The sequence below is a fragment of the Mastigoproctus giganteus genome, chromosome 7, assembly GCF_048544385.1.
Source record: "Mastigoproctus giganteus isolate SK-2022 chromosome 7, ASM4854438v1, whole genome shotgun sequence".
Classification (NCBI taxonomy): Eukaryota; Metazoa; Arthropoda; class Arachnida; order Uropygi; family Thelyphonidae; genus Mastigoproctus; species Mastigoproctus giganteus.
The window spans coordinates 15,358,190-15,646,547 of NC_143581.1; the positions used below are offsets into that span (position 1 = coordinate 15,358,190).

The following is a 288,358-nucleotide window of genomic DNA, read 5'->3' on the forward strand; positions in this document are numbered from 1 at the left end:
TTTGCTTTAGTGAAATTTAAATTCATATAGATTCTAAAATACATTTACTCTACATGCTATTGCTCCAATCAATCTGAACATTTTGACATCTTTACAATTTTATGCCTTCCCCCCATAGCTTGTGAATGCTTAGCAAAAAAAGATTAAACCAGTTTTGTTGCATGGCAGTGTAAAATGCATGAAATTCCATTTACATTATATTAATACATATATAACAAAACTGCATTAAAATTTTCTTAAGTCATATTTAGTTTCTGATAAACTACCGGCTTTATCAGACTTTAGAAATGATATTTTATCCTTTTAACATAAACATTATTCAGTAAGATAAATAAAATTATTTTGAAATAATTGATTTATGATAAAAATCCTTAAAACAATACATTTTTCCAAACAGCATAGCAAAACCAGAAAATAAAAAAACAAATAAAACCTATACTTCACATCAATCAAAATAGCTTATCTTGATTGTGGAATATTCTTTAATTAAGCTGCTTAAATTTTGTGAATCAAGCTGAGCATTTGGAAATTTAGTATGATTTATAATTCAAGATAAGTAATTTGAATCTCCCAAGAGACATCACATAGAATTAGTTAACTCTAATAAGCCATAATATGCACTGTGACACAAAGAACAAACACCACTTTATTATATAGCTTACATTTTGCTAATTTTAGCCCAGAAACAACGAGGAATACTGAATATTAGGTGAGAAGTACAATTATATCAGTTGGAGAGGCATGACCAGCAGTCACCTGAAAGCCATCGGTTATAGAAATGCTGAAATTGAAGGCAGAGCCTGCAGCTGGGATAAACCGAACACGGTCTGAACTAGCGTGACTCTTAAAAATTAAATAGGATCAAATTTTAGGCTCTTGTGCGAACGGTAGTTGTTTTATACCAGGATGTTTCAGTTAAAAAGCACCCGGGTCTATATTGCTTATTTTTAGGCTATTTGTTGTCAGAAATTTTTGGACAAGGAATTACATTTAAAATTTTGCATAATCAATTTCTTAACTCCCCCCATGAGAAAGTTCTTCCCCATCCTCAGCTTAGCCTAAAATCTACTGGCTTAGGCTAGTAGGCTTAGCCTTACAATGCACACTACTGTTGTGTTTATTTATTTATTATTATTTATTTTAATTTCAGAAGTATACCAATGACATTTTTAGGCTAAACCAAGGATAGGGAACAACTTTGTTATCAAGGAAAACAGCAGATGATGAGAGGCAGATTTTTAATTTAGAAATCATAATATTTAAACTTGGTCCAATTTTAACATCAAATTCAAAAATTTCAGCCCAAATATAACAAAAAGACAGCAAATAGCCTAAACCTGAAAATAAATAAGCAAGGTAAAATCCAATACCTTAGAAACATCCTATGTTATGTTATTCACCTAAAATGTCATACTTTGTCCATTTTACTTGCCTTCTGTGCCCATTTAGGGAATGATAATCCCCCACCAAGAGCTTGAAATTTTGTATAATTTGTGGGTTTTTTTTTTTTTTTTTAATGTAGCACTAGTTCGGTTGTATTTGGTTGGTCTCACAACTACAGGCTATAACTTCACTTTCAAAGTCTCTTTGAGTTATAATTCTTGGATAACTGGTAAAATGCTTCTCCAGCTGACACAAAATTACACATCTAATCTCTAATGATGCTGATGCATAATGTCATTTGTCTTTTAATAAAGCGAACCCACTAGCTGTTTTGCTAAAAAAAAAAAAGACTAAAATCGATAATTGCAATCAAATAAACTTCCTGGGTCTGTGAAAATCCATAATTAACCATTATTTGATGCTAACCTATATTTTATTAGTTAATGATAAATGAAAGACTAAAATCTGTCTTCCATGTTTCTTTTTTTAATTATCTCAGTATTTTGATTTTGGTGCAGTTTGTAGTGTTTATATTTTTAACCACTTTTATATTAATGCTTTAATAAGGATGTAAATAAAATTATTAAAAGGATTATTGGGGTTTGCTGATTCCTTTTTCAGAATATTGGAAAGCAAGACAGAAATATGATTTAATAAAAAAAAAAACTTTTTGGAAAGTTTCCATTACGTGAAAACTGCCTTTTAAAGGTAACATTTGATTCAAATTGTAAATTTTGAGATTGTTTATCAATTGTGAAATACAACAAGCTGCACCTATTGAAAAACTGAGATATTTTAAGGAGTGAAATGAATTGTAACCACTCATTGAAATGCATGGCATAATGTTAACAGTATTTCCTTCGTATACAGGATGCATTATCAAACCTCTGATCACTTTAAAAATTAGTAACTAAAATATAAAACCTTATAAAAATATGGTTTTTCACATACTTTTATGTAATTTGTAAGAGATTTTTTAAGTAAAAAATATAGTTATAAATTTCGCCACAAGAGTGCCAAAGGTGTCTGCATTTGTGTTTATAAATCAAGGAAGTGTTTGTCACGTTGTGGTGTGTTTCTGCTTGCAACTTTCACAGCAAGTTATTTCCAGAAGACATAACATTACTAGTTATGCATGTTTACATATATATATATATATATAGAGTTTATAAGAAATTGTGAAGAGGTATATTAAACAATTGTAATATAGTTTATGGCTAGGGACACTACATTTTATAGCAGAAGAAACTCAATGACCATATAATGGATATATTGAGAGAATGAGAATAGAAAACTAACTACAAACGGGGATTGGAACTACAGAAAATTAAGAGAAAATAAAGTACTTATTGCTAAATAACTCGTGATTTCAACGTCGTCGTCAGGGATCAACCATCGAAATCACAGGAAAGACAGCACAGCAAGAAGTAGGCCGCCATTTCTGACATGAAATACAGTAAACCCCCGCTATTCGTGGTCGCTGATTTAAAATAAAATGAAACCTAAAAAAATGTGAACATTCCGCCATAAAAAAACATGGGCGTGGCTAAAATTATCTTTCATGGTCAAAACAGTGCTCAGTGGGTGGGGGAGAGGGGTGACAAAATCGTGAGCGTGGATGTTTCTGGCTAATCCTTGTTCAGTATGTGTTATGCGCTTGTCATGGAAGGTTTCGTCGTTTGCTTTTAATTTATATGCTTATAAATTGAATGAATTTATCAATTTATAAATTGATATGCGTACAAAAGTGATAAATCTACCGTTTTGCAGTGTAAAACAGACTTTTTCGAGTGTGTTAATGGAAGAAAGTGACTATTGTGGATAAGTTCTTTCTAACCCGTACAAAAATATGGCTACGAATAACAAGGGAAATGTGAAAAGATCAAAGGTGATGACATTAGCGAATAAAATTGAGTTAGTAGACAAAATTTCTAACGGTGAAAGTGTCTCCTCAGTGGCAAAACAAAATCAATGAGTCAACGGTACGATCAATCAAAAAATCGGAAGAAAAAATCCGCCGTAGTGTCCGTGAAAACGCGCTAATTGCTTCAAAAATTTGCTCTGTAACTCATGTTAAATTATAAAAAATGGAAGAAAGTGACTATTGTGGATAAGTTCTTTCTAACCCGTACAAAAATATGGCTACGAATAACAAGGGAAATGTGAAAAGATCAAAGGTGATGACATTAGCGAATAAAATTGAGTTATTAGACAAAATTTCTAATGGTGAAAGTGTCTCCTCAGTGGCAAAACAAAATCAATGAGTCAACGGTACGATCAATCAAAAAATCGGAAGAAAAAATCCGCCGTAGTGTCCGTGAAAACGCGCTAATTGCTTCAAAAATTTGCTCTGTAACTCATGTTAAATTATAAAAAATGGAAAAGGCTTTAAATCTGTGGATAGAAGACCGAACTCAAAATAAAATTCCGCTAAGTTCACTCATCATTCGTGAAAAGGCAAAAGTCCTTTATCAACACTTTAGCGAAACTGGTGATAGCACTGGCGGGAAAATTTTTTAGAGCTAGCAAAGGCACTGTTTTAAAAGATTTGAAAATTTCTAATAAATATTACATTTAATATTAAATTGTTTCTTATTTTCATTTCGATGCCATATGCTTGCATTTCACTATGTACTGTCTATGTACAGTCATATTATGAAGGTACATATAATACATACATAGACAAAATTTTAGACTAGTTTTTCTTATATATTTCATACTTTGGAACGGAACCCCTTTATTACTATGGGAGCAATAACTCAGTATTCGCATTTGCGGCATTTCTCAGGAACGTAACCCCCGCGAATAGTGGGGGGTTTACTGTATACAGGAGTAGTGATAAGGGAATTTTGAATTTAGCAGTAAAGGAAGTTAGGCCTAAATGTCTAGATAAGCATGGGAATAGCGAACGTATGCCATGAAATATACATTCGCTATTCCTGCTGTACTTATCTCGACGTTTAGACCTAACTTTCTTTACTGCTAAATTAAAATTACCTTATCACTACTCCCTTATATTTCATGTCACAAACAGTGGCCCACTTCTTGCTGTGCTGTCTTTCCTGTGATTTCGATGGTTACCTCTGACGACAACGTTGAAATCACGAGTTATTTAGCAATAAGTACTTTATCTTCTCTTAATTTTCTGTAGTTCCAATCCCCATTTGTAGTTAATTTTCTATTCTCATTCTCTCAATTAATTTATATACAGGGGGGGGGGGTCACCAGTATCCAAGTATTCATTATCCGATTTTTATCAAATCCCCGGCAGTTATGAGGATTTGAAAATTAAAGGAAGCCCTTGAGGAAATTGACCAAGCACTTGAATATTTTTTGTGAGAATGACCCTCTTCATGATCGTGCAGCAGAAGTTAAAGACATAACTAAATGCTACAACAATTTTATTTGAAAAAATACAATAAAAAAAAAACCAGCTCTGGATTCATTCTTTATTTGTAAAACTGAAAAATAGAGTAACTTCAATAAACCTTAGTTAACCTTATATTGTTCAACATATACTAAAATAATTGTCTCATTTTTCAGTTCCTTTAATCTATGTTTTACTATGTAAAAGTACATAATACACATTACAAAAATTTGGTCTCCATTTTAAATGGAATTTTCTGAAACTAATTATCCTCAGATAACAAGGGCCACCCTGTATATGCATATACACCTATTGTCTTAACCATGTCCATCTGCCCGCATGTAACAGAGGGATTTCCAGTGAATGGATTTTCATTAAAATCATACAAATAGAAATCGTATGTAAAACAGAAATTCATAAATTAAATGTAGTTTTAATGAAGTATTGCTTTAGACAGTCCGTGCAGTCTTGTGCATTATTAATCGACAATGTCATTTCCATCTTTCTTACAAGTATAAACTAGCATGGTGAACACACCAAATGATGTGTACTGAATTTGATAAATCAAAATCATTTTGGCCCTCTTATGGTGAAAGTTGTAATTATTTTTTTTTTTTTACTAAAATACTCGATATCTGTTGTGCTTCATTGTTTAATTATTAATTTTTTTAAAGTGATCAAAGATTATAACCACCCTATAGGTGCCTTTCATGTGAAAAAGAAAACATGCAAAAAGTGAAAATTGGGATTTATCATATTAGACCCATTTTCATTAAACAATGATCATTGGATAAAATATGAATGCTATCAGAACTATATGTCATAAAGTGTTAAACATATTACATTTCAAAACATAATAAAACACACTGGAAATTTTGCATTTTGTTTAGTCATTTGTTTATCATCGATTTGCAAGTAAAATATGCAAACAGTTAACAAACTTTTCAATGTTTTGTTTAAATTTCATGATACTGTGTCATAATGCTTATGTACTTTATATGTAGTTCTCAATATATTCAACGGATGAAGTTCTAACCAATATTTTTTTTCATTGCAGAAGAATTTCTTCTTTATGATCACATTTGGAAGTAAATATGCTCTCTTATTTTTTGTAAAATATTCATGTAAATATGAAAATTGAAGATGCAACTTTCACAAATTTTCCAGATATTCTTTAGGACAGTGGTTCACAAACTTTGTATCATAGTTCATTTGGGTAATAAAAGTGCCAAAGTGATGCCACAAGATAAGCAGACCCCATCAGTGATAAGTGTCCTTTAAGCATATCTAAGAGCAGGACCCATGGCAAAATTTTGCTGATGGGTCCTACTTATGAATAAAAATTAGATGTGGGAGACTCAGGACTCATGGCAAAATTTAACTGATGATCCAGTGGTGTAGCTAGAATTTTTGAGCCCCTCTTTTGGTGGTCTTTGGTAAAGACCACCAAAAGGCCCCTCTCTTTATTTTTATTGACATAAAACACCAACACTTTACTCATAAATATTAATTATAATTTACATTTTAAGTGATATTCAATAAATCTAAAATAAAAAAACTTAAGGTGGTATGCCAAAATAAGGAATTTAATAATATTATAAGTTAATTTATAAATTTGGTTATTTAAAAATTCATCTTCTCTGCCTTTATGTTTTCAAAATCGCTAATTCTTTAAGCTCCAATTTAGTGACTTTTCTGTGTTCAACAGCTAGTATTGTGAGATCATTTAACCTGGTTTGCCCTATAGAATTTCTTTCGTAGGCTCTTATTTTTAATTTACTAAATTACCTTTTGGCACTAGCCACCATTGCCAAAAGTCTAAGAAATAATGCATGGTGACTTTCCACTATTATTATTATTTGATATAGTTTTCTTTTTATAAGAAATTAGAGACAGACCTGTGGGCCCTTATGCTTGTACCACGGTAGCTATGCCTCTGGATGGTAGTCCCCTTCTCCTGATGAGTATAAAGTTAGATGTAGGGATTCTGTACCCATGGCATTCCACATCAGTGCCAACTTGTTTATGCCAGTGGTGCTATGATTATATGCTTTCTAATCCAAGCTACCCTCTGTATGACAAAATTTGGGAACCACTGCTCTAGCCAGTAAAGCATATATATCTAACTGGTTTTACTTCACAACAGTTTTACAAAACTTTAATATCCTTTCATATATATTTAATTAGTTTCCCTATATTTTACAATAACATTTTGAAATTACACAAAGTACAGGGCACACATTGGATTATTACTTAGAACCCATGAAATGAAAATGGATTTTATATTCCATTTTATACTGGTAGATATGAGCAGTTGGGGAGTGGGTAATTCATATTTACTGGGAGTTCTCTAAGTTTTCATAAAGGATTAAGATTTGAAGCTGTTGAAGGATTAACAAAAGTAGTATAGCTGGTCCCAAAAACTTGTTTTCAAAACTATGGTTATATCAACTTATTACGATCATGATTTATCTTAGGATGTATCGAATTACAAACATCCTAAATGCTGATACGATAAGAAATTTATGATCATAAAATTTTAAGTTTTAGCTATATCATCAAAAAATGGAACGATCAAAAAAATTTACAAAAGATGAAACCTAAGTAAATATACTAATACAATTGACAAATGGATTTAAGAAGAAAGTTGAGATAAATGTGGATGATTTTAAGGACTGTTAATGAAAAGAATTTTTTTGAATATTTCATATACAATATATGAAACTTTGTTGGGTTATGTGACAAAGATGGAAATCTAGCATGAATGTTTTCTGCAGTGGATCTGTAAGAAGCAGTGTACTGCCAGACAATTAACAGTGGGCTTACTATATACAATGGGCTTGCTAATACCCATCTACTTGCCTTTCCATTATTCTATACTAGAAAATGCCATTCCTTACACTGTGCAGTTGCATTAATGGGCACCATGGAAGCTTATGCCCATTTGGTTGAAGATTTTCCTAACGTTTAAAAGCAATAGCATTTATAGAGTTCCATTTACCATCCCATAGACACATTGGTTCACTAATTTTCAGGTTTTTTGAAATAAATGAAAAGATATCGATAATGAAGAACTTTAAAATTTTATTCTCAATTATATTGACATATATTGGATCATAAGATAAAAAAAAATATCTTTAGAAACAACAGCCTTGTTATTAAAATTTAAAAAAAAATCCTGACTGCCACACATCCAATTATTGGCAACGTGAAGCAACCGAAAATGAAACCAAAGCTAGACTCTATGCAAACTTAACACAGTTGGTCTTTTTTGACTCTAAAATAGAGCCTAAAGAATTTTTTAAAATTTTTATTATTTTAAAAATTCACACTAGTTCTGTGTTGGTTAACTCTGTCCACCTAATGTTTGACAATTCAAGTTTTGGTAACATTTTGCACTAAATGATTATCAGAAACTTAATTGTTTTGATGATAGGCTTGGCAAACTATCAAAAATCTACCAATGTACTTGCATCTGTGGCAGCACACCTTGTCCTTAAATACTAGTTCATACATAGAGTGAATTATTAGAATATAAGACGAACCTATGCTGATAGGTTTCTTCTATGAGATTTACAAACTACATCCACTCTGTAACCATATTTGCTAATTTTCTGTAATAGTAAAGAGAAACTTTACAACAGATTCTGCAAACAGGACATTTTCATAATCTACATTACAAAATTCTTTTCCAAATGTTCCATATTATAGTCTCCAGATAAAAAAAAAAAAATGTTCTTTTAGCCAAAAATACTTTTTTATTCTAAAAATGAACACATTTTAAAAAATATAATTAGAACTTATGAAACAGACCTTTGTACCGGAAGAGAAGAAAAGGCAATGTATCATGATAAGCTACAAAGCAGTTAAATGTCCCCCGCCTCCCCTATTGCTGCATTTAACCAGCATTGCATAACTTATACTTGGGCAGCTGCTTTTTGTCTCATTATGGTGGTGGGTGGATGGGCAGACCTTATGAAAATCTTAAAATGATCAAAGAACCAACGTGAATGCAAAATATTGCCACTGTGCTAACAGAACTGCTTTAGGGGGTTGAATCAGGCCAGATGGTCGTCTCTGGTATAAACAATGAAAACAGTGCATAAGAGTGACTTAAGACTTTTGCATTGCTTTGTGTTCTACAATTCGATGAATGTATTATCTAATTTCTAATGAGCTAAAAAATATTAATCTTTTTCTCTCAGATGCAAAATATAACTATTCTCCAGATGCAATGGTGAGTGACATTTTGTTTTGATAGAAGGTTAACCACTAACACTAAAATTGGATGGAAATCATTTCAGCGTCCTCATTTATCTACGTGTGATGTTTGTACACAGTATACATTATACTACTGGATGGAAATTGGTTCATTTCCCCTGTTTCAACTTGAATACATGATGTCTATACGTACAACAAAAGGCAGAAACTGAAGTACTCTTTGGATGGAAATATTTTTATTAATGTGTGAGAAGTGGACACAATTTACTATTTTAAAAATATTATTTTGGGCTTATGACAAATCATAATTTGTCAATGACAGTACATAATTTGAAAAATTACGTCATTTTCAAAATACCACATTCTATTCTATTTCCTTCAATTTCTCTATCGCATTCTAAAGATATCCTCACGTTTCAAATATAAATAACATTATTAGTTATATTCAAGTATAATGGCAGGAGATATCAATAATTGGGCTATTTTTACTTATTGCTCCTAAAGTGACTTTTTATTTATATGTTGGGGTGAGCAGGTTTCAATTTAAATTTGAATTACTGAGTTTTTTTTTTTTTATTCTTTAATTTTTATGCTACGAATGTAAACTTGAAACAAAATAAAATTAATTTTTCTCATTATTATACATGTTAAACATATTTAGAATTAATCTTCCATCCCTCATGCCCTCTGTTTAACAGAGACACTCACATGGCATCTGTCAGACATCTTTTTTGTTTTAATTGTAAAAAAATCCGTTTTCAGCTTTTTTACTGAATCAAAAATGGTGATCTATTAATTATGATCTACTAAACCCAATTAAAAATATTACATGAAAATAAATGAAAGAAACCAATAATAATAATTAAAGTTTTTATAACATTTTTTAGAATTTTCAAGGTCACTTGTCCCCCAGATTGAAACAAATGCTCGTGTGGCATCTGGCAAACACAATGCGGATATCTGTATTTTTTTGTCAGCTGTTGGTTTAGCCAGAGAAATCAAAGCTCTATGGCAAGATTAGACACCTATCTCTGGCATCTCACAGACATGCTTTTGTTCACCTGGCATCTGTTACATGCCAAACAAAAATTTATTGTCTTACAACTCACAGTATATCAAAATGAAAGCAGAAAATACTGTATAACTAGATAGAAAATATTGATGGACAAGATATGGAAGGATTTAATTTCATTTATGAATTTTAAAAAAAAATAAATTCGAAAAAGGGGCATCTGTCATATACTATACTAGTGGCAGAGAGTTCATTTTGTGTTGTGTACATCTAATATGTAATTTTTTTTTGAAAGTCTTATTTGTATTAGGCAGTTTCTTCAGTGGTTCATATACATTTTATATTTAGAATGTGCTAACAATACAGAGTATAGCAGAGAAACATGTAATTTTAAAAACTTTTTTTCTGGACACCATTGTAGTAGGGATAATTTAGCTGTCTTTTGTTGTCAACATCATAGCCATTAGAAACTACAGGGTAGTGGACTGGTACACAAAGTGTATTCATCACTGAAGTGTTTGTAATACAAATAGTATAGTGACCACTCAACATTTATTTCACCACCATTTGTGACTATTGATTAAGAACTTTGAGGAAACTGGTTATACAATAAAGAAGCCTCCAGGTAAAGAAAGAAGGTATATACACCAGAAAAATAAAGTCCTTGGCTTGCTTTCTTTTTTTTTTTTTCTTCCATGACGGCAGTTTATGATGCATTTTGCATAACGACTTAAATTTCCACCAATTCAAAATCCAAACAGTTTCATTTTTCTGGATTTGTTAATAAAGCAAAATTTTCAGTATTGGTCATGTAAAAACTGCATTCATATCAACATAAACCTTTATAAGCACCAAGGTTACTACTGTGCAAAGTGCAATATCACCTTACTTTTCCAAGGAGAGGACAACACTGTGATAACCATGACATCTGCCTACGTGACAAACAATTTCTTATACAAGAGATAACTTCCTTGAGTTAATGATGACATGATTTTAGCCAGGTGGGGTGACTTTTCATACCATCATACATATTATTGAAGAATGCCATAAGGCAGCTGTTTCCCATTCATGTCATGTCCGGGAATGGGGATTCTTGGCCAGCAAGAATGTGCGATTTGTACAGCATGCATTTTTTTTTTTTTTTTGATGGAGTGCTGTTTGAAAAGCAAGGTCTACATTACAAGCCCACGTGCTATTGGTTTAACCTTCTGTTACTTGTGCCCTCAATTTAACAAAGACATTTGTGTGCTATCTGTGCAATAACTGATTTCTGTCAGTTAATAATGACACAGTTTTAACAAGGTGGGGTGACTTCTCACATCACTGTACTATAGCTGAATGCTGTAAGACAGCTATTTCCCATTCATATCATATCTGGGAATGAGGACATTCCTTGGCCAGCAAGATTGTGTGATTTGTACAGCATGCAATTTTTTTCTTTTGAATGGGGGACTATTTGAAAAGTAAGGTTATCTATTGTTTGCCCTTCTATTACTTGTGCTCTCGATTTAGCAGACATTTGTGTGTATCTGTGAGACCCCTTTTTTTTATATATAAAAAAATTCATTTTTAACTTTTTTACTGAACTGAATCTATTAATTATGATCTGCTAAACTCAATTAAAAAATATCAAATGAAAATAAATTAGAAAAACCAGTAATAATAATTTTTAAAAGTTTTTATCATTTTTTTTTTTTTTAGAATTTTTCAAGGTCACCGTCCCTGGACTGAAATGCAAACACTCGTATGGCATCTGGCAGACACAACATGAATATCTATTTCTGTCAACTGTTTGGTGAAACCAAAGTGCTACGGTAGCAAGATCAAGCACCTGTTGCTGGTGTCTCACAGACCTCACATGAAAATGGGAGTTGCCTGGAAGAAAGACAGCTTTTTCTCTCCTAGCATCTATTAAACACCAAACAAAATTTAATGTCTCACAATTCATGGTATATCAAAATGAATGCAGAAAATACTGTATAACCAGAGTACTGGTGGGCAAAGGTACATGGGAGGATCTGATTTCATTTATAAATTTTAAAAAGTGGCATCTGTCAGATGCCATACTAACAGTGGAAGGTTAAACTCAGAATTCCAGAAGAAATAATTAGAACCCCAGTGGAAATGTTGCAGTGTGCAATGAACAATATATGCTTAAGATCACATATTGAGTGTCTACACCAAGATGGAAGTCACTATGAATATGTCTTCAAAAAATAAAATGTTGGTATGTTTATAATTTTTTAAGCAGAATATTTCAATAGGTTTCTATAATCACCTGTTTCTCTGCCTCACGCTGTAACATTTAATTCATTATACATGATTAACATCTTGGCACCTTTGTGTGTGGGGATCATTGACCCCTAATTTAACTCTTAGCACATCTGTGCCCTAAACTCACTCTGTTAGCTCAACTGTAAATCACAGAACCCTTCAAAAGAGTTCTCTTATTTTTTCTGTTAAAAATTAAAAGAAAATTATCAATTAGGATCAAAATGATCCCATGTTCCTAAGAGTATTCTTGAAAAATGTCAACATGCTAAAATTATTCTGATGATTTATTTTTATACATATATTATATCAAAATTTGTAATAAGTTAATTTTAAGGAAATATTTGTAATAATTAATAAAATTTCAGTTATTGGATACAAATTTCTTTGTGCTTTTTTTACCATAATTAGTACAGATTAAATAAAAAAATAATTACTTGCTTTGAATTACAAGAAATTATTTTCTTCTTGTATAGCTGTATACAAAAAATTTGAGACCAGAGTTAACATTCCTTTGTTCGATTCTAGAACCCTTTTCAAGTAATTAAAGTGAATATAGGCATTTCGATAACCTCATAAAGTGCAATGAAAACTCTCACTTTATCCACAAAGAAAATAATTTCTGTGAAAAGAAAAAAAAGATTCTTTTCTTTATATTCTTTTTGTGACAATAAAACTTTGCCTATACATTATAAATGTACTAATCAGTTTAATACAGGGCTGTACGAGTTCAACCAACTAAGGGGTGGCATTGTGAATGTACTTTTGACATCCAATAATGCCCACGTAATGCACAAGCAAATGATACGTATTAGACCATAAGGTTCAGAACCATTTATTTAAATTTAATATATTGTAATTTTACAATGGATTTGTTTCTAACAAAAAGTTATTTACTAAATGTCATAATATGAAATAAATTGAAAAATTACATTCAATATTTAGTAAGCCAGAGGTTCTCAAACTTTATGATACCATGATCCCCTAAAATGATACAGTAAACTTCCGTTATAGCACTTTCAGATGGACTAGCCCCAAAGAGCCCTATAAGGGGTTATTTTTCATATTTCTTCAATATTTTGGTAGATAACATTGAAAAATATTATCCTAAAATATTACCATACAAAAAGCATGTGAAGGATCATGCATGGTCCACAAGCCGCCAGGTTTTTTTTTTTTTTTTTGCTATTTATGAAGCATGGTAAATGTAAGCAGGTGAAAAACTGGTTTGTAAGTTTAGTAATTAATACTCAGATTCTGAGCTCAACTACCATGCCTGAAGAAAAATTCTAAAAATTTTTGTTACTTCTTGCTTCTAAGTTACTTCTGTCCCCTCTTAGCGGGAGGTTGCAACCCATAGTTTGAGAACCCCCTGTATAAGCACTTTTTTTTGTTGAGAGTTTTCAACAATATTTGCTGCCCTTTTCAAAGAGGAAGAAAGCATTAACATACATATTTTGGGAAATGGAAGAATACTCTTGTGGACCACGCAAAAGCACCTGGAGGGTCACACATGGTTGGACATCCATGGTTTAATAAACCTTGAGCAACAACAAAAATAAATAAATTAATCCTTATTTTGTTCCAGATACAAACAGAAATCACAAGAATCCAAATCAATCACTTAATTGTCAGAGATTTTTTTTTTTTTATCCTTCTCGCAAATCAAGTAGCAGACTTACACTGATCTTAAAATTTAGGATTGAAGACTTACTTCAAATTCAAACTTTATAATGGAAAAAAAAAACAAGTTAAGGAAATGCAACATAAAACAATTCAAAACAATTGATGCCCAAGATTCATATTACTGAAAACACTGATCTCTTGAGGGATCGGTTGAGAAAACATGCATCATCGGAGATAGAACCAAGCAACTGAAGCCAAAACCTCAGTGCTGGCAAATTTTTCTACTTTGACATATGTTGAGGCTTCTGTTGCATCTATACTTACATATTAATCATTAAGCCTAAAAGGTTAGGCTTAATGATTTTCCCATTAAGCCTAAAAAAAAAGTACTATTGTGTACTAACTGCACAATGAACTGTTTTAACTGATATATAAAACAACTTACGAAACTCAGGTTCAAAACTAATCTGAAGTCTTGCTTCATAATATATCAATTCTCTCATAAAAATCTTATTGTAATCCATCTGCCATACTACAGTAAACTGATTCTAAACTCTTCGCAGTAATGGTATTTTTTTTTTTTTTTCCCTCAAACAAGAAAAAATGCTTGTTAAAAATTCATATAAACAAAAAAAAACCTCAAAATTTATTAATACTTAAAAATTGTAATCAAAGGTCATATACAAAAACTAAAAAATTAATAAGCTTTTTAGTTTTTACTTCTGGTTCCCAAACTGTGCGCACTGGCCCTCTGGTATGAAACTCAACTGCCATCTGACTCAAAGGAAAAACTCAACTGAATTCAATGGCAATCACTTTTTAGCTGTGAGTGCAAATATAGCATCATTTAATCGCAAGTGCGACTCAAGTGACCAAAGTTTGCTGACTACCGATTTAAATTAAAGAAATTTGGTTCCCATAAAAAATGCTAATGATTTCATTCACTCCCATCCATTTCTTTCTAATTCTGTTTGATGAACTTCATTGCTGGAAAGTAAAAAGATTGGAGTTCTACTACATAATTTTATAATCTCACAACTTGCAAAATAGTTTTTGGGGGATAAGATGCAGTGACTTTTTTTTTTTATTAAAAAATAAATAATAAAAATATATATATATAAAATATGGTCATTTCAGAGGAATGATATACTGACATGTTACTTCTGTAAACTAGATTATTACATAAATCAGAGTCAAAAGCTTTACTATTAAAATCTGTTATTCGGCCTCAACTGACTTTGGCTCTGAATTATAAGTGCAAATCAGATTGCTTGTTCTGATTTGCAACCAAATGCAATATCCCTTAAAAAAGAAACCCTGCAACTAATAAATATGATCTACAATTTATGCTAAATAAAAGATTTGTCTCCTTTCTTTTATGAGCTGATTTCATCCTTTCATGGGAACATTTAATACATTATTTATGAATATTATTTTTCAATACAATTTTCAATATAAGAACTGATAACTCTTATTTCCACTCCAACTTTGTAGAATGTTTATAAAATGAATAATATTTAAGACTTTCTTCTTTTATGAAAAACTTAATGTTTTGCTATTTATTATAATATGATTTCTACGCATCTGCGTACATAAAATATATATATTTATTTTACCTGCCCTTGCTCTCTGAAAAGAATAAACAGTACTGGAATGTCAGCAATGTTGGTATGATTATAGAAAATATGAAAAATGCTTTGTTCTACCCTTGATTAAAATAACTCTTATCTGGTTATTACATTAGAAATGTGCACAGACATTGTCTCCGCCAACATACATATGCATGTATTAAACTGAGGTCATGCAAGTGTATGTTTACACATGGATTAGCACTTGCACATGTCCAATTGCTCATACTGCATTACAATGGCAACAACTGGAACGACAAAATATTCTCTTTTGTTTTCCAAAAATAAATGCAACAATAAGGATGACACCCAGGATTTATGTAACAGGCTATGTTATTTCCGCAATCTTTTAATATTACATCTAATTGGGATCTAGGTTGTCTGAGGAGGATTCTTCAGCTTCTTCTATCACTTCGTCAACAAGACAACATCCTTGTTCCTCCCTTTCTTTGTCTAACTGTTCTCTCACCTGTAAATGATAATATAAAAATCTTTAAAAGGCAGAAAATAAATTGTAAACACTGTGACCTGCTTCTTAAAGATCACCTCCCTCGTTTGGCTTAATGTGGAGATTTTAAATAAATTTATATACAAAATTAAATATTCTCTGAATTTTCTAGTAATGTGTTTAGTCTTTTGATACCTCTACATTTAGATCCATAAAAGAAAATAGGATTCTAATTAAAATACAACCCAGTTTGCAAAAAATTTGGCAAAATTTAATTAAAACTTATAGAAGTATGTGCTGGACGTTTCCACCCTGTATTCATTCATCTTATTGTTTTACACCAACATAGCTGAGTGGTCAGGAGCGAGAGGCAAGTAGCACACACTCTTTGAGTAGACTATAGTTCAAGTCATGTGACTACTAAAAACAATTAACAATTGCATTCAGAATTTATTATAAACTCTTCTGACCTGGTGGCCATGTCAGAGTATAAAGAAAAACATATGTTCATCAAGAATGCAAATTAGTTATCAGTGTTTGGATATTTATTACTGAATGTCTCTGGGCATTACAAAAATTATTTGGATAAATGTAATGTTCCAAAATGAGCACACATTCTTCTCAGTAAAACTCATGTGACCCACTACACTAGTAAATATTATACTGCTCCTCAGTGCTTGTCATTGATATACAGGAATTGTGATAACAGAGATAAGGAGGTGATTATCCAATTGTATAGGGCAATGGTCAGGCCACATCTTGAGTACTGCATACAAGTCTGGAGGCCTCATTTTAGGAAGGATGTAGAGCTGCTGAAACGAGTACATAGAAGGGCAACAAGAATGGTGAAGGGTTAATGGTGGGGTGGGGCTCTTAACCAAGAAAGGCTTCAGTTCTGCAAATTGCAGCATCTGGAGACTAGGCTCCTGCAAGGTGATCTGATTGAGGTGTTTAAGGGTTTGAATGGATTGAGCAAGCTCAACGCTGATGGGAATCTTCCTCTTGCTAAGACTACATGCATGAGAGGGGCATAAAAATTGAGGAAAGACAGTTGTAGAATAGATGTGCAGAAATTTGCCTTTAGCCAGCAGGTAGTTAATTGTTGGAACAACTTCCATCTATCATGGAAGTTGATAGCTTAAATAATTTCAAGGAGGAACTGGACAAACTGTTAGAGAGAATGGGAACTGCTGGGTTTTTTTTGGCTTATGCTGTATAAGCTTGCTTTCTTCAATCATTTACTAATGCTAATGCTAAATAAGAAACAACTCAGTTGCATAATCATAGTCCATCATAGCCAAGTGATTAAACATGAAAAAAAAAAAAAAAAAAAAAAAAAGAAAGCTGTTTTATTTTTGTAATTGGTCCGTTGAATTATATGATTAAGGCATTAATGGAAATTATTTTCAATAGAAAATGGTGCAATAGGCTGGGTAACATATTCTGGATCAGATTACAGAATTTCTCCACCCTCTTTCAAGGAAATACTACTTTGGTTTATAAATAACAGAAGTGAATTTTACAGTATTCGGTCAGTAGTACTGTAAAATTATAAAAATATTCAAGATGTTTGTCAATTCATATGTGCTTTGCTTTTATCAGTTTTTGCCATTCTATGATTCATGCTTCGTTGTGGCCCACCTCCCATGGTGTAGACAGACACTGTGCAGGCTTTCCAGGTAATCACCTTCCTGTTTGACAAAGTGGCCAGAAACAACTAAACAACACAACTACACACACACACTGCACAAATATAACATTACTGGCCTTTTAGAGAGTTCTGTATTCATCGGTGTACCAAGTCAGAATTTAACTGATGTTCAGGTACCACCCTACATAGAAAAATATAAGTTTACATCCTAAATGTGATTTCATATTTGAAAGGAGTGACACGAAATGTTTAGTTTTGCTAGTCCCATGTGCAGTTCAGTCTCATGAAACATTAACGTTTCATTAGACTGGACAGCTACAGTGATTATTCTTGGATAATTATTGTTCTTTATAAAATTTGTTTCACTATTTTTTTTTTTTTTTTTGTAAAAATCCCAAACACAAAAGGTATTAGAACCCATAGTTAGTACTGTGCAAGGGGAGATTCAATACTGATAAGACAAAAGATATGCATTGACTTTGCATAGGCTGATATTGATATGCATAGGCTTAAATTTCAGTAGATTTTAATTTTCAGGAAATAAATCTGAAGGAAGGTTGTTCAGGAAATCAGAAATTGAAGGGATAAATGAGGACAAATATTCAAGGTTCCTAGAGTTTCTGTGAGTTAAAAAGTAAATTGATGCTAAATAGCTGTGACACACGTTTGTATTAGTAACGGCTGCATGGTGCAAGAAAGCCTATGGCTTATGCTGCACCAGCCAAAAAAAAAATCCGAACAAAACAATGATAAAAACAAAAAAAATAAAAAATAAATAACTAAATAATAATAATTAATAAAAAAATAAAAAAAAGGAAATTAAACCTATCATCCTATGCCGCTTCCCTTACCCGAAAGTACTATCCAGATGACCTTTGAATTTCCCCAAACTGTCGGCCTCTACCACCCATGAAGGCAACTTATTCCAGTAATTTATAACTCGCTGGCTAAAATAAAACTTCCTGCAGTCCAATCTAAACATTTCCCCCCGTAACTTGAATTTATGTCTCCTAGTTCTAGCATCATTTATAATCTTGAAAATTTCATCCTCATTCAATTTACTGATGCCTCTCAGAGCCTTAAACACCTCAATCAAATCTCTAAGGTGTCTAGTTTCCAAACTCTGCAACCCACATATTCGAAGTCTTTCTTCATAAGGCCGCCCTTTTGCCGATCTCACCAGGCGAGTTACCTGTCTTTGCACCCTTTCAAGAAGCTCGATGTCTTTCTTTAGGTGTGGTCTCCATACTTGAACACAGTATTCCAAGTGTGGTTTGGACTGGTGTGATAAGATAGGAAGAATTACAGAAGCCAATTCAGAAGAACAATAAATCATTAATCATATTTAGCAGTCGTGGGCTTGAACCACCCAGTCATGGGCTTGATCCACCAAAGAGCGTGGGCTATTGCACTCGCGCTCCTGACCACTTAGCTACATCAGACTTTCAAAAGGACAGTACCCATGGAAGTATCTATAGAAAAAAAGCATGAGGCAGAAACACAGCATCTAAGGGACAGGAAGTGGAGAGACTTTGTAAGACACAGTCATTAATTAACATGACTGCCCTCTTTTGAATGGTCCAGAAGCCTGAAGGAGGTTTTGAGTGCACCAACCCAGATGTGGGAACAATATTCCATGGTAGGATAGATTTGAAATTTGCACAGAGTCAGTAGTTGCTAAGAAGAAAAGAAATGCCGAGGGTGAAAGAGAAACCCCAGTTTTTAGATATAGAGGAAGCAATATTTGTGATGTGCTTATGCCAGGAGAGATTAGAAGTCAGGGTAATCTATAATCAAGATATGTGATCTTGTCTAGAAACCTGTGTCACAGAAGATAAGTACAGGAGTAGAAGAATCTTTTTTGTGAGATATACATGGCTGAGTTTTAGAAAGATTGAAATTAACTAAGTTATCTAGATCGTATGTATAGCTTAGCTAAGTTATCTTTGCTACATTGCTAAGTTACCTTTGTACAAGGAAGGTTTCTCAAACCAGAAGTTGGAATGTAATGTGCCATCATCAGCAAAACCATGGACAGGATTTCCTGTCAGTGGAAGGTCATTAATATACAAGAGGAAAAGAGTGGGAGAAAGAAGTGAACCTTAGAGAACATCTGAATTAGAGGAAAAGTCTGAAGACAGCCATCTATCATGACCTACTGCAAGCAGTCTGAGAGAAAACTGGATACTTAATTGCAAAACACAGTTGGGAATTCATAAGATGAGAGCTTGGCTAGAAGACCTATATGCAAAGTGTGTGTTATGCACTGCTGCTCCTTCCTACCTGGCTACAGAGGTGCCTTAATATCTCCAAGAAAGATTACCTCACAGTTAGGAAAGTTGGACAAGAGAAAGTTGAGTGTCAAGAAAGGAAGTCACAGGGTTCCATGTGATTGGTACAGTTGGAAGAACAATAGAGGCAACTGAATGGGGTAGAGAGATTTTAAGCCAGAGAAGATTGAAAAGAGGAGATTCCAAATTACTTTCTTTGGCAGGAAACATCAGAGCAGACATATGCATAAATACCACCTTTTAAACAAAAGGAATAAGACAGCAAATAACTGGAACAAGTAAGATGAGCAGTGGTTGAGGCAATCAATAATTTAGATTCTGTTAGAAAAAGTAAGTGGGACTTGGCAGATTGTAAGTGGAAATGGGCATCGAAATTGGAAATGAAACCATGTATACTTGTGAAATGAATAAGTAGGTGTTTGGGAAGTTGGCAGATAAGTTCATTTTATTAGTTTGACTATTCATGATACATCCAGTAGATAGAGCAAATGTAGAGGGGAGGACATGTTATATAAAATTATGAAATTTTTGGATATGAAGTATACACAGCTACCTGAAATAACATCTTCAAAAATGCAATCCCCCACACACATACACACTACTCCCTCCAGTCACTATCTGGCAGAGTAGAAGTAGCAAGATTATGTACTAGCTGATATACCACCAGAGCAAACCAATTGGTAATTTTTAGAGAGTTACCAATATGTTTGGTCTGGTGGACTATCTAGTGGCTGGCCTGTGAACACCATTTTAGAGCTGTAACCTCAAAATGTAAGGTAGACTGGATCTGACCATGATGCCAATTGTAACCTCAAACGACATTAATCATACTGCACGATAAAAGAAATTGGGACGCCAGAGCTTTGTTCTGGATATTAAACATGAGTTTCACCACTTCAGGCTTACAATAAGCAAAGTGATGGTATCACACTGGGTGATAGTCATCTACACCTAGTGTAGCCTGGTGACATTAAAGTGGCATTCCTCTGTGTGGTGTGGACACTACACCTCAATCCATGCTTACATTGGTTTACACCTAGGTGGTCACCTACAGTATACTAGATGCAGTGTTTCAAAACTTGCACAAAGACACAGAAGATATATACCCAGAATGCAGAATAGCTCAATGGTCCACATGTAGGAAGACACTGCAGCAGCTAGTTCCACTGAAAGGTACAGCATCTGCTTCTATTAGTGTCTATTTTGAGATTCACATTTTTCTATAATTTTTTTTTTCTGTTCTCTTGGGAAACATGATCACACTTGAATTGTGTCCAAAACTGAACTATAACCAGGCACAGTATATCAAAGTTGCACTGCATTATCAACAGACCAATTCAAGAAAAAAATGTAATATTCTGTATGGATGACAAAAGGCAGGCATTTTATCTCATTCCGCTGCATTAGAATTCTAAGCAACAAGGAAAAATGGGATAGATGTTTTTTAGTTCACTATCCATGTAAGAACAATTTTTTTTTGTTTTGCCTGTTGGCTATTCTCATTCTTAAGTGTTGCATTAATATCTCAGTTTCAATGATTGAAAGAAGTTCAGTAGTTTCCTCATGTTACAATAATAGTTCAGTTCATATTGTGATATTGTGTCTTGAAATGACACACTATATGATCTGAAAAGAGGCTAAAATCCTGTAAAGAGTATTGATGCAACCATTCATAATCAAATACTGCAGAAAATGCAATTTTGGCATGGGATTTTGAAAGCCTTGGCCATAATTCTGTATTTATATTCAATAATATACTGTTTATAGGACATAAGGATGATATAGAACATGGATAAATGTGGAGAGTTTTTTAGAACTAGTTAAGTTTGATCCCTACTCCAAGAATGCTTACAGCACACAGAAGATGTCAGGAGCGGACTGTCCCGAGGGTGCAAGGAGTGCAGTGCACTCGGGCACTAACGTTCAAGGGGCACCTGAAAAGCTGAAATTTACATACACATATGAAGAAAATTTTAAAGGGGTTGCCAAATTTCAATTGGCACCCAGGCGCCATATACCCAAGGAATGCCCTTGGAAGATGTGTTCATAATCATTATTTGGGGAAAAAAAAACATGAGTATATAGTTGATGTCTGTATTGTGTTAAACACACAATCATCCAATAGGTAAAGCAAACAAAATATTATTCACAATTTTGGAACGTACACGAGGTGTCACACCAAACAAATAAAAAATAAATAACGTTTGGTTCATTTTGTAGATGACTGAGTCCAGAAGAGTTTAAAAATTCATTGTGACTGTATACATATTATTAATGGCAGTCAGAGTTGTGACCACACATTACTGAACTTTTACCATAATAATGACATCACATCACACTCTGACGAAAACATAAGTTGGGAAACACTGTGTAACACTGTTGAACTTATACTACAGAAAACTATGGCTGAAGAATTAACAAATTGTGTACTTTCAGAAATCAATAACCTAGTACTGGCATCTAAAGCTGTTATGGGCAAGAATATAATAATGGGACTAACATATGAAGTGGAAAGAAGTGATCATTTTTCCCTTTGGCATAGCAAAACCTTCACACCCTGTGAATTTCAGTTGCAATTATGTCAACCCAATCTGAGGAATAACCATTTATCACAACCCTCTGCCTCCTACCCTGAAGCCATCCAGCTATCCATCTAAGGATTTTCCCTGTGATTCCAACCTGTTCTAGCTTATAAAGTAAGCTGGAACATGTGGGACCGAGTCAAATGTTTTGCTGAAATCCAAATAAATACTGTCAAAATTATTCCCTAAGTCCAACTCTTGAGTGACCCTGTCAAAATAGCTAACCAGATTAGTTAAACATGATTTTCCCTTTACAAAACCATGCTGCGTATCCTTCAGAATTCCATTTGTATCTAAATGATCCTGAATTCCACCCTTGATCATTGTCTCCATGATTTTCCCTACTAGTGAATTAGACTAACTGGCCAGTAATTTCCCACTTCACTCTTAGAACCACCCTTATGTATTGGAGACATTGGCACTTTTCCAACCCAACGGAATTACTCCCGAGTCCAGTGATGCTCTCATAATTAGCCTCAATGGTTCAACGCACTCACTTGCCACCTCCCTTAAGATTATAGGGTATATGCCATCAACCGCAGGAGCCTTATTGGCCTGTAAGGCTTGAAAGTTTTTTTATTAAATAAACATATGAAATTTCAACATCATTAATTACAGTTTTTTCAACTTCACTCCCATAATTTCTCATTGACGTAAAGGGTTTTTCTTCTGTAAATATCAATGCAAAGTAATTGTTGAGTTCATCTGCAACTTCAGCTGGGATATCTAATACTATTCCACATCCATTACACAAGGGTCCGATCTGGTTTGCCTTTCTCTTCTTTGCATTTATATATGCAAAGAATTCCTTATCCCCCTTCCCTTCTTTGCTCTCTCTGCCAGTGATTTCTCATAATCTGCCTTTGCCAACCTAACCTTTTCTGTGGCACTATTACAGATGAATTTGTAGCTGTTATACGCTTCAGTACTTTTTATTGCTCTGTAACTTTTCCATGCCGTTTTCTGCTCAAGTAATCTGGAAACTTCATTATTCATCCAACTTGGAATCCTCCTATTGGAGTATTTTTTTAATGGTATATATGCATTCAAGGCTTCTGTGATTGTTTTAAAGGTATACCATAATTCAATTGTATTTGCTCTGTGAGTACCCAGTTAATGTACTGTCAGCCCAATTATGTCATCTGGTTCATGGGTGATTATGAGGTCTAGAGTATTCTTTTCCCTAGTACTTTCCTTTACATGTTGATAAAAATAGCAATCATCTAGTTGATTTAAAAATTTTGTCCCTCATGTGGAGTTTCCTTCCCATTTGCTCCAATCAATTAGAGGCAAATTAAAATCACCCATAATAAGATATTCACGCTTACTTTCCCATTCCATTTGCATGTAGAGGCTCTCATCATAATCTTCACAATCACCTGGCCTGTAGATTACTCCCACTCTCATTATACCTTTGCTTCCAACAATCTCACACCATAGAAATTTTATAGTAGCATGCAAAACATCTGAATCCGGGAAAGCTTTCGTTGCGCTCAAGCTGCTTTTGATAAGAAGCATGACCCCACTACCTCTTCTATCTTTCCTGTCCTTCCTAAATACATTATACATACCATACTGAAACTCATCATCTCTGGGTGTCACCACATTTCCCTATTATGTCAGCATTACTTGTCCTAACCAGCAAGTGCTGTTCAAGAATGGATCATAAACATAAACAAAAGTTGAAATGATCCACTGAAGGGTCCCAATTTGAACCCTATAGAACACCTATGGGATGAACTGGAATGTCATATGAGGGGTAGATCAACACTACCCACATCAGCAACTCAAATAATCACTGTTCTGAAACAGGAATGCACTGCAGTCTACTGTTCATTGGTGAAAGCCTGCATAAAGAGGGTGGAGTGTTTCACAGTGGCTAAATAGAGAATGATACATTATTGAAGTTAGTAGTAGTAATGTCAATGTGAAAGCAATGCATGTCTGGATACATTTTGGAGAGTAGTGTAAGTTGGCTCTATTTCTTCATCATCCAGGGTACGTTTGGTGTGTTTTTTTGCATATTTCCAAGCATTTGTTATGGAGATATTGATTTTGCTGGTTCTCTACATATTTTATATACCATACATAATATTAAACTCAAATTTTAAAAAACATTTTAGTTTGTTAGAACTAGAAAATGGCTTGACAAAAGGGAAATCATGCATTAATTGAGTCTTTTGCCACAAAATTTCAATTGAAAAACTGAGAGAATATAACTTAGAATTGATGATTTTGAAAATGCCTTTAGTAAGATGCTCCAAAGTGAACATAACAGAAGAATAAAACACAAACTCAAATAAAAGCTATTACTGGTGTTTATTTTGATAAGTGAAGTGAGAATATCCTTGGAGAATGAAAATATTTTTTCTCCAAAATGACATATGCTCCAAATGATTATTCTTGAAAGTTATCCATCCATGATAATAAAACATTTAAATATAAATGCATTTCAATATACAAAGACAGAAAGAAATGAAGCAAGTGGTATGTCAGAGATGCTCTGTTACCAAACTATTCACCATATGCTATACTTAAATGAAATTACAATAAGTTAGAATAAAAAGAATGAAAACAATATTAAAGGAACCTATATTAGAAGGGTATACTTTGAAATGTGTATGGCATATCTAAAAACTTAATAGATATTTCTCCCTAGCCCAAATTTTTAGCTCTTACAACAATGCATCATGAGTATTAAAATTAATGCAACAAAACTTATCTATGAAAAGAACTGAACTTCAAAAAAATTCCTAATTCATTTGACAAATATTGGTCTCAGTTTTATTCCCAATGATGTTCATTTGCATCTAAAAACCTTCTAATTCCATTTGCTTTTCCTGACAGAATTTCAACCATCTGTTTCCTCAACCACCACCACTCATCTCATTTATTCTAATTACTTGTACTATGATTTCTTCTGCTTCAAGGTGTTACTCATGCTTACTATGAATGTAACTTGCTGAAAATGTAACTTAAATATAGTGGGATCAAATAATGATTTACAAAATTAAACACTACTATATCACATTCACATTAAACGAATTGTTGCAAGCTGCCACAAGTAATACTGCACAGGTATGCATCAAATGCCACCTTCACTCAAGCAAAAAATTAAATACCTAACTACCAAGGAGGGATTTACACTCATCCAGCGTGGAGCAATGCCATGCCAGAATGAATTATATGTTTATTTAATGGTTCCTGAAGTATACTTATAACAAACTGGATAGATTTACTAATCATACACAATGAGTACATGAATAACAATGTCTTCCATAAGCAAATGGATTCCAAAATGTTCTAGCTGTAAATGTTCATAAAAACTTATGACCATAAAATAAAAAATGCTGCTGTATTAGCTGTGCAATTTAAATCCTACCGGCCTAATTAATTTAGCAACCTTATTAATATTCCTGATATTTAAAAGAATTAGCAAAATTTTTGCTAATCCTTTTAAAACAATTTGTCCAAAACAAAAATATTGCTTTTGGAAAGCAAAATATTATATAAATTGAGTTTGTTCAAAAAACAAAATTATCCCTTTTGAAGAAATAACACTACAGGGATGCTGTTATTTCTAACTACTCTGTGTTATAATTATTATTTTTTTCTTTTCTGAATTTACTGTCTGGGGATCCTATTATTCCTCCTGTAAGTGACAGAGCTTCGACTGTACTCTTTAGAGATGACATTTATCCATGAGTTGCCCTAAAGTAATTAATATCATTTTTAATTGAATAACATCACCAAGGTGTATCCATTATTATCAAATACTACAAGGCGCTATTATTTAATACTATGACAATATAAGTTACAATATAGTGTTATAATATTAAAACTGTTTAGTGTAATATGGCATTTAGTTCCATCCTCCGACAATATGTAACTTCAATTAGCAACCTTGTGTTCAGTGGTGAATAAATGTATTGAATCTAAACAAATGATGTGCAGGAGAAATAAGTAGGTACTACAGTAAATTTCGTAAAATCCGACACTTTAAAATTTGGAATTGTTTAAAATCTGGCACAAAATCAGCATTTTACAATCCGGAAATATTAAGAAAGCAATCCAAATTGGTACCAACGATTATATTTTAAGAATCCATGGGAAAAAAAAAAAAAAAAAAAAAAAAAGTGACATTTCCTTCTTTATAAAATGCTTGAAGTACCCCTCATCCATTATTCTGTTTTTGTGGCCAGCATGATTTAAATTACACAATGGCCCTAATTCTCACAGCAGAACAAACTTGCCTTTGCAATGACTTGCCCTGGTATGCATCACTTTTAAACAGGTTTAGTTATATTGGAAAGGCCATATTCCAAAACCTCTCCAAAAGGTTCTGGAATATGGCCTTTTCAATATAACTAAAGCTATCTATCGAACACAGTGAAACACTCAACACTCATTAAAAAAGCAAGTCTGTTCTGTTTAAATCCTACTGGCTGTAAAAACAGACGAAAGAACAAGATAGTAATTTTCATTTCTAGATTTCAGAGAGGTATACCTAGTGGTTACTGAAATGTGCTCCTCTAAAACTACTCAAATAGGTATACCTCTCTAAAATCTAAAAAATTTTAAAATGTGGCATCTTTCCATCACCAAGAACGTTAGATTTTGGAGTACTTCACTAAACTAAAATTCATCTCTCTCTCTCATATAAGTCAATAAAGAAATGAAGAGTACAGCTATAAATTACACATGCATATTTAAAAAAATAACAAAAAAACCTAGCAATATCTAAAGTGGCAATGTGAATTATTTAAATTATTCATAATGATTCTAAAGGCTGCAGTGGGATGGTGGGTAATGAAATTGCTGTATCACCGAATGCCTTAAAGTTTTAAATCCCCTCCCCTATTGATGTGGATATTCAAAAAACTTTCTCTGGAGCTGAATCAGCTTTGGGACCCAAAATGAATTGCAATATAAAATTAAACACATTTTTACTTATTTTTTTTGGTAGTTTTGTAAAATTCATTCATTCTTTTTATGATTGAGTATTTCAACTTATTTTTATGGGGCGTAGATTGAGTTCATCAATTTTTTTTTTTTTTTTTTGTTTCTTTTTGGCAGACAACTTTGAGATAACATCTCCTAGTTCTATTAAGTAAAAGAAACTGAGGTGTTTCATTCTGCTGATAATTTTGAGAAAATAAACAAAAAGCCAGCACAGAATTTAGTATTGTTTAACAGTTTTATCCCAGTTATTTTACAAAAACTTTCTAATGGGTCATAAAATGTGGTAGAATTTCATCATTGCTTTATATTTCTCCCTAAAAGTAACATGTCATTTTTGTTTTCTTAAGATACACTATAATTATTTTGTATATCACTAATTTAAAAATAACACTTCATTAAAATTAATTAACTTATGATTGTCAAATATTATATAAATATCACTGCAATATTTGAACACCACTTCTTCCAATTGTAAAAGAGTGAGAAATGAGTAATGATAAGTGCTGTGCTAATACGAGGTTTCACACACGTGCCAATGTGCCCTTATGATGGCAGTACATACCTTATGTTCAGTATACCCCCCAGTTCTTAATGAAATAGGAAATATCTGCGAACACGATGAAGACAACACAGATGACACTGCCAACAACAACAAAATATCAGTTTCATATTCATTTGTTTAGTACCTGCCTATTGGTAATATTAGCATGAAATTTAGAAATTATGAAACATGTTTAAGTCCTTACTTTGATTACTTAAATTTTCAATTTATAATATAAAAAATAAAAATTCTATATAGCTTTATATCTTATTTTATAATCTATATAAAATTCAGGTATGATAACATTACAGACTGCATTAAATAATTCACAAAAGAAGACTATACTTCTTAAAAAAAAAAATCAATACTTTTAAAATCAAAATATAATATACTAACTCCACTGGTAAAAATATCTACTTGATCAGCAAGTTTCTGAACTGGACGCAAAATACAATCATGTATTGAAAAGTTCACAATCTCATACAGAAACATAACAATAAAATTGTGAATATAATCTTATTTAGTTACTTGGTCCTTAGTATAAATAAATGTGAAGAATAAGACGAATCTTCACATGCAGATGGAATGGACAAGCAAGCGTGCATGTCTTATTATGTGTGACTTTAATCTGCCCTAGATTGACTGGAATTAAGTGGGAGGGAAACTCAATGGGGAAAACTTTTTAAAATAAACTAAATTATTATTTGTACCAGCATGTTAGAAAAAGTACTAGGGGTGAGAATATTCTTGATGTCACATCATTACTAACGAATCAGAGTACATCACAAGGATTAAAGTACAGGAACATTGTCAGGAAGTGATCATACAATCATCAGCTGGAAGATGAAGAAAGATGCAGTAGTTAAAGGAAAGGGCATGAGTTTTAACTTCAGAAGAGGGGACTTTATCAGTTTAAGGTGCTATATGGCATCTGTGAACTGGGCAGGCAGATTGCTGAGGGACGGAAAATACATTTGAATTATGGAATACTTTCAAAGCAAAAATCACAGATGACATGAACATATACATACCTTTAAGAAAATACTGCAGGAGGAGGATGCCTAAATGGATGAATACTGAGCTGGCTGTCAAATAAAGCAGAAAAAGATAGCATGGGACAGTTATGGAGTAATGAAAGTATGCAGCCTACAGCAGGTACAAGCTGATCTGTAATAGTATCACAAATAAGGGCCTTGGCTTCCCTGAAGCCAAGGCTGTTATTTGTGGTAGTCATGCTTTTTCAGCCTGCCTTGGCTTCCCTGAAGCCGAGGCTGAAAAAGCATGACTAAGAGCAAAAGAATGGGGAGAAGCAATTTTTCATATATGTGAATACAAGGAAGAAAAAAGCAAATCATTTTGGATCCTTGTGCATTGAGTGTGGAAAAGCCCTAGACAACTCAGTTGATGTTGCAGATGAATTGAACAGGTATTCTGCATCTGTCTTTACTGATGCAAGACCCTTCATGCTGAGAAGCTGTGCAAGTGAGGCTGAGCCATATGAAATTAGTGATGTCGTAATTACCAATGATTCTTTATTAGAGAAACTTTTGAGCATAAAGGCAAGTAAGGCTCTCTAAGTCAATGCCATATACCCTGTAGTTTTGAGGGAGAATGCAAGGGAGTGTACTGAACCACTGAGGTTAGTTATGAGGGCATCTTTGGACTCAGGGAAAGTTCCTTTGGATTTGACAAGTGCCAACGTGTCACTAATATAAATATTGCCAATACATAAAAGCAGTTCTAAGAGTGAAGTTAGTAACTACAGACTGGTTAGTCTGACTCAGTGGTAGGAAAAATCTTAGAGGCAGTAATTAAGAGTGAAATACAGGGATATTTAGATAGATATGGCATTCTGAAGGACACACAACATGGCTTTGTTAAGGGTAAATCATGCTTAACTAACTTAAAATAGGCTATTTTGACACAGTTACTCAGGAGTTGAATTTAGGTAATAATTTTGATATAGTTTATTTGGATTTCAGCAAAGCATTTGACTCGGTCCTCATGACAGGTTTCTGTATAAGCTTGAACAGGTTGAGACTACTGGTAAGATTCTAAGATGGATTGCTGGGTGGCTGCAGGGCAGAAGGCAGAGTGTTGTGATTAATGGTTATTCTTCAGATTGGTGTAACATTGGGAGTGGGGCCCTCAAGGATTGGTTCTTGGACCACTGTTATTTCTCATTTTCATAAATTACATCGACGAAGGGATAGAAAGCATGATGTCAAAATTTGCAGGTGACGTAAAGACTGGCGGAGTCGTTAACAATCAGTGCCAATAATTAAAAATAGCAAGAGCTTAAAATGTCGAAAGTTAAGACGGAAAATATGCACTTAAGTCAAGGCTTAAATAATACCTGTTAAATCAGTGCCAAGCGATGCTCCTCCAGGATGACTTGAACAGACTTCAAAGATGGTCAGAGAAGTGGCAGCTATGTTTTAATGCTGCTAAATGCAAGGTCTTACATTTGGGAAATAGCAACCCACAAATAAATTATACACTTGGGTGGAATTGAATTAAAAACAGTGGAGAAGGAAAGGGATCTGGGAGTTACAATACAAGCAGATATGGAGTTTTCTGAACACTATGCTGTAGTAATCGAACACTATGCTGTAGAGATAGGGAGGTCATAATCCCACTGTATAAGGCAATTGTAAGACCACATTTGGAATACTGTGGGAATAATTTTCAAATATGGAGACTTCATTTGAAAAAAGACTGTTTCTTGAAAGGATCCAAAGATGGGCAACTTGAACGGTGAGAGCGGCAGAAGGACAACCGAATGAGGAAAGACTCCAATTATGTGAACTACAGAGCTTGGAAACCAGGCACCTCAGATGTGACCTGATTGAGGTTTATAAGGCATTGAGAGGAATTAGTTAAATGAATGAAGGGGGAATTCTCACTGTTAAAAAGAATTCCAGAACTAGAGGTCATAAATTCAAATTACAGGGCTTGAGGTTTAGAATAGATTGTAGGAAGTTTTCTTTTAGCCTGCGAGTCATTGATAGCTGAAACAAGTTGCCCTCACAGGTAGTTGAGGCTAACAGTTTTTTGATTAAATTCAAAGGTCAACTGGATACTTACCCAACTGTGAGGAGGGAAGCATATAATTTTTGTTTTCTTATCTACTTGGTTGAGGGTTTTTTTTTTTTTTTTTGCTAGTGCAGCAAAAGCCAGTGGCTTCATTGCACTATATGGCTATTACTAAATGGGGGAAAAAAATCATAAATTTATTATAACTTTTCTTGAGAACAGATTAAACTTAGCATGTTTTACTTATTTTATTTATTTTTTTTTTATTATTTTTTTCAGATAATGCACAAATCTGAATGTCTTGTCATTATAAGATATCTGCAGAAGAAGGCATCTTATGATGGCACATCCATAAGATACCTTTTTCTGGGATTTAATGCCAAAAGAAAATCAATGATATAGTGCATACTTTGAATACATCTGCTTCACTGTTTGCCATGGTGAAAAAATGAGCAACAGCTCATTTTTATTGTTTTTTATCCAGCTTTCTGCAAAACGAGTCCTGTAGCTGATGGCACCTAATCAAAAATTTGGTCAGTTCAAGATTTACAGAATCTTTCATGCATTATAAAGCAGATTCAAAATTTTTTGATAAGATTTATAACCATGGATAAGAATTGATCCACTACTATCAACTTGAGGCAAAGCATCTGATTCTATTCCTTCAAAAGATTCAAAAATAGATTCATTGGCTGGAAAGGTTACATTGTCAATCCATTGGGATTCTAGAGGAATAATAATGGTAGGCTATATTCCAGCCGGTCAAACTATAAACAGTAAACTGTAACTAACTTATTACATCAGTTACAAGATGCTATCAAGTCTAAAAGAAAAGGCATCAGCATTCCAAAGCAAACCTCTCACTAAAACACATCAGCAATCACAATGACTGAAAGGCATCACTGTAGGTACAAGCTGATCTCTTACTATCTTACCCTATTCACCAGATCTGACCTGGTTAGACTTCTTTTTGTTTTCCAAAATTAAATTTCATTTTGTTAGACAAAAATTCAAACCAAACGAAGAATTTATATCAGCCATGAAAGCAACTATTTCAGTCCTTGCCAAATTGTTTTACAAGAACTGAATAAATGTATTGTGGCATCACTGGAACTAGTGCATGCATGGCTCTGAGACTATATTAAAAAATATTATACAACACTGGTATGAATCTGCTGCTCCATATAAGGCAGTGTTTCCCAACGTGGGTCCCATGCCCCACATGGGGGCAATTTGATTGTTCAGGGGGGCAATTCAAAAATTGCTCGTCTAGAGTTTAAAACAACCGCCTACTATGATTTAACTTGTACAAAAGAAGAATTGTTGGTATCTCAATTTTAAATAAGCATTCGTTAAATGTTGTACTTTCTATAGAGCTGCACTTGAAAGTTTGGAGTAATATCAACTACAGTTTGCTCGGAGAGTATTGCTTACTATGCCTAGTGAAGGAATAGTACATACTGTATTGGACGATTGCTTATGGCATATGCAATGTGCAAGCAAAGTGGTTGTCTACTGTAGCCTACCGCAAACTCAGCATGTTATATGAAATAGGTAATTCCTTTCATACAAACGCTCGTTTGGGCATCGTGACTGTACATTTGGATAGGTTTGACGATCTCAGATTAAAATAAAAATTACTTTGTCCACGCACAGAATTATTATTAATGAAGAACCGTGATATACAATGGTATGTATTTGTCATATATGTATTTCTGTGGTCTCAGTAAATAAGCAAATAAGTCCAAAAACTCGAATTTGCAGGAGAGGAAAAATAAACTTCACACTCTCATATAAACACGCATATATTCGAATATACAAATATTTATTACTCACGCTAAAACTACAATAACGAAGATAGCTGCGTGTCACATAATAGTAAATAATAAATACTTTATTATAGTGCACTTATCTCATTTTTGACAAATTAGACTTATCTGCTTGTTCACAGAGACCACAGATTTAATAGCCCGAATTCAGTAATTCGTGTGATTTATTCATTCAAAAAGCGTACTAATAATTAATTTTGATATATTAAAATAAAATTAAATTAACTTTAATGCATAGTTTATTTTTAGTTTTTGATTTATCTTATATTTATTTCTTTCAGTTGCGCAGTAAAATGAGTAGTGCAAGTAAAAAAAAAGTTCGTCAGTATTCAGAGGAATACTTAAAATTTGGTTTCATACCCGCTATCCACGATCAAAGGTCACCTTTTTGTCTTTTATGCCAACAATGCTTGACCAACGAATCAATGAAGCGAGGTCGTCTTGAGGCGCATTTGAAGGCGAAACATAATGCTCATGTAAATTCAGATTTAGATTACTTTCAAACTTTAAAGAAGAATTTTGAAAAAAGAGCAACATTAAAGTCTCTGTTTATTGCTCATACTGCAACTGTCAATCGTACTCTTGAGGCTAGTTATGAAATTTCTTTACTCATTGCTAAATCTGGGAAAAATCATACTATAGGAGAGAATTTAATCAAACCATCAATATCAGCATTTCTTAAAACAGTTCTGGAAAAAGATGACAAAGACGTGAAAGCTATGCCACTCAATAACAATACTGTTAGCAGAAGAATAGATGAAATGAGTGAAGATATTGAAATACAACTTGTTGGAAAGCTGAAAACAAGAAAATTCTCAGTGCAAATGGATGAATCAACTTTGAGAGACAGTGAAGCCGTACTGATAACTTATGTGAGATATATTGATAAAGGTAATTTTGCTGAAGAAATGTTATTCTGTAAATCATTAGAGAGCACCACTACCTCCAAAGATATATATAATAAGCTAAAAAATTACTTAGATGACAATAATATACCAATGAAAAATATAACATCTTGCGCTTCAGATGGTGCTCCTAATATGATGGGCAAGAAAAATGGCTGCTTAAAATTGAAGAAAGATGAGAATCCAGAAATGCTTCTTGTGCATTGTGTTATTCATAGGGAAAACTTGGTAGCTAAAAATATTTCGCCTGTTCTTCATGAAGTACTAAAATCAGTTATAAAATGTGTCAATGCTATTAAAGCTAATGCCAAATGTGAGCGTCTCTTCAAGCTTTTTTGTGAAGAACAAAATGGAGACCATGTGAGACTTTTACTTCACACTGAAGTAAGGTGGCTCTCGAAAGGGAACTGCTTGAAAAGATTCATGGAACTATTTGATACTATTAGTGACTTTTTAAGTGACAAACCTGAAATGAAGCATCTGTTAACGGTCGATGGTAAAGCATTTGTGAGTTATTTAGCCGATATCTTTGAAAAACTAAATATATTAAATAAACAACTTCAAGGAACAAATAAAACTCTCGTCGATGCAAAAGCGAAGATATTTGGTTTCATTACATTTATTGAATTATGTCAAAAATATATTTGTAACAAAAATTTTGAACAGTTTCGTTGGCTGCAAAAATGTGAAGTGACTGATACCGCTGTACTTGTTATTGTCGATCATCTGAAAATTCTGTCCGCTGATTTAAAAGAAAGGTTTTCTGATTTAAAACAAATTGATTTTCCAACCTGGATGATGCAACCAATGTTAGTGGATTTGTCTGATGTATCAATGCAGTACCAAGAAGAACTCTCAGAAATGCAAAATGATGAGTCAGTTAAAACTTTATTCAATATAAAAGGAGCGATGGCATGGCTTTGTGATGAAACAGAAATTAAATACCCAAATTCAACCAACTTTGCAAGAGAGCTATTGTTACCGTTTCCATCTTCATATTTAGCTGAATGTGGATTTAGTGCCATAAATGATTTGTTCCTAAAGAAAAGAAATCGACTGGATATCACAAAACGGGGAGACTTGAGACTGAAGCTGACTAAATTGGAGCCCAATATAAAATCTCTCTGCGGCAAGCATCAAGCACAAGGGTCTCACTAAATTTAGTGCACTCATCTAGAAGTGACTTCACATGGAATGTTGAAATTATTAAACAATTAAATAATAATTACTAAAAATTAAAATATTATAAAAAAATCTTTCATATAAATTATTTTGTACTTGAATTTTAGTTGTCCATTATATGTTTTAAAAATTTACTTACTGTTTTTTTCTTAATAATTTCCTAATGATTTCTTCCTAAAACCTAAGTTTTGTGTCCTGAACAAGTTGTAATTAGGCTTCATTTAGGAAATAATTCAATTTTTGAATATAAAAAATATGTATATCGGTGTTTCCCAACGTTACATAGGGGGCATCAGAATTTTAGAAAGACTTAGGTGGGGCATGGTAAAAAAAAGGTTGGGAAACACTGATATAAGGCTATCAACTTTCTTTTCAATACGCCTCATGTGTGCAATGTAAGTCCTTCTCCCCCCATTGTTTCTAGCTACTTGCCAATAAAGGAATATAAGTTATGGCTGACTCTCTAAACTCCTAAACTTTCTAAGGCAGTTGTGGCATATCCAATTAATGACATTACAGCAGCATTATATGCGTCATCTGATTAATATCCATAGCATTTTAAATAATCTCAAATTTTTCATATTTATGAAAAAGTGATAGGCCCAAAATTGTTTTTTGCAGATATAACACTGTAGAGCAATTTTTTAAATAACAAGAAAAATATTTATTTTTTTTTATTTAACTCTTCTGTCTACTCTCCAATAATACATAACTATTAATAATGTATTCATTTTATCATATTCATCTAAAATTCTAAATATATAAAGGAAATGAAAAAGTACCAAAACTTATGTAATTTAAATGACTAGATCTTTATAAATTTAAATGCTATTACATAAATCATATTAACTCCTTATATAAGTATTAATGTGAATCAGCAAAAGTATATTATATTTGGTCTGAAGACTACTGAAGCTCTTTATACCCAAAAAAAATAAGTATACATACACTAGTAACAAAAAAATTTAATCTCATTTAATAAATTTTAAATAAATTTAATTTAATTTAAAATATTTTATTATATAGACTATTAATGATATTACACACTATTATCAGTGCCTTCACTTTTACAGATGTCTTACTATCTCAGATTAGAATCTGTAAGGGGAATATGTTTACCCTTAATCCAGCCAATTAAACAAAGTACCGTATAATAGAAATAATAAAGTTTAAACATAACAATCGGAAAAATCATAACAACAAATTAAATTACTTTGGGCAGCTACTAAAATATTAATTTTGTACCACTTGAAATTTTTGCAATTAGAAAATATAAATAGAATAGGTAAAAACAAGCAATGTAAATGAACTGTGACCAAGTCAGTCATTATCTGTACATAAGTAGCCAAATTTTTTTTTAAGGATCATAATCAGCATTTATGCCATTAATCTTAAATGCAATTGTTAAAATAAATGCTTTTCAATTTAAGTTAAAAGTTGAAGGTTTCAGATTCTGAAAAGCTTAAAACTTTTTAAAAGCTTGATAAAAGGGAAAACTTAGGAGTAGTAAATAAAAAATAACAATAAAAATGAGATGGAGATGTAAAATAAACTCAACCGGAGAAGCTGTAATACTTTTTTAAGTAAATACACATGGTGGTAAGACTACTTATGTCTTTTCCCACTGGTACCTATTATATTTCAATTCTGATAACAGTATTCTAATACTGTTATCAAATTATTCATATATACACATAAAAAAATGAATATTAATTGCAAATTCAAAGAGATATGCATATAACATTACAAAATACTGTATATGCATTTCTTTACATTTAGCGAGTTTACAGGCAACATTATTTTTTAAAATACACTGATATACACAATATTATAATTTCAAATTTTATCTTACTAATTTCAAACATGAAAGCAAAAAAAATATGGTGTACAACAAGTTTTCTTTGCTTGTATGTTTGAAATAAATAAATTTAATAAATATATTTTAAATTAAGCAAATTTATAAGAATTACTTCAATACATTTAACAGAAGCTTGTCATGGCACCTCACAATAAATCTTGCACATAGCAACCATATTTAAAATATAAAAAAATTAATTTCAACCAATCTGTTATGACCCAGTTTTACTCAAAAGGCAAGAAAGGAAAATGAATCCTGATGATGCAGCTGTAGGCTATTCTCTTTTATATTTTTTTCGTTTTTTTTTGCCAGTGCATTAAAAGCCTATAGCTTCCTTGTGCTATTTGGCTAATACTAACACTTCCCACAATCATCATAGTGAGTGGTTGGAGACTATTTATATCCTGAGTTCGTCCCATATGATCTGTAATTAAGACATAAAAATCCATAATATCATGAAGACATTAACAGTGCAATATTACTGAAATGCTACTACATATTTTCTCCAGCAAGGTTGTATTCACATGTAGTTTCTGATTTGCATCTTCTCATATGCAGAAGTGGTTTCTCTAGATTTAAACAAGTTTCCCACTGTTTACTCAAAATTTACAACTCAAATTTGGTTTTGATAAAAAGTATATATACTGGGATTAGTAGCTGAAAAAGAAAACACTCAGGTTTTTGAAAACTTCTGTTCATCCATTTATTTTAGTGCTTTTATGTATTTATTTTAACTATCTCAATGCATTGTATTATATATGTATAGTTTTAATAAATTATTTTAGAACAGTCTCTTTTATACCCATCGTTAAATGAGTGCAGTGAGTACATTGTAAAATGAGTACAGTGAGTGGTTGCCATAAAAATGAAGTATTGAAACTTCTCTTACCATATTGCTGTCCAAAAATACAACTAGAGAATTCTAACTGTGGATAAGTCGTGTGGCAATGTGCTTGTGCACAAGTATGTACATTCAAATCTATACAATGCCATGAAAAATGCTTTGCCCTTTGTTAATTGAGTGCTGCACATGGCTGACATGGCCAACTTGTTAACATTCCTTTTGATGTATGGCTGCCTCAGAGTAAAAACCAAAAAACTTTTAAATCTCTGTGATACTGGCAAGAATTATTATGAGTTACAATTATAACCACTAATGTCTCTTTTTGTGCTATGTTGTGTCAATAAAATGCAAGCTTGTTTTGATATTTTTTTTGGCTTTCCTCATCATCAATACTATCAATTTTGATAATTTAGTCATCAAGGGAAAATTAAAATTACCCATTTTATATCTTTTTTTCAAATTAACAGTGGTAAAACCTCATATCAGAAATATTTTAAATTACATGCATTTATTAGATTCCTACCATTATATAATTTTATTTACAGAATGCAAAATTTATTACTTTATAATATAAAAACCGAATGCAAAGCATTTATAATCAATTTATATATAAAATTTGTGACACATTAGAAAAAAATTCATTTATAAACAATCATTTACACTGCAGTAAAAAAATAGCATTATACAGATACTGTACAATCACAATATAAAACATCAAAATTCTTAATTGTATTATTTATTCTCATTTTCATTTCTAAAATGCACTCTACTTTTACTCAATGTATTATACAAACAAAGATATTAATAATATTGCTTGTACTTGAGGTACAATCTGGGTACATGTCACAAACTATAAACATTGCATATAATTATGTTAACCCGCATACAGTTAAACCCCTGAGAATTAGACAATATTACATAGCACCCAGTCTAATTTATACAATTTCTACTCTACAATAAATGGTAATAACTCATTCTACACTAATAGTGATATCATATACATATGTGTATATGGAAATTCTAGCTCTCTGACCTTTTAATGAAATATGAAGTAAGATATACAATGAGCTTTACCACTTGTGTTGTTAATATAATAACTAAATAATGTAAACTATGGAAGTACTATCATGGGAAAGTCCTCAATGTTTTTAAACTTCATATTAATTTTAAAATTTTACTACTGATTTAGTTCTACAGTACTTAGCTCCACAGAAGGAATCATATTTATTTTTCTAATAATAAATTAATCATATTGCTTAATCAACAGTCAGTAGTACATGTACCTTGCATGTAATCTGAAATTTAGAGTGGGGGGGGGGGATTGACCTTCCAAAATTCTAACAAAGAAAGAAAAAGTTATTTCAGTATTTCTTGTTAACTTCGGTGTCCTACTGAAGAAATCAGATTTTCCCCAAAATTTAAGTTAAACCCAACAAAAAAAAAAAAAAAACACCCATGGCTCAGACCAAAATGATATGAGAATGAAAGGATTGGTCCTAGTATATAATGTAGTCATAACTTTATATCTACTATGATATATTCAAGTTTTAATGCAATCATACTTAATAAGACTATGTATTTCTTAAATCAGATAGTAAAAGTTCAATTCTTTCCATAATCAAATTACCTTCAAATATGAAATATCAAAATTTCAGAACTCTTGAGTTAATAATAATGATTTGTCAAAGATTTAGAGAGCCACCATAGTTAAGCAGGCTTTTGATATATGCATTTATTTTTCACCTCTTGTTAATTCAAATTTCCATGAAAACTATAAGCTCAGCATAATTCCAAATATTCTGTTCTGTTAAGCTAAAAAGGTGGTTTCCCCAAATTTTTACAGTACAGACATACTGAGACATTTGTTAAATTCACAGCATTATCTTGAACATTGTATATTCACTTTAAAGGTAATTTAAACGTGCTTAAATGATATATAAATATCATTTAAGCATGTAATCTCCAAATCTGTACCATTTCCTAAGCTTAAAAGTGCAAATTGCTATTTTACAAAGCTGATGTAGCCTAGTGGTCTAATGTGGAGGTACAGTAGCATGTACCACTGTACCTCAGCATCCACACAACCTGCAACATCCAAGTTACTGTTTCCATCAGTGTTCTTAATACGTCCACACAGTAATCAAAGGCAGTTTTACCTGCACTAACCTGATGGTTTCACTATTTAGAATCTAATAGGCATTAAATATCATGTGATGATATCAAGAGCCTTAAAGGCATAATATTTTATAACATTAAAGCAACAAATGATAGAATTGATATTGGCCTTAATCTACATTCTTGAGCACTATTTCAATGTCTCTGATAGGCTGCTCTAATTCATCCATGCACTACTCAAACCAAAACTCATTTGTCAACCATCCAAATATGTCAACTTCTAATATGAGTGTAAAATCAAGAAAGGTGTAACATAACAAAACATTCTGTCATCAACCCTTTTTGCCACTGAAATGGAGTCTTTCCTAGCCACCATCTTTAACAATACAATCTACGTGGAGAATTTTAAGTGCTAAGTGTTCCATCAGTGTTCTTCGCAGCAAACCAAAATCAAGTGGTAGAAGTAAACCAACAAACCAAGGTTACTATGCAGCAATTAGAAAAATGTTACATGAAAAGGGTTGCATAGCTGGCAACTCTCCAGGTTTATGACAGAGAACTATCTTTTTGAATCAATTTGATTCTTCTCTGTCTCACTATCATAACACTTTCTTCATCTTTTTGTGCAAAAAAATAAGAAAACAGGAACTTTTAAAAATTGTACAAATTTCTGCTTATTTTCATTCAAGAATTAACTATCAGGTGTGCTAGTATATGTTGTAAAATAGGAATGCAAGATAACAGTTCTGGGTAATACAACCATTTCACCATACTTGTATGGTGTGAGTTAATTAATGATGTCTTTCAGTAAGACACCAAAGAAACACAATTTAACATTTCAGAAGATATACATGGAAGATTTTCATTGTATAGTAAAATCTGGAAGAAAAGGTGCCATATTTGCTTTATGTACTGTCTATAAATAAAATTTTCCAATTTCAAATAGAAGGAAAAGTGATGTAATCATATATTTGCATATGAGCATAAAGAAATACAGTGCATAGAAAGGAATGCAAAAAAAATGTAGAATTTCATTGTGACAATGATGTTATCATACATTTTAAATATTTATTTGCACTGTTTATCACAGAATATAATCTTCCTCTGAGATGTGCTAATCATGAAGGTGCACTGTTCAGAAACCACTTAAATAGAAAAACAATATGGCTGTAGAAGAACAGAAACAGTGGGTGTTGTCAGTGGAAGAAGAAGTAGTAGTGATGGCTCTGAAAAATAGGACATTTTCAATTGCTACAGATGGCAGTAATCAAACTGATACCAAGCTATATCCCACTGTGGTCACCTTTGTTAAAAAAAAACAAATAAAAAATAAAATAGTTAAATCTAAGGCAGCTTTCTCTCAGTGCCAGCAAGAAAGTCACTCTACAGGACACAAAATTGAGCATCTTCTTCCAAACAACCTCAAAGCATGTGGGATCCTTTTAAAAACTGTCTTTCACTTAATCAGGGTGAGCTACTGCCTCAAGAACTAGAAAAATTGGGTTGATGGCTGGGAAATAGTAGTTGAAGTTTAACATTGAAAAATACTGTGCATGGGTAGCAGTAAAAAAAAAAAAAAAAAAAAAAAAAAAGGTAAAGTGCAGCCATTATCAACTCACTGCAGGATGGAAGCCTCCTCAACAATTCATGCTGAGGGAAATGGACCATAAACTGCCACGCTGGTCCAGTGCGGGTTGGCAGATTGACCGTATTCAGGAGTCAGAGGCTTGAACTCCGGTCTACTCAAAGAGTGTGTGCTACTGCACTCCCGCTCCTGACCACTCGGCTACAGAGGCTTGGGTAGCAGTAACCCCAGAGTAACTTATCAACTGTGTGGTACTACACTCAGGGTAGCAAAAGAATGAAAAAGACCTGAAGGTAATAATGTGGTGAGACATGAAATTCTCTAAGCAATGCACACATGCTACCAGGACAGCTCATGGGGTTTTGTCAATGATAGACAGAAACATCTGCCCAGACAAAATAGGAGGGAGTATATCACGAGTGCCTTATCAATCAATTCGGCCCTGGAGAGATTGTGCACAGCTCATGGGGCAGAATTTTTTTCAGCATGTTCTGCGCTTGTTCACAGGCAAGACTGTTTTACAGGGATGGGATACATTTAAATAGAAAGGTGGCAAGAATATTTGCTGATGCTGTCAAGGCAGTGTTAGGTGGGTCGAAAAACTGCTAGCTTCAGGGGATTCACAGACTAAAAAAATTAACAGTGGCCACAGGCAGAGACGAAAGTGATTCTTGCAGTGCTTCTACTGTAATGAGCAGCAGCCTAGAGAGCAAGTTGCTGGGGACTTCAAGAGCTGCTGGGAGCCATAATGGACCAAATCATGGGCTGTGTTAGGGTAACTAAGAGTAAGAACAGGTGCATGTTTACTTGCAGTTACACCAATGCTAAAAGTATAGTAAATAAATTTGATGAATTTAAAGTGCTGATCAAGGCATCAAAGGCAGATACTGTTGGGATATCAGAGACATGGTGTCACACAGATATAAGCAGTGCAGAATTGGAATTTGGGGAGTACAATATGTACAGAAAGGACAGACATGGTAGGAAGGGAAGAGGGGTTATGCTGTTCGTTAAGAAACATAAAATCTAAGGAAGTGCATCCAATTGATGTTGGTGGACAATGCAATGTTGAGGCTGTATGGTGTGGTATAAGCACTGGGAAAGGAAAAATGAGAGTAGGTGTGTGTTTATAGGCCTAATAAATCTGATGAGTATAATGAGCAATTGTGCAGAGAAATAGAGTGAGCCAGTAAATCAGAATGTCTTGTTATAGGGGATTTTAACTTTCCAGATATTGACTGGAACTTGTGGGTTAGTCACTCGAACACTAGCAAGACTTTTGTGGATTTATTGGAGGAATGCTTTCTACATCAACATGTTCAAAGGGCAACCAGAGGGCTTAAGGAGTAATATTCTTGATCTAATTATCAGTAGTGATGATTGATGCATTAGGAATTTTCAGATAAACAAGCCACTAGGTGACAGTGATCACAGTCTACTGGTGTGGGACTTACTTAAAGATGTAACTACCATCAAGGGTAAAGGGAAGGGTTTTTGTTTTCATAACGGTGACTGCGGTGGTCTTAGACAGTTTTTAAATTCTATACAGTGGAATCAACTGATGATGTTTAAAACAGCAAATTCTAAATGGGAGGCCTTCAGGGAATTAATCTTGAAAGCTACTATGCTTTTCATACTAATTAAGAAATACTGTTCAAGATTTAGGCCTAAATGGATGTTAGATGAACTAATGAGGCTCGTGGCATAGAAGAAAAATGCAGATATAAGCTGTAATCAAGTCACAAAGGAAATTAGACAAGCGAAAGCTGATTATGAGAAATCCTTGGCAAAGGATGCAAAGAAAAAACAACAAAGACTTCTTTACTTTATGTAAACTTGGAAATTTGCTCATATCCAGCCAGTTCCTAAAAAGGATGACAAATCCCTCCCATCCAATTATCGTCCCATTGCAATTACTTCTACTCTTTCTAAAGTAATGGAGAAATCAATTAACCGCCAACTTTTAAACTACCTAGAAACCTTCCATCTGATCAACAATCACCAGTATGGATTCCGTCAGTGTCGATCCACTGGTGATATTCTGGCTTATGTTAACCATTTATAGACTAATTCAATGGAAAGGTTCCGTGAAACACAAGTAGTTGCTCTTGACATCTCAAAGGCTTTCGATCGTGTTTGGCATAAAGGTCTACTAAACAAGCTTCCATCTTATGGTTTGCCAACTGTTTTTAGTAATTGGTTATCCAGTTTTCTCTCTGATTGCTCACTGAGGGTGATGGTAGATGGCTCTCTGTTTTCTAACATCTCCACTAATGCCGGTGTTCCCCAAGGTTCAGTTCTTTCCCCCACTATTTTCCTCTTGCATATTAATGACCTCCTTCCATTGACTGGAAATCCTATCCATAGTTTTGCCGATGATAGCACATTGCATTCCACTTTCCATTTTGAGAAACCTTGCCCTGCTCAATCAGCTTCAACTTCTTGAAAATCTGCTACCAATTCCTTAAATGCCGATCTTCAGGTAATTCTCCAGTGGGATAAAGAGAACTTAGTTGATTTCAACCCTTCTAAAACTCAGTCTTGTATTATATCCTGCAAAAAGGATTCTTCCGCTCCTAAGCTTATCTTTAGTGACACTCCGATTTCTAGGCAAAATGTTATATCTCTTTTGGAGATTACCCTGACTTCTAATCTCTCTTGGCACAAGCACATTACAAATATTGCTTCCTCTGCATCTAAAAAACTTGGTTTTCTCTTTCGCTCTCGGCTTACTTTTACTTTTCTTCCAAACAGCTGCTCACTCTGTATAAATCACAAATCCGCCCTGCCATGGAATATTGTTCTCACAGCTGGGATGGTGCCCCCAAAACCTCTCTCAGGCTTCTAGATTCCATTCAGAAGAGAGCAGTTAGGTTAATTAATGACTCATCTCTAACAGAGTCTCTCCACTCGCTGTCTCATAGACACTGTTCTTCTGAATTGGCTTCTATAATTCCTGCTCTCTCTTTCAAAACAGTCCGAACACGTGCTGCCACCAGCCAACATCCATTTACTGTCCAACTTCGAACTCACAGAACCAACTTTTCATGTGTGAATGTAGATGCAAAATACTCATTCAGTTTGTCAGATTGGTCCACTTGATGTTGGTGGTTCAACTATTGATGATCCTGCTCAGATAGCTGACAAACTGAATGAGTATTTTGCATCTACATTCACATATGAAGAATTCTGTAAGGAAGGGAGGACAGAAGTTTACTAAACTCTAACAGTGAACTAAATGATTTTGTAATAACAGAGAGCAAAGTGGAGAAGAAATTATTGAAGTTAAACATAAAAAAGGCACCTGGGGTGGATGAAATCTATCCAGTTATATTGAAGGAGGCAGTGAGGGAAGTAAGCAAACCCTTAGCCATAATTATGAGAGCATCCTTAGGTTCAGGGGAGGTCCCCATGGACTGGACATGTGCAAATGTATCCCCAATTCACAAAGAGGATTCAAAGGGTGATGCAAATAATTATAGACCTGTTAGTTTAACTTCTGTTCCACGGAAAATAATGGAGTCAAGTCTTTTCTGACCAATTTGATTGGATACTATGATGTGGTCACAAAGGAACTGGATGCCAAAAATAACTTGGATATCATATACTTGGATTTCAGGAAAGCTTTTGATACTGTTGCACATGGAAGACTGCTGTACAAATTGGAGCAGTATGACATTAAGGGCAAGTTGCTGTAATGGATAAAGGGATGGTGAGTGGGAGATGGCAGAGAGTGGTAATGAATGGACACTGCTCTACATGGACTAATGTTATTAGTGAAGTCCCCCAAGGTTCACTGCTGGGTCCATTGTTGTTTTGTGTATTTATTAATGATACTGATGAAGGAAGATCGGCTTTAATGTCCAAGTTTGCAGATTATACAAAGGTTGGCATGGTTGTTAATGATAGTAAAGACAGTATGCTACTGCAACAGGATTTAGAAAAGTTAGGTAGATGGGCTGAGAAGTGGCAACTGAAGTTTAACATTGACAAATGCAAAGTACTGCATATGGGTAGCAATAACTGAAGAGAAATGTACCAACTGTGTGGTACTACACTCATGGAAGTGGAAAGTGAAAAAGACCTGGGGGTAATTGTGCAGTCAAATATGAAGTTTGCTGAGCAGGGCAGACCGACTGCCAGGCCAGGTCATGGAGTCTTGTCAATGATGCATAGGAATTTTGCTAGCAGGGACAGGGAGGTCAGCACCTCCGTAGCCAGGTGGGCAGGAGCAGCAGTGTGTAGCACACGTTTCTTGATTAGACCGGAGTTCGAGCCCATGCCCACCAAATACGGAGGATGCGGAAAGGTCAGGGAATGACCACTGCATATCCCCGGAGCAATATGGCCTTAGTTGCTAATGCTCCTAAAAACCAAATAACAAACAAACAAACAGGGAGGTGATTATCCCGTTATACAAGGCAATGGTCAGGCCATACCTAGAGTACTGTATACTGGTCTGGAGGCCTCATTTTAGGAAGGATATAGAGTTGCTAGAACAAGTACAAAGAAAGGCAACAAGATTGGTGAGGGGAACAAAGGGATGCTCTTACCAAGAAAGGCTTAAGTTCTGCAAATTGCAGCACCTGCGAGGTGATCTGATTGAGGTGTATAAGGCCTTGAATGGGTTGGGCAAGCTGAATGCTGATGGGATTCTTCCTCTTGCTCAGATTAAGAACCTGATGGGGCACAGTTTCAAATTGAGAAAAAATAGTTGTAGAATAGATGTGTGGAAATTTTCCTTTAGCCAACGGGTAGTTGATTGGTGGAACAGACTTCCATCTTTTGTTGCGGAAGTTTATAGCATAAATAAATTTAAGGCTGAGCTGGACAGGCATTTGGAAAGAATGGAGGGGTAAAATGGGAGGGGTTTTTTTTTTTTTTTTTTGGCTGATACTGCATAAGCTTGCTTTCTTGCATTGTATGCCTCTACTAAGGCTAATAATGAACATCATCTGAAGTTGGCCATAGAGAGACTTACCATAGTTCGGAAAGAGGGAGGAGGAAGGGGCTTGACAGACCTCATTGAGCAACAAAAGAAAGTGACAGAGATCCTGAAGGACTAGAGTAAAACCTCATTATTTCGATATCGGATAATTCGAAGTAGTCTATGATTCAAAGTTAAGAGTAGTCCCCGGCAAACACCATAGGATTTTGCATACTTCTTAGTTCGGATAATTCGAAATATGTGTACAATGAAATTTGAAGTCATTATCTGGTCCAGTGACCTGCAAACATATCGATTAATTCAAAATCTCCAGTCATATTGCATGTTTAAGTGGAAAGTTTCCATGTGCAAATAGCATTTTCACTCTCCATTTACCAAGCTATACATTGTTGGTTTATCGGACGCCCATTCAAGGTCATTTCGGATTATAGAAGTCTGCATGGGACACGGCCTCGAACTTGAGAAAGCACGTCATGATAAGTTGCATCGTTAATGCTTTTTTTAATTTTATTATGGTTTTTTCAGTGCAGGATTTACGAGGTTCTACCATATAAATGTTAAATGCAATATGATAGAATATTATCATGTGTTAGATTTATACTCCCCTTAAGTTTTTTCTTTCTCTTATAGAAAAATTCTATTTTGGTAAATAGAAGAAAGGTGTACAAAGAGGAAATATAATGAGCTAAATATTACGGAAAAGTTAAATCTGATTTGTGAGACTGATAAAGGAGTGCAAACTAAAACAGAAATTGGAAAACAATATGGTATTCCACTTCCAACTCTCTTGACATTTCTTAAAAATCGCGATGCTATAGAAAAACAATCTGAGAAAGGAAACGATGTTGGAAGGATGAAGAAAACATGGGGTGCAAAGCATGAAAACGAAGACAGTGAATTATTAGAGTGATTTTTTCAGTGCAGGGCTAATAATATTCTGCTATCAGGACGGTGAAAGAAAAAGCTGAAAAAATTTCACTTAGGCAAAGTTAGGCAAAGATTTTAAATGCTCCAATGGGTGGTTGCAACAATTTCAAAAACGGCACAATATTTTAACACTATGGGTTTGTGATGAAGGATCTTCGGTGGATACTGAGGCTGCAGAAAGATGGCAAGTAAATGCGAAGCCTGTTTTGCAGAGTTACGATCTAAAAAATATTTTTAATATGGATGGAAGTGGTGTTTTCTACAATGTATTGCCAGATAGAACACTGGCAATGACAGGAAAAACATGTAAAGGAGGGAAGAAGAATAAGGAAAGGGTAACGGTTTTGCTTTGTTGCAATTCAGATGGAAGCGAAAAGTTGCAGCCTTTGATCATCGAAAAATATGAAAAACCACGATGTTTCAAAGGAGTGAAATGCCTGCCTTGCATTTACAAGGCTAACAAAAATGTGTGGTGAGGAAATATTATTCCGGGAGTGGATGAAATGTCTCGATAGGAAGATGGCTGGTCAAAATTGTGAAACTGTTCTCTTGATGGACCAATGTGCAGCGCACAACTGCGAAGGACTCACTCTAAAAAAATATTAGAGTTCTTTACCTACCAGCTACATGCAGCTTCAAGATCAGGGAATTATTTTCCGTGTTAAAGGGTTATACCGGTAAAAACTGGTGAGATACCTCATCAGGGAAACATCCAGGAACATTCCCATTACAGAAATTAGAAAATGGAACGTGCTGGATGCGATGAGGAATATCGTAGTTTTATGGGAAGAAACTCCTTCCTCTGTCATTCAAAACTGCTTCAGAAAGGCTGCTTTTGGTGAAGAAAATTTTGATGACGATGATGCACAAGAAGACTTTGTATGGCCTGAGCTGCAAGTTGAAATGGAGTGTGCAACCAATTTCGAAGACCACATAAAGTGTGATGACAATGTCGTCACTACTGCAGATGACTGCTCCTGAGAAAAGTAGCACTGATTGTGAAGAAGATGCGGTTGAATTGGAAGACGAGGAACAGGAGCCATTGGAGGATGCTCATGTTATGCGTAAGGAGATATTTGCGGAAATTTCCACCATGGAGAATGTGCTACATAAGCATTTGTGTGAGGACGATAGTCTAGTAGACACAACGGCCAAAACATCAAAAAAAGTACATGAACTATACGATAAAAAAATGAAACAAACTGCTTTGAATTACTTCGTTAATAAAAAATAAGTCTGTGCAAATGTTATTTCAATTGTTGTCTTTTTTATGATAAAGTTCATTCTTAAATTTTTTTTTTTCTTGGAATTTTTTAGGCTTAGAATTTTTTTATAGAGTTTATTTTAGCATTTGCCTCCAAGAACCGCAATTTGCCAACTTTTCCCGCTGGAATGATGCAGTAAGTAAATTCAATTTTTTAAAAGTTCATTTAATTCGAAGTGGCATTTTTTTGGTCCCTTGAGTTTCAAAATAACGAGGCTTTACTGTTATACTTCCAGAAAGACACAGTGTCACTCTACCGGGATTTAAGGAAGACAGACAAGCAGCATACCCCACTGAATCTGAGCAAAGAGAACTCTCCCAGATAGAAGAAACCAAGATAGAAAGATGGGCAAAGAAGGCATAGCTCATGAGTGGGACATTCTTCCCCAAGACTGAACGATTCATGCATGCCATCCAAGACCAAGTAATTACAAGTATGAACCACAGGTTGTACTAGAGACCCAACCTCACAAATGGTATTGGAACCATGCCATAATAACACACAAGATCATCCCGCATAACAGACTAGACATAACCCTCGTCCACAACCCTCTCTCGCCCAGAGAGGCTTAAGTTCTGCAAACTGCAGTGGCTGGAGACTAGGCACCTGTGCGGTGATCTGAATGAGGTGTATAAGGCCTTGAATGGGTTCAGCACGCTGAATTCTGATGGGATCCTTCCACTTGTTCAGATTACGAACCTAAGGGGGCATAAATTCAAATTAAGAAAAGACAGATGTAGAATAGATGTGCGGAAATTTGCCTTTAGCCAGCAGGTGGTTAATTGCTGGAACAAACTTCCATCTGTCGTGGAAGTTGATAGGTTAAATAAATTTAAGGAGGAACTGGACAGGCATTTGGAGGAAATAGTGTGATTTTTTTTGGCTGATGCTGCATAAGCTCATACACTTTCTTTCTGGCATCACATACTACTACTACTACAAGAAGGAAAAGGCTACCTATCTGATCGATACAGCAGTGCCCAACACTGGCAACCTCCAGAAATCCTATAAGAGAAAAGATCAGGAAGTACACAGACCTAAGACAGGAGGAGGTCAAACAGATGTGGTATATGAACAAGTAACAACCATCTCAATCACCATGTCAACCACCAGCATGGTGCCAAAGGCCCTACACAAGAGCTTAGAGGCAATAGGCCTTCCAGAGGACACCTACAAGAACTCTGGAAAGTCCCAATCTGAACATCCTGAACACCTGTAGGTTAGTCAGGGTTCCTGAACTAATAGCAATAATAGCCAAACATAACCACCCTGCACACTTGGTACCATTACCTGCCATGGGGTGGGCGGTTACTGGTACCCACTCCCCCAATCAGAGAGACATGATGATGATAATAAATAATAACAATAATAATTAATAACCGAAAATATGATAAGCAGAGAATAGAGGTGTGCGTGTGTGTGTAAATATATACATAATAAATCTGAATTCAAAAATGCCATTTTCCTTTCCTTATTCTGAAATAACATTTCTTAAAATCATGACTCCATTTATAAATAGTCTCAACTAATAAAAGTAGGTTTATTTTTTATTGAATATTTTTCTTATAAAAAGACTACAGAATAAAAACAGTCTTTTCTTTTGTCTCCTTTAAGTAACAAATTTTGGGGATGTCTTGTCTTGAACATTTTCTGGCATTTGTGGTTGGCCTACACTTGACTATATACATAATTCTATATGTGATATAAATTTCAATCATTTACAAATATTTTAAAAGAAAACAACACCGGTTTGTCCTAAACGGTCTCAATAATTTTTTGCAATAAAAAACTATTAACAAATTGAAAATATACATTTTCAGATACAGTGATAATATATCTAAATAAAAAATTCCAAAAATCTACAAAAGTCTAACATTTTATCTCTTTGATACTATCACCTGATTGCACATTTTTAAAAACATTTTAGCTATTTGATACTGTTATCTGATTGCTCCCTAATATGATATGTGCTTAACATAAAAATTATAATGAACATATAATTAAAACAATAATTTAGAAAATAATCTGTTTATAAATAAAAATTTTCAGGGAACAAAAGCCAAAAAGAGCAGGAAGTAGAAACATGCTTCTAAACAGACACATGCTATTCTGGAATTGGTGATATCTGTTGAAAAAGAAAGAGAAAAACAAAAAAAATAATAATAATAAATAAATAAATTTAAAGGAATATTAACCAAAAAATTAAGAAATAAAAATAAAATAAAAATTCTTCTTAACTGGCTGAAAATAAAAAATGCACATTACAAGTTGGTTAAAAAAAACAGGCACAATAGATATTTCACACAGATACCTACATTAATTGCCAATTTGCCTATTATATGCAATACTGATAGCTTGTAAAGTTTCTTAATGTAGTGTGGGTTATGACAAAGTATTAAATATCAAAATTTAAAAATCAACACTTAGGATTTCCAGCAAATAAGCAAAATATTGAGTTGCAAAATATACCAAATTATTCTCAAAGTGAATGATGTACCACTAACCATGTAGTGATCAACCAAGGCAACTAATCTCCAACAAGTCTGCCTTAAACAGATTGGCAAAAAAAACAAATAAAATCAAGAACTAGTAGCTAACACTTCACAGGGATGACATTTTGAACGTACTACCATGTTTAAATTTATGAATGGAAAAATGCGTATTTCCATTAGTTGTGTTCATGGAAATGACAGTACTGTGGTTTCAACACTTGTCACCTGTTTGGGGAAGTCTGGGGTTGATTCCCATCAATAATTGGAGGAATTTCTAAAGCCTTTTTCAAACAAGAATGTAGTTAGCTGATGTTGGATGAAGGGAGTAGAATTCTCCCATGAGTTAGTCTGGGTTTTTCATCCTACAAAACATGCAAAATGGTCTACAAATACACACTTCTACAGACATAATACACAATGGCACAATATTGTCTAAGTTGTTGATGTGCCTAAAAGCAAACAACAAAATTTTCAGGCACCTCCATAGCCAGGTGGGAAGGAGCAGCAGTGCGTAGCACACGCTTCTTGATTAGACCGGGGTTCGAGCCCGTCACCACCAAATACGGAGGATGCGGAAAGGTCAAGGAATGACCACCGCATATTCCCGGAGCAATATGGCCTTAGTTGCTAATGCTCCTAAAAACCAAATAACAACAACAAAATTTTCATGAGCCAATCAAAGTTCTGTTACAAAACACTGATATTGGAATATTGCTGGTGTGGTACACTTTTAAACTGAAAAAATTTCAGAAATGGTTTAAACACACCATAAAGAAGTTAGGTTCATAAAGAAGTTTTTATACATCCTAAAATCATTTGGAATCCATGTTTACAGTTTTAACATTTATTTAATACTTATATAAGATTTTTATTTCACATTATGATGTTAGTATTTTATTATTTTTTTTTTTCATTTTATGATTATATAGATTAATGTCCCAATAATATCTTCAACCAATGCCTCTGCTTCTTCTTTTAATAAGTACAAAGTTTTTGGCTAATCTGAATGATAACAACACCAAGACAAAAAAGCAGTTCTATTCAGAGGTCAAATGTAAAAAAAAAAAAAAAATAATAATATATATATATATATATATATACACACACAGGGTGTCTCAAAAATACACGGCATAACTTCAGGAATGAGTTCCTCATATGTAGACAAAAATATTTTATATCAACATAGTTCCAGAAATGCTTGGTTACTGAGTTATTAACCGGAATGTCTTATCTCCCACAGGTGATTTCTTTTATCACAAGGTACTGACAGAATCTGGTGGTTTTCCATTCCAACCATGTACTCAAATCAGGAGCAAACGGATATGCACTTTACGTACAGTTCGGCGGACGGTAATGCTCTGGAGGCTCATCATTTGTACCATGAAAGGTTCCCAGAACGAAGATGTCCAGATAGGAAAACATTTGAAGGTATCCATCACCGCCTTTGTGAACACGGGATCTTTACACCTCATGCTGCCGACAGAGGACGACCAAGATCTAAGACTCCTGAAGTAGAGGAGATTTTGGATGCTGTGCATGCCACTCCTGGAATCAGCACACGCAGAATAGTCATGCAACTGGCTGTTCGACGTTTGACTATTTGGAGAATGTTGCAAGGACCAACTTTATCCTTATCATCTGCAACGGGTACAGACCTTGTCACCAGCAAATTACCCTGCATGAGTAATGTTCTGCCAGTGGTTCTTGCAGCAGTGTGGTACATGAGACGGAATCCAAAACTTTCAAAATCAGCATGTATGGGCTGAGGAAAACCCACATGCAATTCTTACATCACATCACCAACGGAGGTTCAGCTTCAACATCTGGGAGGGGTGTTTTTGGTGATAAGTTATTTGGGCCCCATGTACTTCCAAACAAACTCACAGGGCAGGTGTACAGAAAATTTCCGGAAAACAACATGCCTGATTTCTTGGACAACACGCCACTGATCATTCGTCAACAAGCACACTTCATGCACGATGGCACTCCTGCACATTTCAACCACCTAGCCCGCAATTACCTGAATCGAAGGTTTCCTGGTTGGTGGATAAGTAGAATTGGACCAACTGTCTGGCCTCCACACTCAACTGATTTAAACCCACTAGATTTCTTCTTGTGAGGCCATTTAAAGTCATTGGTGTATTCGACTTCAGTAGCTGATGTGGAAACTCTGCGCAATCGAATTGTGGCAGGTTGTGAGACAATACGAAACATGCCAGGAATTTGGCATCGTCTTCACGAGTCCGTGAGAAGTCTATGTGCAGGCAGAAGGTGGACATTTTGAACAATTACTATAAGTTGATGTGAACAGTTAAGTGTCACAGACAGACCTTCATAACTCGGAAACAAAGCATTTTATGAGGAACTCATTCCTGAAGTTATGCAATGTATTTTTGAGACACCCTGTGTATATATATATACTTTTTGTCAGTGGTGTGGCTTTGTATTGGAGTGCTTGTATCTGCCCTATTTTTAATTTTCGCTGCATCAGGACCACCGTTATTCAAGTCTTCTGCATTGGCGGTTCGATCTGGGGATCGGATAGCGGACTGATCTTTCGATTGACTCGCCTTTGCAGCAATTTGTCTAGCAATCGAAATGCAGCGATTCCCTGACCATTATTGGCCTTGTGGTCCTCTGTTAAGATGGGGTGTAATGGTCAGTCTATTTTTTGTTTTTTTTTGTTTTATTTTATTGTAGTTGGTTTACTTCTCTGCTGGTGATATTTCACATAAATTTGGACTTGGTGCCCGTCAGAGGTGGGCACCGTTAAATTTCTATTTAATTGGCTTTCAGAATTTAATTGATTATTATTTTTGTATTTAGAATTTCTAAATTATCTTGGAGAGTTTCTGCCGCAATATTTTTACTCTTGTTACCCTTCTCTTTCCTCCCTGTTGGTTTGATCGTTATGTTTAATTTTGACTATTTTCACTCTTCTGTCTTGCCATGCTACTGGCATTATTTTTATTATTTTTTAATTATCATTCTAATTTACTTTATTTATATATATATATATATATATATATATATATATATATATATTCACAGGTCATAAATGAGGGAGGCTTGTATAAAATGAAAAAGCTTGTCAGAAAATGAAAGCATGATTACATGAGGGGAATAATATGGACTGATAAGGCAAATAAGCCTTTAAGTTTTTGATGAAAATACAAGCATAACAAAAAAAAACCTTATATGTGGCATTTAATAACATGTGGGTAGTAGTACTTCAGGATCATTCTTTTTCACTACTGAAACAATGAAGAAAGTTTATATAAACATATAATAGAAATCACTTTATTTCTGAGTTACAGCCTATTTTGTCTAACAATTATCCACCTTACCTTTGAGGAAATGCTCAAAACCTGAATACACCTCATTGTGGATGAAGGAGGCATTTAAAAATTCCAGGTATTGTTGGATTTCTTGTTCTATTCAATGGAAATGCATTTCAACATTGTTAATGAGCATTGCATAATGATCCAGAGCATAGGTTTTCAGATGATCCATAGGTAAAAATTGAGTGCATTCAGGTCTAGGGAGCAAGCAGGCTACACAGCTGGGCCTCCACAACCCATCTATTTACTGAGGAAATGCTCATCCAAACAGTCTGGCTATTTAACTAAAATGAGGTGGAGTGCACATGTGTCGACAGAAAGAGAAACTTCATCTAGTAAATTGCATAAATCATTCCTTAAGAAATCAGAAGAAAATTCTCTTAATCTTCCAGGCAAAATAAAAGGACTAATTAAAATAATTCTGGCCCATATATTAATACTAAATTGTAGCTGATGTCTTAAATGGATAATTGCATGTGGATTCTCTTCTGCCCAGTCATATGTAAAAATAATGTAATAGTGTTGTAAAAATTCATTATTCCATTTCATGTGAAGGCAGTCTCATCAAAACATAAAAAAGAGGGATGCAAAGCACACTGCTGTTGAAGCACACATGTTGATTCTGATGGTGGAAAATCAGCATCAGTAAGATCTTGTAATCTTTGCATGTTATAGAGATAAAGTTGCTGTTTCTGTAAAAATTCTTCACGCAGTTGCATGTCCAATGCCCTCTGCTTCTGCTATTCTTTGGAGCCAGTCACCAGAATTTTCCTCCACATGATTCAGGACCTGCTCCACCAACATAACAGTTCTGATGCTGATTGTTCAACCACCATCTAAAACCCACATGTTGAATGGTCCTGTATCTCCAAGATGCTCATCTATTTTCATACTCAGCAAGTCCATGCATGAGATGCACATCTGTCATTTTCTCAGTTTGAATAAGCCTTCATTTTTACTTCAAATGCACATTTTTTTACTTCAAATACACATTATTTACTTCAAATACACTATTCATACCAGAACAGTAAATCAAATTTCATATCTACTTGCCAATACTGTTATAATGTTGTTAGCCTATAAAGAGACCGAGGCATTTTCATACCAGATAACTTTCAGAAATAGGGTGCAACTCAGAAACCAAATGTGTCTGAGCATACATTTATATAAACGTTTTCATTGTTTTCAGGTTTTGAATAAACCCAGAAAGTATGGTCCCCACATTATTAAAAACCCTGTATATATGCTATGCACATTTTCTTTGTTTAGCCTATCATGATAAATATTTCAGACCAACCTCTTAAATGCAATCAATCTCAAAAATACAAAATGGAGAAATTTTTAAAGAATGATAAGCTCCAATATGCCAAGATCAGAACAGCATTAAGAAATTTAATTGTGTAAGTTTTTTCATGCAAAGTATTTCTATGTTAATAGTATATGTTTATCATATACCTTTTTACTGTGAAGATATCTATTCCCCATAGTGGCGCATAATGGTAGCTGCTGCTGCGCCGTAAAACATACAACAATAACAATTCCCCATAGTGCCTATTTCTTTTATATTACTGTGAGTGTGTAAACTAAAAGTAAACAATTATATAAAAATGACATAACACAGGTACAAAAAAAAAAAAAAAAAGAAACAAAAATTTAATACCAATTCTAATGAAATACACCAAATTATAAATAAAAAGGTAATCGCACAGAATATGTAAACAAGAAATTGTGAAACCACTCATTACAGAATGTAGTGTGGTTAGCTGTCCATGTTCAGTTCAGCTCAGCTGAACATGGAAAGATCAATACTTTCATTTACCATTAAAAGTATAACACAGAAAGGAAATTTTTTCCTGTGAAGTGAAAAGAAAAAAAAAAAAAAAAACACCAAAATTGAGTTTCTGCATGAGCATATTTATTTTAAAATGTATATAGAGAAGAGGTTATGGTAATGGATGATATGAAATTTGTAAGTCAATATATATCTACATTGAACATCCCTAAACATTAATTAATTAAGTAGGACAAAATTTTTAAAATAAATATAAAAACATTTATATATTTTTACAAATAAATAATAAGAAACAGATAAAAGGCCATATCTAATTTCCAATAAACACAGATTTATTTTAAAATAAAATTTTAATGTTACTGAAACTGTTAATTCTAAGATTCTTGATTCAATAACTTTAAAAATATTAAAACTAAAACAAAACTTGAAAGTACCAGAAAGTATTTTTGCTGTAAGCAGTGAATGGTAAACATACACTTAAACAGCTAGATAGAAACAACAATAAAACAAATTCAATGAAAAATATTAAGTTGACTAAGCCTGCATTAAACTCAGTGAAACAGCATACTGATTAAGTCCTAACCTGAAGCATAGTGAATATTTTGAAATATTCACTCACTGCATTAAATATAACTTATATTTATATAGTTATAGATTCTCAGTACTCTCAGCTTTATCTATATAAAGCTGAGAGTACTTTCTGTAAACTTATTAAATTTTTATCAAAAGAAATAAGCTTTTGCTAAAAAATTAATTATATAAATTATATATACTATATACCAGGGGTGGTCAAACTTAATAACTGTGAGAATTGCGCAAGATTGGCTTTGAAGGCAAGGCTTGAAAGCTGCACAAGATAATTTTCAAAAATTTGAGAGATGCAAGCCTTCAAAGTGCATAAGTGACTTCTAATAAATAACATTATGATGTGGGCGGTAAAAATTTAATTTTGAGATCAAGTCATTTCAAAATTGGTTAACAGCTTCATTTTCATTACATTTAATATGCTCATTAATGAATAAAGTAAACAAAATACCATCTCATAACTCATAAAATGACAGGGAAAATACAGTAAAAAAAAAATGTGAGTTAAATTATTATGATTAATAATTTATATTAATCTTGGGGGCTGTTTAAAATGTAGGTTAACACATTTATGACCAAGTAAAAAGTGTATGAATAAAGGCACAATTTTGATCTGAATCTTTACTATTTTCATAACTCAAGATATAGCTATTTATTTTTAAATGAATAAAATGTAGAAACTGTCCAAATTTCTTGAAAAATTCCAACTGGTATTAAAATCATTTGATAATTTGGTTGCTACACATGAGGTTTTTATATATATATATATAATTTCCTGTTAATAAAGTTATTATCTTGAGACTTGAATTTTCCCAGTTTATAATTTCCTGGGAGTTGGAATTTATGGACTGGGAAAAGCTGAAGCTCAAACTATATTTCCTGGGAGCTAGAAATATAGTTCAGGTGTCAGAGAGCTGCATTCAACTCACAAGCCATGCTTTGACTACATCTGCTATAGACATTAATTTAAAGCAATGTTATAAATTTCTCTTATAGCATTAGCAGTGACAAATGATGCAAGACAGCAAGCCTTGGATGTCAGATGAACTAGTGGTGGCAGAGAAGAAAGGTGCATGGGATTCATATAAATTATCAGGTGATACAGAAGCCTATGGTAGATATAAATTAAGGCAAGCTAAGACAGATTATGAAAAGTCTCTGGCAAAGAATGCAAAGAAAAACAGCAAAGACTTCTATGCTTATATTAACAATAGAAGGAAGGGGTTGAATCATATTGTGCCACTTGATGTCTATGGGTTAACTGTTGATGATACTGCTCAGGTTGCAGACATACTGAATAGGTATTTTGCATCTATATTCACATTGGATGGAACCTATCCAATTATATTAAGGGTGGCAGCAAAGGAAGTAAGCAAGCCCTCAGCCATGATTATGAGAGCATCCTTGGATTTGGGGGAGATTCCTATGGACTGGAGATATGCAACTGTATTCCCAATTCATAAAGGAGGAGCAAAGTTAATGTGAGTAATTACAGACCTATCAACTTAACTGTTCCAGGGAAAATAATCGAATCACTGGTTAAAGAAGTAATGCAGGACCATCTGGATAGGCATGCAATTATACTGCAATCACAGCATGTATATGTTAAGAGGCAGTCGTGTCTAACCAATCTGATAGGTTACTATGATGCAGTGACCAAGGAACTGGATGCAAAAAAATAATTTTGACACCATAAACTTGGATGTCAGGAAGGCTTTTGATACTGTTGCACATAAAAGACTGCTGTACAAACTGGAGCAACGTGGTATTAAGGGCAAGTTACTGCTATAGATAAAGGGATGGTTTAAGTGGAAGAAGAGGGAGTAGTTATCAATGGGCACTGCTCTTTGTGGACAAATGTTATTAGTGGAGTTCCCTGGGATTCAGTGCAGGGCTCATTGTTGATCAGGGTGAGCAACAAGATCTAAGAAAATTGGGTCGATTGGCTGAGAAATGGCAGTTGAAGTTTAACACTGGCAAATTCAAGGTACTGCATATAGGTAGCAGAAACCACAGAGTAACTTATCAACTGTGTAGTATTACACTCAGGATAATGGAGAATGAAAATGACCTGGAGGTAACTGTGCAGTCAGACAGAATTTTCAGAGCAGGGCAGACATGCCGCCAGGACAGCTCACAGGGTTTTGTCAATGATATACAGAAACCTTGCTAGCAGGGATGAGGATTATCCCATTGTATAAGGCCATGGTTTGGCCCCATCTTGACTACTGTATACAGGTCTGGAGGTCTCACTTGAGGAAGGATGTAGAACTGCTGGAACAGGTGCAGAGAAGGGTAACCCAACTGGTGAAGAGAAGAAAAGGGTGCTCTTACCCAGAAAGGCTTCAGTTCTGCAGATTGCAGTGTCTCGAGACTAGGCACTTGCAGGGAGATCTGATTGAGGTGTTTATAGCCTTGAATGGATTGAGTAAGCTGAACGTTAATGGCATTCTTCTTACTTGCTGAGACTACACATATGAGGGGGCATAAATTTAAGTTGAGGAAGGATGATTGCAGGATAGATGTGCAGAATTGCCTTCAGATGCAGGATAGATGTGCAGATTTACCTTCAGTCAGTGGGTGTTTGATTGTTGTAACAGGCTTCCATCTGTTGTTGTGGAAGTGAATGGGTTGAATAAATTCATGGGAGAACTAGACAAATTCTTGGAGGGTATGGATGGGTGAACTGGTTTTTTTCTTTTGGCTGATGCTATATAAGCTTGCTTTCTTGTATTATTTGCCATTACTATTACTACTTTTACTTGTATATTGATAGGTAACCACACTGATTACCTATATAGGCAGTAATTAGTATAAGTTATTTAGTTTTATTTCATGATTTTATTTAGTATTTTATTTTATTTCATATTTTTTCTAATTTCATGCTTTTATTTATTTAATGCCTTTAGCTTTGTATCTTGACCTAAGTAAAATCAATTCACTGCTAGAGTTATTTTAAAGTAAATGTTTGAGATTACTAATTTCTTACAGCAATATTTGAGGCACTGTTTGCAGAGAAATCAATCTGTGGTACAGTACTAAACAGTCAACATGCCATGGCTTAGTTGCATATTCAAAATACCCATGTATACATATATAGTAACATCAATAACAGTGATGTTATCTTCTACATAAGGGAGTGCTATGTACACCTCACTTTCTTTACAACTTACTATGCAGTGTAATAAAATTTTTCAATGTAAATTTTGAAAAGAAAGAACACATATAATTGAATTAAGAAGTTGAGGGTGGTGTTCTTAATGTAGATTACTGCAATACACCATTTTGCAAAATGAAAAAGATAACTGTAAAAAAACAAAACAAAAAAGGGAGTATACTTAGTAGCAAGTGTACAACTAAGCACGAATTTTCAAGGTAAAAAAGCAGAAGTAGACTTATATGCTGCAATATACAGTACTCAGAGTTTTAACTTTCAATTTTTTTAAAGAAAAGTAATATTAGCCTAAAAATTCTGTTAGAATTTGCTGTGAATACTTCATAGCAAATTCTAAAAATAAAAATCTGGTAAGAGAATCAATGGAAGAACCTCAGTGGTTGGGATTAACATCCAGCACACTGAATCTGATAAGGAAGAAGTCCCTTAGCAAATGCCCAACATATTTCTTGTCTAAGGGCGCCTCCGTAGCCAGGTGGGAAGGAGCAGCAGTGCGTAGTACACGCTTCTTGATTAGACCGGGGTTCGAGCCCATCACCACCAAATACGGAGGATGCGGAAAGGTCATGAGAGTGACCACTGCATTTCCCGGAGCAATATGGCCTTAGTTGCTAATGCTCCTAAAAACCAAATAACAAACAAACAAACAAACATTTCTTGTCTAACTCCCACTGACTGAATTTTAATTCACAGAAAATTATTTTCCTATTTCCAGAATTAAAATTCTCTAAGTTTCTGGTTTACTCAAGTAGACAATCATATTCTGTTAGCAAAGGCTTTGAAAATGTAATACTTTCCAAAGAAGGTGAGTGGATATAGTCAGTTTCTGCAATGTTAAGTGCACCATTTGGAATAGATTGATAAATTTATGAGTGGAAAGATTTCTGCAGCTAGAGAACAGAAATGAAGAGTTGGTAAAGAACCTTCAAGCTGAGTCAAAAAATATATCATTAATGATTATTACAAGTGCAGAAAAACATATTACTACATTAGATCACCTCTAACTTCTGTTAAATAATATTAAGTAATAATAAAGGTTTTCAAAACTTTGAGAGATTGCTTCACAAAAAATTTTAATAAGAAAACTCACCTCATCAGTAAGTACAACAATCCTCTTTTCTACTTTAGGCTCAAGTTTACACTGTTCATGTTCAACTTTATCTAAAGATGACTGCTGGTGCTGAAATAAATTTCGACGGGCAACTGCATCTAAACTCATTCCTCTACGTAGGGGAGTTCGTGCAGGTTGTTGATTGCTATCCTCAAACATCCTAACAACACTATGCCTGTATCAAATACAAATACTTGAATTAATGGAATGTTTATAATTATGTATGCAAAAATCAGTATCAGGAGTAATGTAATAATTTTAAAAAATCAAAAATTTCTGATTGGTTCTTCAAGACAAATTTTTTCTGTTCTTTTTAACTCTTGATTTTTTCGGTTGCACACATTTAGCATTGCAAGTTCAATTACAATCTCATATGGTCACATATTCTTGTCATATTTTATTACACTGCTTTTAACTTATTCCAGCCAGCTTAGATCCCTCTCACACATATGCATGTCGACACAGGCACACGCACACACATGCCTTTCCTCTACAGTGTGCTTATTAAGTATTTAAACAGTTCTACATTTTTCTCTCATCCATTTATATACTTCACAACTACTATCTTTAATTATTGAAACTGAATTTTGAATTTTTCTGTGATGGTAATTTGAGTAGAGAGAAAGAGAGAGAGAATAATTAATTAGCATACTTCCTGAAAATGCCAAAATCGACTTTACTGTAACTCTCCTTAACTGCTAGTTGCATTTACTGCACTGAATTTGGTTCTGAAAACTACTAATGTATCAGCAACTTTTCTACATAAACTGTTTCATTCCTTTCTACAGAATAGTAACTCAAACTCAAAAACAATCAAGTATTTTTAGGCAAAATCTTCATTACCACTATATCTTCCTATTTGGTTTGATGCTGAGTGCAGATTCGATTTACAGTAAAATCTACTATCTATTAAAGTGTGGGAGAAGAATAAAATGTTTTCTTGATTAAAAATGATGAAAAGGGAAATGATCTTCCTCTTAATAACACTTGTGGTCCTGATTCAATTCCTACTTCCACTATTAAACCAGGAAGTAATAGAAATAGAGGCATATGATGCAAGAAAGCAAGCGTATCAGCTTATGTAGCATCAGCCGAAAAACAAAAAAAAAAAAAAAAAAAAAAACTTCACACAACCATTGCCTCCAAATGTTTGTCCAGTTCTTCCTCGAATTTATTTAAGTTATCAACTTCCCCAACAACATATGGAAGTTTGTTCCAGCAATTAACCACCTGCTAGCTAAAGGCAAATTTCCGCACATCTATTCTACAACTGTCTTTCCTCAATTTGAATTTATGCCCCCTTAGGTTCATAATCTGAGCCTAATCATCAGAATTCAGCGTGCTAAACCCATTCAGGGCCTTATACATCTCAATCAGATCACCTCGCAGGTGTCTAGTCTCCAGCCGCTGCAATTTGCAGAACTTAAGCCTCTCTTGGTAAGAGGATCCCTTCATTCCCCTCACCAATCTTGTTGACCTTCTCTGTACACACTCAAGCAAATCTACATCCTTCCTAAAATGAGGCCTGCAGACCTGTACACAGAACTCAAGGCGAGGCCTGACCACTGCCTTATATACAAAGGGATAATCACTGCCTTTTCCCTGCTAGCAAAATTCTTGTATATCATTGACAAAACCCCATGACCTGTTCTTTCAGCCTGTCTGCATTGCTCAGAAAACTTCATATCTGATTGCGAATTACTCCCAAGTCTTTTCATTTTCTACCACCCTAAGTGCAGCAGCACACAGTTGGTACGTTCCTCTGGGGTTACTTCTACCCATATGCAGTACTTTGCATTTGTCAATGTTAAACTTCAGTTGCCACATCTCAGCCCATCTGCCCAAATTTACTAGATCCTGTTGCAGTAGCACACTGCCATTACTGTCGTTAACAACCCTGCCAACCTTTGTATCATCTGCAAAACTTTGACACTAAGCCTGATATACCTTCATCTATATCATTGATAAATATACAAAACAACAATGGGAAAACACCGAACCCTGTGGAACTCCGCTAATAACATTAGTCCACGAAGAGCAGTATCCATTGATTACCACCCTCTGTCTTCTCCCACTCAACCACCCTTTTATCCATTGTAGCAACTTACCCCTTTAATACCATTCTGCTTCGATTTGTATAGTAGTCTTCCATGTGCAACAGTGTCAAAAGCCTTCCTGAAATCCAAGTACATGATATCAAAATTATTTTTTGCATCCAGTTCCTTTGTAACCACATCATAGTATTCAATCAAATTTGTCAGACACGACTTTCCCTTAACAAACCCATGCTGTGTCTGAATTATTGCTGAAGTGTTGTCTAGATGATTCTGCAATGCATCTTTAACCAGTGACTCCATTATTTTACCCGAAACAGAAGTTAAACTAACTGGTCTGTAATTACTCGTGTCACTCTTTGATCCCCCCTTTGTGAAGATTTGCACATTTGATACATTTGACCATCTCCAGTCCATGGAGACCTCCCCTGAGTCTAAGGATGCTCTCATAATTATGGCTAAGGGTTTGCTTACTTCCTTTGCCACCTCCTTTAATATAACAGTAGATCCCATCCACCCCAGGTGCCTTTCTTATGTTTAACTTCACAATTTCTCCTCCACTTTGCTCTTAATTATTACAAAATCATTAAGCACCCTACTACAATTTGATAACCTTCTGGCATTTTCCTTCCATAACTCCTCATGTGTGAATGTAGATGCAAAATACTCATTTAGTTTGTTAGCTACCTGAGCAGGATCATCAACAGTCGAAACATCGATATCAAGTGGACCAATCTAATTCATCCCCTTCCTTTTAGAATTTATATAAGTAAAGAAATTCTTGCTGTTTTTCTTAGTATCCTTTGCCAAAGATTTCTCGTAATCTGCCTTTGCTTGCCTAATCTCCTTTGTGACTTGATTACACTCTGGCTTATATCTGCCATAAGCTTGTGTGTCACCTGATAATTTATATGCATTCCATGCATTTTTCTTCTCTGCCACGAGTCTCATTAGTTCATTTGACAAACATAGTAAATAAATAAATAAATAAATAAATCTTTATTGTGAAGTAGAATTACAGCACAATATCCCATCACGGCGACGAGGGCCAGGGGTTCACATATAGATAACATAAGTACAAATTCAAATGGCTACAAAATATAGCGAACGCATACAAAAGGCTACAAAATACAGATTACAAATGCAAAAAGAAATACAAATACATCATAAAAACAAGGAGCTGAACACAAATAAAGAAAAACAAATACAACTTGGCAGTGATTCAGGTTTCAAGAGCTTTGATAAAGTTGTGTCTGTCCTTTTTACTTATTATGGTGTCAATGTTGGTGTCCACACGGTTGAGGGCAGCGAGCATCTACTTGGGCAGAAATCTTTCGGTGAGTACAAGCCTGTTGTGGTGAGCCACAAGTGCTGGTACCGACCTTAGGCTTGGCTGTGGAATCCTCCAAGAGCAAGCATTCCAAATATTTGGAGATGATATTTGGCCTGAGATGAGTTTGGCTGTGAAGACCAGCCTCTTTTCAACGATCAGGAACTTCAACCTCGGGATGTCGAGTGCTTGTGCCATCATGGTAGTTGTGGTAGCGGGAGGTAGCCAAAGCTTGTTATTCGCCCATTTCAGTAGCCAGTATTCAGCAGTGTACACCCGCTTAAGGTTTGTATGTGCAGCAGAGGCCCATATTTCTGCACCATAGAGAATGGCAGGGTAGACGGTGGAGGTGATGAACCTTTTAACAGTGGCAGAATGTCGGACGTGTAGCAGCTGCTGCTTTGAGATCCACCATAGACGAGAAAATCTGGTACTGAGTTTGTCGATCTGGTTGACAAAGGACATCTTTTGGTCGAACAGAACGCCAAGGTCTGTGTGCGAGGGTACGTTTGGTATTCGTACCCCTGCGAGTGAAACGTTGAGTACTGTAGGCATGGATTTAAGGGAGAATATAACCTGAGCAGACTTCAGAGGGTTGATTTTTAGATTGAAGTTTGCCGGGTACAATTCTAGATCCTTAAGTTGGGAATTGATCCTGTTGCTGAGCTGGGCGGGGTTGTCGCCAGGGTTAATTGAGTCAGCAGTTTGAAGTCATCGGCATAGCTAGCATAGGAGACCATTCGTTGAGGCAATAATGGGCACGATGATGGCTGTGAACAGGACACCAGACAGGACACTCCCCTGCGGTACTCCAGCAGTAATGTCGCAGGATAGGGTATGTTGCTGCCGATGGAGAATAAGTATTCTGTGACTGAGAAGTGATTCCAAAAAGCACAGCATATCACCTCGAATGTGAAAATTCTCCTTAAGTAGGAGGAGCAAGGCCGGAATCGACACGGCATCAAAGGCTGCGCTTATGTCGAGGTATGTGGTTGCTAGCTTAGCTCTTTGTTCGAATGCTGAGAGAATGCGTTCTGTGGTGGCTGCCAAGTTAGTGATTGATGATTTTCCTGCGATAGCATAGTGGATTTCAGGTGGTTTCGTCTGGAGGATTTGTTGAGTGATTGTGGGTAGCAAAGCCTTTTCAAGAGTTTTTAACAGACAAGAGGCAACTGATATGGGTCTGAACTGGCTGACGTTTGTGGCAAATTGGTTTTTGGGGATGGGGTACACTCTGTATTTATTCCACTGGGGTGGGAAATAATGCTCAGCGAGGCATCTGTTGTAGATCGAGAGAAGAGGGCCTATGATGAATGTGCTTAAGCATTTGATCATAAATTGTGGAATTCCATCCTCCCCAACAGTGGCTGTTGTGGGAAGGGAATTGATGGCACATATGAGCTCCTGTTCCGTGATCTGGATAGGACATCCGAAGGGTTTTCATAGTCAGGCTGGACAACTGTAGATGGGACTGTGGTTGTATTTGAAAATCTGGCAATGTATTTGAGCCATTCTTGAGGATCAAGCATGTGATTGAATCCACCATGTGGGGCAGCATAGAATGGCTTTCCTTTCCTCAGAGTGCGGTTAAGGTTCACTTGGATTGCGTCAGCTTTCTTTCGATTAAAGTGGGCCCTGGCACGGGAAAAGGCGATTCTGTCTTTACTGTCATTCGTATGCTTCCATTTCTTATGTAGGACTTGTTTCATTTTGAAGCTGTTGTTAAGATCAGCAGTCCACCACGATCTGGAACGGGGAGTTACTGTTACTCGTTTGGTGGCAGCATAGTCGGTGACGGATTTAATCCAGTCAGACAGGAGTGTCACTGCAAGGCTGAGGTCGCAGTCAATGAGGACATCCCAAGGAATGCAAGATGCTGCTTCTACACAGAGTTGAGGATTAAGGTATTTAGGTGCTGAAACGTATTTGACTATTTTGTTGTCAGGGATGTTGAAGTTTGGCACCTGCAATGACCATGTCAAAACTATGGGCTGGCGATCAGACAGGAAGAATGCGATGGGATCATCCTCAGCTGTGCATGGTGTTGAAGCAAAAGCGAGATCCAGTAGGTTCAATCCCCTGGTGGGGTTCTCATTGACCCGTATCATGTTGATGGATTTGAAGAACTCGCAGAGCCTGATAAAGAGGTGATGTCGGTTTGGAGGCAGGTTAAAATTACCACAAACAAGGCGTTGTGCAGACAGACGAAGATGGTTTAAGAGCCAATTCCCTAAATCTTCAATAATTTCAATTGTAGGCCCTGGGGGAATATACACAGATGCGATATCAATGTGGCTGGAGTGGAAGCGTAGCGAGACTATAATCACTTCGAAATCTTCAGTTGTAGTTGAGGTCGAATTCTCATATGAGAATAGGGAGGTGTTGTACAGTATGGCTACTCCACTGCTTCTAGATTGCTCCCTGGATGCAGACAGCATGTTGTAACCAGCAATAGCTGAGCAGAAGAGTGTATCTTGATTAGGTTGAAGCCACATTTCTGCGAGGCAGACCACATCAGCGACCTGGGAGAGGAAGATCTGTTCTGCTGAGTCTAGTTTGTTCCTAATGGACCTGATATTTTGGAAGTACACCCTGATGACAGGTGTTTGACGAACTTCCGTCCTGATAGTAGCACACGCTCTTTGAGTAGACCGGGGTTCAAGCCCCTGACTACTGAATACAGTCGATCTGCCAACCCGCACTGGACCAGCGTGGCAGATTATGGTCCATTTCCCTCAGCATGAATTGTTGAGGAGGCTTCCATCCTGCAGTGGGTTGATAATGGCTGCACTTCACCTTGAACAATATTTCTTAATAGGTAGGAAACATCTAATAGCTTCCACGATTAATTCCTTGAATGCTTCCCACTTAGAATTTGCTGTTGGTAACATCATGAGTTGGTCCCATAGTATAGAATTTAAAAACTGTCTAAGACCACTGTAGTCACCTTTACAGAAGCAAAAACCCTGTCCTTTACCCCTGACACTGTGATCACTGCCACCTAGTGGTTCCTTTATCTGCAAATTCTTAAAAGTGTCTCATTTAATAATGAAACAAATTGATGTCTTTAACCAATGCCTATTCCAATGACACTTTCCTCCTCACCCCTCTGAAGGATTATAAATTTTTTTTCTGTTTGTAAACTGCTTACAGCACAACAAACGAGGATTGGAAGCCAATATGTATCTGATCATCACTGAATAATTGAATATGAAATATTCATAACTGGATATTTCAATCCTCTGAGTGACCCCAGTCACTCAGAAGATCAGGGTTACACAACCTGTGTTTATACTGTTATTATAATCAAAGAAATGATATAGCTCCACCTGAGAAACACAACACAAGACACTAAGAATTCGGTTTAAATTGGATAAAGAATGTTTTAGAGTTGCAAAAATTGCACTGTTAAAGGAATGGATCAAAAGTAGGATCTGCATAATATGAGACCACATAAACCTCAGGGGAGGTTCCCATGGACTGGAGATGTGCAAATGTATCCCCAATTCACAAAGGGATATCGAAGGGTGACACGAGTAATTACAGACCAGTTAGTTTAACTTCTGTTCCGGGTAAAATAATGGAGTCACTGGTTAAAGATGCATTGCAGGATCATCTAGACAAGACTCCAGCAATAATTCAGACACAGCATGGGTTTGTTAAGGGAAAGTCTTGTCTGACAAATTTGATAGGATATTATGATGTGGTTGCAAAGGAACTGGATGCAAAAAATAATTTTGATATCATATATTTGGATTTCAGGAAAGCTTTTGACACTTTTGCGCATGGAAGACTATTGTACAAATTGGAGCAGAATGGTATTAAGGGTAAGTTGCTACAATTGATAAAAGGATGGTTAAGTGGGAGAAGACAGAGGGTGGTAATCAATGGGTGCTGCTCTTCGTGGACTAATGTTATTAGTGGAGTCCCACAGGGTTCGGTGTTGGGTCAACTGTTGTTTTGTATATTTATCAGTGATATTGATGAAGGTATATCAGGCTTAATGTCGAAGTTTGCAGATGATACAAAGGTTGGCAGGGTTGTTAATGACAGTAATGGCAGTGTGCTACTGCAACAGGATCTAGATAATTTGGGCAGATGGGCTAAGAAGTGGCAACTGAAGTTTAACCTTGACAAATGCAAAGTACTGCATATGGGTAGAAGTAACCCCAGAGAAACGTACCAACTGTGTGGTACTATACTTAAGGTGGTAGAAAATGAAAAAGATCTGGGAGTAACTGTGCAGGTAGATATGAAGTTTTCTGAGCAATGCAGACAGGCTGCCGGGGCAGGTCATGGGGTTTTGTCATGATATATAGGAATTTTGCTAGCAGGGAAAAGGAGGTGATTATCCCTCTGTATAAGGCAATGGTCAGGCCACACCTTGAGTACTACGTACAGGTCTGGAGGCCTCATTTTAGGAAGAATGTAGATTTACTTGAGCATGTACAGAGAAGGGCAACAAGATTGGTGAGAAGTTCTGCAAATTGCAGTGGCTAGAGACTAGGCACCTGCGCGGTGATCTGATTGAGGTGTATAAGGCCTTGAATGGGTTGGGCACGCTGAATTCTGATGGGATCCTTCCACTTGTTCAGATTACGAACCTAAGGGGGCATAAATTCAAATTATGAAAGGACAGATGTAGAATAGATGTGCAGCAATTTGCCTTTAGCCAGCGGGTGGTTAATTGCTGGAACAAACTTCCATCTGTCGTCGTGGAAGTTGATATAGGTTGAATAAATTTATGGAGGAACTGGACAGGCATTTGGAGGGAATGGTGTGATTTTTTTTTTTTTTTTTTTTTTTGGCTGATGCTGCATAAGCTCATACACTTGCTTTCTTGCATCACATGCCATGCCACTACTACTACTACCTGTAATATAAAACTCAAAGTTTGTAACAGTTCTGGGGAACATAAGGAATATTATGCATTTCCCAGCACCGTTTGAATTTAAATTCAAACTGCGCTGGGAAATTTCAATTTTTAAATTCAAATTTGAATTCACTTTGAATTTAAAATTATAGATCCATCCAATGTTTTATTATTAAATGGTTCCTATACCTCCTTTTAACGGAACGATTTTAATATGACTCTAAGAACATTTTTTGTTTACCCACTTCAAATTTAATTCTTGGTGTTGTGTCATGTGTTTTTCAGGTGGAGTTACTACTCTGATTATAGAAACAATATATAATTACTTCCAAAATCGTCAATGATAATAATTTATTGCTTTCTCATTAATGTTGTGAAAGTGTGTTCTTTCTTATTAATGCTTAATCTAGTATCTAGTTTGTATTGGAATATTGTTCAGCTAACAAAGGGCTTTTCTTTTTGATAATACTGTTATTAGGAAAGGTGAGCTAATGATTGAAAAATGAGATAATTCCAGCTACAATACCAATAATTTCTCATATTTTAAGAAAATAAAAATATCCTTAATGTAGACTGGTCATCACGGTTACACAGTATGATGCACAATTGATCATTGTGAAGATTAATTAAAGAAAAGGATTATACAAATTTCATTCAGACTGAAACAGCTTATAGTCAATGCATTTCTGGGGCCATCAACAGCGGAAATATGTAAACTAATCGATAGGTCTATTACTTTTCAGCTACATACAAACATGAGCATAGGATACTTTTGCTACTGATATTTAATTTAATCCAATACCTATATATTTTAAAAACAAATAAAATAATATTTTGTTTAATAAAAATTATATTGATTCTGGGAATAAAAATTTCAATAAGAAATATTTATTTATGAATGCCTGTGCTAGAAGCATTTAAAGATATTACTTCCATATGACCATTCATATTGCAAAATGGAACACAATCACTGACAAGATAAAGTGCTCAGTTACAATAGCACATTATCAACAAGCAATGCCTCATAAATTAAAGAAATATCAAATATCTTATAATTCTTGAATAGCAGTGGCTAAAAGATCATGAGCAGAATTTACATATTTTGAGTACTGCCTATTAAGTCTTAAATTGTTACATATCAGTCTAGCAGAAAACTTCTTTCAGTTGATGCTTTGTTTTTTCATTTGTCATATGTACTGAAAATGACAAAATTTTAATAATGTGCAAACATTAAATTCTGCTGTAAACTTGGAGTCAGTCATAAAAACACTGAAATGGTCATTACAGTTTACTAAAATTATGTTAGGACATAAAAAAAAAAAAAAAAAAAAAAAAAAAAACTTAAATAGTTTCAAAGATTTCACGAGGAGGATTTTTGCTTTGAAGATGAAGAAGTAGTTACCCATTAACATCCTGAAACGATCAAAACATCAATAAAGTCTATACCATTATTCATTAAGATCAACTACTGACCATTCAAGAAATTGCTGGAAAGACATCTTTCATTTTGTTTAATTCAGACCATTTTGACTGAAGATTTGGGCATGAGGTGAGTGGGCACCAAATTCGTTCCACGCATTTTCACTCAAGAACAAAGACAGCATCGAGTCCTCACTTCATCCTCATTTCTCTTCAAGAGGTTCTCCGTAGCCTAGTGGTCAGGCGCGCGGGTGCATAAGTACACGTGCCTTGAGTGACCGTGGTTCAAGCCCGTGACTACTGAATACGGTGCTGTTTCTTGTATTCTATCTTGTGAACTCCTCTGACCGTTTGGTCGTCCCGGAGTATAAACAGAAAATTTATTTTATTTTAAAGTTGTGTTATATCCTATATTTTTAACAAAAATTATAACAGGTGATGAGTCTTGGATGTACGGATATGACCGAGGTTCAAATATCACTGCCAAGCCAAAAAAGGCATGACAATCAAAATCACATATAAAGTTCATGCTGATTGCATTTCCAACAAGGGTAATTGCATTTCTTACATTTTTTTTTGTCAGAAATGTAATTAACAGTAGCACCTATAAGGTGCCACTGTTAATGCAGCCCATTACCAAGATGTTTTAAAATGGTTAAGAGAATGTCTCACATAAACAATCTGAAAAATGATGAAATGGTTTACTGATTAACCATGACAATGTGCCATGTCAGACATCACGACTGGACAATTTTTGACCAACAAAAATAATCCTGTTATGCACCTTATTCACCAAACTTGGCACCATGTGACTTTTAGCTATTCCTGAAATTAAGGTAGGAAACAAAAAGAAAACAATTTGAGTAGATTCGAGAAATTCAATCAAACCTGATAGTTCACCTAAAAGACTTCCAAAAATGTTTTGATTAGTGGTAGGCAAGATTAAATAAGTGTGGGGTTACAGAAGAAGATTAAACTGAAGAATATTAATGATGTAACCATTTATCATTGAATAAATTTAACTTTTTGCTACATTTGCCAAATGCTTTTATCAACCCTAATACAGTGACTTGAGACCACATGATAGATTTATGACTGTTAAGAATTTACAACCAAAGTAGATGTTTATGGTAATTTGTATTAGATATTATTTTGCATCAGCAAAACAAGTAATTTTTGTTAACATTAACTGGTGAGATGATCATCACCAAAAAATACTTACTAGAAGTACAATTTACATAAAGAATAATAATAACAAAAATCCACTTCTACAATACTCACAAAATTCATGTGATAATTCAGGCATAAGCCCTTAATGCAATTCAGTAGGTATATTAAAAATAAGTTGGCTTCTTTTAACTTTATGCATATTACAAAATGAAAATAACAATCACGATATTCTATTAAAATTTCAGAAATATAATTCAGAATATAAGAATATATACTTAGGTAAATGAATGCAGATTTATATATTTATGGGGGAGGAGGGGTCAGAAAGGAAGTCAAGATATGGATGGTCACCTGCGAGAGAGGCATACTAGACTCTGCCTGTGACGTGAACGATGACGAATATTGCCTGTGACAATCTTTATGGACTGAAAATGGTTCAGCACAGCTGTTCGTAATTCAGGACTATCTTCATCATTCATCTAATTTTTAAAAGATGAACATATATTATTCATGGGCTAATAAATGAATACTTTAAATAAATAATTCTTCATGCTAGGATTTGTAAGTAACTAACTTCAGATTCTTTCCATTAATGCAAAATCACATTCCCTTTCTGCTTTTATAAACTCGAAAATTAAATTATATGGTAACAGTGTGGTTTCCCCTTCTTATATGTATTTAATTTGAATACTGTATATTCTTGAAACAGATTATTTTTTTTCTTCCTTCATTTAATTACTAAGCAAATTCATTTATTTAAAAGTATACACACTCAGTAGACAATTTATTAGAAACCACTCTAATAACATGCAGATCTATATCTATCTCCATAACGGCAGTGATCTGCCATGGCATTGCCTCCACAAGATGATGATATTCCTTAAGTATATTTAGCACAGAGGGACTAAATATTATCCATCAATTCCTGATAGTTATTTTGTTATTTGGTTTTTAGGAGCATTAGCAACTAAGGCCATATTGCTCGGGGGATATGCGGTGGTCATTCCCTGACCTTTCCGCATCCTCCGTATTTGGTGGCTCACGGGCTCCAACCCCAGTCTAATCAAGAAGCATGTGCTACGCACTGCTGCTCCTGCCCACCTGGCTACGGAGGTGCCTCCTGATAGTAGTAGTAGTAATCATGGCATGTGATGCAAGAAAGCAAGCATATGAGCTTATGTAGCATCAGTCAAAAAAAAAAAATATATATATATATATATATATATATATACATGCTCCACTGGGTTGAGATAAATTGACTGTGGGCCAATTCGTATTATATCTTGTACTTATTCTGCAAGAATATTTAAGTAGTATCATTTAATAATTGTTTAACCTGTACAACAAAATGGCTCATATCATAATACTACCAGCCTGAAATGTCTCTAACAATTATGATGGACTCATGGTTTCATACTGTTTTCTCCATCCATACCCTGGTTCCACTATTTACATGATGCAACTGAAATTAGATTTGTTGGACTAGGATCCAGAAAATCTTTCAGCCCTTCTATATGTAGTTCCAGTGATTGCTAGTTCAGTGTAGACATTTCTTTCCACTTAAATGCAGATACTGGTTTGTAGTTAAGTCCTCTGCTACCAAAGCCTAATCAAAATAATAATCTGTCCAAGGATGAGTGATGTGTGTCTGCACTTTTATTGCAATCTGACAGCATGGATCATCCATGCAGCAATACAATTCCAAATTGTGCCTTTAGGTGTGAATAATCATTTATGGCCCCACATATTGCACTTGCTAATCTTTAAATATTTAACATGCAAAACTAATAATTAGTTCTTTCATTTTACTTTTTATCTGTATTACCCTAATTTTAATATTACATCAACACTAACAAATCATCCCTAATATTTCAGTCTGATTAAATCTACATATCCAGCTGTGAAGCCAGACTCTGTGGTCTGGCTTCAGAGCTAAATATTTTTGCAATCGTTTATTTTAGAAGGCACAGTCTGTTCTCTAATGGCCATCTTAGTCAGTAATGTCAGCTCTGTTTCTCCATTAACATCACAATTCTGCTGTGTTGTAACAGGCAATATGCAAGGTGAGTGATGACAGCATACCTTTCAATCAAATCCTACAACTGTGGAATTAAAAATGTGTAATGCACACTTTTACTGAGATCTGACAACATGGATCATACATAAAGTCATGGATGATTTCATTGTAACTGTTTCTGATTTGATTTGATTTGGCTTTTTATGGCACATTGGCAGCTAAGGAACTGTTTCTGACAGCCAACGTACTAATGTCACAGTAATCAATGGGCTGTGCATTTTTAATAGAAGCATATTAACTCAATCTCACCGTGTTTTTCTATAGCTTTGTGTCCATAGCTTTGTGTCCAAGTACATTAACCCCAGAATTTAATTTACTTTATAATACAAAAACACAGATAACAACAAGTATTGTAATCAGTAATAAACAAAAAAAAAAAATAAAAAAAAAAAAAAAAACACAAGGAACCTACTGTGTATGTTTCTTGTTTGATTTACATATAAAAACAGATTATCACTATATGGTTAAAATGTGAAAACTTAAAGTACTTTACAAATTTAGAGATCAATTACTTTGAATAATGTTAAGTAATGGGCACTTAACTCCATATAAATTTAGAGCTTTAAATTGAAAATTTATTGAATACTGAGTATAATTCAAATGCACTTCAGTAATCTAATGAATAAATAAATTGACTGTCACTTTCAAGTTAATAGCTGAGCAAGAACCATAGGAACAGTATTAAGATTTGAGAACAAATCCAAAAATTTTGGATTCAAAACATCATTGAAATAGAGTGAGGTTGTCAAGTAGTTGAGTACAGAGTCAGTTTATTTACTCATTACGTCACTAAAGTGTAATTGAATTATACTCAACATACAAGAAATTTTTCGTTTTAAGTTCTAAATTTATGTGGAGTTAAGCATCCATTGCTTAAGATCATTCTAAGTCATAAATCATAAAATATGAATTTCCTAATCCCACATATGTCTTTCACACAACATTTAAAGTATTTTAATTTTTTAAGAAATGCATTGAAGTAAGAATAATCAATAAAAATTTTCACTTACTAAAATTTCACAGTCTTTCAAGGCATCATATCCATCTCTTCCCTGGTGAAGGTAATTTTTTGTAACTAGCCTGTATTTCTGAAAAATGAAAGTATGAAGCTTTAGGATAATATTAAGAAAATTAAGAAGAAAAAGCATAAATAAGAAAGGAACATGCACCACTGAAGTGGCAAACTCTAGATACTGAAAGTAAGTCATATAATAAGCAAAAGCAGGATTCTTAATTATTCACCAATATGCAACAAAAAAAATAAAAATAAATAAATGAATATACTTATATATAATATAACCACGAAATATATAACCATTAAATTTGCTAAGTAGAAGGAACAACTGGTAGTTGTTCCTTCTACTTAGCAGGAACAACTGTCAGTTAACTGTCAGAGCAATATCAACCTTCATAAGCATTTCTATCTCAAATATGAGGAATGTAATGAAAAGGTAGAAATGTTAAACTAGCAATAAACAGTATGATGCTGAAAGGACACAAGTCAAGCAAAACAGACCTTTTTATCTTTATGACAAACATGAAGCTTGAGAATTAGTATAGTCTGCAAGAAATTATTCATATATTGAAAGCTGCACATATGCCACTTATCAATACATTAACTCACCAACACTTTGCAAGTGATCAAGAGAGGAGATGTGAAGAGAATAAAACAATTTTGGAACTCAGGAATCTACTTCAGGAATAAAAGTGAGCAAAAATGTAATAACATGTAAAGAAAAAAAAAGAGTAAAAAATATTTATACTAGCTCTTGATTAACCTAAAAGCACAAGAGATGGAAAAATAAAAAGATAATGAAAAGGAGCAGGAAGAAGAAGAAATAGTAACTGATTATTTTGAAACTATTGGAAATACTGAAAATGCTGAACTAATTGGTTTTGAACTGTACTTTTACTTATGATATATTCTAGGATATATGATCAAAGGGCTTCTATCTTAGAATATAAATAAACAGAATTTTTCAAACTGGGAAGTAATTCATCTTTCGTGTATGTGAATATGATTTCAGTTTTTTATACTAAATTGTATGTAGGAACATTTGATATTTTCAAGTTTTAACAATGAGACTGAAGTAAACGTTCTGGAAAACTTTTTCTTGTTAATTGTTGGACTGAAATTATATGAATCTATGCTAATAATTTTATCCAAATTAATGAAAGATGGAAATGCTAATTCTGGAAAACCTGGATTATAATAAAATCATTGAATAAATGGCAATACTTAGAGTTATATTAGGAGGCACAGATTGACACTGATTTTATGAAAATTAATTCTATTAAAAAAAAATGTTCTTGTTTATACTCCAGCATGATCATCAGGTCAGTAGAGTGTACAATACATCAATACAAACATTAATCATATTTAGCAGTCACGGGCTTGAACCCTGATCCACTAAAAGAGCACATTTTACTGTACTCTCACTCCTGACTGTCTATTATCAAATCTATGAGGTTCACAAAACGTTTTTTCATAATAAATTTCTTTTCTGGAGCAAAAGATATTTATTTCTCAAAAAAAAAAAAAAAAAAAAAAAAAAAAATTATTAAGAAATGCTAAAAAATGGAATAGGCATTTTTAAATATCTTCTTTATACAAACATTTCTCTATAATTGCTGTCTTTTTCTACAGCTTTAAACCAACTGGACACAAGAGCTAATATTCTTCACTATAGTTCTCTTCCATTCATGGTTGATCATGTATATCAACTTTTCCTTCTTCTGTGCACTCACATGTGATCAGCTATGCTTTTACTGACACTCATCCCCACACACATTTTTCAAATGTTCATGAATATTTTCCAACTGCTTCATTCTATTCCATTAAAAACTCTATTGCAACTACAATTAGTTATACCAAAGAAATAAAGAGATAAAACATAAACATATCTTTCACAAAATAAGTCTTTTTTTTTTTTTTTTTTTTTTTTTTATCATCAGTGTGGATGACTTCTTTTATTTTTGAACTGCTATAGATCTGAAACCAAAAAATATCTGGGAAATAGACAGTTTGGTTTCAACTCTGTAGTAGTTCACAAGCAGTGGTGGGCGAGAGCTGGCTTGCGTGAACTGACTGTTAAATTTTCAAGGAATTTGCAAGCCAGTTGTTAAACTGACAATGGCTATAAACTGTAGAGTGGCACGTACTTCAATCCATAATGGCTAGCGGCATTTGGAAGATAAGCTTGTATATGGTGACACAGAAAATCCAGCAGGGGGACACTTTGTGCTTCCTTTCCCTGCCCCTTCCCTATGCAGTAGCCTGTGTAGGGATTATCTCCGCTAGAAATTTTACAGCAATATTATTTCCAACAAACATCCACATAATTTTGCCTGGATACTTCTTCTTAAGGTAACGACATTCCCATGCTAGACATCTGTCAAAGATTTTGTGTTTCTAGAAATGTTGTGATATCATCACATATCGGATTTAATGACAATAAATTAATTGGGAAAAGAGTTAGCGGATTGGGATGCAACAACTCCATTTGTCGAATCATGGTTGAATTGCAACCAAGGATTTGCTATGGGTACAAGAGCTCAGCAAAAATCAAAGAAAACATTTTGTGTTTTGTGAGAATCAATTGGCTATATGGAAATTATAAAAATGAATATTTTATTATTGTTTGAAATTTTTATATTTCAAATTGTTGTAAATCAGTAAAACTTACAATAAATATATACACACATATTCTTTGTCTTGGTTTTTTTTTTTTTTTTTTTTAGTGAGTCAGTTGTTAAAAATTTACCAGCACACCCCACAAGTAAAGGTGCTCCACACTGAAGTAGAAAAGAATTACTCCATGAAATATCTGCATAATTTTACCCATTTACATCCTTGGTGTAATAACTAAAGAAATAAAAACCTAGGGTAAAAAACTCCACATGATCGGTGGTAAATTCCTTATCTGCTATATCTAATCTATTTACACATTATACTGTTTAAAGAAGTTATTCTGCTGAGCTCTTTGTTTTCAATGAACTTGGCTATCTGACTCCATTTTGAAAATAGACTACTCTAGCTCTATCAGTGTTTTGAAATTATATGGTCAGAAATGGGAAGGAGGGAAAATAAAGTACTATTGTAAACAAGGTCTCAGCAATTTTAAATAAATTTTTTGCTAGAACAGGGCAAAGGAGAAAAAAAAAGATTATAGGGAAACTGTTTGAGTAACCCTCAGATTTTAAGCATCCACTTTCATTATACATTTCAGCTTCAAGAATAAATATTTATATCAATGATAAATCAGGAAATTATATCTAATATTTCTGTGCGAGAGCGGTCTAGAACTATGCAAGTGTAACTACTGTAAGAATAAGTTACCTCCATGGGTAGCTGAGGTAGAGAGCTTGGGGAAATTCAAAGGTCACCTGGATAGACACCTATATGAGGATGAAGTCAAATAGGTATTTTATTTTAGTATTTGTTTATTTATTTATTATTTTTAATTATTTTTTTTACTGTTACAGCAAAGCCTAGGACTTCCTTGCACCATATGGCCAATACTAATACTAACTGCTGGTGCTTGTTTGCTTATTGCTGCTGTTTACTCTCTAACAACATGTATAACACTGAAGAGGAGTTAATTTCCTTAAGAGCTTTTCAAATGTTTTAAGAGTCTTTCGATATATCAGAATAACACTTTGCATTACTGCAGAAAGAATGCTTATTCTCATATGTAGCGAGAGCCTACATCATGAGTTACAGCCACTTAATTTCTCATAAGAATAGATTTTACTCAGTTTTTTAATTTAAAATTTAAATTTCAAACTGTTTTTACAGATGTCTATATTTATCTACTCTTATCAAATTAGTTCAATTTGATATTTCTTAATAATCATTTGTGTAACATTCAATAGCAATGGGTTCTTTTAAGAATCATTAATTTTCTAATATGTGCAATCCTTGATTCCTAGCAATTATTAGCTGTATGCCAGATTAATTTATTTTAAATATCATAATGAAACAACTACCTCAGAAGTTCTATCGCTGAAAAAACAGTAGTTTTGCAACAGAAGTAATAAATTTTCTTCAAAAATTACGATTTTTCCTACAATCACATTCTTTGGGCCTTTCTGCATGCGACAATGTAGTTACCACCACTTTGTACAAATAAAAAAATTTGTTTGTTGTTTGTTATTTGGTTTTTAGGAGCATTAGCAACTAAGGCCATATTGCTCCGGGATATGCGGTGGTCATTTCCTGACCTTTCCACATCCTCCATATTTGGTGGTGACGGGCTCGAACCCCGGTCTAATTAAGAAGTGTGTGCTATGCACTGCTGCTCCTTCCCACCTGGCTACGGAAGCGCCCTCATACTCTTCATGTAACAATATTTTAATTCATACTATAGACTGTTTCTTGAACCGGACAAATGATAAAGCAGTCTTGTCAAATTTAGTGCTCAATTATCTGTTAAGTAATAAGCATTAGACAAATTTGGTTTCCCATTACATTTCAAGTATACAGAATTTTTTTAATAATGTAGTAATAACCTTTCCACATCCTCCATATTTGGTGGTGACGGGCTCGAACCCCGGTCTAATTAAGAAGTGTGTGCTATGCACTGCTGCTCCTTCCCACCTGGCTACGGAAGCGCCCTCATACTCTTCATGTAACAATATTTTAATTCATACTGTAGACTGTTTCTTGAACCGGACAAATGATAAAGCAGTCTTGTCAAATTTAGTGCTCAATTATCTGTTAAGTAATAAGCATTAGACAAATTTGGTTTCCCATTACATTTCAAGTATACAGAATTTTTTTAATAATGTTGTAATCATTTTCTTATTTATAAATCTTATTTAACAGTTAAACATCTCTAATTTATTTAAAATTTAGGCTTTTAAGACTTATAATGACAACTAACCTGTTTAAGATCTATATATTCATCGCCAATCTTAACGTATTTAGGATCAATTCTACTACCAGGTGGTTTCTTGGGATCAAAAGCAAAATTAACACCAGCTACTTGTGGAAATCTTCCTTCCAATTTGGGGTACTGTGAAACACCATTTTCCAGAGATAACCAGACCTGTTCACCTGAAAATGAAAATTAATGGATATGAAGAAATATAAAATATTTCCACTTTTACACTGACTTTCTACTAAGCTTCACTGAAAATATATGGGTTTACATTACAATATAAACAGTCAGGTTATCACTCATATCTATTATAATGCAAATGAAAGTTCAACCTAGTTAAAGTACATAATGTAGGTTATTTAAGCCACTACTATATATGGTGGTGATAGGCAGGAAGCACTTTCTCTGCTTAAAGTTTTGAACTTTCCATAAATCTGAAAGGAGAAACAGGATGCCTCAACTAATGCTAATGAGAAGCCTATTAATATGGCAACAGATAATTATTTGAAAACTATGAACAAAAAAGTGAGATATCGTTGAGATACCTCAGACTACAAAACATGCAAATAGGCACGAGAATACAAACCTGTACAGTTATAATACTTTTAAAATCATATGAACTGGATTACAATAAGAACTGGTGCATTATGGTCTGAGTAGTCAATCTGTCAAAAATTTTCAAGAATATTTCCCTTTCATTAGCATTAGTTGAAGCATGATGCAAGAAAGCAAGCTTATATAGCATTAGCCAAAAAAAAAAAAAAAAAAAACTTTCCCATTTCACCCATCCGGTCACTCGAAATGTTTGTCTGGTTCAGCCTTAAATTTATTTAAGCTATCAACTTCCACAACAACAGATGGAAGTCTATTCCAGCAATCAACTATCCGCTGGCTAAAGGCAAACTTCCACACATCTATTCTACAACGCTCATCAGTGTTGAGCCTGGTCAAACCATTCAAGGCCTTATACACCTCAACAAAGGTGTAAGAGGAACAAAGGTGTAAGAGCACACCTTTGTTCCTCTCACCAATCTTGTTGCCCTTCTCTGTACATGTTCTAGCAACTCTACATCCTTCATAAAATAAGGCCTTCAGACCTGTATGCAGTACTCAAGGTGTGGCCCAACCACTGCCTTATACAAGGGGATAATCAACTCCTTGTCTCTGCTAGCAAAATTCGGATATATCATTGACAAAACTCCATGACCTGCTCTGGTAGCCCATCTGCACTGCTCAGAGAACTTCATATCTGACTGAACAATTACCCCCACATCTTTTTCATTCTCCACCTCCCTGAGTGTAGTACCACACAGTTGGTACGTTTCTCTTGGGTTATTGCTACCCATATGCAGTACTTTGTATTTGTCAATGTTAAACTTTAGTTGCCACTTTTCAGCCCATCTGCCTAACTTTTCTAGACCTGTTGCAGTAGCATACTGTCTTTACTGTCATTAACAACCCTGCCAACCTTTGTATCATCTGCAAACTTGGACATTAAGCCTGATATACATTCATTGATATCACTGATAAATACACAAAACAACGAGCACAGCATCAAACCCTGGGAGACTCCACTAATAACATTAGTCCACGTAGAGCAGTGTCCATTTATTACCACTCTCTGCAGTCTCCCACTCAACAATCCCTTTATCTATTGCAGCAACTTGCCCTTAATGCCATACCGCTCCCATTTGTACAGCAGTCTTCCATGTGCAACAGTATCAAAAGCTTTCCTGAAATCCAAGTATATGATAGCGAAATTATTTTTTGCATCCAGTTCCTTTCTGACCACATAGTAGTATCCAATCAAAATGTTGTGATATCATCACATATCGGATTTAATAACGATAAATTAACTGGGAAAAGAGTTAGCGGATTGGGATGCAACTCCATTTGTCGAATCATGGTTGAATTGCAACCAAGGATTTGCTATGGGTACAAGAGCTCAGCAAAAATCAAAGAAAACATTTTTTGTTTTGTGAGAATCAATTGGCTATATGGAAATTATAAAAATGAATGTTTTATTATTGTTTGAAATTTTTATATTTCAAATTGTTGTAAATCAGTAAAACTTACAATAAATATATACACACATATTCTTTGTCTTGGTTTTTTTTTAGTGAGTCAGTTGTTAAAAATTTACCAGCACACCCCACAAGTAAATGTGCTCCACACTGAAGTAGTAAAGAATTATTCCATGAAAGATCTGCATAATTTTACCCATTTACAACCTTGGTGTAATAACTAAAGAAATAAAAACCTAGGGTAAAAAACTCCATATGATTGGTGGTAAATTCCTTGTCTGCTATATCTAATCTATTTACACATTATACTGTTTAAAGAAGTTATTCTGCTGAGCTCTTTGTTTTCAATGAACTTGGCTATCTGACTCCATTTTGAAAATAGACTACTCTAGCTCTATCAGTGTTTTGAAATTATATGGTCAGAAATGGGAAGGAGGGAAAATAAAGTACTATTGTAAACAAGGTCTCAGCAATTTTAAATAAATTTTTTGCTAGAACTGGGCAAAGGAGAAAAAAAAAGATTATAGGGAAACTGTTTGAGTAACTCTCAGATTTTAAGCATCAACTTTCATTATACATTTCAGCTTCAAGAATAAATATTTATATCAATGATAAATCAGGAAATTATATCTAATATTTCTGTGCGAGAATGGTCTAGAACAACAAATGTATCCCCAATTCACAAAGTAACCAATGACTCCATTATTTTCCCCGAACAGAAGTTAAACTAACAAGGCTATGATTATTTGTGTCACCCTTTGAACCCCCTTTGTGAATTGGGGATACATTTGCACATCTCCAGTCAATGGGGATCTCCCTTGAATCTAAGGATGCTCTCATAATTATGGCTATGGGTTTGCTTACTTTCCTCGCTGCCTCCTTCAATATAACTGGATAGATTCCATCCACCCCAGGTGCTTTTTTTAGGTTCCATAGTCTAACGAAGGACCCTTATAATGTCACTCAGTTGTCCGTCTGTCACAGCATTGGATCTGTGGAACCACTCAACCTATTCACTTGAAATTTTGCATGGGTTTGTAGATCATGTGGGCCAACATAACGTCATATTGATCGTTGTTAACAAAAATTTGTCTGGGAAATGGGGGGAATGTGGGGGGGAGACAAAATGTGTCGACAATCTATAGCTTATTATACACCATTGGAAAGAGCTCAATGAGTAGGTTTAAACTATACATTTAAAATATTTTTTTAATTAAAAATGATGGCGTCAGACAGGAAAATGTGAGTAATTTGTCCCCTCCTCTGTTTCTGTCATTAATGGAGCTAAAAATTTAAAAATCACATTAGCTATGTGTTATTGGATGTTTATCAAAGGAAAACTATTCCGATTGAAATCTATCATTTACTTTTTGTGTTAAAATTAAAATACCAATTTTTTCTTGCACTTCGATAGTGTGCTTATTTGTACTAAGTAACTCTCCTTTTGGTTACAAAATGGTTGCTAAATAGTTAGTTAATAATTCTATAATGGTTATTTATAAATTTTGCGACGAGAAACATTTTTTAATGATTTTCAAAGCTGGAGTTGTCCCGGCAAGGAGGTACTCAGAGAGCCAATGTTTAGGCGGCAGTGGTGGGGAGGTACCTGCGTGGAATCTTACATGGTCCTCACCTGCCAGTCACTTCTACCCCAGGACTTTAATTGCTTCTCCAGGAAGAAGTTGGAGTCACTTCTCCCACCCTTGTCATTTGCAACAACTGGAAAGACTCAAATAGACGTTTTCATTAGTTCCTCAAGTTTTAGGCCAAGCCGAAACATTTTTTCACTAGAAACTTTTTTCAGTTACCACGAAGCTCTCTATTTGAGATACTACACCAACAAATATTCGTGGCTACGGACCCTTCATCCTGAATGCCTGGCACTCAGTAGATGACAGATTTATTTATGTTTAACTTCAACAATTTCTCCTCCACTTTGTTCTCCATACAAAATCATTTAACTCCCTGTTAAGAATTTAGCAAACTTCTGTTATCCCCTTCCTTACAGAATTCCTCATGTGTGAATGTAGAAGCAAAATACTCTTTCAGTTTGTCAGCTATCTGAGCAGGATCATCAACAGTCGAACTACCAACATCAAGTGGACCAATCTGATTCATCCCCTTCCTTCTAGAGTTTACGTAAAGAAGTCTTTGTTGTTTTTCTTTGCATCCTTTGCCAGGGATTACAGAGTAGCTTGATTACAGAGTAGCTTATACCTGCCATAGGCTCTGTGTCACCTGATAATTTTATGCATCCCACACATTTTTATTCTCTGCCGTGAGCCTCATTAGTTCATCTGACATCCATTTAGGTCTAAATCTTGAACAGTATTTCTTAGTTGGTATTTGTTGTTGTTGATATGGAGGTTTGATGGCGCATAAGCTACTTTGGCTATAATGCACCTCTTAGTTGGTATGAAAAGCCTAGTAGCTTCAAAGATTAATTCCTTGAAATCTTCCTATTTAGAATTCGCTGTTTTAAACATCATCAGTTGATCCCACTGTATAGATTTTAAAAACTCTCTGAGACCACTCTAGTCACCTTTACAAAAACAAAAATCCTTCCCTTTACCCTTGATGGTAGTTACATCTTTAAGTTGTTGTTATTTGGTTTTTAGGAGCATTAGCAACTAAGGCCATATTGCTCCGGTGCGGTGGTCATTCCCTGACCTTTTCCACATGCTCCGTATTTGGTGGTGATGGGCTCGAACCCCGGTCTAATCAAGAAGCGTGTGCTATGCACTGCTGCTCCTTCCCACCTGGCTACGGAGGCGCCTACATCTTTAAGTAAATTCCACATCAGTACACTGTGATCACTGTCATCTAGTGGTTCCTTTATCTGCAAATTCTTAATGCATGAATGATCACTGCTGATAATCAGATCAAGAGCATTACTCCCTCTGGTTGCCCCCCCCAAACATGTTGCTGTAGAAAACAATCCTCCAATAAATCCACAAAAGTCTTGCTAGCATGTTAGTTACCAACCCACAAGTACCAGTCAATATCTGAAAAGTTAAAATCACCTATTACAAGACATTCTGATTTATTGGCCCACTCATTTCTCTGCACAATTGTTTATTGTACTCATCAGAGTCTTTAGGCCTATAACACTCACCTACTCTCATTTCCCCTTATGCAGTGCTTCTGTCACACCAAACTGATTCAAAATTACACTCTCCATCCATATCAACTGGATGCACTTCCTTAGATGTTATGTGTTTCTTAACTAACAGCATAATCCCTCCTCCCTTCCTACCTTGTCTATCCTTTCTGTGCACATTGTACCCCCCAAATTCTAATTCTGCACTCTTATATCTGTGTGACACCTGTCTCTGATATTCCAACAACATCTGCGTTTGATGTCTTGATCAGCACTTCAAATTCATCAAATTTATTTACTATACTTCTAGCATTGGTATACATGCACTTGTTCTTAGTCTTAGTTACCCTAGTACAGCCCATGTATTTACCTGTTCCATGATGACTCCCAGCAGCTCTTGAAATCCTCAGCAACCTGCTCATTATAATAGAAGCAGTGCAAGAATCACTTTCACCTCTGCCTGTGGCTACAGTTCTTTTAGTCTGTGAATCACTCCAAGCTACCAGTTTTCATAACCTAGTTATAGTTTTTATCCATGCTCAACATAAAAATTCTGAAAGTACTTAGTTCATTCTTATTGTTCATTCTGTAGTGAAATCACCTAAAGGAAGCAGGCAATCTAGAATGGCATTCACCATATATAGTGCAAGGAAGCCACAGGCTTTTGCTGCACTGCCAAAAAAAAAAAAAAAAAAAGAGAGAAAAAAGGGGGAAAAAAAAGAGAGAAAAAAGGGGAAAAAAAAACTTAACCAAATAGACAAGAAAACACAAATTATATGAATTCCTCCTCACGCAGCTTTACCTTTAAATTTATTCAAACTGTCAGACTCAACTACCTGCGAGGGCAATGTGTTCAAGCAATCAAAGACTTTCTGGCTAAAAGAAAACTTCCTACAATCTAATCTAAACCCCTGCAATTTCAATTTATGACCCCTAGTTCTGGAATTGTTTAGAACAGTGAGAATTACACCTTTATTCATTTTACTAATCCCTCTCAGAGCCTTAAAATCATCTGCAATTGATGAACCCTGTCTAACCTTAATATTTGAGACAATAAATTATATTTATTATAATATAATTTATTAGAAAATTTCGGATAATAGCTGTTTATGGCTGTCTTTTGCTATCTGTTGTAAATTTTGTACATATTATGCAAGTTTTCATACATTAGTGGTGAATAATTATGATGACTTGATTTTCAATCTCCTATAAACAACATAAATTTTCCTTTTTTGGTCATTTGTTTTTATATTTTCAAAAACAGGAATGTGGACTCTACAACAGTAACTAAGGATCTAAGTAACTAACAACCTAACTAAGCCCAACATACACATGTTCATGTCTAGCAAGCAACAATCATCAGCTACTATTTTGGTTGTCCACATATACATAGCAATTCATGCCATTTGCTGCAGATGATATCCAACATAAGTTTCCTTACAATTATTCAATGACCTCATTCAATCTGATCCTCTACAGCTAAAAGTGGTCCATTTGTTTAGGAAGGATATAATTTTATTTTCACAATGTTTTCCCAGAAATATTTATCAAAATTAATGCCCTGGTCTCAACTTCAGTCATAAATAAAGTCATAAAACCAGGTCTGAGTTATGATTTCAGGGTTGTGAAACTTTACATACAGAAATGAATTCTTTGACATAACTGAAGCTCATCGTCCTGTTTATGACCATTATTTTTTATGTAAATCCCACCAAATTTGTATTATTTTTATGGCAATAAATGAATTCATAAATACATAACATATAAATCAATTATAAATTAAATCAGAAAAAAAACCAATTATGAATTGAAGAGACATTTGTAGTTGACAAAAGTTATTATTCATCTAAACACATACACATACCTGTGGCATGCACAACCACCATTGGATCCATCATTGGCAATATTGTTGACAAGTCTCTAAGAGTAAACTTTCCTTTGGGATGGATGCGATCAGATCTCAAAGTTCCAGAATTTAGCAAGGCAAGATCAGCATGGGTGGAAGATAACATTATATCACAGACAAAGTTACCTGATAAAAGAAACAATTCCTATAGAGGAATGATTCATTTCAAAGGCATAATGCAGGAAGTAAAATTGGAATAAATGTAAATTAATATCTATATTACATGGATGAGGAAAAGAAGCTTTATTAGTACTCTAGCTAACAGAAAACTTCAATGGTTGACACGCATACAGTGGTTTTCTATAGATCACACGGAAGAGTTCCCATGTGATCTATAGAAAAATATCAATGGTTTTAATAATCATAAATGCTGTATTTTTAAGATTCATTTGAAAAATTTATTATTTTTGAATAATAAACATGAAAACAAAAATGCAATACTCACTCAAGAGAGAGAGAGAGAGAGAGTTAGAACATGCATAATATTCAAATTTCGCATGCTTCGCGGCACACCAAATTTGAAATAAATTTTGAAAAATTTAAATGAAAATGAATAATAGTATCCAATATTATTTACATATTATTATTTATAAATAGTTTTAAATTTTTAAAATCATATATATAATAGGCGGAATATGTACATGTACACATTAAATTTTGCACATTTAACAGTTTTTTCTTAAATTGGAAAATAGAAGAAGCTAATAGCTTCATAATTATATTTTAGGCCTATAACTTTTTTTAATTTTCAGTAGAATTAATTTTTTTTTTTTAAATAAAAGGTGTAAAAAACACTTTTTTAATATTTAATTTTTTTTTTTATTTTAAACTAAAAAATTACATACAATAAGTATTGCAATCCATTAAGAAAAGATGAGATATCAGTATAGGCATACCTTGCTAATATGGCAAGTAAGGTTCTGGACCACTGCCATAAAGCGAATCACAGCTTTTTTTTTTTTTTTCACTTGCCAGTGCATATAAAAGCCTAAAAACATATTTACACCATCATTTAACCCCAAGGGCTCACATCTGGTGAGTATGGGCTTGGCACACCCAGGGTCCTGAGCTGGATATCATCATTCTTCCCTTTCTTGGTGATTCCCTTCTACTTCTGACTCTCTCTTGGGGTAATTCAGATTTTTTTTTTTTTTTTTTTTTGTTTGGCTGGTGCAGCATAAGCCTCAGGCTTCCTTGCACCATATGGCTAATAATAATACTAATACTAATACTATTTATTAAGTGAACAATAGTGCTAGGCCTAAAAAAAATGGCGCCTCTGTAGCCAGGTGGGCAGGAGCAGCAGTGCGTAGCACACGCTTCTTGATTAGACCGGGGTTCGAGCCCGTGACCACCAAATACGGAGGATGCGGAAAGGTCAGGGATGACCACCGCATATTCCCGGAGCAATATGGCCTTAGTTGCTAATGCTCCTAAAAAAAAAAAAAAAACCAAAACCAAACCTAAAAAAACAATGCAAAAGTAAAAATAATAAATTGAAAAAAAAAAAAAAATGCTACAGTACTGTATTGCTAACCTTCAAATATTTTCATCCTTTGCTTATGATGACTGATGAATGAACATTTTAGAAGTAATTATGGTAGAAAAGCTGAAGGAGATAGTGGAGCTTTATCATCTGAGCCTTCAACGAATCTTATTCTCTTTCTGGTGTAGAGTCTTGCCTTGATGTTGATGGCTGCTGAATGGTAGGGCTACTTGCTGTTGAAGGTCGGGATGGCTGTGGCACTTTCTTAAAATAAGACAACAATGAAGTTTGCCTCACTGACTGATGCTTCCTTTTGCAAAGGATTTCTCTGTAGCATGTTATACCATTTTATAGTATTTCACCCACTGTAGAACTTCTTTCAAAATTGGCACCAATCCTCTCAAAGCCTGAGACTATTGTATCAAGTAAGCCAACAAAAAAAAGTAAGCCAACATAGTGTTCTAAATCCTTTGCTGTCATTTCAGCAATGCTCACTGGATCTTTGTCAGGAGTAGATTCCATCTGAAGAAGTAACCTTCTTTGCTCATCTACCAAAAGCAAGTCCTCATCCATTAGAGGCTGATCATGAGATGCCAGCAATTCAGCCACATCTTCAGGCTCCAGTTCTCTTGCCATTTCCACCACATTTGCAGTCACTTCCTCCACTGAAGTCTTGAACCCTTCAAAGTCATCCATGTGGGTGGTAATCAATTTCTTCCAAACTCCTTTTAATGTTAATATTTTGACCTCTTTCCATGAACCACAAATGTTCTTAATGGCATCTAGAATGGTAAATCCTTCCCAGAAGGCTTTCAATTTATTTTGCCTAGGTCCATCACAGGTATCACTATCTAAGGCAGCTATAGCCTTAACAAATGTCTGTCTTAAATAATAGGACTTGAAAGCAGCAATTACTCCTTGATCCATGGGCTGCAGAATAGATGTTGTGTTAGCAGGCAGGAAAACAACATTAATCTCTTCGTACATCTCCATCAGATCTCTTGGGTGACTAGGTGCATTGTCACTAATCAGTAATATCTTCAAAGGAATTTTTTTTTCTAAGCAGTAGGCCTCAATAGTGGGCTTAAAATATTCAGTACACCACGTAGTAAACAGATCTGCTGTCTTCCAGGCTTTGTTGTTTGATTTGTTGTTTGAGGGCCCTAGGATTTTCAGAATGGTAGATGAGCATTGGCTTCAACTTGCAGTCACCAGCTGCATTAGCCCCTAACAAACATTAGCCCCTTTACCCAAGCACGGTACTAAGTACTATAGGTTCTAATACCTCTCGTGTTTGGGGTTCACATAAAAAAAAAAAAAAAAAGAGTCAGCCTATCCTTTGCAGCTTTGAAGCCAGGCATTGACTTCTCCTATCTAGTTATGAAAGTCCTAGACGGCATCTTCCAAAATAGAGCCGTTTCATCAACATTGAAAATCTGCTTAGTGTAGCCACTGTCATCAATTACCTCAGCTAGCTCATCTGGATAGTTTTCTGCAGCTATCCAGATGAGCTACATCAGTACTAGTTGCTTCACCTTGCACTTTTATGTTGTGGAGATGGCTTCTTTTCTTAAACCTCATGAACCAACCTCTGCTAGCTTCTAACCTCTCTTCTGCAGCTGCCTTGTCTCTCTCAACCTTCACAGAATTGAAAAGAGTTAGGGCCTTGCTCTAGATTAGGCTTTGGCTTAAAGGAATGTTGTGACTGGCTTGATCTTCTATCCAGACCACTAAAATTTTCTCCATATCGACAATAAGGCTGTCTCACTTTCTTATCACTTTTGTGTTCACTGGAGTAGCACTTTTAATTTCTTTCAAGAACTTCTGCTTTGAGTTCACTACTGTGCTAACTGTTTGGTGCGCAAAACCTAGCTTACAGCCTATCTCGCCGTTCGACATGCCTTTCTCACTAAACTTAATAATTTCTAGCTTTTGATTTAAAGTAAGAGGCTTGCAACTCTTCTTTTCACTAACACTACACTTAGGGGCCATTGTACTGTAATTAATAATTACAATAATAACAATAACACAAGTAACAAGTTTGAAAATTGCCAGAATATGACATTGAGACACGAAGTACACGAATGCTGTAAGCAGACTGACCGTGGGTAACAAAATGGTGGTGGTTGACTCACTTGATTCAGCTCGGAGTCAACTGATGTGCGCATCACCACGAAAACCCCCTTAAGAGCAAGGCAAGCACCAAAAATAATAAACATGAATATAATTGAAAAGCACCATATTAGTGAAGCACTGTAAAGTGGAGCACCTTAAAGCAAGGTATGCCTGTATGCCTTAAGAGAATATATGTATATAAAAAAAAAAAAAAAAAACTTTTTCTATAAATTAAAAAAAGTTATCACTTGTCAGGTACAATTCCATAAGGTTTGTAACAATTGGGAGACCAGAGCAGAGCTAAAAGCCTCTTCAAATAACTGATCTCTGGCAGAGGTGCAGGATTTTCCATCATGACTTAATTCATTCTGAATATTTTGAAGAATAATAATTTAATCCTATATTATTTCTGATGGATATAAATCTCTAAAAGTGAGAATCTATTGTGGTATCAAAGGAATGCAAATGAACGTCTTTATTCATGGAAATCTTTTAAATTTATGGATATATTTATAGGCAACTCAAAAAAAGTGGCCCAGACCAAGATGGAAAAACATGCTGCATATACTTTAAAATACTCTTCAAAGGCATTAATAAATTTATCTTGCCAGCTTATTCATCTGCATCTGTAGAAAGATTTTGGTAGCAACAATTATTTTTATGACTATATCATTGATCTCATCATATGAGTTAAACCTACAATCTTCAGTTTTTCACTTAAACTCTTCAAACATTTAGAAGCAATATGTTCCAGCAGTTACCAACAAAATTTATTGAACGTCTCAGCTTTCATTAGTGTCGCATGGCACCGAGAATTAACATAAAAAACAATAATCATCCATAAACAATCAAGAACACTTTAAGTATGAACAAGTTAGCATCTGCATGTTGCAAATTCAATAAGATTTTGTCCTTCACAGTTAAATAACAATGCTGGCAAGGATATGAATCACCAGCAATACCTTAATCAAAGTGCCACAACTGAAAAACTTCAGAACTTCAATTCTGACACCATTATTCTTCTCCAAATATTATGCCACAAAAAGCAGTTACCTTTAGTGCTATAATGAAGTAAATTGTCAATGCCAAACTTGGCAGTGACATATTCTATTCTTCAGAAAAAAGTTTTGGAATCCAGAGAGCACAGAATAATTGATAATGCATATGCTTGTAAAGAATGTGATGCATCAATCTAGCTAACATGCAACCAAGTTACAAAGGAGGTTAGGCAGGCGAAGGCAGATTACGAGAAATCTTTGGCAAGGGATGCAAAGAAAAACAGCAAAGAGTTCTTTACTTATGTAAACTCTAGCAGGAAGGGGATGAATCAGATTGGTCCACTTGATATCGATGGGTGAACTGTTGATGATCCTGCTCAGGTAGCTAACAAACTGAATGAATATTTTGCATCGACATTCACACATGAGGAGTTATTCAGCGAGGGGAATGCCAGAGGTGTAGTCAACTCTGGCAGTAAGCTAGAGGATCTTGTAATAACTGAGAGTAAAGTGGAGGAGAAATTGTTGAAGATAAATACAAGAAAGGCACCTGGGGTGGATGGAATCTATCCACTTATATTAAAGGAGGCAGCAAAGGAAGTAAGCAAACCCTTAGCCATAATTATGAGAGCTTCCTTGGACTCAGGGGAAGTACCCATGGACTGGAGATGTGCAAATGTGACTCCAATTCACAAAGGAGGATCAAAGGGCAACACAAGTAATTATAGACCTGTTAGTTTAACTTCTGTTCCTGGAAAATTAATGGAGGCACTGGTTAAAGAAGCACTGCAGGATCATCTAGACAGGACTTCAGTTATAGCTCAGACACAGCATGGTTTTGTTAAGGGGAAGTCTTGCCTGACCAATTTGATTGGATACTATGATGCAGTCACAAAAGAACTGGATGCAGGGAATAACTTTGATATTATATACTTGGATCTTAGAAAGGCTTTTGATACTGTTGCACATGGAAGACTGCTGCACAAATTGGAGCAGTGTGGCATTGGAGGCAAATTGCTGCTATGGATAAGGGTGTGGTTGAGGGGGAGAAGACAGAGAGTGGTAATCAATGGACATTGCTCATCGTGGACTAATGTTATTAGTGGAGTCCCTCAGGGTTCAGTATTGGGTCCATTATTGTTTTCTGTATTTATAAATGATATTGATGATGGTATATCAAGCTTAATGTCCAAGTTTGCAGATGATACAAAGGTTGGCAGGGTTGTCAAGGACACTACGGACACTATGCTACTGCAACAGGTTCTGGAAAGGTTGAGCAGATGGGCTGAGAGGTGGCAAATCAAGTTTAACATTGACAAATGTAAAGTACTACATATGGGAAACAGCAACCCCAGTGCAACGTATCAACTCTGTGGTACTACACTGACAGTGGTAGAGAATGAAAGGGACCTGGGGGTGGTTGTGCAGACAGATATGAAGTTTTCTGAGCAGTGCAGATGGGCTGCAAGAGTAGCTCATGGTGTATTGTCGATGATATATAGGAATTTTTCTAGCAGGGATAAGGAGGTGATTGTTCCATTGTATAAGGCAATGGTCAGACCAAATCTAGAGTACTGTATACAGGTCTGGAGGCCTCATTTCAAGAAGGATGTAGAGATGCTGGAACGAGTACAGAGAAGGGCAACAAGATTAGTGAATGAAACAAAGGGGTGCTCTTACGAAGAAAGGGTTAAGTTTTGCAAATTACAGTGTCTGGAGACTAGGCACCGGCGAGGTGATCTGATAGAGGTGTATAAAGCCTTGAATGGTTTGAGCATGCTCAATGCTGCTGGGATTCTTCCTCTTGCTCAGAATAATCACCTGAGAGGACATAAATTCAAATTGAGAAAAGACGGATGTAGGACAGACGTGCGGAAATTTGCCTTTAGCCAGCGGGTGGTTGGTTGATGGAATAGACTTCCATCCCTTGTCGTGGAAGTTGATAGCCTAAATAAATTTAACGCTCAGCTGGACAGGTATTTCGAACAAACGGAGGGGTGAAGTGGAAGTGGTTATTTTTTATTTATTTATTTATTTATTTATTTATTTTTTTTTTTTTTTTTGGCTGATGCTGCATAAGCTTGCTTTCTTGCATCAAATGCCTGTACTAATGCTAACATCCAAAGTATTATCCAACTTATCAAAGTAGTGTCTTTCAGCACAGCAATCCACTTCAAACACCATGTCAAATGTAATGGTAAATACAGTTGACCTGATTGCTCCCAGTCTTCCACAGTGGCATGTCAGCATTTAAGAACAAAAATACTCTTGGCCATTGGTCGAAATTGATATGTGACTACTCCCACCAACCACAGGTAATGCCTTTAACTTTTAAATACAAAACAGTTTATTAGATGCTCATATATCACATAGAAATTTTTGACCAATGGCACAAGGGAATGCTGCAGATATAGGAATAGAAGTAAAATCACATAAAGAAATTTGAAAGTTTTTAATTTTTGTTCTTAAACAATGATTGGGCTTGCTTGTTGTTAAAAAAAAATGCCATTGTGACAACTTGGTCAATGTCCACAGGAAAGCATGATAAACTTTCATATGCAAAATAGCCCTAATGAAAATTAGAAAGTTATATACCATTTGTAAAGTTTTTCTTGTAAAGTTTCCATAGAGAAACAAAAGCTAAAAGAATGCTCACAAAGTTTTACCAATGGGAAAATCTGAGAGCATTGTCACTACCCAAATGGCAACTGTGGCAAGTGACTTAAAAGATCTGACAAATCAATATTGGTGGGCTGCAAATAAGCATACCAGCCAATAAAATTACATGAAAAACTGATTGTTCATCTGCCAACTATGACTTGATGGACAGGAAGGGTGTAGTATTGAGAACTTACTGCTGCATCACATTTCCTGATTTGTTTAAAAAAAATTAAAAACAAACAAGCATAAGTTCAAGCCTTGACAGCCAACTTTTGGCCACTATCATCACTGAAGGGACAAAAGTGTCATTGCCCTCAAAGATGGAAATCATTCAAAAGATGAATATAATTTTCAAATTATTTCAAAATAAACAAAGAGCAATATGTATTGAACGAGATTTGGATACATCCACAAGATATTTGTGATCCAATTTTATACTTGTATATTCTATACAAGAATAAACTGACTTTTATATAGGAAGAGTGCTTCTTACTTATTTTATTATTATTTTTTGGAGAATTTTTCTGAATTAAAAGCAAAACTAAATCATGCTACAAATTCTGTCTCAAAGAATTTGCAAAATTACTTAGTTTTAAATTAAATAATTTCAAACAATTTATTTTACCTAAATTAGTTTCTTGCGTCCGAATGCTAGAAAATCGCCCATCCAAATCAGTTCCAAAGTGTCCCAAGACTTCCTCCATTTTACCTTCTACAATCTCTATAAAAATAAACAGAATAATTTTATAAAACTGCATATTTTTATCATAAATTTAAGATATAGCACCATTACATGCTAAAAAAAATTTTTGACAACTATTCAAGTAGCTAAATAATTTATGGCAACACCTATTTTACTTAGTTAAATTTTCATTTTTGTGTCATTTACATTTAACACAGAAATGAAAAGAGCAAAGCAGAAAAATCTGAGTTATTTACTAAAGAATTACAAAAACTTTTAAAGTAGCACACAGTAAAGCAAGTGTTAATAACATTTGATACATCTATTTCACTAAACTGTTTTACAGAAAAACTCCAGAAGTCATTTGTTTTGATAATATTTACAAAACAAAATTTGTTACCATTAGAAGAGGCATATGATGCAAGAAAGCAAGCTTATGAAACATCAGCCAAAAAGAAAGAAAGAAAGAAAGAAAAAAAAAAAAAAAACGCTCCCATTTCACCCCTCCGTTCGTTCCAAATATCTGTCCAGATCAGCCTTAAATTTATTAAGGCTATCAATTTCCACAACAAAAGATGAAAGTCTGTTTCACCAATCAACTATCCGCTGACTAAAGGCAAACTTCCACACACTTGTCCTACAACTGTCTTTCCTCAATTTGAATTTATGCCTCTCAGGTGGTTATTCTGAGCAAGAGGAAGAATCCCATCAGCATTGAGCATGCTCAAACCATTCAAAGCTTTATACACCTCAATCAGATCATCTCGCAGGTGCCTAGTCTCCAGACACTGTAATTTGCAAAATTTAAGCCTTTCTTCATAAGAGCAACCCTTTGTTCCATTCACTAATCTTGTTGCCCTTCTCTGTACTCGTTCCAACAGCTCTACATCCTTCTTAAAATGAGGCCTTGAAACCTGTATACAGTACTCAAGGTGTGGCCTGACCATTGCCTTATACAAGGGGATAATCACCTCCTTATCCCTGCTAGAAAAATTCCTATATATCATTGACAAGACACAAGATGCTACTCGTCAGACCATCTGCACTGCTCAGAAAACTTCATACCTGCCTGCACAATTACCTCCAGGTCCTTTTCATTCTATACCATTATCAGTGTAACACCACAGAGTTGATATGTTACTCTGGGGTTACTGTTTCCCATATGCAGTCCTTTACATTTGTCAATGTTAAACTTCATTTGTCACCTCTCAGCCCATCTGCTCAACTTTTCTAGATCCTGTTGCAGCAGCGTACTGTCATTAGTGTCATTAACAACCCTGCCAACCTTCGTATCGTCTACAAACTTGAACATTAAGCCTGAAATACCATCATCAATATCATTTATAAATACAGAAAACAATGGACCCAACACTGAACCCTGACGGACTCCACTAATAGTATTAGTCCACAAAGAGCAGTGTCCATTGATTACCACTCTCTGTCTTCTCCCCCTCAACCATAGCAGCAATTTGCCTCCAATGCCACACTGCTCCAATTTGTGCAGCAGTCTTCCATGTGCAACAGTAACAAAAGCCTTTCTAAGATCCAAACATATGATATCATTTGGTATCATATTATTCCCTGCATCCAGTTTCTTTGTGACCACATCATAGTATCCAATCAAATTGGTCAGACAAGACTTCGCCTTAACAAAACCATGCTGTCTCGGAGCTTTAACTGAAGTCTTGTGAAGATGATTCCTGCAGTGCTTCTTTAACCAGTGCCTCCATTAATTTCCCTGGAACAGAAGTTAAACTAACAGGTCTATAATTACTTGTGTCAGCCTTTGATTCTCCTTTGTGAATTGGGGTCACATTTGCACATCTCCAGTCCATGAGTACCTCCTCTGAGTCCAAGGAAGCTCTCATAATTATGGCTAAGGGTTTTCTTACTTCCTTTGCTGCCTCCTTTAATATAACTGGATAGATCCCATCCACCCTGGGTGCATTTTTTTATGTTTATCTTCAACAATTTCTCCTCCACTTTCCTCTCAGTTATTACAAAATCATCTAGCTCACTGCCTGAGTTTAATTCACCTCTGGCATTCCCCTCCCTGAATAACTCCTCATGTGTGAATGTAGATGCAAAATACTCAGTTTGTTAGCCACCTGAGCAGGATCATCAACAGAGTTGAACCATGAATATCCAGTAGACCAATCTGATTCATCCCTTTCCTTCTATTATTTACATAGGTAAAGAACTGTTTGCTGTTTTAATTTTGCATCCTTTGCCAAAGATTTCTCATAATCTACCTTTGCCTGCCTAATCTCCTTTGTGACTTGGTTACAGACCAGCTTATATCTATCCTAGGCTTCCATGTCACCCATTAATGTATATGTATCCCATGCATTTTTCTTCTCTGTCATATGTCTCATTAGTTCATCTAGGCCTAAACCTTGAACAATATTTCTTAGTTGGTATGTAAAACCTAGTAGCTTCCAAGATTAATTTTTTGAATGCCTCCCATTTTGAATTTGCTGTTGGTAACATCATCAGTTGGTCTCGCCGTATAGAATTTAAATACTGTCTCAGCCCACCGCAGTCGCCTTTACAAAAGCAAAAACCCTTCCCTTTGCCCCTGATGATAGTTACCTCTTTAAGTAAATCCCACTTCAGCACACTGTGATCACTGACACCTAGTGGTTCCTTTATCTGCAGATTCTTAATGCATGAAGAATCACTACTGATGATCAGATCAAGAGTATTACTCCCTCTAGTTACCTCCCGAATATGCTGATGTAGAAAACAATCATTCGATAAATCCACAAAAGCCTTGCTAGTGTGTGAGTGACCAACCCACAAATTCCAGTCAATATCCTGGAAATTAAAATTCCCCATAATAAGACTCTCTGATTTACTGGCCCACTCTATTTCCCTGTACAGTTTCTTATTATACTCATCGAGTCATTAGGCCTATAACATACTCCTACTCTCAATTTTGATCTCCCAGTGCTTAAGTCACACCAAACTGACTCGACACTGCACTGTCCAGCGGATATCGACTGGCTGCACTTCTTTGGCTTTTATGTGTTTCTTAACTAATAGCATAATTCCTCCTCCCTTCCTATCCTGTCTATCCTTCCTGTAAATATTGTACTCCCCACATTCCAGTTCTGCATTCCTTATATATGTGTGACACCACGTCTCTGATATCCCAACAACATCTGCCTTTGATGTTTTGACCAACAACCAAATTCATCAAATTAATTTACAAAACTCCTAGGAGTGGTGTATACGCAAGTATACATGCACCTGTTCCTATTCTTGGCTACCCTAACACAACCCATGTGTTTATTTGTACCGCAATGACTCCCAGCAGTCTCTGAAATACCCTGAATCTTGTTTGTTTGTTTATAAATTACTAACTGCTTTCCTTGAATAATAAAATATATAAATATATGCAAATTTAAGAATGTATTGGAAAAATATATTTCATCCTTTCTTTTCTATTACCTATAAGGTAATAGAAAAGGAAGGATGAAAAAAGGAAAGAGAACAGAATAGGAAATTATTTCTAATACAAAATTAAAAGTAAATAATAGAATAATAATTAAATTGCTTAAATTAGGCATAATTAGACATTTATTAATGTCCAAACATGAGAGCTGGACATGAATTAATGTACCAGGAGGGTTAGGATTTGTATATGAATGCCAAAAATGAGAGAAATAAACATTCTGTCAGGTCTAAAGAATGGGAATATATTAAAACAATAAAGTACATTAATGCAATAGAATATAAAAGACAGACTGTAATGGTGAACATCTTCAGGGGGCTACAGCCATCATAATCTATGTACATTCCAGATAGATTGTGATGGCTATAGATCTCTAGAGATATGAACCATTACAATCTGTTCTTTAAATTCTGTTATATTAATGTACTTTACTGTTTTAATACATACCCATTCTTTAAACCTTAATAAATCTTTATTTTTATAACTTTTGGTATTCGTATGCAAATTCTAACCCTGCCACCTAGTATATTAATGCATGTCCAACCTTTGATTTATGCATTTAATTATTACTTATTATTTAGCTTTAATTTTATTCTGTTCTCTTTATTTACTTCCTTTTACATCACCCTTATTTTTCTATTGCCTTATAGACTTGACAACCCATGTACTGCAGCTTTTTCCAATACATTTTTAAATTTGCATATATCTTATTTTGCATTCTATTCAAGCTGCTTTGTGCTTATAAATTTAAATTCTATGCCTCACTTCTATCTCAAACTCACATCCATCGATAGTTTTGTCTACATCATAATAAACATGGTTTTTCTTCCAACTTAGTTTGCTCTCTCTCTCTCTCTCTCTCTCTCTCTCTCTCTCTCTCTCTCTCTCTCTCTCTATATATATATATATATATATATATACATACATACATACACATACATATATACATGTACTTAACTTATTTATACATTATTATTTTTAAATTATGGTACTACTTGGGAGCATCAGGTTTGTAGTGACCCCAACCAACTCACTAGTTAGGTATAAATCTAGCCCTGGTATGGATAGCCTTATATATTAAAATATAAGATACCTATAAAAACAACAAAATTAATGAAATTTTAAAGAAAGTTGGAGAAATTGGCAAAAGTTAGTGAAAATTAATGAAAATTAACATTCTTCCTCATGGCCATACTTCTGCAACTCCTCAGGGGCTTTGAGCAGACATATAGCCATACTAGAGGAATGTATTATACATTCATTTCTGTAATCTCTATACCAGTTTTGCTAGGTTAATTACTTGGCGGATAATTTGGAATAACAAGAGTAATCTTATTGAATATATGTACTTAATTTTTAAATAAACAGGGTGGATTCTGTATATTACAGCAAACTGTGATAGGAGATTCAAAGCCCTATGGGTATGTAACAGATTGAAATATCATAGTATCTCATCTCCATGTCCTGTGGTGATCAGTCTGAAAATGTTCAATTTTCCTGCCAAAGTTTAGATTGTGTGTGTGTGGTACAGTTTATTGTACAGACGTACCAGGTTTTATAGTTAAAGGATGGCAGAAATATTGTTTATATCAGAAACTTTATATTTAACAATGTTAGTCACTGAATATAATGAAATATCAAAGAAATTTAAGCATAACTGCATTATAAATTATTTTAAAAAATTTTTTTTCTAACTTTTTTAATGGCTTAAGCCAGAGGTTCTTATAATTTTTGTACAGTCAATCTTCCAATTTTGCCGGGCAATCCTACCTACCTCATTCTGGTTTCAAAATTTGAAAATCAAATACATTATGAGAAAATTCAATACAAGAAGCTTTCTCACCCCCTGGTTAAGAATCCCTAATTTCAGCAAATGATTTAAAATTTATACTATTTTAGGGGACTAAATTGAAAATCCATGGATGGTTAGCAACCTAATAAATATTAGGTTCTTAAATAAAAATCAATTAATCAATATATGATTACCATGATACTTAGTCAACTGCTCTTTTAATTTGCTATCTCCCTCATACTTTGAAGTGATTTCAATCTTTTCAATTTCTACATTTACAGGAGAAGAAGAACTAAATGTGAGAGTAATCTTGGAAAATTCCCGAAAGTCTGTACCACTTTTTATGATGTATTTTCCATTCACCTAATCAAAATGAGAAACAAAATAACTCAGTTGGTCTGAAATTAAATAAATATGTTCAAAGTCAAATACTGCTTTTATTCAGCAATATATTTTTTATTTATTAATTAAAACATATGGTACAGATTAATTTATATAGTGATAAAAATGTTTATAGCAATGCTCTGTGTGCCCTCCATACATACCTTTATGATAAATCTGATGTGCAGTGCATGGGCCTGGAATGAGCATTTGGTAATTATATGAGCTATCAATTATGCTAATAATGTTCAATCATTAGTAGTAAATGAAAATTAATGTGTGATTGCCAGGAACAATCTTATTAGAGAAGAAAATGAATGGCTGACTAGCAGTTATAGTGAAAATTATAGTAGAGGTATGAGGAAATGAATGTATTCAGGCTTTATCTGATTTATAAAGATAAAGAAAATTTTTAAATACTTTCAAAACTGGAAATTAGTCAAAAAGGAACTAGTATAGAGTTGATGTAACCAAACTTTTTCCTTGATCAATATTATTTTTATCTGGTTTAATTTTATTTTATATCACTGTATTTTCAGAATGCCACTTTGTGAACAAAGTTCTATAAAATTTTGTTGAAGAAATCAGCCTAAAGAGTGTAGAAATGATTGCTGAAGAATATGACAAAAAAAGCTTTATCAAGATAGTGGATTTTTGAATTTGGGTGGAAAAAAAATAAGCTTTATCAAATCCGTGGACATGGGTGCTGGCAGGATATTTTGCAAGGTGGTGCATGTAGGAATAAATTTTTCGTTCACAAAATTTTCAAATATATACAATATCTTAATTAAGTCAAGTTTGGCTGATCTATACGTACAAATGAGTCAATTTTTCGTGATCGATAGGAGAAAGTACTTGAATTAAGATTTTAGTTTTTGTTTTTTTTATTTGTAGAATTTGTATTGTTTAATGCTTCAATAAATTAATTTAAATATTAAAAATTGTGTATTACTTCAAAATCCAAAGGTGGTGCATTTGCACCACCTTGCACCATGCTGCTGGCACCCATGTCAGTACACATTTGAATTTAGAAAAGCTTTATCAAAATAGCAGATATTTAAATTTGAAAAAGCTTTATCAAAGCTTTTTCAAATTCATAGTGATTCTAAGTCTTTCACACAAGTACAGGAAAGATATGTTAGGATTACCAACAGTGCCACTGGAAGCATAAGAAGAGGGTTTTTTGATACAAAGTAACCAAACTTTGCCAAAAATCAGCTCGTGTGAGAGCTGATTCCCAGCTTAGGATAGTCAGTTATTTCCTATTTGATCCAATTTATAAATAACAGTAATGTTAATCATTCATGCATATACTATAGAATATTAGCTACAGAGGCAATCACAATGCTGCTGAGGCCAATGGTATTACATATATACATCATTAAGTAGAAGGAATACCATATAAATTTAGTCTTAAGGGCTAATATGCTAATAAATATTTGGTAAATGGTAAACAATGAATAACTAGTAATCAATTAAGCAGCCATTGAGATAAGTCTACAACCAGAAAAGTGGATTTTCTGTTTGCAGAAAAATTGTGCAATTCTGCACTTCACATTAACTAGAAAAACAAACAGAACAAAGAAAACTGGAATGGAGCAAAAGAATTTTCTTAATAATTAAAATACCTTTTTTATTTCATATACATGATCATGACCACCAAGGATAAGATCAATTTCATCCACATTTTCTGCAAGACGACAATCATTTGGTGTTCTCATATGGGTTAAAGCAATTACATAATCTACACCTTCCTAAAATAAAAAAGGAAAATATTACAATCTTCGAATGCAAGAGAAACTTGTTCTACCATGGTGCTCAGTAAAATTAATAAATTATTAAAATGTAATGTTTCAAAAAAAAAAAAAAAAAAAAAAATCTACATCATAAATTTTTACAAAAAAGAAAATTAATTCAAAAACAAGTTAAGGAATTTGAAACTAGCAACAGTGATTAAAAAACTTTTTATGAAGCACCATACCAATTATATATATGAGAATCCTTAAATGGTTTCTTCAGGTATTAGAGACAGATGAAAATATTTCATCTGGATAAAATCTTAGTACTGACCAATCTCTCTCTCTCTCTCTCTCTCTCTCTCTCTCTCTCTCTCCCCCCCCCCCGATTGTAACATTAGCATTAGTAGAGGCATATGATGCAAGAAAGCAAGCTTATGCAGCATCAGCCAAAAAAAAATCTCCCATTTCACCCCTCCATTCATTCCAAATGCCTGTCCAGCTCAGCCTTAAATTTATTTAGACTATTAGCTTCCACCATAAAAGATGGAAGCCTGTTCCATCAATCAACTACCCGCTGGCTAAAGGCAAATTTCCACACATCTATTCTACAACTTGAAACTGTGCCCCTTCAGGTTCTTGGCCTGAGCAAGAGTAAGAATCCCATCAGTATTTAGCTTGTTCAACCCATTCAAGGCCTTTTACACCTCAATCAGATTGCCTTGCAGGTGCCTACTCTCCAGGCACTGCAATTTGCAGAACCGAAGCCTTTCTTGGTAAGAGGACTCCTTTGTTCCCCTCACCAATCTTGTTGCCCTTCTTTGTACTCATTCTAGCAACTCTACATCTTTCCTAAAATGAGGCCTCCAGATCTGTACACAGTACTCTAGGTGTGGCCTGACCATTGCCTTGTAAAATGGGATAATCACCTCCCTGTCTCTGCTAGCAAAATTCCTGTATATCATTGACAAGACTCCACATGACCTGCCCTGGCAGCCCATCTGCACTGCCCAGCAAACTTCATATTTGACTGCACAATAACCCCCAGGTCTTTTTCACTTACTATTTCCCTGAGTGTAGTACCACACAGTTGGTACGTTTCTCTTCAGTTACTTCTACCCATATGCAGTACTTTGCATTTGTCAATGTTAAACTTCAGTTGCCACTTCTCAGCCCATTTTACCAACTTATCCAGATCCAGTTGGAGTAGCATATTGTCTTTACTGTCGTTGAGCTTATACATTTGCAGTATTTTTAATACAGATGGGCCAGTGTATAAAAAAAAAAAAAAAAAAACACAATATGGAAGACCGAAACAGCCTCCATTAATGAATCATGTTGAAAGAAGTAGAAACCAGGTTCAACTCCAAACAAGAAGTTCTACTTAGAACTTCTCGTTTTAAGTAAAAATTTTAAAATGTGCTTCTAAAGGCATCAACTATATAAAATGTGAAATTAAAGGTATTATCAATGCCAAAATTGTTAATATCATTAATTTCTAAAAATAAATAAATATATAAATTAAAATTTAAAAATAAAAACACAATATTTTTAATTGCCTAAGAATTCTTTCAATTGCTGACAACTGGAAAATTAAGGATAAAATAAACCATTAAACCTGTAACTAAAATTATATATAGAGAACATACGATACATTAGGAAAGCATTGTACAGGATGTTCATCTTGTTTGTCGCCCCATTGTTTACTGGTTCGTTAATTCATTGCCACTTGTCTATCACGTGCAGCACACCACAATTCGTGATAACTCACTTTTGTTCATACAGTCAATTCTGCTATAACGCTGTACATGTGTTCCTAAAAATCTCCACGTTATGGTATTTCGGGCATTAAAAACAACAGGACTTATGGGAAAAATAGGGATAGTGGAAGAGCACTCAAAAAAAAAAATGTTCAGTCTGGTAAGTAAGACATTCACAAATGTTAGAAACACAAAATTGCTAATACAGGTTTAGACATTTTAAATTTCTAATAAATAAATAAATATTACCAGTAAATATAGCACTTTACCTTGACAAGATATGAAGTTTGCTTGATTGATATTTCTGTTCACTGACATTTTCTTTTTTTTTTGGATTGCAAAATTTAAAACAGTAAAAAACATAAGCAATCAATAACGACAAACATGGTACGCACAAATTGCACAAGTGAGACAAGTTTACGAAACAAAAAAAAATAGGAACGAAGAAAATATTCTGAAAATGTATTAATGTATTTTATATGATTGAAGATTTCATGACGGGGAAACACATTTAACCATAATAAGATAAAAACTCATAGAATTCCACTATCGGTATTATTGCAAATGCACTAAGATCGAGTTTACTACCTGTTTATAATTAGATTGCACTAACTGAAAAGTCCAATAAATCAGGAACTACAAATTGTTTTTATTGTTTTATGGTAGTGACCCCAGAAATCTGCTCATGCTATCATGCCTCACGAAATTTCTGTCCGAACAGAAAAATGTGAGCTTCTGAAAACATGAGTCAGCCTACAATATCATGTGTTATCTTGTGAATACAGCAATTGACTAAACAGTGTGTATCCGACCAATACAACTACAGTAAATGGGAAATATAGCTCTCACACATTTGACGTTTGACATTTTTTAAGCTTCATAAACTTGTATGTATTGCTATGTTCAGCCTGGTGCCAGGTTTTGCATTCATCTCATGCTATTTGCAGACGAAATTGCACATGAGCCAATGCAATTTTTGGGTTATACTCGCATTGTTCCCTAATATATCAGTCATGTTAGAACAAATTTGCGTTGTGAAAATGTGCGTTATAGCAAAACTGACTGTACTGTTGTTAAATCAGTTTTCTTTGTGTATTTATTGAGAATTTCTAAAAATTTATTATGAATTTCATAGCAACCTTAAATGTTACTTTCAATTATCTAAATATGTTCAAGATTTAAAAAAGCTAAAAATATCTTCAGATGTTTTAATACATTCTTAATATTATTAATGAAATTAATAGAAATTTTCTCATGAAGTTTATACATAAGTGTGAAAACAATACCCTCCTTAATCATGTCATCTAAACAGCCTACAACAGAAACTGTTCATTTTGCATTAGAAAAGAAAAAAGTGAAAACATGCATCAGTTGGGGCAAAAGTTGAACATTATTTATAAGTTGGAAGCTGGTTGATACTGCATGAGATTTAACTGTGCCAGCAACTTCAACAAGATCTGCTTTAAAAAAATCAATATTTAGATGAATATCAAAAAATCAAAAATCAATACAAAAATGTGCAAAACAATATTCTGTAATGAAGAGACTTAATTGTTACACAGATAATTGGTGTTAAATTATTTTTAAAAAAGGAGATAAGAGATATTAAAATTTAAAAGTCATACCTTATCTTTTAGCTGCCGGGCCAGTTTACGTCCCTCTGTGACAAAATCAACATAAGTAACATCTTCAGGGTCGATGGTTGCTAAAGTGGCCAACCATTCTTCCTCTACTAGGCCTACCAACCCAAACTGAAAACGTTACAGTGAGATAATAATCTCATTTATTTTTTCGATGAACATTAATAAAAATAATGATAATTTTGAATATCTCACTTGATAAATAAAATTGTAACAATAGAATTATTCATATTTAATAATAAAGCCAGTAAGAGACAAGATTCAAATAACAAGAATTTTTTCATTAAAAACATATGGATATAGACATTTTATTTTTATTAACAGCTTCAAAAATCTTTAGATATGACCAGCCTTCTTAACAGATGACATTTTTCACACAGAAACTAATGCACTTGTGGAATTGTGATAATTCTGATCCAGATAATACGCAACATAATGATTATCAGTTTGTGTGTAGAAATTTAGCATTATTTGAAATAATGATAAATTTCTTCACACGTGGATTTAATTATAATGGTATATTACAAATATAATGGTAACAGTAATTTAATATTATATCCATAACCTGTACTTCTTTGCAGGAGAGTGATACACTTAAGGAGTGCAAGAATATTTTCTGATGATATTATGGCAGTATTAGCTTGGTCAGAAAAATGCTAATTTGAGGAGTATACACTGACAAACAGTTTTAACAGCAAGCAGAGGTAAAACTGATTCTTAAGGTGCTTCTACTGGGACATGCAGCAACCTGGAAATCAAGGTGTGGCTGATTACAAGGCTGCTAATGGTCATCATGGAAAAGCAAATATATGGGTTGTTTTAGAGTCACTAAAAACAAAAATAGTCACATATATACTTACTTATAAATTAATTCTAAGGAGCAGAGTAAATAAATAAGTGTGACTACATGCAGTTCCCGCTTTACGAGTGTTCGCTTTATGAGTTCCTGGGTTTATGAGTTTTTTTTTTTTTTTTTTTCAAATAACAAAATATGAAAATTAATTTCAATAAATAAATGCTAAACTTTCATAAATATGGCATTTCAAACCACGTATGCAGCTATATAATACAGTACTATTGCATGTGCATTTGTTTGTTCAGGCAGAGATAAGGAGGGTCCAACTCTTAAAGAATTTGGAAAGAATTCCATATTTTAGATGCAATCAAAATAACAAAATGAACGGGACAAAATTACACAGAACACAAAGTGTGTTTTGAATAAACTCTATCATCACTTTATTGATAACTATGAAGTATTTCAAGAACCAGCAGAAATCGTAGAAAATGAAACAGAAGCAATTGAGATTTGAGTCACAAGATTCAAATTTCGAGCACACTAGAAAAGTTACTACAGATTTAAAAAATGCTTATGCATGCTATCGTGAAATTTATAAAGAAAAGACTGTCTTGGAAATAAATGACTCTTGAAGCATTTCTGAAGACAACTTTGTGCAGGCGCCTCCGTAGCCAGGTGGGCAGGAGCAGCAGTGTGTGGCACACGCTTCTTGATTAGACCGGGTTCGAGCCCGTGACCACCAAATACGGACGATGCGGAAAGGTCATGGAATGACCACCGCCATATCCCTGGAGCAATATGGCCTTAGTTGCTGATGCTCCTAAAAACCAAATAACAAACAAACAACTTTGTGCTTTCAACAAACCAACGAGTGTCGAACCAACAATGAATGATGAACAATCAATGAATGTGCACTTAGTGGAGGATGAAGAATAAACATTCTTTATGACATAAATAATTTATTTATTATTATAATTTGCTTGATTTTAAAGGCTATTTTTTCATTTCTTTGGATAAATAACTCATTGTTTATGCTTAAACTATTATTTTGTTGACAATACTTAACTTTACTTAACATTACTATGGTCAAATTTCATTGTCGAAAATGTAACCCGTTTATAACATTACGTCTATTGGAAATAAATTCCCGCTTTACGAACGCACGCTAGGAACAAATTAACTCATAAAGTCAGGAACTACTTGTAATTTGAAATACTGGCTAAGTCATCAAATCCAGAAACTAACCATTAGAGGAATATTAAAAACATGCTGCAATTCAAACATCAGGAATACAGAATTTGAAGGGCAGACAGGACAGGAGAGGAGAGGGGGTTACTTATGCTCTTGGTTAAGAAGTACCAAAAATCTAAAACAGTTCATGAAGTTGATATAGACTGAAAGTGCAATGTAAGTCAGTTTAATGTGACATAAGCATTGCAACCCAAAAATAAGCAGGAGTATGTCACAGGTCAAATGACTGTGATGAGTATAATGAACGTCTATGCACACAGAGTGGGCCAGTATATCAGAATGTCTTTCACAAAAGATTTTAATTGTCCAGATAACCATTGGAACTCACTGGTTGGTAATTCACACAATAGCAGAAATTTCTAGATTTACTGACGACTGTTTTCCATACCAGTATGTTAGAGAAGCAACAAGAAAAAGCTATTGATCTGATTATCAGCAGTGACTCATCATACATTAAGGGTCTTCAGATAAAGGACTAACTAAGTGCCAGTAATCATAGTACACTCATGTAGGATTTATTTAAAGATGTAACTACAGTCAAGGGTAAAGGGAAAGGATTTTGTTTTTGGAAAGATGATATGATCTTGGAAAGTTTTTAAATTATTTTCAGTAGGAAAAACTGGTGTTGCTAACACCAGCAAATTCTAAATGGTACGATCAGGAAAGTAAACGTACCAGCCATTAAGCTTTATACACCAACTAAGAGATGCTATTCAATGTTTAGACCTAAATGGATGTCTTATGAACTGATTAGAAGTTTGGAGTAAATAAAAAATAGTCTGAAATCCATTACAATCATATCACTTGGGAGGGGGAGTAGGCTAAGGCAGACTGCAAGAAGTCTTTGGCTAAGCAAAGAGTTTTTTTCTTATATTAACAATATAAGGAAACAGATGAATTATGCTGGTCTACTGGATATGAATGGCATAACTATTGATAATCCTGTTTCAAGTTACTGATGAAGTAAATAAATATATTGCATCTACACATGAAGTTTCTAGGGATGAGGATACCAGAAGTATATCTAACTCTAATTGGAAGATAAATAATGTTGTAATAACTGAGAGGAAAGTGATCTGATTGAGGTGCTTAAGGCTTTGAATGGATCGAGCAAGCTCAGTGCTGTGGGATTCTTCTTCCTCAGACCACACACGAGGTCTCAGACGACACAAATTCAAATTGAGGAAGAATGGTTGCAGAATAGATATGTGAAAATCTGTCTTTAGCCAGTGCACCCACTGTCTAAAGTTGATTATTGGAACAAACGTCCACCTGTATATTGGAAGCTGATAGCTTAAATAAATTCAAGGAAGAACTAGTCAAACTGTTGGAGAGAATGAATAGATGAAATGGGAGCTGTCTTTTTTTTTTTTTTTTTTTTTTTGGCTGATGCTGTATAAGCTTTTCTTGCATCATTTACCACTGCTAATGCTAAGTGGAAGATAAATTGTTGAAGCTAAAAGTAAATAAGGCACTCAGTGCTACAGAATTCTATCCAATTGTATTAAAAGCATCCTCAAAAGAGGTAAGCAGAACCTCAAAAGAGGTAAGCAGAACTATAATTATGAGAGCATTCTTGGATTCAGGAGAGATCCCTACATATTGGAAATGTACAAATGTCTCTCCTATTCACAAAAGGGGATCAAAGGGTGAAGTGAGTAATTACAGACCAGTAAATTTGAACACAGAAAATAATGGAGTCTGTAGTTTATAGAAGTAATGCAGGGTCATCTTGACAGGAATGCACATCATATACTTATATTTGAAAAAAAAAAAAAAAAAGGCTTTTGATACTGTTTCACACAATAGGCTGCTATACAAATTCGAGCAGTGTAGCATCGGGGAAAGTTCCTGTTTTGAATAAAGGGAAGGTTGAGTGGTAGGAGACAGAATAGTTATTAATGGCCACTGCTGTTCATGGACTAGTGTTATTAGTGGAGTCCTCAAGGTTCAATGCTGAGCCCCTTGCTCTTTTCGCTATTTTAAAGACAAAATGCCCTGTGCATTTCGTCTTTAAAATTTCAATATTTATGAATGATAAGCTGCTATTGAAATGAAGGTTAAATACAACATAAGAGCTCACTAAAATCAAACTAAAAGTGAATACCAAAACTAATGAAAACAATGCAAAAAAGGAGGGGGTTTATATTCAACTTACCTTCTTTCCTCCTCTCTCTAAGATTGAAGTTATTTTTCCTTCAGCAAGTGGCTGGTTGGTATCATTATCAATAACATTGCTTATCAACCAAGGAAACATAGTTTGATGAGCAAAGTCAACCAAATTGTCCACTCCAAAATCTGAAATTATAATGTTTTAAATATATAAATATTTATGCCACTAATAAAAAATTATATATTTTTACCATACATATTTATGGCCAATACATGAAACAGTTTCAATTGTTTTACTAATCAATTATATGCACTTTGTTTCTTCTGATAATTAAGTCTTTAATGAGAATGAAATTAAATTATTTTAATTGTAAAAAGAAATTAAACAACACTCCATATAAATTTTAAAGGCAAAAATTTTTGCCTTTAAAATTTATTCAGAAAAGAATAAATTTTAGAATTTCATCAGAAAGTTTATTGAAACAAGCTACAAATAAAAGTTTATAGAAAATATTCCAAAAACCCAACTATTTAGAGACCAATAACCCAACCATTTAATAACTTTTTGAAATCCTTGCAGATATCATATTTTCAAGTCTAAAATAGGGAGCTGACCAGTCATTATCACCATGGATACCGTATTTGCTGAGCCAGTCATATATGTTGTGTTTGTTTTTGTGGTTAGTGACATGTTGGATTGTATGGCTGACCTCTTAGCCAGCAAAAATCAACTGGAAATCTGTTGGCTAGCTACTGTCTTTGCCATGAGGAGGAGGTTGTTGTTTTTTAGTTGGCGCATCCAGCTTCTATGGCCATAATGCACCTCCCAAAGTTTTGCATTTTCTACGCCATGAGGAAGTAAGACATATTCTTTACAAAACTAAAAGTTTCTGGGGTCCTACAACCCTAGAGTTGACAATGGAAGCAACTGGGGTCCTACAACCCTAGAGTTGCAGTGTAAGGAAAGGAAGAGGGGGAGATAGTTGGAGTGGGGGATGGTAGACAGACATACTAAAAAAAAACTGCATAAAGGAGCAATACGAAAGGAAGGACTTGGATAGGAAAGATATTTCTAGGATAGAAATTGCATTTAATAATAAGAAGGAGAAGATGCCTCCTTCATCTTCTCCTACAGTGTTAGAGGAATGATGAAGAGGCATCTATTATTGGGGAAAGATTGCAGGATAAGCATTTTGAGCAGGTAAAACACTCTACATATTGCTGTATGACAGCATCAAATGATTTGTTTAATAATAATCTCTGCCATACACATACACACATAACCAGCAAAATATTGCTCACTGTGTGGTAAGTGTTGTGTATGCTGTTCAGAACACTGGATCAAGCTCAACAACATTAATGGGACCATACAGTGTTCAGGAAAGCCAACCCAGGTGGCCAGAACTTAAATATACACACGTGTTCTGTCCAACCTCCTCAAGCCACTGAGAAGGGCTGCAACCAGAAGTGGTCTGACATGAGCAGGAGGTATTAACAAAAAAAAAGGATAGAGGTTTGACATTCACATTGAGAATAACAGTTAACATTAAATATGTATAAATGTTATTATATATATATATGTGTGTGTGTGTGTGTGTGTGTGTGTGTGTGTGTGTGTGTGTGTGTGTGTGTGTGTGTGTGTGTGTGTGTTTTATTACATATATGTAATAGCAAAGTTATTATATATATATATATATATATATATATAATATAAAATAAGAATATGTCAGTCATATGATAAGCCAAGTAAGTGACAAAGAGAAAGTAAACCATTATGTAACTACAGCAACAAACAAGGGCATTGCAGAAATAATATGCTTCTAAAATAATTTAGAAAGAATGCCAATTAATAAGCAAAATAATATAAATCTGCACAAATTCCAATTAATTAAAATTTAGCAGCACACTCTTGATGGAGCCAGGTCCAAACTGCATGAAACATCACTGTAAGCAGAGATAAAAATCAACAACAATGATTGACCATTGTGCTCTATCTCATCAGAAAGCTCCAAGGCCAAGTGACTGGCCTTCAAAATGCAGTGACTCCTTGGAGTCACTGCATTTCGAACATTAAATAAATCACTGCAACACCAACCTGACAGATACACTAATCAACCTAACAACACAACAGATTTGAACAACAGTGGCCCTTATGCACTGAAAAATTATAATATAACAGATCAGAGCACCAAAGCAATGCCAAACCACTGACACAGAATAAAGGGTATGTAAGAGTTGATCCAAAAGAAATTGAAGTATGGATGGCAATGTGAGTGGTGCATTTTACTGCCATCTATAGTCTCACAAAGTGCACTAACCACTGTCCTTACAAAAAGGGAATTTTAATTACTTCAATTGCTTACAAAGGGCTAACCAGCCCTTCACATTATCCAATATCAAATTAACCAGATTTTCCTGCAGTGACAGAAAGTTTTTTGATATTTGAAGCAGTTAAGAAATAAATTACATTTTTAACATTAAGTAATCACTAAGGCACGGTGATCAAAGACAAAGCTTTAAATCACCTTAAAATTTCACTAGATCTCTGTATGAAGTGCACATATGTGTGCAGTGGATTGATTTAGACAAATGTAAAGGCAATTCAGGTCATAAGTTTGAATTGTCATTACACAATTCACAATACTGCTGCGTTTTATAGCAGTGCTCCTCAAACTTTTTAATAATGCACCCATCAAATACTTTCTCTTTTTTAACATAAATAATTAAAAACCATATTACATATTAACCTTTTATAGCCCACAGGTTAAGAAACATATTCTAAAGAATAGTTTATTCGTGTTGTATGATAAGAAGTTCAAGTTTACAAATAGATAAATCACATTAATAACGTACCAAAATCATGGTTGCCATAGCATGCACAATGGACTCCAAAGCTGTTAAGAACAGGAACCATTTGCTCACCTTTTGTAAATGTACTCACTAGAACAATAAAAATGTATCAAACTATAGCACTTGCCAATATTTAAAAAGCATTTAAGTTACATGGTAACAATTACATTCTGATACTTTAATATTTTTTCTTACAAATTAATATATTAATCAAAAAAGGGCAGATTTTTATTTCTTGTTAGAAATTTTTATTTCTTTTTATTTCCTTGTTAGTTAAATGAAGAAGATACTTGAACTCAACTAAAGACACTTTTTTTGCCAAAACTGTTTTTAGTTCAAGTTTAAAAATAAATATAAATAAATAAAGACATACTCAAGTCCTCTGATTAAACAATTGCTTACAGACATAAAAACTCTTATAGGTTTTATAAAACGGTTGTCTACTTTTCTGCAGAAAATGAAGAATTAATCCTTAATTCTCAAAATATTGGCACAAGAAACATTAACGCTGTTTGTAGTAACAACTTTTTTCTGGTGTAATGAAGAACGTAAGGGAAAGAAAAAGAAAGTTAAAAGCTTCACAAGTGAGTTATTCAATAGCACAGAATAGAAGTAGTAAAATTAAAAATATCAACCACAGGGTGCCACTTTATTTTCATTACTGTCCTTATCACACCATCAACTTCCAGGCTAAAATTTCACATATAAAGTTGGTGTAATGAGGACAGCAATCCAGTCAATGAAGTACCACAAAACATCTCATCAGAATTATCTCAATTCCTTTAATAGTTATAGACAGGTTTTACTCTACACAGGACAAATTATTTAAATAATTTTTGCTTTTCTCTATTTACCTCCACATCATGCCACTTAATGAACAACTTAAGCACAGATCTAATAGTATTGGGTTTTGTTTTTTTTTTTGTTTCTATGTATACACTTCAACTATTTTCAAATACATCAGACTTTCAATTATCTGGGTGCAGATTAACCAACTTGCAGGTTAACCAAGGTATTTATGGCCAAGAAGTCTAAGTCAGTCTAAATCAAATAACAAAAAAAAAAAGTAATATGTGAAATTCAATATTAGGTATTATTTACATTTTGTAATATTCTTGTAATTTCCCTTGAATTTCTCAAAAACTTCATCCCACCTTTTCTATCTGCCTACTAGTCCACTCTAGTCATATATATTTTAATGGGCCTTTGGTTTTATTACCATGTTATTTTAACTATTAAACAAAAACTTGAGCTCATCAGTAACCACAGAAAAAGGTGCCAAAGTATCACCTTCAATATAAGTTTCTATTCAATAACATGAAACAAGAGACAGCCCTCTTACTGGCAAGATGATGCATCAAAATTTACAAATTACCATTTGGGAAGGTAAATGGAAGGAAAAAGCAAACTTCACTCACTATTTTTTTCAAAAAATAATATGAATACATTAAATTTTAAGTCGAATCTATTCATGTTATACTATACTTATAAATATGAACATATTTCTACGTAAATATGACAGAAATAGTTACATTTCTGTCATATTTATAAGTTTTTCTTTCATTTTTCAAGGTTCTGAATATCTGGGAAAATTTATTTCTCTACCACCTTATGTAGGGAAAATTTATTTCCCTACATAAGCGGGCATCCACTGTAAAAATTAGACTCTGACTATATTTTGTGATGTAACAGCAAAGAGAGTCATCAGTGAGGACTATTTCATGCCCTGTATTACTTTTATTAAAAATTACAGAGTGTGAAAAAAAGAAAATGATTTTTCAGTAAAGGTGATCACAGTTACTATGGTCTTCACAGGAAGCTTTGGGAACAAAACCTTGCTGTTGATTGAACATGACTGGTCAACTATGTGACAAAGTGTGTAACTTTTTTCTCTGCTCTACTCAATTATCACTGATGTTTGATCATTGACCATGACCAACAGCTATTGCAAATTAAATTTTACCTCATACAAACATAAAATCAAAGAATTTAATTTCTGCATGCATTTGTTGATTGTGTGTTTGTAAACCACATCACATTTATACTGTCAGTTAATGACATTTGCTGAATTCCCAAAGAAGTAATATAAAGTTTTTCCCAAACAATTAAAGTTACTAAAAAATGCATACAGAAGTTATAATTTCCTCCATTTTTGTGTTTATACTTCATGCAATTTGATTGTTGCATAATTGAGACTGTAAAAGAAAAGCTAGTTTAGTTTTTCTGATATGAATACAAAAAAGAAAAGAGTAAATCAAATAGGACTCTTAATTGGTTCTATTTGATTTACTCTATTTGAGAAGGTCCACAGAACATCCAGCAGAAATTATGAATTAAAAAGATACTTCTCAACATTACTTACAGTTGAAGGCTAGTTCAAATCTCTGAGGAATGTTAAAAAATCACATTGCTAAAATGAGTGATATAATGATCTCAAAGAAGTGTTCATTAGAAAAGTTAGTGGGGTTAAAGGAGGAGTGGGCTCCAGGTGGGTGTGGAATATATTCAGTTATAATTAAAAAGACTACGTACGAGTGTATATTATTATTATTATTATTATTATTATTATTATTAGCCATATAGTACAAGGAAGCCTGAGGCTTATGCTGAACTAGGCAAGAGAGAGTCAGAAGTAAAAGGGAATCACCAAGAAAGAGAAGAATGATGATATCCAGCTCAGGACCCTGGGTGTGCCAAGCCCATACTCACCAGATGTGAGCCCCTGGAGTTATCAAGCCATTTGAAATGTTACTGACAGTGTCAGACTCTGAGAGAATTCCTTTGGACCGAAGAACTGCTAATGCCTTCCCATTCCAAAAGAGTGATGCCAAAGAGGAGCAGGATAACTACAGGCCAGTTAGTTTGGCTTCTGTAGTAGGGAGGACCAGAGAATCTGTGATTAAGGATGCAATTCAAGACAATCTCAACAAGAATGACATCTTAAATAGATTCCACCATGGGTTCATTAAGGGGAGGTTATGCCTGGTCAATTTGGTAAATTTTTATGATGTAATTATTAAACAATTGGATACAGGTAACAATTTTGACACTATATATCTAGCCTTTAGTAAACTTTTAATATCTTCTCATATCAAAGACTGCTATGTAAACTGGAAGAAGTCAGAGTTTTGGTAGTTTCTACACTGAAATGCAGGCTGTCTGAAATACAGGAGACAGAGGGTTGTTATAGTAGTAGTTATAAAGGGCTGTTGTAATCAGTCTTCAGAGGAGACCAGTGAAATAAGTGGAATCTCTTGGGGCTTTGGGAAAGAAATTTCTAATTTCTATTTCTTATAAATGATATCAAGAAGGGTATCCAAGAGAAGCTGTCAAAGTTTGCTGATGATTTGCAGATGGGAAGATGATTAACAATTTGAGCCAGGCCATGTGCTTCAAAAAGACTTGGACTAGTTGCACATGTCGCCCAGAAAATGGTAGCTAGTTTAATTTTTCTATATTTAATTATCCATTCAGAAAATAGAAATCGTGTAGTCGTGTGTAAGCTACAGAGAGAGAACTAAAAGCAGTTCAAGACAAAAAAGACTTAAGTGTTATAATTCTTTTTTGACAAATTTTCCATGTAGTGTAAACAGTCAGCTAGGAACAGACATGGTGTCCTGTCCATTATTTATAAGAGCTTGCTAGTAGGGAGAAGGATATCATTGGCCCTCTATACAATTAAGGTGGTTAAGACCACATTTAGAGTATTATATTCAGGTCTGGAGACTGTACCTAAAAACACATAACCTCATGGAGAGTTCAAAGAAGGACAATCAGATTAGTGATGAGTGCAAATCAATGCACACATGAAGAAAGGCAGGAAGATGTGGACTGCAAAGTTTTTTACAATTACACATCTAAGGGGAGATCTGATTGAGTTGCATAAAGGACTGAAGGGGTTGAGTAAAATGAATGAGGAATGTCTGTTCTCCCTTGTATGTGACACAAGACCCAGAGGACAAGATATAAAAATCTCAGGGAATAACAGAAGGCTGAATCTCATGAAGTTCACCTATGAGCAGCAAGTTGTCAAAAACTGGAATAAGTTGACTGGAATAATACTAAATGACTGATTTTGCTTGATAAATGCAAAGCTTTCTAAAATTATTAATGGAAACTTACTAAATCAAAAGGGCAGGTGTAAGCATTGATTTCTTAGGTGCCATGGAGTTCTAGCACCCAAGAGTTGTAAAGCCCTGTAAAGATACACCCAAAAGATGTTGAAATAGGACCAACTACTCCGAAGGGAGCAAAGTGGACTGCACCACACGAAAAAAAAGCTCAGCCACAGTCAAAAATCAATGAATGGATATATATATAGCTGGCATACAGTATTACATACAATGAGCATGGAAAGAGTATGCAATATGATGGACTTTTAATTAAGCATGATTGTTGGTGAAAGGTGATGTGTATATCCCTTGCAAAGGCAGTGCATCTAATGAGCTATTCCTGACCTACTTTTGTTTAAATATACTAGGAGTGAGAGACACTTTGTTGTATAATTGATCAATCATGCTCAATCAATGTCAGAGTTTCTTTCCCAAAGCTTCCTGTGAGACCATAGTAATGTGCTCACCATCATTGCTGTGGTACAGAACCAATGCTGGATGAATGGAGTGGGAAACTACCGCAGGAACTCAGACCAATAGGATGGTCATGGTGGCACAACTGACCACACAATACCACATGTGTTAGCCCAGAGCCCTTTATAGCAAGACTATTCAATATACTCTCTATCAGATGGAGCATCATAGAAGATGGCTAGCCCATTATTCCTTCCTGACTCCACATCCACAAGCATCTGCATCTCATCTGGTAGTACAAACACTGCAATTAGAGCAGATGGCTCAAATAAGGTATGGTAGTCAAAAGAATCACATTTCCTTATGTATTAAACCAATGAAAGAGTATGTGTGCAGTGATGACAACAAGATGCAATAAATCCCATATACATTGTGCAGACAGTGCAAGCTGGTGTTGACAGTATTCTGGTCTTGAGAATGTTTTGCTGGAATATCCTAGGTGCTCTGATATGTGTGCAAAGACTTGATTGTGGAGGTCTATCGTGTCATCACTACCAACCATGTACATCAAAATCTTTATGAATTTATAACAAATGAAAACTAGACTCATTCTCAGTTTATTAGCATGGACAACTGTTTAAAAAATTATGACAAAAATTATAAGTAGTTGATCACATTTGACTAAAAACTTTAAGTGACTAATATTCAAGGTAATTTGACAGCTTATAATATATATTTTTTAATAATTTAACCTTATTCAACTCTCTTACTTATTGAGGGTGCTAAGATATCTCCACTAAAAAGAATTAATGGGTCAAGGTAGTCAAAGCTTCTCAGGGCTGTACAGAATCGTGGTGCTCCTCCTACTGGTTCTACTTGTTCTCCTTCCACATTGTAACAGTCATTAAAATGGAGTATTGTGACTACTGCTTCTTGGGCTGGCATATTGGTTATTTAAATATAGTTGCCACCTGTAAAAGCTCTTCTGCTGAAAAACAAAAAAATTTTCTTTTATAAGGAAATTTTTAGTCCCATTTCTAAGAGTGACCGTGTTTACTTTAATATCACAACAAATGAAAATAATTCTAATGAAACATTACAATCTTCATTTTATTAATGTAATTTTTAATACCTTTCCCAAATTTAAGTTATAAATATGATTTATCAAAAGTTTTTGAAAATACTCAATTCTGAAAATTTTTAAAACATATTTAATTACTTTTAGGAGTAAGTATATAATAACATATATGATTTCTTCATATTCACTTCAGTCTTTTAATCAACAAGTTGTACTAATGCTTAGATTAAGATCACCATTTTTTTTTCCCTTTCAAATCCATGGGAAAAAATAGCTTCAAAAGAAATAAATAATTTATTCTGTATTTCTTGGGAAAAATTAAAGAATAATAATAATTAAATAAATGAATTAATTTCATTAATAATTAAATAATGAAATTATAGTATATTATAATACTAATTAAATTATTTTAAAAGAGTAAATTAATGAAACTACTATAATTTGTTAATTAAATTACAAAATAAAACTGTTATTAAATTATTATCCAAAAGCTAACAGATTTTTTATAAAAGCTATAGACTTTTATAATTGATTTAGATGATAAAAAACACAATCATGGAACATTTCTGGATGACCCACCATGACCTTAACCCCAAGTGTGATTACGAAGTGATTGACCAATTCCGACACTTTCGCCACCACCTCTGGCTAGAGTCACTTAACATTTCATGCAATTCAAGAACTATGAATCGCTGCAAGGGCACGAGGCTGCACACTATCTTGGAGGCAACTATCTTGAAACTGGATAAATGCTGGCAGAAAATCCACAAACGTCCGTGCAAAAACAATGAGCAGCATTCTAGTAGTTGAATATTTAATCATGTGTCCATGCATGCATCACTGTGTGCACAACTCTGTATCTGTTAAAATTTTGTCTCTAACGTCTTTATCCCGTTAGAATTTGCTGATGAAGGAGCCCATTTAACCCTGAAAGCTTAATGTCATTTATTATTTATCATTAAAACTTTTCTGGATTATACAGAATTTATCTATCCTTAAACTATGGAATCCAGTACAACAAGCCCATTTATTTTCAAAAAACACAATATTTTTAAAATACTGTAAACGATGAATTCAGTTATTTTAAGTCTTTTCTTTAGTTTCCATCTGGAGCCATAGGCACCAAATGGAGCTAAGGAACTCTTTAGAAAGAATTTTTAACTTCACTTGATGCCACAAGTACCAGATGGAGTTAAAATCTGAAATGTTGAAAATCTCTTAATGTCTCCTTTGACTTGGTAGTCAGCCTAAATAAAATGCTTACAATACCATCATGCAATATTCCTTATGTTAGTTACTTTTTAATAAAGGAAAAAATAATTAGCCAAACCTGATTTAGTAGGCTCTATGATGACTGTTTGGGTTTTTTGGAACACAAAAAAATTAAAAAGACTAGGGTAATGGAACTGACACTTGTTTTATTAAATATTTCCACTAAATCAAAACTAAATGCTTAATGTTTTTAGAGTTAATAGCTTAACTAAAAGTTCAAGTTTGACAGGTTAATTTGTTGTCATTCTGCATGCTAACCAATTACACTAATGAGAATTTAACTTTTGGCATACCCACAGACATAAGGGACACACATGCTTTTAAAAATGCATCACTAATAACAAGCACAGTCAGCAAGAATGACAACTCTTTCAGACATTGGAGAAGCCAGATATCTATTTGTAGTACCATTGCAATTTAAGGTCACTTGAAAAATTTAATAGCAACTAATTTTAGAGACCAAAAAATAAATAAATTGGTAATTCGATTTTTTTAGTAAACTTAATTAAATTTGGGGGGGGAAAATGGAACTCTATATAATTTAATGCATCTATAGGTATAACACAATTTCAAAAAAGTACAGCCATCAAGTCACCAAGTAAACATCATTAGAGTAATAATAGATATTGGCATTATTCCCATGTAGTCGTCTTTTTTTTTCTTTTTTTTTTTTTGTGGTCAGCATGGAAATACTTAAATCTTACTCTTACTCTTACACAGCATTTTTGGCATGTGTACATGGCATTAAGTATATATTCTCAGTGATTAATGCAGAAAGTGAGAAGCAAGTCAACAAACTCAAAAAATAAATGGCATTCTTGGCATTACACATTCCAAAGTGATCACACTGAAATTTTTAATATGTTATACTAAGTAACAGATGTATTCACATTTATTTTTTCACTATAATATACACAACTACTTACATTAAGTTTCCTTAATCTCGGAAAAATAATTTCATATCACTAGAAATGCAAAGTAGGTAACTAACCACAGACCAGTAAATTTACCCTGTGTGTCAAGAAAAATAATGGAATCAACAGTTGCAGAAGTAATGCTAGATCAACTTAATAGTAGTGGAGTCATAAGGCATCATGGCATGGTTCTGTTAAAGGGAGATTGTGTCTGACCAATATGATTAGCTATGATGTTGTTACAAAGGAACTGGATGCAGAAAATAATTGTGATATCATATATTTAGAGTTCAGTAACATCTCTGATACTGTACCACACAAACAATTTAGTATAAATGGAGGAATGTAGCATTAGGGGCAAGTTACTACCATGGATTAAGGGATGGTTAAGTGATAGGATACAAGAGTGGTTATAAATGGCCATTTCTCTTAATGGATTAATGTGATCACTGATCAGTGGGGTTCCACAGGGGTCAGTGTGAGATCAAGAGGATTAAGTTAAACAGATGGGCCAGAAAATGGAAACTGAGGCATAACAGTGATAAAGCATTTGGGTAGCAGTAATCCCAGAATTTGATACATCAGATCAGGATGTGTAGTACTGCTCAAAGAATTCTAGTTAGAGTTTGGGCTATTCCTAAGCTACCATTCCGACAGTTTAATTGGTTGCCCCCATCTGAAATGCACTTTCATTTATACAGGGTGTTTCAATAAAAAAAGGTACTGGGATAAACCTTGCTTATTATCTTGGCAGTCCAGGTTGGTTTCAGACCACCATGGTATCCAGGCTGTTAGAGCCTTGTTATTAGGATGCTGTATAGAAATCATCATGCATGTCAAAGTCATGTTGAGTCAGCTGAGAAATGGAATAATGCAAGCTGATCCCGGGCAATGACAAGATCTAATACTTTGCAGCTTATAAAAATGGGAAATAATTACTCCTACAATTTTTTTTCAAAGTAATCTGCATTACATACCACTTTATGGTAGTATCAATTACACTAACTCTCTTTAAAAAAAAAATAAAGAGAAGTTAGTGTGACTGTAGCCTGAAAAGTAAAAGCACTAGAAAACTACCACACTGCCATGTCTACCACTGTGTGGGGGGAAGGGAGGATGATGGCTGTGCTGGTATCATCATTTAAGATCATGTGGTGATCTACAATTTATAGTTTCACCACTGAGCACTAGTATCAGAAAGAGCGACAAATAAAAAGCTAGGAAATGTAAGCATAGGTTTACATTTCAGGGGCATTCAGTTATCAGATAACTTACCTCAGGGATTAAAAATGCCTATCTGAAGGAGTTTTGCCAAAACTGCATGTGATGTGAAGTTGCATTTTTTGCAACAGTACTTCTGGAGGGGACATGAAATCGGAATTTGGATTAAAACCTTTCTGAGGGATTAACAAAACATGCTAAAATTTTCATTTCAGTCCGAATTTGCCTACTCGAGTAATAGTTTTGACCACCTATCATTCTCCATCCTACTATTCTTTCCTATTATATATTCACTCATTAATAGACTGTATTTTATATTGTTTCCTAATTACCTCACTTTTAACTTTAGCGTTTTTCTTATTATGTTGATAACTGTTTTATTAGCAATTTTTTTTTTATTTTTTCATTTATTTATTTTATTTTTGCTGTTATATCTCTTGTCTAAGCTGCATATGATTATGTTTTTAAATACACAGTTTTATGTATTTTAACTTTAGCATACCAATTAATGTTTGGATTGTTCCAAATTATATTATTTACCTTCCTGATAATCTACTCACTATTAATGCTTATTCTTCTACTTTTCTTGGGTTATTCCTAAACTATTTATCTATATTCCTAAATAATTAAAAATTTCATTACTTATTTTATCATTTTCCCTTCTAATTATAATTTTCATCTCAGTGCTTTTTTGCTATTATTAAGCTCTTTATTTTCCATGTGAATGTTTCCTTATTACACTCTTTTAATTTCTTATTAAATTATGTAACATTCTTTGAAAATTGTTTTTGTGTTTTTCCATTAGTACTGCATCATCTACATAGCAGATATTTAACTTTTTACATTTCATTCTAATTCCTTTATTTTAATCATGTTTTAATCATGCACTTATACACTAATAAGTGCATGATTAAAACAGATCTGTGTGTATATACAGCTAATTACTTCTGTTACAAGAGGCAATCAATAAAGTAGTTACCCTCACCTAGAAATATCCTTCAAATTGGTGTAAAATCAAGAGTGGGGTCTCTCAAGGATTAGTTCTTGAATCACTGTTGTTTCTCATTTTCATAAATGACATCAACAAAGGAATAGAAGGTATGATGGCAAAATTTGCAGATGACAAAGATTGGCAGAGTCATTAATGATCAGTGCCAAGCAACACTCCTTTAGGATGACTTGAATAGACTTCACAGATGGTCAGAGAAGTGGCAGCTATGTTTTAATGCTGCTAAATGCAAGGTCTTACACTTGGGGAATTGCAACCAACAAATAAATTATATGCTTGGTGGGGTTGAATTAAAAACAGTGGAGGAGGAAAGGGATCTGGGAATTACAATACAGGTAGATATGAAGTTTTCTGAACAGTACAAACAGTCAGCCAGGAAAACCTATGGTGTCCTATCAATGATTTATTGAACATTATCCTGTAGAGAGAGGGAGGTCATAATCCCACTGTAAAAGGCAATTGTAAGACCACATTTGGAATACTGTGTTCAGTTATGGAGACCTCATCTGAAAAAAGACATTCAGCTTCTTGAAAGGGTCCAAAGACGTGCCACTGAAATGGTGAGATCGGCAGAAGGACAACCATGTAAGGAAAGACATGGATTATGTGGGCTACAGAGCTTGGCAACCAGGCAACTCACAGGTGACCTGAATGAGGTTTATAAGGCTCTGAGAGGGATTAGTAAAATGAATGAAGGTAGAATTCTCAATGTTTTAAACAATTCCAGAACTAGGAGTCAAATTCAAATTACAGCTTGAAGTTTAGATTAGACTAGGGATGTCAAATAACTGGAGTTTTTTAATAACCGGTTATCTGATTGTTTTTGCTCTAGATAACCAGTTAATTGACACATTTTGGCTTATAGGAAGTAGTACAACAAAATGCCGCTGGCAATTGCAATTTTTTTATTAATAAAATGAATTACATAAACAAATTATTGTTTTGTAAACCCCTGGCACCACCATGCCGTGACAGGACTAATTGTATGTCTATCATTGCTGCAATTAAAGATTTATTCTATTCTATTCTATAAATCTATAATATAAAAAAAGTAAGTAAAAATATTTCTTTTTTTAATCACATTTATTGCTTATTAAATAATTATTACAATTAAAACAATGTAAAGTTTGAATTTTTTTTTTTTCAAAAAGTAGTACTTTAAGTAAACAAGTGCATCTAAAGGTTCGGGATTAATTCTATTTCTAATCTTAGTTTGTATAGCGCAGCACGTAGAAAAAATTTGTTCTGTAGCAGTGGAAGTTGGCTTTACTGTTAATAGAGCATTATGAAGATTTTCCAAAGTTTTTATGCGTTGTCCCGTACTTTCAAAGAATTTCATTTCTTTCTGAATGTCATCAGTTTTCGAACAATTATTGGACTTAAAACAGCCGTCAATAGTCGCTCTTAATTCATCGACAAGTGGCATATTTATGTCAGTGTTACTATTTGTTTCGGTACTATCCATCCTGGTAACATTATCTTTATTAGGAAATAGTCTCATAATTAATGTTTTTGCAAATGGATATAAAATTGACTTCTGAACATGGCTTAGATCATCTTGATCTTGATTATTTTTAGGCAGGTTTCCCATTGGTAAAAATTTCATTAGAGATATTAATTTTTTATTCCTGCATTTAAAAACTTTATTTTTTTAATGCGTCTAACATTTTGATACTTAAATCATTGTTTCTTTTCTTCAAATTTTACAAACATAAATTTTAAAATACCTTCCTCAGTCATCAATGTCATCATGTCTTTTGCTAAGTTCCACTACACCTAATTCTATCATTTTTAAATTTTTATTAATAATTCCATAGATTTGAAATCACTCTCATAATTTACATTATTTTGTCCCATATCATGGAGAGCTTTTTTAATACAATTTTTAACAAGAACTAATCCTTCAAACATTGGAATTAATGAATTCCGTCCAGTTTTCACATTAGCATTAGTAGAGGCATGCAATGCAAGAAAGCAAGCTTATGCAATATCAGCCAAAAAAAAAAAAAAAAAACCCTACCATTTCACCCCTCCATTTGTTCCAAATGCCTGCCCAACTCAACCTTAAATTTATTTAAGCTATCAACTTCCACAACAAAAGATGGAAGTCTGTTCCACCAATCAACTACTCGCTGGCTAAAGGCAAATTTCTGCACATCTATTCTACAACTGTCTTTCCTCAATTTGAATCTATGCCCCCTCAAGTTCTTAATCTGAGCAAGAGGAAGAATCCATTCAGCATTCAACTTGCACATCCCATTCAAGGCCTTATACACCTTAATCAGATCATATCGCACGTGCCTACTCTCCAGGCACTGCAATTTGCAGAACTTCAACCTTTCTTGGTAAGAGCACCCCTTTGTTCCCTTCACCAATCTTATTGCCCTTCTTTGTACAAGTTCTAGCAACTCCACTTCCTTCCTAAAATGATCTGTACACAGTACTCTAGTGTACAGCAGCTGATATGGATAATCACTTCCCTGTCCCTGCTAGCAAAATTCCAATATACAGGGTGTCTCAAAAATACACGGTATAACTTCAGGAATGAGTTCCTCATATGTAGACAAAAAAAATATTTTATATCAACATAGTTCCGGAAATGCTTGGTTCCCAAATTATTAACCAGAATGCCTTATCCCCCACAGGTGATTTCCTTCATCACAAGGTACTGACAGAATCTGGTGATTTTCAATTTCAACCATGTACTCAAATCAGGAGCAAGCGGATTATGCACTTTATGTACGGTTTGGCGGATGGCAATGCTCTGGAGGCTCTTCGTTTTTACCACGAAAGGTTCCCAGAACGAAGAAGTCCAGACAGGAAAACATTTGAAGGTATCCATCACCACCTTTGTGAACATGGGACCTTTACACCTTGTGCTACCGACAGAGGATGACCAAGATCTACGACTCCTGGTCAGTGGATAGTTAGAGGTGGACCAACTGCCTGGCCTCCACGCGCACCTGATTTAAACCCACTAGATTTCTTCTTGTGGGGCCATTTAAAGTCATTGGTGTATTTGACTCCAGCAGCTGATATGGAAACTCTCCGCAATCGAATTGTGGCAGGTTGTGAGACAATACGAAACATACCAGGAATTTGGCATAGTCTTCGAGAGTCCATGAGACGTCGATGTGAGGTGGATATGAGGTGAGGCCTGTATTCAGGCAGAAGGTGGACATTTTGAACAATTACTATAAGGTGATGTGAACAGTTAAGTGTCATAGACAGACCTTCAAAACTCAGAAACCAAGCATTTACGGAACTATGTTGATATAAAATATTTTTATTGTCTACATATGAGGAACTCATTCCTGAAGTTATGCCATGTATTTTTAAGACACCCTGACCTGCCCTAACAGCCCGTCTGCACTGCTCAGTGAACTTCATATTTGACTACACAATTGTATAAAAGATTAGAAAACAATGTTATTAAAAGATTAGAAAACTATAATTAGAAAATTGTTAGTACCACACATAAAAAATGTTTCTCTTTGGTTATTGCTACCCATATGCAGTACTTTGCATTTGTCGATGTTAAACTTCAGTTGCCACTTCGGGCGCCTCCATAGCCAGGTGGGCAGGAGCAGCAGTGTGTAGTACACGCTTCTGGATTAGACCAGGGTTCAAGCCCATCACCACCAAATACGGAGGATGTGGAAAGGTCAGGAAATGACCACCGCATATCCCGGAGCAATATGGCCTTAGTTGCTAATGCTCTTAAATAACAAACAAACAAACAGTTGCCACTTCTTAGCCCATATTCCCAACTTATCTAGATCCAGTTGGAGTAGCATACTGTCTTTAACAACCCTACCAAACTTTGTATCATCTGCAAACTTTGACATTAAACCCGATATACCTTCATCAATATCATTGATAAATACTGAAAACAAGAATGGGCCGAACACCGAACCCTGGTGAACTCCACTAATAACATTTGACCACAAAGAGCAGTGTCCATTGATTACCACTCTTTGTTGTCTCCCACTCAACCATTTCTTTATCCATTTTAGCAACTTACCCTTAATGTCATACCTCTCCAATTTGTACAGCAGTCTTCCATGTGCAACAGTATCAAAAGCTTTCCTGAAATCCAAGTATATGATATCAAAATTATTTTTGGCATTCAGTTCCTTTATGACTACATCATAGTATCCAATCAAATTGGTCAGACAAGACCTCCATTTAATAAACCCATGCTGTATCTTAACTATTACTGCAATGCTTCTTTAACCAGTGATTCCATTATTTTCCCTGGAACACAAGTTAAACTAACAGGTCTATAGTTACTTGTGTCACCTTTTGAACCCCCTTTGTGAATTGGTGATACATTTGCACACCTCCAGTCTATGGGGACCTTCCCTGAGTCCAAGCAAGCTCTCATAATTATGGCTAAGGGTTTGCTTACTTCCTTTGCTGCCTCCTTTAATATAACTGGATAGGTCCATCAACCCCAGGTGCTTTTTTCATGTTTAACTTCAACAATTTCTCCTCCACTTTACTCTCAGTTATTACAAAATCATCTAGCTTACTGCCAGAATTTAATTCACCTCTGGCATTCCCTTCCCTGAATAACTCCTCATGTGTGAATGTAGATACAAAATACTCATTCAGTTTATCAGCTACCTGAGCATGATCATCAATAGTCAACCCATCTATGGTAAGTGGTCCAATCTGATTCATAGAAGTAACATCTAGAAGTAACGATAATTCTTTCCCCTTTTCTTCAACTATATATTTTTGAAGAATTGAATTTTTCACACTTGAATTTTTACAATAAAATTTTTAAAAACTTTTATAAGTGCTCGGGAATGTGTTACAACTATATTTAAATTTTCTGTTAACTGCAATTCATTATTATTCTGATACAAAATATCTAAACTATTTTCTAATTATAAGTCATCAGTTTCATCTTCATTAAACTCTTCGTCAAGTGATTCCTTTTTCTTTTGATAAAAAAACATTAACAGCTAAGTGAATAGTGTGAATACATATAACATAACTGGCTCTCAACTCCAGTTAACAAACCATACTTTTGCATCACCTTTGCACTGTCGTGTGTAGATGCAACAATGTTATTTTCAAATTCAATGCCAAATTCTTGTAGTTTATTCTTCACAATTTCTTTAGTGTGAAGGGAATTGCAACTACCTTTTATGTAAATCAGTCCCAAATTATAATTACTTTTTTCTAGGTGTAAAGTCACATTAAGATAACGCTTCATAGTAACACTAGTACATTCATCAACCATTATGGAAAATTTGACATTATTGTTAATAAACTTTATGAATTCATCTTTATGTTTCAATTTACCTCCTTACAAAATGAAACGATTAACTTTCTTACTGTTGCTCGACTCTGTGGCATTTCATAGCCCTTTTTCACAATAAAATTGCCCCATGGGCTCACATCTGGTGAGTATGGGCTTGGCACACCCAGGGTCCTGAGCCTGGTGATGATGGGTCCAGGGTCCCATCATCATTCTTCTCTTTCTAGGTGATTCCTCTCTCTCTCTCTCTCTCTCTATTTTTTTTTTTTTTTTTTTTTTTTTGGTCAGTGCAGCATAAGCCTCAGGCTTCCTTGCACAATATGGATTATAATAATAATAAAAAATTTGCGAACAGCTCTAGAATTAGTTATTGCAATAGTTGAAAAATTATCTTTCGGCACACATTCAGACAATAGTTTGCCTAAACTTTCATGTTTTATATATGTCAATATAGAACCGTTTTCAATTTTTTATTTCTTTGCAGAGTCAGGAGTAGCATTGTTGTCTTCAAATGTAATGTTGTGTTTGCACAGATGATTTCGCAGTCCTCTTGTGGAACCTCCTTTGCACTGTATAGTAACAGAATATTGAGAACAATGAGCAGAACGCTGATCGTTTTTTTTTTAAATAATTCCATACTTCTGATTTCTTTGACTTCATCTTGAAAAACCTCTAAAATAATTTTATAATAAAATATAAGATTGATATAAATTGAAACTCTGTTCCAAAAAAAATTAAACGGAAAATAATCAAGGACTAATAAATGATCTCGTTGCGATATGCAAACAAATTCACTGCAGCCGAAATATCTAATGAATTTATTACGTACTTGATAATAAAACAACACCACTGTCATACAATAAAAACAAATCATATTATATATCACCATAAATATAAAACAAAGAAACGATTTTAGATCTATTTTTGTGTATAAATATTTGCTGTCATTCGGTTATTTTTTATTTGTTATCTCTTAATTAAAAGATATTGAAACACGACAGCCACACTTGTAGCATTGAACGACAGTATAACATAAAATATGTGCTCTGTCAGAAAATAATGTTATCAAAAACTACAATCTTGTCAATTATGCAGTAGAGTACCATTCAAATTTTATAACGCACCAATATAGGATATAAGCGGTTACTGGATATTAATAACCAGTTATCGAATAGTTATAAATCTGCTCATATAACCAGTTAACCGGTTTTGATTATAGCCGGTTTGACATCCCTAGATTAGACTATAGGAAGTTTTCTTTTAGCCAACAAGTCATGGATAGCTGGAATAAGTTGTCCTCACAGGTAGTTGAGGCTGATAGTTTGAACAAATTCAAAGGCCTACTGGATACTTACCTGTGCAAGCAAGGAAGCATATAATTTGTTTTCCTCTCTACAGTACTTGCTTTTTTTTTTTTTTTTTTCCATTGGAGCAAAAGCCTGTGGCTTCCTTGCACTATTTTGTGAATACTATTACTATATTTAAATTAAGGATTTCATATTATGTGTGTATATACTTCTAAATCTCATAAGTTAATGTATATTTTTTTCTATTACTATATTTAAATTAAGGATTTCATATTATGTGTGTGTATATACTTCTAAATCTCATAAGTTAATGTATATTTTTTTCTAGATCCATTGGTTACTGAACTAGAGCCATGCATGTAACCAGAGATGGTATGCTGCAGAAGATTTAAATCCAATCTGTTATAAAATTTCTTAATTTGCCTTGGAAATGAAGCAAAATCAAATGCATGAGGAGATGAAAGCTGCATATGGGAAGGATTGCCCATCATATGAGACTATGAAAAATTAGAAAAAACAGTTCAAGTGTGGGTGAAGCAGTGTGCACGATGACCCATCTCAGCCATGGATCCTGCCATTCTGATCAAGGTGGAACAGCTAGTCCTTGAAGAGAGACATGAACTATAAATTTTATAGCAAATGAAGCGAACATTGGTCACGAGTCTGTTTGCACCATAATGCACAAGTTCCTGAACATTTCAAAGGCGTCAGCCTGATGGGTTCTGAAATTATCAATGCCTCCTCAAAAGCTCCACAGGAGAGAGAGAGAGAACATTGATGATTTTTTGACTAAACTGTGACAATGGATGAATGCTGGGTACATCACTATGACCCAGAAACAAAGTAGATGAGCAAACAATGGAAACATTCATCTTCACCCAAAAAAAACCAAGGTTCAATTGTCGACCAATGGGATCATGTTGTCAGTCTTCTGCATCTCTAAAGATATCACCTTACAGATTATCACCCAAAAGGTAACAGCACCTGCTGGTGAGTGGAAACCACTTGGAAAAGTTAAGAGTCTATCAAGTTGAAGAAACAAGGAAAGCCATCCAAAATGTCTACCATCTAGCCAACAATGATCCTGCTCACAAGGGTGTTCTCACAGTGGACTTTGCAAACAGGTGTGGCTTAGAAAATCTGCAGCACCCACCTTATTCTCTCTTCCTCTTCTCTAAAAATGAATAGAAACTATTATGAGGCAGCAGATTTCAGATGAGGAGGAGATAATTTTGGTTTTCTGCTCAAAGTGAGGAGTTCTATTCAAAGAGGTCTGAAGGAGCTTATCCATACATGGGAAAAATGTGTAGTCTAGCAGGTAGTTATATAGAGAAGGATAGAACTGCCAGACAAGTTTCAAAATCCTAACTCAAATATTTCTAGCTGAGGGCAAATACTTATTTGATATTAAAGGTAATATCAAAAAAAATTAAAGTTTAATTTATTAAAAAAATTAAAAAGATTTTTTAGCCCATCACTTGGTATCCTTTTTTTTTTAAATATTTCTATTAATCCTATTGTTAACTTTCCCCTCCATATTTTAATAACTTATGATTTTCTCTATTCTTGTCTTTTTATTTTTAATTTTTTCTATTATTTCTTTCACATTTAATTCCATGTGTGTTATTTTCTTTGTTTCCTAATATCTGTTCCCCTTCATTTGTATACAATTTTTTAAAATAGTTGACCCACAACTGAATCTATGTTTATTATTTAACATTTTAATTTATTTTATTTGATTCTATATTAAGCTGGCTTTTTTTTTCTTCTTTTTTTTTTGGTGCGTGTTCCATAAAAATCATGTTCTAATACTATTTGTCATCTGGAACTTCTCATAACTGAGCGAATTTTTTAAATTTTATGTTAAAATCGGCCTAAATATTACCGTTTGGATTTTTGTCATTTCTAAACAATAATATTTACACAAAATTTTAATTTTATCTAATCAACTCCTTTTTTTCTCGATGGGAAGGATCTCTCCAACCCCCCCCCCCCCCACGGTTTGGTCTAAAAATGTCACTGGTGTACTGCTGAAAGAAACAGAAACCAATTTTATTTGAATAAAAAATTAACAAATAACACAGCGTTTGTAAAGTGTAAAGATACGACGGCTGTACTAGGACTGTTCTACAAGCGTAAATAAACAACAGTTTAAGTAAACATTACATAAATCGTTGTTTGTTTTCTTCAAATAAAATCGGTTTGTTGATGACGTTTTTAAACTAAACAGTAGACGAGGAATAACTTTCCCACTGGGAAAAAAGCAGTCTTAAAAGGCATTTTAGAAATCGTAAAATCTAAACGGCAATCCTTAGACCAATTACAAAAATATCAAATTCAATCCAATACCCAATTCACCGAAATCGGATTTCGAATACATCAAATTCGATCTGCAACCCAATTCACTGAAATCTGATTTCAAAAATTCCACTCCAATTACGATTTTAAAAAATGAATTTTATTGGTCCAACTTTAATGAAATTTGGGACAGCTCAACAAATAGTAGTAGTAGTAGTAGCATGTGATGCAAGAAAGCAAGTGTATGAGCTTATGCAGCATCAGCCAAAAAAAAAAAAAAAAATCACACCATTCCCTCCAAATGCCTGTCCAGTTCCTCCTTAAATTTATTTAACCTGCCAACTTCCACAACGACAGATGGAAGTTTGTTCCAGCAATTAACCACCCGCTGGCTAAAGGCAAATTTCCGCACATCTATTCTACATCTGTCTTTTCTTAATTTGAATTTATGCCCCCTTAGGTTCGTAATCTGAACAAGTGGAAGGATCCCATCAGAACTCTGTGCTCAACCCATTCAAGGCATTATACACCTCAATCAGATCACCGCAGGTGTCTAGTCTCCAGCCACTGCAATTTGCAGAACTTAAGCCTCTCTTGGTAAGAGGATCCCTTCATTGACCTCACCAATTTTGTTGCCCTTCTCTGTACACGCTCAAGTAAATCTACATCCTTCCTAAAATGAGGCATCCAGACCTGTACTCAAGGTGTGGCCTGACCATTGCCTTATACAGAGAGACAATCACCTCCTTCTCCCTGCTAGCAAAATTCCTATATATCATTGACAAAACCCCATGACCTGCCCTGGCAGCCTGTCTGCATTGCTCAGAAAACTTCATATCTGACTGCACAATTACTCTCAGGTCTTTTACATTTTCTACCACCTTAAGTGTAGTACCACACAGTTGGTACGTTTCTCTGGGGTTACTTCTACCCATATGCAGTACTTTGCATTTGTCAAGGTTAAACTTCAGTTGCCACTTCTTAGCCCATCTGCCCAAATTATCTAGATCCTGTTGCAGTAGCACACTGCCATTACTGTCATTAACAACCCTGCCAACCTTTGTATCTGCAAACTTCGACATTAAGCCTGATATACCTTCATCAATATCATTGATAAATATACAAAACAGTGGACCTAACACCGAACCCTGTGGGACTCCACTAATAACACCTAGTCCACGAAGAGCAGCACCCATTGATTACCACCCTCTGTCTTCTCCCACTTAACCATCCTTTTATCCATTGTAGCAACTTACCCTTAATACCATTCTGCTCCAATTTGTACAATAGTTTTCCATGTGCAACAGTGTCAAAAGCTTTCCTGAAATCCAAATATATGATATCAAAATTATTTTTTGCATCCAGTTCCTTTGTAACCACATCATAATATTCTATCAAATTTGTAAGACAAGACTTTCCCTTAACAAACCCATGCTGTGTTTGAATTATTGCTGCAGTCTTGTCTAGATGATCCTGCAATGCATCTTTAACCAGTGACTCCATTATTTTACCCAGAACATAAGTTAAACTAACTGGTCTGTAATTACTCGTGTCACCCTTCGATCCCCCTTTGTGAATTGGCGATACATTGGCACATCTCCAGTCCGTGGGAACCTCCCCTGAGTCCAAAGATGCTCTCATAATTATGGCTAAGGGTTTGCTTAGTTGCATTGCCGCCCCCTTTAATATAACTGGATAGATCCCATCCACCCCAGGTGCTTTTCTTATGTTTAACTTCAACAATTTCTCCTCCACTTTGCTTTCAGTTATTACAAAATCATTAAGTATCCTGCTACAATTTGATAACCTACTGCCATTTTCAAACCTTAATAATTCCTCATGTGTGAATGTAGATGCAAAATACTCATTCAGTTTGTTTGCTATCTGAGCAGGATCATCAACAGTCGAACCATCGATGTCAAGTGGACCAATCAGATTCATCCCCTTCCTTTTAGAGTTTATATAAGTAAAGAAATCCGTGCTGTTTTTCTTAGCATCTTTCTGGCAGATCTAAATACAGTATAAAACTTCCTTAATTAAAATCAGGGCTCAGATGTACCCGAACACTGTTCCGAACTTCCGGTTCGTGACACTCATTGGTGATGTTACGTACACAAAAACTCGATCAGGGGTGATTCAGGGATACTCGACTTCCTCCCCCCACACACACACAAAGTGAGGAAGGAGCTAAAGCATTGTTCCAGGGTGTCAACATGACGCGAATAGGGGTGACGCGAATTGGGGTGCTTTAATCATGCAGCATTAAAAAAAATGCATATTATTTTGATCGTAAGGTCCCTATAGGGTGGGGACAGTTCAACATGAACTGCCCTCCCATCAACATGAAACAGAATGAACAGGGATTTGTCAAACCAGGCAGTTTTTCCAATCTGTCACAGTCCAGTGTAAATGTTCCTGAGCTCACTGTAACCGTACCTTCTTATTTTTTGCTGACAGGAGTTGAATCCGGTTTAGTCGTCAGCTGCAATATCCCATCCATGGCAACGTAAGTCGAGTTGTGTCTCTGAAATGCCTCTGGTTACCACTGTTGTACGGGGTTGTTATTTGACCGACTATAGTCTTTCTGTAACCATGCAAAAGTCCTGTTAGCTTCCGTTGGCCTCTCGCATCAACAAGCGGTTTCCAGGAACGCTATACGTTGGATGTTACTTTTCCAGTGGACCACCTCGATATACCAAAGACGCAGTCGTAGTGAAAACCCCAAAAGGGTTTCAGTTTCCGAGATACTCATACCAGTGCGTCTAACATCTACCCACCCGCTTTAAATCGCGTGGTACAAACTCCATTTAATGAAAAGAGTACATGTACCTAATAAAGTGGACGAACAGAGGGGTGAAGTGGAAGTGGGTTTTTTTTTATTATTATTTTTTTTTATTTATTTATTTATTTATTTTATTTTTTTTTTGGCTGATGCTGCATAAGCTTGCTTTCTTGCATCAAATGCCTCTACTAATGCTAATGAATGTATGCCTATAAGGTTAAGCTTACAGTCAATTTTGTTTAAGGCATGTTGGAGCAGCTAACATAATGGGATCCTAATGGAACCTAACGTCGTCGATAATGGCGAGTAGACCAGTTGCTCAAACTGCAATGTGATCATTAATTTCTCATAATAAGGCTTACCTTCCATAACGAAGGATATTTATAAAAATGATCAACACAAACATTAATTCAACACCTGAAAAAGAAACAACAAAGTTCAGTTTACCATAAATTCATTGTTCCACTAGTTCATTGCAAGGATTCCCTTATCTCCTTTGGTAGTTCACACACGGCCATTTTGGCATTGGTGTTTCAGTCAATAAATATAATACAAGTTTTAACGAACACAGTTCTACCACGCGTTATTTATGATAAGGCACGAGTTACCGTTCCTATTCGAACAAATCAACCGCAAAGTTACGTGGAAAAAAGTTTATTAAACTTATGCTGTAGCGTGCAATCAATAAAAATTCATTTAAAAACACACGCGTATGATTATCAGCTGCCCCAGCGTCCCGAACAGGCCTTTCGGGACCACCGCCCGAGTTTTATAAAAATAGAAATAAGACAGAAGGATACACAAATATCTGGGTACGTCACATTTAATACAACAGAAGTGCTCTAATCCGACGTGATCGGCATCGGTAATTGGTCGGAATTAAGTCGCTTTTCTTTTTTTTAAATAACCATTACATTGCTGACTATTGAATCAAGACGTTCAACATAACAAAATGTTGTATCAATCAGGCAGCTGCATTTCTTCTTCATATTTAGATCTGTGTGTAACTATCACGGTGTGTATGATTTCTGCATCGTCCAGAATTACATTTTGCAACAACTCAGCGAAGATGTGTTGGAAAATATTGAATCTACTGTTCTAGGTGTTTTTGCTGTAAATCTTCGATACCCTTCAATTTGCTTAAAATCAGTTAAAGTATGTCCTTTGTTATCTTCTTGTAATTAGCCCTGTCCTCAGGCTAAAGTTTTCTCCAAGATTTAGCAAGTTGAACTTGGAATTTCGTTCCATGCTAGTGCTACATTATAAACGCGTCCTTGATAACTTTTTAACGATTCTGTATTTTACAAAACTGAACTCAAAAACTTTCGCCTATGTTGTTCCTTTAGATATTGTGGAACCTCTTGATCCATAGGCTAGATCAAAGGTGTTACATTCGGTGTTTAAAAAAATAGATTTATGTTTTTAACTTCAACTTCCTCACAGCTGGGATTTGAACAATTGTTTTCAGGTTAAATTTGTTTTAGCATTAGCAGAGGCATATGATGCAAGAAAGCAAGCTTATAACAGCATCAGCCAAAAAAAAAAACCCCACTTCTCATTCACCTACCCATTTGCTCAAAAAGTTTGTCCAGTTCTTCCTTGAATTTATTTAAGCTATCAACTTCCACATCAGATGCAAATTTGTTTCAGCAATCAACCACCCACTAGCTAAAAGCAAATTCCAGCACATCTATTCTACAACTGCCTTTCTCAATTTGCATTTATGCCCCCACCCCGGTTCGTAATTTGAGCAAGAGGAAGAATCCCACCAGCATCCTTCAATTTTCCTGTTTTCTTCAATTTTTTTTTACAGAAGGTACATATTCATGGAAAAACCATTCTCTGAATAATTCAGAGTCCATCCATGATGATTTTTGTGAGTAACAGTGAAGTGATTATTATGAACAATTTATATTTTTAAAAGCTCCAGGATGAATTGATTTGTCAACGACAAAATACGGAAATTTGCGAGTTGTTTCAGCAAAAGGTACCGTAATTCGCTATTAGGATTTTTTTAATCCTGATATTACAGGCTTTAGCTGCAAGCGTACTGGGCTAGTGCCCTGTGGTCGATTTGCCTGTTTGCTGGGCGAAAAACCCGAGTTTCCATGACACCTTTGCCTGAGACCAACTAACTCGGCCATGTTTTGAAAAAGGCCCACAAAATTCCTCACGCCGTCGATAGGATTCGCGAACTCAGATCTTTTTCACCAAGTGTAGAGAGGATGGCGATTCTACCAACTGTGCTACAGCGAGTGCAATATTAAACATAAATTACGGTATAGTTTAGAGCTAAAGCCTCAAGTTACGTAAATAGTTTAACTAATGTACAAGTTAGTGCATTTGCATCATTTCTGTACATAGCCAACTACATAAGTAGTTATAAATTGGCATCATTAAGTATATCTCATGTTGTGAATACCTTCACAACGAGTTGCCATGATACTGCACTAGCTCGAATAATTAACGCTTCACCATAGGAGAAGACTATTATTACTTATTCTCAGCGGATATACCCACCCACTGATGAGGAGCCAATAAACTCCAAAACAGTGCCGTATGGGTGATGCCAATTTATAACTACTTATGTAGTTGGCTATGTACAGAAATGATGCAAATGCATTAACTTGTACATTAGTTAAACATAAATTAACAATAAATAAATAATGAAATACAGTATTGAAAAATGCTGTTGCACTTACTCACTTTTGGTATTTAAAGATTAAAATCGTAACAACAAAATACACGCACACATAATCGTAAACCAAACACAACTCCTATAAGTGATGTTGCCCCCCCCCCCCTCACGCCTTCTTCAAATAAAAGGAAATGCTCATTCAGAAGTACACTGATGATGTTTTTAGATTACACCGAGGAAGGAGAGGGAAACTTGTCACTGAACGATAATACTTAACCCCATTTTAACAAAAAAAAAAAAAAAAAAAATCAGCTCAAATATGAGAAAAAAAATATCCGAAACCTAAAAATAAGCGATAGACACCGATGCCTTTTAATTGAAACACGCTGTATATTGGCACGGCTTCAAGAGTACTGCACTATATGATCGATTTTTTTTTTTTTTTTTTTAGAACGGTACCTATAGTTCTCAACAGTTCTCAAAAAAAAAAAAAAAAAAAAGAATCCGATATATTTTGAAAAACATCTTTCACAGCAGCGACAACATACAGAGGCCAAATGAGCAAAGGAAGGGAAAAAAAAAAAAAGAAAAAAAAAAAAAGAGTACTGCTGTACCTTTTCATGTAGTAAGGGTTGTCATTTGCTTGTCCGTGTCTATAAGCTGAAATGGTTTGACCTCCCCTCCCCCTACACACATCATTCTGAACATTGAAAATTGTTTTGAAAATGTGAGACAAATTGTATGATAAACAAAATCCTTTTTGCATGTCTGAATTGCAAACTTTTCATTCATAAATTTCCCCGAACCTAACATAATGCAGGAAACTATTTCCTGTTATTAAGGAAACTGACTGAAATATTAAACCGAACATTTAGTTTCTAATTTACAGCGAAAAGAAAATATTAAGCAGTTTGGTCGCATTTTATGTGCGTCCCCCCACAACGAGCAGAAACGATTTTTGGGCGACGGCAACAAGAAAATTGCAGCTTATACGAAATTAAAAACGACAGTTTGCACAATTTTTTGTTAACTGTCGGCTTTCGAAAATTTCACTAACTTAACTTAAATGTAATTAAGCTTATTAAGCTTTTGGTATGATTGAACGGAAATCAGTTGTAAAATGTGTAGCGGCATTCTGATGGACTCCCGGGGGCTCACATCTGGTGAGTATGGGCTTGGCACACCCAGGGTCCTGAGTTGGATATCACCATTCTTCTCTCTTTTGGTGATTCCCTCCTACTTCTCTCTCTCTCTCTCTCTCTCTCTCTCTCTCTCAGGGTACACAATTTTTTTTTTTTTGGCTGGTACAGCATAAGCCTCAGACTTCCTTGCACCATATGGCTAATAATAATAATATCCGGAAGTATTCCTTCTTGAAGTAAAAACTCATTGTCGATAAGTTAATACTGTATATACTGGAAACTTTGCTAAAGTGCACAATCAGCAAAACATATTTGAATTTAGTGCGAACGGCCACAGTAGTGAAACTCTTCCCACACCACTGCATGGGGTCGGGGAAGAATTCATAGTTTTGCTTCTGTTTGCACTTATTGTATAAATAAGAGAGTTATATCCACAAATTTTAAAACGTCCCCGTGGGTAGAACAGTTGGTAGGATTGCTGTCCTCCACACATTGGATGGAAAAGACCCGAGTTTGAACCTGCGTCGATGGCGGGAGGAATTTTTATGGGTTTTCCCCCCAACGTGGCTGAGTTAGTCAGTCTCAGGTGAGGGTCGAATAGTTTTTTCTCCCAGAAACTCAGGTTTTTCATCCAGCAAACAGAAAATTACCCTCAGAACATATGCAATTTACAGACAATATACACGGAGCAACCTGGCCTTAGTCTTCGATGCTCCTAAAACCCAACAACAACAAATTTTAACTATTCTAGAAATTAGGTTCTTATCAATGGGCATAGTTTGATTGACAGTGTCGGTAACTTTTTTTTTATGAAAACTTCAAGCCTGAGATGTATTCAAAGATTAACAGACAAGGGGAATTCGATAAGTTATCTGCCTACCTATGAAGGAAATGAGATAGAGGCAAAAATCTGTTTATTTTTCAATGTAACTCCCCCGAACATCAATACACTTGTTCCATTTTGTTGGCAATGAGGAAATACCAGACAAATAAAATTCTTTGTTCTGTCCAAAGAATGCAGAAACAGCAGATACCAGTTCACTATCATCGGCAAAGCGACAGCCACGTACATTTTTCTTGAGGTGTCGAAACAGGAAATAGTCACTGGGGCCAGATCCGAACTGTAAGGTAGGTGGGTGGGTAAGTTCTGTAAAGTCAGTTTCTCAAAGCAGCAGCAACAACAGCATGTGACCTGTGCACTGTCCTGAAAAAGCAGCGTACCTCTGGAAAGTTTTCCACAGCATTTTTCCTTTATGACTTCCCTTAGATTGTACAGTAGGGATACATATGAATCTCTAGTGACTGTCTGCTTGTATTCCAAGTAGCGAATGGACAAAATTCCCCCAGCATCCCAAAAAATGGTGTCCATAATCTTGCCAGCTGAATGTTGTGTCTGAAATTTTTTGTGTGGGGAGAGAACCCTTGTGCTTCCATTGCATTGATTCTTGCTTGGTCTCAGGATCCCAGTGATGAACCTATGTTTCATCACCCATAACAATTCTGAAGATGAAAGCTTCAGGATCCCTTCCATAAAGCTCTAAATTCTCCTCACAATGCCATACTCTGAATCGCTTCTGCACAGAGGTCAGAAATCTGGGGAACCCACCTTGCACTAACCTTAGTCATCCCCAAATGTTCATGGAGGATGGTTATAATTCTTCCCTCAGACATTTCACATTCCCTAGAGATTTGGGACATCTTTAAACATCTATCATTCAGCACAAGGGTTTCCACAGCTTGGCACATTTCTGGAGTGGTCACTTTCACAGGCCTTCCTGGACATGAATCATCTTCGATGGACTCTCTACCCTACTTGAATTGTTTCGACCAGAATTTCACCTGGTACTCTGAAGGTGCACTGTTGCCATACACAGCCACCATCCTTTCATGAATGGCATTTGGCCCATTTCCTTCTTTGGTGAGAAACTTAATGACTGAAAGATGCTCCAATTTCATCAATTCCATAATTTGAATGGTGTCTTCCTTTCTGTTACAGCAGCACAACCTAAAAACATAGTGGGATCAATATTAATATGATTTAAGTTGAGATATGTAGGAACATGATAAATCATGAATCACTGAAATATAATTATGGGAAGTACTTTGGGTAGATAATTTATTGAATGCCCCTCATATTAGTATATCCTCATTGGTTGAAACATTCCATCTGAACCACTCCATCTAAACAGTAGTCTGCATCTTTCTTTCAAGTGCACGATATATCTACCATTGAATCAAGAGGTAAAACAGGATTTAGAACAAACACGTCCAACACACAGAACATTCATTCATATTGTTGGTCCACAACCATGTAGGAAGCTCTAAATATTACATCCCCTGCCCCAAACTTAAAACTAGCATTTCATTAAATATAGTTTAACTATAGGTGCCGGCAGCATTGTGCAAGTGCACCACCTTTGGATTTCAAAGTAATACGCAATTTTTAATATTTTCATTAATTTATTGAAACATAAGATATTGCATGTATTTGAAAATTTGGTGAACAAAACATTTATTCCCACATGCATCACCTTGCAAAATATCCTGCTGGTGCCCATGAGTTTGACACTAACTTTTGAAAATAAACATTCTTAGTAATATTAAATTTTTCTGCATTGCTTTCTTACAGTTTATGTCTTCAATATTTAACAATATCATTACACTGTGTTTTCAGAATTTCTTATTTAAGTGTAGAAAATGGCAAATGTTTTGATAACCATTTACATCAATAAAAATTAATTTCTATTTTAAAAAATTAATTCCTATTTTGAAAAATGTGCAATTAGTGAAAAGGAACTGTTCTTGTGGCCTGTAACCTTCAGCATTTTATCTGTTTTGGCCTCTAACCAAAAAAGGTTGTATGCTCCTTGATCTAGACCACCTCAATGCACAGCTAACCCAACCACTCTGAGAACCAGAATGGGCCTAATCCAATTTGGGGAAGCCCTGATATAAACAGAAGGGGGCAGATTATTAAAAAAAAGTTTTAGGCCAGAATAATAACCATCTTAAAATGAGAGATCACTTAGTTAATTGATAGAGCTTAATGTATCATTATTTTGAAATTTGACTTAAAGAAAATAATAGCAAAGCTTAATTGACAGTACTCACCTCGAATAATCCACTTAGTTTATGGTGTTTAAGGCCAAGTTGTGAAAATTCAATTAAGTTGCACAGAAATGGAATTTAAAAATAAATTAAGTAGGGATTATTAAAAACTTGTAATTAAAATTTGCCCAAAGGAAGAAGAAGTGCACCACCTCATCCCCTGGCTGTCTTATATAAATTGTTGAAACTATGAAGAACTAATAAATGACACTTGTCATAGAATGGTGTCGTCATAACACCAAGTTTAATGTTTTAAATACGAAACATCCAACAAACCTTTCACCCGTCTGGAACCTTGCGCACGTAAAGTTCCCATATGTCCTGAGATGCATCACGGGAACTTAGGATTTCTTTAAATATACAATCCCTTTTCTCTCTTATTATTGCCAACTGAAGACATTATTATGAAAGTCATCCGTTATGACTATTGGCTTCATGTATTAGTTCTTCATAGTTTCAACAATTTATATAGGACAGCCAGGGGATGAGGTGGTGCACTTCTTCCTGCGGGCAAATTTTAATTACAAGTTTTTAATAATCCCTACTCCATTTATTTTTAAATTCCATTTCCATAACTTTGCCTTAAACACCATATAACTAAGCAGATTATTTGAGGTGAATACCATCAATTAAGCTTTGCTATTATTCTCTTTAAGTCAAATGAGATATCATATATGTATGTTCATACTCCAATGCATTGATTGGCCTCTCAATATGCTCCTCAACACCACTACCAACTTTCACTTGGAAAGTACTCAAAGACTCTTTACACTGCAATTATTTCCCCATGGTAACCACTATGATCAAAAATACTAGCAGCTATCTTAGTAGAATACGAAGATGGAAGTTGGAAATGAACTGGGAGAAATATAAAAAATTATCAGTACAATATAAACAATATCACTTGAAATGGCTATGACCATATGTCAAGCCAATACACCCAACATCTTGATGAAATGGAACTGCAGAAAAAGATAAGGGATTGCAAAGAAAAGGCTGGAACAAATTCCACAGACATCCCATAACAGCCAATCAGATCCAGTATAACAGAATTAAAGCTGTCCTTTCAAAATATATGACCTCAACAGAGCCAGTGTTTTGTTGAGGTCATAAACAAGACAAAGTGCTACAGGACCTGATAGTATATTATTCATGATAAAAAACAACAAAATTTTAAATCGTAACTTCTATTATACAATTAAATCTACATGGAGAGTAAGTTCCCAGAAGAATGCCACCATGCAATAGTACCAGCTTTCACCAAACTAAATAAATATTCTGATCCCATTTACATTAACCAGTTACTAATAATATTTTAGGGCACAATTCAAACTGACATTAGTTAGTGAATTTGCATCATTACTATACAGGGTGTCTCAAAACTACAAGGCATTACTTCAGGAATGAGTTCCTCATATGTAGACAATAAAAATATTTTATATCAACATAGTTCCGGAAATGCTTGGTTCCCAAGTTATTAACCGGAATGTCTCGTCTCCTGCAGGTGATTTCCTTCATCACAAGGTACTGACAGAATCTTGTGGTTTTCCATTCTGACCATGTACTCAAATCAGGAGCAAGCAGATATGCACTTTATGTACGGTTTGGCAGACGGCAATGCGCTGGAGGCTCATCTTTCGTACCACAAAAGGTTCATAAAACGAAGATGTCCAGACAGGAAAACGTTTAAAGGTATCCATCGCCGCCTTTGTGAACATGGGACCTTTACACCTTGTGCTGCCGACAGAGGATGACCAAGATCTACGACTTCTGAAGTAGAGGAGGAGATTTTGGATGTTGTGCATGCCACTCCTGGAATCAGCACACACAGAATAGCAATGCAACTGGCTGTTCAACATTCAACTATTTGGAGAGTGTTGCGAGAACACCAACTGTATCCTTACCATCTGCAACAGGTACAGGCCTTGTCACCAGCAGATTACCCTGCACAAGTAACGTTCTGCCAGTGGTTCTTGCAGCAGTGTGGTACAACTCCTCACTTTCCTGCCTTAGTAATATTCACAGATGAAGCACAGTTCACACGAGACGGAATCCAAAACTTTCACCATCAGCATGTATGGGCTGAGGAAAACCCACATGCAATTCTTCCATGAAATCACCAACAGCGGTTCAGCCTCAACATCTGGGTGAGTGTTTTTAAGTTATTTGGGCCCCATGTACTTCCACACAAACTCACAGGGCAGGCGTACAGAAACTTTCTGGAAAACAACATGCCTAATTTCTTGGATGACACGGCACTGATCATTCGTCAGCAAGCACACTTCATGCATGATGGCACTCCAGCACATTTTAGCCACCTAGCTCGCAATTACCTGAATTGAAGATTTACTGGTTGGTGGATAGGTAGAGGTGGACCAACTGCCTGGCCTCCACGCTTACTGATTTAAACCCACTAGATTTCTTCTTGTGGAGCCATTTAAAGTCATTGGTGTATTTGACTCCGGTAGCTGATGTGGAAACTCTCTGCAATCAAATTGTGGCAGGTTGTGAGACAATACGAAACAAGCCAGGAATTTGGCATCGTCTTGTGAGTCCATGAGACGTCAATGTGAGGCCTGTATTCAGGCAGAAGGTAGACATTTTGAACAATTACTATAAGGTGATGTGAACAGTTAAGTGTCATAGATAGACCTTCAAAACTCGGAAACCAAGCATTTCCGGAACTATGTTGATATAAAATATTTTTATTGTCTACATATGAGGGACTCATTCCTGAAGTTATGCCATGTATTTTTGAGACACCCTGTATAGTTGAAATTTTCAGGCAAACCAAAGTTTGTATATTGGCATAACTAGCGTAACATCCCATATTATGAAATCCTTCACAACAAATGTGCCCTCCTTATACTTCAAATATGTAACACTTCTCCATTAAAGAAAACTACTGTTACTTATTTTCAGTTGAATACCCCTACTCAGACAGCACTGTTTCAAAGCTATTTGGCCTCTCATCAGTGAGCAGGTAAGTACCCCAGAGGTATAAGGGTTAATAAGTCACAACTGGGTTGTCAACCCTTATACCTCTGGGTACCTACCTGCTCACTGATGAGAAGCCAAATAGCTTTGAAACAGTGCTGTCTGAGTGGTAGTTTCAAATTTAAATAAGTAATAGTAGTCTTCTCTAATGGGGAAGAATTACTTATTTGAAGTACAAGGAGGGCAACTTGTTGTAAAGGATTTCACAATACAAGATGTCATGGTCATGCCGAGCCATTTTAGTAACTGAGACAAGAATGAAAAATTGCACCCTACTGTTAATCATGGCAACATTGGCAATTATTTAATCTTTCTTTTGGTGCCCCTTTCGGCTTTTGATCTGAAGCAACAGCCTCGTTTGCCTCACCTTCGGCACGGCTCTGCAAGATGTTGCAATAATGATTCCAATTTACAAACTTTGGTTTGTCTAAAAAACTTTAAGTGTGTAGTAATGATGCAAATACACAACTAATGTCATTAACCGGTTGCCTATGCAAGATCATAAAAATTATCAACATTACACCTAACCAATAGCTAAAATTAACAATCTGCAAACATTTATGGATAATATACAATGTGGATTCAGAAGAAATAGATATCTATATTAGATCATGTAATCAAACTGGAGGCCACCAAACAAGGTGCATTCATCTGATATGTTAGGTAACAGTGTGCTTCAACACAGACAAACCATATGACAATGTATAACTTTATATTAGCAAAGTAAAGTGATTATAGCATTCTGCAAGATGCACCTGGACCTAAGGGGAACACCTACCCTTTGTTCAAAATTTCCTAAAGAATAGAACCTTAAGACTGAGTATGAATCAGATCAGAGTTCCTTGAAGAAGGAACAGTTCTTCAAGCTTCTGTTCTTAGCACTACACTGTTGACCATCAAAATAAATATCACAACAGACAACCAACTACCTACAAATTCAAATTCAGATTATTGGCCATAACAGCACTAGACCTTGTTGCTCATATCCATAGCGTGTATTTGTCCATTGAAGTGTGCATCCATGGCCTATCTACATGTTGTGTGGGTTAAAAAAATCTGGGATACCTCTTCTGAGATCATCTAACTATAGCTTTGATTAAAATGGGCCCAGAAATTCATCAGCAGAAAGTGAACAGACTCTTCAAATAAGCAGCAGACAACAATTTATCATGCTAAGTTGCAATGGAGGATACCTAACACCTACAAATTGTTTTTACGGCACCAGGACTTAACCTACTACACGGTGCCTTCTAGGTAGATAACATCAATATTTTCAGTAACTCTTCCAAAAGGATACTGACAACAGGAAAAATACAACATTTTGCAAACAATGTCAATAAATGGGCTCAAGATAATGGGTTCTAGAAGTCTTAAAATATATATATATATATGTCTGCCAGGGGCAAAGGTTAATGACGTTGTAGAGCAGATATCATCTTTTAAGGGCACAAAAGGTGATATAGTTGTACACGTTGGTGCTAATGATATTAAGAGAAGGAGACCGGCGGAATTACTTAACAAGTACAGGTCACTGTTGAAAAAAAGCCATGGATTAGGGTTGAATTTGAAAGTGTCTGCAATTCTGCCCAGACACGATAGGAGGGAGTATAGGATGAGAGCCCTGTCGATCAATTCGGCCCTGGAAAGATTGTGCAAGGCTCAAGGGGTAGAATTTTTTTCAGCCTGGTCTGTACTTGTTAACAGGAGAGACTGCTTCTACAGGGATGGGACACACTTAAATAGAAAGGGTGCAAGAATGTTTGCTGATGCTATCGAGGCAGTGTTAGGTGGGTCGGAAAACTGCTAGATTGGGGGGATACAAGGACTAATAGATTGACAGTAGCCACTGGCAGAGGTGAAAGTGATTCTTGCATTGCTTCTATTGGAATGAGCAGCAGCTAGGAAAATAAGATGCAGGATATTTCAGAGACTGCTGGGAGTCATTGGGGTACAAGTAAACACATGGGTTGTGTTAGGGTAGCTAAGAAAAAGAAAAGGTGCATGTATACTTGCGTGTACACCAATGCTAGGAGTTTGGTAAATAAATTTGACGAATTTGAGGTATTGCCCAAAGCATCAAAGGCGGATATTGTTGGGATATCAGAGACGTGGTGTCACACAGATATAAGTAATGCAGAACTGGAATTTGGGGAGTACAACGTCTACAGAAAGGATAGACAGGATAGGAAGGGAGGAGGGGTTATGCTATTAGTTAAGAAACACATAAAATCCAAGGAAGTGAAGCCAGTCGACATCGCTGGACAGTGCAGTGTCGAGTCAGTTTGGTGTGACATAAGCATTGGGAGATGAAATTTGAGAGTAGGAGTGTGCTATAGGCCTAATGACTCTGATGAGTATAATAAGAAACTGTACAGGGAAATAGAGTGGGCCAGTAAATCAGAGAGTCTTATAATAGGAGATTTTAATTTCCCAGATATTGACTGGAATTTGTGGGTTGGTCACTCACACACTAGTAAGGCTTTTGTGGATTTATTGGATGATTGTTTTCTAAATCAGCATGTTCGGGAGGCAACTAGAGGGAGCAATACTCTTGATTTGATTATCAGTAGTGATTTTTCATGCATTAAGAATCTGCAGATACAGGAACCACTAGGTGGCAGTGATCACAGTGTGCTGAAGTGGGATTTACTCAAGGAGGTAACTACCATCAGGGGTAAAGGGAAGGGTTATTGCTTTCGTAAAGGCGACTATGATGGTCTGAGACAGTATTTAAATTCTATACAGTGGGACCAACTGATGATGTTACCAACAGCAAACTCAAAATGGGAAGCATTCAAAGAACTTATTTTGGAAGCTACTAGGCTTTACATACCAACTAAGAAATATTGTTCAAGGTTCAGGCCTAAATGGATGTCAGATGAACTAATGAGACATATGGCAGAGAAGAAAAATGCATGGGATTCATATTCATATAATTAACATGTGACACAGAAGCCTATGATAGATATAAGTTGATCTGTAACCAAGTTACAAAGGAGGTTAGGCAGGCAAAGGCAGATTACGAGATCTCTTTGGCAAGGGATGCAAAGAAAAACAGCAAGGAGTTCTTTACTTATGTAAACTCTAGAAGGAAGGGGATGAATCAGATTGGTCCACTTGATATCGATGGTTCAACTGTTCATGATCCTGCTCGGGTAGCTAACAAACTAAATCAATATTTTGCATCTACATGCACACATGAGGAGTTATTCAGGAAGGGGAATGCCATAGATGGAGTAAACACTGGCAGTGAGCTAGATGGTATTGTAATAATTGAGAGTAAAGTGGAGGAGAAATTGTTGAAGATAAATACAAGAAAGGCACCTGGGGTGGATGGGATCTATCCAGTTATATTAAAGGAGGCAGCAAAGGAAGTAAGCAAACCCTTAATTATGAGAGCTTCCTTGGACTCAGGAGAGGTACCCACAGACTGGAGATGTGCAAATGTAACCCCAATTCACATAGGAGGATCAAAGGCTGACACAAGTAATTATAGACCTGTGAGTTTAACTTCTGTTCCAGGAAAATTAATGGAAGCACTGGTTAAAGAAGCACTGCAGGATCATCTTGACAAGAATTCAGTTATAGCTCAGACACAGCCTGGTTTTGTTAAGCGAAGGACTTGCATGACCAATTTGATTGGATACTATGATGTAGTCACAAAAGAATTGGATGCAGGGAATAACTTTGATATTATATATTTGGATCTTAGAAAGGCTTTTGATACTGTTGCACATGGAAGACTGCTGCACAAATTGGAGCAGTGGGGCATTGGTGGCAAATTGTTTCTATGGATAAAGGGATGGTTGAGTGGCAGAAGACAGAGAGTGGTAATTAATGGACACTGCTCATCGTGGACTAATGTTATTAGTGGAGTCCCTCAGGGTTCAGTGTTGGGTCCATTGTTGTTTTCTGTATTTATAAATAATATTGATGATGGTATATCAAGCTTAATGTCAAAGTTTTCAGACAATACAAAGGTTGGCAGGGTTGTTAAGGACGCTACTGACGCTATGCTGCTGGAACAGGATCTGGAAAGGTTGAGCAGATGGGCTGAGAGGTGGCAAATGAAGTTTAACATTGACAAATGTAAAGTACCACATATGGGAAACAGCAACCCCAGAGCAACGTATCAACTCTGTGGAACTACACTGACAGTGGTAGAGAATGAAAAGGACCTGGGGGTAATTGTGCAGGCAGATATGAAGTTCTCTGAGCAGTGCAGACGGGCTGCAAGAGTAGCTCATGGTGTCTTATCAATGATATACAGGAATTTTTCTAGCAGGGATAGGGAGGTGATTATTCCCTTGTATAAGGCAATGGTCAGGCTGCACCTTGAGTACTGTATACAGGTCTGGAGGCCTCATTTCAAGAAGGATGCAGAGCTGCTGGAATGAGTACAGAGAAGGGCAACAAGGTTAGTGAACGGAACGAAGGGTTGCTCTTATGATGAAAGGCTTAAGTTTTGCAAATTACAGTGTCTGGAGACTAGGCACCGGCGAGGTGATCTGATAGAGGTGTACAAAGCCTTGAATGGTTTGAGCATGCTCAATGCTGATGGGATACTGCCTCTTGCTCAGAATAATCACCTGAGAGGGCATAAATTCAAATTGAGGAAAGACAGATGTAGGATAGATGTGTGGAAATTTGCCTTTAGCCAGCGGGTAGTTGGTTGGTGGAACAGACTTCCATCACTTGTTGTGGAAGTTGATAGCCTAAATAAATTTAAGGCTCAGCTGGACAGGTATTTCGAACGAACGGAGGGGTGAAGTGGAAGGGGTTTTTTTTTTTTTTTTTTTTTTGGCTGATGCTGCATAAGCTTGCATCATATGCCTCTACTAATGCTAAAATGCTAATATATGTATATGCATTCACTTCTATAAAAAAGCAACCTTCACCCAGAACCTGAGCTGAAACTAGATGGACAAGTGCTTCCAGTACAAACAAATATAAGATTCCTTGGACTAATATGCAACCAGAAATTAACCTTCCTAGAGTATATCAATCATGCTATGATCTGAATGCTTGAAAAACAATCTACTTCAAGCACTTTCTGCTTGAAGTAGACTACCACTCAGATCCAAACTAGATATAACCTTCCAGCATATGCCTCAACCAAACCGAATGCTCTTTGCAGGCTATATGTGGTACATCACCAATGCATAGCCTGTGCAGAATCTCATGACTTGCCACTGTTCATCAGATGACAAAAATTGATTCTATTAAGCTTATGAATTAGTATGTATAGTGGATCATCTGGTATTGCAGATTCACCTCCTATGGAAAATCACATATCAAGCACAAACAATATGCACCTTAAAGAATCATTAGCTCAAAACCATCCAACTGTGAAAAGAATGGCCATTCCAAAATCTTCTGACACATCAGTGATCTTTTATTCCAAACGTGAAGGAAAGAGTCCATATCCAACCGCAATTTTCAGCAAATCCATGCAAAACTCGTAACACCCATTGTAACATTTAAGCCAATATACAAGGATGGCTTGAAATCTGGGAACCATGTAGGAACAGCTATATCAGGGGAATGCAGTACACACACAGCAGAATTCTGGACAACAGAATTTCCTCAGAACATATACAAACAAATATAAGATTCCTTGGACTAATATGATTGCATGTAGATTGCATTCTTTTGTACATGCAAGTACAAAAGAATGCAATCTACATGGATTCCATGAGTGCATTACAATCATGAAAATCTCTCTAACAAATGCAATTCAATTTTATGGCAGATCCAAGGTATCATGATCCTATTGGGATCACTGGCAATACAGCAGCTGACCCAACTACCAAATAAACAATGACTCTAGTAAATGAAGATGTTACATATACATTATATATACCCACATGCACGCTACGTTACTTTAAAAGTATCTGGACACTGCTAGGATTTGTGGGGGAAAAAAGAACCAAACCTGCCATCCACATATCAGGAATAGATATAAAAAGTAATGATACAAGAAATAATAAAAGTAATGACGTTCATGCTAAAAATAAGATCAACAAAATACAATAGATGGGTCGAGGCACTGATTAGCAACTTCCAACAGAAATTCATCATAAAAAGCTGTATTAGCAATCGACCTGTCCGTGCCATTGCAACAAACCTGCAAACCCTACGTTATCTCAGTGTAGCATTCAAGGAACTTAAACTAATCTAATGGGAAATAATTTAAATACAGGTACCAAACCGTAGCTGAGTGGGCAGGAGCGGAGTGCAGTAGCACACGCTCTTTGAGTAGACCGGGGTTCAAGCCCCTGACTGCTGAATACGGTCGATCTGCCAACCCGCACTGGACCAGCGTGGCAGATTATGGTCCATTTCCCTCAGCATGAATTGTTGAGGAGGCTTCCATCCTGCAGTGGGTTGATAATGGCTGCACTTTATTTTTTTTTTTTTACCAGACCTCTTATCCAAAAAAAACTTGGGACCAGAGACTTGTGGATTTTGGGTCCATAACATCAGGAATTAGAACACATACAAAATAAATAATTAAAACTCTTATTTTAAGATTTTCTTTATCCAAAAAGGGTTAGTGCTAAAAACCTTGAGTACACTGCAGAAATTGATGAAAAAGGAAAAGGAGGGAGCTCAGAAGAGCAGTATATAAAACCTGGCAGTCCTCGGCAAACATTGGAATAGGACCAGGGTATGTCTACCAGGGACAAAAGTAGATGACATTGTAGAGTAGATATCTTTTAAGGGCATGAAAGGTGATACAGTTGTACACATTGGCAATAATGATATTAGGAGTAGGAAATCTGAGGAATTACTTAATAAGCACGGGTCAATATTTGGAAAAAAGTTGTAAGTTAGGATAAAATATGAAAGTGTCTGCAATTCTGCCCAAATAAAATGGAAGGGAGTACAAGTTGAGAGCCTTGTCAACTAATTCCTACCTGGAGAGACTGTAAAAAGCACAAGGAGTAGAATTTTTCTCGGTGTGGTCTGTGCTCATTAACAGGAGGACTGTTTTTACAGGGACAAGTTACACTTAAATAGAAAGGGTGCAAGGATATTTGCTGATGCTACTGAGGCAGTATTAGGCGGATTGGAAAACTTGCTTGGAGGGATACACAGACTAACAGATTAACTAGAGGCAAAGGTGAAAGTGATTCTTTCACTGCTTCTACTGAAACATGCAGCAGCCTGGAAAGCAAGGTGTTACGAATTTTAAGTGCTTCTGTGGATCATTTTGGAAAAAGTAAATACATGAGCTACATTAGGGTAACTAAGAGTAAGAACAATGGCATGTATACTTGCATGTACACTAATGCTAAGAGCAATGTAAATAAATTTGATGAATTTGAAGTACTGATTACGTCATCAAATGCAGACATTGTAGGGATGTCGGAGACATGGTATCGCTTACACATAATGGCTGCAAAATTTGAATACAGGTATTATTATCACTGCTCTTATATTATTTCTCCCTGATTGGGGGTTCCACCTCGTGACGGGTATTGCTACCAAGTACACAGGGTGGTTGTTGTTATGTCTGGTGTTACTGTTGGTCGAGAAACTCTCTGACTACCCTACAGGTGTTCAGGATTGCGACTTTCTGGAGTTCCTTGTAGGTGTTCGCTGGGAGACCTACTGCTGCTAGGCTGTTATGTAAGGTCTTTGGCACCATACCTGTGGTTGACACGATGATCAGGATGGTCGTTACTTGTTGCATATGCCACATCTCTTTGATCTCCTGTCTTAGGTTTGTGTACTTCCTGATTTTTTCCACATGGGTTTTCTGCAGGTTTCCAGTGTTGGGTACCCCTATGTCGATCAGATAGGTAGCCTTTTTCTTCTTGTCCACAATGGTTATGTCCGGTCTGTTGTGCAGGATTGTCCTATCTGTTATTATGGCGCAGTCCCAGTACAGCTTGTGGGTTGGGGTCTCTAGTACTGTCTGGGGTTCGTACTTGTAGTACGATACACTTTCTTCGATCAACTTGTATTTCCTTGCTAGCTTCTGATGTATTATGCTGGCTACCTGGTCGTGTCTGTGAGTGTACTCAGTCTGGGTGATCACCTTGCACCCCACAGTGATGTGATAGATCGTTTCTGAGGCCAGGTGGCATTGTCGATGTGTCATCGGACACTCCGGGCTCCTTGGCGATATATTTTCTATAGTTTCTGGTGTTGATTACCTGGTCTTGGATGGCGAGCATGAATCCTTCAGTCTCGGGGAAGAACATCCCGCTCATGAGCCACGCATTGGAAGCAATTTTATCTATGTGATCTTGATCAAGATCATTGTAGTGTCTGCCATGGAGTGTCTTCTCTGCAGATCTTTCTAGCCTCATTTGTACCTCCTGGTTGTGGGGGGGGGGGACTCCTTGCTTAGGTTGAGTGGTGTATACCACTTGTCCAGTGGTGGGATTCAAATAATTTAACAACCGGTCCACTGCCCTAATAACCGTTCTAAGTATTAAAAAACTATATACCGAAAGGTAGTTTATTATTTCATGCAGTTAATACTTAAAAGAGGTCCACAAAACTAGATAATGTTATAAGAAAGAGTTTTAAAATATTAATGAAAAAATATTAAATATGCATGAAAAAAAACGATAAAACTGTTATTTAAGATATTTCCATATTGCTTCTTGATTGGCGTCCTCACTTGCAATTTTTTTCGCTTTTATCCGAGCATCATCAGCTGAGTGATTTATCCTTAACCATCTTTTCACTGTAGGAGTAGGATCCTATTCCTTTAGAGGTAGGCCGATTAGATTAATAGTCATTGTGTTTGATATATTAGAAACAGTTAGGCGACTTCTCTTCTCTGAACATATTATGTTCATCTTTGAAAAACCCCTTTCTGCTTCTGCTGAACTTACAGCAATTGTTCTGACAATATTTTTAGCTCTTTGAACACTTTCAGGAATTGCATAATTCTGGGAATTTTTTAAAACGTTTTCCATGAAATCTCGATAATCATTAATATCAATTTGGTAATTTAAAATGTCATTAAATACGAGCAATTGTTCTTCAGCTGCTTTCCATGGAACTAGTACTTCTTCAATATTCCAGTAATTTGGCTCCAAAAAATTGAGAAATAATTTATTCCTATCTTGAAATTGGTTAAAAATTGCTTTTAAATGTTCACAATCCATTAGTCTTTTTATCAAATTCGTTACGATGTTTTCTAAAAGTCTTTCCCGAGTAAGCCCGACAAATCAATGATTTTCTACAAATTTTATATTTTTGAAGGTTTCTGAAGTAATTAATTCATCAACTTTTTTTTCGTATGGACCCTTTTTCTTTCAAAATAGATCTTATCACAAGTTTTTCAGCCTTTATTATGTCTACATTTCTTGTTTGCAGTGCATTTGAAAGAAGAGAAATTTCGTTTAAAATATCAATCATCAATGCCAAATCAGTTATAAAATATATATTTTCAAGACGGGCAGCCATAGCCTAAGCACTTTTATTTGAATAAAAATAGTGATGTAGCACTGGATAAGTGTGCAACACAGCTAGGGTTGACCTTAAACTACAGGCAGCCCATCTTGGTCCCAAAACTCTACCAATCTTTATAATTTCAATTCCAAGTTGTTCGGATATTTTGGAAAGTTCAATTTGGTTCTTATTGGATTGATGAAAAATAGTATATATCTTATCAATAAATATTTTAAAATGATTTACTTGCTTTATTTCCTTTATCGAATCATCTAAAACAAGATGGAGGTGATGATTTAAACAGTGCCATATTACTATGTTTGGAAACTCTTTTGCAATCCTAGTGCTCGCTCCAGATTTTCTCCCAAGCATAATGCTGGCACCATCAGAGCAAAACCCTATTAAATTTTTTTCTAGGTAGTTCTTAGTAAGCCCAACATTATTTAAATTTTCCATAACTGAAGAACATATTGTCTCTGCATCTTGTTTTTCCAATTCAACTAGTTCAACAAAAATTGTTGAACTAGTTGAATCCTCAACTTTTAAGAAAAGTTGAGGATTCAACTTTCAAGAAAAGTATAATAAACTGGTTTGCAGGATATCGTTGAAGCTTGGTCAATAATCAAACATATTTTCAGATTATTTTCAATAATTTTATTAAATATTTCTTTTTTAATTTCCTTTGCAATGAAATCAACTACTTTCACAGCAGTTTTACGAAAATGTAATCCTATTTCCATATCTAATCCATTTTTAATATGCACTTCTATCTCATCTTCTATGTCTGAAAACAGTTTACATCTTTTGGCCAGGCTGTAAACTGTATTAAATACTCTACAAGTAGCACTTAAATATTTTTCATTCATCGTATCTATTACTTTTGTTATTGAATCCTGCTCACATTGTTTTAAGTTCTCTTTACAAATATTACGAGCTTTTGATGAAAAATGTTCTTTCATTTTTTTTCCTTAGAGAAGCTTGTTGTACCTCTTTATTTTACCCTGATGCCTCAATCTGAAAACATTTCCATTCTTTTGACACATGACCACTTTTCTCTTTTATAAAGTCATATTTTGCACAATACTCACAACCTAACTTTTTGTTAAAAATTACCAGTCCGTCATATTTTTCTTTAAAATTGTTATATTGTTGCACTGTCCAGCATTCAGGAAGATTATTTTCAATTTTGGAGTTATTTTTTATTTCAACAATTGACGTGCTGCTTTCTTCAAGTTGGAGTGGTTGTGCTTGTGACTGTTTTGTACCATCCAAGGCCAATTCTGATACAACAAATTCTGATTTTGGTTTCTTATTGAAAAAAATCTGTCAAACTATGTTGCCTTTTCATCCTTTTAAGGGCTACTGCAAAAAATTTTAAAAATGTTTTATTTTAATATATTATAGAGCAGGAGCAGATATGTGCCTGTATATTTGAATATTTTTACTGGTTCTGTCAACATGTGGTCATATCATAAACTTTTATAAACAAAGCACTGTGCTTATACCATTGATAAACATCAGTCAGAACATACATTTTCTTCATTTTATTGATACTAAACGAAAATTTCTTGCTGAATTAATAAATGGCATAGGCTATGCAGATTAAATACAATAGAATGTGTACAACAAACCTGTTTGTCACGGGAAAATTGTGATAAAAACGTCTTAATTACCACGTGCACACTGGCATAAGAATTCCAACATGGAAGAACATTCTTCCACGGCTTCCGAAATGGGCAATAAGATAACCCTTGAAATCTATATTTCTATTGGTTCGTTGTGTCCTAGCTTCCTATTGTTTTTATTGATCGGGGAACACCAACACACTCATAATATCTCGTGTGAATTTAGGGCATAACACAAAGCTGAAACAAATGAATGTGTCACCCCCTGGTTGTTTGGCACTTTTTTCTCTTTACGTTATATGTTTGTTTACTTAAGTAACAAACGCGAGAGAATAAAAATGTAGTATTTCATGGAAGGTATAATGAGTTTTATGAAATGAATAAATAAATATTACAAGCATAGTTTTGTCTAATTTTTTTCACCTATGGATGGAACGAACATTACTACGGGCACTTGGAATACGCTGTTGCGTAGATGAACGCTAAAAAAGAGTAGGGAATGTAAATTTGTGATTTCCACATTGGGTGGCTGCCCAGGTGCCCACTTTAGAGAGAACCCTGATCACAAGTGCCATTTTAACAACCGGTTCACCGAATCAGTTCTGCCAAACCGGTGCAAACCGGCTGAATCCCACCACTGTGCTTGTCTATCTTCCTTATGGCCTGGTGGAGTGCTGCTGTGTGTTTCTGGAAGTAATCCTTCAGGTTAACTATCGCTGTCTTCTGTTGATCAATGAGGTCTATCAGGCCCCTTCCTCCTTCTTCTCGGGCAATTGTCAGTCTCTCCACGGCAGATTTCGGGTGGTGTTGGTGGCTCTTGGTCATCACTGTCCTTGTCTTTCTCGTGATGTCCTCCGGCTCGGTGTTAGTCCAATCTATGACCCTGAAGGAGTATATTAGCACATAAGTGTTTATGGCTTTAACTGTGTTCCCTCAGTTCAGCTTTGCTTTCAGCAGGCTTCTGAGTCTCTGATGGTATTTTTTGGTCAGGCAGGCCTTAATTTCCTTGTGCCATAACTGCTGAACCTGCATCATCCCCAAGTATTTGTAGGCCTCTGCCATGGCTTCGATCTCTTTACCAGTCTGCAGTAGTTTCGGTTGACTAATTTTCCCTGGTGCAATTCGTGGGTCTTGCATTTGTCTAGACCAAATTCCATCCTAATATCATTGCTGAATTCTTCGATGATCTGGAGTAGCTGCTGGATATGCTTCTCAGTTCCCGTGTAGAGCTTGATGTCATCCATGTACATCAGGTGAGTGAGGGTGTACGGGTTCTTCCTTCCTTCTTTGAGGTTATATCTGTACTTGCTGCTGTTGAGCATGGTGGATAGCAGGTTAAGTGCTAAACAGAACCACAATGGGCTCAGGGCATCTCCCTGAAAGATTCCTCTCCTGACGGGGATTGGCCTGGTTGTGATGTTTTCGAACTTAATGGTGGTACTCCATTTTGCCATCGTTTCTCTTAGGAAGTTTGTCACTATTGGATTGACTTTGTAGATGTTCAGCGCCTCTATTAGCCAGCTATGAGGCATGGAGTCGAAGGCCTTGTGGTAATCGATGTAGGCTGTGTACAATATTGCGGCACTTCTTGTAGGCTTGCTCCATAACCGCGGCATCTATGGTTAATTGCTCCTTGCATCCTTTCTGCTGTTCGGCAATTATGTTCTGGCTCTTCAAGTGGTCTGATTTCTGCCTGGTTATGCAGCTGGTCAGGATCTTGTACATTGTTGGGAGGCAGGTGATTGGCCTATTTCTTACTTACTTACCTCTTACTCCTATTGCCCCGTTGGTACTGGGTCAATTGGCCTATCTTGACTCTTAATTCTTCTATCTTCTACTGAAGTCTTCTTTCCCAAGCTGGTGGTTCCTTCTGTTTTCGGTTCTTCTACTGCTGGTCTCTTGCTTCTCTTCCGTTAATTCTCATGGCTGCTACTGCAGCACAAGACATGGCTGTGTGGATGGCCTCCAGTGTTGCACCATTGCTGTCGAGGTAATGTGGTATTATGTGCTGATTCAGGTAGTCTGTGACTCTCCACAAGGTTCTATTCGGCCTCTGCTTCAGCATCACGCGAGTCTTTGTGGGGTCCATTCCTTCGAATTCTGTTAGGGCTTTCTTCCACTCGTCCTCTATTCTGGATATCATGACCTCATCTCTTTCCACTTCAGCTGCTGTGGGTTGTATTTCTTCTTGCTCTTCCTCCTCTGGTTCGGTGGTGGTATGTTCTTCCTCCTCTGGTTCCGCATTCTTTATCCTTTGTAGTTGATCGCTCAAGTCCTGCTTGATTTTTTCCAAGATTGCAGGAGCTATCAGGTTCTTCATAATGATGGTCTTTCTCTGGTATGCTATTCGCTGTTTGGTGACCTGAATATCTGGGAATTGTTCCAGCCACTTGGTATGTAGTCTCACCTGTAAGTTGTCATATCAGTCTCCAGCTTCATTATTTCGTAGTATTCTCGCATGATGTACTTATTCATTTTGATGCTACAGAAAATGGCAATGCATGAAGCATTGCCATTTTCTCCCTTCCTGGGTGGTCACTAGTGCAGTTGTGCAGGAAGCACTTCCAGTTGGTGGGGCTGGATGGGCTTGCCCTTGTCGTAGCCATACAGGGGACAGCGCAACTCATTCCACTGTCTTCCTCGGGAGACAGTCTGATTTTTCGAACTGACCCCTCTGCCTAAGGCCTGAATACGAGTGACTTTATCCTGTGCCACACTCGATGCAGTATGATTAATATCTCTCTGTGACATCATCCATTTATGGAGGTTATTATTATTATTAGCTATATGGTGCACCAGCCAAAAAAAAAAAAAAATTCTGAATTACCCTGAGAGAGAGAGAGAGAGAGAGAACAAGAGTCAGAAGTAGAAGGGAATCACCAAGAAAGAGAAGGATGATGATATCCAGCTCAGGACACTGGGTGTGCCAAGCTCATACAATGTGAATGGGAAGGACAGGAGGTGAGGGGTTTTGCTCTTGATTAAGAAGTATATTAAATCTAAAACAGTGCATCTAGTCAACATGAGTGGCCAGTACAATGCTAAATCAGTTTTGTGTGACATAAGCTGGTTTTTTCAACAGCATGTTATATGGACAACAAGAGGAGGCAATACTTTTTATCTGATTATTAACAGTAATTCTTCATGCATTAAGAATTGGCAGTGATCACAGTGTAATTATTTGGGATTTAGTTAAAGACATAACGACCATCAAAGGTAAAGGGAAGGGCTCTTGCTTTTATAACAGTGGCTACAAGATTCTTAAACAGTTTTTGAATTCTATGTAGTGGGACTAACTGATGATGCAACAGCAAATTCTAAATGGGAAACAATAAGGAAAATAATCATAGAAGCTACTAGACTTTTCATACCAACTAAAAAATACCATCCAAGGTTTAGACCTAAATGGATGTCAGATGAAATGATGAGACTTGTGGCAGATAAGAAAAATGCACTCAATGCATATAAAGTATCAAGTGATACAGAAGCCTATGCTAGATATAAACTAGTCTGTCATAGAGGAGGTTAGGCAAGCCAAGGCAGATTACAACAAGTCTCTGGCAAAGAATGCCAAGAAAAGCAAAACTTTCTTTACTTATATTAACAGTAGAAGGAAAGGACTGAAATACATTGGTCAACAGTTCAATTCGTTAAACTGTTGATGATTCTGCAGGTTGCTGACAAACTGAATAGTATTTTGCAGCTGAAATCACACATTAGGTATTCTTTAGAAAAAGCAATGCCAGAAACTTATCAAATTCTAACAGGCAGATAAATGATTTTGTGTTAACTGAGAGGAAAGCAGAAGAGAAATTGTTGAACATAAACATAAAAAAGGCACCTGGGGTGGATGGGATCTATCCAATTATATTAAGGGAGGCAGCAAAGGAGGTAAGCAAACAACCATAATTATGAGAGCACGTTTAGAATCGATATCATCGATATCAAGAAAAATGCATGGGATACATATAAATTAACACGTGACACAGAAGCCTATGATAGACATAAGCTGGTCTGTAACCAAGTCACAAAGGAGGTTAAGCAGGCAAAGGCAGATTATGAGAAATCTTTGGCAAAGGATGCAAAGAAAAACAGCAAAGCATTCTCTACTTATGTAAACTCTAGAAGGAAGGGAATGAATCAGATTGGCCACTTGATATCGATGGTTCAACTGTTCATGATCCTGCTCATGTAGCTAACAAACTAAATCAATATTTTCCATCGACATTCACACATGAGGAGTTATTCAGTGAAGGGAATGCCAGAGGTGTATTCAACTCTGGCAGTAAGCTAGATAATCTTGTAATAACTGAGAGTAAAGTGCAGGAGAAATTGTTGAAGATAAACACAAGAAAGGCACCTGGGGTGGATGGGATCTATCCAGTTATATTAAAGGAGGAAGCAGAGGAAGTAAGCAAACCCTTAGCCATAATTATGAGAGCTTCCTTGGACTCAGGGGAGGTATCCATAGACTGGAGATGTGCAAATGTGACTCCAATTCACAAAGGAGGATCAAAGGCTGACACAAGTAATTATAGACCTGTGAGTTTAACTTCTGTTCCAGGAAAATTAATGGAGGCACTGGTTAAAGAAGCACTACAGGATCATCTAGACAAGACTTCAGTTATAGCTCGGACACAACATGGTTTTTTTAAGGGGAAGTCTTGCCTGACCAATTTGATTGGATACTATGATTCAGTCACAAAAGAACTGGATGCAGGGAATAATTTTGATATTATATACTTGGATCTTAGAAAGGCTTTTGATACTGTTGCACATGGAAGACTGCTGCGCAAATTGGAGCAGTGTAGCATTGGAGGCAAATTGCTGCTATGGATAAAGGGGTGGTTGAGGGGGAGAAGACAGAGAGTGGTAATCGATGGACACTGCTCATCGTGGACTAATGTTATTAGTGGAGTCCCTCAGGGTTCAGTGTTGGGTCCATTATTGTTTTCTGTATTTATAAATAATATTGATGACGGTATATCAAGCTTAATGTCTAAGTTTGCAGATGATACAAAGGTTGGCAGGGTAGTTAAGGACACTACTGATACTATGCTGCTGCAACCGGATCTGGAAAGGTTGAGCAGATGGGCTGAGAGGTGTAAAGTACTACATATGGGAAACAGCAACCCCAGAGCAATGTATCAACTCTGTGGTACTATACTGACAGTGGTAGTGAATCAAAAGGACCTGGAGGTAATTGTGCAGGTAGATATGAAGTTCTCTGAGCAGTGCTAACGGGCTGCAAGCGTTGCTCATGGTGTCTTGTCAATGATATACAGGAATTTTTCTAGCAGGGATAAGGAGGTGATTATTCCCTTGTATAAGGCAATGGTCAGGCCACACCTTGAGTACTGTATACAGGTCTGGAGGACTCATTTCAAGAAGGATGTAGAGAGCTGCTGGAACGAGTACAGAGAAGGGCAACAAGATTAGTGAATGGAACAAAGGGTTGCTCTTACGAAGAAAGGTTTAAGTTTTGCAAATTACAGTGTCTGGAGACTAGGCACCGGCGAGGTGATCTGATAGAGTTGTATAAAGCCTTGAATGGATTGAGCATGCTCAATGCTGATGGGATCATCCTCTTGCTCAGAATAATCACCTGAGAGGGCATAAATTCAAATTGAGGAAATACAGATGTAGGATAGATGTGCTTAAATTTGCTTTTAGTCAGCGGGTAGTTGGTTGGTGGAACAGACTTCCATCCTTTGTTGTGGAAGTTGATAGCTTAAATAAATTTAAGGCTCAGCTGGACAGGCATTTCGAACGAACAGAGGGGAGAAGTGGAAGTTTTTTTTTTTTTTTTTGGCTGATGCTGCATAAGCTTGCTTTCTTGCATCATATGCCTCTACTAATGCTAATTATGAACAATTTATGGAGAATATACAAACTATAATGCTATGGTTATACTTTTAGACTTCTGATATTTCCATTAACCATTCCATATCTACTGATTAGAGTAAAAATTAATATACTACTTGATCTTAGCATTAGTAGAGGCATACGATGCAAGAAGGCAAGTTTATGCAGCATCAGCCAAAAAAAAACTCCCATTTCATCCCTCCATTCTTTCCAAATGCCTGTCCAGCTCAGCTTTAAAATTTATTTAGGCTATTAGCTTCCACAACAAAAGATGGAAGCCTGTTCCATCAATCAACTACCTGCTGGCTAAAGGCAAATTTCCGCACATCTATTCTACTACTATCTTTCCTCAATTTGAAACTGTGTCCCCTCAGGTTCTTAGTCTGAGCAAGACGAAGAATCCCATCAGCATTCAGCTTGCTCAACCCATTCAAGGCTTTATACACCTCAATCAGATCACCTTGCAGGTGCCTACTTCCCACGTGCTGCAATTAACAGAACTTAAGCCTTTCTTGGTAAGAGCACCCCTTTGTTCCCCTCACCAATCTTGTTGTACTTCTTTGTACTCGTTCTAGCAACTCTACATCCTTCCTAAAATGAAGCCTCCAAACCTGTACACAGTACTCTAGGTGTGGCCTGACCATTGCCTTGTATAATGGGATTATCATCCCCCTGTCCCTGCTAGCAAAATTCCTATATATCATTGACAAGACTCCATGACTGCCCTGGCAGCCCGTCTGCACTGTCAGCGAACTTCATATTTGGCTGCACAATTACCCCCAGGTCTTTTTCACTTTCCACTTCCCTGAGTGTATTACCACCCAGTTGGCATGTTTCTCTTCGGTTATTGCTACCCATATGCAGTACTTTGCATTTGTCAATGTTAAATTCCAGTTGCCACTTCTCAGCCCATTTTCCGAACTTATCTAGATCCAATTGGAGTAGCATACTGTCATTACTGTCGTTAACAACCCTGCCAACCTTTGTATCATCTGCAAACTTGGACATTAAACCTGATATAACTTCATCAATATCATTGATAAATATACAAAACAACAAAGGGCCCAACACCGAACCCTGGGGAACTCCACTAAAAACATTTGTCCACAAAGAGCAGTGTCCATTTATTACCACTCTCTGCCATCTCCCAATAAACTATCCCTTTATCCATTGCATTAACTTGCCCTTAATGCCATACCGCTCCAATTTGTACAGCAGTCTTCCATGTCCAACAGTATCAAAAGCTTTCCTGAAATCCAAGTATATGATATCAAAATTATTTTTGGCATTCAGTTCCTTTGTGACCACCTCATAGTAAGCAATCAAATTGGTCAGACAAGACCTCCCTTTGACAAACCCATGCTGTGTCTTAACTATTACTGCAGTCTTGTCTAGATGATCCTGCAATGCTTCTTTAACCAGTGATTCCATTATTTTCTCCGGAACACAAGTTAAACTAACAGGTCTGTAGTTACTTATGTCACCTTTTGAACCTCCTTTGTGAATTGGTGATACATTTATACACCTCCAGTCCATGGGGACCTCCCCTGAGTCCAAGAAAGCTCTCATAATTATGGCTAAAGGTTTGCTTACTTCCTTTGCTTCCTCCTTTAATATAACTGGATAGATCCCGTCCACCCCAGGTGCCGTCCTTATGTTTAATTTCAACAATTTCTCCTCCACTTTGCTCTCGGTTATTACAAAATCACTTAGCTCCCTGTTTGATAAACTTCTGATACTCCCCTCATTGAATAACTCCTCATGTGTGAATGTAGATGCAAAATACTCATTCAGTTTATCGGCTACCTGAGCATGATCATCAATAGTCAACCTATCTATGTTAAGTGGTCAAATCTGATTCATCTCTTTCCTTCTAGAGTTTACATAAGTAAAGAACACCTTGCTGTTTTTCTTTGCATCCTTTGCGAAAGATTTCTTATAATCTGCCTTCACCTGCCTAACCTCCTTTGTGACTTCATTACAGACTTGTTTATACCTGCCATAGGCTTCTGTATTGCCTCATACTTTATATGCTCCCATAAATTCTTCTTCTCTGCCACTAGCCTCATTAATTCATCTGACTTCCATTTAGGCCTAAACCTTGAACAGTATCTTGCATGCCAAATCATAATATTAGCAGAGGAGCAAAAACCTTAAAACTGTAAAACTATGACACCCAGGAAAGTATTACTGAGGCAACTCTTAGTGCATGTTAGCATCTGCACTGTACAGAAATTATCACAGACCATGCTTGACCTAGGTTCTTCGTGATCTCCTTGAAGAGACAAGCCATGTCTGTATCATGTGCAGAATAGATAGGCTGTAAATGCAAGTTATTATAGATCCATCATACCTTACTGGAAGAGACTAATGCACTACATGGGGAACTTACTCATCATGACATCTAATTACTTCCAGAACTTCAGGTTTCTACTGATTCGTTGCAACATGCCAACTTTTTCCCTATAGTTTCTATTTCAAATGAAGGTTTGCAACCCATGGCTCAGCAGATATACCTGGACAAACAAAGCACACTTTATCCTTAACAGTGATGTGAACATTCTATTTTTTATGTGAAACAGTCATTATGAGACTATTAACATACCACTGCCTGAAGCTGTGTGGTATGGTTTGGTTTGGCAGCTGGATATTCTTTTGGGAAGAAAAATAGCATTTGGTATATCAGGACTGTAGATAAATGATACCTCAAAAATGGGGCATACCCATATATAAACATACTCCATTTTACTGTCAGATAACAGAAATAATCATAGAATGAGATATATATTTGAAGGGAGCTATGTATGTTATACAGTGAAACTTTCTCCTAACCTCTCCTTGATTAAATATCATCTTATGTTAAGTGGCATGTTTTTATTGGTCCTGTACTAAATTTTTCTCATAAACATTCAAGGCTCAAAGTGGAAAATTTTATGAAACAAAACACTCGTTAATAAATTATCTTATTTTCAATAATCAAGTAGGTACATAACATTAACAACATGTATGATGAATCAGAATTGCTTGAAGAATTAAAATATAAATGTTTTGCTTATTTTTTTATATTTCTGTTATTTCATTTCTACTTTTTCATATTTTTATAGTCTGTCACTACACTACACTATTGTTGCATTTATCCTATATCCCACTCCACTACTACTATACCATTAACAATGATACAGGGCACCAAAATAGAATTCATCCAGAATAATATTTTTTACCTCAAATTATAGTATGTTAATAATGCTACAAATGCCCTATATTAAGTACCATGCAACTGCATTCAGTCTCCAAATGTTAATCTCATCTGTATTTAATTTCTTTAAAATCATTGCAAAATACATGCTGATGTAAAGATTAACAGAGTCTCTCCATCTCATCAAAAGCTGACAACCCATGGCTCAGTAGTAGTGCTATATTGAAGCTATCATAAACTTAGTCATCAAAAAATAAACACTTCTGTAGCAAAATTCCCAGAAATTCAGATTGCTGGCAGGGGGAGTTAATTCAAGAGAGGAATCACATTCTGAAACTTCCAAATGCAATGACTCTCCATATTTTCCTACTCTTTACTTATTAAAATTTACTGATTTCACATCCATACATTTGAATCTATCTAAAATCACACATATCATGACCTTCACAATCCTCAATTTTATAGACACTATCATAATGAATAAGAGTTGAGCCATATGTCAATGTTTATACCACATCCTAAAGTAATGGTATCAACCCGTGCAGCCAAATCCTGCAATAGGGCAAATGTCCCCTCTATTCCATGTGTGAAATTTCAGATGTCTAAGATGAACCTATTATTGAGATATCAACTTTTAAATCTCAACATTCCAAAACAATGGATATTTTTTTAATAAGAGAGGTGATCATTTAATTTGCAGACTGGTGCAAGATCTTATCCTAATTGTCATCATCTGAATCTTCTATGGATTTCTCCTACTCAAAATACTCTCCCTTGAACTTTAGACACTTTTACCACCATCGTACCCACGCATTAAATGCTTCTTGCAAGCCATTTTTCGAAAGACTGCGAAGTGCTTCCATTGTGGCTCTGCAAGCATCGTTGTGTCAGACGCAAAACACTTGCCTTTCAGAGCTTTCTTCAGATGTGTAAACAGGAAGAAATCACAGGAGCTAAGTCTGGTAAATGAGGGGGATGTGCCAGAACCTCAGCACCTATGGCAGTGATCACTAACTGCACAATTAGCCGTATATGGCCTAGCATTGTCTTGATGGAGAAACCACTTCACACTAGAAAGTTCAGTCACACCAGAATATGACCGTCCTACCAAGACACTCATTACCTTACACTTCGTTAGCTCTAACTGTTTCTGATGCATTTAAGCCCCATCTGACACAGTAACAAATCACACATTGCTGGTCAATTTGTATGTCTGACATGATACTTGCTTCAAAACGATTGTCAGTGATACACAGCTAAAAAAAACTCTCTTCATGCAACACTAGCTCGACAAGTACTGGCATGTGCACATAGAGTCTGCTTAGTAGAGAGCAGGGAGAGCACCTCCAGCAGCAGTTATGAAAAGTTCATGCATAAACATAAAATCTTGCCAGTCTGCAAATTAAATGATCACCCCATGAACAATCACAAATGATATACAGGTATCTCTCATTGATTATGACCTTTCTCAATCATGATTTTGCATATTCAATTTCATTTTTACTCCATAGTTTTACAAATAGCAGTTTTTCTTATTTGTGGAAAATACAGCAAGTTAATATAGGACAAATTATTTGATGAGCTGAGGTAAAAATATTTCATATACCAGTAAAATTCTATTTGTTACTTTTATAAATACTGTAACTAATGTTCATATAATATGCTCATTGTGAAATTAAAAAAGTATACTGAGAATGCATATAAAATTATTTTTAATATACAAATAAAAAAAAGAACTGTATGAAAATGAATAGCGTAATAACAGTAAATTAAAGAACTTAGTAACTCTTCAGTAATAAAGTGATGTGTACCATAAGTAACGAAACCAATAATTACTATTTTTAGCTTCAGATGTGCAATTATTCTAAGCAGTACAAATGTTTTAAAATAACAGGGTACCCTCCAGTATGAAGAATAAATTTTTTTGGTTAAAATATTACCTCCACTGCATTTCAATTACTTTTTTGGCACCAGGGGCATTCCTAGGGTATGTGCCACCCAGTTGCCAATTGCAATTTGGTGCCTCCCTTTAAAATTTCCTTCATACGTATACATAAGTTTCAGGTTTTAAAGTGGCCCTTGAATGTTGGTGCCCGGGTGCAGTGCACCATCAGGACAGCTCACCCCTGTTTGGAACATTGTAACCTTAGAAATTAATACAGAAAATAAATTTCAAAACAAACAAGCATCACCTCCTCGGTATCTATCTTTACCATCAACTTCTGTCATCCCCAATGTGCCAAGTTCCATATAAGATACCTATTTCTCACTTTATTCTTGGCCATTAGTGAGTTTAATTCTCATCATTAGAATATAATTGAAAACGGTTCTTGTGCTCATATCTTGGAAGCAACTGACATTAATCCTTCCAAAACTGCTGGAAAGGTTTTAGAATTCTCACAGTCAACATAACTATAAAAAAAAAAAAGCAGGGCCACCAGGAAAAACAACCATGTACATGGGCTTCCCAATGCCACTTGCATGCTCCTGAGCAGAGTAGCATTCTCAAACATTGGTGTTTATTGCATGTTTTTTTTTTTTTTTTGTATAAACCATTTATGGTCCTGGCGTAATGTATGCAGACATTGGCATGCATATTGCAAGATCAAGCCTACATTCTAACACAAAATATGCACAGCATTTTTGTCATATTTGTAAATTTTCATGATGGTTTACTTGTGATAAAACAGTTACAATTAAGTTGTAAATTCCTCTGGACACAGTGGTCATAAAAATATTAACGAAAATTTATTTATTTATTTAACATTTTTCCTAGTTTTATAAAAAATAGTGCAATATACAATAGTGTAATACATGAACAAAGTGCTACAGTATTTGTATTACATAGCTATAAGAAAAGAAATCTTAACCGTATTCAAAAGTTATAGCTTGAATTTTGAATAGAAAAACCATGAAAAACTTATCTTGAAAGGAACTGTGAGTTGCTACTGCAACAGAGAAAAGGTGTGAATAGAATAAATTTTGAGTATGAAAGAGCCAAAAAATATATGGAGGTCAAAATAACTGTGATGCCAGCCAGTGGATTACAGTACAGAATCATAAAATTAATAAGAATGGAAAAACAAAAAAAAAGAAAACATAATGTAACCTTATAGAAGAAAAGAAATTTAGGTTTCTGAAAGAGTAAACTCTAACTTTCATGAGTTAATGCTACTAAATGCAGATATTAAGCTAATTTTCCATGATTAATCTACATGTTATCAATCTTAGAATGCAATATCTCTCACATTTTCCTAGGTCAATATTAAATGTATTAACGTTGCTTATCTGTTAAAAAAATTATCAGAACTGAAAAATGGGAAAAATGGAGAGCAACAATGCCTACTATCTTTATCAGTGGACAAAAGCTGATTCAAAGGGAAGATGATAGCACCTAAAACAGCTGTCATACCTGGCTAGCTTATAAACCATTTCAACTGGATACAATAAATTTATTACACACAATGCCTGAAATTTTATTATTTTATTAATCTGCAAAATATACAAGAGTTCGATTTGAAACAGAACTAGCACAAACCTTGCATAATTCAGAAGGCCAAACTGTTCCCAAACTTTTTCTCAACAACCTTAAATTTTAATCTCCCAATGCTCAAACTTATGATAAAATTTAAATATGTTTATAAATAAATAAATATTCATACATTTATGATATATATATATATATATATATAAACTATTAGCTGTTAATATTAATAATTAATAAAGATATACATGCACACAGATGGTAAACTCTTTAAAATCTGGCACCTTCGTGGATTCAGAGGTGTCAGATTTTAAATCTTAAAATTTTTCTTATTTTAAAGAGGTATACCTAGTGATTGAACGGTTTTCGAGAAGCACATTTCAATGAATATTAAGTACTAACAACTAAACTTATTTACAAGTGTAAAATTTATAATGACTAAAAGGTAGTGGTTATGATTACAAATGTATACAACAGTTCAATTTGTTAAATGTACACAAATGGCAATAAACAAAAACAAAGTCACATCAAATATTGTAATGCACTGTAATGTCAATTTAAAATGCATGTTTAGTACAGTATCTGAGGGAATATCAGTAAATATGTTTCAGCAAAAAAACACAGTATTAGAGAATAAGAAAAAAGGCAATTCTTAACCATAACAAGATGATGAGCAACTTTATCAATTTGCATGACATTTTTATTTTAACAATATACTATGCAAAAACTCAATCAATTTCTTGATGTAATGACAAAGATTGCCAAATTTCATTTTTGTTTCCAGTGTAGCTCATCAGCTGCGCAACAAGTTACAATGGAAACAAAAATGAAATTTGGCAATCTTTGTCATTACATCAAGAAATTGATTGAGTTTTTGCATAGTATATTGTTAAAATAAAAATGTCATGCAAATTGATAAAGTTGCTCATCATCTTGTTATGGTTAAGAATTGCCTTTTTTCTTATTCTCTAATACTGTGTTTCTCTGCTATATAATCATATAGCAGAGAGAGAAAAATAACAGATGGCTCAAGGTTGCCCATATACCCTCTCTTCCATTGCACTAGTATGTACTGGAAAGTCAAGTGAGTACCATTGATCCACCAGTTCTTTTTCTCCATACTTTAGTTATGATGGTCACAAAAACCTTGGTTGTGCAGAGTTAAATCTACTATTTGTGCATATCAGTAAGCCACTGTTATGGAAAAGATTACCCATAGATTTATTGAAGCATATATTTTTACAACTATTCTCACACTAAACGTTTTGTTAGAACTAGGGCAGTAATTGATCATCTTTGAACCTCTACTTTCGTTCTTGTTAATGAAAACATTCTTGGCAAATGCTTTCACAGTAGTTCATCTTGCGAAGATCCAAGAATTTCACCTCTAGCATTGCAATACAAATACTCTTGTATATCTCTTAATCATTACCTCGTGTTCCAAAACCAACAAAATAGATCCAAGGTCCAATTCCATTATAACACACTGCCACAAAATAAAATTGGGATCCTATTCCATTATTCCACACTGCCCTTCCACTGTCCCCAGTGGAAGAGGGGTGTGGCAAAAATATTACTGTGAAACATTAATGTAAAAACCACATTCTTCAGTTGCCAATAGTAGCAGTATTAATGGCAAATTATGCAAGAAGGCAAGCTTATATAGCATCAGCCAAAAAAAAAACAGTTCACCATCCATGCCCTGCAAGAATTTGTCTAGTTCTCCCTTGAATTCATTCAGCCCATCCACCACAACAACAAATGGAAGCCTGCTCCAACAATAAAATTGGTGATTGTTGGAGCAGGCTTCATTCGCCAACATGAATTTATGCTCCCTCATTTGTGTAGTCTCAGCAAGTGGAAGAATACCATTAACATTCAACTTACTCATTCAGGGGTTTAAACACATCAATCAGATCTCCTCGCAGGTGTCCGGTCTCGAGATGCTGCAATTTGCAGAACTGAAGCTGTTGTAAGAGCACCCTTTTGTTCCCTTTACCAATCTGGTTGCCCTTCTCTGCACCCATTCCAGCAGATCTACATCCTTTCTAAAGTGAGGCCTCCAGACCTGTACACATTACTCAAGATGTGGCCTAACCATGGCCTTATACAAAGGGATAATCACCTCCTTATCCCTGCTAGCAAAGTTTCTGTATGTCATTGACAAAATCCCATGAGCTGTCCTGCCACATCGGCACTGCTCAGATAACTTCATATTTGACTGCACAATTATCCCCAAGATCTTTTTCATTCTCCACTATCTGAGTGTAGTACTACACAGTTGATAAGTTACTCTGGGGTTACTGCTACCCATGTGCAGTACCTTGCATTTCTCAATGTTAAATGTCAACTGCCATTTCTCAGCCAATCAAACCAATTTTCCTAGATCTTGTTGCAGTACTTCACCTTGATGACTGCCATTAACAACCCTGGCAACATTTGTATCATTTGCAAACTTAGACATTAAGCCTGATATACCTTCATCAATATCAGTGATAAATATTGAAAACAACAATGGACTAAACTCTGGGAACTCCACTAATAGCATTAGTCCACAAAGAGCAGTGCCCATTGATAACCAGTCTGTCTTTTTTCATTTAACGGTTCCTTTATCCCTAGCAGTAACTTGCTTTTAATGACACATTGCCTCAGTTTATACAGCACTCTTTTACGTGAAACAGTATGAAAAGCCTTCCTGAAATCAAAGTACAATGTATATGATGTCAAAATTATTTTTTGGATCCAGTTCCTTGGTCCCTGCATCATAGTAACCTATCAAATTGGCTAGACAAGACAGCTCCTTGACCAATTCACACTGTAATTGCAGTATGATTGCATGCCTGTCCAAATGGTCCTGAATTACTTCTTTAACCAGTGATTCCATTGTTTCCCCTGGAACAGAAGTTAAGCTAACAGGTCCTGTAATTACTCATGTTGCCTTTTGATTCCCTTTATGAATTGTGGATATATTTGCACTTCTCCAGTCCATAGAGACCTCCCTTGAATCCAAGGATGCTCTCATAATTATGACTAAGGGCAGGGCCAGATTAAGGATGAAATAGGCCCATGGCCATATTTAAATTTGAGGCCCCTTTAATATATACATATATTGCACATACATATAAATACAAATACTACATAGGTTTTTATATTTATATTGTGAATAATAATTCCTTGATAAAAATATAAAATAAAAAGTGAAAAATGTTTTATGTTTTTTTCTGTATGTCATACTTGAAAAATAAGTAATAATAAAAACAATTTTAATAGAAACTTTTAAACTTATTTATTGTACAATAAAAAGGTATAAGAATAAAATTTAAACACTTAAGTTAAGTTCAAGTATGCTTTTATATTACACGTTTTCTTGGTTTATTATTATTATTAGAAATATTTATCACTACTTAAGAAAATATTTACACTGAAAATGAGGCCCCTCTTTGGGTTAGGCCCCTGGCCATGGCCGGTTTGGCTGTAGCGTTAACATGGCCCTGGCTAAGGGTTTGCTTACCTACTTTGTTATTTGGTTTTTAGGAGCATTAGCAACTAAGGCCATATTGCTCCAGGGATATGCGGTGGTCGTTCCCTGACCTATCCGCATCCACAATATTTGGTGGTCATGGGCTCGAACCCCAGTCTAATTAAGAAGCGTGTGCTATGCACTGCTGCTCCTGCCCACCTGGCTACAGAGGCACCTTACCTACTTTGCTGCCTCCCTTAATATAAATGGATTTATTTCATTTGCCCCAGGTGCCTTTTTGATTTCCATCTAAACAATTTCTCCTCCACTTTTCTTTCAGTTATCACAAAATTGTTTTATTTCCTCTTTAGAATTTGATAAGGTTCTGGCAGCGCTTTCCCTAAAGAATTCCTCATGTGTGAATGCAGATGCAAAGTACTATTTAGTTTGTCAGCAACTTGAGCAAGGACATTAGCATTAGTAGAGGCATATGATGCAAGAAAGCAAGCTTATGCAGCATCAGCCAAAAAAAAAAAAAAAAACTCCCATTTCACCCCTTCGTTTGTTCGAAATACCTGTCCAGCTGAGCCTTAAATTTATTTAGGCTATCAACTTCCACAACAAGGGATGAAAGTCTGTTCCACCAACCAACTATCCACTGGCTAAAGGCAAATTTCCGCACATCTATCCCTATCCTACATCTAGCTCACAGACATCAAGTGACCCAATGTAATGCAACCCCTTCCTTCTCCAGTTAATATAAGCATAGGAGTCTTTGCTGTTTTTCTTTGCATTCTTTGTCAAAGACTTCTCATAATCTGCCTTAGCTTGCCTAATCTCCTTTATAACTTGATTACAAACTAATTTATATATACCATACGCTTCTGTATCAACTGATAATTTATATGAATCCCATGCACTTTTCCTCTCTGCCACGGGTCTCAATAGTTCATCTGCCATCCATTTAGGTCTAAGCCTTGAACGGTATTTCTTTGTTGGTATGGAAGGCCTAGTAGCTTCTTTGATTACTTCCTATTTAGAATTTGCCGTTGGTGACATCATTAGTTACTTCCACTGCACACAATTTAAAACTGTCTAAGACCTCTGTAGTTACCCTTACAAAAGCAAAAGCCTTTCACTTTATGCTTGACAGTATTGTCTTTAATTATAAATTCCACACTGGTATACTGTGATTGCTGACACCCAGTGGGTCTTTTACCTGCAAATACTTAATGCATAAAGAATCACTGCTGATAAGCAGATCAAGAGTATTGCTTCCTCTTGTTGCCTCTCTAACATGCTGCTGTAGAAAACAGTAATCCAAGAAATCCACAAAAGTCTCTAGTGTGAGTGACCAATCTTAAAATTCCAGTCAACATCTGAAAAGTTAAAATCCCCCATTATGAGACATTTCGATTTACTGGTCCACTCTATGTCCCTGTACAGCTGTTTGGTATATACATCATAGTCATTAGGCCTATAACACACTCCTACCCTCAATTTTGTTTTCCCAGTGCTTATATCGCACAACAAACTGATTCAAAGTTGCACTCATGCCAATTGGATACCTTAGATTTAATATTCTTCCTAAGAGCATAATCCCTCTGCCTCTCATTTCCTGTCTATCCTTCCTGTATATATTGTACTTCCCATATTCAAATTCCGCATTATGTCTGAGTGATACCTCATCTCCGTTATTCCTACAATGTCTGCATTCATTGACTTTTCAAATTCATTAAAATTGCCTATACTCAATTTTTTTACCAGACCTTTAAAACAATCATATTAATAAAAAAGGTAAAGTGCAGCCATTATCAACCCACTGCAGGATGGAAGCCTCCTCAACAATTCATGCTGAGGGAAATCTGCCACGCTGGTCCAGTGCCGGTTGGCAGATCGACCGTATTCGGTAGTCAGGGACTTGAACCCCGGTCTACTCAAAGAACGTGTGCTACTGCACTCCTGCTCCTGACCACTCGGCTACAGAGGCCAATCATATTAGTATTTAGTATTAATAGCAGAAAAAAATTGGCTGATGCTGTAAAAGCAAGCTTATTATTATAATTACTATTAGCCACATGGTGCAAGGAAAAGCCTGAGGCTTATGCTGAACCAGCCAAAAAACTTTAAATTACCCTGAGAGAGAGAGAGAGAGAAGTAGAAGGGAATCATCAAGAAAGAGAAGAATGATGATATCCAGCTCATGACCCTGTATTAACAGGAAAAAAAACCTGTCTAGTTCGTCCTTAGCTTTATTCAAACTATATACTTTCAGAACACCAGATGGAAATTTCTTCCAACAATGAACTTACTAGCTGAAAGCAAATTCTGACACATCTATCCTGCAACTATTCTTCCTCAATTTAAATTTATGTTCCCTCATGTGTATTGTCTGAAAAAGGGGAAGGATGCCATCAGCACTGAGCTAACTCGATCTATTCAAAGCCTTAAATCAATTCAGCTGCCCACGTCAATGCCAGAGCTTGCACTTGATCATCAGGCAACACAGTAGCAACCCCAAGGCAGAATGCTCTTTTTTCACAGGAGCCATTTGTTGTTGGTGACTATTGTAAGGAAATGGAAAATATATAGTGCTAAAAGGAGAGCTGGAATAAGAACAGGGTGTGCCTGCCAAGTGCAAAATTTGATGATGCTGAAGTGCATATATCATTTTTTAAGGGCACAAAAGGAGATATGTTGGCATAAATGACATTAAAATTAGGAGATCTGCAGATTTAACAAGTACAGGGCAAAATAACAAGTACAGAAGGTTGCAAAATGTGGTTAAATTTGGAAGTGTCGGCAATTCTGCCCAGCCACAATAGGAGGGATTATATGATGAGAGCCTTATCAATCATTTGGCTCTGGAGAAACTCTGCAAGGCTCATGGGGTAAAATTTTTCTCAGCATGGTCTGTGCTTTTTAACAGAAGAGATTGCTTCAGGGATAGGATACACTTAAACAAAAAAAGGGTACAGGAATATTTGCTGATACTAGCAAGGCAGCATTAGGTGGGTCAGAAAGCTGCTAGCTTGGGGGGATACACATACTAATACATTAACAATATCCGCAAGCAGAGGAGAAAGTGATCGTGCACTGCTTCTATTAGAAAGAAAGATGCTAGAGATTTCAAGGACTGCTGGAGGTCATCATGAAACAGTTGAATACATGATCTGTGTTAGGATAACTAAGCATAAGAACCGGTGCGTGCATACTTGTATGTAAACCAATGCTAGGATTATAGTAAATAAATTTAATGAATTTAAAGTGCTGCTCAAGACATCAAATACAGATAAAAAGGAATGAAGAATTTGAATATGGGGAGTACAATGTATACAGAAAGGCCAGACAGGGTAGGCAGTACATCCAGTTGACATCAGTGGCCAATGCAACACTGAGTCAGTTTCGTGTGAGATAAGCACTGGGGAAGCAAAAATAAGAGTAGGTGAATATTATAGGCCTAATGACTCTGATGAGTACAATGAACAGCTATACAGAGAAATAGAGTGGGCTAGAAAATCAGAATATCTTATAATGGGAGATTTTAACTTTCCAGATGTTGACTGGAACTCATAGATTGGTAACTCACAGACTAGCAAGACGTTTGTGGATTTATTGGATGACTGTTTCCTACACAGCGTTAGAGAGGCAATGAGCAGTAATACTCTTGGTCTAATTATCAGTAGTGATTATTCATCAATTAAGAATCTGCAGATAAAAGAACCAGTAGGTGGCAGTTATCACTGTGTATTGATCTGGGATTTACTTAAAGATGTAACTATGATCAGAGGTAAAAGGAGGGGTTTTTGCATTTGTAAAGGTGACTACAGTGGTCTCTGACAGTTTATAAATTCTATACAGTGGGACCAACTAATGATGATACCATCAACAAATTCTAAATTAGAAGCATTCAAAGAAGTAATCATAGAAGCTACTAGGCTTTTTTAATACTAATTAAGATGTCGATCCACTGGTGATATTCTGGCTTATGTTATCCATCTATGGACAAACTCAATGGAAAAGTTCGGTGAAACACAAGCAGTTGCTTTACATCTCAAAGGTTTTCGATCATGTTTGGCATAAAGGTCTTCGAAACAAGCTTCCATCTTATGGTTTACCAACTGTTTTTTAAGGCTGCCATAGCCTAGTGGTCAGATGCTTGGGTGCATAAGTACACATGCCTTGAGTGACAGGGGGTTCAAGCCCATGACTGCTGAATATGGTGCTGTTTCTTGTATTCTGTCTATCTTGTGAACTCCTCTGACCATTTGGTTGTCCCGGAGTATAAACAGAAAAATTTAACCCCAGGGGTTCATATCTCGTAAGTATGGGCTTGGCACACCCAGGGTCCTCAGCTGGATATCATCTTTCTTCTCTTTCTTGGTGATTTCCTTCTCTCTCTCTCTCTCTCTCTCTCTCTCTCTCTCTCTCTCTCTCTCTCTCTCTCTCTCTCTCTCACACACACACACACACAGGGTAACTCAGAAATTTTTTTTGGCTGGTACAGCATAAGCCGTTGTTGTTATTTGGCTTTTAGGAGCATTAGCAACTAAGGCCCTATTACTCCGGGAATATGCGGTGGTCATTCCCTGACCTTTCCGCATCCTCCGTATTTGGTGGTGACGGGCTCGAACCCCGGTCTAATCAAGAAGCATGTGCTACGCACCGCCGCTCCTTCCCACCTGGCTACGGAGGTGCCAAAGCATAAGCCTCAGGCTTCCTTGCACCATATGGTTAATGCTAATAATAATAAAGAAATACTCTTCAATATATAGGCCTAAATGGATGTCAGATGCTGATGAAACTTGTGACAGAAGAAAAATGCATGGGATGCATATAAATTATTGGGTGACACAGAAGGCTACGGTAAATATAAACTAATCTGTAATCAAGTCACAAAGGAGGTCAGGCAAGCAAAGGCAGATTATGAGAAATCTTTGGCAAAGGATGCAAAGAAAAACAGCAAAGATTTCTTCACTGATGTAAATACTAGAAGTAAGGAGATGAATCATATTGGTCCACTTATTATCAATGGTTTAACTGTTGATGATCCAGCTCAGGTTGCTGACAAACTGAATGAGTATTTTCATCTACATTCACACGAGGAATTCTTTAGGGAAGGGGATACTGGAAGTTTATCAAACTCTAACAGGGAGGTAAATAATTTTGTAATAACTAAGAGAAAAGTGGAAGAGAAAGTGTTGAAGTTAATCCCCATTCACAAAAGGGGATCAAAGGGTGACATGAATAATTACAGACCTGTTAGTTTAACTTCTGTTCCAGGGAATATAATGGAATCACTGCTAAAAGAAGTAATACAGGGTCATCTAAATAAGACTGCAATTATACTTCAGACAGTATGGGTTTATTAAGGAAAATTCTTGTTTGACCAATTTGGTTTGATACTACGATGTGGTCACAAAGGAACTGGATGCAAAAAGTAATTTTAATATCATATATTTGGATTTCAGGACAGCTTTTGATGCTGTTGCACATAAAAGACAGGTGTACAAATTGGAGCAGTGTGGAATTAAGGGAAAGTTGCTGCTACAGATAAATGGATGGTTGAACAGGAGAAGACAGAGAGTGGTTATCAATGGGCATTGCTCTTCATGGACTAATATTATTAGTGGAGTCCCCCCCCCCCCAGTTTGGTCTGTGCTGATTGTTGTCTTCTATATTTATCAATGATATTGATGAAGGCATATTACGATTAATGTCCAAGTTTGCAGAAGATACAAAGGTTGGTAGGGTGGTTAATGATAGTATGCTACTGCAACAGAATCTAGAAAAGTTAAGCAGATAAGCTGAGAAATGGAAATTGAAGTTTAACATTGAAAAAAACAAAGTACTGCATATGGATAGCAGTAATCCCAGAGTAAATTATCAATTGTGTGGTACTACACTCAGGTTAGGGGAAAATGAAAAAGATCTGGGGGTAATTGTGCAGTGAGATATGAAGTTCTCTGAGCAATGCAGATAAGCTGCCAAGGAAGCTCATGAGGTTTTGTCAATGATATACAGTAATTTTGCTAGCAAGGATAAGGAGATGATTATCCCATTGTATAAGGTGATGGTCAGGCCCCATCTTGAGTTCAGCATAGAGGTCTTGAGAGCTTCATTTTAGTAAGGATGTGGAGCTGCTGGAATGAGTACAGAGAAGGGCAACGAGATTGGTGAGGGGAACAAAGGGGTACTCTTAACAAGGCAGGCTTCAGTTCTGCTAATTGCAACATCTGGAGATTAGGCATATGCAAGGTGATCTGACTGAGTTGTTTATGACTTTGAATGGACTCAATGTTGATGGGATTCTTCCTCTTTCTCAGTCCACAAACATGATGGGGAACAAACTGAAACTGAGGAAGGACCGTTGCAAAATAGATGTGTGGAAGTTTGCCTTTAGCTAGCGGGCGGTTGATTACTGGAACAAATTTTCATCTGTTGATGTTGAAGTTGATAGCTTAAGTACATTCAAGGAAGAATCACACAAAGTATTGGAGGGAATGAATAGGTGGGAGGAGTAGGGTTTTTTGTATTTTTGGCTGATGCTGTATAAACTTGCTTTCGTGCATTATTTGCCACTGCTAATGCTAAATACCTCAATCAGATCTACTTGCAGATGCCTAGTTTCCAGCCTCTCCAATTTGTAAAACTGGAGCCATTCTTGGTAAGAGTATCCTTCTGTTCCTCTCACTAATCTCATTGCTCTTTTCTGCACTCAACAGAACCACATTCTTATTAAAATGAGGCTTCCAGACCTGTATACAATGCTCAAGATATAGCCTAACCACTGCCTTATACAACAGGTTAATCACCTATTTATCCCTCCTGGAAAAATTCTTGTATATCATATCATTGACAAAACCCCATGAGCTTTCCTAGCATCCTGTCTGCAGTGTTCAGAGAACTTCACATCTGAATGAACAATTAACCCCAAGTCTTCTTCATCCTCCACTACACTCAGTGTGATATCACACAGTTGTTATGTCATTCTGGGATTATTGGTACCCATATGCAGTGCCTTGCCTTTGTCAAAGTTAAACTTCAATTGCCACTTCTGAGATCATCTGTCCAATTTTTCCAGATCTTGTTGCAGTAGCATATCGCCCTGCCAACTTTTGTATCATCTGCAACCTAGGACATTAAATATCAAAAACAATGGGCACAGCACTGAACTCTGGGTAACCCCACTAATAACATTAGTCCAAGATGAGCAGTGCCTACTGATAACCACACTGTCTTCTCCCACACAGATCCATCCCTTTAACCACAGTAGTAACTTGCCACAATGCTCCAATTTGTACGGAAATCTTTTATGTGCAACAGTATCAAAAGCTTTTCTGAAATTTAATTATATGTTGTCACATTATTTTTTGCATCCAGTTCCTCTGTGTCCAGGGCCAAATTTATTGGCAAGGCTCTCATCTGTACTTTGCCTATCGTGTCTGATCTGAATTGGAGACAATTTTAAATTTAATCCTAACCTTGCTACTTTTTCCTCAATAGTACCAATGTGTACAACCTTATCTTTTGTGTGCTTAAAAGATAACTGCTCTATGTCATTAAGTTTAGCCCCTGGTAGACATACCTTAGTCCTATTCTACCTGTCCATTTTGCACAATATATTTCCCATTTCCCTGACAATAGAGTCACAAACTATAGCTACTTCTTGTGGGACCCAGAGGCAGACTGGCCATAAGATTTACCGGGGAAAACCCGGTGGGTCAGAGGCCTGTGTGATTTTCAATATTACACTCTAAACTCCAATAAATTCTATTTGTTTTCTTCGGTAAGAATTTTTGACCCAGTCCACCTCTGGTGGGACCACAACTCTGTTCTTCAAGCCCTCATACAAGCCTCAATATTACTTTTGTAGGTATATACATCTGATCAGTTGTAATTCTATGAACAGTCAACTATTCAGGAACAGACAGTTTACTCGAGTAATAAAAAATATAAGTTTAGCACAAAAACTCCTCTCAACTCCACTCTACAGCCTTTGAGTACAAAAGGGTTAAACTCCAGATTATGGGTACACCTGCGGAGGAAGTGGCTTCTTTTGTTGAATCCATCCCAAATTAATGGCATAAACTAACCTAACCTTTTTTTCACTAGACAAAAATGAAAGTCTACTAAGAAACCCACACTTCTTTTGCTTGAATCTGTCCCAAATTTGGCCAATGTGGTGATAAGGTGTACGCATGATCTGGAGTTCAGCCCATATTAAACTATCAATTTGTTCTAAATATATTATTTTTGTACTTCTTTTAAACCTTATAAATAGTCAGACGAATAACAGTCACCCATTCAAGTAAAGATTATTCCTTGATAGTGTAAACGTCACATAACTTCGTAATCGAAGTCTGTTAATTATTCAATAATATCATATATAAGAATTTACACACATTTTATACTAACAGTAAATGTTTCAACAGGCACTGTCAAATTGGTAATTATATATTTTAGAAACAAATAACAAAAATATGATATGCTGTAAAAGAAAGACCACTTGTAGACGTTTTTCTCTTAAAGCACGAATTTATCTATTGATAGAGAAGTTCGTGCTTAAAGAATATAATGTTTTGTATTTAATGGAAGAAACACCTTTCCTTCGAATTACATTTTCAGACTCCAGTTTCATCGATTATTAGGCAAATATACTCCCTGGCATCACGTGCACGAAAATGTTTAGGTGTGCACACCCCAAACATGCGGCGTTTACAAGCAAGCAAGCAAGAGAGAGAGAGAGAGAGATGCGGAACATCATGCATTACGTAAAGATGAAGTCCATTCGGTGATTTCCCTCCTAGAAGTCTTTTCCTTTCTGATTCCAACTGCGCGTCTGTCTAGAGATAACAGGAGACCAAATAACGCCAAACAAGAACAGAGACGATCAAATGATGCGGATATACTCATCTTTATGTTTTGATATTCTATAATTCGAAGAACCGGCATATAAAGTAAATAAATAAACAACCTAGTTCACGCCTATAAAACTTTTATCTTTTTTTGCTTTGCTTCCCATGTGATCCATGCCACAATTTTAAACGATGCAAAAGGGCCCTATAATAACAGAAGTATACATTGATCACAGAAAAAAAATTTTATAATATAATTTTTTGTGAAAAATTTTAGAATTGTCATACAACATATAAAATTCTAGAACTATTTACCTTTGATTAAAAAAAATATCAGCGTTGTTTGTAGTTAAAGTACACACCTCCGGAACACACCTCCAAAAAGGGTTGTGTCCACCCACACTGCAGGAAGACAACTACACTATTTTAAAGGAAATATAAATGAAAAATAGAGGAAAAATGCACTGAAAACCTTATTTACTTACGTAAATTAATAAATTTTCAGGCGTTGTCTGCCTCCACTTGTATTCAACAAATAAAAAAAATTTTTAAAAATTGACTTCTAATTTAATTCCATGTTCCCACTGGATGAGCAAGGAGAGTAACACTTCCCGATGGTGTAGGCGGAAGAGATAAGGGTTCTCACGAAACGCGGTTTGGTTCGGAGTTCGCCGTGCCGGAGTTACGTCTGAACGTTCATCATTTATACTTCTATCTTCTTGCTTCCATCTTTGATGGTAGCTGGATTTAAATGAAAATTATTTACAAAGTGTCTGGTCAGCATATATATATATTTATATATACGTATAAAATCCTCCTCATGAAGAGCGAAATAACATTCCTAAAAACACAATATACAAACTTGATACATCAGAAACACCGAACGTATACCAACAACACAAACTGCGCTCATGACAGCTGACTAGTTGTAGTAAAATTACAGTTTCTCTGTGCATTGGTTGTCAACGTCACGTTGCGCCATCTATCATAAATAAGTGCAGGTGTCCTTGAAAATGTTTCAAACTGACAGGTGATTTTCACCACAATTAATGTACGAGTTTCATAAATGATTGCAAAAATTTTATCTGCGGCTATACATCTTATTAAAATGATTACATTTCGATGAAATATGGAGACGAATTCATTTCAACAAAGACAAAGATACTCCTGTATAAACAAAACGTTCTCTGTTCGATTAGCAAATACAGTAGAGGCAGGAGCAGGATTTTCACACTTATTAGTAATGTACTGGTCTCATAAACACTAAATTTAAATGCCAGCTAACTCAATATCTAGTAATAATATCTAACTAAAGTGATTAAAATTTGGTGCAATATGTAGACATATTCGTCTCAACATTTAAATTTGTGAGACAAAAATTCATCTGTATCAAGAAAACATTTGGTGTTCTGTTTACCAATTAGTAAAATCAAGTCTTCTGTTCACCAATTAGCATATACAATAGAGGCACGAACTTTTGACAGATCAGGGACAAATCCCATTCGTGAGACCAAATTGTGTATTGATTTTGGCTTGGAGAAATTAAATTAAGCAAAAATCAAAAATATGATTTATGGATTTTGCTTGATGTTTCAAGACAAAGTTGGACAGTCTGGAGAGATTTTTCCCAGAATATACTATTAAGTTTTAACATAATTTTATTAACCTAATCTGAAAATCGACCCAGAGGAACTATACTGGCAAGATAAATGGGAAGGAAATATTAGGGAATATCTAGTGGCAGGTTCAAATATGAATTTTGAAACAGGAACAGAGTAATCGTCAATCAACTTCCTTTCAGATGAAAAGAAATGTAATTTTTTTTTTTTTACTTTAATTAACCTAATGATTAAATTGTTGGTTTATGATAAGAATAATAATTTAATTATCTTATAATAACTTATAATAGTCGTGTTATTTGTTTTATGATTTCTTAAATTTTGTAAATAAGGTGTTTTTGTTTCCTTCTAACTGCATTTTCAGACTTCCACTTTCATCAAATATTAAGCAAATATACTCCCTAACGTTACATTACGTGCACGAAAATGTTTAGGTGTGCACCCCCCAAAGAACATGCACTCCTCTCACCAACAAGAAAGAAATGGCTATCTACCTGATTGACATAGCGGTGCCTAACACAAGTTTGCCAAATCTGAAATAATGTAACCCCCCCTCTAGTCAAAAGCTGTTAATGGGCATGTTGAAAGAGAAATAAACAAATAATAATGCTAGTGCAAAAATACCAGATGATTAAAGAAAATCTACCGTATTACAAGTACGACCTCAGGCCGTACTACAAACCCCTACTCACAAACTGTACTGGGACCGTGCTATAATAAAGGACAACACGATCTCCCCACAACAGACCAGACATAGCCTTCACCAACAAGAAGGAAATGGCTATCTACCTGATTAGATTGACATAGCGGTGCCTAACACTAGCAGAAAACCTAGGAGGAAAAGATCAGGAAGTACGCATAAGACAGGAAGTCAAAGAAATGTGGCGTATGGAACAAGTAATGACAAATCCGATCACCGTGTGAACCACCAGCATGGTGCCAAAGAACCTTGCAGTAATAGGTCTCCCAGAGAACACTTACATGGAACTCCAAAAAGACGCGTTTCTGGAGACCTATAGGACAGTAAGACAGTTCCTCGACCAACAGTAATAACAATAATAATAACAGCCAGACACAACCAACCACCCTATGCACTTGGTGCCACTACACGTCACGGAGTGAAAAAAATCTCAAGGAGAAAACATTTTATAATAATAATAATTTTCCCTTCAAATCCGGGAACAAAATGGGTTCGACATAAAAAAAAAAAAAAAAAAGCATGAAAAATAAACATACCATTCTATATTGGCAGAATATTATTAGTAAATAAACGAAATTATTAATTATTCATAATTCATAATTATGCTTATATTGTAATATATTATGAAATATTGCAATATATGAAATTACGCTTATATTATTTAATAAGTTTAATTAATTAATTTTAATACTAATTATATTATAAAATCGAATAAACTAAATACATTACAAAAATAAAATAATTATTATTAAATAGAGTTAGCAGTACTGTCTTCTTAATATTTTCAGTTCTCCAGGATTTAAGCTACTTTAGTTAATGCAATGGCCTTAATACTGACACTGACAGTAGAACAAACTTTGTCTTCACAACGAGTGGCATTAATATAACGCTATTTCCAAGACAAAGATTAACCTGTCATTTATTTAAACGATGGGAATGGCTAAATAGTAGATTAACCTTTTGGCCATGTAATCCCCAGGGCTCACATCTGGTGAGTATGGGCTTGGCACACCCAGGGTCCTGAGCTGGATATCATCATTCTTCTCTTTCTTGGTGATTCCTTTCTACTTCTCTCTCTCTCTCTCAGGGTAATAGGGAATTTTTTTTTTTTTTTTTTTTTTTTGGCCGGTGCAGCATAAGCCTCAGGCTTCCTTGCACCATATGGCTATTAATAATAATAATAAAAAATAATAATCTATTCTCCAAAAGGTTAATCTGCTAATTGCACTGTCCCATAGTTTCAAACTAATTTGTTTAAAAGCTGTGCAATACTACTGAAACTCGTTGTGCAGGCAAAGTGTTCTCTGGTTCGAACGACATTTTCCATATCCCATTACTTCACGTTTGTATTAATTTTCCATATCCCACTCACGTTTGTATTAATGCTGACATAGTAATGATAAGCGATTATGTCATCGTTAACTATTTCGACAGAATCACTGATGCAGTGTGAAGAATAATAACCTGGAAGGACTAATCTCGAGTGCATGATGACTTGCTGTTTATGGGATTCACTCTTTGCCGAGGAAAAATACATTCTAAAAAGAAAATTTTGAGAGGACAGTGAGTCGATTCTGGGAACTGTCCCTTGAAACCAGGGATGCCTGTAACCCTAATGTATGACCATCACATTTCGAAGGCTAGAGTGAAAGGCCCACATTTTGTTCCTTGAGAACAAACACCTGAAAAATACCTTTAGACTACCAGTGTGTATTCTGTCTGTAAATTAGGTGTGCTCTCTGGTCGATTTGTCTGCTTTGCTGGACTAAAACCCCCAGTTTTTCCGGGGGATAAACCTAACTGTCTACACCTGAGACAGACAAACTCAGCCACGGATTGAAAAAGCCACGACTAACTCAGCTAGTTCCTTCAGAACAGCCATCGTGAGTAGCGCAGTTCGTATAAACACCATGCTCCCCGCCACCGGGTGTAAAAGACCTGAGTTCGAATTCCGACAATGACGCCAGTAATTTTTATGGGTCCTTTTCACAATGTGGTTGAGTTAGTTGGTCTCAGGCAAAGGTAGCATGGTTTTTCTTCAAGGGTACTCAGGATTTTCATCCAGTAAACAGTAAATTGACTCTTTAAATCCAGCAAAAATCATTTACTGGATGAAAAACCTAATTGACAACAGGTTTTTCATCCAGTAAATAGTAAAAGCAGACTACGCGCAATTTGTAGACATATTATATACGGTGCAATGTGGCCGAAGTTGATAAAACTCCTAAAGCACTAAAAAAACAACCAACCTTGAGCATGTGGCCGCGCATTTCCAAAGCGCTTCACAGCAAGTTAGTTTTTGAAAAAATTTTGAGTTTTTGGTTTGTTTGTTTTTTATTTCAGTAAACTAAACTGTAGTTAATATATAGTTTGAATTCCTATAGTCAATGTAGGTTAGTTTATTTTTGTATTTAAATAAGTATTTGGAAAACTACAGCTTAGTTTTCAGATAGCTTTGGTTATTCGATATTTTGGAGAGAACTTTGTAACTTTCGTCAGGTAGCTTAATTTAAACTTCTTTAGTGGTGTAAAGTTTTGTCAACAGTTTAATTACTGCTACATTTTGTTAACATAAATTCTTTAATATATTGTAAGTTTAAATCTCGTAATCTTTTCTAAAGTTCAAATTTTACTTAAATTATGGTTGCTACAAGATCCATTACAATACAAAGTCTAGAGTCATCGGGACTCAAACGGAAATTTCGCCAGGTGTGAGTTGTCACTATTTGTATAGCCTGTGGCACGTATTCTAAAGTCGGTGTAGTAGACAGAGTTAGCTCATCTGGCGATTCTTTTCTGTGCAGCAGATGTATGGAGTGTTCCGATCTCAAATTACAATTTGGTGATTTACGAGAACTTGAATCACTGAAGAAACGAGTGGTTGCCCTAGAAACAAATGTAACTGAAAGCTCGTCAGGGACTCAAGTATCTCCTGACCTGCTAAGTGATGCACCTGTGATTCTGATCCCAGAAAGGAATAGTCAAGTGCAGACTGTTCTGGTCGAAAGTAATCTAGTTTTATTGAGAGACTCTATTGTCAGAGCAATTGGTAACATTTTTAGTAATAAAGATAGGTGTCCAGAACCAGAGTACATTTGCCAGGAGTAACAATTGATGATGTTGCCAACAAATTGTCAGATTTTAAGGGAGGTAAAGAGAGTATTATTATTCATGTGGGGACTAACGATATTAAATATACATGACCTGACCATCTGTTGGATAAATATAGGACTATGCTGGAAAAATGCCGCGAGTTAGGTCAGAATGTGATTATGCCTGCAATTCTTCCCAGACAAGACAGGAGGGATTATATGCTGAAAGCTTTGTGCATTAACTCGAGACTTGAGGGAATCTGCAAGACTATAGGGGAGTAATTTTATCAGCGTGGCCCGCATTTGTAGGTAGAAGGAATTTATTTTGTAGAGATGGTATTCATTTGAACAAAGGTGGTGCAAGGATTTTTGCCAGTATCATTGAGGATACACTAAGCGTTCCGGGAAACTGCTAGTTTGGGGGAAGGGTAATTTAGATCCGCGTTTATCTGATGATATGGATAAAAGTAATGCTTGCACTCACTTCGTGAATTCTTGTTTGTTGCCACAATAGCCAATGTTGATAAGATGTTCTGAAGGTAGAAATGTTTCAAATAAGAGGGAAGATAAAGCTTGGGATACAAACCTTAATAACTTCAAGGGGTGTGTCAGGACAGTAAACTATAGAAGATTACTTAGTTTCAACTGTATTTACAGTAATGTCAGGAGTGGTGTCAATAAAATGGCTGAATTTGAACTCCTGGTTAGGACAACTAATGCTGATAGGACTAACAGAAACGTGGTGCCACCCGGAAATTGGGGACGACCAGTTCCACTACGGTGTGTATAATGTAATTAGGAAAGCTGGGGAAGGCAGAAGGGATGGAGGGATCATGCTTCTTATCAAAAGCAGCCTGAGCGCGAGGAGAGCTTTTGCTGAGTCCGAAGTTACGTCTTCCACATAGAATCTGGGTAGCGTGAATTAGTTGGAAGCAGAAAAATAATGAGAGTGGGGGTAATTTAAAGACAAGAAGATTGTGAAGAATATGACGATAGTCTTTACGTGCACATGGAATGGGCAAACAAGCGTGAATGTCTTATTATGGCTGACTTTTTTTTTTATTGTTTTTCGATTTCATTCTCAGTGAGGTAGTTGAACTCGCAGCCATCCCTTTTCCCTGGTCCACTCTTATCATGCATCCTGTCGTGGAAAGTTCCACCCTTTAGTAAGCAGCTTTATAAAAAAAAAAAATACAGCTCAAAAGTGTTTTATTTCTCTCTTTTAACTTAAAGTTACAAGTCAGAGAGGAATTTACTTTTTTAAAATTGTTTTTTTTTTAATCAAACATATTAAAACCCAGGGTGGTCATAATTAATTTTCCCATTTTCTGCGGCCCCCAACTTTATAAACACGCAGATTACGTCGAAATTTGGAAGTTACATATTTCAAATAATGTAACGTAGACTTATGCATACAAAAAAAAAGTTCCAAAAACTCGCCACGAGAAAGATGAAAATTTGCCCAATTGCTGGTAGCAGCATTCAACGTGAAAGAAACGTGGGATCGCCGTCTTCCCCACACCGATTGGAAAAGGACTGAGTTCGAGTCCCGTCGATAATGTGAGGAATTTTTATGGGCCTTTTTCACAACGTGAATGAATTAGTCGATCTCAGTCAGGGTAGCAAGGGTTTTTCTCCCGGAAACTCGGGTTTTTTCGTCGCAAACAGAAAATTGATCTCAGAACACGCAATTTACATACAGTATACAAGGAGCAATATAATCTTAGACGCTGATGCTCCTAAAACCCTATTACAACAATAACAACAACTCTCACATTGTTCAAAATGGTAAAGGCCTACCAGTTATAAGCCTGAAAGTAGTTCTCAGAAGCCTTCGTGAACATTAAATTTTATATGATGCAAAGAAATTACTATAGTAAATGTATCTAAATTAAGTGAATTATACACCTTTTTTTTGTTGTTGTTGTTGTTGTTGAAAGATGGAGCTGGTCTGAACGAATGAAGGTTGCTTCTACACTTAGTGATGGAGGCGATCTTCTCAGAGAACTTAGAAATCGTTCTTATTTTCTAGAAGAACCATAGCAACCCTTCAATTTATTTACCAGAAGAAATCGTCACATATAATAGCTGAAGTGACTGCTGTTCTAGTGGAGTAGTTTCTTTAGTCAAATTATATTTGAGAGCAATAAATGCCCGGCACAATTTAACAGAACTGGCAACATTATCTGTAAAGAATGAAGTCAGCTGCACATTTTCAGACAGAAATAAACACGCTTGTTCACAAAACTTTGAGATCTAAGGTTTGACTTTAAGCAGATGAACAACAATCTCTGCAGTAGGTGGAAATAGCGAGTTTTGCAGGGGTATGACTGTTACTGGTTATATGATTGTTCTTATACACTGTGAAAAAATTTCTGGGATGGATTCCGTCAAGACCGGAAGAAGTTAGTAGTAGTGGCAAATGATGAACGAAATCAAGCTTATAACGATTCAGCCAAAAAACACTTCCCATATCAACTATCTATCTCCACCAATAGTTTGTCCACTTCTTCTTTCCTACTGGCACAATAAGAGATAGACGTTTGTTCCAACAATCAAACACCTGCTGGCTGAAGACAAACTTTTGCAAATGTACCCTGCAACCATCCTTCAATTTCAATTTATTCCTCCTCATGTATGTGGTGCCATTAGGCGCCATACTATGGTAATTTCTTTGCATCATATAAAATTTAATGTTCATGAAGGCTGCTGAGAACTACTTTCAGGCTTGTAACTGGTCGGCCTTTACCATTTTGAACACGGTGAGAGTTGTTGTTGTTGTAGGGTTTTAGCAGCATCAGCGTCAAAGGCTCATTAGGCACCAACTCAGCGTTCTGATGGGCGTCTCTGAGAGTTTGAGAGGTAGGGTAAATGCCCTCGAAGAAATTAATATGAGAGGCTCATCAAGCTCTCAGCTGCCCAACTCAACGCCAGAGCTCACTCTTGTGCATCAGGCAATACAGCTGCAATCTCCAAGGCAGAATACGCTGGTCCCACAGGAACAAGTTATTGTCGGTGACTCTATTGACAGTGAGAGAGGGAATATATAATGCAAAAAGGATATGTGCAACAGGACCAGGGTATGTCTGCCAAGGGGAAAAGTTGATGACTTTGTAGGGCAGATATCATCTTTTAATGACACAAAAGGTGATATTGTTGTACAGGTTGTCACTAATGACTTTAAGAGTAAGAGATCTGCAGATTTACTTAACAAGTACAGGTGAATGCTGGAAAAAAGTCGCGAGTTAGGATTAAATTTGAAAGTGTCTGCAATTCTGCCTAGACACGATAGGAGGGAGTATATGATGAGAGCCTTGTCAATCAATTCGGCCCTGGAGAGACTGTGCAAGGCTCACGGGGTAGAATTTTTTTTCCAGCGTTGTCTGTGCTTTCTAACAGGAGAGACTATTTCTACAGGGATGGGATACACTTAAACTGAAAAAGTGCAAGAATATTTGCTGATGCTTCGAGGCAGTGTTAGGTGAGTGGGAAAACTGTTAGATTGGGGGGGATTCACAGACTACAAGATTAACGGTAGCCGCAAGCAGAGGCGAAAGTGATTCTTGCACTGCTTCTATTGTAATGAGAAACAGCCTAGAGAGCAAATTTCTGGGGACTTCAAGAGCTGCTGAGAGTCATCATGGAACAAGTAAATACATGGGCTGCGTTAGGGTAACTAAGATTAAGAAAAAGTGCATGTATACTTGCATGTACACTAATGCTAGAAGTATAGTAAATAAAATTGATGAATTTGAAATGCTGATCAAGACATCAAAGGCAGATATTGTTGTGATATCAGAGACATGGTGTCACACAGATATAAGCAGTGCAGAATTGGAATTTGGAGAGTACAATATGTACAGAAAGGACAGACGCGGTAGGAAGGAAGAAGGGGTTATGCTGTTAGTTAAGAAACCCATAAAATCTAAGGAAGTGCATCCAGTTGACACGGGTGGACAGTGCAATGTTGAGTCTGTTAGGTGTGACGTAAACACTGGGAAAGGGAAAATGAGAGTATGAGTATGTTATAGTCCTGGTGACTCTGATGAGTACAGTGAACAGTTGTACAGAGAAAAAGAACGGACCAGTAAATCAGAATGTCTTGTAATGGGGATTTTAACTTTCCAGATATTGACTGGAACTTGTGGATTGATCACTCGCACGCTAGGAAGACTTTTGTGGATTTATTGGAAGATTGTTTTCTACAGCAACATGTTCGAGGGGCAACCAGAAGGAGTAACACCTTGGAACTGATTATCAGCAGTGATTATTCATGCATTAAGAATTTGCAGATAAAGGAACCACTAGGTGACAGCGATCACAGTGTATTGATGTGGGATTTACTTAAAGAAGTAACTACCATCAGGAGAAAAGGGAAGGGTTTTTGTTTTTGTATAGGTGGCTAGAGTGGTCTCAGACAGTTTTTAAATTCTATACAGTGAGATCAATTGATGATGTTACCATAGGTGGATTCTAAATGGGAAGATTTCAGGGACTTAATCTTGAAGGCTACTAGACTTTTCATACCAACTAAGAAATACTGTTCAAGGCTCAGGACTAAATGGATGTCGGATGAATTAATGAGGCTCATGGCAGAGGGAAAAAAAATGCATGGGATGCATATAAATTATCAAGCGACACAGAAGCGTATGGCAGATATAAGCTAGTCTGTAATCAAGTCACAAAGGAGGTTGGGCAGGCGAAGGCAGATTACGAGAAATCTTTGGCAAAGGACACAAAGAAAAACAGCAAAGATTTCTTCACTGATGTAAATACTACAAGTAAGGAGATGAATCAGATTGGACCACTTAACATAGATGGTTCGACTACTGATGATCCTGCTCAAGTAGGATCATCATGAATGAGTATTTTGCATCTACCTTCACACATGAGGAGTTATTCAATGAGGGGAATGTCAGGAGTTTATCAAACTCTAACAGGGAGATAAGTGATTTTGTAAGAACTGAGAGCAAAGTGGAGGAGAAATTGTTGACGTTAAACATAAAAAAAGGCACCTGGGCAGATGGAATCTATCCAGTTATAACGAAAGAGGCAGCAAGGGAAGTAAGCAAACTATTAGCCATAATTATAAGAGCATCCTTAGAGTCAGGAGAGGTGGCCATGGACTGGAAATGTGCAAATGTATCACCAATTTACAAAGGGGGTTCAAAAGGTGACACAAGTAACTATAGACCTGTTAGTTTAACTTGTGTTCCGGGGAAAATAATGGAATCACTGGTTAAAGAAGCATTGCAGGATCATCTAGACAAAATTGTAGTAATAGTTAAGATACAGCATGGGTTTGTTAAATGGAGGTCTTGTCTGACCAATTTGATTGAATAGTACCATGTGGTCAGAAAGGAACTGGATGCAAAAAATAATTTCGCTATCATATACTTGGATTTCAGGAAAGCTTTTGATACTGTTGCACATGAAATGCTGTACAAATTGGAGCGTATGGCATTAAGGGCAAGTTAATGCAATGGATAAAGGGATAGTTTAGTGGGAGACGGCAGAGAGTGGTAATAAATGGACACTGTTCTACGTGGACTAATGTTATTAGCGGAGACCCCAGGGTTCGGTTCTGGACCTATTGTTGTTTTGTGTATTTATCAATGATATCGATGAAGGTATATCAGGCTTGATGTCCAAGTTTGCAGATGATGATACAAAAGTTGGCAGGGTTGTTAACGACAGGACAGTATGTTACTGCAACAGGATCTAGAAAAGTTATGCAGATGGGCTGAGAAGTGGCAACTGAAGTTTAACATTGACAAATGCAAAGTACTCCATATAGGTAGCAGAAACCCAAGAGAAACGTACCAACTGTATGGTACTACGCTCATGGAGGATGAGAATGAAAAATACCTGTGGGTAATTGTGCAGTCAGATATGAAGTTCTCTGAGCATTGCAGATGGGCTTCCAGAGTAGATCATGGAGTTTTGTCAATGATATATAGGAATTTTGCTAGCAGAGGTGATTATCCCTTTGTATAAGGCAATGGTCAAGCCACACCTTGAGTACTGTATATATGTCTGGAGCCCTCAATTTAGGAAGGATGTAGAGTTGCTAGAAAGAGTACAGAGAAGGGCAACAAGATTGTTGAGAGGAACAAAGGGGTACGCTTACGAAGACAGGATTAAGTTTTGCAAGTTGCAGCATCTGGACACTAGGCACTTGCGAGGTGATCTGATCGAGGTGTATAAGCCCTTGAGTAGTTTGTGCAGACTCAATGCTGACAGGATACTTCTGCTTGTTCAGATTATGAACCTGAACCTGAGGGTGCATAAGTTCAAATTGAGGAAAGACCGTTGTACAATAGATGTGCGGAAGTTTGCTTTTAACCAGCGGTTAGTTGATTGCTGGAACAGACTTCCATCTGCTGTGTGGAAGTTGATAGCTTAAATAAATTTAAGGCTGAATTAGACAAACATTTGAAGTGACTGGATGGGTGAAATGGGAAAGGTGTTTTTTTTTTTGTCTTTTTTTGGCTGATGCTGTATAAGCTTGCTTTTTTGTATCATATGCCTCAACTAATGCTAATGTGTAGTCTGAGCAAGAGGAATAATGCCCTCAACACTGAGCTTGCTCACTTCACTCAAATCTTTAAGCACCTCAATAAGATCATCTCGTAGCTGTCTTGTCTCCAGGCGCTGTAATTTGTAGAACTTAAGCATTTAACCCCAGGGGCTCACATCTGGTGAGTATGGGCTTGGCACACCCAGGGTCCTGAGCTGGATGTCATCATTCTTTTCTCTCTTGGTGATTCCCTTCCCCTATCTCTCTCTCTCTCTCTCTCTCTCTCTCTCTCTCTCTCTCTCTCTCTCTCTCTCTCTCTCTCTCTCTCTCTCTCTCTCTCTCTGTTGGGGTAATTGAGAATATTTTTGTTTTGGCTGGTGCAGCATAAGCCTGAGACTTCCTTGCACCATATGGCTAGTAATAATAATAATAATAATAATAATAATAATTTCTTGACATGACCTTCATTTTGTTCCCTCCACCAATGTCGATGTCTCTCTCTGCACCCGTTCCAGCAGATCCTTCCTGAAATGAGGCCTCCAAACTGGTATGCAATACTCAAGATACGATCTAACCATTGCTTTGTACAATGGGATAATCACCTCCTTACCTCTGCTAGCAAAATTCTTGTATATCATTGAAAAAACCGCATGAGATATCCTGGCAGTCGGTCTGCACTGCTCACAGGACTCAATACCAGACTCCACAAATACCCCAAGGACTTTTTCATTTTCATGTGCGTGATACTATCCTGAGTATAGTATCACATGTGAGACTGATTGGGATTACTACTGCTTGTATGGACTACCTTGCATTTGTTAATGTTAAATTTTTACTGCTCTTTCTCAGCCCAACGGCAGAATTTTCCTGCATCTTCTTGTAGTAGCTTACCTTGATTACTGTTATTAACCACCCTGCAAGCCTTTGTATCATACCATCTGTAAACTTAGATATTAATCCTGATATACTTTCATCAATAACATTAATAAATATAGAAAGCAACAATAGGCCGAAGACTGAGCCATGCAGAACTCTACTAATAACATTAATCTACAAAGATCAGTGTCCATAAATAACCATTCTCTGTCTTTTCCCGCTCAACTGTCCCTTTATCCATAGCAGTAACTTGCCCTTAATGCCACAATGCATTAATTTGTATTGCAGTCTTTTATGTGTAACAGTATCAGAAATTCTGATATTTATATACTATATATATGCTGTTAAAATTATTTTTTGCCTCCAGTTCCTTTGTTACTGCATCATAGAATCCAATCAAATTTGTCAGACAATATTTCTCCTTAACAAAACCATGCTGTGACAAGTATAACTGCACTCCTGTCTAGATGGTCCTTGATTACTTCATTAATCAGAACCTCCATTACTTTCCCTGAAACAGAAGTTAAGCTAGCAGGTCTGTAATTACTCTTATCATTCTTTGTTCCCCTTTGTGAATTGGGGATACATTCGCAACTCTCCAGTCCATAGGGACCTACCCTGAAACCAAATATGATCTCATAATTATGGCTAAATAATAATACACTGCTCGACAAAATAGACAGAACATGTAGGAAACGTGGTGTAACCCGCGGAGCTTGCAATGAAGCAGGACAAATTTTGGTATGGTTGTGTACCATAGAATAATGATGAAATGAGGAGACAGCAAGAGACTTCGGACAGGATCTAATTGCCAAAAAATCACATTACAAAAGTCGATACAAGGTTCTTGAAAATATGGTCATAGGATATCAATTTGGCTTACAATCTCGTTCACCGGTTAAAGAGGCCTGACAGCTATGAACCATGCTCGATATAAGGGTGTCTATAAGATTCAGTGGCAATAAATCCCATTCTTACACCAGTGCACACCTTAGCTCACCAAGTGACCAAGGAGTTGGCTCTCGACGTGCAATACGACGTGCTTTAATCCGACGTTCAATCGGATTAAAGGCTGGTGATCGAGCTGGCCACGGCAATCGTTGGATATCTTCAGTTTCAAGATATTCCTCCACCACTCGAGTTCTATGTTCAGTGGTGTTGTCGTGCATGAAAAGAAAATCTGGACCAACTGCACCCTTAAAAAGTCGCACATAGGATTCGAGGATCTGTTCTCGGTACCTCTGCACAGTTACTGTACCCCTATCAAAAATATGAAGAGGGGTGCGGCCGATGATTCTTATCATCCCTCATGAGAACACAGCCTTCACTGTAAGTGTCCCTTTCTCTATGTTGGAGGGACGGTGTCGTATTCCTCGTTCTTCCCAGATGAAATCACGTCTAAAATCTGTTTGTAGGCTAAAATGGGACTCATCACAGAACAGAACTGTACCCAATTTGTCAGGGTTCTAAGTCACATGTTCATAGCACCAGTTTCGACGAGCTCTGCAGTGGTTTGGAATTAATGGGATAAAAACCACTGGATATAGTCCATTTTAGTGCCTTCATAACACAGTCCGGTTGAAAATGTTTTCACCTGTGGTCGCAAAAAACTCATGTTCTGATTGATGTAACTTTCGGGAGACTTTGGCCAGCTTTTCTTGTAATGGTTCTTGTCTTCTGAACTTGTTTCCGTAGTGCCGAGACAACACTGCGTGACACATTAAACCAACGTGCCACCTCAGCTTGAGACTGCCCGGTTTGAAGTTGTCCAATGGCTGCCGTCTCTAAGAATCATCTAAAGAACGATGACTTGCCATTCTGAGTACTGTAGACGTGGGTACCACACTGAGCAAGACAAAAAACGGGAAGGAAGTGATGTGGTCACAACTTGTGTTTTATATGCATTAATAAATTGTATAATGTGCCGCTCTGTAAGATTGTAGATCAATTTCTAATGGATACTCGGAATCTGCATGGCAGGATGCAGATTCCTAGTATCCATTAGAATCTTTATATCAAACAGTTGTCTTCGGCGACGCTGTTCACAATAAATCATTTGTTAAACTTCTGGCATTAGCTTTTCTAAGGAATTCCTCATGTGTGAACGTTAATGTAAAATACTTATTCAATTTTTCAGCAACCTGATTAAAATCATTAACACTAAAGCCATCGACATCAAGTAGACCACGCTAGTTTATATCTACCATAGGCGTTTGTACCACCTAATGAAGTTTTATGGTCCTCAATTTGAATTTTTATGGTCGTTTTAATTGGTCTCGAGGCAGGAGTTGCATGGTTTCCCCCTCTGAACTTGAAACTTCATCCAGAAAGACAGTGAACGACTACAGAAAACATGCAATTTATGAAGAATATAGCGGTGCTTCATTGCCTTAAATGTCTCAGCAACCCAACTTTGTACTAAGTAATGTTGAAATAGTTAGATTTTTTTATCATTAAAGCTCTCCAATGAGCGGTTTTACTTCAAAATTGGCATTCTGTGGCCCTAGTAACATAATGATCACATGTATTTTTTTCTCTGCTACTAGTCTCATTAATTCATCTGATAGATTCATTTAAATCTAAACCTCAAACGGTATCTCTTGGTATAAAAAACTTAGTAGCCTCTACACTTACTTACAAAAAATTAGTCACTTGTGTTGTTTAGGGCATATAACAGATTGCACACGCGTAGATTTACCCCCAGGAGCTCACATCTGGTGAGTATGGGCTTGGTACACCCAGGGTCCTGAGCTGGATATCATCATGTGAACCAAGTTCACAGCAGAAGTACTGAGCAATTTCATCCAGACAGTATGCATGGAGTGTTGTACAAGCTGGTGATGGGTCAGCAATGCTTTGGAGATGTTTAACTATTATGAACAGGGTCCAGTGCTTGAAGTACTAACTAGGATGGCGCTACAAATATTCTGGTTCATCAGGTTGTGCCTGTTGCTGAACATCTGAGGGATATTAATCATTTCGATGTTACTGTATTCCAGGATGACAACTGTCTGGCTCTCAAAGCCTCTACAGTTTTAAACTGGCATGAGGAACGCAGGGAAACCATAGGGCACTTAAATTGGCCATATCAGCCACGACATTTAAATCCTGTAGAGAACGCATGTGTGGAACTGTCTTGAACGCAAAGTGAAAATATAATGACAGTTCCACGAAACCTAAATGAATTATGGGCTAAATTGTTTTCAGAATGGCCTAAGACTGATACAAACTATTTAAAGGGTCTAGTCCAACCCTTGCCAATGAGAATTCATGAAATTAATCGAGCAAAAGAGGAGATTACACATTATTATTTGAAAAATTACACGAGTGCTGATTTTTTCCAGCGTCTACATTTTGAAATAAATTCCACATCAATACACTACGATCACTGTCACTTAGTAGTTTCTTTATCTAGAGATTCTTGATGTATGCAAAGTCACTGTTGATCAAATCACATGTATTGCTTCTTTGTTGTCTCTAGGACATTTTGATATAGAAAGAAAAACCGCGTGTGATCCCTGTACGCCCGAAAGGTGTTTTATTTTATGTGAAAACATCTTTGACGAAAATCAAAACCGTTAAAATTTTTAAAATCGAACAGGTAGAACCGAAGTTACAAACAACATAACGTTTTATGCTCACGCCCGCTACTTACTCCACCGAATCAACTTTAGTGACTGAGTTAGCGTCATTTAGGAAGTGAAGTCATTTTCGTCTCGCATTTTCGTTACCGGTCTGTTTTACTTCAGTCCGAAATATTTAGTATGAACGATGTAACGTTTTATGATCACACCCGCTACTTACTTTTCCGAATCAACGTTAGTGACTAAGCGCCATTAGCGTGATTTAGGAAGTGACGTGTTTTACTTAATTTCCGTCTCGCGTTTTCGTTACCAATCGGTTTTATTTCAGTCCGAAAAATTTAATAGGTGTGGACAAATGTTTTCACATCAAAAGTCATCTAATAAATCTGTTCTGATACTGTGTGAGTGACCAATATAGAAGTTTCAGTCAGTATCTGAAAGATTAAATCCTCCATGACAAAACATTCTGATTTACTGGTTAAGTCAGATTTTGGGTGCGTTGAGTGCCACAGCAATTAAAGTTATCTGGCATCAGTATAATGCCCTTGTAATTGCAGTTATTCTTCGGTCAGTTTGTTCTTTTCTGGATGAAAATCTCCGGTTTCCAAGAGAAAAACCATGCACCCTCCATTGAGACCAACTAACTCAGCCACGTTGTGAAAACTCCCATAAAAATTCTTCGAATTACTGACAGAATTCAAATGGTCATTGTCCCCCATGTGTGGAGAGGGCTGTTATATATATCGACTTGCTGTTCGAGAGAGAGTAATTTCCTAAGCTAAGTAAGAAACAATTTAAGTATTAAGACTGTGGTTAGCAGAGTTCAAAAAAAAGTTCAATTTTTTTTTTTTTTTTTTTTTCGTCAGGAACTTGGATTTTTCGTTCAGCAATCAACAAATTGACTCGCTTAAAAAAACTGCAATAACTCACAGGGAGGCAGAGACCTGCTCCCTCTCCCTGAAATCGTCTGTGAATAAAAACGCCTTCAGATTGTCCTCCAGCACATGGCAACTCACAGAAGAAAACAAGCACTCCTCACCTAAGACCGACTAACTCGGTCACCTTTGTGAAAAACCCATAAACATCCTTCACGTTATTAACGGGATTCGAACTCAGGTGTTTTCCCCCGTGTGGGTAAGGTGGTGATTATATCACCTTGTGCTACACATGTAAACCACCAGCCATTCCAACTTTTTTACATGAACCGTTCACGAACAGCACTGGCATTGTGGCAGGGGCCAGATCTAATGAAGCATTTAATAAATATATTAGGGATGCAAAAGTTTTAGCTGCAGAAGTAAATGTAGTGGCAGAATTTCCAGTTGTAAGAAGTAGAACTAAAGTTCGCCATTTTGATTATGAAAGTCCCGATGAACAAATCATAAATTCAAAAGAATTGTTTAGAATACAATTTTATCTAACAATTGTTGATACAGCCTTAAATTCCATTCAGGAAAGGTATTTAAATTTCTTTGTGAATTTGGAGAAATGACTGAAGAGGAAATTAAAAAATCTTGTTTTGATTTAGATGTTTCCCTTCAAATTAATAAAGGAAGCACAAGTATTTAGGATATTGATGGTCTTCAGCTCTTCAATGAGCTATTAACATATAGAATTTTGAGCAGTAGAATTGCAGACCCATTAAAAAAACTTGACATATATTACAAAAAATAACTTGATGTAATCATTTCCTAATCTGTTTATAGCTTTGAGAATTTTTCTGACATTACCAGTTAGTGTAGCATCAAGTGAGAGGAGTTTTTCGAAACTCAAACTTCCCTGACCACATCGTAGGGAGGTTGGAACTGTCCAAAATGTTAAAGTAGGTATTGGCATTTATGATTCGCCGACCGGTCTAGCCGGGTGGGTAAAGTGCCTGCCTGGCAACCCAAAGGTCGCGGGTTGGTTAGAATCCAGCCTCGGGCTTGGATTGGAGTAGAAAAATGCAAAAACTCTGGGAGGTGCATTATGGCCACAGAAGCCGATACACCAACAACTAACAAACAACAAAAAAAAAAAAACAGTTATGATTCCTTGCACAGCAACCACAGGCCTTAAGCCACAGAGAAAGAGCTCCACGCCATGACCACATCTCTTCTGGTCCCTTATAACGATATATACTAATCATCAAAATACATATTATTCAGAGTTTTTGAAAGAAGCGGAGAGAGCGAGAGAGAGAGAGAGAGAGTGGAGCAACCTCTATTTAAGAAAAGTTACTACAAATGCAATGCAATATACAATACACTATTTTACTACATTTTTCTTAGTCAATTTTTTTTTATGGATAATTGAGTACAGGAAAAAATATACCATAGTTTCTTGCATGGATCATTCGGTAGAACATTGAGCTTTTAATCTACGGGCCCAGAGTTCGAGTCCCTGTTAACGATTAAGTTTCTTCTTTTTTCTTCCCTTGAAGGTCAGTTGTCATTGATCTTAGATGAATGGTTCTGGTTGAGTTCGACTCTAGTGATCCAATGCTAACAGGAAGCAGTGACTGATATACATATAATGCCTTATATTTCCGTGCCAGAGTACAAACAGTTTTCTGTTACTCTGCGCCAGTCTTTCCACTCATACCTAAAAACCCAAACAGGGTTGCAGTTTCCAAGGCACTCTAATTATCATTAACTTATACAATTTCACGCATGTTTGTGCCAAAAAACAGTCGTTTTCGCCTGCCCAATAAGCCCACTAAATTGCCACAAACAGCATCCCTATATATCTGCCCACCTAGTTTATATCGCACAATACAAATACGTGATGCTATTGCTTAAGGAGCATTCCATTTCACAAAAAGGGTAGGTGTATCTATTGCTGTCGTTGTAGTAGGGTTTTAGGAGCGTCAGCGACTAAGGCCATATGCTCTGTGTATACGATCTGTAAATTGCGCGTGTTCTGTGGTCGATTTTCTGTTTGATGGACGAAAAAGCAGGGTTTCCGGGAGAAAAAACCATGCTACACCCGCCTGAGACCGACTAACTCAGCCACATTGTGAAAGAGGCCCATAAAAATTCCTCTCGTCATCGACGGGATTCGAACTCAGGGCAGGTTTACCTAATCAAGTGCCCAGTCAATATATAAATAATTATATTTTACAATTTTTATTGTATTAATCAGAGATGGTATATGAAATACCTTTTCATTTCAATTTTTATTAAATCCAGGAGTAAATAAGTAATATATTACATCATAAGGTATGCGTACAAATATAAATAAAAAATAAAATGTATTTTTTATTTATATTTGTATTTAAAAATGTGATTTTTACTATTAATTTGAACTGTACATCCTAGCTAGCACACTTACACTTTGCACTGAGCCTCTGGATTTTCTCCTGGCCAGTTCTGGCAGGACTCCATAACACTCATGTCTGACCTTGAAAAAAATGTCTGGTTCCTAATTCCTTAGAACGTTTTTTTCTTTATTACTAATCTCCAACCTCAGACTAAAAATTTTACAAGAGTTCTAAATCACCTTGAACAATTCATATACTGTATTTTCTTTTATGAATGTATTTCATCCATTTTTAAATGAACATAATGTAAATTATTACTAAATTAATTAAATTGGATGGTGCATGAGGTAATGATTTTTCAGATAATGTCCAGAATAAAATTTGGGATTGATCTTCGATAAAAGTCCCATTAATATGTCATTTTGAAATAAGCATTGGTTGATCCATTATATCTCCCATTCGATCAACCAGTACCCCATCTCTTTACGTAATTGCAATATAAAGAAGCGATCAAATCCTGGCCAGAGCTTCTCGAAAAAGTTCAAAGCAAATACCTTATTGAAGATGACACGTTCTGCACAGTAGTCAGCAATAAAACCGAAATGGCCCTTCTTTTGACGCCATTTCATCGATTTTTTTGTCTGAAGGATGGATTATTATAGTCTGATCGGTGCTGAAAGAATAACTTGGAGTGTTTTTTCAGGAAGCAGAATTTATACTTTCAGTAGAGATGATCTGTTGTTTAACAATCGATGGCAAGGCTAGCCATCTGCAGTTGACGCACGCGTCTGATGCAGGAACAGACTGACCCATATTCTGCTATTAAAGCGACTACCTTCCATATAAATGCTTGGTAGCCAAAACTTCCAGCCAACAACGAGAAATATGAAATGTTTGGATCAATATTTTCTTGGAAAACAACATCAATATAATTTTATCTAAACTGCGCATGATCTATTACTGTGGAAACTCCTATACAAATAGTGCACTAGTACATAGTTATGGATTTGTACCTCTCCTATTCAACTCATATTTCTAGACGGTTATAAAATAAATGTTATGTTCGTGCGCCACGAAAAACACCTTGCTGAACATTCTTCAGGGATCCCTGAATGAGCGAAAAATGAAGTGGTTGTAAACAAAAAGGAAATAGGGTAAGGTCACGCTTACCCTATTTCCTGATGGTGAAAGGTCAGAGAAAGTGATATTTTTATTTTTGTGAAATAAAAAGATCACTTTCCACATGAAATAAAAGTGGAAATGTGAGACATGACCACCATGTTTCACTTCATATATATGTCAATATAAATCCTTGATTTATCGATAACTTTCTGTCTATATTTCGTTGCTAGGCGACAGATGTCTACAAATCACCACCACTAAGGTTATCGGCATTTACCAGCTCAGAACAATTAGTCTTTGACACCAAAATGAAGTAATTCGAATAAATGGAATAATATACGAAAATATAAAATATGGCTGCAAAATTTTTATTTTTTAAAATTTGAAAATAGTATAAATACGTTATTCCTGTCAAAGATGTTTATGAATGAATTTTTATGAGCCTTTTTTTAACGCGGCTAAGTTGGTCAGCCATGGTGTGAAAGGGTTGCATGGTTTTTTCTCCCGAAAATTTTAGTTTATCATCCTGCAAGCAGGCAAACTGACCAGAGATTTCACGCAATTTACAGACGCATTATACATGTACTGACACGTCATCGCCTTAGTTCTTTTGCCACTACCACACGCTTAAACTAACTTAACCATGATAAACTGAAAACAAAAATATCATGAACACTAAAGTTCACGCTTGTTCATTATTTGAATTTTCATACATTTTGGAGCATAGGTTGGGTCTGTTACTTTGGATATGCTTCTTGGTCAATCCGGTCATGTGGAAGACAGGTGATCTTTCCAATTTTCTGATGGTGTTATTGTTGGAGCACGTTTAACAGGAGCCATAATTGAGAAACAAAGGAAATCACTGGTGTAAAAGCAACCATCTCAAAAGTATACACTGAGTGGAAGACAAAAGGAGAAAGCAGCTCTAAAAGGAATAAATGCTGCAGAAGTCGTTACTCCAAGAACGAGACCGCAGGAATTTAATGTGAATTGTGCGTTACAATATAAGGTCCAGTGGGCAGCAAATGACGAAAAATTCAATTTAGTTTTGATTGAATGACTGATTTCCAACCAAACTATGTGGCGTGAGTTTAAGAAACTGGAATTTGGTAATCATGAGCGCCACTTCTTTCTGTTAAAAATTCAAAAGATTCGACAAGAGTTGTGTCAACACCAAGACTGGACTGTGGAACAATGGATAAAGATCATGTGATCTGACGAGTCTCGATTTACACTTTTTTGCACCAGTGGTAGGATGAAAGTATGGAGCAAACCACATGAATCCATTAATAAAGACTGTCTCATGTCTACCACTCAAGCAGCTAGAGGAAGGACCGTGGCATGGGGTATGTTCTGTTGATATGAACTGGATTCGCTCATACCATTAGAAAGTCGTGCTATCTCCAATGTAATATTTCTGTAATATCAAACCAACTTCGACCTGCAATATTTTATTTTTATTTAGATTTGCGATGGATTCTTTCAAGATAACAACGTAACTCTCTGCCGTGTGAAATTTATATCAATGGTTCGAGGAACATTCCCAAGATTTCTAACATCTACACTGACCACCCATTTCTCCAGATTTAAATCCAGCTGAAAATGTCTGGGACTGGAATATGTTGTAAGGAAGAGCTAGGCTTCTCCGTTCTCTACCAACAACAATACAGCAGCAGCTGACAAATATCCTGATGGAAGAATAACCAAATCTGCAGTCTTCTTGTCCGGATTACAAAATTTGAATTATATTAGGTCGCACCACTTTGCCAAAAGTAATTGACCGCCCTCATCTGGTACACAGACGGCTAGCTTGAAATTCCTGATTTCGGGCCACCAAAACTCGAGGGTGTTAAATGGGCCCAGTAGCAAGAACAGTAAGAATACGACTAACTCTGATGAAGAGTACATTTATCTAAGTTTTATGACATTCACAAATTGACTGAATGTGCATTTAACAAATCAAGGACATCAAAAAACAAAAGTTTAATTTTAGAACAGCGAAATGAATGCTTTTCAGAACTTTTGTAACTGGGTAACAAAAATATTGTCTAAAATTGAACATTGTGACAGTGAAAGAATTCTAGTTGGAAATATTTCTTTTACACGTTCCATTCATTTGATCAGTCATTCAAGGAAGAAAATTCACCCAACTGAAAAATGTGTGCGTGCTGTTTCGTACGTTCAGTTCATGTTTCATATTGCATTTCCGTAATAATAACCACAGACCAGAGAACAATGTGTGTGTTAAGTGGAATGATATACAGAGTGTTTCAAAATTGCACGAAACAAATGAAGAAGCAGATTCCATAGCTAAAAACAAAAAAAAAAAAAAAAAAAACCAAGTTACTATAAATATACACTGCCCTACCATTAATATCCATAAATCCCCTCCATGGATGGTGAAACAGGTCCTAAGCATGCAACACATCACAGAACCAGGTATAAAAATGCACACTGGACTTCGAACAGACAATTGCAAAAGTGGGCATGCAAGATGAGACGTTCAACAGAATTAACAGACTTCCAACGTGGAATGATAGTAGGATGCCACATCAAGAGTTCTGTACGAGAAATCGCAGTCACTCTGGGGATCTCTAAGACAACGGTTAGTGATCAGATGCAAATGGAGAGGAATGGGACTGAATCTGCCAAAAAAACGGCCTGGTAAACCACGAAAACTTAAAGAAATCGACAAGAGAATTCTGCGCAGAACTGTGTCATTGTCTCAAGTCACACAAATCCTTTGTGAGAGTATTGGGACTAATGCCAGCACTAGCACAATACGAAGGACATTCCATTATGGTTACAATGGTCGTGCAGCTGTTCACAAGCGATTGATCACCTCAACAAATGCTAGACGCTGATTAAGATGGTGTAAGGAGCGCGAATCCTAGACTGCAGAGGAGCCGACCAAGCTAGCCGGATGGGTAAAGTGCCTGCCTGGCAACCCAAAGGTCGCGGGTTCGAATCCCGCCTCGGGCTTGGATCAGAGTAAATGCTAAAACTTTGGGAGGTGCATTATGGCCACAGAAGCCGATGCGCCAACAACTAACAAAAAAAAAAAAAAAAAAAAGAGCAGTGGAAAACAGTCCTCTGGACAGACGAGTCGAGGTTCGCACTCTAGCAGTCTGATGGCCGTTCCTGGGTGTGGCGAATGCCAGGTGCACAATTCTCTCCTGATTGAATCGTCCCAACAATGAAGCTTGGTGGTGGCACTGTCATGGTATGGGGCTACTTTTCATGTTTTGACTTAGGCCCATGAGTCGTTACAACAAAACTAAGAATGCTGCGCAATACCAGGACATCCTGGACAATTATGCACTTTCAACATTATGGCAATACTTCGGGGAAGGCCCATACCTGTATCAGCAAGACAACGCACCATGCTATACTTCTGGGGTCGTAACAGATTGGTTTGAGGACATGGGTGTGCGAAAGTTGGATCTGCCAACCCAGAGTGCTGATCTGAACCCTATCAAGCATCTTTGGGATGTATTGGATCATGGGGTACATACGTCTAGAGGCAGGTGTCCGGATATTAATGGTAGGGTAGCGTGTGTCTCAAAGGTCTTTATTTCTGAGACATTAATCATAAATTACAAAACACTAAAAGAAACTAAAATAAATCTCTAAGAAATATAGATATAAAGCAGCTGTTCATGACCTCCATTTTATTCATTGAAGCAGTCAACGCGACGATCCCTTGTGGGTAGAACAGTTGGTAGAATCGCCGTCCTCCCCACAACAGGTGAAAAAGACCTGAATTTGAGTCCTCGATGACGCGAGCAATTTTTATGAGCCTTTTTCACCGCGTGGCTGAGATAGTCGGTCTCAGGCGAGGTTAGTCTGTTTTTCTTTTTTTTTTTTCCCAGAAACTCGGGTTTTCGTCCAACAAAACAGAAAATCGTCCACAGAACCCATTAAATTTACAGACAATATACGCAGAGCAACATGGCCTTAGTCGTTGATGCACCTAAAACCCTACTACAACAACAACAACGCGACGAATTGACGATTTCCTGGAATGTCTTATCACTTCAGGACTATTCTCAATAGTTGTCCACGTGGATAGCAAATTGGTGATAATCAGGGCCTTCCAAAAACCGAGTGAAAAAGGCTTGAGTTCGAAGCTGCTCAATGACGCACGAATCTTCTATGGGCTTTAACATTCCGTGGCTGAGTTAGTAGGTCTCAAGCAAAGGTTGCATAATTTCTCCCGGATTTTCGGTCCAGCAAACAAACAAATCGATCACATAGCACACATACAATTTATAGACATACTAGAGGAATATCTCAAAGCCTCTGAGTTAGCCGATCTTTCCCCCCCCCATTGACTTATTGCAGGTTTTGTTCAACCAGCCCAAAATAAAAATTAGGTAGTCAAAACACATGCTGGAACTGACAAAACAGACACATGAACAACGAGAAACTATAGCATCAAATCCTGTATAACCTCCTGTAGTTTTTCAATAACATTTAATTAGTGTTTCAACTTTTTCAGTAATTACATGCGTAAAAGTGCTAATATCATACACTGAGTGATCACTGAATTATGACCACCTACCTAATACTTCGTAAGTCCTCCTTTTGCCCTCAGTACAGCAGCTATCCAACGTGGCATTTTTAATGGCCTTTTTCACAACGTGGCTGAGTTAGTCGGTCTCAGGCGAGTCTAGTATGGTTTTCCTCCGGGAAACCCGGGTTTTTCGTCCAGCAAACAGAAAATCGACCTAAGAACACGCAATTTACAGACAATATACACGAAGCAATATGGCTTTAGTCGCTGATGCTCCCAAAAACCCTATTACAACAACAACATACATAATTAAACTCCAAACAGATGGATATTTATAATAATCATTGGATTAATTTTATTTTAATATATTTTTCTGCAGCATAAATATGAATGGAATGGGTGCTACAAATTTTAGAACACTACTATATATTTTTACTGATAAATCCTGAAATATCAGTGAACTTTTTTTGTATGCTACGTGTTTTGAACTTTCTTCAGATATTTTCTTTGAAGGGGGACGCACCTACGTATATTATACACTGAATGGACAGAAATCATGGGATACCTACCTAGTAACGGGTGGGTATCCCATGATAACAGGCCTACTTGTTACTACAGGTAGGCCTACCCGTTACATAGCAAGGCATTGAGTCCATTAGTTCAAGAAAGCGTTCCACGGGTATATCCATCCATGCTTGCTGCACCACTGTCCATAATTCCGTCGCATTCCTGGATGGCGTATCCAAAGCTCGAACCTAAAGATTCTCCACAGAGTTCATGTTTGGTGGGAGAGGCCATTCCATGGTGGTATAATCTATGCCCATAGGGCAATGAACTCTTCCAGCAGGACATCGAATTCGTCCACTAGCGAGAGGGGTGACAGCATCGCATTGCCCAGGAACCAGGTATCCTATGAATTCTGTTCTTTCAGTATAAAATGCAGTCTGTGAAACAAATAAAAATTGTTTAAATCCAGGGGGGTGAAAGTGCTCCCTCCTGTGTCTCCTTCAATGCATGCAGCAATTAAATTCTTCTGCTTTTTAAAATTTTGCTTTGTTCTCTTTCTTTTAGCTAATAAAAATATTTTAGGCTGTGTGTGTTGGCAGTTATCTTTCTTAAATACAGAATCTATGGCCACTTTGTATAAAATAGAGATGTACAATTTTTGCCAATTCATACCACTATTTACGAGAGAAAGGTCCTTCAAGTTCGTGAATTAAACAGTGTCGTAACACGCCGTAATTACGGAAGTAACGGATGTACAAGGTTGCTGATATTGGCAAGAAGCCAAGTAATTTATCGAAACGTTAGCAAAGTGTTTTCATACCTCTAAAAACATCCACAAATGGTAGCCTTTCTTAAGTGAATTATAAACCAATTATGCTACCTGAAACTATCAAAATAAAAAGTACTCCTTTCAAAAAAGGAAAAAAGAAGAATATTCCTGGGCGTGTATGATAAAATAATGAAATGGAGTACGTTAATAAAAACATTATTTTTATGGAAGAACTTTAATGGCTGAATATTAATTTTCGCTCGTGTCAACTCAGATGAGATAATTTATGACTATTTAGAAATCCTGTTATAAAAAAACTCTAATATAAAACAATATTAGCAATAAAAATAATGAAATTTGGTAATACTGCGTTTTTCATCGCATGTTATTAAAAAATTGAAATAGTTTTATAAAATAAAGCTGCCCTGCGTCATGGACTTATGTTTTTAATCGCCACAAACACACACCCTCCCTTCTTCCCCCACATCTTTGGAGCCCCCTGTGCTGGATAGGCTCCTTTTCATGTCTTCCTCTTCTAATGTTTTTCTTTCTTTTTTTTTTAACTGGAGGCTTAGCTGGTGAGTTCAGGTGCAACCCAAGGTTCGTCCCCCCCCAAAGAACTCTCTCCTACTCTACCCGGATTCCTCCCCGAGGCGGTGGACGGAAACGCTAGGTCCCAATGGGGTTCTGGCAGCAAAATGGGGGAGGAACAACAGACCAACATAACCCAACACTACACAGAGCAAACTCCCCACACTGGGTGGAAAAGACTTGGGTTCGAGTCCCGTCGATGGCCAGAGGAATTTTTATGGGTCTTTTTCAAAACGTGGTTGAGTTAGTCGATCTCAAGCGAGGGTAGCATACCCTCCTTTTAAATAACCCACTAAAAACTATCCAAAATAGTTTCATAAATATCACAGACAATAAAACCTCCTTAAAAATATTCTGTAATCGCAGAGAAACATAAAATGTACTACTGCTCAATTTTATGACATTAAGAGGTGGTTCGGCAATACATTTTTGTGGTAGAACTCTGTGACTCATCAGTTTTGTTGGAATGGCCTCGATTTTCCACTAGTCTCTACTCTTCTTAACTATTCATGGATATTTAATTAAATCTACAAAATAAATAAATACTAATTAAGAAAAGGTAATTGGAGATGGACCAATCACTTCAGATCCACAAGAAATAAATTCTTAGAGAAATACTGAATTCAAAAAATTATACATATTTTAGGTTTAGTATTACAAAAAAATGAAATTACCTCTTTTCTTGGATGTACTTTTGTTAAGCTAAAATAAATTTGGAATCATCAGTTATAATATCTCATTTCCTATTAGATTCAAGGTCCACATTTAATTGTGGAACAGAGCATGAATAGAATTTGGGGAGGAAATCTGTCTGCAGTTAGGCTACGATACTTCCTTGGCCCAGTAATTGATTAACTACTGCATTAGACCAACTTGACTATGACGTACGGACTGTGCTCTTGTGACTAATGAATGGATAATCCAAATACAGGAACCCAGTGCATCAGCAAAACGCAATGTAGTGGAAACTCATCATGGCACGTATTCGGATACTGTAAACCACGTCATAGCTATCCCTGTCTTCGCTTGAAAGATAGAATTAATTATGAGTGCCATTATCAATTCAGTTCCAAAAGACTCTTCGCTAAACTTAGCTATACCACATAAAAAATTATTAAAATTATATATATTCGCTAAATAAACAATTCTTTTAAAAATAAAAGTTATTTTCATTTAATTTTAAGTTATTGTTGTTGTTGTAGTAGGGTTTTAGGAGCATCAGCGACTAAGGCCATATTGCTCCGCGTAAATTGTTTGTAATTGCGTGTGTTCTGTGGTCGGTTTTCAGTTTGCTGAATGAAAAAACCTGAATTTCTGGGAGAAAAAACTATGCTACCCTACGACCGACTAATGCTACTCCTGAGACCGACTAACTCAGCCAGGTTGTGAAAAAGATCAATAAAAATTCCTCCCGTCATCGATAGGATTCGAACTCAGGTCTTTTCCACCCAGTGTGGGAAGGACGGCGATCCTTTCACCTTTGCTACCCATGAGGGAAAAATGTAAAAGAATTTATTACTCTGGACACTTAACTCTACAGAGAAAATCTCTGATTATGAAAACTTTCCACCCTCTTCGGTAGCACAATTGATATAATCATTGTCCTGTCCACACCAGCTGAAAAATTGCACTGCTTCTATTGGAAGAGACAGCAGCCTGGAAAGCAAGGTGACAGGGATTTCATGGCTTGCTGGTGTTCCTCTTGAAACAAGCAATACAGCCTGTAAATCTGGAAGTCTCATAATGGAGGGGGAGGGTTTAACTTTCCAAATATTAACTGGAACTTGTGGGTTGGTCACTCATACACAAGAAAGACTGACTACTCTGGATTAACTGGATAATTGTTTTCTACAGCTGCATGTTAGAGAGGCAAAAAAAGAAAGTATTCATCTTGTTACGATTTATCAGCAGTGATTCTTCATGCATTAAGAATCTGCAGATAAGAGATAATGATGTGTTAATGTAATATTTACTCAAGGGCGAAGGGCAAAAAGAAAGTTAGTCAAAGTCACAGAGTTTCTAAATTCCATACAGTGGAACCAACTGATGACGTAACCAACAGAAAATTTTAAATGGGAAGCATTGAGGGAAATAACGCAGAAGCCATTAGGCTTTTCATCCCAACTAAGAAATACTGTTCAAAATTATCAGGTGATATCGAATACTATGGTGGTTATAAACTAATCTGCAATCAAGTCAAAAAGGAGGTTAGAAAAACTAAGGAAGATCACGAGAAGTCTTTGGCAAAGGAGGAAGAGAAAAACAGCAAAGATTTCTTCACTGATGTAAAAAACTAGAAGTAAGGGAATGAATTATACAGGGTGTCTCAAAAAAATACACGGCATAACTTCAGGAATGAGTTCCTCATATGTAGACAATAAAAATATTTTATATCAACATAATTCCGGAAATGCTTGGTTTCCGAGTTTTGAAGGTCTGTCTATGACACTTAACTGTTCACATCACCTTATAGTAATTGTTAAAAATGTCCACCTTCTGCCTGATTACAGGCCTCACCTCATATCCACCTCACATCGACGTCTCATGGACTCGCGAAGACGATGCCAAATTCCTGGCATGTTTCGTATTGTCTCACAACCTGCCACAATTCGATTGCGGAGAGTTTCCACATCAGCTACCGGAGTCGAATACACCAATGACTTTAAATGGCTACAAAAGAAGAAATCTAGTGGGTTTAAATCAGTTGAGCGTGGAGGCCAGGCAGTTGGTCCACCTCCACCTCTACCTCTCCACCGACCAGGAAACCTTCGATTCAGGTAATTGTGGGCTAGGTGGCTGAAATGTGCAGGAGTGCTATCGTGCATGAAGTGTGCTTGTTGACGAATGATCAGTGGCGTGTCGTCCAAGAAATCAGGCATGTTGTTTTCCAGAAAGTTTCTGTACGCCTGCCCTGTGAGTTTGTTTGGAAGTACATGGGGCCCAAATAATTTATCACCAAAAACACCCGCCCAGGTGTTGAGGCTGAACTGCTGTTGGTGATGTGATGGAAGAATTGCGTGTGGGTTTTCCTCAGCACATACATGCTGATTGTGAAAGTTTTGGATTGCGTTTCGTGTGAACTGTGTTTCAACTGTGAATATCACTAAGGCAGGAAAGTGAGGAGTTGTACCACACTGCTGCAAGAACCACCAGCAGAACATTACTCGCGCAGAGTAATTCATTACCACTGCATAATTCACCATAATTCACCTTATTGGATGTTGCTTAATTTAAAAAATGCCATTTAAGGTTTCATGTGAAAATTTGCTAATTTTATGTACATTTTTTTGACAATTATATCGAAATGTATTCAGATGTGTTGTTTTCTATTATGTGTGTTATGCAATTGTATACATATCAGTGATTTCACATCATAACCCGATATGCGGCCCACCCACAATTTCTATCGTCATATTTTCGTGAATATTGGCCCACTGACGAAAAAGTTTGAGAACTGCTGGTCTAAATCGTTGATGCGCCTAAACCCTACAACAAAAATTTAACTTTCCATAAAAATAGAGACGCCTTCTCTATATAGGTCGATGTACAGAGTATGTAATTCTAAAAATAATAAACATTTCAGGTGAACAATTCAAGCAAGGCGTATAAAAGATATCAAGAAGTTCGACTTGTTTGTGAGGAAAAAAAAAATATGCAGGTTGGGTAGATTGCCTATTAATTATGTATTAGGCAATTTCATTCAAAGAAATTGCCTATTATATAATTTTCTATTTGCACTAAAATATAAAATATTTAATGATGAATTTGTAGGCTCATATTTATATAAGTGGAGTCATGATTTTATTATATCGATGTCGCAGTAATGCTGCTTTCTGTTTAATATTAATTATCAATTTGTTTGAATGAAATTATAAATTAAAATAAAACGTAAAAAACATGGAAAAACACAGCATAAAACACTATTTCAATTTCTAATTACAGTGTTATCTTCCGTAAGGGGGCGCTATTATCGGTTGACTGATTTTAAGTATGACAGTAAATATTTGTGATTGAAACTGGTTATATTTGAAATTTCATTTCATCGGGTCAGTAAATACTTCATAAATTTTGAACGAATTTTATTATAAATTTTGGAAAGTTAATTAAGGTTAATAAATTAAATGGATTAATTAAAAATGCAAAACATAGCATTGACAGGCGAAGAATAATGTTAGTATTTTACCAACAGAATTATAGGCTTAGACTAACTAAGCCTATAATCGTTAAAAACATAAAATTGCATTAAATTTAACGTTAGATTAGATTAAAAATAATATTTTTATCATTCTTAAAAATATTAATAATAAATAATCACGGTATCATTATTTTTATCATTAATTTTATTAATAAAATTCAAAAGTTCAAAACAATATTCTTTTCTTGGAATATTAGCCTTTTTTCATTTATTTATTTATTATTTTTATTTTTTCTTGTTTGCTTAGTGGCTGCAAGATAGAATTTCCATCCTTCTATTTACATATGATACCAGTACGTTATCTTCAGTCAGAACATTATATCTCAGAGGCCCAGTAAGTAAGTACAAATAATAAATGTGCTTATCGCGGCTTACAACATCTGGGTTTGAATTTGTTAAGTTCTTTATAGTTAAACTTATCACGTATGATGACACCCCCCCCCCTCCTTTTTATACATATCACTTAGGCAGATCCCCGAATGTTGATTATCCAAAAATCGTAAAAAGTTAACCTGCAGAGCAAGTTATGCTGTTGAATTTCTTGATTACGCAATTGTGCAGCTGGAAGAATTGTCAAAACTCAAAATGAGTGATGGAATCATTGAGAACAAGTATAATGGGAGCATGTGTTGGATAAGCTTTTAACAAAAAGCATATTTATCCTTGTTTCTGTTGGCATTACTATTTATTCATTTATGGCTAATTTATTTTCTGTTCCTGTTGTGAATACTGTATACTCCCGATTATCCGAAGTGATTGGGGATTAAATTTTTGCCCGGATAATCGAAACCCCGGCTTAGATGAATTGAATGTTACATTCAATTCATCCAAGTTGCATCCTTCTTTTTTTTTTTTTAATTATTATGATTATAACTAATTTTCTTCTCAAAAAACAGTCTATATTCCGTGAACTTCATTTCTTTAATTCACTTTATGTTTCTCGGTTATGGTGTATCTAACAAACTTTTATTTTTCTAACTTTGTTACTTCTATATCGCTCCTGCACGATACGCATGATGTTGACCTTTTCTACGCACGATGTCTACGCACGTCACCTGTACAGAGAATAAGCCCGGGGGCTTATTCTCTGTACAGGTGACGTGCGTGCAGCTGCCATGGTGCAGAAAGAAGACTATACTGTGTATGCCAAAGCTTTAATTGATAGTTAGTGTGTACTCCAAAAGTAACTGGAAGAGAACGAACATTAAAATAAACACATTCGGAATGAGCCAAACTTAGAGGTATTCGATAAAATTGCAGTAAAACCTTGTCCACTTGAATTTGATCCTCGGGCATTCAAGCATGGATCTCAATTATTGACCCATAAGAGAATTTTTGTAATTCCTGACAATAAATCTCCATAGTTGCCTTATAGTTCAGTTGGTAGCTTATTAGGCTTTTAATTTAAGAGTACAGAGGTTGGAGACCCCTTCACTTCAGAATTTCTTATTTTATTTATTATTTATTTTTTTGCCCAATATTTATTTATTGTTTTCAAATATGCTGTAATACAAACGAGTCCTAGCAGAATCCCTGATACCTCTTGGAAATCCTCGAGTTCCGTGCAGTGGTGTGAAGGAGTTCTCCTTGTCTGGATTTAGGTCCTCCCTTATTGGGCCTGGAGCCCTTTTCAATTCGGAACCCGAGTGCATTTCATCTGCTGCGCCCTCCTAAGAATTAGTCCTGGCTCCAGAAACCACGTGGCCGACCGGGCTAGCCGGGTGGGTAAAGTGCCTGCCTAGCAACCCAAAGGTCGCCGGTTCGAATCCCGCCTCGAGCTTGGATCAAAGTACTGCAAAAACCTTGGGAGGTGCATTATGGCCACAGAAGCCGATGAGCCAACAACTACCAAAAAAAAGAAAAAAGAAACCAAGTGAAACAGTATGAATTTTTTATACTTGCTCACTATATAATGCTTCCCTAGTAACTGCCCGGATGGCTCAGTCGGTAGAGCATTAGGCTTTTAACCTAAGGGTCCAGGGTTCGAGTCCCTGTTCGGGCGAGCAATTTATTTTTATTTTCCTTATGAACATAAAGTGGTGACAACAACGAACTTTTTGCAAGCATACGAAGTAATACATTATATTTGTACACAGTAAATCTCTATGGGTATTTTTTCGGTTTGTATATGTACACTGTAGTGTACTCAAAATCCCTGGCACCAAGCACGGGTCAGTTACTTACTGACCCATAATAGAATTTTTGTACTTCCTGACGATAAAACTCCATAGTTGCCCAGATGGATCAGTCCTTCGCGTATTAGACGTTTAACTTAAGGGTACAGGGATAAAATTGAAGTCTCCCTCTTCACATATACATTTCATCTTTTTTTTATTTTCAAATATGCTGTAAAACAAAACGGGCCTTTGCAGAATCCCTGATACCTCTTATAAATCGTAGTGTTCCAAGCAGTAGTACAACAACAGTGTGGGGGAGGGAATTTCGAAGGATTTCGCCCTGTCTCGATTGAGGTGCTTTGTTGGGACTGGACCCCTTTTCAGTTCGTAACCCGAGTGCATTTCACCTGCTGCGCCCTTCAAAGAATTAGTCCCGGCTCCAGAAACTAAGTGAAGCATTATGAATTTTTTGTACTTGCTGACTACAGGATATCTCTTCAGCAACTGCCCGGATGGCTCAGTCGGTAGAGCATTAGGCTTTTAACCTAAGGGTCCAGGGTTCGAGTCCCTGTTCGGGCGAGTATTTTATTTTATATTTTCCTTGTGACAACTTTTGGCATGCGTACGAAATAATAAATTATATCTCTGTGGGTATGCGTTGGATTTGTATATGAAGTACACTACACTGAGTATACTCGAAATCCAGGGCATTACTTACTGACCCATAATAGAATTCTTTTTCTTCCTGACAATAAAACACCATAGTCGCCCGGATAGCGTATTAGCCTTTAACTTCAGGGTATAGTGGTTGAAGTCCCTTTTCATTTGTGAATTTCTTATTTATTATTATTACTATTTTTTCCCAAATAGGTTGTAATACAAAACGGGTCTTAGCAGAATTCCTGATAGCTCTTGGAAATCCTAGAGTTCCATGCAGTGGTGAAACAACAGGGGGGGTGGTTGCGAAGGAGTCCTCCTTTGTTGGAATCTGAAGCCCTTTTCAGTTCGTAACCCAAGTGCATTTCACCTGCTGCACCCTTCTAAGAATTAACCCCAGGGGCTCTCATCTGGTGAATATGTGCTTGGCACACCCAGGGTCCTGAGGTATCATCATTCTTCTCTTTCTTGGTGATTCCCTTCCCTTCTACTTCTGACTTTCATTTTCTCTCTCTCTCTCCCTCTCTCAGGGTAATTCAATTTTTTTTTTTTTTGGCTGGTGCAGCATACACCTCAGGCTTCCTTGGACTATATGTCTATTAATAATAATAATTCTTATTATTAACCCCAACTCCAGAAACCTTATGAATTTTTGTACTTGTCGACTACAGGATACCACTTTGACAACTGCCCGGATGGCTCAGTCGGTAGAGCATTAGGCTTTTAACCTAAGGGTCCAGGGTTCGAGTCCCTGTTCGGGCGAGCAATTCATTTTTATTTTCCTTATGAAAATCTGAAACTTTATCTGGGAAAAAAAAAAAAAAAAAAAAAAGGATATATAGATATAACAATACAAGCAAAATTTTGGGTAATTTTCCAGGTTTGCTAAACACCAAAATTGCTTTTATAACAAAATATAACTTCACAAATTCTCCGTTTGAAAAAGCCTTTTTTCCTTCACATTTTATACGCTAAAAGCATGGGCTGTTTACATGTTCAGGAATACCCAAAAGTGCATTAACCATTGGAAATAAGCAAAGTATATAGTAGTTTAGGTCTACTCAAGAAAAAAAAAAAGAAATGTCTAATTGAATTAAAAATAGATTTTGTATTACCTAAAAACCCTTCATGGGTTTGTAATTTTCTAAAAAATACAATAATATTTCTTTATTAAAAAATTATATGTTACTATGTATTATCTACTTTGTAAATTGTAATTTTCCTATGATTTCAATTGCCTAAGATAAAATTCATTTTAGTATCTTCTATGAATATGAAATTATCTCAGGCAGTATGCTACCGTGTACTATTGTAGCATTGCAGTGACATCTATCGGTGGCGTGAGTATAATGAAATTACTGAGAAATATATAACTTCTGTTGAAGTCATAGACTAATATAATTAGCATTGACATGGGGTACATCATACATGTAACGAATATGTGCGATGCACTGGACCCTTAGTCAAAGAGGGGCCCATAAACAACCTTGACATCCTTATATCTAAATAATAAAAATTAACGTTGTCTCCCCAAAACTGAATGGGGGAAATCGCCCTTGTTCTACTTCTACTATGTTACCAACACAAAATTGTTGAGGGAAAGGAATTTACGAGGACAATCTTTTAATGTTACATATTAAAGGAAATAAATCTTTTGGGTGTTCTTCTGGGGCAATATAAATGTAATACTTTAATAGTATCTACGTTGCTTTGTACATGTTTCAGTTGTTGTTGGGTTTTAGGTCCATCAGCAACTTAGACCATACTGCACGGTATATATGTCTGTAAAGTGTGTGTGTTCTTTGGTCTTGCTGTTTGTTGAACGAAAATCCGAGTTTCCGGGAGGAAAAAACCATGCTACCCTCTCCTGAGACCGACTAACTCAGCCATGTTGTAAAAAGACCCATAAAAATTACTCGCGTCATTGACAGGATTTGAATTTGGCTGTTTTCCACCCGGAAGGACGATGATTATACCCACTGTGCTACTCACGAGGGCTTTCCTACCTGGTTTTTTAACTTTATAACCTCACCTCCTAATGTGCCAATAAAACCCAAACCAACCAGTCAACCAATCAGATATTTTTCTCCTAATTTCCTATTTAGCATAAATTTAGCAATTTCGAAAACATTGGGGAGTGGATTTCCTTTACAACATATCGTAATCATTTGGAATGTAATAAAAAAATAATAATAATATAGAAGAAAAAAAGAAAAGGTGAAACCACAATCATGCTGGAAAAGAAAATAACAGCTTATATCCGGGTTCCACTGAAAATAACCGAAGGTCAGCCAGCTAGTTCGTGATTAACATGTCCTAAATTGAGCGATGAAAAAGCAGCTATCTCAGATATTTCATCCCCCTTTCTTCAAATGGATAATTTTCATGTTGAATTTTTTTAAATTTAATTTACTGTACATATGTAATTTGGCTTCACAATCATTAATACAATATTATTTCATTTTCTAAATGAGTTTTATAAGAGTATTTAACTATTAATCAATCCAGCTAATTAAAATGTAAGCTGTAGTCATAGAAACGTAAAACTGTATATCGTTGTGTAAGATTAAATTTGTGGAACATGCTAGAATTACTTTCGATAACAAATCTACAATCCATTACGTATTTCGAGTTTTTTCAAGATTACAAAGCAAAGTACAGTAATTATTCTTCGATAGAGTGAAAGAGAGAACCTGTTTCTCAAATTACTTCTACTGCTACTAATTATTTCCGATAAGTGATCCGTAATGAATTTTTCAAATTAAAATAAGGTAATTATTCGTTCTCAGATAGATAAATAACCTTGAATTTCAAAAACGTCTAGTATTATTTTTCGCCAACCAAGTGAAAAAAAATTGTTTAGAGGAAAGCATTTCTAGTTTTTGTATAACTGCCATGTTTTCTATATCTTTTAATAGTAACAAAATAAACAATTATAATTTTATTTAATCGAAATTAAAAATACCAAAATTATGATTAAGCTGGGTTTACTCACATGTTTGAGCACCTAACTACCAGAATATCCTTATACTGTAGTTGGTTTCTTTCGGGAGGAAAAAAAAAAAACAATCATACCGGGATTTTAGCCCATGCCTGTTCTACCAAAGTAATTGCCCAAACCTTAATGTCTATTAATATATTCTAATTAAAAAACTAAATCACTAGAGAGAAGCTCGACAACCAGCCAACGATTTGTTGGGAGAATACCATTATTTAAGAAGCTTAACACGCACGTAATAAATTATCCCAAATCATGCTATCGATTAAATCTTCCTTCTAAAAGCGTTCTACTACCACGATTTCCTTTATAATATATGAGATAGAAAAACTTATAAAATTAACGGTGTTACTTATCAAATTATGGCCAATAATGATGGCGCTAGTGAATGAAAGAACATTAATCACAAAGTTCGTCTGCTTTGTTAATGTAATTTTACAATTTTTACAGCTTCGGGAAAAAACCGCATGTGGGCGTGCTTGTCGTTGCTTGAAAGGAAATTATTGAAATTATAAGGTGTAATACATCGTGTACAGCATTATATTTTAGTGCACTGAACACATTCTAAATGTTACTTATTTTTAAGGGAACACAAAGGCATGTTCTTTTCTTGAACGTCCTTTATGAGTGTAAGTATGCAATTCTCTTCTAATGACCGTTAAAAATATATCAGTAAACGCCTAATCTTCGATCATTATTTATATAATGATTTTAAGATATTTATTAAATCTGATGCAGAACAGTTACAAGAAACTACAGGATGCCCGAAAAGTCTGGAACCAATGGGATTTACGCTTCATATGCTTACTCTCATTTACGATATGTGTTCAACGTGTCCACCCTGACTCTCCACTCATTTTCTCAGCCGGTGTACCATGTTTGGATTCTTCTCAGCATATTGGGATCGACAGCAGCACAAGCCTTGGTAATTCTCTCTCTCTCTCTCTCTCTCTCTCTCTCTCTCTCTCTCTCTCTCTCTCTCTCTCTCTCTCTCTCTCTCTCTCTCTCTCTCTCTCTCTCTCTCTCTCCCTCCCTCCCTAAGATGACGAAGATCTCGGATAATTACAGCATACACCTATGCCTTCAGGAATCCTCAAAATGAAAAGTTCAGCGGGTTAAAGTCAGGTGATCATGGTGCCCACTCCACTGGTCCGTCCCTGACGACCACTAAGAAGGACTATCTCCACCCTTTCATCCAGTGTTAATGCCATTTTTAACCCGTAAAGAAAAACATATTTTTACAATTGGTTCCAGACTTTTCGGATACCCTGTATACTGCCTTCTAAAAAGTATTCAGATGCCCCTTTTCATAAGCCATTGGTCCTTCCCCGATAAACAAGTAACTCAGACTAGTATTTAAGGGATGAGATCAGAATCCGGTGCTCTTGACATGTACATGACATTAATGAGCAAAGTTCCGATCTGAGCCCTATGGAACCTGGTAGCTCAACTAATTGAGCTACCAGGTTGGTTGAAGGCCTGCCCAGGAGGTTAGAGTGCGTCTAAACAGGAAAAGAGGGACCTACTGAAGTAAGGGGCAGCGACGTCATTGCGAAACCATGTATCCGAATATTTTTTGGAGGGTAATATATTTATTCGTTTTGGTTTTGCTGTATTATCGGATATGAGTTCTTTGTATTTGCATGTTGTCATATCTTGAAAAAATATAGCAATATATATCTGTAATAATTAAACTGGTGATTTTAATAAAATAAATTTATGGTTACTTTTTTGGGCTTTCTCTGCAGCCAATAATCTTGACAATACACCAAAATTTTATTAAACACGTCCAGAATCTAAGTGGAACTGATCACCATGCTGGTGTAGATGTACAGTTACACTTTTTGGTGAAAGTTTGTGGATAATATGTTCATTAATGTCAAATGTAATTCTCAATATTTGTATATTTATTACTGAATCTCTTGTAGCATTGCAAAACTGCTTTATTTATATAATGTAATGTCCTAAAATAAATACACATTCTTCTCGGAAAAATCCATATTTTGCGCCGCACTAATAAATTCTGTACTGCTCCTCAAAAACTACTGATATCACAGCGACAGGGATTGCCATAGTTACCTTGACACTTTGACGTTGTGCAGAGTTGCACGATAAATAGACAACCTTGTACAATAAAAAGTTCCATTAGTTATACAAAACATGCTGTATATATACTGTGTAACAAAAATTTTGGGACACTGGCGAATTAACAATGTTTATACAACAATATGTGTTGTAGTAGATCCAAAGATGCTGGGGAGGGTAATCATATGGGTATGATCCAAGAGCCCTAGCGGCTCTTCGATTTAACTTTGGTACAACAGACATGTTCACGACAACAGCCGAGGTACTGCCGTGATCATGCTTTATCTAAAACCAGTCGTATTTGCATATCAGAATGATGTATAATTAAATTATACACCATGTTACCAAAAGTATTGCGATACCGAGATTGGTTCCTAAATAAACACCATTGGAGAATTGGATTGACCATCGTGGAATCTTGATATCAATTTACGACACATCTTTGGGATGAGTTAGAAGGCCACATCAAGGCAAGCCAAGGTGCCCTTCTTTGAGGGCGCAGCTGATTATTCCTTTGATAGAGATATGGAGAGCGGATGAAACACATTGGTAAACAGATGCTACTGAAACGAATGGAAATTAAGCCCATCTATGGGTTAATTTCCGTCGAAAATCCATTTGTAAACAGCAATTTCGACATTCATTTTCTTAAAATGAGCTGGTATCCGAATACCTTTGAGGGTGTGATATAAATAGTTTGAAAAATAATACAAGACAATTAAATTTGGTATGGAAGTGCATTATGGCATGGTTCAACTACCTTGTAGTAAACGTATGGTTAAAGCATGCTTTTTCTAAAGTATGTTAATTATCTCGTGTGTATCTGAAAATGAGTATTTAGTAGACGAGGTGGTAGACCTTATTATGTACAGTATATGATATGATTACCTCCTGAAGGCTCTTCTCGTCTAACTTGGATCAAACCCACATGTTCATGACACCAGTTGAAATTGTGTCATGAACACGCTTTACCTAAAACCAGCCATATCAGACTTTCTTGTTTACACTACGGCACGACCACCAGGTCAGAGGAGTTTACAATAAATCATGAATACAATCGTTAATACACTGCTCGACAAAATTAGCAGAACACGTAGAAAACGTGGTGTAACTCGTGGTATAGTTCTGTTCTCTGATGAGTCCCATTTTAACCTACAAACAGTTTTCTAGGCAACAAGAATGCAGTACTATCCCTCTAACATCAAAGGAAGGGACACTTACGGTGAAAGATGTTCTCGTGTGTGGCGGAATAATGATCAACAGCCGAAGCCCACTTAATGTTTATGATAGGGGTATCGTAACTGCACAGAGCTACCAAGAACAGATCCTCGAATCTATGTGAGACTTTTAGGAGTGCGGTTGGCCCAAATTTTCTTTTCATGAACGAAAACGCCACTGCACATGGAACTCAAGTGGTGGAAGAATTCCTTGAAACTAAAGGTATACGACAACTGCCGTGGGCAGCACGATCATCAGACTTAAATCCGATTGAACATGTGTGGGAGGCACTTGGGCGCCGACAACCAACTCCTCGGTCACTTGGTGAGCTAAGGTCAGCGCTGGTGGAGGAATGGGATTTGTTGCCACACACTCTTATAGACACGCTTATATTGAGCTTGATTCACCGCTGTCAAGCCTGTTTAGCCGTTTGAGGGGATCATACGCATATTGATATCATGTGACCATATTTTCGAGCATCTTGTATCGACTTCTGTAATGTGACCTTTTTGGTAATTTTTATACAATCCCTATAAATGCCCCTTATACGAAGTTTTTCGCTGTCTCCTCATTTTAACGTTATTCTATGGTACACCACCACCATACCAAATTTTGTCCCGCTTCATCGCAAGCTGCATGAGTTACACCACGTTTTCTACGTGTTCTCTTAATTTTGTCAAGCAGCGTAGTATTTGGCAGTCACGGGCTAAAACCACAGTCCTCTCAAAGAGCGTGTGCTACATCACACTCGCCCCTGACCACTCTGCTACATCAGGACTAATCAGTTAAATGAATTTCCGTTTAGTTTACAAAGGATCAATGTGAAAACTCGGTTGTACCTTAACTTCTGTTCACAGTGTATTTAAAAAGTAAAGGTTGGAATATCGAATGTAATCTGAAATTGAATTCTTAATTAAAAGCAGATTGGAACCAATTTAATAACAGAAAAGTTGTTTAAGCTATTAAATCTTTTAATCGAAGATGTGTTTCTCAAAAAATAGCTTTCCTGAGCTAAAAAGGAAAGTTATACCCACGTACGAGTAATTCGAGTCAACGTATTCTATTCAGTGAATGTTCTTCATGGATAAGATGTTGTAAACAGATTTTTTTTACATCTTTTGATGGGATTTGGCTCATTCAGTAGCTTCCACTACACCGCACGAAATAAAATCAATAACTACTTTGAATTATGTTCTGCTAATAATAGCAACTTGCAAGGCGGCAGTGATGTTGTAATGGATAAAAGGAGTTTGGTGAAGAAATCCGCCTAAAACAAAACAGAAACATAATCTCCTTTTTGACAAACAGTAGGGGGACTAAAATCCCAGTTTATTTTATGGATGGAAAATAAAATAATAATAAAATACAATATAATGCATAAACGTAAATATGAATTAGAAAACTTACAGACAATTAAAACTTAAAAAATATGCAATCACTTATCAACAAGTTGTTGTTATTGAGTTTTAGGAGCATCTGTGACAAAGCCCATATTTTTCTGGGGTAGATTTTCTGTTTGCTGGACGAAATACCAGTTTCCGGGAGAAAAAACCATGCTGCCTCACCTGAGACCGACTAACTTGGCCACGTTGTGAAAAGATCCATAAAAATTCCTCCCATCATCGACAGGACTCGAATTCGGGTCTTTACCACCCGATGTGGGGAGGACAGTGATTCTACCAACTTTGCTACTCACGAGGGCTTATCAATAAATAAAGATTATTCGGTTATAATACGTTTATAATTTTCAAATCCAGTAAAATAAATAAAATTTCAAACCTCCACTCCACAAACAAATAATAATAAATAAATGAATAAATAATATTATCATTTTAAAGAAAAACGCATTTAGCATGTATCGTGTTTGAAGGAAGGTACCCATAATGCAATAAATTTTATATATCTGTCGGTAGATGTCTCTGTGTGTTTCTATAAAGGAGACTTTTTTCTTCGATAGACGGCGCTAGTTATTTTCGAATCTATTTTTTAATTTTCAAAACTTACATTTTGAAATGTGACCTTAAATGTTCCTTTTTGGGAACTGCTTCTCCAAAAGGGCCGGCGATGGATGGAACTCGTATCTTTTCCAAAGGTCATAGGACCTTTTGGAAAAGCAGTGTTTTGTAAAATGCAGTGTTATATCTTGTTGAAAAAATATTTCTTATTACGTGTTCTAAAATGAAAAGAAATTTTTTTTGTTCCATTGATATAATCATGCAAGCAAAATTTTTAAATAAATTCCCATGCCGGAAATCGAACCCGGGCCTCCTGGGTGAAAGCCAGGTATCCTAGCCACTAGACCACATGGGAGGTTGTGTTTGTGTTTTGTGCTGGAAGGAAGATAAGTGACAATTCTCTGTGGTATATACTTCCAATTGGATCTTAGATTGTGTTGTGCACAATTAGCAAATAATTGTAGCATCAATCAAAGATTCAATTATTATGTTTATTATTATTTACTGTAATTGAATAATTATTATTTAAACTCCCGCTGTAATTTAAATCAGATTTATTACAGTATATACAAAGTACTACCAAATAAAAGACGCTACAGCAGTAGTTTCCGAACTGTGTGCCACGGCACTCTGCTGTGCCGTGAGATTACGAAAAACTCCTTTGATTTAAATTGCAGACACACTTTAGATGTGCCACGAATATAGCGTCTTTTAATCATAAGTGTGACCTCAGTGAAAAAAGTTTTCCAGATCCTATTGCAGTAGCACACTGTCATTAACAACCCTGCCAAGCATTGTATCGTCCGAAAACTTGGACATTAAGCCAAGTATATGATATCAAAATTATTTTTTGCATCCAGTTCCTTTGTGACCTTATCATAGTATCCAATCAAAATGGTCAGACAAGATACTTCCTAAACAAACCCATGTTGTCTCTGAACTATAAACTGCAGTCTTCTCTAGATGATCTTCCATTACTTCTTTGACCAGACTCCATTATATCATTGAACCGAACTCGTGGGCTCCACTAATAACATTAGTCCACGTAGAGCAGTGTCCATTTATTACCATTCTCTGCCATCTCCCACTCAACCATCCCTTTATCCATTGCAGTAACTTGCCCTTAATGCCACACTGGTCCAATTTGTACTGCAGGCTTCCATGTGCAACATTATCAAAAGCTTTCCTGAAATCCATGATGGTATATGATATCAAAATTATTTTTTGTATCCAGTTCCATCGTGACCACATCATAGTATCCAATCAAATTGGTCAGACAAGATCTCCCCTTAACAAACCCATGTTGTGTTCTGAACTATAACTGCAATCTTCTATAGATGATCCTGCATTAACCAGTGATTCCATTATTTTCCTGGAACAGAAGTTAAAATAACAGGTGTGCGGTAGAACAGTGATTGCAATCACAGTCCTTCCCAGCAATTAAATCCTGGCAATGACGAGAGGAACTTTTATGGGCTTTTTTCACTCCTTGGCTGAGTTAGTCGGTCTCGTGAGAAGATAGCAAGGTTTCCTCTCCCCCGAAAGTTGGGTTTTCATCCAGCTGTTTTTCTGAACGAAACGACCATAGAAATATTTTCATTGGTATAAAAGTCTGTTCTTAATATGGTGCCCTCGTGGGTAGCACCGTTGGTAGAATCGTCCTCCTACCTACACCGAGTGGAAAAGATCCGAGTTCGAGTCCCGTTGATGACGAGGAATTTTTATGGGCCTTTTTCACAACGTGGCTGAGTTATCAGTCTAATACAAGGGTAGCATGGTTTTTCTCCCGGAAACTCGGGTTTTTCGTCCAGCAAACTGGAACTCGACCACGGAACACACTTAATTTACAGACAGCATATCGGAATAATATGGCCTTAGTTGCTAATACCCTTAAACCCAACAACAACAGCCCTTGTATGACAGGTTACTGTCTTCAGCAGGTCCGTCTGTCTGCCTCTGCATCCAACCGCTTGGAATAACTCCGCTCCCAGTGGATGGATTTTCATGAAATTTTATATTTGGGTATTGTTTTACTCAGTTGCGTCTTTCCAGATTTTATTAAAATCGGAGGCAGAAGTCCAGCATTTTTTCTTTGTTTTTTCATTCATATCACATGGGATATTTATATATACGATATACGGTAGCTAACGCTCTGGATATTGTGTTTGTTGCCTGTGGTGATTGGAGGAATCAGTGAAAATGGTTCTTGGTTTTCATTAACTCCATGGAAACATGAGCTCGTTTTTATTTTTGTTATCAGTTTACTAAATATATAAAAAATGAATTAATTACGTATTTACCAAAAAAGCAAATTGGTCGGGTATTATTTGAAGACTAAAATATGAAAGGAAATGAAAATATGAAGTGAAATGAAAAGAAAATTTGTTTATATTTCAAAATTCCATAATTCACAAAAAAGGTTCATTATACACTGTTCTGCCACTTTATTAGATACACCTATCTAGTAGCGTGTTGAGAATCATTTAGCCTTCCAAACAGCCTGAATTCGTTTAGGCATGGATTGAACAAGATGAAAATGTTGAGCAGGAATGGAGTACCATGCAGACATGAGTATGTCACACAGTTCCTTGAGATTCGACGGAGGTGTAGGTCTGCAGCGAATAGCCCTTTCCAGCTCATCCCAAAGATGTTCAATAGGATTGAAATCCAGGGAACTCAATGGGCCACTGCAGCAAAGAAAAGTCATTGTCATGTTTCTGGAATCATTCCATAGTGATTCGGGCTTTGTGCACCAGCGCATTATCCTGCTGGAAATAACCATCTGATTGAGGATAAACTGTCAACATGAACGAATGCACATGGTCAGCAACGATGTTTAGGTACGATGTGGCATTCAGACGTGAATCTATGGTTATCAATGGACCCAACGTGTGCCAAGAAAATTCCCCACACCATAACACTTCCCCCACCACCTTGCACAGTAGTCGTCAGACATGACTGGTCCATGGATTTGTGTTGTTTTCGCCAAATTCCAATCCTCGATAATCCAGTGCTGGTGTTGCTGTGCCCACAGGAGGCGGGCTCTCTTGTTCTTCATTGATAACAAAGGTACGCGATGTGGCCATCGACTGTTGTAGCCCATTCGCAACAGAGTGCGACTAGTGGTCCGTTGCGATATTTTGTTCTGCGCACCAAGGTTGTATTCTGACGTGATGTGCGACATTGTGGCCCGTCTGTTTGCTTGCGCATTTCTAGCCATCCTCCTCTGACCTCTCTCTCATCAACAAGCGATTTTCTTCCAGAGTGCCGTTGAGAGGATGTTTTTGGTTCGTTGCACCATTCTCGATACACCCTTGAAACTGTGGTGCGCGAAAAGTTCAAGAGAATTGCCGTTTCAGAGATGCTTCGTCCAGCACGTCTTGCACCTACTACCATGCCACGTTCGAAGTCCGTTAGATCACTCCTTTTCCCCATTCTTGCTACGGTTTGTACGCTTAACTGATACTAGAAAGGTTTTTCTGTTGCATTTATATCCACAACTGTGGTCATGTGACTTGCAACGTTGTGGGACGAATCATTTGTGTGCACAGCAGGGGTGTACCTAATAAAGTGGCAGAACAGTGTATATCAGCTGGGCACAAACGCTACACAAAGGGCCCGTACGATATGCACAGTGAAGCCGCACATCACCAGCAGAAGATTTTGCTGTTTGCTGATATCATCCATTACGAACTTTATCTTTTAGTCAATACACTGCTTTTGTTCTCTCTTTTTTTTTTTTTTTTTTTTTTTGTCTTTTACTCTAAAAATGTGAAAGAACATTTTTGGTCACCTGATGTATAAACACAAATGATGATTGGCCAAATATTTCTTGTCATCCTGCATTTTAAAAATTTTAGATCTGAGAGCCAGCAGACTTACTGTGGATGGGTAATGAGCCAGAAGAAGGTCCACCTCCAATAAATTGATTTTTATATGAAATATTTATATTAGTTCATGCTTCTCAGTGGGACAAAATAAGATTTCGCAACGTCGATAATGCGTAGTGAGCAACTGAGACAAAAGGTAGAGATAAAAAAAAAAAAATTCCCATGCCGGGAATCGAACCCGGGCCTCCTGGGTGAGAGCCAGGTATCCTAACCACTAGACCACATGGGATAATGTTATTGAAGTTTCGTTAAAACTATATACATATTGTAATTCTGAAACGTACCAAATTTAAGTTGCCCTTTCAGGTTCTCAAGATGAACTATAGCGCGGAGAAAAATAACAGGCAGCTCACAGTAACTCATAGGCCTTCCATAGTGTTATTTCGGAAGCCAAGCGAATGACCATCAAACTCGTGTTAGTTTTTTCCCTATTTCAAAAATAAAAAAACGTTCTCATGCCGGGAATCGAACCGGGCATCCTAGCAACTAGACCACATGTGATTACACATATTTGACTCTCTTTACAAGCAAATAATTTGCAATTCCGGAGCCAGTCCGACATGCAATCCGACCATACTTTTCCTCTCAAAAACAGAAGCCCTCAATTGTGCAATTGAAAAGCAGCATGTTGGTCGTGCCTTGACTTGGCTTTTAAAATCATACCATCTCTAGGATGACTTGGAAACAGTTATAATTCTTTAAGTCGCAAGAATAGAATTCTAATGCCCAGATAACACGTTCAACAGAATTGCCTCAACAGCTCAACAGAATTGATCACCTCAACAAATGCTAGACGCCGATTAACATGGTGTAAGGAGGGCGAGTCCTGGACTATAGGGCAATGGAAAGCAGTTCTATGGACAGACGAGTCGAGATTCGCACTCTGCCAGTCTGATGGCCGTTCTTGGGTGTGGCCAATGCCAGAGGAACAGTTTCTGATTGTATCCTCCAAACAATGAAGTTTGGTGAAAGCAGTGTGTTGGTATGGGGCTCCTTTCAAGAATTGGCTTGGGCCCATTAGTCGTAATGGACAAAACCGTGAATGCTGTGCAATACCAGGCGATCCTGGACAGTTATGCACTTCCAACATTATGGCAATACTTCGGGGTAGGCCCATACCTGTATCAGCAAAACAACACACCATGCCATACTGCTCGCGTTGTAACAGTGGTTTGAGTACATGAGTGTGGAAAAGTTGAATTGGCCAGCCCAGAGTACTGATCTGAACTCTATTGAGCGTCTTTTGGATGTATTGGATCGTCAGGTACGTGCACGTCGAGATCGCCCAAAAAACAAGGCCAAACTGGTGGCTGCGTTAAAAGCCGAGTGTAGGAACATATCACCTGACATTATAAAAAGCTGGTTGAGAGTATGCCGCGAAGATTTAAGGCCGTCATAAAAGCAAAAGGCTGAAAATATTAAATGACACAATAAAAGCTTTTTTTTTTTTTTTTTTTTTTTGTCTAAAGGCAGGTGTCCAGATATTAATGGTAGGGCAGTGTATTAGCATTAGCATTAGCATTAGTAGAGGCATTTGATGCAAGAAAGCAAGCTTATGCAGCATCAGCCAAAAAAAAAAAAAAAAAAAAAAAAAAAAAGTAACATAAATAAATAAAAATAACCACTTCCACTTCACCCCTCTGTTCGTTCGAAATACCTGTCCAGCTGAGCCTTAAACTTATTTAGGCTATCAACTTCCACGACAAGGGATGGAAGTCTGTTCCACCCACCAACCACCCGCTGGCTAAAGGCAAATTTCCGCACATCTATCCTACATCTGTCTTTCCTCAATTTGAATTTATGCCCTCTCAGGTGATTTTTCTGAGCTAGAGGAAGAATCCCATCAGCATTGAGCATGCTCAAACCATTCAAGGCTTTGTACACCTCTATCAGATCACCCCGCTGGTGCCTAGTTTCCAGACACTGTAATTTGCAAAACTTAAGCCTTTCTTCGTAAGAGAACCCCTTTGTCCCATTCACCAATCTAGTTGCCCTTCTCTGTACTCGTTCCAGCAGCTCTACATCCTTCCTGAAATGAGGCCTCCAGGCCTGTATACAGTACTCTAGGTGTGGCCTGACCATTGCCTTATACAAGGGAATAATCACCTCCTTATCCCTGCTAGAAAAATTTCTATATATCATTGACAATACACCATGAGCTACTCTTGCAGCTCGTCTGCACTGCTCAGAGAACTTCATATCTGCCTGCACCACCACCCCCAGGTCCCTTTCATTCTCTACCACTGTCAGTGTAGTACCACAGAGTTGATACGTTGCTCTGGGGTTGCTGTTTCCCATATGTAGTACTTTACATTTGTCAATGTTAAACTTCATTTGCCACCTCGAAGCCCATCTGCTCAACCTTTCCAAATCCTGTTGCAGCAGCATAGTGTCAGTAGTGTCCTTGACAACCCTGCCAACCTTTGTATCATCTGCAAACTTGGACATTAAGCCTGATATACCATCATCAATATCATTTATAAATACAGAAAACAATAAAGGCCCCAATACTGAACCCTGAGGGACTCCACTAATAACATTAGTCCACGATGAGCAGTGTCCATTGATTACCACTCTCTGTCTTCTCCCCCTCAACCACCCCTTTATCCATAGCAGCAACTTGCCTCCAATGCCACACTGCTCCAATTTGTGCAGCAGTCTTCCATGTGCAACAGTATCAAAAGCCTTTCTAAGATCCAAGTATATAATATCAAAGTTATTCCCTGCATCCAGTTCTTTTGTGACTGCATCATAGTATCCAATCAAATTGGTCAGGCAAGACTTCCCCTTAACAAAACCATGCTGTGTCCTAGCTATAACTGAAGTCTTGTCTAGATGATCCTGCAGTGCTTCTTTCACCAGTGCCTCCATTAATTTTCCGGGAACAGAAGTTAAACTCACAGGTCTATAATTACTTGTGTCAGCCTTTGATCCCCCTTTGTGAATTGGGGTCACATTTGCACATCTCCAGTCAATGGGTACCTCCCCTGAGTCCAAGGAAGCTCTCATAATTATGGCTAAGGGTTTGCTTACCTCCTTTGCTGCCTCCTTTAATATAACTGGATAGATCCCATCCACCCCAGGTGCCTTTCTTGTGTTTATCTTCAACAATTTCTCCTCCACTTTGCTCTCAGTTATTACAAGATTCTCTAGCTTACTGCTAGAGTTGAATACACCTCTGGCATTCCCCTCGCTGAATAACTCCTCATGTGTGAATGTCGATGCAAAATATTCATTTAGTTTGTTAGCTACCCGAGCAGGGTCATCAACAGTTGACCCATCGATCTCAAGTGGACCAATCTGATTCATCCCCTTCCTTCTAGAGTTTACATAAGTAAAGAACTCTTTGCTGTTTTTCTTCGCATCCCTTGCCAAGGATCTCTCGTAATCTGCCTTCGCCTGCCTAACCTCCTTTGTAACTTGGTTACAGATCAACTTGTATCTATCATAGGCATCCGTGTCACGTGTTAATTTGTATGTATCCCATGCATTTTTCTTCTCTGCCATATGCCTCATTAGTTCATCTGACAACCATTTAGGCCTAAACCTTGAACAATATTTCTTAGTTGGTATGTAAAGCCTAGTAGCTTCCACGATAAGTTCCTTGAATGCTTCCCATTTTGAATTTGCTGTTGGCAATATCATCAGTTGATCCCACTGTATAGAATTTAAATACTGTCTCAGTCCATTGTAGTCGCCTTTACGAAAGCAATACCCCTTCCCTTTACCCCTAATGGTAGTTACCTCTTTGAGTAACTCCCACTTCAGCACACTGTGATCACTGCCACCAAGTGGTTCATTTATCTGCAGATTCTGAATGCATGAAGAATCACTACTGATAATCAAATCAAGAGTATTACTCCCTCTAGTTGCCTCCCGAACATGCTGATGTAGAAAACAATCATCCAATAAATCCACAAAAGCCTTGCTACTGTGTGAGTGACCAGCCCCCAAATTCCAGTCAATATCTGGGAAATTAAAATCCCCCATTATAAGACTCTCTGATTTACTGGCCCACTCTATTTCTCCGAACAGTTTCTTATTATACTCATCAGAGTCATTAGGCCTATAGCACACTCCTACTCTCAATTTTGATCTCCCAATGCTTATGTCACACCAAACTGACTCGACACTGCACTGTCCAGCGATGTCGACTGGCTTCACTTCCTTGGATTTTATGTGTTTCTTAATTAATAGCATAACCCCTCCTCCCTTCCTATCCTGTCTATCCTTTCTGTACACATTGTACTCCCCAAATTCCAGTTCTGCATTTCTTATATCTGTGTGACACCACGTCTCTGAAATCCCCACAATATCTGCCTTTGATGTTTTGAGCAATACCTCAAATTCATCAAATTTATTTACTAAACTCCTAGCATTGGTGTACACACAAGTATACATGCACCTGTTCTTTTTCTTAGCTACCCTAACACAACCCATGTGTTTACTTGTACCCCAATGATTCCCAGCAGTCTCTGAAATATCCTGCATCTTATTTTCCAGGCTGCGGCTCATTCCAATAGAAGCAGTGCAAGAATCACTTTCACCTCTGCCAGTGGCTACTGTTAATCTATTAGTCCTTGTATCCCCCCAATCTAGCAGTTTTCCGACCCACCTAACATTGCCTCGATAGCATCAGCAAACATTCTTGCACCCTTTCTATTTAAGTGTATCCCATCCCTGTAGAAGCAGTCTCTCCTGTTAACAAGTACAGACCAGGCTGAAAAAAATTCTACCCCTTGAGCCCTGCACAATCTTTCCAGGGCCGAATTGATTGACAGGGCTCTCATCATATACTCCCTCCTATCGTGTCTGGGCAGAATTGCAGACACTTTCAATTTCAACCCTAATTCACGGCTTTTTTTCATCAGTGACCTGTACTTGTCAAGTAATTCCGCCGGTCTCCTACTCTTAATGTCATTAGTGCCAACGTGTACAACTATATCACCTTTTGTGCCCTTAAAAGATGATATCCGCTCTACAACGTCATCAACTTTTGCCCCTGGCAGACATACCCTGGTCCTATTCCACCTATCCTTTTTACAAAGCATGTTTCCCGTTTCCCTGATATATATACGTATATATACGTATATATATATATACGTATATATACGGATATATATATATATACGGATATATATACGTATACAGTAATTCTATAATACTAGGGGTGATCATTTAATTCGCAGACCGGTTCAAGATCTTATCTTAATTTTCATCTGAATCTTTTGTGTATTTCTCCTTCTCGAAATACTCTCCCTTGAACTTTACACACTTTCTCCACAGTCGTACCCACGCATTAAATGCTTCTTGCAAGCCATTTTTCGAAAGACTACAAAGTGTTTCCGATGTGGCACTGCGAGCATTGTGTTAGACGCGAAACGCTTGCCTTTCTGAGCTTTCTTCAGACATGGAAACAGAAGGAAATCACACGGGGGGTTAAGTCCAGGAATAAGTGGGATTGGCAGAACCTCGGCACCTGTGGCAGTGATCAATACCTACACAATATTAGCCGTATGGAGCCTGGCATTGCCTTGATGCCTTTATTTTTATTAAGACTCTCATTATCATACGCTTCATTCATCTCTTTAACTGTTTCCGATCCATTTAAGCGACGTCTGACACTTCACATATTGCTGTTCAATCCGTATGTCCGACATGATGCTTGCTTCAAAAGGATCGTCAGTGACACGCGACTAAAAAAAACTCTTTTCACGCAACACTAGCTCGACAAGTACTGACATGCGCATACAGAGCGTGCTCAGTAGCAATCAAGATGAGCGCCCCTAACGTTAAGAGTTATGGAAAGTTCGCGCAGTAAACATGAAATCTTGCACCAGTCCGCGAATTAAATGATCACCTCTCATACATTGTATGATTGTATAATACAGTATACCCTAATTGTAAATTATATTTATATAGCTGTAATACAAGTATATGTAAATCAATTAAATTTTTGTCACGTTTACAAATTTTTTTTCATTATGCTGCTTATTCGGGGTTTCGATTAACCGAATCAATTTATTTCCCATATACACTGAATGGGCAGAAATCATGGGATACCTACCTCTTAAAAGGTAGGCATACTTCTCGCCCGCATATGAGCCACACAGTGAGGCATTGATTCCACTAGTTCACGAAAGAGTTCCACGGGTATTTCTTCTATGCTTGCTGCACTGCTGTCCGTAATTCGGTCGCATTCCTGGGTGGAGGATCCAAAGCTCTAACGGACCTTTCCACAGCATCCCAAAGATGCTCCACAGGGTTCAAATCCAGTGAACGGGGAGTCCAATTCATGCTGGTGAAATCTGTGAAATGCTTGCTTTTCAAACCATGTTCTAGTCACCACGGCTCTGTGGGGAGATGCATTCTCCTGCTGGAAGAGTCCATTGCCCTGTGGGTGCACGATAACCATGAAGGGATGTAGATGGTCTGCAAGGATGGACACGTAACCTGGACCGTTCGAAGATGCGGCTAGACGTACCACAGGTCCCAACGTGTACCAGTTGAGCATGCCACAGACCATTAACGACTGTCCACCTATCTGAACAGTCCCTTGTTGACATGACGGGTGCATAGCTTAGTTCGGTTTCGACCAGATACATTCCCTCCCATCCACTTGAAATAACTGGAAACGGTACTTATTGGACTAGGAGACCTGTCTCCAATCATCCAAGGTCCAGTTCCGACGTTCTTTCGCACAGTTGGGGTGTAGAGTCCTCTGCTGTGGTGTTAACAATGGGGCTCTGTTTGATCGGCGGCTCCCATAACCTATTTGGCTAATGATCGCCTGATGGTCTTAGTTGAGACGTTACTGGCACCTCCTTCGTTGAAGTCGGCAGTGATTTGTGCCACTGTCGCTCTAGGATGGCTGAAACAATGCGAGACAGACATCAACAGCCACTGTCATCCACCACCTTCCTCTGCACACAGCGCTGTCCACAATGAGATGTTATTCTGGAAATGGCGTATTCCCAATACACCCTTGATATTAACAAACGGGGATAGTGCAATTTCTGTATCACCTCTGTGATAGAGTGACCCATGGGCACCCATTATCATCCCTCTTCCAAAGACAGTTAACTCACGACGTTTATCCATACTGACATCGAATTACCGTCTACGTGAATGCAGTGTACCTGTATACCTGCCAAGCGGTGGGTTCGTCTACTAGCAAGAGCGATGACAGCATCATGTTGCCCAGGAACCAGGTATCCCATAAATTTTGTTCTTTCAGTGTACTTTGGATAATCGGGAGTCTGCTACAGCCGAATACTATTGTAAATAGATTTTCAACTTTTTTTAATAAATATTTATTTCAGAAAAATATAGTTAAATTTTAAACGACGTCAATAAGTAAGTATAAAACTTTGTTATCTATTCAGGTTTCAGCTTCTTTTTTACGAAGCAAAAAAAATTTTTCAAATTATTAATTAGGGCCACCCATAATCTCTTACATATATCCATATATGTATTATGACTGTAAATTGAATGTGTTCTCTGGTCGATTTGCCTGTTTTGCTGGATGAAAAACCCCAGTTTCTGGGGGTAAAAACTTGCTATCTACGCCTGAGATCGACTAACTCAGCCAAACCTTGCTATCTTTGTGAAAAAAGCCCACTAAAGTTCCTCGCGTCATCGACGGGATTCAAACCCGAGCCTTTTCCACCCAGTGTGGGGAGGAAGGTGATGATACCACTGTGCTACAGCGCAGACTTTTTTTTTTTTTTTTTTACAAATCAATCAGATTCATAAAAATTGAATGAACTAAAATAATTATTTATTAGGGGGCTCCATCCCGTGCTCGCCAACTGCCTCACACACTTTTCTAGGTAAAATGTAGAGGTACGATGGAGTAAGTCTAATCTTTTCTATGTAAAAGACACACCTGTCGAGACGCACTGGTCGATATCTAATCAGGAAATTACCCAGGTAATTATTTGCCTTTGCCTTCATAGTGACATTATTTCCCCACCCAATTGTACCATGTGATCTGCATCCCACTTCTCCCATTAGCTACCCCACCACGTGGCATTCTCAAAGTCGAATAAATGTCACCATCTAATTATTTATATGCATTTACATAGGTCACTTAAGGCTTTTTGCTTCAGGTTCCATAATGCATGAGGAATATTGTTTCATCCAAAATAGTAGAACTAAAATATTGGCAAACTATACAAATATTTAAAATATTTACAAAATAATAAACTATTTACGAACATACAAACTATATAAGGACGATGGGTCCCTTCATCAGCTGACATTACAATACAAAAAATGTTACAATGGAACATTAAATGATGCTGGGTGTGATCAGTGAAGCACGTGCACGAGGTTGGTGAACGTTATGGAGGCAGTTGTCCTGCAATGCGACGAACGTTGGCATGCGTCCCACGTACGTCCTTTACATTGTCAACAGCAAGCGCCTGATTCTGCCCAGTAACCCATTTGTGTTCCTTCCATTTAATGTTCATCAACCTCATGCACGTGCGTCACTGTCTAATATATGACTACGTCCATTGTAACATTTTTTGTATATTAATATCAGCTGATGATGGGAACGATCGCCCCGATATAGTAGAGATATGATTGTAAATAATTTAGTTTTTTGTAAATACAGTAATTTAGTTTTTTGTAAATAGTAATTTAGTTTTTTGTAAATACAGTAATGTAGTTTTTTTGTAAATATTTGTATAGTTTTGAATTGTATAATGTTATTATTTGTATGATAATAACATTATACTACTATACTTCTTCCTTTGCCTCCATAAATGTCACTAGGATAAAAAAAAATTTAATGTATAGAGAGATTATATTATATTAAATTACATTATAAATTCAATAATAATATTGTGATAAAAAAAAATTGACTGAACCAGCTAACAACATGCGTAACTAAACAACGATTAAAACGTTATTACACAGCGCCATCTGCATCTGCCTGAAATAGTGAGTTCAGAAAATAAGAACCAAACGCCAACTACCAACATTTATAATAAATAAAACAATTGTTTATTATATTATATTATATTATATTATATTATATTATAAACCGATAGTAATATTGTGATAAAACATTAGCTGAACCAACTAACAACATGAGCGTAACTAACCAATAATTAAAAAGTAATTCCAGAGCGCCATCTGCCTGAAATAGTCAGGTCAGCAAATAAGAGCCAAACGCCAACTACCAAATTTATAATAAATAAAACAATTGTTTATTATATTATGTTATATTATATTATATTATAAACCGATAGTAATATTGTGATAAAAAAAAAATTAGCTAAACTAGCTAAAACATGAGCGTAACTAACCAATAATTAAAAAGTAATTGTAGAGCGCCATCTGCCTGAAATAGTCAGTTCAGCAAATAAGAGCCAAACGCCAACTACCAACATTTATAATAAATAAAACAATTGTTTATTATATTATATTATATTATATTATAAACCGATAGTAATATTGTGATAAAAAATTAGCTAAACCAGCTAACAACATGAGTGTAACTAACCAATAATTAAAAAGTAATTCTAGAGCGCCATCTGCCTGAAATAGTCAGGTCAGCAAATAAGAGCCAAACGCCAACTACCAACATTCAGATGACGTCACTTTCTAATAATTTTTCCCTTCGCATTCCTGGACGCAACTTCTTATTTCGCTGTGTGCTTTCTGGACTTTTTTTTCCAGCTCATTGCACTGCAGCTAATATTAATCTACTTCTATCAATAATAAGTCCATTCAAATATTTTAATATCATCGTTCAATGCATTGTCGTTTACAGGAGACAACCCCAGGAGACAATCTGCTCTCGTAGATTGCTGTGAATGTCACCTTGCGCAGATTTAGATAGGCAATAATGTACAGCATATGCTGGAAATATTAGTCTAGTTGTACGATGCACATAAAGAATGGGAGAGGACAGAGAGAGAGAGAGAAAGAGAAGGAGCGAAAGAAGTGCAAGATATCGATCCTGGTAAAACGTTTCACACTAAGTAGTACTCGAAGTCTCCAGGGAGTTTTTCTTTTATACCAGTTATGATTAGCTTCGTTAAGCTTTCTGCTCGGAAGTTATTAAAAAAAATAAAAGAATGAAAGAAAGAAAGAAAGAAACACACAAAACAAAGAGAAAAACAGCGCAAATCGCTTGTAAAGGATATTATATAAATGTATCATTACTTTGGACTATGAGTATTGAGGATATTTCTAAATAAATATAGAAAATTAAATTATCTGTAACACTCAGTTAATTTATTTGGTATGTATTTTAATTATATCTGTTTACGGTTGAGGCCAGAAGAGTTTCCATATTCATTGTAAGAGTTTCTGGTATTGCGGTTGGAAATTCTACAGTTTTACCGATGATAGCACACTATATTCCAACTTCCCGTTTGAGAAACCTTTCACCTGCACAAACAGTTTTAACTTCTGGAATATTCACCACCAATTCCTTAAATGCCCATCTCAAAGTAACTCTCCAATGGAGCAAAAAACACTTAAAACTTCAATCCTAAAACTCAGCCCTGTCCTGTCTTAATTCTCCAAAAAAAAAAGTTTACTGCTCCTATGCTCATCTCTGATGGCACTCAAAATTCCGGATAAAATCACATATCTCTATTAGGATTACCCTAACTTCTAATCTCTCTTGGCAGAAATACATCACGAATATTGCTTTTTCTTCATAAAAAAATGGGGTTTCTTTTTCGCTCCAGGCTTTACTTTTCATCTAAACAACTACTCATTCTGTACCAGGGTTTTTTAACCTTTTCGCTGCTATGTGCGTGTATACCGGTCCAACGGTGGAGGCCCCTGCAGTGCTACAGGCGTGTATGCACGCCCACCGTGTGTCTGTCGCTGCATACAGTCTTCGTATATGTCTTTCTTAGTTGCTAATATTGCATTAATTATTTTTAAATTAATTATTTAACATTTGTTACAGACCAAATTTAAGTTGAAATGTCGAAGAAAAGGAAGTATGATGAAAACTATGTATTATTTGGTTTCACTTGCATTAATGAACGTGACGGGACTGAAATCCCGCAGTGTTTTTTGTGCGGAAAAATTCTTGCGAACGGAAGTATGAAGCCAGCAAAACTGAAAGACTATCTCAAGTCTGTCCATGCTGAAAATGCATCTAAAGATGCTGGTTTTTTTCGTGCGAAAAAATCTCAATTCGAAAAAGCAGGGACACTTCCAAAACTTGGATTTGCCATTTCACGAAAACCTTTTCTTGAAGCATCCTATAAAGTTGCTTACCGGATTGCCAAGCAAAAGAAGCCCCACACTATTGGAGAGACTTTAGTAAAGCCATGTGCACTGGAAATGGTCGAACTGGTCTGTGGACTGGAACAGAAAAAAAAAAAAAAAAAAACTGGTAGCTGTTCCCTTGTCGAATGATGTAATACATTCTAGAATAGTTGATATGTCTTTTAATATTTTGAAGCAGGTCATCGAGGAAATGGTAGCCTCGCCATTCCCCTTCAGTATGCAATTGGATGAAATTACAGACATTTCTCAATGTAGCCAGCTCCTTGTTTTTGTTCGCTATGTGCATGCTGACGCCATCAAAGAAGAATTCTTATTTTGTGAGTCTCTTTCGGAAACTACAAAGGCCGTCGACGTTTTCGAAATGGTAAAAATTTTTTTTACAAACGAAACTTTGAATGGAAAGGAAAACTTCATTCTCTTTGCGCTGATGGAGCTCCTGCGATGCTTGGTAATACATCTGTTTTTGTTACTTTAGTGAAAACAGAAGCTCCTCAAGTCGTCGTCACTCATTGCTTTTTACACAGACATGCACTGGCAACAAAAACTCTTCCAACAACCCTGAAAGAAGTATTGTCAACAGCCATAAAAGTTATCAACTTTATCAAAAGAAGTTCTCTGAATCATCGTATTTTTAAAAGATTTTGTCAAGAAATGGGAGCAGAATATAAAGTGCTTCTCTACCACACAGAAGTGCGCTGGCTTTCAAGAGGACAAGTCTTGAAGCGCTTGTTCGAAATAAGGGCAGAAGTTTCACTTTTTCTGGAAGAAAGAGAAAACCCACTCTTGGAACATTTTGAAAGGAAGGATTTTATCCATGGATTGGCTTACCTGGCAGATATTTTTCACCATACGAATGAGATAAATCTTTCCATTCAAGGTCATGAAGTCACCATTATGGGTGCAACTGAAATATTACAAGCTTTCTTGGCTAAGTTACCAATATGGAAGAAGAGAGTAGAGACCGACATTCTTGCAAACTTTCCACTATTGCAGGAAGTGCTTTACCAAGATGTAGTTGAAATCCAAACTTCTCTCTCAATTTTTTTGAAAAGAGATATCTGCGAACACTTGGAAACATTACAGAACTCTTTTAAAAGTTATTTCTATCTTGCTGGCATGAAAATTGAACCATGGATCCGAAATCCTTTTCTTTCTGATATAAACTGTATCGAAGATGTTGACTTAACCAAAGATGAACTCATTGATCTTAGGTCAAAAACTTACTACGATTGGAGTTCACCTCAAAAAGCCTTGGAGAATTCTGGTGTTCCCTGAGAGAAGCCTATCCTCGTCTTGTAAAGCGAGCTATGGAAGCTTTGATACCATTTGCAACAATATATCTGTGCGAATCGGGATATAATTAAAACAAAAAATCGAAATCGATTAGATGTCCAACATGACATGCGTGTTGCCTTGTCAAATACCACACCACAGTTTAATGTTCTTATTCAAGATAAACAACAACAGTCTTCACACTGATATGTCCTTAAAAAATAAAATTTAACTTCAACTTTCCTATATTTTAAATGTATTGTATTATTATTCAATGTGTTAAGAAAGGAACACATATATTACTGTATAATGTTTTTTTTAAATTTTGGTAACTATTTCATTAAACTGGTTTTTTTGTAATTTTATTTTATGCATTTAAAAACATTATTCTGAGAAGGGGTCCGTGGCATTCACCTAACTGGCAAAGGGGTCCGTGGAACTAAGAAGGTTAAGAACTCCTGCTCTGTACAAATCTCAAATCCGCCCTATCATGGAATACTTTTCTCGCATCTGTTGGTGGTGCTCCCCAAAACCTATTTCAGGCTTTTGGACACCATTCAAAAGAGCAATCAAGTTTTAATGACACTTACAAATTTTCTGCACTCTGCCTACTAGACGTTCCGTTTCAGCTGCATGCCTTTTCTGAGATACGTCCATGGTCAGTTTTCTTCTTAGTTGGCATCTGTAGCTTCCGCACCCTTTTTCAAACTGATCCAAACACGTGCTGCAACCAGTCACCATCTACTCCCCAACTCAGAATTCACAGAACCAACTTTTCTCTTCCTCCTATATTCCTTCTACTTCTGTTTTCTAGTACATCCTTCCCATGTATGTACACTCCCGCCTAAAAGTTTGGAATCACAGCGTGGCAACAGTTTTCTTAATTTTTTTTTTTTAAATTAGCTATAACAGTGTAAGGTTTAATAGGTTTAATATTTAAAATACAACACACTACAAAGTATTTTAAATTTTTTTATTGAGCACTGAAAAATTTACAGCAAAAAAAATATTGTTTAATGATTAATTTTAAAAACCATAGTGATATTTCATCAAATATCCTCCACTAGATTTTATCATTGCCTTACACAGACGTGGAATTCTGGCGATTGACTAACATTATTCAAAGCGATCTGCAATATTTCCCATAAATTTGGTAAAGATGAGCAGACACCACGGACTTGATGGTCTACATGATCCATAAAAGCCCTAATAGGTTTAAGTCAGACGATTGGAGTGGCCAACCATAATTTGCAAGGCTCATTATAGCCATAGTAGCTTATGCGCCATTAAACTCCCATACAACAACAACAACAACAAATAATTTGCAATATACACTCCTGTTGTTTAGTTGCTGGAATGTCCCTGCACGTCTTACAGCTGTACTTCGGGCCATTATCTTGTAACATAAAATTTCTTCCACAATGTTGAAGTCCAGATGATATCGCATTGTGTTTAAGAATGATTTTATTGTCTTTTTTTCTTAAAATTCCTTCAATTCTGACGATGTCACTCCCCCTTCAGAGTAACAGAAGCAACCCCAGGTCATGGTGGAACACCATGATCCATAAAAGCCCTATTAGATTAAAATCAGACGATTGGGGTGGCAACCACAATTTGCAATACTCACTCCTGATATTTAGTTTCTGGAAAGTCCCTGCACAGCTTACAGCTGTACTTTCGACCATTATCTTTTAATATAAAATTTCTTCACAGTGTTGACGTCCAGAGGATATAGCCTTCTTTTCTTAAAATTCCTTCAATTCTGACGATGTCGTCCCGCCTTCAGAGAAACAGAAGCAACCCCAAATCATGGTGGAACCAGTAAACTCTACGTTTGGATCCAAAAATTTCAAATTTGGATTCATCCGCCACAACAGTACGTTTTTTCACTCTACAGTTGTCCAACGTTGATGGTTCTTAACCCAGGCCAACCGTATCTTTCCATTTTCCGGTTTTAATAAGAGTTTTCGAACCGCTATACAACTGTGGCATCCTGCTTGTTTAAGACATTTTTGTTAAGACCTGCTTGTTAAAAGTTTTAGTTGTAGTAAGTTTTTAGGAGAATCAGCAACTAAGGCCATATTGCTCCGTGTCCGTATACTGTCCTTAAATTGCATGTGTTCTGTGGTCGATTTTCTGTTTGATGCACGAAAAACCAGTTTCTTGAAGAAAAACCATGCTACCTCCTGAGACTGACTAACTCAGTCACGTTCTGAAAAAGGCCCATAAAAATTCGTCACGTCATTGAGGGGGACTCAAACTCAGGTCTTTTCCACCAGGTGCGGAGTGGACAGCTAGGGATTCTAGCAACTGCGCTACCCACAAGGTAGCACAGTTTGTATTGTTTTAGTGAGTGGAAGTAGAAAGAGTGAATGAATGAAGGTTAGTTCGATGAGCTTGGATATGAAATTCTAGACAATCGCTGGTTTCTGAGTGGGTTCGAACTAGGTCACAGAAAAGTTGCTGAATTAGAGATGCTAGTTGGGAAAAATGGCGCCCGTGGAAATATCTGTAGAAAAGCATAGTTGGTGGTTTTCTGTTATGTGTTAAGCGACAGGGTAAAGGCCATGAGGCATTCGCGTACTATGTCTGTAATTATCTTTATTCTCGGCGGACAGTTTATGTGTTTGCTGGATGAAAAACTCATATTCCCGAGAAAATCATGTAATCTTCGCTCGAGGCCGACTAACTCGGCCACATTATGGGGGGGGGGCCACAATAAATGCTCTTGTCAATATGAGAATCATATCCACGCTTTTTCCACAGTGTGGCTAAACGATGATCGCAACCATTGTTCTCATTTTCCACGAAGGACAAAAGCATGTAGAGCGAACTGAACTGTGTCTTCTTCTTCTTCTTCTTCTTTGGTCCTTAGCTGGCAGCTGGGGGAGGCGGTTGGCCACGCAACCAGTATGCTGCTGTAGGTGCCGCAGGGTTTCGGACTTGCTCTGTGATGTTCTTCCATACCTTACGATCCATGGCGTCAGTCCTGGCCTGGTTAAGGTCGAAACGTCGGCTCTTCAAGTCATTTTCCACTTGCTTGGCCCACGTTTTCCTAGGCGCGGTCCGTTGGATGCTCCATTGGGTGGGTCGTTGTCTCCAAAGGAGTGTGGATGGTATTCTGTTCGTGCCCATTACACTGAACTGTGTAATGGAGTGTAGGAGAGTGGTCGTTGTTAAATATAATTGCTCTCGTTTAAATATGATGAGGGATTTTTAAGGAGTTAGGAACCCTACATAAGTTGTACGAAAGGGCAGCGCAAGAGGGCGTGGTTCAATTTGAAAACAACTTCTCCTACTCTCCCTCCATGTTTACATTTACTCGGAAATTTTTACACGCTTAACTGTTACTCGAAATCTAAACATTGGAAGTAATGCACCGTCTTCTCCACACCAGGCTGGGTTCGAATCCCGTGAATGGGGGACGAGAAATTTTTATGGGATTTCTATATGTATAAATTAATAATAATAATGAATAAATAAATTATAATAATGAAAATATTTAGACTCAAGCGTTTAGGGCATAAGCCTCAAGCTATGAAGGAGTCTAGACTATGTATAAATATAGTGCAAATTCACAATATGAGATATATATTCACAATATGAGATATAACTTAAAACGATGCCGTTTTATTAATAATCTGATTTATTCAGATATAGCTATGTATTCCTGATGCATTTGCACTATATTTATACATAATAATGAAAATAATAATAAACATAAAAAGTAAAATACGTAAAAAATTTAAATAAACTGTCTATGCGTTCTCTGCTCATTTAAGTAACTGTCCAGCTAAGTTTTGAATTTCCCAAGCTGTCAGCCCCAACTACCCACGGAGATAACTAACAACTTTCTGGCTAAAAGAAACGCCCTACTATCCAGTTTAAATCTCTCCAGTGAAAATTAATAATGCCTTCATTCATTTTACTTTCTCTTCTCAGAGCCTTATAGACCTCAATTATGGCCCCATATAAGGTGCCTGGTTGCAAAGCTCTGTAACCCATATATTCGAAGGCTTTCTTCATATGGGGGCCCTTTTGAAGATCTCGCTAATCATGTTACCCATCTCTGAAAATAATCAATATCTTTTTTTATATGCAGTCTTCATACATGGATACAATATTCCAAGTGCACTCTTAAGAAATGCGTTATGCAAAGGGATTATGATTTCCCTATTTCTGCAAGCAAATTTTTGAAAAATCTTCGATTGAACACCATGGGCCTTTCCTTGCTGTCGTTCTGCACTGTTCGGATAATTTCTGTCGGCTCATAATAATTCCTTTCTTCCTTTACTGTTTTTAATTCAACTTCACTAAGTATATAAGTTATTTTGGAGTTTTTCCCAAGTGCAACAACCTTGCATTTTGCTGCATTAAAACGAAGCTGTCACTTTTCTGACTATCCTTAAAGCCATCCAAGTAATTCTGAAGGAGCGCTGCTTGGTACCGGTCATTCATCACTCTCCTCAATCTTCACATCATCTGCAAGTTTGGACATCGCACTCTCTATCCTTTTGTTGGCGTTATTTATGAAAATCTGAAACACTGGCAGCATAATTGATCTTTGGGAGACTCCACTTATAACGTTAGACCAATCTGAAAAGCAACCAGTATTTGAAACCCTCTGCCTCCTGCCCTGCAGCCACCCTGCGATCCATCTTAGAATCATACCCATGACTCCAGCGTGTTCCAGCTTTTATAGTAACCTCTCACAAGGAACTGAGTCAGATGATTTATTGAAATCCAAATAAACAATGTCGATATTGCTTTCTACTGTGTCAAAATAGCTGACCACGTTAATTAAAGTTTCCCTTAACAAAAGCGACTGAAGAATCAGTAACAGAATCACTACTGATAATCAGATCAAGAGTATTACTCCCTCTAGTTGCCTCCCAAACATGCTGATGTAGAAAACAATCATCCAATAAATCCACAAAAGCCTTGCTAGTGTGTGAGTGACCAACCCACAAATTCCAGTCAATATCTGGGAAATTAAACTCCCCCATTATAAGACTCTCTGATTTACTGGCCTACTCTATTTCCCTGTACAGTTCCTTATTATACTCATCAGAGTCATTAGGCCTATAACACACTCCTACTCTCAATTTTGATCACCCATGCTTATCTCACACCAAACTGACTCGACACTGCACTGTCCGGCGATGTCGACTGGCTTCACTTCCTTGGATTTTATGTGTTTCTTAACTAATACTATAACCCTTCCTCCCTTCCTATCTTGTCTATCCTTCCTGTACACATTGTACTCCCCAAATTCCAGTTCTGCATTCCCTATATCTGTAGGACACCACGTCTCTGATATCCCAACAATATCTGCCTTTGATGTTCTGAGCAATACCTCAAATTCATCAAATTTATTTACCAAACTCCTAGCATTGGTGTACACACAAGTATACATGCACCTGTTCCTATTCTTAGCTACCCTAACACAAACCATGTGTTTCATTGTACCGCAATGACTCCCAGCAGTCTCTGAAATACCTTGCATCTTGTTTTCCAGGCTGCTGCTCATTCCAATAGAAGCAGTGCAAGAATCACTTCCACCTCTGCCAGTGGCTACTGTTAATCTATTAGTCCTTGTATCCCCCCCAACTAGCAGTTTTCCGACCCACCTAACACTGCCTCGACAGCATCAGCAAATATTCTTGCACCCTTTCTATTTAAGTGTATCCCATCCCTGTAGAAGTAGTCTCTCCTGTTAACAAGTACAGACCAGGCTGAAAAAAATTCTACCCCTTGAGCATTGCACAATATTTCCAGGGCCGAATTGATCGACAAGGCTCTCATCATATACTCCCTCCTATCGTGTCTGGGCAGAATTGCAGACACTTTCAAATTCAACCCTAATTCACGGTTTTTTTTCAACAGTGACCTGGACTTGTTAAGTAATTCTGCCGGTCTCCTACTCTTACTTCCCTTTAGGCTGGAAAGTTTTTCTAGTAAACAATTATAAATTTTTCCAATAATACATATTTTATTTATTTTACTATATTTATTTATTTTTTGACCTTTTATTTTCTATAGAAGCAAGTTTAAATCATTAATCCTACAAATCTTAAATGCCGAATAAATAATTCCATTTTTTTTTTAACAACCCAAGAGGGAGGATGAGATATTTGAACACTATCAGCAACTTGTTAGCATTTACGATATTTAAAATGCATCATCTGCGATATTTTAATCTCGAAGTCTTTATTTCGCTAAGCCTTAATTCTGAAATGATGGCAAAGAGGATCCTTCAAGCATAATGTGCACACATAATTAGATATAAAGAGCTTAATATTATTTCCTTTAATCCCATGCTCCAAACGAGCGAAGCATCATCAAGACAGCCTGGTAAGCTTGAGAAAAGAAAAGGTAGCACCCAGTGGAGCGAATCTATGATGACAGTAATTGGATGGTTGAAGTCCGGTTAGCTTATTAGGGACAGCGACATTAGCGAACTCTACTGGTTGATTGACTTAAACACGAAACGTCTGCCACCAGTATTTCATGATAAGTGCAAATTAAAAGAATATTAAAAGAATTAAACTTAATCTTGATGCTTTGATGCATGTAAACAAGAGATAAAATGAGCAATTACTTAGAGTTGATTGTAAACTAAATATTTTTGCAGCCATACATTTAATAAATTTTAAATCACTCCTTGTAAGTAAAGCAGTTATTAAGAGTGACATTAGCGTACCCTACTGGCAAATTCATTTAAACATCGTCTGCTATCAGTATTTCGTTATAAGTCTTATATGAAAACCACAAACACTAGGCGTATTGCAACCTATGGTACACTGGTGTGCAAAACTTAAGGACCAACACTATTTCTAAAGGTTACAACCACAAAATCTTAAGGTACTCTTTACTGATGAGAGTAGATTCAGTCTCAGCAGTTATTCTGGACGTCAGCTAATCTGGCGAGAGGTTGGCACACGGTATCACCCCGCAAACATCACTGAAAGGGATCGATATGGCGCTTGAGGTGTTCTCGTCTGGGGAGGCGCTATCTTGGATGGTCGTACACAATTCCAGATACTGGAAGGCGGGCACGCTACTGTACTGAGGTAATCCTTCCCCATGTGCGTCTGTTCCGAGGTGCCATTGCCCCGAGTTTGTGTTTATGGATGATAACGCCATACCCCATCGCACTGCAGCTGTTGATAAGCTTTTAGAAAGTGAGGACATTGTTCATATGGATTGGTCTGCCCGTTCCACCGATGTAAATCCCATCGAACACATATGGAAAGCTCTGGGGGAGAACGCCCTCCATGGATGGGGAAACAGGTCCTATGCAGACAACATGTCACAGAACCTGCTATAAATATGCACACTGGGCTTCGAACAGACAATTGCAAAAGTGGGCATGCAAGATGACACGTTCAACAGAATTGCCTCAACAGTTCAACAGAATTGATTACCTCAACAAATGCTAGACGCTGATTAACATGGTGTATTGGAGCGCGAATCCTGGACTATTGAGCAGAGGAAAACACTCCTATGGGCAGACGAGGTGAGGTTTGCATTCTACCAGTCTGATGGCTGTTCCAGGGTGTAGTGAATGCCAAGGGAACAGTTCCTGATTGTATCCTCCCAACAATGAAGTTTGGTGGAGGCAGTGTCATGGTATGGAGCTCCTTTCGTGGTTTGGCTTGGGCCCATTAGTCGTTATCGATAAAAACCATGAGTGCTGTGTTATACCTGTATCAGCAAGACAGTGCGCCATGCCATACTACTCGGGTCGTAACAGAGCGGTTTGAGGACATTGGTGTGGAAAAGTTGGATTGGCCAGCCCAGAGCACTGATCTGAATTCTATCGAGCATCTTTGGGATGTATTGGATCGTCGGGTACGTGCACGTTGTGATCGCCCAAAGAACAAGGCCTGACGTAGCCGAGTGGTGAGGAGCGCGACTGCAGTAGCAAATGCTCTTTGAATGGACCGGGGTTCAAGCCCCTGACTGCTAAATACGATTAACATTTGTATTGATTGATTTATTGTAAACTCCACTGAAATGGTGGTCGTGCCAGAGTAAAAACAAGAACAAGGCGTTCTTGTTTATACTCCGGCAACTGGTGACTCGTTAAAGGCCTAGTGGAGGAACATATCACGTGCCATTTATAAAAAGCTGGTTGAGAGTATGCCGCGAAGGTTGAAGGCCGTCATAAAAGCAGAAGGTTTCAGCACAAAATATTAAATGACACAATAAAAGCTCTTTTTTGTCTAAAGGCAGGAGTCTGGATATTAATGGTAGGGCGGTGTATTTATGAAATGAACGAGGAAGTGTTTGTAAGGCTTAGATCTTTTTGTAGATAAGTAAGAAAGTTGGTGGGGATACATGCTGTAGGAAGTAATGAAATTTTTGGATATAGCATACACATGGAAAGAATATACCTAACTCCTTGACATAACGTGGCGTTGACAAAGCCCCCCACATACATACTCGGACTCCCTACAGTCCTATCTGGCAGAGTAGAGGCAGCGAGATTATACATTATCTGATCGAGAAGCCTCCTAGAGAGTTATCAGTAGGTTCGGTCCGGTCGACTATCTAGCGACCTGCCTGCGAACAATGTTTCAGAGCTGTACCCTCGAGAAGTAATGAAGATTTAACCTCGCCATAATGTCCATCATAAACTTTGCTCTGGAGACTAAACATGATTTCCACCACTTCAAGCCTCCAATAAGCAAAGTGATGTATTGCACTGGTTGATGAGAGTCATCTACGACTTAGTACTGCTTGGTAACACAGAGGGGCAGCATTCCTCCCTCCGTGTGATGTGAGCGCCACACCTCGATCCCACCTAGGTGGGAGCAAACATAAGCCGGGATCGAGGTGTGGTACTGGGTGGTCACCTCCAGTATGCTTAGTGCCGTATTTCAGTACTTGCACTTGGGGATATACCCAGGGTTACTAACAGTCCCACAATTTTGAGGTTGCAAGCTGAGGATGTGGCTGTCAGACCGACTGGACTTCGTCAAAATTAGGTCCAATTGACTGTAGTGTCACCAGAATATCGGTTCCAGCAACCTTGAAGGTTCCCAGGTAGCAAGCCGAGCTTAATACCTGAGAGAATGTCTGACAGTATCAAGAATCAATGTTGCTGTTGTTGTTGTTGTTTTAATAGGGTTTTAGGAGCATCGGCAACTAAGGCCCTACTGTTGTGTGTATATTTTCTGTAAATTGCGTGTTTTCCCTGGTGAAATTTCTGTTTGGTGGATGAAATACCCAAGTTCCCGGTGGAAAAACCATGCTACCGTCGCCTGAGACCAACTAGCTCAGACACGTTGTGAAAAGGGACCATAAAAATTCTTCACGTCATCTACGTGATCAGAACTCAGGTCTTTTTCACCCGATGTGGGGAGGACTTTTGAGCATATAAACAAGAGATAAAATGTACACTGAAAGGACAGAATTCATGGGATACCTGATTCCTGAGCAAGGCGACGCTGTCAACCCCTTTCGATAGTGGACGAACCGATTGCTTAGCAGTATATAGGTACACTGCATTCACGTAGACGGTAATTAGATGTCAGTATGGATAACTGTCGTGAGTTCCCTCTTTCAAAGTCAGATAAATGACTGACTTTGAAAGAGGGATGATAGTGGGTGCTCGACGCATTGGTCACTCTGTCGCTGACGTGATACAGAAATCGCAATATCCCCGTTCAACAATATCAAGAGTGTATCGGGAATACGCATTTCCGGAATAACATCTCATCGTGGACAGCGCTGTCGGTGGAGAAAGGTGGTGGATGAGCATGGCCGTCAACGTTTGTCTCGCATTGTTTCAACCAACCGGAGAGCGATAGTGGCACAAATCACCGCCGACTTCAAAGAGGGAGGTACCAGAAACGTCTCCGCCAAGACTATCATTAGCCGCAATAGGTTATGGGAGCCACCGACATCCCAGAGATTGTGATATTGGATGATGACACGTTGCCTCATTGAGTATAAAGACTGTACAGGCTGTTCGACTGCTGTAATCTGAAGCCAAAATGGGGGAATCCATGATCTATCAGACTGAAAAAAATCTTCTCGTCGGTTACGTTTAGCAACGAATTAAAAACCGAAAGAAATAATTGGTTTCTCAAGCTTATCCATCTCAAAGGTTTTTAATGACTGGATAGCAAGTCCTTCCACATCTCAAAGGCGTAAATGTGGCAGAGTTACTTCAAGAGCGAAGCCATTGTACTCCAAGGAGGACTGTACGGAAAAATAGGACATCTAGTGTGCAGCAAATAATATTATTATACACAGTATATTACACAAAATTGTACACACACCCAGAACTGCCCTAATTCAACCACTACAATGCACAGAGAATTGAAGAAATTCGATATTGGCAGTCACATGCCTATTCGGAAGCCACTTGTTTCTGAGAAAAACAGAAAAATCCGCTTGCAGTGGTGCACTGATGGTGGACAGAGAGTGTGGCGAGAACCTTCCGAAGAAATGGACCCTTCTTGCCTCTTTAAGACAACCCAAATATCCGGTTGTGGCATCATAGTGTATCGAATGTTTTGTTGGCATGGTTTTGGTCCATTGATACCGTTGGAAAGTCGAATGTCATCCAGGGAGTACCTGAATTTTGTATTTTGTATCAGATCTACTGCGCCCTTAAGTTTTACATTTTTATCCCGAACGTGTCCACTTTAAGATGACAATGCACAGCGTATCGTGCCAGAGTCGTGTAAGAATGGTTCGGACAGCATGGCATGGATTTACACCATCTTCCCTGGGTCCCACATTCACTTGATCTCGATCCTAGTGAGAATGTGTAGGATACGTTGGAGAGAGCTGAAGATTGGTTCCATTTGTTTGTTTACCTGGCCATTTTAAAGTTATGTATCATCACAATGTACCAGCGGATTTAACTAACGTTTAGAGTGCATATCCATGTCCACGTAGTCCTATGACTAAATAACATTCCTGTTCCTTTGGAAACCATAGGACCGTCATAGGATAACAGGGATTGAATGATAATGGATGGAACTTTGTTTTGTTGGCTGACGTCTGGAAGCTACTGTGAGCGTCTGTCGTTCGAAGATTACTGCGTGCTCAAAACAGATGAGCCAATCACATAACACAGCATTCTTTCAAGGCCGCGATAGAAATCACAGACTGTCCAACTACCTACAACTCCAGGACACTAAATGCTGGAGTATACATCTCCCACAACTGTGATCCAATCACATAAATATCTTCATAAATCTTATTATCAGTAATGAAAAGTTGCATCTATGTGCAACTTTTATTTACAAATCTAGCAGATTGAACATTTTATTGTGCGTAGTGATTTCTGTTCAACGTTTCATCACCAGAGCACAATGCTCAAAATCAATCAAAATTAAAATGATTCACTACCAAGCTGCATTATTATTTCTAAAAATAGCTAGTTTTTTCTTTGGAAAGCATGCTTCTTTCATACAAATGTGCTGCCATCTCTTGACAAATACATTCATTAAACTAAGCATTAGTTTTCTTGGCATATATTTTCTTGCAAACACCTTAAGATTCTCAGCAATTAAAGATTATTGAACCAAATATGCTTGCACGATCCAACGAAACGCTTTTGTTGCTTTCTCTATGACTTCCTCTACGAGGATAGAGGAAATCATTTATTAACAAATATAATTTATTTGTACTCTATTTGCACAAGATATTTTACAAATTTTATTTCATTCTAGAAGAAATTATTTCCTTCAGTTGTCAAATAAAACAATTCCTGAAAAGTTTCAACAAATATAATTTATTTGTACTCTATTTGCACAAGATATTTTACAAATTTTATTTCATTCTAGAAGAAATTATTTCCTTCAGTTGTCAAATAAAACAATTCCTGAAAAGTTTCAACAAATATAATTTATTTGTACTCTATTTGCACAAGATATTTTACAAATTTTATTTCATTCTAGAAGAAATTATTTCCTTCAGTTGTCAAATAAAACAATTCCTGAAAAGTTTCAACAAATATAATTTATTTGTACTCTATTTGCACAAGATATTTTACAAATTTTATTTCATTCTAGAAGAAATTATTTCCTTCAGTTGTCAAATAAAACAATTCCTGAAAAGTTTCCACCAAAATGAAGTTGTAAGCTGCCTGTATACGTTTTCTCGAGTGGCTCCATCTGGTAGGCTGATATGCCATTTATAATATAGAAATAAATAATTAAATTGAATAATAAAAAACACGCATGCTCCGCATTGCTCATTTTAACCATTCTAAAATGGCGTTATAGAATTAATAAAACTCTAAATTTTTAAGATTCCAACCAGGTTTGTGGTCAATCGAATTTACTGTAATTTTGTCGATATTCTATTGGTTTATTGTTAAATTATTGGTGAAATAAATACGACAAAAAAAAGAAACTTGCAGTAACTTATCTGATCTCATATATATATTAATTAATTAAATTTTTAAATATTTTTTTTTCATTTTTTCCTACTCTTTCTTCTCTTTTTTTCATATAATTTTTATAATATATTTTGTATATATAAATAATATATATAAAATATATATTTTTATATAAATATATAAATATATATATATATATATTTGAAAATTAATTATTTTTTAATAAAAAATAAATTTTGTCATAACACAATGACAAAAGCATATTTTATTCACATTATAAGAATTATTAAAAGTGAATATTTTTTTATTAAGAAAACTTGTTTTCCTTAAGAGTAGGAATTAACCAGAAATTTTGACACCTAAGTAGAAACACAGAAATGCGCTTTTGTTTACGTAAAATATAATATTGATTAATTAATTTTAAAAAAATTAATATGCATTAATTATAATGCACATCAAATTAATGTTAATTATAATACATGATGTTGATTTTTTTTTAAATACCATATAGGCAATTAAAATAATTCATAGTGACAAATGGGCCTGGAGTACTGGGGTCCATAGTTTAATAAATAGATATTAGTAACGTGCCACACTTTGCTTGTAATGTATTCAAATTTGTCAGTTGATAAAGGGACACGAGTTCCGAAAGCTACTGAATTTGTACTTATATTTTATTTTATACTGGGTATACTGTAAATATCTATTTATTAAAATAATTCATATAAAATGTGACATACTTTATTAATAATCGAATTGGACAGCATCATTATCATCATTATCAATTTATTCCACCTTTAGGTAATTAAATATTCCACGCCAAGGTATTTTGTATTTCTTCAGAAAAAGACCAAAAAAATTGAAGTTCCCATGCCGGGAATCGAACCCGGGCCTCCTGGGTGAAAGCCAGGTATCCTAGCCACTAGACCACATGGGATGCTGCTGAAAACTCTAGCATGGTAAGTATTGTTTTAGGTCTTTAGTGTGATTTGCAAGGTCTTTAGTGTGAATTCAAGAAGGTAACATCCTCAACTGGAGCTATTCTCTTGGAAGCATGACCCAAAAGAGGTATATCCAGCCTTCCATGTCCTGAAACAACATAGAAAGTTGGATCTGTCATTAAAGAACATGGCAGAACATGCTTGTTTCAATTTGTTGTTTTTGTTCAGAAGGGTTCAGAAATACTAATGCTACCATCATGGTAATCTTCAGCACTGGTTTTGGACGAATGTAGGGAGGAGGGGAAGGAAATTCATACATTAAATAGTAAAACGTTTTTGAAAAATTTCAACATTCTTCTCATCAACTGTAACAACATCTGTGACTATTGGTTTAAGAAGTAGATAAAGGTTAATATAGGCGTCCCTTTTTATTATTTTCCCCTCGCACAATGGTTCAGCTTGCTTCATACCGGGCGAAAAAGGTCTAAGTTTCGAATTCCGTCAATTACATGAGGAGTTTTTATGGGCTTTTTCACAACTTAACTGAGTTAGTTGGTCTCAGGTGAGGAGTCCCATCGTTTTTTTTCTCCCAAAAACTCGGGTTTTAGCAAACCGACCAAGCACAGCAGACACAATGTACTAAGGCCTCATAACCTTAGTTACTTTGGCGCTTGACTTAGACATCTATTCTTATTTTTATAATAATTATGAATAATCTGTTAATTAGGCTTAAGTAAGGGGAAAAAGCAAATTTTATATAATTACGAAACGTTAAAATGAACTTCCCATTCCGGGAATCGAACCCCCTGGGTGAAAGCCAGGTATCCTAACCACTAGACCACATGGAAGGAGAGAACCATTTCCATGAAGACTATACTAGTATACATAATGAGAAGTTGTATAGTATTATTAAAAGAAATGGTAAACATTAATTTCTAATTAGCCATTCTGAGTAGATTTATGACGGGGAGCAAACAATAAAGAAATAATCGATACCGATGAGGAACCGAGCTCAAAAAAAAAAAAAATTTAAATACTGCACTGAGTTCACTGATTTAATTTTTAATTTATATCATGTATTTAAGTGATTGCAAACAAAAAAATAATGCTAGTTTATCCAAGATACCAGCTATTTCATTTTACAGCATCTAAAGATACGAGCTAGAGCCCCAGACAGTCTCGGGATTTTCTAAACCGGGAGAAGGTGTCCCATTTGCTTCCTATCCAGGACCGCCCCTGCTCTAGACTACCTAAATTCAACATAGCACAGGTCCCAAAAGCTAAGGGAGGATCATCTTACTATGAAAGAGTTATACTTCCAATTGCATGGCCCATCCTTTCGAATGTACTTCGGCTGTAAGATGAGAGGGCCCCAAATCCCAAAAAAAGGTATCCCTTGAAATTTACCAACTGCCCTGTCCATGGTTTTAATACAGTCAATTTATTTAAGGGGTAAAGGCGTGCTTTTCCACGTGTATCCATCAAGGGTGAAGACCCTTGGATATTCAAGACAAGTTAAAAAAAAATTCCCATGCCGGGAATCGAACCCGGGCCTCCTGGGTGAAAGCCAGGTATCCTAACCACTAGACAACATGGGAGTACATAATGATTTTATTGGAAACTCTACTAGTATACGCCATGTTCAACGTGCTATGACAGAGGTACTAAGGAAGATCTCAAGTAAAGGATTTCACACTGCTTCCAACAATTGTATTTTCAATGTACTCAAAAGAGTACACAAAACAAAAAGTACAGCTGGTTAAGCAAGATTATGAGTCATATATTTTCACCATCAGCAATAAATGAATGTAGAATATGTTAGGTGAAGGTACATGTATAGCCCTCCTCTCCACGTATATGCACACAACATTAACAGGTGTGTATATAAGGAAAAGTTACCAACAACTGCCCAAAAACCTGTTAATCAGCCTAGTTTTTCCTATCAAATTCCTCCATTACTTTCTTGTTCTCGTGCACGTATCCTATCCCAGAAACTTTTGCAACCACCACTTGTTTACGTTCAGGAAGACACAGTAGCCTGAATAAACACATTCGCTCACCTCATTCGAAAGAGTTATTAGGCTAATAAATTTCTTTTGAGCTTTAGTTGAACACCTCGTCGATAGATGGCAGCACATGAAATCTCCATCTGCCTTCTTCTAATCAACATGTTTTTGTTTTTAATACGAACGCTTACTTTTATAATTGCTTGTTTTTGAAGTCGCTAAAATCAGTTTCTGATCTACAAATGTTTAATAAACACATTTACTATTTATGGAAACTTGTTGTGCAATAGATTGCAGTATCTTCTTCTTGGGATTTATTCCTTTATTAGAACGGTTCTTCTCATCGAAAAAATCATTCCTTTATTCTTCTTTTTTTTCCATTTTCTTCTCTTTTCCCGATCTTCGTCTACCGGTCCCCTTCTATTGATAGCTTCTCTCACACCCTCCATCCACGTCCTTGGTCTTCCTCACTTTTTCCTTCTCCATGGCCCCTCTGGGCGATCTGCCATCTTCCATTTTCTTCACATGGCCAAACCACTCCAATCTTTTCTCCTCTATTTTATCAATGATGATTTTTTGGACATTCATTGTGTTCCTTACCACGTTATTTCTAGTGATTGCAGTATACAAATGCAATATTTTTCTCGGCTTTTATATGAATATGAAATGGCCACTCGATATCTCGAATATCACAAGATCCTGGAAGAATCGAGTCCGAAAGTTACCGAATTTAGCAGATTCGAGGTGTGATGACAAAGTTCGGAAAGTAACTTTATATCTGAGATTGCAGCTTCGTAGGAAGTTGCGACTTGTTGCAACTTCCTACTACAATGTTCGGCGTCTCATCTAGACATACTGACACATGACTCACCTGAAATCCATCCAAATCCATCCATCACAACGTGGCTGAGTTAGTTGGTCTCGGGAGTGTTGCATAATTCTTCGTCCAGAAAAGAGGCAAACCGACCACAGACAGTAAAACAGGTAAACCGACCTCACACGCTTAGCTGCATTAACAATAACAAAACAAACAAGACGAAAAGAAGATCACGCGAGTCATCTTGGATATTAATGGAAGTCATTTGATATAAAGAAGCCCTGATAAGTAAACACGTGAAAAGAAAATGGCTGCATTTAAATTATTATTAAATTTTCTATAGTTTTAAATACTGTATGAGACTCAGACATATCAGATGCACTTCAATTCGACAACCATATGCACATGTCTCCAAGGTCGGCCCTGAAACCAAAGAATATTACAAAAATTTTACCAACTGGTTGATGAGGTACAAACACAAAAAAAATTTTCATGATAATCTTCATTATATCAAAGCGAAGCGAAATAGTATGGACGCACTCCCATGTGGTCTAGTGGTTAGGATACCTGGCTTTCACCCAGGAGGCCCGGGTTCGATTCCCGGCATGGGAATACTTCTTTTTTTGCATGTTTTCAAAATTATTGGTACCACATTTCCTCCAATGAACTTAAAACTCTCATTGCCTGTTTGTTTGTTTGTTTGTTTTCAATAACATTTTTCACACCTAAAGCAGACTTTGAAACAATTGAAAGTTTTTCATCCAAACCGATCTTCATGAACGCCTTCTACAGTACTTACTATTTATAATTAACTCAAACTGTGTAGTACTACTCTGCTGGTAGTGGAAAATAAAAAGGCCTGGGGGTTATTTGAGGTCAGATATGAAGTTCTCTGAGCAATGCAGACAGGCTACCAGGCCAGCCTATGGTGTTTTGTCTGTGATATCACAGGAACTTTGGTAGCATCGATAAGGAGGTGATTGTTCCATTGTACAAGGCAATGGTTAGACCAAAACTTGAGTTGAAGTATTGCATATAGGTGTGGAGGCCACATTTTAGGAAGGATGTAGATCTGCTACAATGGATGCAAAGAAGGGCAACGAGATTGGTGAAGGGAACGAAAAGGTCGTGTTACTAAGAAAGGCTCCAATCCTGCGAATTGGCGCCTGCTGGGCGATCTGATTGAGGTATTTAACGCTTTAAATGGATTGAGCAAGCTAAATGCTAATGGCTTTCTTCCTCTTGCCCAGACTACACACATGAGGGGACAAATTCAAATTGAAGAAGGATGGTTGCAGGATAGATGTGTGGATGTTTGACCTCAAGCTGTTGGTTAATTTTTGGAATAAACTTCCATCTTCTTTTGTGGAAGTGGGTTGTTTGAATAAATTCAATGATGAATTAGATAAATTAGAGCAGATGGACAAGTGATGTAGGAAGGTTTTTTTCCTTTTTTACACCGATGCTTTATATACTTCATTTCTTGCACAATATGCCACAAATAATCTACATCCAGTATTATGATATTTTTTTCATATTTAATAAATGTGTTATATACCTTAATTTAAAAATACAGATTAATCAATTAAAGTACAAACCGGTTGGTAATACAACAAACTTGTATTAAAAATGAATACAGAATTTAATTAAAACTGTTGGAGATTATTCTGACAATGTCCACCTTGCTACTGAATGACCCTTGACATTGGAAAATAAGTTAAACCACAAAATTGAACTTTCTCTAGAGGAATATTTAATGATATCTTAAAAATGCAATAAGATTAGACTCATAAAATTTAAAAAATGATTTTTTTGTGCTTGCTGTAGCCGAGTGGTAAACACACAGGTTGGGTTTCCGAAGCATCAGCGACTAAGAAGATATTGCTCCGTGTATATGGTCTGTAAATTGCTTGTGTTCTGAGGTCAATTTTCTGTTTGCTGGACGAAAAACTCGAGTTTTCAGGAGAAAAAACCATGCTACCCTCTCCTGAAAGCGAATAACTCAGCCACGTTGTGAAAAAGGCCCATGAACAATTCCTAACGTCATCGAGGAGACTCGAACTCAGGTCTTTTCCACCCGTTGGGGGGGGACAGCGATTCTACCAACTGTGCTACCCACGAGGACTGCACCCGATCTCAAATTAAAACTTGGTGTATTACAAGAAGAATTTGAGTAAATGAAAAAACAGATGCTTGACTTAGAAGCAAATGTAACAGGGAGGTTGTCAGGGAATCAAGTATCTCGCGACCTTCGAAATGAACCAACCATGATTCGGGTTCCAGAACAGAAAATTGAAGTGCTCTGGTTGAAGGAAATTTACTTTTAATGGAAGGCTCTATTGTCAGGGAAACGGGTAACATTTTTTGTAACTAAGGTAGGTAGACCAGAACCAAGGTGTGTTTGCCGGTAACAACATTTGATGATACTACCAACAGATTGTCAGATTTTTTAAGTTGGATTTTAAGTTTATATAACACTTGGGGAACAGCAGCCCCAAAATAACTTATACACATGGTTGGGTTGAATTAAAAACAGCAAAGGAAGAAAGGGTTCTGGGAGCTACGATACGGTCACATGTGAAGTTTTCTGAGAATTGTAAACGGTCGCTAAGCCCATGGTGTCCTATCCACGATTTATTAGCCAATATCCTGTAGAGATAGGGTGGTCACAATCCCACTGTATAAGGCAATTGTAAGACCGCATTTGGAACAGTGTCCAAATATGGAGAAAAAAGACATCGAACCCCTTGAAAGGGCTCAAAGACAGGAAACTCGCCTAGTGAGATCGCCAAAAGGGTGACTATACGATCAAAGATTCGATTATGTGGGCTACAGAGCTTGGTAAAAGGCACTTTAGAGAGGATCTGATTCAGGTTTATGAGGATCTGAGAGGGGGTTAGTAAAATGAATGAAGGCAGAGTTTTCACTGTTAAAAAGAATTCCGGAAAAACTAAGGGGACATATATTTAAATTACAGGAAAGAAAGAGGTTTAGACTAGATTTCAGGAAGTTTTCTTTTAGCCAGAGAATCGTTAATTAATGGAACAAGTTGTCCCCGCAGGTAGTTGGGCTGACCGAGCGAAGAAATTAAAAGGTCAACTGGAGAGTTACCTAGATGAGGAGAGAAGCGCATAATTTTTTTTTTTTAGCCAATGCAGCAAAAGCCTGTGGTTTCCTTGCACTGTATGGCTAATATTAATGTTATTTTCACTAAAAATATAAATAATATATATTTTAATATTTCTCTCCTAGTCTGAGAAGATTCTTGCGGATAGGTTCATTTAATGTACTTAAATTAAACAAAGCTTATCAAAATATCTGTAAATCTGCCATGAAATTAAATAAGTCATCCCAAATGTCGAATTACATTTTCACTCTTAATTTTTAATTTTAGAAATTCATTTACTCTAAATTATGTATAACACCTCTGATCCCATGTGTCCTTTACGAAGTATAAAAAAGAATATTTAATTTTTGTAATGAATTATTTCTTTGGAAACCTGTTGACTTTGCCATTCAGAAATATTGGACTAATGTAAATGTTCCATGTATCGTTATGTAGTATTAGTTTGACATTGCTCCACAGGCTCCATATCAGAAAAGATGTTTAGATGTCCGTTTGTTCTTCCTTTTATTGTATTCTTCATGGTTGTGAGCTCAAGATTTTATAATTTCACAAGAAGCCTATAAAGACCACCTACTTCTTGAAGTAATATATAAAATGTGTCAATGGTTTCGATTTGGAATGGATGATATATTTTGGAAAATTAATATCTATTAAAGATCGCTATCCTACAAGCAAGGACATGGAGAGTTTCATTGTCAGCAAGCATAATGGGCATCAATGGTTTACAATTGTTCTCATAGTTAATTCCAGGGTCAGATATCGCCTCTAGGTCTTCCCGAGGAACGGGAAAGGTAAAATGTCCTATCTAATTTCATCTAACTCCCAATTTCCTGTTTCGGTGGCTTTGTATTTAAAAGAACCAGTTCTTCCCATTGTATTGCTTTATTGCACACTAGGGCTACGTCACGGTAAGGGCGGAAACCAATTAAGAAATTACGGACGCCGTGTTGACGCTGGAGTCCAACCTTCTGCATAAGCTTTATAAGTTTAATGACTGGCCATTGACATGTTTGTAAACACTTCTGTCCCTTTGCCCCTTTCTCCTAACGGAATGCCCCTGATAGGGTCAGTGAGCTTAAGTAAGAGAAACACAAAGAAGAGGCCTTCTATCATTCAAAGTGGCCTTTTATTCCTATTTGATTCTTCCCTGTTCTCCACTCCCATGTACATAGTGTTCCCCTGGGAAATTTCAGGGAAGTTCTCAGAATTTTTGGCACATCCCGTAGTTCGGTCTTAATGCGCCATAAAATTACTATCTGATCCACCTCTCCACCTTTTATTTTCCTAAACGATGATTCGTAGGCTAATCATACATCAATGTTAGCCGTTGAAATCTTTCTTCTTTCTGAAAAAAAGCTTCTTTTTGAAATAACAAATGTACTGGTATCCCAAATGGAAGATTTGCATTTATGATCTGTAAAAGGGGTAGTCGTAGGTCATAAAAACTAACAAATTTAATGGCATTCTAGCAACTGTGACGGAAAAATTAAATTAAATTTTATTAAAATTTATATTAAAAACAAAACTGAATACACACAGTTCAAATGAAATATAACACGTGCATGATTTTTTAACTCATTAATGTGTTTCCATTGTCTCCACTCCCGCATGACCTTTTGAACTGCTGTTGCTGTTTCTTCTTTCGTTACCATATGATATCCAACCTCTTATCTTATTCTAGCCATGCTTTTGCATTGTTCAAACTCAAAGTAATGTTACTGTAGTAATATATTTTGGTTTTTCACCATCTTTAATTCCATCTTAATCATTAAGAACGTCGTACTTAAGTATTTTTTTCATTCACTTAATTTTGTACTCTGATTTAGTTCACCCAACTTACAGCTCAGTAGGAGGGGCGTGGCAATAAAATTCCTGGACTGGTGCAATAAAAAGAACACAAAGTGAAGAAAATGTTTTTATTTTTATTCAAAGTGATCACCACCTGATTGAACGCACTTATAGTATTATACCGTTCTAAAAATTTCTCAAAATAGCCAACGAAGGCGTCCAAAGAGATGATGTTCAATTCGGTGGCTAATGTTTATCCTTATGCCCTCGACATCGTGAAATCTCGTTCCTTTGACGGCCGTTTTCACCTTCGGAAAGAGGAAGAAGTCGGCTGGTGCTAAATCGGGGGAGTAGGGTGGGAGGTTGAACTGCAAAAAATTTTGGACCTCAGTGATGATTTTGCAGTATACTGCATGCTCTGACGCTTCATCTCTGCTCGTACTGTAACACCCAACACTCATCTTTAGTCATAGTACAGTCGAGGATATTTGGATTATCTTGGAATTCTGGATGAAGCCTTTGCATGATGACACTCTTTGTAGCTTCTGCTCATTTGTGAAGCAGTGCGACGCAAATTTTGCTCAGACCTTCCTTTTCCCTTTCCCCAAATCGTCATGCAGAATTTGATGAATCACCTTATTCATATCCAACTCATCAACCATCATTCTGAGAATCAAACCACTATCTCTTGCCGTAGTAGTTCCGGAAATTGAACCCGTCAACCTCATTTCGAGAGGTTGGCCGGTTCATTGTGAACATTCCGTCTTTGAACCTCTTATACCATTCAATACACTCTTATACCATTCAATACGACTTAATGTTTCATCACCTTGAACTGTTTTTAACATTTCATACGATTCTCTTCCATTTTAAAGCCAAATTTGATATTCGTTTGTTTCCCCATTGCAAAATCGTGATACGTAACGTTAACGCTACTAACCAAACTGGTTGTTACCTGCATACTGTCAGCTTCAACATATGGTGGTGCAGAATTTCTGTACCAGCATGTGTTAAAGGAAATTTTAGCAACAGCATACCACTTCTGTTTATTTTCAAACTCGTCTAACGTAACCGCAACTGTACCAGACCGGGAACTTTATTACCACACTTCGTATTGTCAACAGCTGTTGTGCTTGGAGTAAAAAAATGTACTTCATTGAAATCTTCGCTTGATAAAATTCTAGTGGGAGGTTGTGCATGTGCATTATCAACAGTAACAATGCCTTATATCAAATCGAGAATTAAAATAAATTTTCGTTTAGGAAATATCTCCATTAAGTACTGTATAAATAACGCACTGCACCTGTGCAGACAGTAGAAATTTGGTACAGATAGCAACCAAGTCAGATAACCTTTTTTAAAATATAAATTCGAGGTATTTATTTACAAAAAAAAAAAAATAAAATACAAAATGACATTTTAATTAAGAAATAAATCACATAAATCTAAAAACTAAACATAATGACATGTTCATTTTACATATTCTAGCATTGTTATTTCTTTGTTGCCGTACTGATTAATTTTATTCTTAAGATACTTTTCTTAATTGTGAGGAGCAACACTCCGGACGTGCCCTCATGGATAGCATAGTTGATAGGACAGATGACCATCCTCCCCAGGTGGAAAAGACCTGAATTTGAATTCTGTCGATGACCTGAGGAATTTTTATGGGCGTTTTTCACAACGTGGCTGAGTTAGTCGTTCTCTGTCAAGAGTAGCATGGTTTTCTCTCTCGGATTTTTGTCTAGCAAGCAGAAAAATCGACCTCAGAACACAAGAAATAGACAGTATACAGGGAGCAGTATGGCCATAGTTCTTGATGTTCCTAATGATATACTCCACGTGAATTAATTTTATATAAGCTTGTGGCATTTTTCGTTCATCTAGGTGTTCGATATTTCCATTTCTTTTCACCCGTAGCTAACGAATCAAAAAAGCTGTATTTTAAAGTTGTTAATAATTACGAGTACTGTGCTTCCCCAGCTTACTAACACTTTTCTGCATAGTCAACTGTTTCTATATTTTGTTAATCAATGAACGGAACTGTGTAACCACTGAATCTTTAAATACAGTACGCGACCAACTACCAAATTTTAATATAGAGTGGAAAATCTCACCTCTTTTTCGAAATGTTTACCTCAACGGGAAGGTTTTAGGAACGTCAGCAGCTGAGGCCATATTGCACCATGTGCATTGTCTGTAAATTGCGTGTGTTATGTGGTCGATTTTCTGTTTTTATGGATGAAAAGCACGAATTTCCGGGAGGAAAAAAACCATACTACCCTCGCCTTTATCTATTTATTTTTATTTATAGTAGTAGTATTTAATAGTAAAATATATCCTATATTTTATTGTTATTAATCCAATATGAATTTCTTGTTTCGCCCCAACAAACGAGTGTCCTTTTCTTCTTCTTTTTTTTTCCCCTGTTTGCCCAGGATTCATAAATTTATTTCTTAGAATACGTTTGCATGTTTTATTTCTCCAGTTTTAATTAAATTTAGTACACACATGGCTGAGTAATGGTTTCAAGATCATATACTTTCCATAACATCTCCAAAGTTTCTGCATCATTTTTGCCAAGTTTCACTAAAAATTTAATAACAATTCTTTGCTCTAAATTATGTTCACTCATTTTATTATTATTAAATTGCTTTGCAATGGCTTATTGTAGCGGTATTCATCTCAAAATTCGTAATTAAAAATGAGAATTCATGGAAGGCGAAAAATGAAAAGAATTAAGATTAAACTATTTAAAAACATGCCCTAAGGAGAATGAAGTGCGCAACTTTTTCCCAGGTTGTCATCTATAAAGGAAGAATTCGGAATGTATTAAAAACCAAGTAATGTAATGAGTATCTAAACAGTACTTTAAGCCCTAGCTAATCAACACAATTATCGATCACTCATTTTCCCACCGAAAGGTTAAAACACTGATTCACAGAGGCACAGTTCAATCAAAATTTAACCGATTGCAACGAAACAAAAACTGATCTGTACAGGAAAAACACAAGCAATAGCACGATGTGAATGTTGTTGATATGCGCAGTGGTAAGGCATTGGTAAGCAACGATTTTCGTTTCATTTTAGTCACACCTTGTATGGTAGAGTTACCAAATATGACATTGTATTTGGGAGTTTCCCTTGTATTAATTTTAAAAAAGATACCCAAAATAGTCCACGATAAAGCTGTAAAAAGAAATTTTAAATATTTCTGGACCGCTATTCCCTCCTGAACTCACGCTTTAATGGCAAACTCAAGTAATTGCCAGTTTTGCCTGTAGAAGTTGCCATTGCTTATGTTAGATCCGCAATAAGCAAAATTATTAACACCTTAAAATAGATAGGCATTATTTTTTATGATTAAAAAAATTTGGAGTAGTCATAAGGCTCGTTGACTCTGCAGACTTCCGTATGATAATCAGAGCAAAAATATAAATACGTCACTGAAAGAAGGGGCACAGCAATAGTAGAGCATAACGTGTAACTGATATGCTTACCAGGAGAGGGAAAAGTCACACCAAAAACGACAGCACATCACTGACCTCATACAATCTCCTACCCTTCCGGAAATATTTAGCAAAGTTGTTACAAGAGGTGAATGCCCGCTAATTGCTGTGAAAATGGACTCTGCCATGTGCCTTCTGCCAGCCAAACAGATGACTTGATCTTCTTGTGGCAATATTAATATTTTGAAATAACTTAAAAGATCATTTGACAAACTAATGGCTATTGTATTGTCAAAAAGAAAAAAGTCAGGTTTTGTAGCCATTATTCGCCACATTAGCTTAAATTACAGCATTGAAACACTAATGGTTAACGATCCATCACCAAGTTGAAAAATTAGCTTGGCGTTATGATCAGAAATCCGAAAATCTCCAGATATTATTTATTTTTCTTAGTACGAGGAATTTCTTTGATATTAAATGCCAGCGAAAATGCGTTTATTTTATATTAACTTTAATTGAAGTACATAATCGTAATAGCCCATTGTAAAAGATTTTATTTTTGAAATTAAAAATAAAAACATTTATGATTTATGCCATTTTATCTGATGTATTTTTAATTTCGCCTGCAGGGAATAAAATCATTAGGTGGCGCTTCTTTGCTACTGGATTATTAGTGTTAAATATTTGTTAGAATTAAAATGCATTTTTGTCATTGTTCCATCATAATTTAGTTTATTATACTGTGCAGTAGGATAATATATAACGGTATGTAAAATTAATTATATACCATATTAACTATTATTGTTAATTATAGTATACAGTTAACAACATATTTGCAAAAAAAAAAATCATGATACTGGTGAAATTAAAGTGATATCGATTTCTCTTTTCCCTAGTTTTCCTCCCCCTTATTAATTAAAAAACAGTTAGTTATATTGCTAAGATTATGCACAATATTATTTATATTTTACACAGAAAATTCTTTCTTTTTAAAAATATCGAAATCAGTTATGAATTAATTAATTTGACTGCATACGTTTTCGTTCGAAAAGGCAGTATTTTTTTCATAGTAGTCTAATCTTTAAGGTTATGCACAAATATTCGGGGATAATTCCTTATTTTTATTAGACAATATAGTTAGCTTTGATCTCTATAATCCCCTGCAACGATATTCAGAAGAATTGAGCCAAAATATTAATCTGGATTGGTTCGGAAGGGGGGGGGGGGGGAGAAACGTACTTTAATCAGAAATACAGGCTGCTAATTCGAATTTTACATATGTGTATTGTGATTGTCAGGTGTTCTTTTAATATGAAGTTTTAAACAGCCCCATATGATTTCAACAATCAAATCGCGGTTAGGCTTCAGAATAAGGCTCTTACCTATGGCTCTTGTGATAGGTAGCTTCACCAAAGGGGAAAATCGTTTCCCGATTCCTTGGCGCTAGTTTGAACTCAGGAAGCAATTTTCCTCCAGGACTAAACCTTCCAATCACTTCAAAGCTGACCATACCATTAAATAAATAAATAAATTTTCTGTTTATACTCCGGCACGACAACCAAGTCAGTAGAGTTTACAATAAATCGTCAATACAAATATTTATCGTATTTAGTAGTCACGGGCTTGAACCCCGGTCCACTCAAGGAACGCGTGCTATGCACTCTCGCTCCTGACCACTGGGCTACGTCAGGCCTTGATGTCTCAAAGATCCATGGTAAGAGCCTTGTTCTAAAGACTGCGGTATTCATAGTACTGTGGTACCTTTTCCCTAGTCCGGATAGCCTATTTTCGCCCTTTGCCTTTGTACGGTCGACTACCCTCAGATAAATACAACCATAAAATTATCTTTTTATGGTTGTATGATCTGGAACTTGTTACAGACCAGGTATACTCCTTCGTGGATCCATTTAATTCATTTGCGATTGTATTCTTCCAATAGGATAATGCGCCATGTCACGAGACCAAAATTATAAAGAACTGGTTCCAGGAACATGGAAATTAATTTTGCCTACTGCTGTGGCCTGCTCAGTCATTAGATCTCAGTCCAATTGGGCATCTGTGGGATGAGATGGAACGAGCTCTTCGGAGTATAGATCTACAATCAGTCAAATGGACTAGTACCCCTGTGTAAATGAACTTGAGTGACCGGGCTTGAACCCCGGTCACTCAAGGCACGTGTACTGATGCACCAATGTGCCCAGTGGTGAGCTATAGTGGGCTCGCGAGAGCCCATCATTTATTTTACAAATGAAATTATTCGAACTATCAGTGCTATTGCTAATTTGAAAAATTCTGAAGCTAAAATTGAGAGCATGTTGAAGTGGAAAGAATTTGAAGGAATCAAAATCGAAAGTAAAAAAAATTACCTCGTGACAAGTTATTAAGTGCATTGTGTTATCCTTAAATGATAAGTTATTAATGCAACAGGGCAATTTTAAATTAAATAAAGAAAATAACGATACCGTTGAAAGAAATTTTAAATATATGCTACCCGAAATCGTGGAATGTGAAAGAACTTTCGTCTCGGTGGCAAGAGGGTGAAAACCGAATAAGAAATTTGTTTTCTGATTAAATATGAAATAAAAATTAATGATTTTAGAGATTTTGTCGAATACAGTTTATCTTTAAAATCGAGTGAAATTACCTTTTCAATTAAGAAAGCCAGAAAATATCTTTTTCATGTAATCTCTGATTTTTGTGTACTTTTTCTAGTGTTTGTTTTTTATGTAATATTTCTTTTTATATTGTGGAATGTTTTGTGATAGTTTTTATGTTATTTGTGATATGGGAAATATGTCATGTTATTTTTTTATTCTCAATATTAAAATTTTATCTTGAAAAAAATGTATCCATCAGTGGTGTAGCTACCATGTAGGCAGGCAAGGCAATTAACGCCTCTGGGCTCGGCCCTTTAGGGGCCCAGCGTCTTTGGCTCTCTCCTGTTTTTGCAATTTTCATTAATTAAGTAGGGGCCCGAACATGTTCTTTGCCTCCGGGCCCGAAAAAGGGTAGCTACGCTACTGGTATCCATTATATTTCCCTAGTTGTTAAAAAAAAAGACGAATAAAAAAGTTGCACATGTGTCGAGCACGCGCAGTAGATGGTTTATGCGAAACATCCTTTTAGGTATTTTGATTTGTATATATCGATTACGAAATAAAAGAGCTTTCTTATTGTAAATATTTTATTGATCATTCACAGAATTTCATAATTTCTGGAAGACAAGATACAATGGATTTATGATAACTAAAGTAAGAGATGTATACTTGCGAGTGCAACGTATCTAAATAGCTCTGTAAAATAGTACCGATCTTGTAGTTGAAGCGACATACGTAGCTGTTAGTGGCACCTAACAATGGAATGTAACGAAAATGCGAGACAAAAAAAGAAATAGTTGACAAATATTTGTATTGTTGCAATCATACTTACTGCAGTAGTAACTTCAGGAAGCATGATTGCGACGTTATAGTATTCAAAAATTCTAAAAAGTTAGAACTGCAGACACTGTCGTATCCAGTTATCATCATAAGGCGAAGCATGACGACCAGGTTTTTAAGTTTTTTTTTTTTATATATAGACCTAGGAACGTTTTACACATTCACTTATACGCATTGTTAAGGGGGTAATAAGTCGCATCTGTCCACACCCCTAAATCCGCCACTGAATCCAGATATCATACCAGTCACGAAAAATGCATCATGCGCTCTAGTAGTGCGAGCATGCGAAGCGCCTCTAGTGGAAGCCGCGATGACGTCATTTCCGTGACTGCGAGCCCATTGTTAAAATATTCACAGCTCACCACCGAATATTTCACTTGACCACTCGGCTAGAGGCAAGCCATGCTTTCAACACCTCGTTGAGTCGATATATCACGATGAATCCAGGCTGTTTGAGGGTTAAATGTGTACTTACTAGGGATTAGGTGGGTGTACCTAATAAAGTGGCCACTCTCTGTATATTAAGACATTCCATGTCTGTTTATCCAATCCAAAATATTAATAGCAGTTTCCAGCTCATTACAGTCACTTTTCTGAGAAATTTATACATTCAGTATTTTTATATCTTCAGAATAAGAGTTGTTTCTTCCACCTGACAAGGGCAAGAATTTATATCTCATGATGTTGTTGTTGTTATTTGGTTTTTAGGAGCATTAGCACATAAGGCCATATTGCTCCAGGGATATGCGGTGGTTATTCTCTGACCTTTCCGCATCCCTCCGTATTTGGTGGGCATGGGCTCGAACCCTGGTCTAATCAAGAAGCGTGTGCTACGCACTGCTGCTCCTGTCCACCTGTCTACTGATGCGCCCCTATCTCTCATGAATATGCCACAAAGGAGTCATGCAAATGGCGCGCCGTTCTATTCGAAATTCGAATATTTTTTTCAAAAGGTGGCTGAGTTAGGCGGTCTGGGGTGTGAACAGCGTGGTTTTTTTCTCTCCTGGAAACTCTGGTTTTCGTCGAGCAAAGAGCAAACGGACAGTTTACAGATATATTACGTAGGTCACAATAAGATCTAAGTTGCTGATGCGCCTAAAATCCTACAAAAACCAACCAGCCATATCACGCACCTTAAAGCTGTCCTCACTGTAGCAAAGATCCTTGCACTACATTTGCTTAAATGTATTCCGTCTCTACAAAATAACGTGAAAGAGCCAGTGATGTCAGATTTAAAAAAAAAATCGAATTAAGCGCAGCAGTTTCAGTTGTTTAATATGCAAATTTAATTTCTAAATCGATTTCTATGCTGTTGTTTTTTTTTTCTTTTCCACGGTTACTTTCGACAAAGTGCATCCCATCTCATTAATTTAAATGCTCTCTTGGTTTGAAAAGAAAGTGCAGCCTAATGATGAAAGTTAGCTTGTATTCGTAGACAATGAATTGCTTTAAAATAGGAATTTCAAATGGTATTTTGATGACGTTATTTAATAATCAAATATGAAATATATTCTTTGTTAAATTGGATGGCTTACTTTGATTGATTGAGAGAAAGTTCTGTTACTTCTGTTTGTAATTTGGCAAATGCCACATTACAAACACAACTTGACGTATGGTATTTAGTATCTGAAGTGGCATAATGTGCCTGTAGTTTCACTAAGTCCGTCCGTCCGTCCGTCCGTCCGCATGTAACAACTTGACTATTCTTGGACCGATTTTCAAGAAATTTTGTTTGGATTTTTTTAAAAATCGGACTAATAGAATACATCAATTATTATTATTATGTTTTTTATTATTTTTTTTTATCCCCGTGTTATAACATAACTCGGCTCCTCGTGGATGGCCCTTCATAAAATTTTATATTTGGGATTTTAAGAAAATTTGTCGTTTAATTAAAATCAGAACAATATAAATCTTACAATTATTATTATATCTTTGTCCGTCCGTTCGCCCGCATGTAATAACTCGACTCTCAGTTGATGTATTTTCATGAAATTTTTTATTTGGCTCGTTTGGAACGATTTATTGAGCCTTCCCAAATTTCAGTAAAATCGAACTAATAAAAAAAAACTTATAAATTATTATTCATTTGTTTATTTATTTTTTTCATACATAGCGCATAGAGTCATAGACCATTCATATATAGCCTATTGTAGGTGAAGCACTGGGTATTATGTTTTTGCCATTTTCTGGTTGGAGGAATAAGTCGGCAACGTGGAGGATGCACACGAGTGACTTTATCCTGCACCGCACTCGATGCAATATGTTCAATATTTTTACTTCTTATCTTCATCCAGCTATAGAGGTGGACCTGTTTTAGCTTTGATTTTTGCATCACGTGGGTGGTGGTAGTTATTTGGAACGACACCAGATGCCGCTCTCTGCTTAAGACATGAGGGATCAGTCGGATGAAGCGACTTTTGCAATTTATTTATTTATTATTATTTTATTTTTATTTTTCCCCTCACAGGGATTTTTTATTTTCTGCGTCGGGATTCGAACTCCAGTTCATGATATTGCTGGTCCGGCGTCGTAACCACTGGGGTTATCGCGCCCCTTTATTATTATTATTATTATGAAGAAGAAGAAACCCCCAAGTTGTTTTTTTTTTTACGTATATCACTGTCTCCAAATAATGTTCCTGCAGATGCGTCAGCATTATTGTGAGATTGTGCCAAAGAACAAATAGTGTCAAAATGATTTCCTACTTTGCTCTCGCGTATAGCACAGTATATATAATCACCATTCCCCCCCACCCCACCCCACATGTAAAATTCCTAAATTCAAATTCCATCATCAATGACACTAGGAATTTTTATGGGCTTTGTCTCATGCGAAGATAGCATGGTTTTTCTTCCGGAAACTTGGATGTTTCGTCCAGCAAATTTACCATAAAATACATCAATTAATAGACATAATATACAGCTGCCTCATAGCCTTAGTTGCTTTGGCGCTTAATACACTCGCATACATTCCGTACATAAAACTAATGTGTGACTTTCAAAACAGCAAGCAGATTAATTAACCAAATATAATTTAAAATTACTGGTTTCTTTATTTTTATTATTTAAATATGTGCTTATTAATACACTGCTTGACAAAATTAACAGAACACATAGAAAACGTGGTGTAACTCGTGCATTTTATGATGAAGCGGGACAAAATTTGGTAGTGGTGTACCATAGAATAACGATGAAATGAGACAGCGAAAAACTTCGGACAGGTATAAGGGAATTTATAGGGGTTGTATAAGAATTACCAAAAAGGTTGCATTACAGAAGATGCTTGAAAATATGGTCACATGATAGCTACGGCGTATGATCCCTCCAACGGCTAAACAGGCCTGACAGCTGTGAACTATGTTCGATATAAGAGTGCCTATAAGATTCTGCGGCAACAAATCCCATTCTTCCACCGGAAGGGTTGGCTGTCGGCGTGCAGTACGATAACACCCCACACGTGTTAGATTGGATTTAAATCTGTGATGGTACTGGCCACGGCAGTCGTTGGATATCTTCAGTTTCAAGATATTCCTCCACCACTTGAGCTCTATGTGCACAGACGTCATGTAAAAAGAAAATGTGGGCCAACCGCACCCCTAAAAATCTGCATATAGGGACCTTGGACCTGTTCTCGGTACTTCTTTGCAGTTACGACACCATACTGCCTCCTCCTTAAGTGTCCCTTTCTCTGATGGAAGGATGGTACCGCATTCCTCGTTGTCTCCAAATGAAATAACGTCTACGTCTAGAATCTGTAGACTAAAACGGGACTCCTATTTTATTGAGAACAGTGTCTTCGACGACATTGTTCACAATAAAATTCTGTTAATTTTGTCGAGCAGTGTACATTTATTTTGTTTTCTTTCTTATAACAGCAAAATATTCGAATTATGATGGAATATTAAAATTTAATGAGAGATTTCATTGCATGCTTATTCCACAGCTCGATTTTTTTTAAATTTCAAGGTGGATTCAAAAAGTGAGTTTTGAAAATCACAATTTCACTTTTATATTCAGTGATTTCTTTAAAATGATACATTCAGGTGATACTCTGACATTTATTTCCACCCTCATAATGTTGTCTAAAAATAACACTTTTTGTCTCCCATTCACATGTTTTTTTTAGGGACCAACCACAATACATCGACCTTCGTTATGAGGACACTTCCTCCAAAACAAAGTTTATCTCTGTCCCCTTGTAACCTTGAGAAAGTCGTAAGCCAAACGGTTTTAAAAATAACTCCTGAGCAACGCAAAATATGTACTACGGGACATGGAAAACTTCCTGTACGAATTTGATTCTAAAGAAAACGTAAGTTTATTTATCTATTTTGCTCTGTTTTTATGATCATTTGCATATTCAAGATCCTGTTTTAATCAAGCATACGTCATAGATCATGGCACGTATATGTTGGTATTTTTCGACAATAAAATAGTATAAAAAAATACAGATTTCAATTTGTTAGTGAATGGAACTTTCCCAAAAACATATGGCGCCGTTCTCTAATAAAAAAAAACGTCATTCGATGTGGTGTGAAACATTAAATACTTTATGCTTTAAGATTCGTTATTACAAATCCGAATACTTGTTTTCGTCAGATGAATTCTCTCGTGTACACTATATGCAAAAATTAAAGAGACATTTAAATGTGAACATTATCTCTTATCAATTTTGGTTTTGTGTTGCCCAAGTTTTCAAATTAGCCAAAGGGATGTAGCGAAAAATTCTCCAAACAATAATTAATTTCAATTAATTTTAATTAGAAACTTAGCAGTTATTTTTTCAAACCGAATTGACTTTTTTGCTATGTTAATTTTAACTGTGTTTGTGTAGTATAAAAATAGTTTATTTTTAATTACTGTTTAGGTAGAGAACATGATATAGTCTGTGTTCCACAACTCCATCTCAAAAATTAGGATTCTCGTGAAAAAGACTGAAGTTCATGGTTTAAAAGTGCACTTAAACTAACTACACTCAATCGCCAAAAAAATTATCCAGAATCTAATATGGCCACCTCCTTTTGCTCGAATTATAGCCCATATACGTTCTGGCATGGATTCCACTAGGTGTCTGAGGGAAAGAAGGGATGAAAGACATACAGTCCCCAGAATAAAAAGAGCCAAAAATCGCAACAAATAGGATCCTCCTTAATCCAGACAAGAACCCTCTCCGTGCTGTCCTTTTCCTCAATATTAATTCTTGCATCCGCTATCCTGAACTCTAGGATCGGCTCTGGGTCGTCACATCAGCTCTCAAGGGTGGCCCTGAGATTAATACGTTGGTAGGATCGCCGTCCTCCCTACACCGGGTGGAAAGAACCTGAGTTCGAGTCCCGTTGATGAAAGAAGAAATTTTAATGGGCTTTTTTCACAAGGTGGCTGAGTTAGCCGGTCTCGGGCGAAGACAGCATGGTTTTTCTCCCGGAAACTCGGGTTTTTCGTCCAGCAAACAGAAAATCGACCTCAGAACACACGCGATTTACAGACAATATACACGGAACAACATTATATGGCCCTAGTCACTGATGCTTCTAAAACCCCACAACAACAACCGTCGTACCTGTGTAGATGTCAAAACAGGTCTGTATAACTGTTGAGCAAACTAAGGTCCTTACAAGCTGCTCGGCGAGTTCTTTATTCATTAAATTTGCTTCCGATGTCATGTCATTCAGCACCGACGAGTACATCAAAGTGAAGTGTTATCAAAGATCTTTCAGAAATTTTGCTTTTGTATGATGACTTGGAATATATAATAGTTTTAAGAATAGGGAGAGAGAATGCAGTTTGTACCTTATGCATTTACAATCAAAATACACTCACTGGAAAAAAAAATTGAAATGTTTTTCAATTTGCGTCAACAGATAATTAAACGTACCGTATGCAAATGTCATTTGTCACATGGTATGATCACAAGTTCCTTGGTCTCATGGTCTCATATAAATACTGTACCCTTTCTTGGGGCTGCTTAGTCGATCCGGTCATGGGGAAGACAGGTGATATTTCCAATTTTCAGAAAGGTATTGTTGGAGCACGTTGGCAGGAACCATAATTGGGAAAATGAAGGAAATCACTGGTGTGTCGAAAGCAACCAACTCAAAACCATACAATGACTGGCTAACGAAATGTAGCTATAAAAGGAAGAAATTACGCAAAAAGTCGTGTTCCAAGAACGAGACGGCAGAAATTTAAAGAGAATTGTGCATCACAATAGAAGGTCCAGTGTGCAGAAAATGAATGAACTGAAAAATTCAATTTAGGCAAAGAAAGATTCTTTTCCAACCGAACTATGTAGTGGTAATTGAAGAATCTGGGATTTGAGAGTCGTGTGCCTATACGAAAGTCATTTCTTTCTGTTAAAAATTCAAAAGATTCGACTAGAGTAGCACCAAGATTGGACTGTGGCACAGTGAAAAAAGATCATGTGGTCTGAAGAGCCTCGTTTAACGCTTTTTTGCACCATGGTAGGGTGAAAGGGTGGCGTGAGCTTCAATAAGCCATGCATCCAGACTGTATAGTGCCCACCAATCAAGCGGCTGGATGTAGCATCACGGTATGGGGTATGTTCTGCTAATATGGACTGGGTCCGTTCATAAGGTTAGAAAGTAGTGTTCCCTCCACATCTGTCGTATCTGACGAACTTCACCCTTCAATGGTTGATTTCTACCGGATTGCAGTGGATTCTTTCAAAACGAAAACGCAGCAATCGACCTTGCAAAAACTGTCGCTGAATAGTTCAAGGAACATTCACAAGATCTCCAACGTCTATCCTAACCGTCTAATACTCCAGATCTGAATCCAACCGAGAATGTCTGGGATATGCGGAAAAGGGCAGTTCGACTTCGGAGTTCTCTTCCGACCACAACATATTATATACCACAGCTCACAAATATCGCGATGGGTCATATGGAATCCACGCAACGACGTATACGAGCTGTAATTCGGACAAAATGTGACCCTACTAGATACTGAATAACCTTTTTTTTCTCTAATTTTTTTTTGCCAGGGAGTGTACTAGCGATTTTTATTTTGATCTGCTTTGCAACAAAACATCATCAGCTCTACTTAAAGCTTATTTTGATATTCGAATTCCCGAATTAATTTAAGGATTCTTAGTTGCCCATACTAATTGCAGAAGTCTTTTGTAAAAAGACACTGGTGTATTACTGGGTACTTATTAGAACCATAATTTAATCTGTACCAAATCACTTAGGCCTCCAAAGTGGTGTACGATAGTTATTTTCAGCTTTTGTACCACAAACCATGGTAGTGTAGGGGAAATGTCACTGCTGAAACAGGTCCACATATGTAAAATTTATAATCTATTCCTTTTCGTGATAGGCCATAGGTACAAAAAAAAAAAAAAAAAAAGTTTAAAACTTGTAATTGGTCTGTATGGTATTTCCTAATAAATATGTGCGCAATTGTTTTGTAATGAATATTTATTCGATTTATTTATGTGCTCCAACGTTCAGAATTCTTCCTGTTAAAAGGGGGAAAGAATCCTTCATAAATATGCAATCCCAGTGATCTAACCAGTGATTACTGACCAGTTATTAATGGTGGGTCTGTAGAAAAACATACAAAAATTACAATCATGACCTTCTTTTTGACTATTAAAGGTAAGAAAGGACGTATTATTCTGATATTCAACCTTGGAATGTCAGGAAAGTAGCATTATTAAAATTCATCCTTAACGCTAATGAAACCATCAATAAACGTAAATGCTACAGCAGACATTTCTCACTGAAAATATTTATTGCGTGTGTGAGTGAGAAAGAGAGAATTTCAAGTTTGGAAATATCAGCAAGAATTTCCTCTAAACATGAGCGTCATAAAGGGTAGGAGTATAATTTATATTATAATAAGGCCCAACTGTAATGTACTCACTGGTCAAAAAATTAGAAACCTTAATTCATTATCTAGTAGGGCCACCGTTTGCCCGAATTACACATCATATACTGTACACATCGTGACATGGATTTCACTAGGTGTCTGAAGGAGTCTAGCTCCAGATTTGACCATTCTTCCATCAGCTGCTGTATTGTAATAGGTAGAGAACTGCCCTTTTCAACAATTCCCAGACATTCTCAATTGGATTCAGATATAGTGAATTAAGTAGCCAGATGTTGGAAATGTTCCTAGAACCATTCAGATTCAATTTTTCCACAGTGGATAGATCCGGGTAAAAACGAAACATTGCAGGATGTATAAGGTATATTCGGGTCAAACGGCACCTGGGGTTTCTCCCATCTCCGCTTATGCACGTTGTATCGGAAACAGAACACTGTCAAGCAGTAGATTTAAAAGTGTGTGGGTTGTGTAAGAGGTTGTGCCCATTGTTTCTCTGGCTTATTGGCTGCCAGGCCCCTATTGGGAACCGACGTTACCCATACCCCGCCACGTGTTACCAGTAAGTGATACTCTGGCAGGTCCTACCATCTACTTTCCTGGGATTTCAGTGGCAAGGACCTAAAAAAAAAAAAAAAAAAAGTTGAAGTGATCGCGGTTGATTTAGGTAAGATTTCGTTAAAGAGCGCTGCGTGGGGTTGTACGCTGAAATGACGAGTTCTAGGAGCCTAAAAGGTTGGGCAAAATTTTGTTGTAATTTAAGCAGGATGTAATTGGTCAGATACGAAAGATAGATAATATGAGTGGTCTCAGTTCGTTGTTGCTGTTGTAGAATTTTAGGAGCATCAGCGACTAAGGCCATATTGCTCCGTGTATACTGACTGTAAATTGCGTGGGTTCTGTGGTCGATTTTCTGTTGGACGAAAAACCCGAGTTTCCAGGAGGGGAAAACCATGCTACCCTCGCCTGAGACCAGCCAACTCAGTCACGTTGTGAAAAATGCCCATAAAAATTCCTAACGTCATCGACTGACTCGAACTCGTCTTTTCCACTCGGTGTGGGGGAGGACGGCAATTCAACGAGCTGTACTATCCACGAGGGCGACCCAGTCCGTATCAACAGAACTTGTTCCATTACATGATACCACCTCAAGATAGTCTGGACGCATCGCTTCATGAGGTCCACGCCACTTTACTCTACCATTGGTACAAAAATGTGTAAATCAAGACTCGCCAGACCACATATTCTTTTAACTGTTTCACAGTCCAGTCTTAGTGTTGGCGACACCACTCCAGTCGAATCTTTTGAATTTTTTACAGAAAGAAGTAGATTTTGTATAGGCATATGACTACCAAAACCCAGATTATTCAACTTACGCCGTATAGTGTGGGGTTAGAAATGGCCTTTCGTTGCCTAAATTGAATTTTTGAGTTTTTAGCTGCGCAGTGGACCGCTCAAGTTACTTATCTGAAACCAAGGGACTCGTGATCATACCATGTAACAAGTGACATTTGCATACCGTACGTTTAATTATTTGTTGATACCAATTGTAAAAGAGTTCTTATTTCTTTGGCCAGTGAGTGTAGTTCTAATGCATACACACCCCTCTTCTTGTAAAATTCACCTGTGACTTTTATTAAATAAATATTTCGTGAATTATAATTTATATTGTACACGAAGTGCATAGTTACTGAAATCTCTAAACCGCTTCTAGACGAGTGTTATTTGGTCTAAGACCGGTACTCAACCATAGGTAAGAGCCTTCTTTTTTCATCAGCAAATGCTACAAAGACTTTTTTTTCACTGGGGGAATTTTCTTGTGAGAAAGATTTCAAGGCCGGAAGCATCGGCAATGGTTTTCTGTAATCAGGAGTGTGGTAATAGGTGGTAGACAGAGCTGTGAATCTGACCCAAAAAGTTTCTATCAGAGCTTATGCCGTAGCTGTAAACCAGAAGACACCATAAATCCGCTTTTCGTCTGAACAATGGGTTTATGAAATTTTAAATTAATTTATATGAATTTAAATTAAGCTATTTTAAATTAATTTTTAGCTTTTTATGATTGTCTTTGCAGCGAATACAGTACCAAGCACTGACAGCCTTTTAACGGAAGAAGTAGGCTGAAAATAAAAACATTGTTCTGGTACTCTTGCAAGAATTGCACCTATTTATGATCTGCAGTTTACTTTTCCGTTCCTGTTTGGCTACATGCTCATTCTTGAAACTAACTGCTACAATGTAATCTCCCGTTGGGTTAACTAAATGCGTCATCTGAGAGAACAAACAGTACCCTGGAGGTGTGGCGTGCTAATTTTAGATCAGACCAGTTGACCCTGTTCTCCATGTAAACAAAGGTCTAAAATTTTAAGAATAGCACGGCGCCTACGATGGCCAATTTAGCTTATCCAAAGATGTCATTTATTGTTGGAAATCTTAATCTCTAAGGCAATTTTTTCCATTTTCATCTTTTAAATTTGATCTTTCATCCGTTAAATTTGACTTCGGTTTAGTACAAAAATTACGCGCCCGCATTATATCTGTAGCAACTAAATTACGATATGTAGTGTATTTGTTCCTCAATTATCACACAGGCGTACTACAAGGTGAATAAATGTACAGTTCTTTTAAACGATTTTCCTTCCATTCGTTTGTAGCGTCGATGTCCAAGGCTGCATTTTCGCCACACTGTTTTGAAAGACAAGCTATGACGAGTCATTCCTGGAACTATCCATCTGAACTTTTTAAATTCTTCAATATCCAATCGATACACAAATGATTCAGCCTTAGCTTTTAAAAGATTACCATCTACGGGAACATTTTCTGCATGCATCATCATTAGCCGTTCCAAAAGTACCTTTCCAAGGTTTTCCTAAAATTTTCAATCTTTTTCCGATCTTTCAGAATAGTGAACAGAGTAATCTTCGGATTGCTGAACTGTTTGGCGATGTTAGTCTTAGAATGGACACCGTATCTACAGCTTGCAAAATCCTAATTTTATCTATGATTGGCAAAGTTATCTGCTTTCTTGGAGTGAATAACCAATAAACATACACTCTAACTAATGAAATGAACTTCTAGCCGATGTTCATTTGATTACCTCACTGCAAGAAAAGAGTGCGGGAAATCTTAACAAATGATTTCTTACGGTCAGGCTGCAATTCAATATATTTGAAACATTCTATCACACTTTTAAACGCCAGTATTGTAATAAAAAAGTAAAAATTCAGATTAAGAGATAGAAATTTGTGATCTTTATAGAGAAATCCTTTTATTTTCAAGGTCGCTATACTGAATGTAAAATAGCATTAGGTTATTAATCAGAAATTGGCCGGGACCAACCACAGGACGTTTTAATATTGGGATGTTAAAAAGAGGGTCGCTATAAAGAGCTTCGACTGTATTCACTTGAAAATTATTTTGATGAAGATTCATAATTTCCGATAAATACGACAAATAATTGCCAGTCCTTTCACTCTATTTAATTCGAACTTTTTATTCATATCAGACTATTTTGAACGATTTTGTCAAAACATTAGAAAATACAGTACTGTATCATGTATTTACCAAATACAAGATCCAGCTTTGACAAATAAATATATATTTTTTTCCTGATTTATACACACAGCACAGTATAACTTCTTGTACTGTATTTGTTGTTTTTTATTTAATAATATTAATATATTTTTCACCAATGTCAGTTATTCCCTATTTTGGCTTTGTTTAATATTTTTTAATCCTCTGGTCGAACTGGTTTGGTTCAATTTGAACATACTCTTTTACCACCTGCTGCGTTCTTTTAATTTGCCTAAGCCTTCCTCCCTCTCAACACCCCAGGTGGGCAGTGTCCTTGGCCTGTGGTTCGGGACCACTCCTAGACCAAATAGCAGGCTTGAGGCAAGAAGAGTACTGTAGCTGTTTACAAACTTTAATGTTTAAAGATCGTCTTTAAATAACAAATAAACAAAACCTCTTGTGTCTGTAGGGTGTGTTCTAAGCACGATTTGGCGTTCGTACGCATCGGTAAAATCATATATACGCCTTAAATTTTCCAAACTGAATTATCTGGTTCTAAGGTCAGTTTATCTCAACGGAAATCCTACCCTTGATTAACAAAATTTTACCCCAGGGGCTCACATGTGGTGCGTATGAGCTTGGCACACCCAAGATGGATGTCATCATTCTTTTTCTTGGTAATTCTCTGCTACTTTTGTCTCTCTTTCTCTCTCGGGGTAACTGTAAAAAAAATTTTGGTTGATTCACCATTAGCCTGGGGCTTCCTTGCACTATATGGCTACTACTACTAATAATAAAGTTATGCGAAGTCGACCTTTCAAAACTAAAGATCTTCGGAGTATAAACACAAAACGTTTATTGCTACGTTCATTTACAATATACATTTCAAGTGTTAAGCCCTGCAGGTTAGTTCTTTCTGATATCATATAGGTCTATTAGGACATCGTTGCTGTTTGTATATTCTAAAAATACCTGCAGATGACAGATGAATATTTGATGTTCCAATGACTGGCCGGTCTATCAATCATGTATGATATGTTAGTTGAAACGAAAATGATCTGGAAGCTAAAAGTATTAGATTATTATAATACTGTAATGCTATAGATTCACAGAATTTGGGGCATTATATATCTTAAAGAGTTTCTAAGAAATGAGTTCAGGGACCTTCGGATTACTAATATTAACACATCTCAGATTATGTTTAATCTGAGAAAATGCATAATTTGTTCTGTAATTTTTATTCCAATAGCTATGCTGAATTCCAATAAAATGCTGAATAAATCTAGAACGAAGATTAAAATTCTCGAAATATTTATTAATTCATTCATTTAAACTAAATTTCACGAAATTGTTTGTTTTTTTGCACAAAACCTCCGAGTATCGTCAAAACGTTAGCGCCATCTAAAATTTTCTTATTTTCGAAATCTGTATTTTTTTTTGTTATAAAATGTATAAATTTACATTTCGATTTGTTGATTCATTACATATGAAACACTGCTCAAAGACTTGCTAGGAAAATTAATTTACATCAACAACTGCTCACATTTTATATAGCTGGGGGGGGGGAGGGAACTCCAAAGGTCGCCAGAGAATACGTGAAGGTTGTTTCTAAATCGCTTAATGTGCAATTCTTAGAATTGCACATTAAGCGATTCAGAAACAATTATATCATACGAATTATAATGTGCAAGTGCAATTCTTAGAATTGCACATATGGTCCTTTTTCAAATAAATTATACGAAAGACAATTTATTTTACTGAATATATTTTCTGAACTATTTTAGCCCTGAAGAGTTGGAGCCTTTTGCCATAAATTAACTGCATAAATTATTCCAGAATACAGTACTAATTTTAGTATATTAATACTGTACTTTCATATCCACTAGAAAAATGTCGTCTGCACAACAAAAATAATCAATTTGTTTTATTATTTATTGTAAATGTAAACAAAAAAAATTTATGTTTCCATTTGTAGTTATAATCTGTCTTAATTCCAAGATTTTATTTTACTGTTTTCTATAAATAATTGAATTTATTAAATTTATTTTCACTTATCAAGCCAATTTAAATGTAGATGGCGCTGACGTTTTGATGATACTCTGTGGTTTTCCTGTACCTATTACAAATTTCCTGTTTATGAAATCTGACATCCTGCATAAAAATGGAATTAATACCTAATAGTAATTACGTTTTGTAATACTATAACTAGTTTTTATGACTATTCTTAATTATCTTCATAAAATTTATAAAAAATTAAACTTGTAAGAATTACTGTCGTTTATAAGTTTTATTCAGAAACCTAGTTTGGGGATTTATATATATAGCTAATTCTTGCACATTACGTAAAATGTGACTGATGTAGATATTACGCTAGTCTGAAGTATTTTAATTTAAATTTCCTTCGTTTATAATATAATAATTAATGTTAAGCAGAGAAAAAGAACCCTCGAAAGTTGCTGAGCTCATTAACTGAACTGCTTATGCGCACTTATTTTTGAAGCTCTCTTAAGCAAACAAGACTGCTAAACATAACAGTTATGGAAACACGAGATTAACCAGGTAACTTGAAGCAAATTTTTCTAAGAATTATATATGGCAACAACCAAATAACTGACACATAGCACTGCATTCAAGCACATCGATCTACATTTGACCGTACTCACTTGTCGGTCGTTTACCCCTTTTTATAGAAGACGCATGCGCGCACTCTCTTTGTGGACTATTTTCGTAGTCATGTAACACCGGTAATATGAAAATCTAAATGACTATAATATTGATTACTTCAGTAGATTTTATAAATAATGCGTAATATATATTAATTGTAAGGCAGTAAAATATAGGGTTCGGATATATATCGATTATTGAGAATGCCATTTGTGGAACTACTTTCTGTGGATGAAGGATACTAAGTGAGCAAGCTTCATATCAAAACAAAACAAAGCGTAGGTACAAGCTGTGGCCTGCTGTGGTGGTGTTTGTGGGACAGCGTGTCTTTGTTGTGTGTGGCCGTATGTGTAGGGTACCAAACTTCACTCACTCAGGGATTTCTACAAACTTGCTCAATATGCCAAGTAAAGAAGATTATTGTGTTGTAAGTGAGACCAAAAAATCACCTCCAAGTGATTTATTTGCATCGGATGTTGAAGATTTAGTAGCTGCCATAAAGCACAATTTGCAGCTGAAATCTCGCCCGTGCCAAGTAATGTGTTCAAAACAAAGGCGGACATCACCATACAGTATCCCTGTTCGCGCATTTAGTAAGTCACCTTGTGACAGTGCACCATGTCTGGAACATTCCTCCGAAACTTGTAAATATTGCTGTGCGAGAGTAAAATCTCCGAAAAAGACTGAAACCACAGACGATCCATACGAAATGCTACAAGAACTCCTTAGAGAAGGGAGCCTCATTAAGGAGGCAGTAAAGAGGCTACAATTAGGATTGCATAGCAGTGGAAGGTTGAGAAAAACAGACTTTTATGAGTACGAAGATCAGCATGAAGGTAATCGTACTTCTTCGATGTATGCTTTTGACATTTAAGAAGACCTTGGGTAAGAAAAGGAGCCTGTTGAATGAGCGTGCTCTGGAAATGTGTGATGTGTATGTGATAAGTGTCCATTATGAGATGCTGTGAATTTTATCGTTTACTTACTCAGGCTGCCATCGTTTTTTTTTTTTTTTTGTTTCTTTTATTTTCGACCGCCATTTATAGCTGCATTCCTGAGCATGTCTTGCTGATGCAGCATAAGCACAAGCGAACCATAATGTTTATAAACATTGTGCGTCGTCATCCGTTTCCAACATCCTGGACATTTCTGTTATACTCCAGCCTGACTTACACTTGAGAAACTGCCTTTGTTACTCCAAAACCGGAAGTACCCTTGGACGGATTGGTTCCATGCCTTGAGCAACTACTGCGAAATTAAAAAAAAAAAAAAAAAAAGGATTATCCCTTAGGAATTTGGTTGGTTCTTTTGTAATAGCACTGCTTTATTGACTCTAAAATGCCCTTTGTGTGATCATGGTTTTGTGGAATATTTCCTAGCAGTTGAAAAGTTATTTCCTAATATTACATTGATTTATTCTGAAGTTGCTTTTTAAGGAAAAAATATTTCAGTTATTTAATCCTTTAGTTGTAAATTTGGATTTAAAGTTCGGTATAAATTCCTGGATGTAATATTTATGTTTATTTTCATTATTACCATTCATCACCTTTTTTATTCATATTTCATCGTACTAATTTATTTGTGAATTATCGCCACTTGCTTTATAGGAGATTATTTCTTTCTTTTTTTTTTTTTATTTGTTTCATAGTAATTTTTAAACTCAAATAAGATTTAAATGTTTTGGGTATATTAAGTGAGTTATTGCTGTATTCACAACAAAAGTACAACTGATCAAGTTTTACTTTGTATTGAGCAAATAATTTGAGATTTATTTGCACTCAGAATGTGTGTGTTTGATTATATGCAAATTAATTTATTCTGAAAAGGGTTTTAATTTTTTGATCTCAATTTTTAAAATGCTTTTATGATTTTCAAAAAATAACCCCAGTTTTTCTCTATTTGGCTAAATACCTATTAATTATAAATAACCTTGATTTTCTTTAGAATTATAGTGGTTTAATGCTGGATTTTTTATGACTGTACAGTCCAGCTGGATTTTACAATTACCTAAAACACGATCCTTGAAGCAACGCATCTTTTCATTGATCCATTAAGGTGATGAATGTATGTCTATCGTGGAGTGGTAAAAAAAAGTTAACGCCCTAGTTCTATTTTCGGATATAACTGCTTTTTTTTTATTTATTTTTTTTTTTATAGTTCATCGCAGCAATACTAGATTGCATATTATAGTAACAAAATGGGATTAAAATATTAGTTTATTTTAATGAACTATTATATGCCCACAAAATAAAAGCTTAAATGTTCCAGTTGGAGTTTAAAGCGAAAGTAGTAGTAACATTGTATTTGCGAAATTTGCACAATTAGCCTTGTCAGCACCTCTTTCTAGTCTTTATCATTATCAACTTAAACTTCATTAAATCATAAATAGAATCGAGCAGTGTCCTATCCATGATGGAAGTAATGTTAAAATTTGATTCAAGCTGGAGGGAAATGTGTGGATTTATAGGTGTGGCCTGTTTTGGGGTTTTGTTTACTTTTTTGGGCTCGAAAAGCCTTGTCTATGCTTAATATATTACCAATTATTTTAAAGGAAATAGTGGAACCTAACTGCAAGTCACACTTTTCGTTGGTCAGATTTTTGATATGTTTTGTTTTCAGGACTTTTTACAATTTCAAGTGACCAACGTGCGGCCATTTTAACTGTATGTAGTTTATATGAAGAAATACAAAATCTTAATCATGAGTTTAGTTCTAATATTTTAATCAAGCTTTCATTTGCATTTTTTTTTCTTTTAAAAACAGAATAAGTGCGCCTAAAAAATAAATAAAAACGCTATATGCATCTTTCTTGGACTAGTTCCCTCTTGAGACGCTATATTTTCATTGCTAAATAAACGGTTTGCATGGGGGGGGGTATGATCGTCACGTGTAATTATAGCTCGTTAGTAATTATAACGGCCTTTCTATAAAGATTGTTCCAGAACAAAACGTAGAGAGATCTTAGCTCAAAACACACTTGATGAGAGCAGGTAAACAAGAAAAGGAATTGTGTCCATCGACTTGTCTTTGTGTTGGAGATAGTGGGCTGAGTCACGGATTGAAAGGTGTTGTTATAAAATTCGATTGTGTAAAACGTCACTTAAAATTCATTCACGAGATGACAAAATAATAATAGATAAATGGTGGGGTGTGCATAGTTAATAAATTGGTAATAAAACCACACGTCCCCCCCCCCAAAAAAAAACAGTATTGGCGTATAGAACTAAGTTTTTCTACCCTTCTAAGAATGAGCTGTTTATTACTTGGTTGAAATAATAACAGAACGTGACTTCATATGTATTTACTTACCGGAAAATAGTAAACAAAATTGGCATGTAAGGTATGCATAAACAAGTTGCTTTTTAAGTCAGTGTGGCAAAGTATATAAAAACGCACACAATCACGAATTTGAAACTTTTTTTTTTTTTAAGCGTGTGAGTGTAATGGTATTTGTTAAATATTTGTTGAAGTGTTTTAATGTTGGTTTATTATGGATCATGATTTTGAATATAAATTCATCTGAATGTTAGTTGGAAATCTGTTCTGTTGACATTTTTGCAGTTGTTGGGTTACAAAATTAAATTTAAAACGGTTCAATTTTTATGATATATGGTGCAATCTAATAATGTGTAAACATATCCACTCTGTGGAGTATTGATTTTTAAAATGCTTTGATCTTCCCTTTATAAGTGATCAATGTTATGTTCATTGGGAATATGAAACCAAAATTTCAGGAAAAAAAAAAAAACTTCAGATGTCTATTTAAATGAGCTTTACTATAAGAAGTGTGTGTTATGTCTGGTAAAGTTTGCCGTATGTACATGAAAAAACTTGTTCTACATGTTTCAGTTTGGTCTTTCAAAATAATGAAGTGGCAGTGAGTGAGATTGAACATTTTTTTGTATATTTGATCTCAATGTTTAGCAGTTCCATGGAACTCTTTAAATAAGGGAAAATAAAAAAAAATATATATACTCAAATATTGTTGTTTTGTTGTAATAAGTATACATTAACATGTAGAATGTTAAACTTAAAACCACTCGTTGGTTGCTTAACAAGACAATTTTGCAAGAAGGCTGTGCATAATAAAATGTAGGACAAAGTGCTACTTTATTCTTTACCAGGACCTTCAAGGCAAGCTGCTTTTTGAGATAATTATTGGTTTTAAGCATTTATTTAACTGATCTAAAAGTTTGTTTGATGATGATAATCAGTCAAACTTTTCTTTTAATTTTTTTTGTTATTTCTCCATCCTATTTGAGTTAAATGAAAATTGGCCATGTCTTGGGTTTCACAAGACTAATTAAAAATTTCTTTGGCCTAGATATGACTGAAATTCAGTCTATTATATACCTAAATCCAATTAAAATAAAAATCTAGAAAATTTAAAATTTGTGGTACACAGCCCAACAATCTAAAAGCAAACTCTACTATTTAAAGCAATTTTATTTTCATTAGTATATATTTAAAAACTGAAATATTTGACTCAAAATTTTCCAGCAACCTGAGCTGAATAAAACATTTTATTTGCTAGTGGAAATGGAAAACAGAGCAGTGGTAGTCTTTTTATTTATCTTCTTAGAACTGCACATTATAATTTGTAGGATATAATCTCCCCTAAAACATTTGAATTTAACCTTTCAATTTTCAGGCCTTGGTATATTTGAAAATTCAAAACCTACATACACATTTTATTTACGATGCAAAAATTTAATGTTATATAAATAAGATTGTCACTGCAGTGCAAAGAAAATGTTTTAATATAAATTCAAAGCAACTCTAGAAAGGACCTTGTCAAGAGATCCAGAGTACTAGAAATAACAGCTTTTATATATATAAAAAAGGGGAGGGGGTTTCATAACAAAAATTCAAGGATAATTCTAGATCATTTTTGGTAGTTTAAAGTAAAATTAAAATAATCTTCTCTCCAACAGGAATACTTGACAATTAATCTTTATATATTTAACTCTTAAAGCTAGTCGGATTTATATTTTCAGATCTTCACATTGCAGTATGTGTTTACACTTTATTTTAACAAAATTGTTTAGAATATATAATTAGCTGTTTTGCAACATATGACATTCATGTCAAAAAATTTACTACACTGCAAAACATTTTAGCAAAAAAAGAGTGAGAGAGAGAACTATTCTACTAAGTAAATAGTTATTTTATCACTTGAAATCATAAAGTGCATGTGTTTTATTTCCCAAATCTTAAAAACTGAAGATGAGAATTTGAAATGAAATATAAAATTTGGAAATAGTTTATGAATGACAACCTCCAAAAATTAAAGAATAAAACTGCTTTATTTAGGATAAATCAAGCAGTTTTATAGCATAAGACTACAATTTTACTGTTGGAAACTGCCAGAGGTAATGAATGACAAAATTAAAGCAAATAACTGATAATTTAAAAAAAAAAAAGTGAAATATTAACTGCCAATGACACACACAGTTCCGTTCAGAAGACACAATGGATTTATTAACTGTTGTTTTCAAGTACATATGCTAAGCATTGTAGGAGGGAAGGAGAAAAATTACATTCTCTCTCTGCACAGGTACAGCCCTTAAATTTCACACATGCAGTGAAACAGAATGGCTAAAAGCTCTGCACTATCCACAAATCCCAATCTTCTGTTCCTTGGCAAAAACTGCTGAGGCACCCATTTGTCTAGGTTTGAATACTATTGAAATGAGGAATTAGCATTAGAACGACAAAATAATGAAAAAAGCAAACTTTTGCACTGCCAAAAAATATAGAAAAAAAAATCTCAACCCATACCTTCTGTGTTGTCAAATTGTGGGTATCCAATCCCACATTGAACTTTACCAAACTCCATCTCAACTATTGTGGAAGATAATTTATTCCCATTATCTAAAACACGTCTGAAAGTAAACTTCAGAATTTCACATTTGTGACTCCTAGTGCTTGTGAAAACCAGCTCAATCAGACTCCCTACAGTCTCCGAGATGTCTAGTTGTTGAGCTTTGCAGTCTGCACCTTCTAAGCCAAATTCTAAAGGTCTCCTCAATCACAGCTGTAGTTAGTTGCTCTCAGGGGAAGAGTAGGCTTTATTAGCCTCAACAGCATGCAAACACTGTCTGTGAATGCAAATACTTCAGATAACAATAAAACCATATGAACTGCTGTACTATGATAAAGGTAGTTGATATGCCTAGGAACTCCTAAATAAACAATCAGCTGTGGGATATCTTGGTATGTAAGCTGAAAACTGGTCGAATTAATACTCTTCTCTACATAAATTACTATATATCCCAGTAAGTTAGGTGACTTTTAAAACAACAACCAGAGAAAGCAGAAATTTTAAGGTCAAATTGTATGCCGAGTATAAAATCCTAAGCATGAATAAAAGGCATATGCTTAGGGTTAGAAAGACAAATTTATACATATGTATATTTACAATTTGATACTTTTTTTATATACAAATATACTGTTTCCTACGTTTTAATAATCAAAAATTTGTTAAATTTCATTATCAGATGAGAGTAAGAGTTTGTGGGAGTTATTTTTCGGTTTACTTTCTAAGTTCTTGAAACGTAAACTTTCATGATTGCTAATTTTTAATAGTGATCACACCTTCATATTGAAGAAGAAAGAATCATTTGTAAATAATACCCCAATATGGAAGAGAAACCAATTTTCAGTGCAGTACTAAACAGCCAACAGTCCATGGCTCAGTTACATAACAAAAGTATTCCATGTCCACATAAAGTATTAAGGGAGTGCAATGTGCACGTAATGCTTTATTTACAGCTTATTGTGCAGTATAATAAAATGCCACAATGTAAACTTTTAAAAGAAAGGGCAAAAATAATTGAATTAAGAAGCACAGTGATTCTTAAAGATTTTACTGTAAAATACCATTTCACAAAATGAAAGATGATTAAAAAAGGAGGCATCAATTAATGGTTAACATATTATTCATTATGTTAACAAGAATTACACAAGGAGCGAGGGAATGATGCCAGCAGTGAGGAAGATGGATTGCAAAGTAGCAACACATACGACATACCCGATATTCTTCCTGATAAGGTAGAACATGCATTGAAGAAACTGAAGAATCAGAAAGCCCCGGGGGAAGATGAAGTTACTGTAGAGTTGTTAAAATTGGGAGGAAGAGACATAACACAAAAACTGGCAAGGCTCTTCACAAAATGCATTAGAAAAGGTGTGACACCTGAGCAGTGGAATAATGCAATCATAGTTTTGCTGCATAAGAAAGGAGATAAATCAGATATTGTAAATTATAGACCAATTAGGTTGTTATCCCACATCTACAAATTGTTCACAAGGGTCATTACTAACAGATTAGAAAGAATACTTGATGAGAATCAACCGAAAGAGCAAGCTAGCTTTAGGACAGGATTCTCAACTATGGATCACCTTCACGTAATATCACAGCTAATGGAGAAAGCAAATGAATATAAAACACCATTATGCCTGGCATTTGTGGATTATGAAAAAGCATTTGACTCCATACAGCATAAGGCAATGTTTCGGGCACTAGAAAGACAAGGCATAGATACCCCACATATGATTTTGAAGAAAATATATGAGAGTGCTACCTCCTTTATTAGACTAGACAAAGACAG

General features: G+C 36.1%; 1 protein-coding gene and 8 non-coding genes across 11 annotated transcripts; 4 read left to right on the forward strand and 5 right to left on the reverse strand.

Moving 5' to 3' along the window:
• Positions 1-15,358: 15,358 nt before the first annotated feature.
• On the reverse strand, positions 15,359-180,549 carry LOC150082552 (uncharacterized). Of its 3 annotated transcripts, none has more exons than XM_090378690.1 (14): positions 180,480-180,549; positions 117,822-118,036; positions 112,529-112,615; positions 109,722-109,861; positions 105,502-105,627; positions 102,009-102,134; positions 100,194-100,362; positions 94,694-94,789; positions 86,767-86,934; positions 79,782-79,954; positions 74,907-74,984; positions 72,171-72,298; positions 60,953-61,148; positions 15,359-15,977 (listed from the first exon to the last, which is right to left on the reverse strand). In XM_090378690.1, exons 2-14 carry the CDS (start codon positions 117,994-117,996, stop codon positions 15,870-15,872), a joined length of 1,770 nt encoding a protein of 589 aa, XP_090234816.1. In that variant the 5' UTR covers positions 117,997-118,036; positions 180,480-180,549; the 3' UTR covers positions 15,359-15,869. The 3 variants fall into 3 exon arrangements, with proteins under 3 accessions (XP_090234816.1, XP_090234818.1, XP_090234819.1); XM_090378692.1 differs by having other exon boundaries at positions 117,822-118,039; XM_090378693.1 differs by lacking the exon at positions 15,359-15,977 and adding an exon at positions 50,528-50,602.
• A 32,706-nt stretch (positions 180,550-213,255) lies between these two features.
• Positions 213,256-213,328, forward strand: TRNAK-UUU (transfer RNA lysine (anticodon UUU)). The gene has a single exon. It is a non-coding gene; the product is annotated as a tRNA-Lys (tRNA).
• Positions 213,329-213,949: 621 nt separating this feature from the next.
• Positions 213,950-214,022, forward strand: TRNAK-UUU (transfer RNA lysine (anticodon UUU)). Its single transcript has one exon. It is a non-coding gene; the product is annotated as a tRNA-Lys (tRNA).
• Positions 214,023-214,789: 767 nt separating this feature from the next.
• Positions 214,790-214,862, forward strand: TRNAK-UUU (transfer RNA lysine (anticodon UUU)). Its single transcript has one exon. It is a non-coding gene; the product is annotated as a tRNA-Lys (tRNA).
• Positions 214,863-222,639: 7,777 nt separating this feature from the next.
• On the reverse strand, positions 222,640-222,711 carry TRNAE-UUC (transfer RNA glutamic acid (anticodon UUC)). The gene has a single exon. It is a non-coding gene; the product is annotated as a tRNA-Glu (tRNA).
• A 3,692-nt stretch (positions 222,712-226,403) lies between these two features.
• On the reverse strand, positions 226,404-226,475 carry TRNAE-CUC (transfer RNA glutamic acid (anticodon CUC)). The gene has a single exon. It is a non-coding gene; the product is annotated as a tRNA-Glu (tRNA).
• A 25,543-nt stretch (positions 226,476-252,018) lies between these two features.
• On the reverse strand, positions 252,019-252,090 carry TRNAE-UUC (transfer RNA glutamic acid (anticodon UUC)). Its single transcript has one exon. It is a non-coding gene; the product is annotated as a tRNA-Glu (tRNA).
• Positions 252,091-253,620: 1,530 nt separating this feature from the next.
• On the reverse strand, positions 253,621-253,692 carry TRNAE-UUC (transfer RNA glutamic acid (anticodon UUC)). Its single transcript has one exon. It is a non-coding gene; the product is annotated as a tRNA-Glu (tRNA).
• Positions 253,693-255,457: 1,765 nt separating this feature from the next.
• On the forward strand, positions 255,458-255,529 carry TRNAE-UUC (transfer RNA glutamic acid (anticodon UUC)). The gene has a single exon. It is a non-coding gene; the product is annotated as a tRNA-Glu (tRNA).
• Positions 255,530-288,358: the final 32,829 nt, after the last annotated feature.

Bases quoted from the DNA above. Each gene is read 5' to 3' on its own strand.
- LOC150082552 (XM_090378690.1), bottom strand. From the start codon at position 117,996: ATGCCAGCCCAAGAAGCAGTAGTCACAATACTCCATTTTAATGACTGT. The intron at 109,862-112,528 runs GTACGTTATTAA...TTATAATTTCAG, and splicing joins CTATGGCAACCATGATTTTG to ATTTTGGAGTGGACAATTTG. The intron at 86,935-94,693 runs GTAAAATAAATT...TTCTTTTATCAG, and splicing joins GACGCAAGAAACTAATTTAG to GTAACTTTGTCTGTGATATA.